Source organism: Mauremys reevesii, linkage group 4 (genome assembly GCF_016161935.1).
Source record: "Mauremys reevesii isolate NIE-2019 linkage group 4, ASM1616193v1, whole genome shotgun sequence".
NCBI lineage: Eukaryota > Metazoa > Chordata > Testudines > Geoemydidae > Mauremys > Mauremys reevesii.
In genome coordinates this window covers 138,865,403-139,109,195 of record NC_052626.1, presented here as the reverse complement: position 1 = coordinate 139,109,195, position 243,793 = coordinate 138,865,403, and the positions used below count along the sequence as shown (strand labels likewise).

Genomic DNA, 243,793 nt, shown 5'->3' with positions numbered 1-243,793 from the left:
TTTTCCCATCTGCAAACTGGAGATGCTTATTACCTAAAGTGCCATAGAATGGCTTGAACCTAGTACTTATGAAGTGCTGCAAGAAACTCAAATTAAAAGAGCTGCAGAGAGGCAACATATTATTGGATAAATAACAAAAAAATTTACCTTTTTTGAGATGGGTGATCCCAAATGGTACATAGCCAGGAAAACAGATGCATCTATTCTGCAGATGGGTCGTGTAGGTTTTAAATAGACAGCGGGTGTTTGGCTAGCTTTAGTCTTTGCAAATATTTAAAAACAAACAGGGCATGCTTTGATACAGGAAAAATCCTTTTCATCAGCTGTTGTTGTTGTGAATAGCTCAGTCAATATGTTTGTAAGCACTTCTGATCCTGTTTGCCGATTCCTGTAATTCTCACCCTGAAGAATCAAAGATTTTTAAAAAATGTAATTGCAACTGGTTGACATATGCCTGCCAGAAAGGCAGTTACAGATTGCTGTAGTTCTCACTCCACCACAGTTAAAAAGATGAACTAAGATTTCTTGTCAAAATGAATGAAGGAGAAGCCCAAGCAAATACCCCTCAGCCATTCATTCTGGGGCACACATTAAATGTCTGAAATGTGACGAGATGATCAGATACTTTTGGAAGCTGATAGATACCAAGCAAAGATAAAGGCCCAGTCAGCCAATGAACTCCTGAAGCCAAGGTGGACATAAAGGTAAGCAGCTTAAGACTTCCTGAAAGCCCAACAAAAAGGGGTTCGCTCATCAACTGCTGATCTTTAGATTTGCTTCTGACAGATACCAATGCAACCTTCAGGCATCCATATAAGAAACAGGAAGGAGCAATGCCAGACCAGTACCCCACTTGCTTCAAGTGAGGTTGTGGCTAAAATGAGGGCTGACTAAAAGTGCAGTCTTCTTTCTCGGCAGACTTACTCCCTCTGTACAATCAAGGTCATATCTACTGATTTCACTGGCCAAAATAAGGTTTTACTACTCTTTACCCTATGTAGCCGTGCAAAGCCTGTATAGGGATGAGAGAGGAAGCTGCATTCTGTTCTTACTCACCCATCATCCACCTAAGTGTTAGCTAAGTTCCAGTAGCAGAATGTTTGCTTCTGGGGATGATGCACAAACCAGAAAAAAGAAAACTCAGCAGCTTGATTTCCAGATTCTGGAGTGAATTTGGGATACTGGCATTTAGAACAAAAAAAATGCTCTTACTTGTGAATTGATCTAACAAGGAGTCACTGAGGGCAAAATTCAACCCCATGCAGAGAATAATACAACCCTTGCACTACTTAAATCTCACTTACGTGCTCAAAACATGGCGTACAAGGTGCACAGGCCTTGTGCTACCTCACTGCAAAGGGGTGAACCTTACTTCACGATTCAAATACGGAATCCCATGATATAGCAGTGTTACCCAGAAACCCTTCAGAATGCCATACTGATGGGGTGGCATCTCATACCCTGTTGTGGTGGGCATCAATGACTGCACAAGGTATAAGACAATGGAGAGATTCAGTCCCTTAAATCTCCTCAATTACCCTAAGGCACGTTGGGCACAGAGGTGCCTTCCATTGTATACAGTTCCTGAGCAATGAGTTTCGGTTGTCAAGCCCCTTAGCTTCTTAGTCTTTGGTGAAAACACAGGTGCACAGACAATTCCATGCATACACTCTTAATTATTTGAAGAACAAATCACTAGAAAGGTGCAGCAATTGGCTCCATATGGGTGTTGTCTGACAACTTCAATGCAAGCAAAAGGACAATCTATTTAGTAAATGTACAGAGCTATCACAGAAGGATCTTTTCTTTCTGTCTACTGCATCTAGGGCTTTATGTTAACCCCCTCAGCATGGTATCTGAGTGCTCTGCAGAGGTGTTATAACTAGAATGGGCCAATAATCTGATTTTCCTCCCTAGTTCACCCATGGCAAAATGAAAATGTGTTTTTAGAGAACTCTAAGTTTTATACGTGAAAACAACCTTGTAAGTCATCTGTTCCCTCACAGGCTCTGCCGCACTCTCTACGCAGAGGATCATACTAAATCATAGAATCATAGAACTGGAAGGGACATTGAGAGGTCATCTAGTCTACTCCCCTGCACTCATGGCAGGACTAATTATCTAGACCATTCCTGAAAGGTGTTTGTGTAACCTGCTCTTAAAAATCTCCAATGATGGAGATTCCACAACCACCCTAGACAATTTATTCCAGTGCTTAACCACCCTAACAGTTAGGAAGATTTTCCTAATGTCCAACCTAAACCTCCCTTGCTGCAATTCAAGCCCATTGCTTCTTGTCCTATCCTCAGAAGTTGAGAAAAACAATATTTCTTGCTCCTCCTTGTAACAACCTTTTACATACTTGAAAACTTATGTCCTGTCCGAGTCTTCTCTTTTCTAGACTAAACAAACCCAATTTTTTCAATCTGCCCTCAGAGGTCACGTTTTCTAGACCTTTAATCATTTTTGTCGTTCTTCTCTGGACTCTCTCCTTCCTGAAATGTGGCACCCAGAACTGGACACAATACTCCAATTGAGGCCTAATCAGAGTGGAGCAGAGCGGAAGAATTACTTCGTGTCTCTTGCTTACAACACTCCTGTTCATACATCCCAGAAGGATGTTCACTTTTTTGTTGTGACAGCGTTACACTGTTGATTCATATTTGACTTGTGGTCCACTATGATCCCCCAATCCCTTTTTGCAGTACTCCTTCCTAGGCAGTCATTTCCCATTTTGTATGTGTGCAACTGACTGGCCCTTCCTAAATGAAGTACTTTGCATTTGTCTGTATTGAATTTCATCCTATTTACTTCAGACCATTTCTCCAGTTTGTCCAGATTATTTTGAATTTTAATTCTATCTTCCAAAGCACTTGCAAACCCTCCCAGCTTGGTATCATCTGCTAACTTTATAACTTTATACGTGTACTCTCTATGCCATTATTGCAATCATTGATGAAGATATTGAACAGAACGGCACCCAGAACTCATCCCTGCAGGACCCCACTCATTATGCCCTTCCAGCATGACTGTGAACCACTGATAACTACTCTCTGGGAACGGTTTTCCAACCAGTTTTGCACCTACCTTATAGTAGCTCAAACTAGGGAAATGCAACCTAGATGATTTATGAGACGGTCATGTGAGACCGTATCAAAAACTTTACTAAAATCAAGATATATCACGTCTACCATTTTCCCCCTATTCACAAGGCTTGTTACCCTGTCAAAGAAAGCGATCAGGTTGGTTTGACACGATTTTGCTTAATTATTTGCTCCATTATCTTTCCAAGTACAGAAGTTAAGCTGACTGGTCTGTAATTCCCTGGGTTGTCCTTTTTTCCCTTTTTATAAATGGGCACTATATTTGTCCTCTTCCAGTCTTCTGGAATCTCTCCTGTCTTCCATGACTTCTCAAAGATAATCGCTAATGGCTCAGATATTTCTTCACTCAGCTCCTTGAGTATTCTAGGATACATTTCATCAGGCCCTGGTGACTTGAAGACATCTCATTTGTCTAAGTAATTTTTAACTTGTTCTTTCCCTATTTTAGCCTCTTCTGATCCTACCTCATTTTCACTGGCATTCACTATGTCAGATGTCCAACCACCACCAACCTTCTTGGTGAAAACAAACAAAAGTCATTAAGCACCTCTGCCATTTCCACATTTTCTGCTATTGTTTCCCCCCCCCCCCCCGCATTGAGTAATGGGCCTACCCTGTCCTTGGTCTTCCTTTTGCTTCTAATGTATCTCTAGAATGTTTTGTTGTTACCCTTTATGTCTAGCTAGTTTGATCTCGTTTTGTGCCTTGGCCTTTCAAATTTTGTCCCTGCATACTTGTGTTATTTGTTTATATTCATCTTTTGTAATTTGACCTAGTTTCCACTTTTTGTAGGACTCTTTTTTGAGTTTCAGATCATTAAGATCTCCTGCTTAAGCCAGGATGGTCCCTTGCCACACTGCCTATCTTTCCTACACAGTGGGATAGTTTCCTCTGGTGCCTTTAATAATGTCTTTTTGAAAAACTGCCAACTGTCTTCTATGGTTTTTCCCCTTAGACTTGCTTCTCATGGGATCTTACATACCAGCTTCCTAAGTTTGCTAAAGTCTGCCTTCTTGAACTCCATTGTCTTTATTTTGCTGTTCTCCCTCCTACCATTCCTTAGACTCATGAATGCTATAATTTCATGATCACTTTCACCCAAGCTGCCTTCCACTTTCAAATTCTCAACCAGTTCCTCTCTATTTGTCAAAATCAAATCTAGATGTAAATGTAAATATTCATGAACACTTTCTCTAGCCTGCTTCTGAATATTTACAGTCAGGATATAGGAGCTTCCAAGCTGCCTTCAGGAGACTAGTCCATGTTCTAACTCTTAATGAAACCTTTCCTGATCTCAGTTTGTTAATTTCCCCTTAAGGAATTTCTTCTCATTATTCATGGCTCTCCTTACCTGCACCATCCTGAACAGGAGGATTGGTTGGTCCATCAATGTCTACTAGCCAAGATGGGCAGGGATGCAACCTTGTTCTGGGTGTCCCTAAACCTGGCTGCCAGAAGTTGGGACTTGACGACAGGGGATGGATCACTTGATAAATTGTCCTGTTCTGTTCATTCCCCCTGAAGAATCTGGCACTAGCCACTGTCAGAAGACAGGATACTGGCTAGATGGACCATTGGTCTGACCCAGTATAGCCATTCTTACAGGTGTTTGCCTTTCTCAACCCTGATACCTTTCAGACATCTATAAGACTTTCATCATGTCACTTCTTCCTAGCCTCTTTCCCATCAATACACATGCAGTTCTCTATTCTATCTGCATCTATCAAGCCCCTGTGAGGATGTATTTCTTGTATTGTATCCATCAACTGGAAACAGGCTGCGTCAGCAATAGCAAGTAGGACAAGCTAGTGCACAGCCCAGGCGAGGGGAGCTCTACTGGTCCATATATTGCAGCTCTCAGTACTCTAAAGAAGTGATGGGCCCATGTTGCAAAGTTTGCATGCAGATCCAGATGTTCTTATAGTTTAAGGGTTGTTTGGATGTGGGCTTATGGTACAGGCCCCATCTTTATCTCTAACAGCTGTTGTCTCAACCTTCTGTGTTGTTCAGGCAACTGCAAGCTCAAAAATCACCCTCTGAGATCCATAATGAAATCCAGTGGTTTTGCATTTTCAGATTATTTGACAGACTTTGAATGGAGAATTTAAAATCCTTATTATGTACATCAGCTTACAATACAACATGCTGGTTTCTGGAGTAAGAGTTAATGCAGGAATAGAAGCTGAATATCCATCAATTCTGTGCATTTCATATATTAGCAGCTGAAGAACCATAACTGTTTTGCATTAAAACAAACTATCTATATTTTGGTTTTGGAGTTTATCCACTGTAAAACGGAGCTGTGTTGCAGAGGGGTAGTTTTTCCCTATACAGGAAACACAATAAATGCTAGATAACTGGTTTTTCCCCCTCACTACTTTATACGTTGGCAAAGCTTTTTATAAATTCTGTATCTGACACTGTTTATATTTCTTGACATTCTCTTGATTTTTTTTGTCTTAATTTGAAAATACTTAGGGACTAAGAGGTAAATGCAGCCCTAGAATAAAAGCAGGTAAACTTCCATTAAGTTAATGGAGTAGCACCCGCATATAAGGGATGAATTTTGCCCTATTATAACCCATTAAATTATTAATATGTAGAGAGGTAGTACTTACCTTCTCATGGATCAAAAAAATAAGAGTATGAACTTCACTTTGGCTGGGATATGAATTTTACTGTACTGTTCTCTACCAGCTGGGTGATTATTAGTTGAGAACTTGTGAGTAAAAGCTCTGAATAGAGGTTATGAGGTAGCAGAGACTATTATTGTTTTCATGGCACAGTTAGGTTGGGGTTGTACTCAACACTCTTAGAAGACCTTCTTTTATCTAGCAAGCAAATAAAAATAGTGCTGATGTTCCTATTACAGTGGTTCCCAAACTTGTTCCGCTGCTTGCACAGGGAAAGTCCCTGGTAGGCCAGTTTGTTTGCCTGCCGCATCTGCAGGTTCGGCCGATCGTGGCTCCCAGTGGCTGCGGTTCGCTGGTCCAGGCCAATGGGAGCTGCTGGAAGCGGCGCGGGCCGAGGGACGTACTCACCGCCGCTCCCAGCAGGTCCCATTGGCCTGGAGCAGCAAACCGTGGCCACTGGGAGCAAAAATTCGAAAACTAGAGAGACAGGAAATTTGGGGAAGATAGGAAGGATTTTGCAAGTTGGACTAAAAGTGTTTTGGGGCAAGAACCTCTATGTCTGTAGAGTACATAGTACAGCCTGAACCTGAGCTCAATTGCGGTCTTTGGGTGCTACCATAATATAAATAATAAAATAGTAGTTTGAGTAGATGCCTTTCCTAACTTGAATTGAAAAAAGTCCAAAGATTGGTAGAGTCCAAACTCTTCCTCTTCCCTGGGGACTGGCTTTACTAAGAAAGAAATTAACATTACATTCAGCATGGTCTTCTCTTGCAGGCTTGGCTGCTTCTAGGGTCTCTCCTTCCTTCTTGCTCAACCCACACTCTAGATCCTCTCTCCCTCCAGCTTGCTAGTCTCTCCTCCTTTATATCTAAAAGAAGTTATAAGTGAGCCGTAGTGAGTCAGCAGAATGCACTTAACCCTTTCCCAGCAGAGTCAACCCCTGCTAACAGGGTGGGATATATTTCAGGCTAACACTGGTAATAAAATCTAGATATACACATCACAGCAAGTAATATGAACTTTGATTGACCCAGGCCAGTTGGGAACAGCAGAGTAGTCCTGTTAGTATCCAGGAAATGGGCGGGCTCCTAAAGGACCTCCCCCCAGCTTAAGGGGAGGATCCACAGGTCTGTGATACCAACTAATTACGTGGGACAACAAATGAAAAAAACAGGATCGGGAGTGAGGTCATAGGGCTAAACGAAGGGAAAACAACAGAGTAGTCCTATTTGGTATCCAGAAAGAGGGCGAGTGAAGCCCGCCCACTGCTAAAGGACCTCCCCCCAGCTTAAGGGGAGGATCCACAGGTCTGTGATACTAACTAAATACGTGGGACAACCAATGAAAAACACAGGACCGGGAGTGAGGTCAGAGGGCTAAACGAAGGGAAAACAACAGAGTAGTAGAAGGGAGAGATACTGGCCACTGGATAAGCAGTTTTCTGTTCCCTGAGTGACCAGAGCAGGGGTTGCTCCAGGCTAATGAGAACACCTGACTCCAATGAACCTGCTAAGAGTCAGGTGAGGCTGTTAAGCACCTGTCTCTAATTAAGGCCCCTCTGATGCTATAAAAGGGCTCACTCCAGTCAGGCCAGGGGAGAGGAAGTGCGTGCAAGGAACTGGAAGCAAGAGGCGTGCAAGAAGCTGAGAGTGAGCAGGCATACTGCTGCAGGACTGAAGTACAAGCGTTATCAGACATCAGGAGGAAGGTCCAGTGGTGAGGACAAAGAAGGTGTTGGGAGGAGGCCATGGGGAAGTAGCCCAGGGAGTTGTAGCTGTCACGCAACTGTACCAGGAGGCACTCTAGACAGCTGCAATCCACAGGGCCCTGGGCTGGAACCCAGGGTAGAGGGCAGGCCTGGGTTCCCCCCAAACCTCCCAACTCCTGATTAAACACAGGGGGAATTGACCTGGACTGTGGCTTCTACCAGATGGGAAGGTCTCTGGGCTGTTTCCCAACCCACAGGGTGAATCTGTGAGGTGAGCAAATCCGCTAATAAGCGCAAGACCCACCAAGGTAGAGGAGGAACTTTGTCACAGAACATAAAATAAGTTTTAAAACTTTTTAAGGAAATCTTTCCCCAGCAATAATTACAGCTCATTGAAATAAGCTGCTTACACAGTCAGCTTAAATTAATTTGCATTTTAGTACAAGAAACTATATAATGAACACAGATGGAATTGACTTCACCTTAAGGCAGGAACATCTAGATAATGCTATCGGAGCTTAAGACTTGTTAAGAAATTTGCTTAAGAGAAAAATGAGCTTTGTAGGAAGATTTAGTTTGTTCTGTCTTGCTTCTCAAAAAGTCACAAAAAGCAAAGGGAGCACAAGGATTAGGGCACCAATTCACTTTCCAGAATTTAAATCATGGTTTACAATATCTCTGAAAGTGCAGGCTCTTGACTATTAATGATGCTGCTCTAAATTAACCCCAGAGTTGGGTGGTTGTTCCACCCAGAATGATTAAACTGTATCTCAACAAGCTAATCACATGTTGCTCCATCACCTAACCTCAGCAACAGTGCTGAGATATTGAAGGGCAGCAACAAAATGAGTCATTTTCTCATCCCTTGCTCGACTTTACAAAGGATTTGCACCCAATGAGCCTTTTTAAAAGGGACCAATTCGTGACATGAGTTAACTGTAAAAGAACAGTAGAAACACAGTTGCTCCAGCATTGCTAAGTCAAAGTTGCTACTTTCATAGCTACTAAGGAGGCTGGTACTTATCATAAAGCAGTTTAACCAACCGTGTATTGGACCATGCTGTCCACACAGGCAAATGCTGTAGAAGCCACGTGACTTAAAATATGGTCAAAATGTGTTGAAGTAATTCATATTTGTGATGTACATGAGGCACCTTTCTCCAGGGAGGCACTACCAGACAGGACACTGGACTTGGACTCGGACTCAGGAAGGCTGGGTTCAACTCCTTGCTCAGTGCTATGCTTCCTATGTGAGCATTAGCAAATTAATGTTTAACCTCCCTACATCAATTTTCCCATCTACAGAATGGGGATAATACTTCCCTGCTTCAGTGAGTACATGAGTGCTAGCACACCAATCCACTGGAACATTACATGATTGTACAGGAGGGTAGACGCCAATGCAATGCTCTGTTAGGACGTAGTCCACACTACAAGAAAGTTTTAGAACCGCAATTAAACCTGTTTTTGAATACAGAGCTTCAAGCATTGCCCTCAGGAGACCTCCATCTATTCTAGCTGTTCTTATGCAGTTTAAAAAAAGCCATGCTTCCGTTAAGAACAGAGGCGAATGTGCTTAAATTATTGTTTACTGGCTGCAGACCACTGAACAATTAGGAAATGAAAGTTTTGCATGTTTTCAAGGATCTCACTGTGCAGCCCTAATGGCTGAGAGCCCATTTGCACCGAACGAAAATCTGAATCTTTCCATTGTACCTCAATCGCTTTTCAGGCAAATGTCTCCAACTACCCTTCAAATGATCTGTTTGACAGTACAAATCAGTATAGATCCGAATGGGGTGAAAGATGATCATGTGATTCATGAACGGGACGAGGACTCAAGATCTGGACTGACTTTGTGCATCTGCCACAGCCAGCCTTCATATTTGTGAAGTGCTCAGATACAACAGTACCCACTGCCATAGGACAGCTTATAAATGACAGAGAGCGCGCACAATTTTCAGTGGGTTTAAGAGGTTCTCTCAAATTCAGAGACTATTTGCAAATGTCAGCTGTAGCTTCAGAGAACATGGTCAAAGCATCTTTTCCTAATTTTTTTTTAATCATGGTTTACAATAACTTTCCCTAAAATGTAATCATGTGTTTCCTCTACAGCTTGCAGGGCAAAAATGCAGCTGGAAACCTATGGCAGCTCACTGATTGAGAGGAGTTTCCATTAAAAGCTGCAAAGGTAAATGAATGGAGGAGGGAAGATTCGAAATTAAGATGTAGGATGTCTGTGTAGGTTCCACCACAGTGTTTGGCTGAGCAATGAACCTTCTTTAGACATAGGATTTACCCTAGTAATTCGGATCTGTTCGATCCACAATCCAGAAGTAGCTCTGCAGCTTATCGAGTGGGATTTTCCATTCTTAGACTTGCATCCTTTCACCAGATAAATTGCCCCATGTACTTTTTAGTTTAAAAATAATTATGCTAATGACAAACAGACAATAGATTTTCTGGACTGCTAGAAATAAAGAAGTTAATGTTTGTAAAGTAACATGTATTGTTATATATCAAAATATTGTTTCTACCTCTGTTTTTAGGACTTCTTTGGAACAAATGAGATGTAATATGTAGTTCCATAGGTTTTCCATTGTGAAAATCATTACCTTTTAGAGATGGTTTCTTTTGCAATCATTAATGAATAATGACAATATAATAATAACCTTCAAAGCTCACAATTCTAGCACCAACCTTTCCTCTGAGCTTATAATTAAGATGTCAGAATTAATTTGTCTTAGATAGCTGAGATTTTTTTCTGATTGATTCTAAACTTGATTTTATAGATATCAATCCTCAGCTCTTCCACATTAGCTGTACAGCTAATCTTCACCATAAAGAACAAAGCATTGGAGTGGAAACAAGGATCTGTTTATTCTTTTGATTTATGTGGATGTCAATCTGAGACTGTCAGACCTTTTTAAAAAATTTTTTTTCTTGTTAAAAGAAAAAATCTGCAAACATCAAGGACACCAAGAACCTCCACTTTCTTAGAAACATTAAATGATTTTGTTGCAGATTAAAAGAATGCCGTCATCTGGGCTTATTTTTTATAGTCATTTTCATGTTCTGAGTCTCTCTTTCTCTTGGGAATTCATGAAGAGCTATTCAGCATAGTATATAGGCCAGGTATCAGCAACCTTTGGCACATGGCTCGCCAGGGTAAGCACCCTGGTGGGCCGTGCTGATTTGTTTACCTGCCGCATCGGCAGGTTCGGCCGATCGTGGCTCCCATTGGCTGCGGTTTACTGCTCCAGGCCAATTGGGGTGGTGGGAAGTGACGGCCAACACATCTGTCAGCTTGTGCGACTTCCCGCTGCCCCCATTGGCCTGGAGCGGTGAACCACACCCAGTGGGAGCTCTGATCGCCTGAACCTGAAGACACAGCAGGTAAACAAACCGGCACGGCCTGCCGGGGTGCTTACTCTGGTGAGCCGCGTGCCAAAGGTTGCCAATCCCTGATGCAGGCTCTGAACAACTAAACTAAGACACACACAGGACAGACAAAAGTGGGTTCTGCTCCCATCTTTCTGGGATTTAGCTGCTTGCACTTGAATCTTGATGGTTTCTCACCAGACATTTTTATATTCTTAATATAATACATATTATTGGGCCAGATGCTCAGCCGGCATAAATTGCTCCATTGTATTTAATAGTTTGATAACTAAATGGGTTCTGAATCCAGGAGAGACTTTAGGAAGTGGCGGAATTGCACACTTTGAGATGGGAATATTCTTGTTGCACTTTTGCTGGGTTAGTTATTTGTTCACAATATAGCTGAGGGAACACGAGAATGGTAAATTGGGATTGAAAATTATGGTTCATCATTTAATGGAGATGAAAGTGATACATAGTAAGAGAGGCAGCTTGGTTCAGCAGATATGGCTCCTGAGCCTAGTTCAGTGTCCTGTGTTTACTTCTAGCTCTGCCAGTGACCTGCATTAACACCTTGGGCAAGTCACTTCTTCTCTGTCTGTTTCCCTCACCCTCTCATCTTGAAAATGGGGATGAAGATACTTGCCTTCCTTTGCAGAGCACTTTGACGGCTGCAGATAAAAAGATCTATATAAGAGTTGAGTATTGTTGTTATCCCATGTTTTATGTTCAATGATATTCCTTGGACCATCTATGAAATTGCACACTTTCTATTCTCCTCTTATGGGCACTTGCATCCTACTTAAAACCACTCATGTAATAGCCTTAATTGCAGCCGTGAACTCTTTTCATTGTAAATACTGTGCAATCACATTCTTATATGCCTGCACTTATGCTAATCTCAGTCATTTGATTTCTCTGGGTGATGCTGAAAGGATAGTAGCTCTTTCTTACACGTTTATTAAGGAAACGACTTTTGTTGTATAACGCTGGAAAAAAACAAACTCTCTTTATACAATAAAATCCTGACTATGAATCAGTCTTCACAGAAAAGCTCCATCTCGGCTCCTTTCACCATTCTGGGTCAATTGTTCATCAATGATTTTTTCCTCTAGAATTTGGAATTCATCTCAACATTCACTCCTTCCAACAGTGCAGACTACTGCACTCTGAACAAGCCTCTGTCCTTTTCAGAGAGTGGGGAGCTTTCATTCACAGTTTCTTTATTCTGGAAAATATGAGGTCTCAAATGACATGACATATATCAACACAGTTTATGTGCTTAATATCAGAGCTAAGGAAAATTCCCTGTGAGCAGTGTTAACCAAAGAGCCAATTACTGTCATTTTCCTTTGTCCAAATATTTTTCTAGCTAGACCTAAAAACGCTCCATGAGTGGGAGAACTGTTACTATAGCCATACAGGTAAAGGAAACCACAATGGACCTTTGATCATCCCCTATAAAGTCAAAGGGAGTCCAGGGCCACACAGGTAGTCAACGGCAGAACTATGAGTTCCTGGCTCCCTTTCTGTGCTCAGTCCTCTAAAACAAGACAAAAGAATAAGACAAGCAGATGAGAAACAGACAGACCTAACTGATCTGATCTACTGAAGGAGTCCATGCACACAACTGAAAAAACATAACAGTTAACACATAAAAATCCACTTGCCCATCTAAAGCTCATAGCCAAGGGGTTTCTGCAGTGTTGTAGCTGTGTTGGTCCCAGGATACTAGAGACACAAGGTGTGTAAGCTCGAAAGTTTGTCTCTTCCACCAGCAGAAGCTGGTCCTCACTCATCTTGTCTCTCCAAGGGCATTTTTAAGCATTTGGTTCTGGATTTGTTCAGTGCGTAAATGTCTTTTAAGTAGGGTGACCAGATAGCAACTGTGAAAAAACAGGGGGTGAGGGGTAATAGGCAAGGAAATTCCCAAAAAATGAGACTGTCCCTTTAAAAACAGGACATCTGGTCACCCTATTTTAAGGGACCCAGCAATTTAACATTTCAAAATCCCTTCTCCCTGCTGCATGCCAAGCTTGTTTTCAAAGTAATGTAAAGGCTCAAAACAGAAGCCCATAATTTTGCTAAGGTCAGCAAGGCTGAGCCAGTGGTGACAAGTCTGTAAGAAAAGTAAAGGTCAGAGATTGAACAGATACTTGGCAAGCATTGGTGTGCTTTGATAATTTAACATGGCGTGCGAGGGGAAACAGTAACTCATGGAGAGAGGAACACGAAGGCAGACCACTATAACTGAGGACATATCTCAACGGCATGACTAGATGGACACAGAAGGGACCTAGTATGTATCTACATGCATGCACCTTTTCTATCATGGTGCACGTGTGAAATGTGCTCCAAGGAAAAAGGCAACTCTACGATTACATTTTAACATATCCTCCTTCATACACCTCAGTCGCACTGTCAGTCTTGCTGGGAGGGAAAGAGACAAGCGGCTATATAAACCCAAAGCACAGCCCAGTCCTGGGACAACAACACTCTTTGAATGGGAAATGCTTTTGTGCTGTAATGTCTTTCCTTAGGGGGAATCTAGCACACACTTTCCAGGTAGGTCCCTTTGCCTAATCTAGATGGGTTGACTAGTCCGGACCCCACCCCAACAGCCTCATGCTGCTGTTAACAGATCAACCCTTAGGAGCATCATCCAGGTTATGACCCTCTGTTGCAGAGGCAGCAACCAAATCTTGCTCAGTTCTGCAGCCATTCATCCTTGCAGGACAATGCTTAGCCTCCAGTGACAGCTGCCATCCAGCTTCCCAGCCTTTCCTCACCAACTCTCCCTGCTGCATCCTTTACTGTCTTTCAACTCAGACTTCTTGCTCCCCATTCGCCCTAACACCTCTTGGCCCCAGTTAGACATTGACCGAGCCATGACTCTAGCAGTGCCTCTGCAAGCCTTACGAATCTGGGCTAAGCTCAGGCCACTAGGATTACGTATCTGTAATGTGGCCAGGTGATTTTTAACCCTGAATTCCTGGAGGGAACAGGAAACATCACCTTCAGTATGGTTTTTAATTATAGTTGACGGAAAAATCTTGTGCCATTAAAGATGGAATTTATTATATGGACATCCAAACACCAAAGTGTTTCCTTCAATCCACGTTCTGCTGTCTCATCACATACCCTGTGGGAATGTGGCAAGACATTACCTGTCTAGGCAAGTCTAGTTGTACCTAGGCTCAAGCAGACCAGATGTGAGCAGACAGAGTGCTTAAGGAACAATTCCCATTTACCAAAAGAGCTTTTGAAATCAGCTCCCCAAGCTCCCCTTCCTCATGTGAAAACAAGCGTTAAGAGGATAGGATGCATTCTGCATTGTAAGACATTAGGAGGAGTGGTCAGTGTTTCACTGGATGGCAAAAACATTGTAATCCTTTTGTGGAGATAAGTGGCTTATTGAAAATGTTGGAGAGAAAGTACTGTATGTGGTGCAGACCAACGGAGAAACAGACATGTATGTTATAAATAAGAAGCAATCTGAACAAAGACAGAGGACAACCAGCACTCCAAAGGGAACAGCTGTGCCTAGATATGAGATAGTATCAGAGGGGTCGCCGTGTTAATCTGGATCTGTAAAAGCAGCAAAGAGTCCTGTGGCACCTTATAGACTGACAGACATTTTGGAGCATGAGCTTTCGTGGGTGAATACCCACTTCGTCGGATGCATTCACCCACGAAAGCTCATGCTCCAAAACGTTTGTTAGTCTATAAGGTGCCACAGGACTCTTTGCTAGATATGAGATAATATCTCTGTCTCTAGCCCTGCTGTTGTTACTTGCTCACTAAAAATATTTTTGGTGGACAGGTATCAGTGATCGTTGCAAAGGGCAGGAAAGTAACCTGACAACCTTGCAAGGCTGTGAAGCAAAGAGCTGAGTTGTTGAGCACTGCTTGGCAGGGTCTAGAGACCTCACAAGGCTGATAGGCTTGTGTTGGAAATACAAAATTAACCCCTCTTGGGAGGCCAACAGGCAAGTGATATGCACTAGGGACCAGTTTCAATCCCTGCCTGAGTACAAGTGACTGGCCTGGGTTATGAACATCTCCCCTTCCCTGGCTGTGGTGTAGCAGTAGAGCTACTCCTCCAACATCAGTGCTAGGGAAGACTGGGAAATCCTAACCTCCCATTCTTTCAGGGGTCATAGCTGGTGGACCTGTACACGACTGCTGCACACTCCAGTAATGGTCAACCCTCTATGGACTAGTGCACAGGAAGCCTCTGGCTAGCTCCCAGAATGTGTCTGCATTCAAATCCCCCTGCACCCAGATTGGTGATGGGGAAGGAAGGATGGAATTTGGCTCCTAACCTTCTGCCTTTAAATTTAACAGATTCCTGTTCTAAATTTTATATTCTGGGAAAAATAAGCTCCCCAGGGCAATTCTTTCTCTTTCAAGAAATGGAAGCCCACTAAAATCAGAGCTCTGAAATTCAGGTTTGGAAAAAAAAATTAAAACCAACTTAAAGCCAAAGTTTGGGATACTTGGGACTCATCTCTCCCGGACAAGTTAAATTCTCAGACATTTCAAACCAGGGCCGCCCAGAGGACTCAGGGGACCTGGGGTCTTCGGTGGCAGGGGGTCCCCGCTTCAGCGGTAATTTGGCAGCGGGGGGATCCTTCCGCTCCGGGACTCGCTGCCGAAGTGCCCCGAAGACCCACGTCAGGGCCCCCCGCCGCCAAATTACCGCCGAAGCAGGACCTGCCACCAAAGTGCAGCCGGCTCTTCGGCGGCGGGGGATCCCCGCCGCAAGTCTTCGGGGCACTTCGGCAGCGGGTCTCAGAGCGGAAGGACCCCCCCGCCGCCGAATTACCACCAAAGACCTGGCTGCACTTCGGCAGTGGGTGCCGCTTTGGCGGTAATTTGGCGGCAGGGGGTCCTTCCACCCCAGAGAGGAAGGACCCCCCGCTGCCGAAGACCGGGAGCGAAAGAAGCTCCGGGGGCCCGGGCCCTGCGAGAGTTTTCCAGGGCCCCCGGAGCGAGTGAAGGACCCCGCTCCAGGGGCCCCGAAAAACTCTCGTGGGGGCCCCTGCGGGGCCCGGGGCAAATTGCCCCTCTTGCCCCCCCCCTCTGGGTGGCCCTGTTTCAAACTGTTGTAAATAACTTGATTGTTTTCATGGCTAGAGTGGCCACTGGACGATCCCTGCTAGAAAAAAAGCTGGATCTAAACACCTAATCTCCAGAACTGAAATTCACAGCTGTTTAGAGGGCCAGCAGGAGGCCTGCACACAACTTATGTCCTCAAAATAAAGCTGGAGTGGTGCCAGGCCTCAGGTTAGGCCTCAGCACAAGGGTGCATTTCACCCTCAAATGTATTAAAAAGCCCCAGTAAGAGAGAAATAAGGACACTCACTAACTGTTTGAAGATGATCAGAGAATTCCTAGGGCAACACAGGCATGTCAGGGAGTCTTTGTAAGCTGTTCCTAGGGTTGCTAAGAAAGAGAATTTATTTTCCTTATTTAAAAAAAAATGCCCATATGGGGGGAAAGGCTCCCTATATGCAGCCCAAGGCAAACACAAGCACTGCAGCATCTCTCAAAGGATGTCCTTAGCAAATCAAATATTCATGTCATCTTGCTTCTCCGTGTGTGTTTTTATTACTAACAGATTTTCAGCTGATAACATACCACATAATAAATTATTTAACCGAACTTACTAACTTCTACTGCTTAATTTTTCCATTACACTAACATACTTCTGATGTTTATGAACAGAGTACTTCAGCCTTCCTCTGCATTTGGGTTGCTGCCTACTAAAAGGCAGCTCTGTTGTCTCTAGGAGGCAGAGGTGGGACTAACCCAGCGTGTGGTGCAGTTGATAATCTGCCCTTTCAGGTTCTTGCCTGGAATGAAAATGACAGAAGCTTCTCTCTCTCCAGGAGCTTATTAGTCCCTAGTACAAATGGAAGATAAACAATGAAGAGCCGTACAGACCAGTGATTAGAGGCAGGACTCCCAGGTTCGATTCCCAGTTCATCCATCCTTTATGTAGATTTGGTCCGTTTTCACTGTGAACCACTGGGGCAGGGACCTCTTAGGGGTTTAAACTACCAAGCATGTTTCTGGCACTACATTAATAGTGCCGCCGCCACCACCACAATAATAAATCCCTCCTTCTGTCTCCTGATACGTGCCATGAGAATAGCAATTATCTTTGTACCTCACAGGAGGGTTGTGACGCTTAATTAACTCATGTCTTTAAATGCTTTGTGCTCTCAAAGAGCAATGTGTTTAATTCAAATGTTAGTGAATCGTTACTACTGTATAGAGTTGTTATTATTATTTGTACTGCAGCAGTGCCCAGATGCCCAGGGCCCCATTGGGTTGGTACTACACAGACACAGAGTGAGAAACAGCCCCTGCGCTGAAGAGCTTTTAGTTTAAATAGACAAAATAGAAGCAGAGAGAGAGAGGAAGGGACTTGCCCAAGGTCACACACCAGGTCACTGGCGGAGCTGGGAACAGAATCCAGGTCCCATGAGACCTAAGCCAATGCCCTGTCCACCAGACCAACTGCCTCCCTGCATATAGAATTAAATTCCATCCCTCATACCAAGAGAATATAAGCAGGAGTTCTGTGATGAAGAAATATCCTCCAACACGCTACCCATGGATACCAGTACAGCAGTCCCTGTCCCACCCCATGGCCCTACTCTGTAGGAAAGAATCCCAGTGGGTCCATGTAGCAATTTCTGCCCTCCCACCTCAACTCTCACGAGGCAGAGCTGGGCTCGGTGACACACGGGGGATATGGACTATTGCCTCGCCATGTGCGCTCTGCAGCTTTTGCTTCGCCTCTTTCATGCCACATTAATTCTGCGGTTTCATTGCGTCTGGGGTTGTGTGGGGCCATGCAGGGTTTGCCTTGTTAGCACATGGAAGGGGAGAATGCAGGAGAGGTCAGCAATGAAAAGCAAATAATAAAGACGAGCTAAAACTCCTAGGTGTCCTGTGGAAGAGGGACTGGCCCATCATGTCCTGCAGGTTCTCAGCTGGTGCTACCCTGCACTGCAGGAAAGAAGGGGGCTCCTGGAATGCACTAGAAGCACTCTGCTGACATAGGCAGACCAGGAGCGGAAGCATGGCAGGGTTTAACCGTGGGGCCAGAGCATTCCTGTTCATCCAGCTGCACCTCTGGGCTGCTGTGTGACCTTGGGCAGGTCCCTTCACTTCTCTGTGCTCGTTTCCCCTCCCACCCTTCACCCGTCTTGTCTAGGATTGTAAACCCTTCAGGGCAGGGACTGGTTTTTCCTGTGTGGTGTCAGCCTCCTGCAGCACCTAGCACAACAGGGCCCCGATCTTGGCTGCAGCCTCTCAGTGCCACAGTAACAGAAACCCAGCGAGAAACTCTCCCTTGATCACACAAGAGACAGCCTTGAGCAGCGCTGCTGTGAGGCAGCAAAGCTGTGTCAGTGCCAATGAGCTTCTGAATGCCAGGCTGGTGTGAGGCCTCATGCAAACCATGAATGTCTAGTTGTACTCCCTGTAGAATCACACAGGGCTTAAAGCCACAGTGGCCCCTTGAAGACGGTGGTACATACACCTGATCCAAGGCCCCAGGTATTATTCTAGCCCCAGGAAGATCAGGGTCAGCGGTGCTCTTGGAACTCTCTAGCTATGGGGTTCTCAAACTGGGGGTCGGGACCCCTCAAGGGGGTCACAAGGTTATTATACGGGGGGCTGTGAGCTGTCAGCCTCCATCCCAAACCCCACTTTGCCTCCAGCATTTATAATGGTGTTAAATACGTAAAGAAGTGTTTTTAATTTAAAAGGGGGGTCACAGACAGAGGCTTGCTATGTGAAAGGGGTCACCAGTACAAACATTTGAGAACCAGTGCTCTAGATGGCATGTTTGGTAGCTCTCCCAAAGCAGTAGCTGACAAGGACACAAGAATGGCCCTACTGGGTCAGACCAAAGGTCCATCTAGCCCAGTATCCTGTCCACTGACAGTGGCCAATGCCAGGTGCCCCAGAGGGAATGAACAGAACAGGTAATCATCAAGTGATCCATCCCCTGTCATTCGTTCCCAGCTTCTCACAAACAGAGGCTAGGGACACCATCCCTCGCCATCCTGGCTAATAGCCATCGATGGACCTATGCTCCATAAATTTATCTAGTTCTTTTCTGAACCCTGTTATGGTCTTGGCCTTCACAATACTCTCTGGCAAGGAGTTCCACAGGTTGACTGTGCGTTGTGTGAAGAAATACTTCCTTTTATTTGATTTAAACCTGCTGCCTATTAATTTCATTTGGTGATCCCTAGTTCTTGTGTTATGAGAAGTAGTAAACAACACTTCCTTATCTACTTTCTCTACACCAGTCATGATTTTATAGACCTCAATCATATCTCCCCTTACGAGAGACAAGGGCTGCTCTTTGCCCATAGAAAAGAACCCAAATGGAATGAGGGATCTAATTGCTCACCTCAGGAGACTAGACCCATATCTTCCCACTTAGGGTTTCTGGTAATAGAGCTCTTTACCACCCCCAGGTGCATTGCAAATATTTACCCACCCTCAGCCCTGTGAAACAAGCAGGTTTCATCACCCCCATTTTGCAGACAGGACAACTAAAGTGCAGAGAGGTGCAGCGACTTGCGCCGGGCAGTCCAGTGGATCAGGGAGCATGCCAGGATGGCAAGCACCAGTCCTGCACTTAGACCATCAGCTCCTCCTATCACTCGCTATCGGCCAGGGACAACAACAATTTGGTGCACATGGAGATGGTGAAGTAGTGTCTAACCTGCCAGCTACAGGAGATAGCCCTGGCCATTAACTGAACCCCTGGGGCCATGGAATGAGCCAGCTGCCCCTAGCACCCCCCCACACACCTTGCTTCATTACCATGGGCGAGGCCTGAGAGGTAAAGGGTTTCCAATCTATCACCTCTAGCTGTGCAAACTGTATCTTAGGCAGCTCACCCCTCCAACCCTGCTTGGATTTTGCAGGAAGTTTTTAAACTCAGCAGTAATTCTGCGGTGGAATCTATAGCTGTAACAAACATTTAAATTACACCAGCCATCTCCACCCGCTCAGAACTCAATGCCAAAGTCTGCGTCAGACACCAACCTTCTGCAGGGAATCTAGCTGAGTCACAGGCAGCCTGGCCCTGCCTTGTTCTGAATCCATGCAGCATTTCAGTCCACAGCACAGGAGCCCACTCTCCATACATGTCCCTGCCCCACCACAGTTTCCAGCACCCCATTTTTCCATTGTTTTGCTTTAAAGAGGCACTTGCAACGTTTTCCCCTCCTCTGGAAGGGAAACCCTATTGTTGTGAAGAGTATAGCTGCACCATTCTAGTGACATCAAATGGTGATGGGGCATAAGCAACACACTGCATTCTGCAGCTCTCGAATATGAGGACAACCTGTTTTTCCCCTCAAAGTAGAGCATGGATGGTTCTGAGGCCTGCAGTCAACAGTCCAGAAAGTGTGCCTGCTAGATTTAACTGACAGCTTCCTCTGACCAGTGTGTGGCTATGGGGCCAACTGGATGAGCAGTTCAGCATCAAGTAATTATACCAAGCACAGACTGCGACATGGGTGGGTTGCCCTCCTTTCCGAGTGCCACTGAAATATCAAACTGCAGCGATAATATTCTAAAGCTATTGCCTATATCAGAGCTTACCGCTCTTAGAACCCTTGCTTATTGAATGCTGCACAGGGATTCCTACGCATAAGCTCTGTAGCTGGTGCTAACAATTGCTCATGCTGTGGCCATTCTAACTCGGAGCTCAGAGTGTCTCTGGACACTTTGAAATTCTGATTCAGTCCTGTGTCATTTTCAGAAGCTTTGAAATGAAAAACAAATAGTGACTTACATTCCTGCACCACCTTTCATTCGAAAGGATCCCAGAGTGCTTTACAAGCTGCACAGAATGATCACTCACCCGTCACTGAATTGCAGCTTCCTTTGGGTTGGCACACAGTCGCCATTCTGGAATGTGATTGCTCGGAATTAACAATGGATTGTTCATTCTGCAATGTCAGAGCGAAAAGTCACTGAGTGGGACAAGAATCTTTATTGGTTAGATTGCAGCATCGCTGCTACTGTAACAAAGATGTCAATCTTCATTTGCTCCCTGCATAGGTCATGCAGGTGAATGAACTTCTTGTGCGTTCACAAATTCTGAACGGAGGTTGTAGTACTTTGTTAATTCTATTCCAGGCAATGTGGCTCCTACAGACTGAGAATTTATCACTTAGGAAGATGACACATGGAGTGGGGCAAAAACGTGTTGGAAACTTGTTTAAAAAAAACAAATAAAAGATCACCCACAACCCACACACCGGTGGAAAAAAGGCAGATTTGGCAACACAAACATTTTGCAAATCCATATTGGTTTTGCTGAATTGTTCATTTAAAAAACAATCAAAAATCTAAATGTTTAATGTTGACATTTTCAAAACATTATTTTTCAGTTTGAAATTACTTTCTTCAAACTTTCATTTTATTTAAAAAAATATAAAAACATTAAAAAATGGTCAAAATAAAAATATGTAGCTTGACCCAAAGTGACCTTAAGTCACCAACATTTTTCATTTATGGTCCAACCCAAACAGATTCTCTCCAACTTTTAAAAGTTGCCAACTAACTGACAAATCCATTATTTGCACAGCTTAATCCACACCACCAGGCTTGGCTGGCAATAATATGTCAGGTCCTCTTGTATATGGGCCCAAATTGCTGGTTATGACCATGCTACTAAAATGTACTATTCTTGACATGACACAGAGGCACACCCTGTGCAAAGAACATAAGCAGCACACTTATATTTTTACACACCTTTTTATACTTATAGTAAAGCTGCCAACTTTGCTGCAGCCACCATTGCTGAGAACAAAATGTTAAAATCCTGCTAGCAGCTCTGCATGACAAGCTTGTGGGTCAGGCTGAAAGGAATTGCTTGGTTAAGGTGGAATGTCATAGCAGAAGCTATAAAAAAAAAGAAATCGCAAAGACTCCAGCTGCATGGTGGGAATCTGCTGCTGTTCTGGAGGGTCTGATCCAGCTCAGAGCTGAGCACCTTCCTGCATTTTCCACTCCCTTGGCACCTTACGAGGCCCAAGTGATAGAGCTGCCCTTTTAAAAGATGACACCCATATGGGAGGGAGATTAGCCCAACAGTATATGGAGGATGTGATGCCTGGAGGTAATTCTAAACCAGTGCTTATCTGAAGACAGCCTTAATGCTTAGCTGCTTATTAAAGACCTATCAAGACAAAAGTTAAACAGGCCATTAAGCAGCACTCCAGTGGATTAACGTCAGGCTGTCTCCCTTATGTTGTAGGTTTTCAAAATTCCTTTGAAGTTTGTGAATTAGAAAATCACTTTCCAAGCCATATAACTTTGAGGCTTAGATGTTTCCTAGCAGCTCTGTGGTAGAGGAACAGCTGACTAATCCGTTAGGATTTAATGAGGTTAACTAACACGCACAGTTTTGTATGGGCACTGTAGGTGGTATTTTGGTGACTAACATGAACAACAACAAACAGAGCGCTACAGAGATCAGTCAGAGGAGGGACCAACTGTATAGTGTCTGCAGAAGATGCTCTTTTCTCCCACAGGACACTTATAGGGAATCTGGTCTCTTCCCCATTAAATAATAATTATTAATTATTAACAGTATTTGCATGCAACTCCTCCTAAAGTCAATAGGATTCTGCATTTCATTTCACGGTGTTCATTTTTGATCTATAAACCCCAAATATAGTTTGTATCCTAACTAAGCAGGAAACCACCTCTCCCTCCACCAGGTAGCAGCATGACAGTTGGAGCATTTTCACTAACAGTCCATAGCATTTAACATATGGGAACAGGTGGTACATTGTAGGGCCCCTGACTCTGAAACTTGCTTCCTGCTATTAGTCTGTCAGAGCCTGAATCTACTGGCTTTCAAAGGATGGTGTGAGACCCATCTATTCATTCAGGCACTCAGGGTGGGGAAGAGAGCATAGTAAGGGTACTACTAATATTGAGTTATTTCAGTTCTGGAGACCATTTAATTTGACATGATTAATGAGCTATGTGTTATTTATTTAAACTTCTGCAGATATACTTAGAGCTTGTTAGATAAGGACACTTTAGAAGTCAATAAATAAATGACCGGCCTTAGAAAACAACTAGCACTACCTTGTGGGGGTATAGGCAGGCTATCTGGCACTTATAGGAGGGAAGTATCAGTGCCTTTCCCAGTTGCTTTTGGGGTGGTTCTTTGATATTCCAGCTGCTGGCAATACCTTCCCTCCCCCAGGCACAGTTAGACTGTTGCTTCCTAACCTGCAGGTGGAGTGGAGTTGGAAGAGAATGGACAGCTAGTGATTTGTCTGCATTCTTATCTGTTCATTAAAGAGCTTTGCAAAGCAGGCAATGAAGTAACTACTTCATGCACTGGAGACTGTACAATGAACTTAATTTCATATTTATAGTTGAAGCTGAAGCAGAAGTCACATGAGTTGACACAAATTCATTAGGATGAAATTACGGTGATCAAAACTTAGACTGCCCAATTATTTTTAGCAAGGAAACATAATTAACGGCAGGTTCACATCAAATACTGCCTGGTGCCACAAATCAGGTTCAGAGGCTGAAGAGTGCATTATATTATGAAAGCACAAACTCCCAGGTGGGAGAAGGAAGGCAGGATCAAAATAACAGCAGACCAGGGAGTGGAGTTTGTGTTTTAGTGGAAGGTGCTGGTCGGGCCTGGAAGAAGACAACCAGCAATCCCTACAGCTTTAGGCGTGTAGAACAGAACACCTGCCTTGACCACTTCCCTTATGAGAGAGGGTTAGGGGGACACTCACCATCAGATTGCCCCCTGGTGCCAAGGTGTAACCGTTACACTGCAGGTATCCTCCCCAGCTCCTGCGCGTCCTGCAGGCTGTCTGGGTCCTCCGTGGCTGGGCCCTTCGGCTAAGTCATATACAAGTTCAAAGTTCAGTTCCCTTCCAAGGTACTTAAAATGTCCATCACAAATACTCAGACTAATGCTTCTTCCGCCACTCCTGGGTTCAAACTCACAGCTCTTCCTGGGCTTCTCTCCAATCCCCTGGACTGTATAGGCCCTAGCTCTGGGATCCCACACAAAAGGAGCAGTTCCTGGTCCCCATTCTGACCCAACAGCCCCAGGACTGGCTCCCTGGATGCCTGGCCCCATGTGCTAGGAGCTGCACAAGAGCTGGCTCTACTCCTGTGGCTCAGCTCTCCAGCCAGCCCTCAGCTACTGGACTTTCCTCACCACTCTCCCTCCAACTGAGATCCCTCAGGCCCCTTATAAGGCCCAGGTGACTCATGGCTCATCACTTGCCCCGCCCCAACCGGGAGGCAAACAATCACCCCAGAGGTGTGTGGAGCATGTCTCTCACTGGGGTTTTCCCCTCCTCTAGCAGGCGATGGGGAAAGAGCAGGGGGAGGGAGAGGAGCCAGGCATACTGGCAGAGCGGTGTTGGGAAGGGAACACTGCTTAGAGGAGTTTCTCTAAACCCCAGTTGTGAGCAGCCTCTGGGCTCAGACCTAGCCCAGGAAGGCTCTGAGGGTGCTGAAGGCAGGGTGACCAAGTGTTTAGCAATCTGGAGGGAGGGATGAACAACAGGGATAATTCACTGTGATTGGTATTTGAAGCAAAAAGAGAATGCTTTTTAATTAAGCATAAAATGAAAATAAAAAATAAAAGGATTATTGGAAACTCTAGTGCAAGTAAGGCTCTTAGCCGTGACAGTCTCAGCCCCTTACAGACAACATCCGCTCAATTACTATTCCAACAAAGAGATTTCAGTCCCAGCTCACAATGTGGATTCAAGGCCAATTTTCTGCAGGTAAAGAAAAACTGTGCAGCACAGCTGTCCTCTGTAACTGATGTATGATCAATACTGAGCCGTGCTACTGGAGCTGGAGGGGCCATGCAAGTTAAAGCGCGTGTATGCAGATGATACTAGTCTGAAAGGTTCTTGCAAGCAAGCCCTCCGCCTCTCCCACACCTCTACATGACTGATGCTCTCTTCTTAACAAGGCAGCATGGGAAGCGTTCAAATGTCCTCTCTCTCCGGCCCCCCGTTTCTCCTGCTATAGGAACTAGAGCCATGGTTACAGTGAGACATTTCGGCTGAGAGAGGGAGGTGGCCATCTTAATTTCAGAAGACCTGCCACTATTCCCATCCATGCCAAGGTTTCGGTCTCAGCTGCAGCATTAGCTATGGATACATGACCATGGTGCCATGATAACAGATTCAAAGCCCAAACTGTCCGTGAAACTTTTGGAATGAACAAAGCTTTCAGGCGGTTCCAATGTCGCTGGGGGAAGGGTCAGCCTATGGTGGGGCGGGGGCATATTGCAACTTTTGGGGACGTTCTGTAGTTTTGCTGCAAGCCTTTACCCCACATCCTAAATTCCAAGAAGCTTCCCAGAGTCCTGTTCAGGCTGCTGCCCTAAACCTCCCACTGGAGGTTTCCTGATTAATCAAAACTGTTTAATTAAAATGATTAGATAAGGTAGATAAAAGGAAGCTCGTTAGTCTCTTCCAACAAGTCTAGATCCAATTAATTGACTGATCACCACATAATGTGATCACATTAAGTGACTTCCATCGTAGTAAGCACTAATACAGACAATTCCCCGGTTTGCTCTGACACAGTGAACCATAATTTTCAGAAATAGGTACTGAGGGTTAGGGCCCTAATTTTCAAAACTGCTCCAGCTCCTGTTAGAGTCAGTGGGAGGGAGGCTCATATACTCAGCACCTCTGAAAATCCAGCTCAAGGAGTCCATATGTAGTCACCTAAATAAAAGAGCCTGTTTTTTGAAGGTGCCACAAGTACTCCTGTTTTTTTTGCGATGGGCCATCTTAATTATCACTTCAAAAAGTTTTTTTTCCTCCTGCTAACGATAGCTCATCTCAATTGATTACACTCTGCCTGTTGGTATGCATACTTCCACCTTTTCATGTTCTCTGTATGTATAAATATCTCCTGTCTGTGTGTTCCATTCTATGCATCCGAAGAAGTGAGCTTTAGCTCACGAAAGCTCATGCTGAAATAAATTTGTTAGTCTCTAAGGTGCCACAAGTACTCCTGTTTTTTTTGCGGATACAGACTAACACGGCTGCTACTCTGAAACCTGTTTTTTGAAACTGTTTTTTGAGCACCTACATCTCCCAGTGAGCTCAGTGGAATCTGTGGGGTGCTCACACCTTTTGAAAAATAGGCCATTGATTTAGGTGCCTCAGTATGGATTAGGAGCCTAACTTTGGGCACTCATTTTAAAAAATATATATTGGCCAGGCTTTTTAGGGTTCTCAGCACTTATCTCATGCTGCATCAGCATCTCATCTTTGTCAGACGTTTGGGAAATGATCAGAAGACGGGGAGAAAAAAAGAAAAAAGTGTTTCCCTCAAGTCTGGAAAAAATATCAAATCTATCTCGAATAAGTACCCAAATGTATTGTATTTTCCTTCCTTTTCAGAAAAAGGGCTTTTAAGAAATGTATTTCACATCCCCTTACTTGGTGTCATAACAGGACATCAATTTAAAAGCAAACAGTTTCCCAGAGCACTGCAAACTGCCCCATGTTGGCAGCGATCTGCCACTGAGAAATGGCTTGGGGCTGCATCCCCCCAGGAACTGCTCTGATCTTGTGGCACCTTAGAGACTAACACATTTATCTGAGCATAAGCTTTTGTGGGCTACAGCCCACTTCCCACGAAAGCTTATGCTCAAATAAATGTGTTAGTCTCTAAGGTGCTACACGTATTCCTGTTCTTTTTGTGGCTATAGACTAACACGGCTGCTACTCTGAAACGTGATCTGATCTTGAGACTCTCTCCCTATAAGCACTTAGCTCACTGTGGCTTCCCATTTAATTTTAACAGCCTTTGCTGGTGTTAATAGGAGGGAGGTGGTGGAGGAGGGGCAGGAGGGAATGTGGAAGTGCTGGTAGGATGAAGCAGCATTTGCCATACTAAGTACCTCTGTAACTTAGCCTAGAGAGGATACCCAGAAAAGCCTCCACAAGTGCAAAGACTGTGGGGTGAGGGGGGGAGGTGAGCGTGCTACTTAGATGTTGGCAGTGAGTGGGACCACATGCGCTCAAGCCCCAGCCCTACCCCTAAGCAAGGAGCAGCAATGAGGTCAACTCTGAGTCACATGAAGCCAAAAGAGAAGGAATAATTGGCAAAGAACAAGAGCAATGATTTTTCAGGGAGGAGAGCAGCAGGGCCCTGGGGCTTCAGGAATATTTTCATATGGATTGGAGCCCTGGATGTTTCTGATACAACGTGCACAGCAAATCTCCACGAGAGCGCACACATGCACACTGTGTGTCTGCTCTGCAACAGTCTGCATCAAATTCAATACAAGATGGCGGCCAGAGTCCTCAGAGATTTAAAGGTGCAGTACACAGAAGCCAAAAGGCATAAGAGTTCTATTGTTAAATGCATCACGCTAAGAGATGTCCTGTTCCTGGAACATTCCTCAGCTAGTCAGAGTGCCACCTTCTCCCAGCAAGGTCCCCTCTGACAAGGAGACACTGATGAACAGGTTAGAATCAAAGCCCTGTTACCCCTTTCCAGAGCATGATCGAAGTAATGCAAAAGGAACGCCAGCAGCCAGGCATACATGGGCTGTCAGCCTGTGCTCTGACTATGCTGCATTTGTCTCACCTGGATCTTAGGTATGTATTTGTAGCTGCATGGCATGCTGCAAGCTCAGCACAGTTCATTGACATTCCTTGTGGAAGAAGAACTCTATCATGTCACCTACATTCCCTTGCTCCTGACTATAACTCGACACTGGGGAACAACAAAACCACAGCAAGATTTAAAGTTTCGAGCTGTTAGGCTCTGCACCTTTCAGTTGAGCCTACACAGAATGGGCTGTACATCATCCTCATAATGATACAGACAGACAGTAAGGAAGCGAGTCCTCAGAGTCAGCAATGATCTCTGTGGGAAGCCTAAAATCACCCACACACATTCAGAAAAAGTAACCCGGTGTGGCTAATATTTAAAAAGGTACAACCTGCTACAGACACTTACACTCCAAGAAAAACGCCACAAAGCCCAGATCCCAGTAGCTTCCCATTTCTGGGCTGGCTGCCCAGAATCCTGAACCAGAGGTTAATGAATTTTCTAAACTTCAGGGTCAACCTCCGATGCGCCGTGGTTTTAGTTCTTTCTTCAGTGCCAGCCAAATGCAATGATCTGCTAAAACGTTCCTCTCCACCCCTCACTTCCACTGCAGCTCAGCACTGCACTGCTCCTCAGCACTGCACTGCCCCTCCTCACCTCTTGTTCTGGGGCGGTTGTGGTTACAAACTAAGATGATAGATTTACTTCCTGGCTCAGGGTGACTGTCATGGGCTCATCAGAAGAAGCCTTGGGTTATGATGAGTCTACAGAGGGGGCCTTCCTTACCTGGGCATCGGACACTTTGAACATCGGGGTTGCCATTAGAGTTGATCAGGGCACTCACCTGAGATGTGGGAGCGCCAGGTTCACATTCTACATCACACAGATACCCAAACCTGAAAATGCACAAACACGAAACCAAACTGGGATCTGGCTGCTGATAGTTGCCCCAGCTCTGCCTGGCTGCCAGGAGCTCTTGCGGCCTAATAGGCATCCAGACCAAACCCATCATCTCCCTCTTTTTAGTGCTTTGGCCCCTTTGATACAGGTGGTGGAAAATACAGCGTCTTCCGCTCTGAATTCTGGCATCTCTTGTAATGAAGGAATTTGCAGCAGAGGATGCTCCTCGGCTGAGTCAGTGACTCTATCCCCAGCCTTGTCCAGGGCTGCGAAGTCCCTGCTGATACCTGCAGTGCCACGCCTCTCTCCTAACCCAGCTCACATTTACTCTTACTGTCTCGCACACTCTCACTCCAGGCTTTTCTCCACTCGCACGTTCTAGGCAGCATGGAAGGACGAGGTGCCGTTGGCATAGGGTGAGGGAACATGAGGGGCCTGTTTAGTGCTGGAATAAAGAATGGGCTTTTTCTGGCTACTCCTGGGAAGTATGTGGAGTGCATCCTAACGGGGTTGAAAATTATTTCTTCTGCTCTATTGCTGCTTCATGATTAAATGCCATAAATATTTATGATTTATTACAGCTGCTTTGGAAGAGATCTGCTTGTGACGGCTCATAGATCACAGTAGCACTAAAAGAAAATAAAACTATGTAAAACTGCTTCCCTGTTGCTTATTGATAACCCTCTCCTACAGCTCGCGCATGCCAAGAGACAGCGGTGCTGGGCAAGCTGGCCAGCAATGGCAGCATTTCCCGCCCCCCCCCCCCCTTTTCTTTAACTTTTCGTCTTCTAGGAAAAATTCTTTTAACGGGAGTTGAAGATTGCACTGGTCAGTTAACACCTCACTTATCTCCAAGCCCACAAAGACACTGCAAATCCTCACATGTACGTCAAGACTCTGACCGAGTACCAGCCAGACGGGCTCCAGCTGGCAGCATTTATGTGATTCATTAATTAAATCTTGCAGGGTGTATTTACTACACAAAAAAGGATGGGCTGCTGGTTAAGACACTGGATAGAGAGTTGGGAAATCTGGGTTCCAGTCCTGTACGACCTTGAGCAAGACACATAAGAACTGATAAACTTAACAGTAACAAGTCACCAGGACACAATCTCTCTGGGTCTCAGTTCTCCATCTATGCAATGGGAACAATAATCTTTCCTTTTTCTTGCCTTTATCTGTCATGTCTATTTAGACTGCCAGCTCCTCAGGGCTCGGGCTGTAACCTACGACCTGTTTGCAGAGTGCTTAGCACAGTGGGGTCCAGGTTCCTATTAGGCACACTAGCTAGTGTAACGAACAACAGGGCACAAAATCTTTAGGCTGTAACAGTCAAGTAATTATGGAAATTCTGCACTTTGTTAAACAATAGCTAACAACCCCTTTGTGCCAGATCTGCTGAAGGCAGCTGGTCCTTAAAAATAAAATTTAGAACTCAGTGCTGGTAGCAGCTCCCCTATATAACAAACAAGCATGCACTTCCTGGAGAAAAGTGTTTTGGTAAAGAACATTTTCCGGTTAAAGCAAGCTTCTGCAGAGCTCTCATATGCAGTGATGAACTGAAAGGGTTTTAAAAACTTATGGGGAAAAGTACTTTGACAGTGTCCTGTTAAAATTCATTCAGTTCTGGACTAGAACTTATACCTTTTCCCCAACCCATGATAAAACAGCCAAGGCAAAGTACAACGATGGGCATGCTACAGATAGAGACCCTGGCAACCTCTGCATTATTCAGCAGCCGAGGCTCAGCCACACTTAGTGCCAGGAGAATACAAGAGAGGGACATGCACACAGACCTCACACCAAGCAGCTCTCATGGGTGAGCTGGAGACAGGAGGAATGCGCCCAGCGATAAAAGTGTGGGCCCCAACTGCCAGCCAGCCTGACTCAGAGCCACAAAGGCAGGAACATTTAACGCTAAATTACAGCTTTATGCAAGATACCTTTGGGCTAGCCAGCACTGGTGATTCTGAGGAGTTTATACACTAACTAGCCAATGTGTTTCACTGCTGCATAATTCATGCCTTTTTAGCAGAGGATAAAAACTTCTCAGTTGCTAATGTGCAAGTGTTTATTAATGTTGAGCCTGTCAGAAAGACCTGGGGTTTGGAGAGAGCTTTTGAGAAAGAGCCAAAGTGTTTCCTCTGTAGGCAGCTTAGGAAGTCTCTCTTCACTCCTCTTTGAGTGGATGCTATTTCCATTAGGTAATAAGTGCCAGGTTGTTCTCCAGAGGCAGCTGTGCTACCTGGGCATCTTGGTGCTCCCTGAAGAATTTGAAGCTTTGTGGAAATAAGGGAGGGGGGGAATTACTGCATTTTTTTCAGTAAAATGAGGCGTCTGATGAGCCATCTTGTTCATATTTCTCTCTCATATGGAGAAAAACTAAATACACTTAGGAATGAACGCTCTTATCTCACCCATGTAGCCTGGATGGGAGCAGAAGCAGGTTGAAGTCATGCTCTCTGTACGGATCTTTATAATGCCGGTGACTATTTTTGAATCTGGAAAATAAAGGGCAGCTAATTCCCAGGAGACCTGGAGGGTGCATGTATTCACAGATGGGCAAACAAGAATGGACACACGGCCTCCTGCATCCAACAGAAAGGAGCCTACGTCAGAGCTATCTCTCACCTTGTCTTGAACATTTCCAGGGTCTGGGCCAGAATTTCCCTGCCAGGCAAATAAACTGCATTTGAAGATTATCCGTTATGATGAGAAAGTTCTTCTGAGACTGATTCACTGAAATGGAAAACTATTGCTGCTGCGAAACTCCCTTCCCAAAGGCGCTGGCCAGGACCGACAGCAGCTTTCGGAGAGATTTGGAGGTGTGTTAAAAGGTTATGGCCAGAAAACTGCTCTGCTTATTTTGCTAAGGCCCAGTAATTCTGTGCAGTGTCTTCCTGGATGCTAGAACACCAGTCGAATGCTCCTCCAAGGAGAGATTAAATAAGATGCAGCTCTACAGGAACTAGCATTTGGGAGCTGTGTCCAGCCCACTCTGAGATGCCAGGGCATGAGGGCCCAGGGAAAGGCCATACTTGGCAAACAGGCCATCATTGATAATGGCCTCTGAAATCCTGAGTCTGGTGCAAGAAGGAGCAGGGGTGCCACTGGAAAAGAGATCATTGAGCCCCAAGGCTGCGAAGGAACCTAGTCACACACCACAGGTACCACAAGGAGCATACCCGGGGACATGGAGGCAGGGATGGGGCTGCCGCTGGTATGGGCCAAAGAAAGAAAGAGACATTGTTTACTAACTGTAAACCTGGATACAGTGAGAAATCAATTCCCAGGGCCAGAAACTTTATCTCCAGCTTCTTGAACCGGTCGGAGGCTAGCTGTGCTCATGGTGTAGGATATCAGACACCTTGACTGAGTTACAGCCCTGTAATAAATCTTTCTATAGCCCATATCAGAGAGACTCCAACAACTGAATATGTAGCACTTAGCAATTGCACTGCTACAGCAAAATGGCTCAGCTCCTCACAACTGCTCCTTTTTTCCTGAGCAGGACTGCTTCGTACAGAGGTCAGAACTCAGTCTGGAAACCTCAGCAGATAGGACCCTGGCCTCTTTTAAAATATACATTGTCATTTCCTCAAAGGTTAAGCGTGATCACCAAATTGAAGGAATTGAAAATACTACTATAAATCCATTAAATTAATTGGATCCATAAACACTTGGCTGGCAGTAGTAATGCAGTGTCAATATATATACATAACATTATTGATTAAATAATAAGTTAACTTTGCTCTGTAAATTAAAAAAAACCTTATTGAAATGTAGGCTGATTAGAAGATAAATTTCTTTGCTCTAATTATCTTAATTACAGGCTTTTAATGGCAAGTAGATGTAGAAATAAAAACATGTAAATGGCAGCTTATAATGACAGCTGCACCTGGTAGCACTTCTGCACCGTTGATGGGGTAATTAATGTCCTGATTCCTGTTGAAGGAGGAAGGATAATGTATATGAATGGAGGAAGGCTGAGTGCAAGTGTGTGTGCATGCCTCTAATGTGAAGTCTCTGATAGGACCACAGGGAGATTCCACAGATATGTCACCCAGCTACTAAAAAAAAATATTGCTATGCCAGCAGTGTTCAGAAATCTAGTGTGGGTCCGATACAGAAAGAACAGTCCAAGGAAGAATAAGTGGGAAATGCGTCTCTGCCAGTGATTTCCCTACACCCCCCGCTGAATTTCCCCAACACCCCCCCGCTAGTTTTGTGAACTAGTTACATGCCAAACCTGGTGGCTGAACTTTGCGACTTTGTCCTCACTCACAACTATTTCATATTTGGGGACAATATATACCGCCAAGTCAGCGGCACTGCTTTGGGTACCCACATGGCCCCATACTATGCCAACATTTTTATGGCTGACTTAGAACAACGCTTCCTCAACTCTCGTCCCCTAATGCCCCTACTCTACTTGCGCTACATTGATGACATCTTCATCATCTGGACCCATGGAAAAGAAGCCCTTGAGGAATTCCACCATTATTTCAACAATTTCCATCCCACCATCAACCTCAGCCTGGACCAGTCCACACAAGCGGTCCATTTCCTTGACACTAAAGTGCTAATAAGCGATGGTCACATAAACACCACCCTATACCGGAAATCTACTGACTGCTATACTTACCTACATGCCTCCAGCTTCCATCCAGGACACACCACACGATCCATTGTCTACAGCCAAGCTCTAAGATACAATCCCTCAGACAAACACCTACAAGATCTCTATCAAGCATTCTTAAAACTACAATACCCACCTGCTGAAGTGAAAAAACAGATTGACAGAGCCAGAAGAGTACCCAGAAGCAGGGCCGGCTCCAGGCACCAGATGAGAAAGCATGTGCCTGGGGCGGCACATTGTAAGGGGCGGCATTCTGGCCAATCTTAGGGCAGCACATTCCGGCCGCCCTGCCGTGGTTTTTTTTTTTTTCTTTTTCTTTTTTTCCCCCTTTGGCAGCCCGGTCTGCAGCTCCAGAGCCCTCGGCCAGCTCCCCGCGCTCTGCCAGTCCCAGCCCAGCCGGGGCATGGACTCTGGCTCGGGGGGCAGGAACTAGCAATCCCCACCACTCCCTGCCACCTGCTCCGGCCTCCGCCTCCCGCGCTGCTCTGAGCCTGGCCCGGCCGAACCGCCTTTAAAGGAGTGGCTGAGCCAGCACCTCCTGCAGCCCCCGGGGGCTCTGCCAGCCCGGCCGGGAGAAGCACCCCAAGGCCAGAGGGGGGAGCCCCTCTCATCCAGCTGCAAGCAGGCTGCAGCGCCGCCCTTCACCCCCCCGCGAGCTGCCTTGACCGCCCTCCACACGCTCCTTGCAGCTGCTTTCCCCCCCTCCCCGCCTTCGGCAGTCTGGCAGGCAATAGGAGGAGGGTTGGGTTTTTTTTGCGCTTCGGCAGTTCGGCCACCGTTTTTTTGGTTTTTTTTTTTTTTGTCTGTGGGGGGCAAAAAAGCTAGAGCCAGCCCTGCCCAGAAGTTACCTACTACAAAGACAGGCCCAACATAGAAAATAACAGAACGCCACTAGCCATTACCTTCAGCCCCCAGCTAAAACCTCTCCAGCGCACCATCAAAGATCTACAACCTATCTGAAAGTCGATCCCTCACTCTTCCTGATCTCGGGAAACAGGCCTGTCCTCGTTTACAGACAGCCCCCCCAACCTGAAGCAAATACTCACCAGCAACCGCACACCACAGAACAAAAACACTAACCCAGGAACCTATCCTTGCAACAAAGCCTGATGCCAACTCTGTCCACATATCTATTCAAGTGACACCGTAATAGGACCCAATCACATCAGCCACGCCATCAGGGGCTCGTTCACCTGCACATCTACCAATGTGATATATGCCATTATGTGCCAGCAGTGCCCCTCTGCCATGTACATTGGCCAAACTGGACAGTCTCTACACAAAAGAATAAATGGACACAAATCTGACATCAGGAATCATAAAATTCAAAAACCAATAGTATCAGAGGGGTAGCCGTGTTAGTCTGGATCTGTAAAAGCAACAAAGAATCCTGTGGCACCTTATAGACTAACAGACGTTCTGCAGCATGAGCTTTCGTGGGTGAATACCCACTTCTTCAGATGCAAAAACCAATAGAACACTTTAACCCCTCTGCTCACTCAGTAACAGATTTAAAGGTGGCAATTTTGCAACAGAAAAGCTTCAAAAAACAGACTCCAACGAGAAACTGCTGAACTTGAATTAATATGAAAACTAGATACAATCAGTTTAGGCTTAAATAGAGACTGGGAATGGCTGAGCCATTACACACATTGAATCTATTTCCCCATGTTAAGTATCCTCACACCTTCTTGTCCAAACTGTCTTAAATGGGCTATCTTGATTATCACTACAAAAGTGTTTTTTCTCCTGCTGACGATAGCTCATCTTAATTAATTAGCCTCTTGGAGTTGGTTGGGCAACTCCCACCTATTCATGTTCTCTGTATGTATATATCTCCTCACTGTATGTTCCATTCTATGCATCCGAAGAAGTGAGCTGTAGCCCATGAAAGCTTATGCTCAAATAAATGTGTTAGTCTCTAAGGTGCCACAAGTACTCCTGTTCTTTTTGCGGATACAGACTAACGCAGCTGCTACTCTGAAACATGCCAATTTAGTGATTGTTTGGAAATTTGAATTGAAATTAAAACATGAATACACACTTTAAAAGCATATACAGTGTATGATAAAATACGTGTATCTGAAAAAGTATAATAGATTTGAAAAAGTATGAACATAGACGAGCTTCCTTATACAGCTGTTGTTTTTTATGACAATGTCAGTGCATTCATTTCGGCGATGTTGGCCAGCCTAATAATTTCAAAATGATGATTTGTAAGCAAAGTCTAAATGAGCTCTCCCTGACAGCTAATGATGAGCTGGGGGCTCGGGGGAAAGGCTTCAGGACCAGATTGTATTTACATTCACACCTAATCTACCTAGGTATCCAGCAAACAGAGCTGTGTTGCCCAAGTGATAGATTTTGGCTGGGGTTGGGTTACAAATCACTTGAATGTGGGGGTGGGGTGCGGGGAATGAAATGTTGTTCTTATTGTGTGAGAAAAGGACAGTAGAACTGTACTTAGCCTGTGCTGATTGAGGGCATTGGGAGAGAGTGGGGACCTGTCCCTCTTCACTATTTAAAGACAGAGCTGATTAGGCTCCATAGATAGTCTTTTGTTCTGTTAAGTGACCACTGCAGCTGAAATCATTGATAATCAGGTCTAAGTGCTTAGTCGTGCTGTGGGGACAGTGTTTCTGTGGAAGAGGCAGCCCAGGCTGCACTAGCAGTGAGGTTCCACACCTGAGAGCTCAGCTGAAATCACTGAGACTGGTGGAACCTCAAGAGACCAACTCGCAGAGGTCACAGTGGCAGGTGGCAGCAGAAGGTGACTGCGCAGGGCCATTGGCAACAGAGCGGTGGAGTGAACGTTGACACAATGGACGGCAGTGGCCAGATCGAACAGTGAGCAGCTGGAGGAACAAGCAAAGTGCCTTCTTGCCCCCCCACCTGGGAGGTGAACTCACGTGAAACACCTCTGAACTCTGAGTCTCCACTGACCAAGGACAACACCGATGAGTGGGGTGCGATGGAGGGAAAAGTGAGGGGCACGGTAAATAAACATTTGTTTGTTGGACTATATTTTAGTGACTTTGCTCCAGAATGCTAGATTTGTGACTGGGAATGGAAACTTATATAAATATATTTCCTAGTAGGCCAAGATTTTTAAAATGCATTATTTGCCAAGGTTCTTATCTCACATCGTTGCTCTCTTGAGAGGTCATTATGTTGGGGAGTTTCTGTACTAAACATTTTTATTATTATAATTAATTTTTACATAAGAATGGTCATACTGGGTCAGACCAATGGTCCATATAGGCCAGTATCCTGTCTTCCGACAGTGGTCAAGGCCAGGTGCTTCAGAGGGAATGAACAGAACAGGGAATCATCAAGTGATCCATCCCCTGTTGCCCATTCCCAGCTTCTGGCAAACAAGCTAGGGACACTCAGAGCATGGTGTTGCATCCCTCTCATCCTGGCTAATAGTCACTGATGGACCTATTCTCCAGGAATTTATCTAGTTCTTTTTTTAATCCTGTTACAGTTTTGGTCTTCACAGCATCCCCTGGCAAAGAGTTCCACGGGTTGACTTTATGTTGTGTGAAGAAGTACTTCCTTTTGTTTTTTTAAAACCTGCTGCCTATTAATTTCATTGGGTGACTGCTAGTTCTTGTGTTATGAGAAAGATTAAATAACATTTCCTTATTCACTTTCTTCGCACCAGTCAAGATTTTATAGACTTCTATCATCTCCCCCCTTAGTCTCTTTTCTAAGACGAAAATTCCCAGTCATTTTAATCTCTCCTCCTGTTTCACACTCCTAATCATTTTAGTTGCCCATTTCTGTACCTTTTTCAATTCCAATATATCTTTTTTGGGATGGGGTGACCCGATCTTCACACAGTATTCGAGGTGTGCACATACCATGGATTTATAGAGGCAATATGATATTTTCTGTCTTATTATCTATCCTTTTCTTAATGATTCCCAATATTCTGTTTACTTATTTGACTGCCGCTGCACGTTGAGTGGATGTTTTCAGAGAACTATCCACAATGACTCCAAGATCTCTTTCTTGAGTGGTAACAGCTAATTCAGACTCCATCATTTTGTATGTATAGTTGAGATTGTTTTCCAATGTGCATTACTTTGCATTTATCAACATTGAATTTCATCTGCCATTTTGTTGACCAGTCACCCAGTTTTGTGAGATCCTTTTGTAGCTCTTCACAGTCTGCCTGGACTTAACTATCTTGAGTAGTTTTGTATCATCTGCAAATTTTGCCACCTCACTGTTTACCCATTTTTCCAGATCATTTATGAGTATGTTGGCGGCCCATACCCCAGTTGGGGTGACGGGCATGAATGAATGAATGAATGAATGAACAGTAATGGTCCCAGTACTGACCCCTCAGGGACACCACTATTTATCTCTCTCCATTCTGAAAACTGATAATTTATTCCTACCCTTTGTTTCCCATCTTTTAACCAGTTACTGACCCCTGAGAGGACTGCCCTCTTATCCCAGGATGGCTTACTTTTCAAAAGTCAATTTAAATTAAATACTTTTTTTTAAATTTTATATATTTTAAGAAATCTAGACCCATTATGTGTTTTGGTGTAACTTGCATTATCGTTATGTTAAATTTGCATTATCCTAACAAAACATTTACTTTATTCATATCTCCTTTATATATCTCATTGGCCCTGACACACACACCCTGTAAATTTGAACACCCCCCCCCGCCCCCATTTCAATTCCTGGGGAAACCACTGCTGCAGAGATTTTCCCTGTAGGTACTTAGATTGTAAGTTCCTGTGGCAGGAACCTCCTTTTTGTTTGTTTGTGTCTGTGCAGCACCTAGTGCACTGGGGTCCAAAGCCATGACTAGGACTCGTAGACACGACAGTGAGGCAAGCGATTAATAGGTGAATGGCAGCAAAGGGACCCAGCCCTGAGCTGCAAATGGAAAATTCCTGCCACAGCTAGGGGCAAGAGAATGGGATTGACCTCTTTGCTGCCACCCCCAATGCAGATTTCCCACCCCCCCTCCGTGCTGCAGCCTGAAAACACACCCCAACCCCTGTGCCTTCATCCAAGCAACCATGCCAGAGAGCAGTAAAGCTCCTGCCCCGCTCTCTAAGAGGGATGAGCTTTCACTTGTCCCTGTGACAGGATCAGCTGGGCTCAACATTTTACCATAATTAGCTAATTAATTCATCATCTCAGCCTGACTAGCAGGTGCCCTGGCATGGATGCTGCAGCCTGCCTGGTGGAAACGAGGCCATGTGCCCTTTTGGCAGCAGAGAGGAGAATTGTCATGTTGCTTGAGAATGAAGCACAGACTGAAAGCCCTCCCTGCCCTATTGCTGCACAAAGTCAGCAGGGCCCTGCCAGCCTTGTTACTGTGTCCTGAGTAAAAAGTCACTTTTCCTGCACTGATTGCTAGGAGTTCTCGTAAGTACGTCGGCTCTTCTAATTTGCCTCAGCTGGGGATTTGCCATACATGGCATCTACTGTCGAACTCCCGCCCCCGCCGCCATTTCAACGCCGTGGGCTGCGTCGGGGGGGTTTGTGGCAGAGTAATAAGGAGCAGTGAGGCAGCCAGAGCTGTTTGGACTATGAAGAAGACTGAATTTAAATCTTAATGGATTCCTGGAAGTAAATAAAACTCCCTTGTGAATCGGCTCCAAGGCAGAGAGGTGAATGAGGGATTCTCTCCCAGAAAGCGTCCCACGGCCGAGTCTCCATTGGGATGTTCCTGTTGTTCTTGGTGCTGGCTGGTGCCCCCATCCCAGTGCAGTATCCCAGGAAAGAGCCATCCCTCTGTCATTTTGGCCTCCATCGCAAATGTTGACAGCCCATGCTGTACCAGTGATATTTCAGCTTGTCGGACAGAGCCTACCACATTGTCCATAGCAGTTTCTCAGAGATGAATGAATGGATCAGGAGAGCTCCATTTGCTCCTCCTCTTCCTGACCTGAGTGCTGTATTCATAGCTTTCCTGGACACTGCTTGTATCAGTCCCCAACCTGCATGGTCTCACTGGCACCCTGGGAGCCCAGGCAGAGGGTTCTTATAAATAAACTCTCTGTAAATGCTCCTCCAACCTGTCACAGATCACACCTCCTAGAGTTTTTACCATCAGACAGCAGTAGCCTAAGCAAGGCAAAACCAATTCTTCAACATGTGATGAAGCATTCAACACCTTGCTAGGGCTTCCAGATCCTGGGGCAAAGAAGCAGGACTCGGAAATAGAGTTGTCACTAAATGTTCTCCTGGTTTATTTGCCTCCTATGACCATCTGCCACATCTTCCCTAAAATATCCCAGCCTGTTAAGCAAGTGCTGATTGTGCTTAGAGAGGTCTGAGTGAGTTTTGCTGACTCACCAAGTTAAGGGACTCTTGATACACAAGAGGTGGAAGTACCTGGAGGAGAGAGAAGATGTCGGTTGTTGGCTGACCAGTTCTGAGAGGAACTTTAGGAACAGCCAAACATGGGAGAAGGTTTAAGTTTAACTACATGTTGTGGCATTGTTACCTGTGAATTTGAATCTTTCTTGTAACATTGGACATTGCTTAGGGCACACACGGCTCCATCATCTCAGTCTGCCCAGGGCTGCTCATTGCAGGTCCTTTTTGCTGTTAAGTCCTGAAAGTTTTCCCTCTCTGAGTACTGTTTGATGAGGGAATTCTTTTGGGTAGTCCCTGCTTACGTTTTCCTCCTGCTGCCCCATGGCATACCTGCCACGGCAGATGTACTGGCTTCATTCTTAGCATCTCCCATATTGTTACTTCCTGTATTAAAAGCTCAAACAGAGCCCAGGAAAGGGCAGAGTGTGGGCTCTGCGCAGTGGGTGGAGCAGAGTGCATTTAAGAACAGGTTGGGAGTGGGACTTACTCATGCTCTTTACCAGATTTCCACAAAGGAGCCTGTCAGACCCTGGCACCTTACAGCTGCTCGAGGTCTTGTTCACCATCCCAATGCGACAGAGAACTCCTGCAACATTCATGTTCCTCATTTGGAAGGAAGATGGATTTCTGTCCAGGGGCCCGTGGCCATCAGGTGGGGTTCAGTTCTGAATGAGGCAGCTTGGGACACGGACACTTCCATTTAATGTGGCATGTTCTTGTTTGTAACTAAATTATCCCCTACAATCTCTCTGGGGCCTTTGACTTCTGCATTCACCACCTGCGCCTGACATACTGGAAAATTTCCTGATTATCTGTCTGTGCTTTCTTGTGCAATTTTCATTTTATTCTCCGCTTAAGCTCCTTATCTTCACACTCTCTTAGCTTCACCCTGCAAATGGCTTCTGGTTATGTGCTTCTCACAGGCTTTTTTTCTTATCTTTAAAAGAGAAAATATAAAAAGTAATCATTGACTTTAGCCTATTGCTGCCCCCTTGGCTAGGCAAGATTGGCCTCACTTTGGGATAAGACTTGGCTGACCGGTGGGTTGTTGGTTTTTTTGTTTTTGTCTTTTTTCTGAACTGCTAATGAAAGCATAAGGCTGAGGACGTAGGCTAGAGCCAGGCCTAATGCCTACAGGCACTGCAATAGCTTCCCTTGCACAGGTCTGCCAATGCACCACAGTCCTCACGTGTAGCCCCTCCTGCTATCCCAGTCCTGGGCCTCACTTCTAGCTCTCTCAATGCGCCTCCGTCCTAATCAATAGCAGCCTCTACTGCTCTAGCCCTGCGTCCACTGTCCACTCTGCAGGTTCACCTCACGCCTGTGCTGTAGCCTTTCCACCTACTCCTGTCCTGCCTCCTTCCCCAGATCTGAAATCCCGGCTCTTCCAGTCCTGAGTCGCACACTGCCTGGATGTGCACGCTCGAGGCCAAGTGCAATAAATCAATTTGGTTTTGAAAGTGCAGCAGCAGCACAGATTGAGACTAAGGGATGGTGCACGTCGGTGTGCCAGGGAGAGGCCCTTATAAGAGCAAAACTTAAACAGTGACTGCTTTTCAAATGCAATATTCCCCAAACAGCCCCATGAAAGGCTAGAGGTGATTTTCAAAAAGGCCTAATTGAGTTAGGAGCACAAGTCCCATTGGAAAATGCACCTGTAAGTCCCAGACCTACCTTTAAATCGATACTTATGGAACATTTTAACCTACATCTGAGGCCCACTGAAGTAATCTGTGGGCCCTCTTGCCTGGCTCCACAGAAGCCGTTACCTAACACGCTCTCAGAACAATGCGCACAACTGCGGCTATCACCGTCAGCCCTGAGGCCAGTGCCAAACAAGCCAAGAAAGGAAGCAATGCTACCGTCAGCCCCATCAGATAAATGGGGCAGAGGAAGATCCCTCTGCCTGCCAAATGGAAAAGGGCCAAGCGGCCAGACTTGGCACAAAGTGCTATCAAATGAACAAAGTCACCCAGTGAAAGAGTTTCTCTCTCTCTCTAATCTTTCAGTTCTAGTCACTTTAGGTAAAAATATTCCCAGACAGAAGCATCACACAAATTTACAGTGAGCCTTACAGCAGGGCTGCCCAGAGGATTCAGGGGGCCTGGGGTCTTTGGTGGCGGGGGGCCTCTAGCTTGAAGAGAGTTGAGCACAGGCATGTCTTTGCCTTTCCAAAGCAAACCTGTACCATGTCAGACAGGAGAACAACTCCCCCACGAGACACGAATAGCCCAGCTGACTGCATGCTGAGGAGCCAGAAACCTGCATGTCACTGGGCAGGACTTAATGACAAATGGACATTTATGGTCCGAAATTAAAAGTATTGTCACAGGGGCATTAAATATTCCCCACTGGTGTAATGCAGTGCAGCACCATTGAAGTTAAGCTGATCTGCACCATCTGAGGGTCTGGTTCACTGGGAGTTCAACAGCAGTTTTTTATCTTGCAGATTTTAAGGATTCATATACATGCAAAATATTCCAGACTCCTGGCTGGTGGGGGCACTGTAAGAGGAATTAAATTTGAGGTTAAAACAAACCATCAACAAGGGCTACTCTCCCGATTACGCGTACTATGGGGGGGAATGCCACACCACGCAGGTGATCTTGCCACAAAATGCATGTTAACTCGCTGGACAGGGCACAACCAATTTCTCTACAGGGGCTCCTGGAGGTTGGGTTCTCTCTAAGTAGGTTATCAATAGCAGCTCTAATGAGAAGCTATTGGGACCACGCTTTATGGAGTGAAGCCAGAGATAAGAACTAGGATAAAGCAGCAGAGAAATGGAGAGCTGCTGAATACATTTTAAGAGCGAGTGTACAGGGATGGATCCAGTTGAAAACCCGTGTGTGCGCGCACATGTGCCCACATCTGCGTGTGTAAGAAATATCAGAAGGGAAAAGGTGTTTCAGGCACGTGGGCAGAGATTGATGTTAGCAGTGAAGAAACACATCCCCCTAAATCATGTTATAATAACCACGCCTGAAGAAGACAGCAGCATCATGGCAGGGGTGTCTGCTGCTGTAATAAATGGCTCCGCTACCTGAAGGTGCTGGAGTGTGTGTGACAGCCATAAGTACAAGGGCTCGGTTATTCTATCTGCAGAGGAGCTGGTTTCAAAAGCAGAGAAACATGCCAGGCTCAGCAGGTGCAGGATCCAGGTGGGTTCTGGTGTTGGGATGGCAGGGCGCATGGAGAGGAACCAGCCAGTCTGGTGTCCTCGCCAGCAATGTGGGAGTGGATCCAAAGCGCTCTTGGCTGGCACAGAGTTGCTGGGTTTCATTTAGGAGGACGTGCCCAGATCCGAGCCTGAAGCCAGTTCTGCTAGCACTAGGAAAACAAAGCAGTCGCCAACAGCCAAATGGCTGTAGCTGCACACGGCCCTCCCCGTTCCAGCTGGAAGCTTTGGCATTGCTTGTGTGCCTCGTGCAGAGGAGCAGCGGCACTGATCTACAGCCAGAGAAGGGCAGCTGCCAACCCAGGAGCCTTTCTGCTTCAAGAAGGTGCCTTGCTCCCATCCCTGCCCACTGCTCCATGGTGCATATTGGACACTATTCACCACACGCAGGCACCAGCCCAGCAAGCAGCTGCTTGAGGTGGCCAAGGGGAACGGGCAGCACATCTGGGTCTTTGGCGGCAGGGCCCTCAGTCCCTCTAGGAGGGAAGGACCTGCCACAGACTTGCCGCCGAAGAAGAAAGTGGCGTGGTGGAGCTGCCGCCGATCGTGGCTTTTTTTTTTTTTTTTTGCTGCTTGGGGCAGCAAAAACCCTGGAGCTGGCCCTGCACGCAGGTCAAGCCAGGCCAGCTGCACCACTAGAGCCTCCCTTATGGGAACCAGGCAAACAGCTCCACTCAATGTCAGATCCCTCCGCTTACGTGTCCTGCACCTGACCAAATCCATGGTTATCCTGCAGCCAGAGCTGCAGACAAAACAGTAAAATGCAGGAGAGTGAGACACTGATAGGAAAGGTTATTTGTGCTCAAGAAATTAACCTTACAGCACTCAGAGCTTCCTGCACTGTTGTATTCCCCATGTTCCTTCAGTACTGGGGTGCTTCCCACACTACGTCCCTGGAAAGGTGAGATGTTTGGGCAGGAGACGAAGACTACCAAGGGCAGGGGATACTGGTTGGCAATATCACCTCAGCACCTCATTCCCCTGCCCCACGCCCAGGCAATAGGGGGCAGACAGCACACTGAGGATAAATGCTCCTTTGTCTAATTCAAAGTATATGCAACATTTGATGTTTTAGGTTATTTTACCCCTGTGGGGGAAAACACTCACCCACACACTCACACCACTCCAAAAAATCATAATCATCGTCATTAATAACTAAGCATGATTTTCCACTGCCACTTCCCCTGATACAGGTGACACGCACACACAAACATTGATCACAACACGCTCAGCTGTGCACTGTGCTCCAGGTAACAAAGAGTACGTGCTTTCATGGCTACAGCTGGCCTATAAAAGGTTTATGGCCCTGCTCTATACTCAATCTTTGACAGATTTTCTAGCTGGTAACAGGATTGCCCTGAAACCTTTTTGGGGAATCTCATTTTTCAGTTATAATAATGATGTAGATATTTAACTTCGATTACATCCTACAAATATCAAGACAGGTATTCTTGTGCCTCTCCCCGTTAGTCTGCGTTAGCAAGACTACAATAATGTCCTTTTAGGCTCAGGAAGGTAGCAAGATTCATTCCCAGTGCACCTGATAAAGCCATTAATATTTCAGAGGCTTTCTTACAAATGAAACTAGAGCACAGATTTTTGGTGGTCTGGCAGCTGAGACTTTCTGCTTAATGAAAGTCAGAATTTCTCAACAGCACAAGAAATATTAGCTGGAATAAAGATCCTCTCTGTTCACAGCTCAGTCTCTCCCAACACTGGGAGCACCACAAAATGAACCCCATTACGTTGCATGCTACACAAGCGCTTTCAACAAGTTCCCCCCCACAAGAACAAAGAGTTTAATTTCTGCAAATAGATGCAGCCAAGCAGCCCTACAGAAAAGCTTGAGGAGACCAGGAAGACTGACAAACTCTGGATAAGCATGGGCTAGACTGGAACTTCATGCAGCTTGTAGAGGAGATAAGTGTGGTAATCAGACCTTCATATGTCCCAATGTCTCCTGCTCAGAGTGAGCCAAGAGCAAGTGAGCCATTGCTATTATTATTCTTTATTTGCATTGCTGTATAACTGGTTACTATATTCACCACTGCTGCCCTCTTCCATGGAAAGTTAGCTCAGCATCTTTAAAGGTATGTTTACACTTGGAACTGGGCGTGTGATTCCCAGCTCCAGGAGACATACCTGTGGTCTGACCAAGCTAGCCTGCTAAAAATAGAACGTCCCCATGGGAATGCGAGGGAGTAGCAGTCCTGAGTATGTACCTAGGGTCGTGGATGCCCTGAGTACGTACCTAGTGTTGGGGTGGCTCACCCTGCCTACTGCTTTCCCAAACTCTATTTTAGCCTCTAGCTGGATCAGGCATGTCTGCTCAAGCAGGGAATCACACGCCCAGCTCCCGGTGTAGACATACCCTTAGGAGCTCAGATTACATTCCCGACACGGGAGTGGCATGCTAGGAAGGGGATTTACCACTGCCCATGAAACCAAGCAAGCATCCCAAAAGAAGAAGTGAAAGCATCGGCATATGGGTGTCCTGAGCAGGACTGGGGCCTTGGTCAGCAAAATCTCTGCTGACCTGGGACAGTCAGTCTCCAGGCCAGATGGGAATTTTTTTGCATAGTGTATATGGATTTGAATCTGTCCCCGTACTGATGAAAGCTTGGGGCTCGGGTTATAACATGGAGGTTGTTTACCAATATGCTCTTGCTCAGGCTTCTCTCTTTCAAAGCAGGTCAGTAAGGGAAGGATGCACTAGCAGCATGCCTAAGACCATGGTCTTCCTGCATGTCATTTCTCACCTTGACAGGTCTCATTTTATGGGCGGGTCTTCTGTACCACAGTTAACACGACAGTGCTGGGAGAGCACTGTACAGTCACTGGTAAGAGATGTTTGCTTCACTGCATATTGCCAGGCCCAAGGGTACCTGCAGCACTCTCCTGGGCTAGAAACGCCTGCAAGAAGATTGAGTGCCAATCCTGCTCATACTGCTTGCATAATATGTGCATCAGAAACCAACGGGGCTTGTTTACATGAGTACAGAGAGTCAGCTTGAATGGTTGCATTGTTGCAACAACTGTTCTAACTGGTACCTCTTTCTGCTTAACCTTGATTTATTAGAAGTTAAAACTTTTTTTGTTAAGGAATCCAAGTAGTTCCTTCATGAAAAGGGGAAAGTGTTCTCTTTGTTAGCAGCCCAGATGTAGTTTCTGCCGTGTACAAATAAAGCCTATGTTGGGGATTGGTTTTATTTATTTATTTCTAGTGTTACGCAGGCACGAAAATTCTTGCTCGCCAGCTATCCATTAACCTTGATGCACTAGGAACATGCAGCTCAGTCAAGCATTTGAAATACTAACCTAGATATTTCATAGCAGTCACATACATGCACTGCCTGATAGACTCTAAAATACAAGAGTATACTCCCGTGTCGGGAATGTAATCTGAGCTCCTAAGGGTTTGTCTGATGGCCAAAGGTCATCTGGCCCAACTTACTGGGGCTCCACTAGGCTAGATAACTAGCTGCCCTGGCCTAGCTTCAGTTTATTCTAAAGTTAAAAACGTATAGATCATGGATTCAGAAATGCGTGCTGCATATTTACATTTCTCAGCTTGATGCTGATGTTAGTTTGGGAGACAAAACAATGAACAATTCCTAAAGTAAAGAGATGTAAAAAGGTGAAGCCCATGCTTTGTAAAAAATCCATGCTGAAATTCTTGCAGAATCAGCATTCTTAGGGTCTTGGAGGCACAGTTTTCAGCTTCAAGAGAAATATTACAAACCTTGCTAGATGTTCCTACAGGTCGTTAATCAATGTCATGTTGGAGAAGGGAACTTCCTAGGCATCATCCTTCAAGCTGTTCAATCGATTATGTTTGCAGCAGAAGCCTGAGTATATACCAATGAAGCCTTGACTCAGAGCTGCCCAGGGACATTTAATATCCTATTTGCATTGTTCAGTGGCTGTACACAGTGCAGCAAGAGAGCCAGCACTGGAGTCCATCGGGAAACTATATCACATTTGATTTTGTTGACACGCTAAGAAAAGCTTAGAGAAAAAACTGAAAACAAAGACATGTTAGGCAATGACTTACTTTACAAAAGAAAAGCTTTAAATCTTCCCATACAAGCTACATTTTATGGGCAAGATTTTCAAAAGTGATGAGTGATTTTGGGTATCCAAGTGGAGACACCTAAAAAGGGACCCAACTTTAACAGGGAGAGTGCTCAGTGCTATGGAAAAATCAGGATTCATTAAGCAGTCAAGATGCGCCCCCTCAAAAAAATGGTGGTGCCTTTATTTATGTTTAAAAGTCTTATCTTATGTGCCTCTCTCTGTGTGTGCAGGGAGTAGGAAGAAGGGGCACTTAACAGATAACTAAAATATTTGGTAAGCTACATGTGAATGCACATTCTGCATTCATTTCTTCAGAGATAAACATATTACCCTGCCAGATAAGTTATAGCTACCAAACCCCAGCCAGAGAATTCTGACAAGTTTTTGACAGTCATTATTTTAAAAGGATTTTTGAAATATTATGGCAAGTTTTAAAAATTCCTTTAAAATAATGAGTAAACTCAATCTCTCATTAGAACAACAACAAAGCAACATTCTGGAAATGTTTGAGTAACTGGCTCCAGCACTTCTGTTCATTTGGATGGCAAATGATCACTCTGTTCCCCAAGCACATAACAATGACAATGTGTGTGAGTCTTCAAACACACAGAGCCTAACAGAGTTGAATGAAGTTCCTCTGCTGTACCTCAGGTCCCTAAAAACACCCTGTCCATTGTACACGGCTTTGGAATGCATGTTGGAGATAATTAGTCTATTGTGAGAGCAGAAGGGCAGATATTGCTCTAAATCTGCCTCAGATTTGAAGGGTTTTTTTTCCCCTCTCTCAACATATGGATACAGGAAATCTTTGGAGACCCTGAAAGAGGAAGCTGGCTCGCTTTGAATTCCTAAACTGACTGAGCTTCTAAGAATAGACTCCAAAGGGAAACTCAAGACAAGCAACATATAATACAACTCAGCACCTTCACATGCTGTGCAATACTCTTGCAATTTCAGAAATAAAATATGATCCAGAGCAAACAATGATGAAGCACGTGAAGGAGGTTTGGAGGAGCATGCTATTATGTAAAGACTGTCAGGGATAAGGTTAGTAAATACCATTCCTTCCCCTGGGAGTTTTCCTTCTGGAGGAGTCATTAATGTACCGGAAGGATAACAGATCCCATTCTCTAATACTCTAGGTCATAAGCAAATTAAGATAGGAAAGCTGATTCACCATTAATCTGCATTAGGCATGGTTGACCAGTTCACCCATTTGATATTCACTCCGGATATGCATAAATTGAAGGGTTTAGGAGGTTAGGGCTTGGAATGTAAACCTTACCCTGAAAAATAATCTCTTTTCATCTGACTGGTGAAAAAGGGAAAGAGGAAAGTTTCTAAGGGCTTGTCTGCACAGGGAAAATTTACTGGTACAATGCCCTGTGTGAGCACACTTATTCCGGAATAAAAGAGTGTCTTGCTTTAGCATAAAAGAGTCCACAGGGGGCACTATACTGGTATAGCCAGAGCACTGTAATTATACAAGTATAGTTATGCTAGTAAATTCTCCTCGGTAGACAAGCAAGAAGCATGTTCGAGACCATCTAGAGAAAGAGAGACTGACCTGTTAACAGAGAAACAACAAGACCACTCTGAACTGCAGATGGCACAACGAGGTTTAGGCTTAGCACCCCATCAGTTAGCTTGGAAGTCTCTTAATTAAGCCTTTTGGCCCTGATTCGGGAAGGCATTTAAACACATGCAGACTTTAAGAACATGTGCAGACTCAGTGACTTCACTGTGGCTACTCATGAGCTTAAGCACCCTCCTGAATATGGGCCATAATGAGTCCAAGTCCCACAACACAGCTGAAGATCAAACTGCAGTGCACTTTCCCCCTCACACAGAAAGAGGGAGCTGCTTTGTTGCCATCGGCTGCTAGGAATGGTGGATAATGATGCACCCCTGGCCTGCCTTGGGGCTTCACGGGCCCACCACTTGGAAGGATACTTGGGTCAACAGAAGGTTCTCACACAGTGAGAAGCACAATGCAAAGACATTTAAACAGAGGGATGTTTCAGGTGACAGGGAAATGGGAGCAGTGTACTGGCCTGAAGGAAAGAAAACAAGGTCCCTGAATATTTTGTGTGTAATTAGAGGCACTCCATGCCTTGGGGTTTTAGAGAAGATCATAGTGGGCTCAGAGAATCCCAAATTAATGGGCAACAACAGGGAACATACCAAGGGAGGTTACAAGTGAGTGGTGTCTCAGCCATTCAGAGGTGGTATGTGACAGGCAAGAGTGCAAGAAGATGTGTACGCAAGTTTGGAATTATTTTCTCAAGTGTGGTTTACACATGCAGTTCCCCATCTGCATGCGCCCAGCCACAGCTGCCTTTCCAGCTGAGCAAGGTTCTCGCCACATACAACTCTCCTAACTGAGGCTTACCGCATCACCTCTTTACAGACCAGCTGCAGGAAGTGTTTACACACTTATCCGCCCTCTCCACTCCTGCTCCTGCCATCCCTGCCCATGCACAGATCGGATTGCAGGATCGGGGCCTTTCACAACCAGACACACTCACATACCTACTCACTGCTGAATGTGTCCTTATTGGTACCCATTATTAGCCACAGAAAGGGGGCTCTGTATACAACACCGGCTGCCCCTTTGAAAATTTACTCCTGGTTAAACGGCAGTTTTGGTGCCAGCAACACATTCGGCAGGTCTGGCTCCCCTCAAGGCCCTCTGTCTATAAAAAAGGTAAAGAGCCATTCTCACAGGCTAACATGGAGTCATACTGGCAGGCGATCAGGATTTAAGCCTGTTTTTCCTCTGCAGAAAACAGCTCTTACTCCCTAAGAGCCTGCAGATCTTAAAGGGACAGGGCTATGAAACTAACCGTCCACGTGATTGGGAAGAAACTCGGGGCCTGGCCAGGAACGAAGGAGGCTTCCTTCAGAACAGGCCGTCTCCCTTCCTGCGTGGGTGCTGAGCACATTTAATAACCAACAATATAAACTGCTCACTGGGATTAAGACAACCCACTCACTGGCCAGGATTAAAAACAGAGTTGTTCTCTCCTGCACAGATCACTGCTGCTGCTGGAGAGGATTCAGGACATGGGAGCACCTAGGGAAGAGAGATTTCTGTCAGGTCTGAAAGGCAAAGCGCCTGTGTCTGTTGGGTGCAGAGGAGCGGGGGTGCTCCAGGGGTGCTCCATACATGGAAACAGCAGGCAGCCCCAGAAATACGTAGCACAGTTCCTGGGGTTTGTAGGGCCAGCAAAACTTGCTGCTGTTGGGCACTGTAAGCAGCTTTTAGCAAAGCACCTTTCTCCTTTCGGCTCTGCTTTTCCTGCACGGGGCTGGGGGTTGTCCCGGGGATAATGCACAAACATTGCCAAGGACCACGTCACGTCTAACTTACATAAAATGGAGCGGGCTCTCTTCTACCCCAGTGGCACGGGGCCCTGGAGATGGAAGAGCCCAGTATGCAATGCTTCCAAGCTGTTACGCCAGATCAAGGTGGGACATTTCATGAAGGGAATTGTCGTCTCCATGGGCCACAACTTCTTGCTGAAGGAGAGGGGGTGCTTGGGCCCTCACCCAGAGCCCTGCAGGCCGCACCTCGGCCACTCCCTGCAGGAGGCAGAGAAACCAGGCACAGCTGCTGCTCAGAGGGAGGGTGGACGACGAGAAGCCCACTCCGAAAGTGCCAGCCCGGCTCAAAACAGAGCAGGGAACAGAAAAAACCAACAGCATCTGTCTGGCTCACCAACAGCACGAGATCCTCAGCCTCCGTGGCAGTGTCTGCGTGACCACGTGGGGGCTTTGGTCCATTCTAGTGGGGGACACACACAAGACCCTCAGAGTCTACTGCCGCGGCTGCCAGCAAAAGCTGCTAGTGCTTTAGCTCAAGCACTCGTCTTGCTATTGAGACTTTCAAAGCCAGACACAAACTCTATTCAAATTACAGGGAGCTGCATGTCTTGTGCTCTAGTCACTGCTGAAGGTCTCAGCCCACCCACGCCTGTCACGCTGAAGGACCCAGGCTGAAAACCTGCGCCAGCCCAAGCAAGTTCGTTACACATGCAGTAGGAGTAGCTATCATAGAATCAACGCTCCATGGGGCCACCCTCTTGTGGTGATCAGGTAGGGAATAAAGATACAAACCCAACCCTCCCCCCAGAATCACTCCTGTAGGGAGCAGCACCCGATAAACCCATGGGTGGAAAAATCTCCTGCTTGTCATTTTGGGCCTGGCCCATTGCCGCCCGGCATTTCCTTCCTCTGCTGCAGCCGGGCGTGATTCCCCCTCTCCTCTCCACACAACCGGCCATTTCCTTAAGCTGCCAAGCCACCAGGAGCTGGGACCTTCGGAGGGTAATTAAAACCAAGCCAGCACACAGTCCATTGTCTTGTTTTCACTCTTTCCTTTCCTTTTCCCCAGGTTCCTCCAGTTATCTCCCCCTGCACTTAGTGTGGAACTCCTTAATCCCCTCCACAAATCTGCTAAAAATGGCAGAACCAGCTTCAAACACAGTCACTGTCCATGAAACCTCCTGAGTCGCATTCAAAATGGGGGGGGACGGGGAGGGAGAATCTAAAAAACAGAACCAAACTCAAAATGCAACAAAACCCACGCACTCCCCCCCACCAGTTCCAATTCTTCTTTTGTCTCAATACAATACAACCACCTCCCCAGCCCAATTACTTCTCTTGCCATTGACATCACAATATTAAACTAAGAACTAAGCTGCTTTGAAAGTATAACCTACTTTAAAGGAGACAAGATTTAGACTAGAAGTATTTACTTTCTAGTCCCTGGCACTGTCAAAGCCACTGATGCATAATCAACAGCTCTTTAAATGAAGGCTCCCAAATACGCATTCTACATAGCTCTTGTAAGGCACCATGTGTAGTTTGTTGTTTTTTTCAAAATGCTAATTGATTGTTAAATAATGTGTATTGACATTGGATAGCTGCAGCATATAATAGGCACAGATCGGTGAAAGAGGTGTCGATCCTTCAAAGGTTGTGGTTTTATTTCGGGTGTACAGTGCATTTAGCGCTGGCGAAAGAAGTCCGACTGACAGCCCCGGAAACCAAAATCCTCTCTCTATTCCTAAAACAGGAGTATGGAGGAAGCAGTTATACAAGCTCCCCGACCCCTACCACGCCTCATCCGTGACTCCACTCTCTGCAGCCAACTCAGACCTCGGATTCTCTGCTGAGACTGCAGACAAGGGGCCCAGTTGTGATATTCTCTAGAAGCCAGACCTAGCAAAACAACTACGGGCTGGCAAATCAGATTGCAAGCTTCTCAAGGCAGGGACCAATACACCTTGCTTGCAAGGCACCATGCCCCCCAAATCCTACCAACAGACAGTAGTAGTGCAACAACTGTTGGTCTATCCCACCTTGTCCAGAGACCTAGAGATGAAACATTCCATACCCAATTCCCTAGAGCCACCCTGTCACCCTTAAGTCTTGAGGGCTCATGGATCAGTTCACCCAGGATAAGTTTTCTAAGGTATTTTTAATGACTAACAATAAATGAGAACAGGCTCCAGTGGAAAGACTGAGGCCCCAAACATCAGCCTCAGCATTTGCAGCATCTGAGAGAGAAAGAAAATATATTACTGCTGCCCTACCGACTATGGCTTCACTGTTGAAAAAGCCCCTTCCCTAGTGCTGTGAAGCCAGGATGCTCTGTTGCATCACGGTTTTTGATACTGAAAGGCCGCTGCTGGCTACTAACCCCAGACAAATGCCTAGTTCTGTCGCTTCCATGGAATCAGAAGCCACTCTTCACTGCTGCAGTTCACGCGGTGGCTTTAAAAGGTCACCCACACACAAGGGGATGCCAGCTGATTTTATACTTTTTCAACAAGCCATTCAAGTCTGTGAAGGTAAGGAGCATTTCAGAGCAGAGGGGTTTTCCTCTGAACCTGCTATTTTCATTCCCAGGAGCTACTAAAACAGCACAGAACTAGTCATCTCTTTGCTCACTCTGTAGTTAAGGTGCCTTTCTGTGTGACCTGAAAGTTTTTTTGAATACTCCTGTCAGTAAAAATTTTAAAAAATCACCTTCTTTTAAAAAACAACCCAAGCCCAACAAGTATCAATAAACCTGCTTGCTGGACATATATGTATTGAATTGCTACTTCTCCAATGCCTAAAGACAGATACTTTAGCAAAGGGGATGCATTCTGAAGTATTTACCTTGGTATGCAGGCAAAGACATGCTACAGCTGAGCAGAATGGCTTGGATGTTTTCTGAAAGAACATAAGACAGGAGAGATCCTGGAAGACTGGAAAAGGGCTAAGGCAGTGCCTCTCTTTAAAAGGGGGGAAAAGGAGGAGCCAGGGAACTATAGACCAGTCATCCTGACTTCGATACCTGGGAAGCTACTAGAGCAATGTATAAAACATTCGATTTGCAAATACCTGGAGGATGAAGGGTTAATCACTAGCAGCCAGCACGGATTTACTAAGAACAAATCATGCCAAACCAGCCTGATTTCCTTCGACAGGGGAACTGATTTGGACATCAGCAAGGCTTTTGACACAGTCCCTCATGACATTCTGATAAGTAAGCTGGAGAAATGCGGGCTTGGCAGAACTACCATTAAGGGGTACATAATTGGTAAAAACAACTGCAAACAATGAGTAGCTATTAATGGAATTATGTCAGATTGGAAAGAGGTTTTGAGTGGGGTTCCACAGGGATTTGTGTTGGGTCTGATGTTGTGTAACACCTTTGTTACCTGGATGTAGGAATAGAGAGCATGCTGACACAAAGTTAGGGGGAGAGTTGCAAACACTTCGGAGGATAGAGCTAAAATTCAAAAGGATCTTGATAAATTGGAGAACTGGACTATAGACAACAAAATGAAATTCAACAAAGACAAGGTGCTACACTTAGGGAAGACAAACCAAATGCACAAATACAGAATGGGGGATAACTGGCTTGGCAGCAGCACTGCTGAAAAGGATCTGGGAGTTTTGATGGATCACAACCTCAATATGAATCAACAGTGCGATGCTGTTGCAAAAAAAGAAATGCAATTTTAGGTTGCATTAACAGAGGCCTAGCATGCAAGTCACAGGAGGTGATAGTACCGCTCTACTCGGCGCTGGTGAGGCCTCAGCTGGAGTACTGTGTCCAGTTTTGGTCACCAATTTATAGAAAGGATGTAGAGAAACTGGAAAGGATCCAGAGGTGACAAAGATGATCAAAGGGATGGAATGCAAGCCATATATGAGCAAAGGCTGAAGGAACTGGGTATGTTTAGTTTGGAAAAAAGGAGATTAAGGGGGGATATGATAGGGGTCTTCAAATACTTGAAAGGCTGCCATAAAAAAGATGGAGAAAAGTTGTTCTCTCTTGCTACACAAAGGGCATGACAAGAGGCAATAGGTTCAAACTACAGCATAGCAAATTTAGATTAAATTTCAGGGAAAAACTTCTTAATTGTAAGAATAGTAGGACAATGGAACAGACTGGCGGGGGAGGTCGTGGAAGGTCCTTTGCTGGAGGTATTCAAAGAGAGGCTGGAGAGCCATCTGTCTTGGATGGTTTAGACCCAACAAATCCTGCATCTTGGCAGGTAGTTAGACCAGATGACCCTTGCGGTCCCTTCTAACCCTATGGTTCTGATTCTACACCACAAACTCAACAGTTCTCCAGGAGGTACTGTGAGTTCCAGAAGTACTCACATTCCAAATGGTACCCAATTATTTTGCTCCACATAACCACAGTCATCTTTAGTCAGCCAACAGGGACCTGACAATCTCTCAGGAGTAGATTAGAGCAAGTAATTTATAACTTAGATGAATTTAAACTCCTTTCATTCATAGATCATCTGCTGACAGATTGCACTTCTCATATTTATTCATTATTCATATAATTTCTGCTAATTATTTGTCTACATGCAACTTGTGAATATTTAATGCTCAAAATTTGAACTTTTTCATTGGACACAGTTCACAATATGTTTCTGTTATCTGATTTGATGTGCACAGTTCTTAAGATCAGGTTTCCATTGCAGAACTGCTTTGTAACAGTCACTTAAAATTTATCTTGGTCCTGTGAACAGGCTCATACATTAGACAGCCTGTGGAAAATTCACACAAGAGGAGCACGAATGTAGTCAGAGTTCATTAACAATCTGAATGAATATTCACAATTTTATTTTTTAAGCAGCATTCTCCTGGGTTTCAATTCTGGGTCAGCCATCCATCACCTCATCCTCAGCATTGCAACCCCACCTACAAAGAGTTCACTCAGATGTCTGCTTTCTAACACTGGGTTTGCTTGAAAGGTGCCAAGCATCAGAAATATTATTTAACCTTCCGGTCCTTCCTAATAAGGAGGTTCCAGGGCATCTCCAAGAAAAAGATGACCAGAGAGACAGCAACACACTACTCAGAAGCAATAGGACACAACTACAGATAGTTATGCCCTCTACTGAGGGAAACAATTCACTTCTGACTAGATGAAAAGTCAAATGCTCGTAAGTCATGCTTTTATTGATTTTTTTATATAATCAGGTTACATTACAGTGCCTGCCTAATCACTTGCAATAACCTAAGGGATGTGGTGGAGACAAAACTGTAGAGTACAATAACTTACATTTTATAGCATGTCCATAAAAAGGCACAGCAGATACAACTGGCAGTGGTGGTGCTCCTGTGGAGAAAGTGCAATTGAGGGCAGGTGAGGAGAGAAAGGCAAGATAAGTAAGTAAGGGTTTGGAGCAGTGACCCAGAGCTGCAATGAGAACTCAGTACCATCCCTGTGCTCATTCTCCCACTGTACTGGTGGGGATGCACTGAATCCTGTGCCTGGATTAAAACGTAACGTCTTCCCCCAGGCCGGCACTTAAGCTTGACAGCAGCAGGATGAGGGGCTCAGGTAAGCAAGCAAAAGAGTTTGCAGAAGGGATATAAACCCTCCTGTTTCCAAGTATTAGCCAGGGTTAAGAAGGAGCTTTCCCCATGGGCAGGTGGTGCCATAACTTGTACTGTTCCCTGAAGCGTCCAGTACTGGCCATTCACAGAGGCAGGGTACTGGGCTAGCTAGATCATTAATCTGACCTCTTACGGCAAATCCTCAGCGAATTGTCCCAGTGGCATCAACTGAGTCACAAAGACCCAGTCAATAGGATTACTTATGTTAAAGAAGCTTTGCTGGACTGGATCCGGACTACTAGCATGAAGTACTGTATATAGAGGCTGCTGTCCCATGTCTCATGGGACCATAATGTCACCAAACAAGATGATCAATAAAACAACCCCTTAAGACAAACAAATGAGCTGAACATTCAGAAAACAGAGTCATCACCTGTTTAGATTTAGAAGAAACGAAACAGTCACTAGAGACAAGAATAATTTTTACTAGCCAGTCAGATTCGTCAATATCGATTCCAGTCATGAGAAAGGAAGAGCTTCCCTGGCTAGACAGGGGATGATTTATACTCCTGTCCCTTTGCTGAGTAGAAGAAAGTTTTGGTGGCTGGCAGGCCAGTTGCTCACTGGAAGAGAAATCGATGATGCAGAGTCAGGTATTTTCTTAGTATGATTAGTTTATTCCCAAAATGTATGCATCTCCCACTTCCTAATACAGGGGTGGTCGCAAATGGTGCAAAGGCAGAAGAAACCTCATGTCAGGCATCACTGTCCTGTTCCTAGAAGCAACTGTCCTGCCTCTGTCTCTCAAGTCAGTCTTTTCTTCCTGCACCAGGCCCCAAACTGGTCACCTAGGAAACATTCCTAGCCCAAAGTGCTTTACTGGGGTCACTTGGCCTTCAGAGGTAAGTCTGGGCATCAAGCCCCTCACTCCCCCACCCTCCCATCCTCCCCTTGTGCAGCTACTGTGTTCTTCAAAGGAACCTCAGCGCTTTACCTGCCAGAGTGCTTTAGCCCACACAACTTCCTTAACAAAGGTGTGTGCGCTCAGAAATCAACAATCCTCAGTGGGCAAACCATTGACACCTTTCACCACCACCATGACAACAGGAGCTTTTCCATCTAGGTCAGTAGGGTAGGTTATTTGATGGTTACTTACTCCCTCTTTTTTATTATGACTGGCCGCAGAATAAAGGAAGGCCATTCTTTTCCTATCCTCACATTCAAATAGCTCCTGAAGTCAAGGCTCAGCAACTTCCAATGGCACTTCTCCTAAATGAGCTTTAGGTAAAGTTTGCTCTGATTACATAAAAGTGAAAGGCATTACGGTTCAGGACATAGGGATTCCCCGCAAAAAGGAACTGCATCCTAATATGACTATCAGGAACTTTACTCTTTTGCAAACCTTCCTTTAAATGTCACAGCCACTCCCAGATTAATGGCAGCCTGCTGCTCCCTTTACCAACACTTAATAAATAAATAATACCACCTAATTCTTATGCTTGCTCTCACATGTTTACAAGCTATTTACCAAAATAACAAATTGAGTCTCCAGAATCTGGACGAGCAGCAGCTGAGAGAGCAGGCAGGCTTTCGAAGGAATTTCAGCACATCACTCAGAAGGAATACAAATTCTCTTCATGCATTGCCTTCGTCGACTATGAAAAAGTGTTCGACAGCGTAGAGATCAATGCAGTGCTGAAAACTTTTGTGGAGCAGGGCAACGACACAAACTATATCAAACTACTAAAGGAAGCAAACTCTGACTGCACCATGGATATAACTCTGTTCAACACTCCCCTTCGCATCCCAGTCAGAAAAGGTGTGAAACAAGGAGACAGGGTTTCACCAAAACTCTTCACAGCCTGCCTCGAAATGGTAATGAGGCGAATGAACTGGAAGCGTGGAATCAGCATCAAGGGTGAGCAGTTAAACCACCTCAGATTCACAGATGATATCGTGTTGATTGCCAAAAACACTATCTAGAAAATGCTGCAAGAACTCAACACAAAAAAGCAGTCAAGTTAGACTGAAAATGAACTGCTTTAAACGAAATGTATGTGGTCTGATGCCTTGCCAAAAGCCCAAATAGTCAAAGGAGAACAAATAGAAGAAGTTGAACAATATATCTGTTTGGGCCAAGAAATTAACACAGGCCACGATCAGGAAGGCAAACTCTCGTGAAGAAAGAAAGCTGGTTGCTGTGCATTCAATTCTATCAAGGATGTTCTCCACAGAAAAATCAACAAGGCAACATATGCCAACTTCTTCAACTCCCATAGCAGGGTTGCCAGGTTGCAGCATTCATACCCTTTGCATCAAACATGAGGTCAGATAAATACTAAGTTACCGACCTCCACCTGAGTGAACCTTTGAGGAACCCAGACAGGAGCAACTGGCTGAGGAAGGGCCATTGCAGACGGATTTGAAACATTCCCATTTCAAAAGGGGCGAGAAGTCAAGCTCCCGCCATGCACAATGCTGTCACTGAAGAGCTGAGCAAGAAGAGAAAGACAGAAGGAGCTTTCCCACAATAGCCAAAGCCAAGGAATCTGGCAGAGAGAGAACAGACCCGACACTTTCACTTCTAGGCCACGACCCCTTCCAGAGGCTCACAGCACAAAATACGAACCGATCCCCGTTTCCTGGGAAGTGTAACATCACCCTTATTTTACACAGGACTGAGGACAGAAAAGTTAAAATATGACTTGTGCTAAGGCCCACAACAAGTCAGCAACAGAGCTGGGAATCCAGGAGTCCTCATATCCCTGTCCCATACTTTAACCACTATCATGCTCCCTCCTCGGGCAGGGAATAGAATCCCAGAGTCCTTGGTCCTCTTCCGACCACTAGGTGCCATTCCCTCCTCAGAAAGGGACCATGATAGATTTGAGATGACAAAGGACCAAAGACTCTTGGAGAATTTTAAAAGCTAATGCTTTGGTTTCTTTTCAAACTGGAGCTTACCAAAGCCTTCATTTTCATCTGCCAGGTTTTTCCATCACAGATGAAGCAGCTGCTCTCAGTAACGAGATTTCAAAGATCTCTCAGGAGAAACATATTCCTGTGAGGCAGTCCCAAGGGCCTGTGGAAAAGTGGATCAGTTTAGGTAAATGAGGAATGAGAATTCTCCAGCATCACCTGTGCACCTGAGTCTAATTGGGCTGCAGCTGCTGACTACACTGATTTTTTTTTATTTTTATTTTTTTTAAAAACACCCTGTCTCTTTCCTGGTTCTACTGGCAAAGAGCAGGGACTTAACAGCTAATTAGGCATTTCCTCCACTAAATTCCCACATTTTCCTCATTCTCACTTTTCCCCTCTCAGGCCATGACTACACTTGCAGATGTACAGCGCTGTGAGTTAAACCTGCCTTCGTACAGCTGAGTAGGGAAAGCATTGCAGTCTGTCCACACTGCGCTGGCAGCTGTCACTGTTGTGGCCACATCTGCGGCACTTGCAGCGGCATTGGGAGCAGTGCATTATGGGCAGCTATACCAAAGAAAGCACCTCTTCCCATTCTGGCGCCGTGGGTTGTGGGAAGGGGGCGTGGGTACAGGGCATTCTGGGTCCTGTCCCAACGCCCCGTGATGCTTCGCTTCGCATCCCAGCAATCCCTGTGTTTCTGTCCACATTTGGACATCTTTCAATGGTTTCTGTGCAGCGCAATCTGTGTTCCATTTTGGTCTGTGGGAAATGGAGCCCGAACTGCTGAGGAGTATGCTGACGAATTTCGCCAGCACGTCACGTTTGGCAGTTGAGCTATTCCTTAAGATCCAAAGTGACAGTGAGGAGTCCGACGATGATATTGAGTCACATAACGCATACAACACAAAATTGCTTGTGGCATTCCCGGACATGCTCAGCACCGTGGAACGCCGCTTTTGGGCTCAGGAAACAAGCACTAAGTGGTGGGATCACATCATCATGTAAGTCTGGGATGACGAGCAGTGGCTGCAGAACTTTCGGATGAGAAAAGCCACTTTCATGGGACTGTGTGAGGAGCTCGCCCCCACCCTGAGGCACAAGGACACAAGATTAAGAGCTGCCCTGCTGGTGGAGAAGCAGGTGGCTATTGCAATCTGGAAGCTGGCAACTCCAGACAGCTACCGATCAGTTGCGAACCAGTTTGGAGTGGGAAAGTCGATCGTTGGAATCGTGTTGATGCAAGTGTGCAAGGCCATTAATCGCATCCTGCTCAGAAGAACCGTGACTCTGGGTAACATGCAGGACATTGTGGATGGCTTTGCACAATGTGGAGGGGCGATAGATGGGACGCATATTCCTATTCTGGCACCACTCCACCTAGCCTCCGAGTACGTTAATCAGAAGGGGTATTTCTCTATGGTTCTCCAGGCGCTTGTGGATCACCGTGGGTGTTTCATTGACATTAATGCAGGCTGGCCCGGAAAGATGCATGACGCACGCACCTTTCGGAACACAAGGGAGAGTCTTCTACTGCAATGCGGCTTCCGCCCTGGCCCATATGCAGCTTGCCTGTATGCAGCAATGGTCCCTCGCAACACAGTGGTGTGGACACATTAGCCTGACTGGGACAAGGACCATGGTAGCTCTCCCAAGCAACCTGCACAAGCGCATTGCCCACATTCTGGATGAGACTTTCAAAGAGATTACCAAGGCCAATTACTGCGATGTGATAGACCACCTCAATGCGCTATTCCGCCTCTAGGCATGCATGCAGCCCTAACCCTCCTCTCCCAAAGAGCCTGCACCGAAAAAATTCCTTTCCGGAAAAAAAGCCGCTTACTGGGAACCTGCTCTTCTGTTTGTCCTCCACCAAGTACCAGCCGCTGTGACTGGCTACCTTCCTCCTGGCTTAAGAAGAGCTCCTGGCTGCATGCTTCCAGGGATTCTGGGGTGTCTGCCCCTGCCCCAGCACCCTCACTCCCGCTTTCCTCCTCCTCCTGCTCTGAAGTGTCCATGGTGGTGCTCGGAGTGGAGGTGGGGTCACCACCAAGTATCGCGTCCAGTTCTTTGTAGAATCGGCAAGTCACGGCGGGGGGGAGACCCAAGTGGCTGTTTGCCTCATGGGCTTTGCGGTAGGCACTCCGCAGCTCCTTCACTTTAACCCTGCACTGCAAAGCGTCCTGGTCATGGCCCCTTTCCATCATGTCCATTGATATCTGCCCGAAGGTATCGTAATTCCTATGGCTGGAGCACAGCTGGGAATGGACAGCTTCCTCCCCCCAAACACTGATGAGGTCCAGCAACTCGCCATTGCTCCATACTGGGGATCGCTTGGTGCGTGGAGACATAGTCACCTGGAAAGATTCACTGATAGCACTCCACACCTGGCTGAGCAAACGGGAAGGGGATTTTTAAAATTCCCGGGGAATATAAAGGGCAGGTCTGATGGTTGGTCACCTGAGGCCAGGGCAGTAGAGTTCGAACTGATGACCAGAGTGGCTAGAACAGGCATTGTGGGATACTGCTGAATACTTCTGGAGGCCAATCAGAGCACATTGGGTGGCCACGCTGGTGCCGGCGCAATAAACTTTATTCCTCTCGGGGAGGTGGAGTACCAGCAGCGCTGTAGCCGCAGAGAGACAGCGCTGTACATGCCTTGCCAGTGTGGACGGGGAGTGAGGTACAGCGCTGTGGGCGGCTTTATTGCACTGTAACTCGCAAGTGTAGCCAAGGCCTCAGATTTGCAAGAAGCTCCAGAGATTCTTTGCTTTTCAACAATCCTGGAGACAAACTCACTTTTATTAAAGCCCTGGGTTTTTTTTTAAAGGAAGTGGATCAATATGAGTAAAGCAGGTGTGAGTGCATGTGTACGCCCGTGCCTGTGCATGTGGTACTCCTGGGGGAATTCAGTGCTAAGAAATTAAAAATTCTGTGCACAATATTTTAAAATTCTGCCTATTTTATTTGTCAAAATAACACAATATAATCAAGCCATTTCAATTATTTTGGTAATTTATTTCAAAATACCTGTCAGTAATTATGTCTGTAACAATACAGACAACAAAAAAGATTCAGGAAATGTTTTGACAAATAGATTCCTTACGAGGCATATTATTATAGAACTGTGAGTAATAATTCATTTAAGCTACAGCACAGAAATGTATTTCCCGCACCCCTCAGAAGCAGTGCAAAGGCTTGGGGGAGTCAGGGCTAATGGAGCGGCTGAAAGAGAGGGAAGTAGTTGCTGAAAAGGACCTGGAAGTGATCCTGGAGGACTGTTGGTTGTGGGTGGGAGAAGTATGGAACAGGTTTTTTTGGAGGGTGAGGGGGGATTGTTAGGGAGTTGGGAAGCCTCCATCATGCACATCCTGACTGACCCTCTAGCCTCTCCCATTCAGTCAGGCACATCTGCCCGTCCCCATGTATCCCTGCACCCCACTCAGCCACCCACCTCCCCCTGTCCCTGTGTGGCTCTGCACCCCCTCTCCCCATCCCAATGTGTTCCTGCATCCCCACTCCCATTCAGCCCTGGCTCAATGCTGTCACTCCACTAGCTCCTGTGCCCCCGCCACAGTCTGTCCCCCCCACTAACCCTTCTGAACCTCAGTCTGTGACCCACCCCCAGCAGCCTCATGTGCCCTGTCTGCCCCCCCAGCAGCCCTGTCTGCTGTCCGTCCCCCTCATATCCCATGCCTCCTCACCTGGCTCTGTGGGCAGGGTGCTGTGAGGCAGGCAGCCTCTGCCCCCCTCCCTCTCCACAGCTGGCTGCTCTGGTGGTGAGGCAGCTGCCTTCTCTTCCGGCATCACATCAGCCCTTAGTGGGCGAAAGGTGTAATTGCAACACCTCCCTGGAAGACACTATTATTCTGCAGAGGAAAAAAAAATCTGCGGGGAACATGAATTCTGTGCTCGTGCAGTGGTGCAGAACTCCCTCTGTAGTAACGTGGGCACATGTTCGCATATGTGCTCCTGTTAGAGGGTGCGTTTCTGGGCTACAGCTGGTATTATGCATTCTGTGTTATGGAAGCACTAAGCAAGCTTCAAGTTTCAGAGCACATCACACAAGTGGAGTTATGTTTTCTTTGTTCCCTGCCACCAGGCGAAGGGGGCCAAGACCCTTTGGCTCCACCCAGCACCAGCAGGGAGCTGTGCTCAGAGAGGTTTACAGAAAACCACTACCCTGGCATGGGGAGTTCGGGTTTTGTAATATTGAGACGGCAGTGGCACTCAGCACGCCAGATGCTGAACAGGCGACATGTTCCCTGCCCCAAAGAGCTTCACAGCTAAACAATGACCCATGAGAGCATTACACAGAGAAGGAAGAGTGGATATTTTTTGGGGGGGTGGCTTTAGTTCTTTTGCACATGTCTTGGTATAAAGAACACATTTCCAATCCCACCCCCAAAGTCTCCTTTGGGGCAAGACGCCCCCCTCACTCCACACATCCCATCCTCTCCACTATCCAGCCAATCTCTGTCCTCATCCACATGGTCACTCCAAGCCAATCATCCTCAACCTCTGACAGGAGCCATCCCCTTTCCTTAACCCAGCTTCCCCTGCGCCCCACATTGCTCCTGATGGGAGAGGCTCTGACGACTCCCAAGGCTGTTTCTGTCTTTCCCCGGCACCCAGCCAAGCTGCCTGAACAACTGACTTGTTGGCTGCGCTTCTTGGGCTGGGACAGTTTGACCCTTCACCCCATGAAGAAGTTGTTCCATGGTCTAAAGAGAGATTTCACAAGACCTGGGCTGGGCTCTTCCTCTCTTCCCTCCTAGTCTCCGGTGGGCAGGGAGCGCTGGCTGGGATGAGCTAAGAGCTGGCAAAGGCACCAGCAGCACTGGAGAATGAGCCCTGTCAATATTGCCAAAACTTGGATAGTGACAATACCAGTGTCCTCTTTCCACTTTGCTCTGCTGCTGCACCTCAAGGGAACTGCCACCTAAAGCAAGACAGGGCAGCCGGGCAGGAACCAGATATTTCAGTCTGTTTCCAATTTTTAATCCTTCCAAAACAACGAAAAAAAATAGAAGTTTCCTGCACAACAAAATTCTGAAAATGTTTTGTTTCAAGTTACTGGAAATGTTTCACTGAGAAAACCATAATTAGTTCCAATTTCATCCTTTTAAACTTTTTTAAAGGTTCATATAGATTTAAAACAAAATAATTTTGTTCAGAAAAGTAGTTTTGAAATGAAAAATCAAAATGTTCCATTGCAAGAACGTTGAACTGTTTTCCAACAGTGGCCAATGCCAGGTGCCCCAGAGGGAATGAACAGAACAGGGAATCATCGAGTGATCCATCCCGTCGACCATTCCCAGCTTTGGCAAATCCTGAAATTGTCATTTAAAAAAAATGTTTTGAATTTCAAAAAATGGCGTTTTTCTTAAAAGAACCTATTCAGAGGAACAATTTCTGACCAGCTGTACAGGAATATGCCTGCTGGTGCCAGCTGTGGTGGTGAAGTGAACACCTGTCCACTGTGTCGGTCAGTAACACTGTTCTGGTCATTAGTTACCAGCCTGGACCTCATCTGAACAGCAAGGGCACAGACTGGCCATTTAGCCTGCTGTAGCCAGGGCAGCAGTGCTGTGCCCAGGATTTCTATCCCTACGGTTCGGAGCTTGGGGTTTTTTTTTTGTTTCAATTTATGAACTATGTCCAATGAGACTTGCAAAAACATTTTAACCTACATGAAAGCTGGAGCATAATCCTCTCTGCTTTTAGCCCATCTCTGAGATGCAGCTAATGCTGCATGTGGCAGCGTGCAATAGGCTTTAGCATTCCAAACAGCCTCATTATGACGCAGACGGAAAGCTCAGGAACAGCTTAAACATAACATGGGAAATGTTTTCCTTGGTGCAAGCCAACAGACCCTAGACAGCAAAGCAGACAGCGGTAGCCCCAGTACACATTTCTGTCTGGTCTGGTCCCTAATTAGATTTTACTGTCCTAGCCTAAATGGATAGGCATTAACTAACTCCTGAACCAAGGTGCAATTAGTTGGGCATAAAAGAACACTGAAGGGATACTAATTACATTCTAAGAAATGAATGGAATTGAGTCAGAGAAGCAGAAAATTACCTTTGTGGGAAATCAGCGTAATAGTTTAAACTGAAGCAGCAGCAACTGCACGGACACCACTGAGATTCAGGGCTATCTCCCCACCTTTTTATATTTATGGCTACAAAAGTCATAAGCCTGCATCTAGATAGAGCCCAGGCAACAGCAAGGGCTGCAATAGATGTTGCATCGTGCTGGTGTGTCACACTGCAGCCGCCTGCACGGCACCTCTTGTTAGTGGGCACATCGTCATTCTGGCATCTTACCAGCACGGCTCATAGGCAGTCAGGTTCTAGCCGCACTGCAGACTGTTTGCTAGAGTGGGGATTTCCTAGCCGTGTGTAGAGAACCCCATGCAATTGTCTCTGCTCAGATGCCCAGGATATGAGGAGATATGCAATACATTTCTCAGCATTGAGAAAAAAGTCCTGCAAACCCATATCTGCACCTGTTTGAGAGAGACTGTTCTGGCGCTGAATTGCTGAAAATGAAAATTGTTTTTTCTGCACGTAGAACAGAGAGCTCACCCATTGGCGTGTCCCTCATGGTGAGGCATGGAATTCCAGGCTCCTTCCCCATTTAATGCTCCCTGCTGACTGCTGGTTCGGCCCTGCTGTGGTCTTTCCGTGGCCCTCTGGCAGTGTCATGATTGGTTTCCAGCCCTTCCAGAGTCAAAGTCCTTTTCCAAGTCCAATGGAAATATAAAGTCAACTGAACCTTCAGCCCCAATTGGGCCCAGCTGCCTGTCCCTTTGTCTTACAGGCAAGCCTCATCTATAATACAATGTCGTCACCTCTGTCAGGCTCCATACCTCAGTCCGCCCCATAGTCTAGGGCTGGCAGTGTGCTCAACCTTCCCAAGGTTCCATGCAGCCTGCTGTCCCTCAGTGGTTTCTGATCTTCCTGCAGCCTTGAGGCTCAGCTTAGGAGCAACCATCTGCTCCCTTGCCCTTCCTACCTTCTATCAGGCCCCTTCCCAGACAAAAGGAACTCTCTACACCAGCGGTTCTCAAACTGTGGGTCAGGACCCCAAAATGGGTCACGACCTCATTTTATTGGGGCTGCCAGGGCTGGCTTAGACTTGCTGGGGCCTGGGGCTGAAGCCTGAGCCCCACTGCCCTGGGCCGAAGACAGGGCTCAGATTACAGGCTCCCTGCCCTCTCACCCTTGAGCTTTGGACCCCAACCCAGGGTGATGGGGCTCGGGCAGGCTCAGGTTTCAGTCCCCATCTCCCCCCGCCCGGGGGAGGGCATGTAGTAATTTTTGTTGTCAGAAGGGGGTCGTGGTGCAATGAAGTTGGAGAATTGCTGGTCTACACCTTCTCGCCTGCGTCTCCTCCTAGCTGACCTCTAGTCTCTTCTAAATCCATCCCCTTCACCTGGCCACACCCGCTCCAGGTGCAATCGGTGAGGTTATCAGCACTCTCAGGTTTCTTTAACCCTTCTGGTGCCAATACGGGGCCTTCACCCATCACATGTAGGCAGAAAGCAGTTCTCCAGGAACGCTGATGATATTTCTGTATGTGTCAGAGTCACAAAAATTGTGTGTCTCTGCCCCCAAAGCTGTATTTGAAATGCTAATTTTTCTCTGCATTAAGTTTGCAAAAATACTTATGGGGTGGGGAAAAAAGGGGGTGAATTTTCACTGCTCAGGTCTGTGGGTTTCTCATTCCTCCTATTGTCACCACCTGAAGTACAAACCCAGGTGAGATTGTAGCAGGCTTATGGTTTCGCTGGAAAAAACAGTCAAAATCTGCAAAAATACTGGCTCGTGTGTATGCAAAGTTAAAAGGAGAAAGCTTTTTTCCTCTTTAAAACTTCCTGCCACTGAAACAAAAGCCTGAAGAGGAGGCCAGTTCCTAACCTCATGTGGTAACGACAGCTTCTTTTGATGTCTACTGGAAAGAAGAGAGTTCTCGGCTTGTACTGACCTCATTCATGACTTCGCATTTGAATCGGGAAGCTTTGCAGCCCTCTTTCCACTAGGAGCAAAACCTAAAGCACAAGGAAGACCGAACTCTTGCTCTTCTGCAGCAGGAATGAAACTGAGAAGGGCGTGATAGAGCACGCGAGCCAGCGAGAGAAGCTGTGATAGTGTGTGAGAACCCTACCTGGTTTTAGAGAGCAAAGGATGAATCCCGGCCCAGCGTGCCCCGCCCATGGCACAGGTGCTCAGGGGGCAGGGTTAGAGGAGCGGGGGCTTGCTAGGTAACAAGGGGGCGTGGGGAGGATGCCTTTAGGAAGGTCAGGTTCCCTGTTCAGACTCATATCACTGTGGTGAGCCCCAAGCTGGGAAGTTTGCCCATTTACTCTATTTCTGCTGGTTATTTCCTGGTACAAGCATGGGGCCAAAAACTTTGATTTGTGTAAATCCACTTGATTTCAATGGAGCCAAGGTCAAATTTGGCCTTTTCTTCATTAAAAGATGCAACCTACCAGCTGTGCCTGCTTTTTCTGGTTGAGCCATACCCATTCCAGCAGCTCACAGGCCATTCACAGATACGTTAATACCCAAAGTCTCTAATACAGATAATTGCACAGTCGGTTCCTCCCCCTGGAAGTGACTGTAGTTCAGACCTGCATTTGGATGGCGATTCCTTAACCACCCTCTGTCACTAAGACTATCGGGGTCAGTTAATAATCTGTTTCACACCGGATCTGTATGTTGTTCTTTGCAGGGCTTGCTGGGTTTCCATATCACGATATGGATAGCTTTAATCTCAACAGGTACCACTGCTTTCTTGAATGAGTCTCGTTGGTCATTTGGGCTTCTTTTACGATGGAGTAATTCCAGCCAAAGCCACAGGCATGAAAGCAGAGCCACCACCTAGTGCTATTGACACTCACCAGTACTTCAACCAGCTGGATCCTGAGTAGGCTTTTCTTGCTTCCTTCTCCAGATGCTCAGTATCAGCCACTTGCCTCGGCTGGACTCTTGCCGAAACAGCCCTTTGCTATGGGTGCTGGAACCAGGGGTGCAGCCACACCCCCTGGCTTGAAGTGGTTTCCATCATACACAGGGTTGAATTTGGTTCAGTGGCTCTCAGTGCCCCCACTGTACACATTGTTCCAGCGCCCCTGCCCTTTGCTGGAGATTAAATGGCTCAGTTGGCCACACAGCAAAACCAATGTTATTTTTTACTACATGGAACATAAGGAAAATGAGCTGGTTCCAGGAGGTAAAAACAGCCTGTGACAGCAAGGTCCAGTGGGGAAGGCCCCAGGATTTGTGCCATCGTTTACATGACCTTGGGCAAAACATTACATCTCACTGTGCCCCTGCCCCCCAGCTGAGACCATTCGGATAGCGATACTTTCTCCTCTCATTTAAAAACTACTGAGATTGGTGGGGAGTGCTGCATAATTCTTATTATGCAGCGTGTTAACCAGGGTTCTGTGTTCTTATTTCCCTCTACTCGAGGTAAAGACAGAGTACCCCTCACCACAGGAGCTCAGATTATGAGTCCAGGCTCAGGTGGTGCAAAAGACTCAAGTGCTACCCCCCTTCCTTATATACAGCTGTTCTGCAAGGACTGGGCTGACAGTACAAGAAAAAGGCATCAGAGGGGACTCTGTCCTTTGCTATCAGTATTGGGGAAGTGCATTTTAACAGCAGAATGCATATAGGATAGGCTGTCCTCATTGCAGTTATTTACAGCAGCCCTTTTAATTAGCTGTGCACCGCTAATGAGCATGCGCTTGTAATGCAATGCCCGAGGAATTAGTCACACAACTGCTGTTAACGCCATGGGAATTACATTGCTAAAGCCTGATCAAATTGACATTCTATCCATATCTGTACTATGGATTCAAATCCACAGAACACTAGTTTTCCACATTTAGGTCACTGCCAGCTAAAAGCCAGCCGGTGCCAGGCAAGGGGATGGAGACAGGGATATGAAATTTTATCTTTAGGTCCCTGGTTTTAATTCGATCCAGGGTGATCTCAGCAAGCATATAGGTTCTTATGCCATGCCCATCACCATGGAATCTGCATGTGCACCGTTGTAACGCCTTCTTCAGTGAGACCTCAGTCCAGACCAATAGCCACACTCCACCGACGGCACCCTTATTGGCCGTACGAGCAGAGGGGTTCTGGGGATACAGACAGGCCTTTATGCTCCAGGGATGGAAGTCTGACATCCACTCAGCACTAGGTTTGATTTACAGACACACGTTAACGTGAAGATCAGCTAGAACGACAGAGTCAGCTAAGGACAATGTGCACAGAAAGATAACCCTACCCCCCCAGAGCACACCGCCTGGCCACCCCTTCAGCAAGAGACCTGCATTGCGCTCTGAAAGTCCTACACATGCAAGCTCGACAAGACCAATGGAGCGTGCATGGTGGAGAGAATTGTGAACATCATCATCACGAACACCCCAGCTGACCTTGGCTCCCCAGATGGAGCACAGGGAGCAAGATGCACTGTGAATCAGCCATGACTGAAAGCATGGAAGGCGTCACTGATCAAAGTCAGCACTTCGAATCACACCCAGAACTAACTGGAAACCAGGGCAACCTCCAGAGCACAAGTGTCACCTACTCCCTGTTTGCTTTGTGTAATGACATCCCTGGCTGGGACACTGCAGGGACCTGGAAGCAGGAGCTTCTGCTGCTTGAGCTAAAGGAGGTGGCAGCAGACTCATAAACCTCTATATGTGGCCTAGCCAACAGAGGGAGCCAGACAATGACTCACATGATGTCATATGGCTTACAGCTACTGCAGGAGGTGAAGCTTGAGTGACCTCCAAGGGCAGCCCCACACGGAGGGCACTGCAGTGACCCAACCTGGAGGTGACAAGGGCAAAGAGGGGAGAGGGAAGCGAGAAAGAACATCACTGCCAAGAGCAGATAAAGAACACTATGAGTGGCTGCTACTAACGACAGATCCAGGAGCAGCCCACAAGATGGGCTCTCTCTCCGGGAACATTCCTTTATCACCTCTGCTGTCCATTCACACCCCACGTCAATTCCATGGTATTCCTATTTGCATAAACCTCCTTGTATTAACAGCAGTGACAGAACAGTTGGCCATGAAAAACCCACTTCGGAAGCAGCAAAATCAACAAAGGAACAAGGTTTCTGGTCCTCCCGGAGTGAACATTACTTTCTACATTATGTCCACGGCAATGGGAGCATTATAAATTCTTAATGTACATAGCCAGCCTAAGTTTTAGTCAAGCAAGCTTTCATCTAGGCACAGGGAGAGTGTAGAGACCTCACTACCTAAGTGTGCTGAACAAGGGGCAGAGACAGTGCTATCAGCACTGCGGTAATTCTGCCAGAACGTCCACAGGGCTCAGGTACCTCGGAGGTAGGAGGAGACAGGCTGAGTTTTAAGATTTATTGTGATGAGGGTCTGCCCAGCATACAGCCATCTCCTCTGATGCTGGGGCACACACGCAGGGCTCTAGGACATTTGTGGAATTAAATGTAAAAATAGAAACTAAGACAGGCCTCTCTATAAAGGCTGATCCCAATCTCCGGAAATGGAATTGAATTCTGCATAGTAGCCTTTGTCACAGGTGGCACGGGGGTCATTACTTAGTCCTCCAGGAAGAATACAAATATTTCAGGTCAAGGAGAAACTACATACTGCATAAAAATCATAAAGTGCATCCCGGGAGGTGAGGAGGGAGGGAAAAGGAGAAAAATTTTAAAGATGATTTAAGAAGGAAATCCTACAAGCACCCTTAGGGCAGCTACGTGTGAGTGCGTGTTTTCTAGAACTTCTCATCTAAACCCCACAAGTGCAAACCTTAAGTCTTTCTTTCAACAGTTTGCAAATACCTTGCATATATATGCACACCTGCCCCTGGAAATTTCCACTACATGCATCCGACGAAGTGGGTATTCACCCACGGAAGCTCATGCTCCAATACGTCTGTTAGTCTATAAGGTGCTACAGGACTCTTTGCTGCTTTTGCAAATACCTTGACTATCCCCTTTTGATTATTTTTGAAATCCTTCCAGAATTCTAATTAGCCCTTAAGTATTCTCTAACCATTTAGCAATATTCAAAAAGACTAAGATACTCTGTTCACACTTTCCCAGCAAACTTCCTGATATTAGCTCATAGCACCTTCCTGACTGATAATTGCTTGCAATAATGGCAGCTAATTCTTCACAAATGAAAATCTCCTGATTAAGACCCATTCAGAGATCACAGGCAAAAAGAGATCCAGCATCATCAAGTTTCCTTCATAGGGAGCTTCTGCCAAACAAACCCAAATCCTCAAAGGTCTGCCGCTACCTAACTGTGCTGCCACTTAAGAGCCACCCAATCTACCATCTGACCAGCTAGGCATCTTTTCCCAAGCATTGCACACGTCCTGTGGATCAGCCATGAAACACCTGGATAGCAGAAGAATCTCCTGAGCTACAGCGCACAAGGGGTATGTTGTGGGGACAGGAATTCCAAAGCAAACTGCAGTGTCTACTGGGTTTATTAACCTGTCAGCACTGTGAATGCTCTGACTGCAGATCTTTTCTGTGTGGTTTGTTACAGGAGTGCTCTGTATCTGTACATATATAAACAGCCAACCTGCCACTGGATGGCTCTCGAGAATATAGAGCACAGTGCCTGGGTTTTGCAGGACCAGTAAAATGCATGGTTGATGTGCACTGCAAATAACTTCCTCCAGCTGCTATTTACACCAGCTCTTACTCTGGTTTTTAAGTCAGAGTCACGGCAGAGGGAGGCATCGCAACACTCCGGACACTTTCCTTTTTATTGTCCTGTTGGGTTGATCACAGCTCAAGCCATCAGGACCATTCCTGTGTCTTGTACTGCAGAAGAGTTATTACATTCCCTGCAGGCACATCTCTAATCATAGACACCATAGGTAAAATCTCGCCCTACTGAATCAATGGGAGTTCTACCACTGACATCAGTGGAGCCAGGATTTCACCCCATAACCGTATGGGGGGCTGTGTCTACCCTTCCCTCACCTTTTACTCTCTACGGCATCCCCATCAGCACAGCAGCTTTTCATCCAGGGCCATTCCAACTCTCAACCCTTGATTCCAGCACCCCAGGGCCTTCTTTGAGGAAGGGGTGTAAGAACAGTTCTGCTCCCTCTTGGACCTGCCGAACACAGGACTGGATTTCCCCATGCAGAATAGCAGTGGGAGGCAGAAGCTGTGCAATCCAAACTGCCTCTCATGTTGTGCTACTGGGCTAGACCACACAGGAACGATGCTGCTTTAATGCTGTCACGTGGCGCTGATTACAGGAGTCAGCAGCAGTTGTCCCCAGGAAGGCAGCATGTTATATAGGATGGTTTTCTTGGACATATGCTGGTAGGGTGACCAGATGTCCCAATTTTATAGGGACAGTCCCAATTTTTGGGTCTTTTTCTTATATAGGCTCCTATTACCCCTGCATCCTCATCCTGATTTTTCACATTCGCTGTCTGGTCACCCTATATACTGGTAATAAACATCTGCTTTGCTTGAATCTGCCTCTAAGAGGCTACGGGGGTCAGATAGCTGGGGTTTGGAGCCAAGCTTGTTACCTAGCTGGAAATGCCGCCTAGAGAAGACATGCATGAGATTGGCCTCTCTTCCCCTTTCAGGCAGAGACTTCACCCTGTGCAGAGCTCTCAGCCCAGTTCTCCAGCCTGGGGGAAGAGGTCCCTGTCTCTAGGGTTTTGGCAATTAGGAATTACATTTAAAGCCCAGTTACCAGAGTTGGGAATTTCTCAGGACTTTGGAAGAGAGTTTGAGATACAAGCTCTAGCTTTGCACTCTTCTCCTCTGCATTCAGACAGACACAATCTTTATGTTCATAATAAAGCCTCTGGCTGATTTGTGCTTATGGGAGAAGTGCATAGAATTTGTTGTGCAATATAACAAATAAAAAATTTATAAAGCAATCCAAGAGGTGGTGATCTCAGCACCGCTGCCACTTGTTACCTGGCTGCATAAGAGCAGGAGCAGCTGCAGCTCTGATGTTTGCTCCAGCCCTGATTCACACGCTGGTTTTATTTATGGGATGCATTATTTACTGCCTTGACATGCAGCTAATTTAAAAATCAGATTTATCAGCAAAGCACACTGTTCCCTTGCCACGCCAGGGAGCATCACGTTCAGCAGAATGTTTCCAGAGCAGGAATGCTGAATAGGCAGATTCTATCCCAGTCCGCCACTATTTGGCATTGAAATCAGACTAAATATAGATTGTATCTGAGTCAGAATAGGCAAGGCTGGTACAAAAATCAGGCACATGCACTGGCTAGAAGGGGACCTGCACTGCTCCGCCCCCTCTGCTCCTACACTGGATCTGAAGGAAATTCTCGTTAAAAAATTAAAATGTGATGTTTGGAGAAGAGTCGCCTGTCTGCTCAGTGAGACCCCCCTCTGCCCGTTGCTAATCGGGAACGTCCAGGACAGCTGTGCGCCTGGGGCAGCTATGCCCTCCTGCTGCTCATGCCACTATGGCTATGCTCCACCTTTAGAGTGCTAACTCAATCACAGCTAGTGTGGCCATGTCTCCTTGAGCTGGGAACGCCACCTCTCAGTGCAGACACACCGGAGCTTTGCCCCAACCCTGGCAGGGAAAGGGTAGATCACAAGCTCCCACATTCTCCTGTTCCTTTCAGCTGCTTGCAAGCTCAGAAGAATGTACCATCTTTGCACTAGAGCTCATCACAAGTGGGGAGAAACAGAGGTCAATATTCTTGGCATCTCCTCAGTGGCTTTATGTGATATGGACACTCTTTGGCAAAAAATCAGAGGCCAAGGACTGAATGTGAATTCCCTTCTCAGTGCCAGCAATGGTGGGGTGGAATGGAGGGATGTAATGGGGCCATGCTGCACAGGGACTGCCATGCCCACCAGTTGCTTTTGCTGCATAGTCAGTATCCAGGGAATTCAGTCCAACCCTTTCACCAGCACCCACTGCGCTACTCTGCCCCCTACAACACACACGTGTCGTTTAATCCATTTCTCTCCAAGGCAGGAAATGCAGCGGGCACAAGGGAGAACCTTGAAAAGTCAGAGGAATACTCCTCTGCAGAGACTCCAGGGGAACAGGACACTCTCTAGCAGGTTCTGTTATATTCCTCCCCGCTGAGGCTCCCTGGCACGACGGTGACAAGAGAATCTGTACATAAATAAGTACATGGACTTGATTTCTGCTGCTATTGGAATGGAAGATTCATGACCCAGAATGCAGAGTTACAGCAAAGAGAGGGGTTCTGTTGAACTGGAAGAAATAAGATTAATTTGTAACATCTCAGAGAAGTATCACACTCAGACTGGAGCTTCCGAGTATATTAACACTCATTTAACCGAGGAGTCCTAGTAAAGGCAGCCGGAAGGCTTAGATGTGTGATGTTTATGACTTAGAAGGGATTTCCCTAACATAGGAACCAATTCCACATTAACACACAGCATAAGCCTTGAATATTCAGGCATCAGAATGCTGCAAAAGCCCCAACAGATGTTCTAGCATATCAGTGTGTGGAGATTTGAAAATATGGTTCCTGTTTGTGTCTGAATTCTGGTAAAACCGGCAGACCCCAAGTGTGATCAGGGACCCTTGGGGCTAGCAACGTACACACAGGGACTATGAGACAGGCCCTGCCCCAAAGAGCTTACAGTTTCAACAGGCAAACCGGACAAAGGGCGGGAGGGGAAACCGAAGCAGAGAGAGGGGACATGACTTGCCCAAGGTCACCCACCAGGTCAGTGGCAGAACTGAATCCAGCTCTCCTGAGTCCTGCTTCAGTGCCCCTTCCATTAGGGCACGCTGCCTCCTGTGTGCCCTAAAGGAAACCAAATGACAAGTCTAATACAAAAGTGAATCGCATTTGGGAGGAGTTTACAACATGGTTAAAGTCAGTTACGGGGACAGATTGCCTGCTAAGGATTGATAGCTATGCTAACATGCTGGATGTAAGTTTCCCCCTTCCTCATTACAAAGGAGAGCTTGTCACCAGGCCCTCTGGCTCCTTTCCCCATGGGCCCAGAGTATAACAGATCTCCCCACCCTCTATTTGTGTGTTGGGGGGAAAGGCAACACTTCATATTTCCCCATTGGGACCCAAACTCTGCCCTTTGTCCCTAATGGCTGTGATGACAGGACCCCCACACAGAGGGTTTCTATGCACAGCTGCCATCAGCTCCGAGGGAAGAGAGGGATAAGCAGTGGGAAGGTGAGCTGCCCATTAACCACAGCAATTGGCTATTAAGAGAGGGAAGACAGACATTAATGATGCACTTGGATGACGTCGGTCAGTTGTGCAGAAGGCTGTAGCAGGGAGTTGTTTATATACATCCATGCCACACAGGGAGGGCCCTACCAAATTCACGGCCACGAAAAACACGTCACGGACCATGAAATCTGGTCTCCCTCCTGTGAAATGTGGTCTTGTGTGCTTTTACCCTATACTATACGGATTTCATGGGGGAGACCAGCGTTTCTCAAATTGGGAGTCCTGACCCAAAAGGGAGTTGCGTGGGGGTGGGGTGGGGGTTGCAGTATTGCCATCCTTACTTCTATGCTGCCTTCAGAGCTGGGTGGCTGGAGAGTGGTGGATGTTGGCCCAGCACCCAGTTCTGAAGGCAGCACCCCACCAGCAGCAGTGCAGAAGTAAAGGTGGCAATACCTTCCCCTGCCACCCTTACTTCTGTGCTGCTGCCTTCAGAGGTGGGCGGTTGGAGAGTGGTGGCTGCTGACTGAGGGCCCGGCTCTGCAGGCAGCAGTGCAAAGTAAGGGTGGCAATACCACACCATTCCATCCTTACTTCTGTGCTGCTGCTCTGCCCTCAGAGCTGGGCTTCTGGCCAGCAGCTGCCACTTTCCAGTTGGCCAGCTCTGAAGGCAGTGCCGCTGCCAGCAGCAGCGCAGAAGTAAGGGTAGCAGTATCGCAACCCCCCCCCCCACACACACAATAACCTTGCGGACCTGCCCCCACAACTCCCCTAAAATTACAACACTGTAAAATTTCAGATTTTAATAACTGAAATCATTAAATTTATGATTTTTAAACTCCTATGTCTGTGAAATGGACAAAAATGGACCATGAGTTTGGCAGGGCCCTACACCAGCTTCCCCCATCACCAAGATTCATCTGTTTCATCCCCCTAACACACAGGACCAGCTCAGAGCCCAACAATTCCTATTTAACAGTAGGTGGTTCCCCTTTCTCCACCTCACATGACAAACCTACCAGCAAACACTTCAGAAACTGCTAATATGTTTCCTGTACTTAATGCGTTATCAGTAGATACAACATCCTTCAACTGAACAGCCCTGGAGGTATTGTTTTAGTGCCAAGAGGTTTTAGTATGCAGCAGGGAGCGTCAGCCATTCTAGAAAAGGGGCCACTCTGCATAAAGAGTTGAATGCAATCAGAGCTCATCAAGAGATATCCAAATCTATCTAGCAACTGGGGTGCCATCTCCCCTCTTCCTTTCCCCATCTGCTGTCCCTCCCCTCACCCCAATTCTTTTCTCACTCATACATGAATCCTTTTCCTCATTAATCTTTCTGGCTTAAAAATAGAAGCAGCGTAATCGGATTGGAGCAGGAGCCATTCTTGCTGTGGGCCCCTTCTCTTCCCCAAAGATTTGCTGACTGCCTCCTTTCATGCTGCCATCTGTTGTGTACCAGGCAGATGCATTCAACCACCAATAAAAGATGAAGAGGATTAAAAAAAAATAAACTAGGCAAACAAACATCTGCTGGCTGACAAACCTGCAGCCTCCACTGACGCCAAATGCTGGTGATGGGCATCGGCTGGAAAATTGGAAAAGGAAAGTCATGCAGCTTGGCCATACACACCCCTGACCAGCTCCAGGGAGAGCCACTCACTGGGCAGGATGCGAGGAGCAGAACACAAGCCTGAGATCCCACCCACAAAGGGACAAGGTTTTAGCAATGCATCACTTGCTGCAGAGCGGTGCCCAGCCTGGAGTAACTGAGCCCATTTTCCTCCTCTGTACCAGCCAGTTCCAGCCTGTGGCGGTGCCAGGGCTTCTGCAAAATCCAGAGTTGCTCCACACCGGTTAGAGGGCATGCAGCAGAACAGGAGGCACATGCAAGCAGGGACTCTAGTAGTAACTACAAATGGACCCTAATGGTGAGCTCGGCTGTGAAAAATGAGGGAAAGGCTGAAAAATGTCACAGCACATGGTGATAGGAAAAGGTGCAAAACGAAGACTGAATTAGTCCAAACACAAAGGTCTGCTGATATAATTCAAGGGTGATGTTCAAATCATGCCTGCTAAATCAGAGCAGTGTGGGACCGGAAATCAATGAGCCCAAATTTCTGTGTCAGAAATTAGGCCCAACCAGTGGACAAAATAATGAGGGAAAGGGATATTGCACCCAGCACTTCCATCTGGGGCCCCTAAAAAGAGACTTTTTGGGGAGGGGGGAAAATATGGATGGGCAGCGGAGGCGAAGCAAAGGGTAAAGTCAGCTGACTGAAAGAGGAGAGAAGGAGCGACTGCATCCCCACTATCTCCTGGGCCCCCCTCCTAATCCAGAGAGAGGTCCTGACTAGATTGGGCCAGAGAGTGGGGCCTGGATGACATCACCACCTCCACCAGCTCCAGCTAAATCCTATACACCACTGGGAATGCGAGACTGCCTCCCTATGTGTCCTTTTCCTTCCCTACTCTATTTCTTCTTTCCTATCCCTCCCATCTTTGGTTAGGTCTAAGAAGAGTCTGGCTTAGCTGGCCAAGAGAGCATACTTTGCAACACTGCTCTGAGACAGTACAAGCTTGCCAGGCTGTAGAGAGTCTGATCATACCGTGGGCTGGGCTTGTGTTTCTCCAGCAGTGAGGCTGCAAATGAGAGTGAACACCAGTGACAGACGCTGCATTTTCTACCTTTGCTGTCTCCCCCTTTTTTGTGTGGGGGGGTTTGCCTTGTTCTTTGTTCTAGTAAAGGGCACTGGCCTTTAACAGCAACAGTGACAGCTCCAGCCCATCTCAACGAACTTCTTCTCTTTCCCCCAAAAGGACCGTTCTTACGCTCTGAGACACTGTCAAACAAAGGGAGTTTTCCTTCTCAAGACTCCCTCCAGCTAGAGGGAAAGGGAACAGGGGATGTTATTGTTAGAACAAAAGCCTAATTTAATACTTTACCTTTCAAACGCTGTAACGTCTTCCTTCTCTTCTGCATCTTTAACAGAAGGCTAAAAAGATCCTAAGCAGGCTGAGGTCTCTGTATCCCAAACCCTGAACCTTGTTTAAACACAATTTAATGTTGGGACAGTTACAGGGATACCTTTGACTCTTTGGGCCCTTTATTCTATCCGAATTAATACAGGCAGACCCAGCTAGGTCTAGGCACACAGGCTTGAATTTCCAGTACTGGATGATGGACAGACGCATGCTGCACATGCTTGTATGCAGTTGGGAGCTACCAAGTCAGGGACAGCAACAGTTACTAGACCTACTGGCAAGTACCGGCCTGGAACCTGGCACTTCAGAACCAAACAAAAGCAGTGGGCGTGGAGCAGATGCTCTGTCCCAATATTAAGCCCCAGCACAGACGAGCTTTCTGGCCCCCAGAGGCTGGACACGGCCCGCAGCATGCTCCCACCAAACAGGTTGTCATTGGTTGCGGGTCTTGAACCTGAAGCCCAATGAACAGCCCCAGCAAGACCGTCTGTGGGGCGCCCTGCCTCCTTCACGTCTCTGCTGAGCGAGTAGCAAGCAGCTCTTGTGCCTGTCTGCACGCGGGTCTGTCACACAGGAAAGGGTGCACATGGCTCAGGCGTGGCCCTCACTCCGAGGCGGCGGAAGCGTTCGCCAGTCTCCTCACCCTGCTTGCCTTTTGCATCACAGCGTGTGTTCGCTGACTAGGCAGAGCAGCTTGAACATGGGCACAGGGAAAGGGGTCTGCGGAGTTCTGATCCCAGCTCTAGCACTGACTGCCTGTGACCTGGGCTTAATCACTGCCTCTTGCTGTGCCTCACATACTCCACCTGTAAATCGGAGACAGCGATGGCCCACCCTGCTGGGAGGTATAACTATCCCCCCCCCCCCGCCTGCACACACCTCCCCGAGGGGCAGGATAGAGTCTTTTACACAGTGATTAAAGTAAGGGGTGAAACAGGAGGGCAGATCCCGCTGCACCAGGCTAGGAGGAGCTGGAGTTGTGTGGGTGTTTACACAGGCTCAAGCCAAGTAAGGGAGGAGCTGTGGGGGTGAAGCTTAACCCCTGCTTTCAGATCACATCCCCAGGAGCTGTTACTGCTAACAGGGGGGCTCACCGCAGCCAGTCTCCATCTCTCCCCAGGTCTCCCGGCTGGTGCTTGCAAAAGGCAGTTTCCCGCTGGCTCGAACTGGCCTGTGCCTTGCACTGCACCCTGCGCGCACAGCACCACATCCTCTCTGCCAGCACAAGGGGCTTGGGTTAACGCTTCCTTACCCGAGACAGGAATAAAACCCTCTTCCCTACAAGCCCCCTTGAATCAACCAGCACGGCAGCTCCATTAAACCAGCCAACACCAGCTCCAGACCATGCTGTAGATACAACACAGCTTGTGCTCCCTTTGAAATGGATCTCATTAAAGGGTCCCTGACAGAGTCACCATAGCGAGGAAATCAATGCCTCTCAGCAAGATGCCCAGCTCTGATTGCTACCCTGCTAGTCATGCCCACCACCCAGTCTGCGTTAGCCTGAAAGGATCTGAATGAAACCGCAACAATGGAGTCCTGACCTGTTCGAGTCCAAACATTTAAAATCTCTCTCTGCCAGGAGAGAGAGAGGGACAGCACGTCTGAAAAGGAGTCGAGGAGGAGGTGAGAATCTGATACTGTCTTATTCCATTCAGCTCGGTGTCCGGAGTGGAAGGCTCACATCAGGGGAGTCTGCACAGCCCAACAGTGGGGATTTATTTTCTTTTACATTTCAAAGAAAACATCCAGGCTACAGTCCTCACTGGAGACTCTTAGGCTAATTGTCAAGCTTTTGCAAGCTAGCAGCTTTGGGAATGAGAAGAGACAAGCCTCAGAGCACTGCAGCTATTTGCATTTCCACTTTCCCCCTGCCCTAGCCCTAAGGCACAGGAGACTGGCGAGTGGGAATGCTCAAAGCACTCTGGACTCAAGGGACAGACTGAGGACATTACTTCAACAGCTCCAAAGCCCGGGGGCACGATGGGAAGGTTGGCTGCAGAATCTCCAGTAAGGGCTCGGTCCAGAAGTCTCCCAGCACCCTCAGACTCAGACTGCAGGCACACTGGGGTAAGCCATGGAACCCCGCGTGCTGAGGAACACAGCTTTGCTTTAAATCTCTCTAGGCTCTTTTCATTCTGTGTTGTTTAAAGACATTTGGGCTCTGATTTCCAGATGTGCTGAGCACACGCAGCTCCCACTGACTGCACCTGAATTCCAAGTGGCCAGGCCCTGCAGGGGCACAGGCTGCTATTGCTGCATGCTGGCTCCAATACTCCCAACATCAAGGACTGGGCTCTGGGCATTACACCTCTACCCCGATATAACGCTGTCTGTGGGAGCCAACAAATCTTAACGTGTTATAGGTGTAACTGCGTTATATTGAACTTGCTTTGATCCGCTGGAGTGCGCAGCCCCCCCCCCCCGGAGCGCTGCTTTACTGCATTATATCCGAATTCATGTTATATTGGGCCGCGTTATATCGGGATAGAGGTGTATTTTGCCTGGGATCATACAGGGCACCCTCAAAAGGAAACCAGGGTAGCTATCAATGTCCTTATGGAAGGATGGGGAGCACAACACAGCCCCATGCCCACCAAAAGCCAAACAGCTACGTGTCACCAGCTCCTCATCCTCAGCTCCTCATCCTCAGCCAACCTGCAGTGACCCGTAGCCCAGTTCCTGCCGGTCCTGTCCATCACGTGTCTTATTGTTGCAGCTGGAAAGATTCCTTCTGCTATCAATGCCACCTCACTTGTCTTCTGCTAGCCTGAGATTTCTTGACCTGTACTCAGGATGGGGCGTGGAACTGGGGTGATTTACCCCAGTAGCCTTTTCCAGACAACTGCTCATCCATACTTACTGGCTGAGGTAAGCATGGTGTCATCACATCCAAGACAGTCCGTTCAGACTGGCTGCATTATTCATATTCAAGGTCACACTGATGCATCTAATTGCACTGAATCAAACTGAAAACTGAAGTGCCAAGTGCAATTTAAACTATTACTGTGAGTTCCTCTTGGCTAATTCACCTTCTTCAGCACTGATGAAGAAAAATAAATCAGCATCATCGTTCAATCCCAAGCAAAATCTAGTGCATTGTGCAGAGGCAGGCACAGCAAGGTGGGTCCGTGTGAACAACTGCAGAGAGCAGGGACTGTTGGACATACGCAAGGTGCAGCACCCACCCTTCCTCCCCAAGTAGCCATGTGATCTCCCCCCCACTGTGATACCACTTCAAGTCAGGAGTGGACAATACATTGCTGTTCATCAATTCCCTGCAATAATTCCCACCCTGTGGCGGCACCTTCCAAGTCTGAGGGAAGGGATGGCACCGGCCCTGGGAGCTCACAGTCAGAGGTCAGGGCAGGAAACAACGCAAGGGGATTTACTCTAGAAGCCAGCAAGACCCACTCCGGGCAGCAAGTCAGTAGTAGGGGTCTGCAACAGAGACTTATACGTACTCCAAGAAAGAGCCTTGTGGCAAGCTTAGGGAGGCCGTGCCACGCCGTGCCTCACCTCACGAGTTATGGCTGGCATTGCAGCAGTGCCTAACAGCTCCGAATCCGGACCCCACTGCACACAACACACACAGTGCAATAGGCCCTGCCCTGGAGAGCTTCCATCTTTTCTAAACACCTGGAATGGCATCTCTGCCCCCAGTCAAGGGAGATCGCCTCCATGCTCAGGGCCGACAGAAACTTGCAAGGAGGAGGCCAACACAAGTCGGGGGGCGGGCAGTGGCCTTGGAGGCGAAGTGGCTTTGCTTCTCCCCCTTTGGGCATTTGCAGTCCTGGTTCACTTGTGGACTGGGTGGTTTTGTTCCTACTCGCTACTTCACTGGTGACATCTGGCCCCTTCTGTTTAGTTTCATAGATCCATAGGCCAGAAGGGACCATTGTGATCTCCTGGGCTGAGAAACTCCCCCAGCAGATCTGTCAGTGAAACCCTCAGTTAAAAATGATAATGACGATTCCATCATTCTGAAAAGGTGATGACATCAGCCAGCCCAATTTGCTTGCAGAAATGTGAGTAGCAGCTCCCAGCTCCCTTCTATCCAGCTGCTTTGCTGTAAAATACCACACTGAGAAAGCACCAGAAACTTTGGGTGCTGTGAGATGAAGGTGAGATAATGAGAAGAGGAGACAGATGGGAAGGGATTTTTTCTGTTCCTTCCCCCCTGCCCACCCCCTTTTCTCCACTGTCTGAGCTGCTTCACTTTGTGTGTAACGGGAAGGAGATTTTATGATGTTTCCTTGGCATTCTAGGGCCTGTATCGATTTCTTTATAATTGCATAAAGTCTAAATTGCATGATTCATGATCCCATAGTCTCTTCTGCACCAGATGGGAATTTCATAGAACTCCCATCACAACTTTGAAAAAAGTGTACGATATGAATTGTTTAATGCATTAAGTGTCTAGGACAGAAACACGAGCAAGGGCAGAACAAGCAAAGGCTAGAGTGGAATGGATCCACACATCGGCCTCTGAGTCCGAAGCCATTCCTAAGCTCAGTGCCATCATTCACAGAGCATCGCTGCCATTGCTGGTGCCTGAGAAGGTCCATCTCAGATGGACAGATCATGTTTCTCCAGCTCTTGAGTTTACTAAAAGAGAGCTGGAACTCTTAAGAATTCTCTCAAGAGATTTCCAATCCTCCTTCTTGAGCTGAAAAGCACAAACAACAGGCTCTCTCCTAGCACACCAGCCCTTCCTCTGCTGTTTGAAGCCAGACCATGCTGTGAATACTTAACCTTCAGAGAATGGTTCCTCTGTTATTTTAGATGACCTGTCCCCAGCCACTACACTGGGACCAACCGAGAGTCTTCAGGGCAGAAATGTGGACAAAAACATATAAATGACCTTAACAGCAACAACCCAAAGCCTTCTGAACATACAAATTAAAGTTAGCAGAGACCCTCTTCTGGCTGACCCATTCGCATTCTAGCAGGAATTTGTACAGTGCTTGTCACAGTGGTTGTAGGTGCCACTTCACACAGTCTGGATTGGGAACAGTGAACCCCAAAGCAATAAATGAACATAGGGAGCAAATTCATCATGACCCCAGCCTCCTGCACTGGAACCCAACGGGCAGACACAGAGACACATCAGCAATTTCAGAGTGCTTAGAGCTGACTCTGGGCGGGGGTGGAGAGTCTTACAATGCATTATAGATATGGCAAGGTTTGGGCTAAGCCAGGTTTCCAGTGGGGACTAATTCCAGAAGGAAAGGCCTCCTGCTGAGAACACTCTAATCTCTCTCATCTCCCCGTTTACAGTGCCATGCCTTTCACCACCTGTTTAAACACCAGCAGCATGATAACCATGTTCAGTACAATTTAAATGCATCAGCTCCGATGGCAAATATTTCCCTTTGCTGCATCCTTCACTGCCTGTGGCTGGCTAACAGGTGCTATTACCCCAACCTGAGCTGGTCGTGGCTTGGTCATCTCTTGCAGGAGTCGTCCTTCTTGATGCAGAGCCAAATTCCCCAGCAGGGGAAGATTGTCACACTGCCCAGAATCAGCAAATCAGGGTCACCAACTTATTTGCCTGACCCCTCCCATGTGGTGCTCAGGGCAGAGGGAGAGGCACACAACCCGCACAGTGCACACAGCTGGTGTTTGGGGTACCTGCACCGAAGCCTGCTTTGCAGTCAGAACTGCTGCAGTGCGGTGAGTCCATGGCCAGAGGATTGACCTGGATAAGCAGCAGAGTCACATTCTCCCAGAGCAGCATTTTCTTAATAATAGAAGGCAATTTCCCCATACAGGGGCTGGAGATGTGGCCATTCACTCTCTTCAGCTGCTGCTGACAGGATGGGAAGGAGCTTTAATAAGATGCGATTTGACAGTAACACAAAAACAACAACATTAAGGAAAGAATAATGGCAAAGGCAGCTGTCAAAAACTTCCTGTTCTGTGACAGTGAGAGTGAAATCAGAGCTGTCAAGCTTAAGTAGTGGAGTGAAGGGCAGCCAAAAGGAAAGACCAGACCATGCAGGAAAGGCCAGGTACTACCAACTGCAAGGAAGAGGAGAGCACTTACGATTCCTGTTCCCTCTAGCATGGCAGCATTAGTAGCATGAGACACCGCAGGAGAATTCCACTGGAAATCTCTCCCTGCTGACTATTAAACCTGAAAATCTTCCCATCAAACACCCTTCACATCTCTAGTGCCTCCGCCTCCAAGGATCCAAAGGGATGTTCCAAGGATATACGTGCGGTGCCACTGAAACGCAGTCAGCTCTGGAGTAGATGAGTAGCAGTCAGACAGCACAAGCATTATATTGTGCAGGGAACAGGTGCTCCATAGCTCAGCCTCCTGAGCAAATGTCACTACCTGGTGAGGTAAGAGTGAACAGAGGAACAGTGAATCCACAGCAGCGGCGCATGAATCTGGAGAGAGAGCCTTGTTAACAGAAGCAGCAAAGAATCCTGTGGCACCTTATAGACTAACAGACATTTTGCAGCATGAGCTTTCGTGGGTGAATACCCACTTCTTCAGATGCAAGCAGTGGCATCCTTGTTAACAGAGGGACTGGACATTTATATAGATCATACCAATATCCGGAGACTGAGTTGTAACAGTTAATGTTTGAAAACTTTTTGGAAAAGCTGTAACACCTCATGCTTCCGGGGTTAAGAATCTCTGATTACTAAGGATGAGGAGGATACCTTAATTCCACAACTCCCCACTCTACAGTTCGTGCACCTTCCTCTGGAGCATCTGGTGCTTTCGCCATCTGAAACAGGCTACTGGGCTCGGGTCTGACCCAGTCTGGCTACCACTTCAATCCTCTCACCTCGTCCAAATTCCTGGAGCAGAGCAGCCCTAAATTCTGTGCCTCTGGCCCATTGTCAGTTTCACCCAAGTAGACGTTGGATCTTGAGCAACAGCATTTGGGAGGAGAGCAGCTTTTGCTGGTATGTGTTTGAAGCACCACAGGTATTGGGGCCTCATTAGCCATTTCTTGGTACGCTGGGGCTCCTAATGGGTGTGGCTTGAAGCCATACGCCTAAGAAAGTCCAGCGCTCAGGTTCCTGATCACTCTGCATCCCACATGCACCTTGCTACCAGCTAAGGACGAAGGGACAGAGAAGCCGTTACAGTTGAAAGAGCTTCCGCAGCAGTAGCATTTGCTACCAGATCAGTTGAAGGAGTCAGCACTTCCCACCTGCTTCACTGGACACTGGAAGGACGGAGAAAGCGTGGGATGAAAGAAGAGGTTGGGGGAGGGTGTGATGTCAACTAAGACAACTAAGGCCTTGAAACTGGGGTATCACCATGGCTGGTGATTACACATGGAACATGCTTCTCCTCCCACAGAATCTCTCTCGAGATCAGATTATTACTAAGTAAAATCTGTTTATTCACATTTGAATATCGGTGACATCTCTGCAGAATTTTTGGAAACCTTCTTGACCCAATCGGTAGCTTCAAGCACTCAACAGCTGACCTCCCAGTGGCCTACCACACATCATCTATCCATGTCCCTCACTGATGGTCCCCTACAGTCGTCCCCTGCCACCGTTCCTTCCACGATAACTTTCTCAAGGAAGTTATTTCCCTCTCTCTGTCTGATGTGACTAAAGTTTGTACCTGTTGATTCCTGACAGCAGGGTCTGCTTCTCTCCAATAATATTTCTAACAAGCGTTTTCTCTTCCATCCAGGCGATACGCAAGAGTCTTCACCAGCACTACATCTCCAAAGCTTCAATTTTCTTCTTGCCATCAGCATTGGTTTCCCATGACTCACATCCATGAAATGCTATAGAAAAAATTAAGTTTACCAGTCAAATCTTTGTACGTTTTTAGAAGTCATGGCTTTTCCAAACTTTCGCAAGGGAAGCCATCATTGAGCAAGCTATCTCTTGTCTTCTACAAAGGGATCTCACTAAACTGGGTGACTGGGCAATAAAATAGCTGATGAAATTCAGTGTTGATAAATGCAAAGTAATGCACATTGGAAAACAATCCCAACTAGACACACAAAATAATGGAGTCTAAATTAGCTGTTAGGACTCAAGAGAGATCTTGGAGTCACTGTAAATAGTTCTCTGAAAACATCCACTCAATGTGCAACGGCAGTCAAAAAAGCAAACAATGTTGGGAATCAGTAGGAAAGGGATAGATAAGAAGACAGATAATATCATATTGACTCCATATAAATCCATGATACGCCCACATCCAGAATACTGCTTGCAGATGTGATCACCCCATCTCAAAAAAAGATATATTGGAATTGGAAAAGAATCAGAAAAGCACAACAAAAATTATTAGCGGCATGGAACAGCTTCTGTATGAGGAGAGATTAATAAGACTGGAACTTTTCAGCTTGGAAAAGAGACGACTAAGGAGCAATATGATAGAGGTCTATAAAATCACGATGGGTCTAGAGAAAGTAAATAAGTTGTTATTTACTTTTTCATAACACAAGAACTAGGGGTCACCAAATGAAATTAACAGGCAGCAGGTTTAAAACAAAAGGCATTATTTCTTCACACAATGCAGAGTCAACCAGTGGAACTCCTTGCCAGAGGATGTTGTGAAGGCCAAGACTATAATAAAGGTTCAAACAAGAACTAGATAAGTTCATGGAGGATAGGTCCATCAATGGCTATGAGCCAGGATGGGCAGGGATGGTGTCCCTAGCCTCTGTTTGCCAGAAGCTCGGAATGGTCAAAAGGGGATGGATCACTTGATGATTACCTGTTCTGTTCATTCCCTCTGAAGCACCTGGCATTAGGCACTGTCAGCAGAGAGGATACTGGGCTAGATGGACCTTTGGTCTAACCCAGTATGGCTGTTTTTATGTTCTTAATTTTTTTTTGAACAGCCTCTCTGGTTGGAGATGTCTGATCCCAGATAATTTAATAATTTATATCATACACTTTTTTTTTTTTAAGGTATGATGGGAGTTCTATGAAATTCCCATCTGGTGCAGAAGAGACTATGGGATCATGAATCATGCAATTCAGACTTTATGCAATTATAAAGAAATTGATACAGGCCCTAGAATGCCAAGGAAACATCATAAAATCTCTTTCCCGTTACACACAAAGTGAAGCGGCTCAGACAATGGAGAAAAGGGGTGGGCAGGGGGGGAAGGAACAGAAAAAAATCCCTTTCCATCTTAGGCCTTTCACTTCTATTAGACAGGAAAGAAGAGCAAGTTAGCTATATCTGTTTAGCCATTCATAGGATATAAGAGCAATGGAACATTCAGTGATGTTGGAAGGCAACAACATTAAAATTGGTAAGAGGAATCAGACACACAGTGAACATGTGGAACTCTCTGCCACAAGGTATCACTGAGCCTAGGAGCTTAGTAGGAGTCTTTGAAAGATTAGGCGGGTGTCAAGCTAATGAGAACATAGGATCATAGGACTGGAAGAGACCGCCAGAGGTCATCTAGTTCAGTCCCCTGCACTCAAGGCAGGACTAAGTATGATCTAGACCATCCCTGACAGGTGTTTATCTAACCTGCTCTTAAAAATCTCCAGTGATGGAGACTCCACAACCTCCCTGGGTAATTTATTCCAGTGTTTAACCACCCTGACAGTTAGGAAGTTTTTACTAATGTCCATCCTAAACCTCCCTTGCTGCCATACGCGGCAGGTTTGTATAATTTTTGGTGGGGCCCAAAATGGTGGTGCCCCTCCGCTCCCGCCAGGTGCGGCTCTAGAAATTCCACCACCCCAAGCAGGGCGGCGCGCTGCGCCGCTTGCGCCACCCTTCCCCGGTCCCACGGCCGGGGCAGAAGTGCCTGCGGACGGTCCCGTGGTCCCGCGGCTCCGGTGGAGCATCCGCAGGAATGCCTGCGGGAGCTCCGTCCGAGCCGCGGGACCAGCCCACCCGCCGCAGTCATGCCTGCGGCAGGTCCGCTCCTCCCAGGGCTCCTGTGGACCTCCCGCAGGCATGACTGCGGAAGGTCCGCCGGAGCCAAATGCCGCCCTGCCAGGACAATGCCGCCCCACGCGCCTGCTTGGCGCGCTGGGGTCTGGAGCCGGCCCTGGCTCCCGCCCTGTAAGCCGATATAAAATGAAGCTACAATGCATCAGTGCCACAAGATTACAAAGGTCAATTAAAAGTGGAAAGTCAGAAGCAGCACTTGCCTACTTCAATATACAGTATTATATTTTGTTGCACCTGTTGTGATGATGTGGGAATGTCCTTAATATTTTCTCTGAATACTGTGTGGGTGCCTCAGTTTCCCCTGCAAGATGCCAACTGAAGGTGTTGGGGACAAAGATCAGGTGGCCTCCTTGTCCGGAAGAGACACAGAGGCCAGAGGAGGGAGTGTCAGTTTGGAGCTGGCTGGGGAAATGGGGAGAGACCCAGAATTTGGTTCTGGGCTCCCCACCCCCCAAGATGGACCTGACAGAGGGGTTCTGTTTTCTGTACCTACAAGCTCTGTTTAAACTGTGTTCCCGTCATCTAATAAATCTTCTGTTTTACTGTCTGGCTGAGAGTCACATCTGACTGCGGAGTTGGGGTGCAGGGACCTCTGGTTGCCCCAGGACCAGCCTGGGCAGACTCGCTGTGGAAAGTGCATGATGTGGAAGGGCATGCTGAATGCTCTGAGGTCAGACCCAGGAAGGTGTAAGCTTCTTGCCCTGGAGACAGTCTGCTCCAAGAGAGGAGGCTCCCCCAGAGTCCTGACTGGCTTTGTATGGAGTTGTTCCAAAGCATCACAGCATCCCCTTCCACACCGTGCACTTCCCAGAAGTCCGCACAGGCACTGACACTCCCTCCTCCGGCCTTTGTCTCTTTTCCAGGCATTAGGAGGCCACCCGATCTCTCTGTTCTCCAACACCTTCAGTTGGCACCTTGCAGGGGAAACTGATTTGGGAGAAATGAAGTAAAAGCTGCCCAAACCGAGCTTGAGCACACCTGAATTTTGAGGTGTTCAAATCTGGAAGGCAGGTGCTAGGGGTGGGAGAGGGCTGTGGGCTCCATGGGGGAGCATGGCAGCAACTGTCTGGAGCTGCACGGAGCCAGATACGCTGGTCTGAGTGGCACAGTAAGCGGTTTGGGGGTTGGAGAAGGGGTAGGGAGTTCCGGGGGGCAGCCAAGGGACAAGGAGCAGGGGGGGTTGGATGGGGCAGAGGTTCGGAGGGGCAGTCAGGGGACAGGCAGCAATTGGATAGGCATGGGAGTCCAGGTGGTTTATCAGGGGACAGGTAGAGGGGTTCTGGGGAGAAGTTGGGTGGGGTCTCAGGAGGGGGCAGTTGGGGACAAGGAGAAGGGAGGCTTAGATAGGGGCTGGGGTCCCAAGGGGCAGTTGGGGCAGGGGTCTCGGGAGGGGGTAATCGGGGGACAAGGACCAGTGGTGCTTAGATAGGGGGTGAGGGTCCTGGAGGGGCAGTTGGCGCAAGGGTCTGGGGAGGGGACAATCAGCGGCCAGGGGCTGGGATTCAAAGGGCTCTGGGCTGCTGGCAGCTGCGGGGAGCCCTGAGCCCTTTAAATCCCAGCCGCCTCCCTGGCTGGGATTCAAAGGGCTCTGGGCTCCCTGCCCCTGGGGCAGTGCAGAGCCCTCTGATTCCCGGCCGCGGCTGGGATTTAAAGGGCTCTCGGCTCCCCGCGGCTGCAGGCAGCCCAGAGCCCTCTGACTCCCGGCCGCGGCTGGGATTTAAAAGGCTCTCGGCTCCCCGCGCTTGCAGGCAGCCCAGAGCCCTCTGATTCCTGGCCGCGGCTGGGATTTAAAAGGCTCTGGGCTCCCCGTCGCAGAGGGCAGCGCAGAGCCCTCTGACTCCCTGCCGCGGCTGGGATTTAAAAGGGGCGAAACCTAGCTCCAACTATTGGTGGAGCAGAGCCCCTGACTGTAAATATTCCTGGGGCTAAAGCCCCAGGAGCCCATATAAGTCGGCGCCCATGCTTGCTGCAATTTAAGCCCATTGCTTCTTGTCCTATCCTCAGAGGTTAAGAAAAATAATTTTTCTTCCTCCTCCTAACAACCTTTTACAGACTTGAAAACTGTTATGTTCCATCTCAGTCTTTTCTTTTCCAGACTAAACAAACCCCGTTTTTTCAATCTTCCCTCACAGGTCATGTTTTCTAGACCTTTAAACATTTTTGTTGCTCTTCTTTGGACTCTGCAATTTGTCCACATCCTTCCTGAAATGTGGCACCCAGAACTAGACACAAGACTCCAGTTGAGGCCTAATCAGCACAGAGTAGAGCGGAAGAATTACTTCTCCTGTCTTGCTTACAACACTCTTGCTACTACATCCCGGAATGATGTTTGCGTTTTTTGCAACAGTGTTACGCTGTTGACTCATATTTAGTTTGTGGTCCACCATGGCCTCCAGATCCCTTTCCGCAGTGCTCCTTCCTAGGCAGTCATTTCCCATTTTGCACGTCACTTAAGAAAGGACAGAGTATTTATGGGTATATAAACCTTCCTGTCTCAGGGTACGATCCAAATACTGCCTGGACAATAGGGCGTTTTCTCGCATCTTCCTCTGAAGCATCTTGTACTGACCAGGGACAGGAGACTTGGCTACGCAGACCACAAAACAGCAGTTTTTAACATTTGGGGGTTTTGCACTTACCCCTTAGTGTTTGACTTGCTCTGTGCTCCAGGAACACAGCCTCTTTGCAGTTATCAAAATGCGGCAATTTCGAGCACTCAGCAAGAGGCAGCCCATCATCCCTGAGCGACCTGGGGTTTCATAGCTCATGTGCAGTTGTCTTGGGACACCTCCTTGAAGTTAACAGCTGAACACGCTGCAAACTCCTGATGGAAGAGAGTGGCAATGACATAGGAAAAGAGCCAGTATTTTCTAATACCTTTGGTAGATATTTGCCAAAGGTCACAGGGAGCAGCAGCATAACCAGAGAATGGCACCATCTATAGGATTTACGAGCCAGGGACATGTGAAGCCTGTGCAGAGACTGGAATGCTGATGAGCTCTGCTCAGGCTGCTCTGGGAACTCTTTGTAGGTTGTTCTCTCCTACAAGTGGGGACTTCATGCTGGCTTGACAGCCCTGGAGACTCTCCCAGCATAACTCCAACACAAAGCTCCCCCTCCACGCACTGCCCCGTCAGAGTGCCTCAGTAACCTCACCTCAGCTCCCCGGCCTCTCTGCTGGGACTGCTAACGGTGCCAGTTGCTGCATCAGTCTGAGTGACACTAAGGAGCTGAACTGAGACCGTCCACGCTGCAGAACGGCCATCCTCAGAGGGCAACAACTTTCAGGCATGGCCAGCCAAAAGGCCCCACTACCCAAGCTCTGAGCCACCCAGTACGGCACTGGGAATGTTGTCTTGCCTCCCAGCACCTTGCAGTGGAGTGGGGGAGGCCCTAGTCACAGACATTTAAGGGGATGTGCAGTTAGCACCACCTAATGCCAGAAGCGAGGGAAGTCACCGTGGCAGCATGCCAGTGGCTAATGGATGCAGATCCCTCAGGCTGGCCATTAGAGCGAAGCAGGAGCCTTTGATCAATACCGAGCACTGGGAAACAGCATTTGGAAAGTGACCTTTCCACCTGGCCTTCAGTCTGAGCAGATGCTGTTACTGTTAATAATGCCTCAGCTCACTCCAGCTAGGCTCAAGCCAATTAGACCCAACACAGGCTGGCGGGGCACTCTCCCTTTAACAAGGTCACTTGATTTATAGATGTTTGCATATTCCCCACCTTTAATTTGATCTGGTGTCAATGATTCAATTTTGCTCACAAAAACCATTGTGGTTAATAATCATACAGTGGAGAAATCTATCACACAATCAAAGCGCTGAGCGCGCATCATCTGAGAGCGCTACCCCTTTTACTGGAATGCAGATTAGCAAGCGGCAGCCACACAAAGCATCTCGACAGATAAGATCTCATTAAGATTCTATTGTCTCTCAAAATTTATAATTAAAAACTGGGGGCAAGTGACTCCGAGGCCCCAGTACTGACTAGATTTTTTTTTTTAAAAATACTATCAGCTTCATTTTATGAACCACTTTAGTACCCAAACCCCAGGGAAAAAGGATTCGGATCCCTTGGGTAAGCACCCTGCCATGAAGAGATGCTGGAACATTTCTGCATGATATTAGCTCCTTTAAAATCCCCACACTAGGCTATTGTGGTAAAAATGCTTCCATCAGCAAATCCCCTTTCTTCCCAGTGAGGGTGCAGGAGCCCAGTTAGGGGCAATGGAGAAACCTAGCACCATACAGAGAGACTCAGTTCTCCACCAGCCAGGATTAGCGTTAGAGCGGCAACAGGGTTTTGAGACAGGTGCTGGCACTGTACACAGTGTGCACTGAGTGGGCTAAGGGCAGGTCTGAAGCTAATGTGGGTCACGATAAGTCTAATGGCATTAAGGAAGCGTGTGGATATGGAGACAGGCAATATGGCTTCCCCACATCACCTGCTCCAGCACATCAGGACCACTGTCAGGTTTCTAAGTGGAGTGAGCGGGCAGTGGCAGTGTTGTCCCGCGGGGGGCCTCCTGCAATTCTGGGCCCCCTCCTCGTGACCTCACACATACAGCTCAGCGTGCGACCTAGCACATACAGAGGATGCCGTTTTGAGATCCAGGCAGCACTGAGCAGGACGGAGCAATGACACCCGACAGGCTGGATCTGGCTTTTATTGCAGGGTTGCAGGTGCCGAGCGCCGTCACTGTGGGTGGGCACAAGCTATCCAAGCCAGAGACGCTTCGGTTAACATTTCATGTGTGTCACGCTGCTCCTTTCACTGTGACTGCAACAGAAAGGTGCACAGCATACAGGGAGATGTGGTTATTGGACACTAGTATTTTAGAGCAGGGTGCTCCTTAGCAGTGCGGTTGCAGGAGAACTCAGCCTCAGGATTGTAATGGGATTTAAGTAACGTGAGCACCTGTTGTGAGAAGCACACTGAGGTGCTGTCTAAAGATAATGTAGTGGCCCCAACACAATCGTGCCAACACAGAGGAATGCAGGTGAAAAAAGGGACAGTTAAGTGGTCATGGATAAACGCACCCAGACAGGACAGACCAGTTACAAGCTGTTAGAAAGAAGCCTCCGGAGCTCTGACAGCCTCCTCAGGCAGGGACCTGTGCCAAAGTAAAGGCAGATATTTAGCTCTACCTACCCCAGACACATGTTTACACAGAAGTGGTTTGCAGATAGCTAGACAAGAGACTCAGTTTCCACGGCCAGTGAGTCAGATACTGGATCTCAATGGGACTGGTGTTCATTCCTAGGCTGGGTACATTGTTCCACTTGAGTGTTTGCTATCGTGTCAGGTTACACTACAGCTTGTCGCTTTCATTTACTTTGCACCATGTTGAATTTAACATGAGTTACTCCAGCGCTATGGCATCAGTTACGTAACTCAATAATTAACATTTCAAGAGAGCATGGATTAAGGTTTCAGTCAGCGAGGCCCATTCAGGGAACAACGCTGTCCCAGGGACTGGGGAAAGCTGACATGAGAGCTCGCAGTTACGCCGCTCCCTTCCAGGGGATCAGTCTGCCAGCCAACACAAGCTGAACAAGGGCTCCAGCAGGACACCTACTCCCTGATCTTTCAACAGAGGAACATCTTGGATGGAGGAGTGACCTTGTCCTTTGGCCATTCACCTCACCGCTCATTCTGTAATTTCCTCTCCTTCATTCCATTGGTCCCCTAATACACCTCTACCCCGATATAACACGGTCCTCAGGAGATAAAAATCTCACCGTGTTATAGGTGAGACCACGTTATATCAAAGTTGCTTTGGCCCCCCCTGTTCTTTGTTCCCTGACCGCTCCCTCCAGAGACCCCCGTCCCAATCACGCCCAGGACCCCACCCCCTACCCAACCCCTGACCCCCACTCCCACCCCCGGACAGGCACTCACCGACGGCGGGAAGCAGAGTGTCATGGCTAGGAGGTGACGGAGTGGAGCAGGCTGAGGCTGGGCTGCTCCGCTTCCCGCCGTTGGTGGGTGTGGGGAGGTTGGGGAAAGGATGCCCCCCTGCACTCACCTGCGGCAGGAAGCAGAGCGACGCAGCCCCAGTCCGCTCTGCTTTCCTTGCCCTAGCCCCAGCCATGTCGCTGGGGGGCGACTGGGGAAAGGTCCTGCACTCACCTGCCCGGCGGGAAGTTGAGCGCCACTGCTGGGAGCTGGCGGAGTGGAGCAGGCTGAGGCTGGGCTGCTCCGCTTCCCACCCCAGGTGAGTGTGGGGAGGTTGGGGAAAGGACGCCCCCCGCACTCACCTGCGGCGGGAAGCGGAGCGCTGTGGCTGGCGGAGTGGAGTGGGGCCAGGCTGCTCTGCTTCCGCCACTGCCAGTGAGTGCGGGGGCTGGGGGGATCCCTTCCTCTAAGCCCCCTCCCCCAAGCGACACGGCTGGGGCAAGGGAAGCAGAGCGGGCTGCTCCCGGCCCCCCCATTAATCTCCCAGGCCACTCTGGGACTGCGGGGCTACCAAAAGTGTCCTCCCACAGCTCCTGCCCCCCAGGACCTTGGGGGGGGGAGCCCTTGACCACCCCCGAGACCCTCTGCCCCTTATCGAACCCCTCGGCCCCGGCTTGGCCCGGCACCCTTAACACACTGCTCAGAGCAGTGTGTCAGAGCTTTACCGCCTTGTATGCGAACCTGCCTTATATCGGGGTAGAGGTGTAGTTATTTTATTAAAGAAAAAAAAAGTGTTTTTTCCCCTCAAATTGCTTTTGGCTATACAATGCCAACAGCCTCTTGTACAGCATGGCCCAGGCCTGGACAGAGCTGGGACCTCTGTCTTCCACTATATTGGCATGCAAGGCCCTCTGGAATTGCACACTCACTGATACTGTATATTAGGTGGCCTGGGGCAGAACTTACTAGTTAGTGTCCTTTTGGAATATGCCAGCAAACTAAGGCCTGGTCTACACTAAGAAGGGGGGTCGAACTAGGGTACGCAAATTCAGCTACGCTGAATTCGAAGTACCCTAGTTCGACCTACTCACCCGTCCAGACGCGGCGGGGTCGAACTCCGCGGCTCCCCCGTCGACTCCGCCACCGCCGTTTGCAGTGGTGGAGTACCGGAGTCGACCGCAGCGCTTCCGGAGTTCGAACTATCGCATCTAGATCAGACGCGATAGTTTGAACTCCAAGAAGTCGAACTCACCGCGTCGACCGGGAAGGTAAGTGTAAACCTACCCTAACAGCAGCAGCGAGATTATATGCACCTCTCTGCAAAGAATGCAGTGAAAAGCCAATGCCTCAGGCATGAAACAACAGCTGAGAACCAGGGACTGCTCCTTGCTTTGTGTAAGAGGGATGCTGGGCTAGGAGGCACTGCACCCCTTAAGATCAGGGGTACCCAATGTCCTGGCCAGCCGTCGAGCATCTGCCAAAATTTGGTGGCAACGCCTCTCGATGACACCACTTGCCGCCAACAAGTGACGTCATCGAGAGGTGCCACCGCATTTCGGCGGATGCTCGACCACCGCCATGGTCCTTCACCTGGCGCCCACCAGATGAAGAGGTTGGGGACAACTGCCTTAGATGATCAGGAAAGTCTTTGTAGATGATGCAAAGCATTTTGTTCAGATGTCTGAGCAGAAGACTGGAGGAGGACAATGCAATTTGTGCCTTTCCTGTATTTTATGACCACGGTGAAAAAAACAGGCAGAAGACAAGTTTCAGTTACAAGCACATCACAAGCCAAGGCTCTATTAGCACAGAGATAATTTCACTGCCTCGAAGCAGAGGCTAGCAGGGAAGTGTACTCTGGAATTTGCACAGGAGGGGCTGGGTTGGGCTCTATCTAACTGAGGTTCTTGTCCGGTCCCCATTGCCATACTCATCTCACATGTATAGCATTAACCCTCACAACCCCAGAGAAGTCAGATAGTGCTATTATCCCCATTTCGCAGGTGAGACAAAGAAAGGTTAAGTAATTTGCCCAAGGTCACACAAGGTCTATGGTGGAGCAGGGAACTGAACCTGGATCTCCTGGGTCCCAAGCTAGTACCCTAACAAGCGAAATGCCCTTCTTTGTGAGCCACAGGGGATGGATCACTGGATGATTCCCTGTTCTGTTCATTCCCTCTGGGGCACCTGGCATTGGCCACTGTCAGAAGACAGGATACTGGGCTAGATGGACCTTTGGTCTGACCCAGTCTGGACGTTCTTATGTTCTGTGCCATAGAGTTATCTCAATGGCAAACGCAGCTGGCCCCTAATTCCAAAACAAGGCACATCAGAAAATAAAGGTTCTGCCTCACAGAGCATAAGGCTGGAAGAGACCGCTCCCGTCATCCTGTCCAACCTGCTGCCTAACACAGGCCAGAAAATTTCATCCAGAGAGTCTGGCAGCAAGTGAATACTGGAGCCCAGCAATTGTTCGATGGTAAATAATGTAGGTGAGAAAACAAGGGGAGTTTGGATTTAAATCCTGTTTATGCATCCCTCTCATGTGCATCTCTGGACACCAGGACTGCACACACTGAATGCCTCATAACTGTTAACGTGCTTACCTCCCCAGCACTGGGAGGCAGGGCAGTTATGTTATCCCCACTGTTATACAGCTGGAGGAGTAAGGTAGTAAGAGGCTAAGGGACGTACCCAAGATTGCTAAAGAGGAGTCTGCTAAGGGTTTGGGACAGAGTTGGAAGCAACTCTAGAAAGGTTTTTTCTTGGATGTCTGCAAGGTATGAGCTAACAATTCACTCCTGAGAACAGCTCATGTAGTCAGAGTTCTGCTGAGTGTGAACCTAGGTCCCGAGCCAGATTTGGTCTTGCCCCTGTACCCGATCCTAAACCAGAGCCTCCTTTTCACTATTCCCCGGTGAATTTCTGGATGACAGCCACTGCAGGAGAAAGATTTCCACTAGTAGAAAGAGCTAGCCAAGCCCAGGGTTGTTTAAGATGTTAACACCAATCCAAAATGTAGTCTATGAAACGCAGGAAAGAGTTAAATGGCTCACGTTTGGCAAGAGAAACAAACAGAGCTTAATGAAACCTTTATTTGTAAAATATATTTTTTAATTTAAATGCAAATGGGGTGCTGCATTGTGTGCAGGTCACTCATGCCAAGACGCTGCGCAATTAGCAAGGCTGCATCTCAGGAAGCCAAGACTGCTAATGGGCCAGCACTTCCCGCGCATTTGTTTTTAGTTAATTAATTTTTTTTTCATAAAGGGATGAGTCTTGCTTTGCAAAATACACTCCAAACTCCATTCAGCAAAGCCTCCCTCAGCCAACGATGGGGTCAGGGACACACTCACAGCAGCCCATTAGATATTAATCGAGCGGGACACAATGATTTCTGTATCCTGGAAAGTCTTTTGGCAAGCCACAAATCACAGCCCAGTGGTCGATACAAGCTCCCAGTCTGGGTCCTGCAACAGTCAGTGCCAGATGAAATGCTATGGACAGTAAATCTGAGCAAGGCACTGGGAAACTTTTCTAAATACTAGGATGAATTACATATAAGTCTTCTAAAGAGACATTAAACATAATGTGAAACTGCACCTTAAAAGTGATGAACAGGCCAGTTTAGCAGAGCAGTTATTCCTAGTGCTGCACATAAGTTATAGGCAAGTTAATAAAAACTCTTTGTAGGGGATTTCATCTGGAGAAAATCTCCCTGTACCAAGAAAGATGAGCTGGAATTGGGTCACTATGATCCATGCCCTTCAGGGATGTGCTAGAACTTACAAAGCCTCAGATTGTGTTTAGCTCTTTTTCTTGCTGGTCCAGCTCTGCTCTACTGCTGCTGCCATCATCTGCTGAAGGCAGCTGGACCTCCAGCAGCATGGGAAGCAGTGAGGAGCTCATCAATAGTGGCCAAGCGGCTGTGTGAGCACTCTGCTCCCAGCCTGTCAAGCATGTGCCAACCAGCAGCTGCTGGAGTTCGAGCAAAGCAACTGAGGTAATATATATTTACAGGAATGATCTGAGTCATTGGCAAAGGGTGGCAAGGGACTGACTCAGTGAACTGAAAAGAATGTGTGTTTATGGCTGCTGGAAATCACACAGCAGCTCGTATTAGCGCTACCATGAGGGCCTCAAAGCCAAAGGAAGTAATAAGGATTGTAAAATTACCGCATGAGCAAAATACATCACGGTTACAATCTATGGCTGCCCCTCTGCTGCTTCTCCTAGGCCAATTTGCTTGGGAAATTCACCTTGCCCTGGGACAGGCTGAGGAGGGAAGTTCTGCTGGGAGTCTGACCATGCCGCAGAGTCTACATCCTCCCCTACGCTCCCATGACTTTAGAGCACGAGGGAAGGATATTTGGGTCTCATTCCTAAATCTGACAGTGCTAACGGATGTGTGATGGATGAGATCTTGAAACGTTCTTGAGCATCTCACATGAGAGAGATACACACACTCACCCACATGCAACAGAGTCAACCTCTCCCTCTCCCCACCCCAAACATATGCACTTTCTAGGGGGTTCACTGAGCTTCCATTTCTTTGCTAATCTTTCTCACTTGTGCAGGATAAAGCAATGAGCTTTGCTGAGCAGGAACATACTGCACCACACACATAACGGGGAGCTGCTGTCATATGCTGCCCAGTACCCCAGAAACCTCAGGGACACATCAGGGACATCCCAGATTATGGGACCGAGTGGTTTAGTGGACTGCATACTGAACCCTCCCACTGCCCCAGGACACCAACTCCAGCCCAGCCTGGGTAGGGACTGGGTGCTGTTACCACCTCCCGGTTGGCTCCTGGCCTGTGTAGAGAAAACTGGTAGCCTCTAGCACCTGCTCACCTGGTAATACTGCGCCTCCTGCTGCTGCACACAGTACGGCAGCCCTTGTCCCACTCCTGGTTCCCCCTGCAGGTTGACAGCCTCGCTTGGTGGATCTTCAGTGACTCAGCCCTCTGGCCAGGTCACCCAGTCAAAATGAACCCCTTCCGGGGTAGCAAAAGGTCCAGCAGAGCTGTCTGCCCGCAGCAGGGTTTTGAGCCCCCGCTCTGTCTGCCCCCCTTCGCTCAGGCTTCCAAAGTAGCCTTGTCCCCTTCTCAGGGCTTGGCTTAGGCCTGTCTCCCATCTCCCAGGGTTTATATCACTTCACTAGTGGCTTGGGGGAGGGGAGGAAATGGGCTCACCCACTACTCTGGGTTCCAACCCAAGGATCCTATTAACAGCAACCTCTTGCTGCGTCTTCATCTGGCCCTTCATCTTCGCCCTTAGCTCAGGGCTGAAGTTCTTAGAGCCTCGCTCTTCTGCCTTATGCAGCCACAGACAGAACCAAGTTCTGGTTGTCTCTTGAGCGCCTGTGGCCAGAGAGGCCAGGTGAGGCAAGGCATGGCCTGCCCTGCCCCGTCCCTACCTTCTGGTCCCAGCTCAGAACTGTCTTGCTACGACCCTGAAGCTCCTTTTACCAGAGCCTGCTGGGCTTTAATTAGCTGCTTCCTGGAGGCCCCACCTCTGCTGCTCCTTTCCTGGGATGGGATGTAATAGGACCATAGGGCTTCTATCAGGAGACACCCTGTCACCAACCCCCCATGGGCTGCCTCAGCAGGGAGCGCAATGACTGCCTAGCTTCTGGAGGTGGAACTCCACTCCTGGGCAGGGCCAGGCACACTGATTGTTCTGTAGTTAAAAATACAGAGAGGGCTTTGCTCTCAAGCCGGCAAATCCACCAAGCACTGAATTAACTGCCTAAGGCACAGCTCATAGCTGGGAGCTTCATCTGCCCACGGAGATTTTCACATTCCAACTAAAAATCAGGTATCCCATAACTGTATTTTGTGCAGCATTCCTGCTTCAATGACAGCTCTGAAGCAAGCTTCACCAGAGACCAACTGAGCCCATCTCTAGGCTGTGAGGAAGGGGATTAGTCTGTTCGCTCCAAGCTGTTCTCTTCATTTACAAGGACACTTACCATGGCTTAATCTACATATGTGCTTGCTGTTTAAGGAGCTGCTTTAACTGGAATTATACAGAAGCTGTTATTGCTTTGCAACAGGCACTTGCGGAACGGTAGCAGTCTTGTTCCAGAAGGGAATTAAATTGGGATTTTAGAGAGAAGAACGTAGGCAGCACAGCTCCTCAAAGGGCAAGAATTCCTGTGGTGTAGTGATTTAACTGTTTGGTCAGTTCTGCTTCATGCTCCAGCAGCAGCTCAGATGGTCACTCAGATTGTCAAGGCAACAGATTCAGGGGAATTCACAGTAACATGGGATGAGTGAACAAGTGACACACAACAGTTTCTCCACATGGGAGAGATGCAGAAGCAGCAGGCAAAGATTAGCACGGCGGTTCTTTGCAGGGCATCGATATTTGTTTCCCTGCCCACAGTATGAAAGCAGCGAACATGAGACCTGCGCACATGTATTGCACCCTATCCAACAAGTGATCGTAAGGGCTCTGACTTAACAGAGCATCAGGCAGGTGATGCAACAAAGTCAGTGTTACATAGGGGGCCACACAGAATCCCAGATGTTAGAGCATTTCAAGCCACTAGATGCTGCAATTTGTCATTTAAATTTTTCCCACAAAACACTTCTTAAAAGACAAACTGTAAGAGAGAAGCCAGTGTAAAGACAAGGTGTCCCCCGCAGGGCTGGGAAACACGGAGACGGGGGCTAACTCACCTTCCTTTTGCTCTGCTGTTTCCTTCTCCTGCCCTGGCAAGCATGCAGCAGACAGGCTCACCTTGTGGGTTACCCACAGCTGTGACACTGGGCTAGGGGCCAGTCTGGAACTGTGAGAACGCTGGTGCTGGGAAGTGACACACCAAGACCGATGAATGCTGTGGACAGGAGAAACAATGATACATCACTACCCTCCCTCATGCAAACTCGGAGCATTGCTAATTACAGAAAAGCGAGAGCCAGCTCAGATCTCCAGCTGCAGGTCACCAGCTCTGCTAGGTTTTGTAATTAAGCAAAGCAACGCAGCACATATCAACCTAGGAACCTGCTCACTAACAGACACTTTGTCGGCTCACAACAAGCTTTCTAGACACAGTGCCATCACTCACCTAAAAAGCTCCAGGCAATTTGCCTGCTCCCATCACCTGGGTTGCATCCTGCTTGCTGCCAACGCCCATTAGTGTCTGTGCTGGCAGATGGGTGCAGGCTGCTTTGACAATTCCTTGAACAAGGAAAAACAAAAAGCAACAAGTAGCCATTGGGATAGTCACGCTCCACCACCATGGAGTCACTGTTTGGTTACAGGCCATATCATAACAGTCTATGTATGCAGAGTTCTCATTGGCCAGAGACTGGGAAGTCTCTGTGTATCCAATGTCATTTAAGCTCACTATTCTGGGCCTCCCCAGTCCAGCACTAGGTTTCCCTAATGATGCACAGCTGCCATCTGGCACCACTCCCAGTGGAATTCAGCCTGCGAATTCAATGAACGCATCTCAGTGCCTGCTGCTAAAAGCAGAACATAGCTGTTACCAGCTCTCTAACCCCTCATAGCCTGCTCCTTATTCTCCACAGGGAATCCCAGAAAGAACGCACTGACAGTGCTTTTTATCCTGCTGTTCCACTGAGCAACAGCTACACCCTCTGCCAACGGGTTGCAGTGAAGCCACAGGCTCCTGCTGACCGTGGGCCCAAAGCATTCCACAGAAATGCCCTGGTGCTTTAGGGCTGCATGGGGAATGTGCTGGGTGTTGCTGGATGCTATTTGAGTGGCTTATCTCCCTGCCTGCAATAACAATGACTGCCTCTTGTCTAGGGGAGCCTGAACCAGCACAGCAGCCCCTGTCCCTGCGGTGGTGGTGATCAGCCAGAAAAAGGAAGGGTAAATATTAGCCATAGGCACCAGAGCATTCCCCCGACCCTGACAAGTAATGTCATGGAATCCTTACTATCCAGGTAGTTCAGAGATGGCCTCTTGTAGCATACTGCATAGAGCTCAGAGTCTCAGCCTCGTATACTCTGCTGGGATCCAGGCCTGCATGTAGCTAGACAGATGCTATGCCCGCTAAATCAGCCCACCCAGCTAAGTAATTCCCTATGCTGATGGCCTGAGTCTCTGCAGTAAAAGCTGCCAGCTGCTGCACATCTCTAGTGACTCAGCTATCTGGACTCTTGCTCACTAAGGGACAACTAACTTGCCCAGAGCCCAGCACTCATCTCAAAGAGAGAGGCCAGGTGCCGTGCAGATGTGCGTGGGTGGGAGTGAAATACTGCGGAGATTGCACCAGCCCAATGGCTGTGGAGCTGCTCCATGTGTGGAGGACAGAAAGATGCACATGGGAATAGAGCTCAGCAGAGGAGGGCATGCGACCCCCTGTATCCTCCCTCCTGCCTGTGCAAAACAATTGCACCAGTTCTGGTGCAAAGTGGGGAAATCTGATCCTATTGCAGTGGCCAGGTACCGGTATATCGAAATCCTACAAGTCCAGCTGTTGGGAGCACAGCAATGTGGTCTGCACATCAGGGCACGAGGAAGGTGCAGCCCTTCCTGTCCCCGGTGTTTGGGATTCGGCAGTATTTGTCACTGAGGGATTGCATTTTCTCGCTCTCTGCAGGACAAAAGCAGCCGCCAGCCTGCGAGATAAACCATGCTGTGAAAATGTTATTGGCTAGAAGGGGAAGCATGATCCTCAAAGCCCTGCAGCAGTGTCAGATCTGAGCAGAATGGAGATGAGGCTGAGAAGAGAGCACTCTCTCCAGCACATACAGATCCATCACACTGTCCTTTTAGCGCTCATCAATAAACATTTACAGTTTAATCAACATACATCCCTTTATAGAGCAAATCAATAGTTGCTCATTGGGAAGAAAATGAGATAAATAGTAGCCTTACGAGCATTTCTGTTCCCTGGTCTGGGTCCAACCCTGTGCTGCTGGATGAAATGAGACTTAAAAAATGAAGTACATGGACTTTGAGCAGTTCTCTATAACACTGTTTGATGTTCTCCCATTTCCGGGGACAGCTGTGATTCTGCTCAGATGCTAAGAGGAAGAAGCATTACAGCTCCAACAAAGAGCTGAGTTTCAACTATGGACTAAAAGGGGCAGCTGTGGTAAATGGATTGACTATATTGGTGGGGCTCAGGACTCCTGGGCTCTAATCCTGACTTTGCCATGCCCCTGTTGTGATCTTGGGCAAGTTCCTTACCTCTGTTTCCTCATCCGTAAAATGGGTTAATGAAGCTCATCCACCAGCATAAAGTACCTTGGGAGTTACAGATGAAAAGTGCAAAGATATATGATGGATTCTCGTATCACTCTTAGCTCTGTGACACCAGGGCATGGCTGTACCCTCTGTGTCAACTACCCACAGATCCTAGTTGTTGCCTCTTAAGATGCAGTGCAATCCATTCACACTGAGGAATCATGGGCACTCTGACCAGCTTCCAGCTCTTGCATATATACTTCCTGCCATCCCATTGACATACACTCTGACACACCCACTCAAACACAGACATATATGTACATGATGGATACAGTCAAAAATGAGGGAGCTTTCATGATGCTGACATCTGAATTCAAACAGCTGCATGCTTTCTGGGGTGATGAAATCTGGTCTAACATATTTTGCAGCTCTTGCTTCAGGGTAGATGCCATAAAAATTAGGACTCTGGGTTCAATTTGTTCAGTACACTTTTGTCTAAGAACCGTAGTTTCATTCTGAAAAAGGATTGCGTCTCCCTCCCAGCTTCCCTGCCAGGATGGGCAGGGATAGTGTCCCTAGCCTCTGTTTGCCAGAAGCTGGGAATGGGCAACAGAGGATGGATCACTGGATGATTCCCTGTTCTGTTCATTCCCTCTGGGGCACCTGGCACTGGCCACTGTGGGAAGACAGGATACTGGGCTAGATGGACCCTTGGTCTGACCCAGTAGGGCCGTTCTTATGTTCCCCTATGTGCAGAGTAATCGCTCTGGCCCATGGGGTTTCAGTGCAAGGGCTGTACCTCCACAGCCCAGCGAGGTATGTGGAATCTCACAAAGATGTAAGAACCAATTCCCTCCCCAGGTGGCAGGGGCTGGATTCAGTCTCTTGCCATCTCATTTCTCTGCTTCCATTACACTTGCTTGTCCCTTTTTTATGAAGGAGATGGCCTGAAGGACTTGGAAACCTGGACTGTTTTGGGTACAAAGGGAAAGCTGTCATCATAAAGAGAAGAAATTTCTCCTCCTTTTTTTCAATAAGAATCATCACTGACTGGCAAGGATCCCACAGTCAGCAGCAGAAACTCCCGCCTGCCCTCCAGTTACTGCTGAGAATAGGACACATGCTGGTGAAGAGGGGGCAAAACCATTACAGATGATGTGACTGAGACCTGGGGGCACCTCCCCCAGTCTCACCTCCCGCACCAGGAGGCTGGCAGCTGCAGCATGCGTTTCCCAAGGCAGGTTTACGCTCAGAAGCATAAACTAGGGTTACTGTCTGTGGAGAAATATGAGCGCTTGTTCCCCTCTTTCCTCTGTATTACTACAGTTCCTCTAAGCCTAGGTCCTTTCCCCACTTCCAGCTATTTCCTCCTTTGGAAATGCCCCGCTGAGTGTTAAACTGATTTTTCTTCCCACATTGTTTTACTGTGCGGTGCTTGGCAAAGATGGATCCCGTGTAATGTTACATAAACTGCCCCTCTGAATCATCTATCACAGTCAATTATTGCATCCCCAATGCTAATACGCCATCTAGGGGTCATCCTGCATAGAACAACGTCCCTTACTCATGGAGATGAGCTAAAGTCTGTGACAATGTCCCAAAAATAAAGGCATGTGGTGGTCGGGGAGGAGGGTAGATAGAGGATTAATGAGCACTGTAGCCTCTACATTTAGAGAAGCTTCTGAAAGGGACCATAAAGTGTTATAGGGATAGATAAACTCTAGCAGCCAGAAATCAGGGAGAAGAGAAGGAGTTCTAATAAAACATCCAATTATTTTCAAATCACTGAAGGATTAAAACACGGAGGAGATAGGAGCTGCAACAAAAATCCAAAAAATGAAAGTCATTAACAAAACCCCAGGTGGATGCAATTGTTTTCCTCTCTTTGATGGCCCAGTTTTTTAATCTCACCAACACCAGGCTGCTGCGTTAATTTTTAAATAGGCTTCGGTAACAGACTATTAACTATGCACGATCTGTTAATAATTTTTGGTTCTCTGTTACTACTTCAGGGGCTGAAAGTGATGAACAAGCAAGCTCTTAACTTGCTAGAGAAGGCAATATCAGAACACAGTTTTTTCAGGCTTTCCTTACAAGTGTGCTAAGGTGCGGCCTTTCCCAATTGCACTTGGTTTATGAAGTGAGGAGCTTGGGGATACGACACTCAGGACAGGGGAGCTCTTCTAACAGTAGGGCAGTTCTGCTGCAACGGGGACAGTGCAAAGTTAGAAATAAAGGCTTTAGAAATGGCACCGTGGGGACCACACTCAGAGCCAATGCCAAGTGTTGTTTTCTTCTGAGTATCTCAAAGCACTATCATTAAGCAAGTCTACCCATTTCTCAGACACAAACAGCAGGAACATGTGAGGGACTGGCAGTCGGGTATAGAATCGGGAATCCCTACACCCAGGCCTCTGCTCTGACCTCTAGTGGTTTGTAGCAGAGGCCTGCCCCTCATCCGCCGCACAAGTCGGCAAAGGCAGGCAGGCACCAAAGCTAACAGCATTTATTTGCTCTGGGTTTGGGCCCTGTTCTGCTCTCCTTTTTCCTCTCTCCAGAAGCTTTGCACAGACCTATCCCAGTGCAGCCACCCTGATGTTCAGTTCCCCTCCCGATAGAAAGCTGTGCCTTAGAGTCCCAATGAGTCCTACAGACACACATGGGAACTGAATGAGGCGCACTTAAGTAGCTGAGCAATCACATGGCGTGTCTACCAGGTACACTACAAGCCTGCACAAAGCTACCAGGCAAGAGCAGCAGCTAGCTGATGGCCCTTCCACAGCTGCAAAGCCTCTTTCAACAGCTGGCAGCAAAGCCAGACCTACACGCGGGTCAGCTAGCGCTCCTGGAAAAGCACAGTGCAGAGCCTGGCATCTGGATTTTACTCCTGCCAAGTTAGTCCCCTGGGTGACCCTGCTGCTTGGCTCTGCTGCAGCAGCAGCTGGTGGGGGGGGTGGGGGGGTGGGAGAAGGCCAAAGGTTCCCATAAGTCACACTCCCACAACCAGTGACATGCCAAGTGACTGATACAGTCATGCACACCAACCACTGCTCTTTGCAACTAGGGCTTTGCTCCTGCAAACTTCCCTTGTAGGTCAGAGCAGACCTGCAGTAACTGGCAACACCCTGCTTTGGAGTAGGTACTAGATTTGGGGGTGGGATTTTAGCACAAAGATTAGGGCAGATGAAGCTAGAGCGGCGCACAGAGCTGTGTCAAAGCAAGTGAACACAGAAAACAGCAGTGTCCAAGATGGAGCATTGGGGGAGGGGAAGGAGACAGAATGGTTACACATTCCTTACCAGAACAAGAGACAGTGCAAGAAGGAATATATTGGAAAAAAATGGATACACTAAGCAAAGGAAAACAAAAACCTACCACAGTTCTCAAAGAAAGGTTGGCACAGCTCTCTGGGAGATGTCCCGTCTCCCGCTTCTGCAGTGAACAGCTGGGGGCTTGCTCACATCACCAGTCGTAGCCGGGACACCTGGCTACTAGGACCTGGAACAAGAATACCAGCTCATGTCAAATCAACTGACAGTTGCCAAAAGGAAACCATTTGTGGTCACTAGCGGGATATGCATGTCTGAGTGGAAAACAGCAGAGTGGCTTGCCCTGTACAGGTAGCCTAGAAGACCATGGCAGGTACCCTGAGCCTTACAGAAGTGCACACACCATCCCGCTCCAGGGCAAGGGTGCGGGAGTTTCCTACTAGGAAAGTGTTACAAAATGATGACAAACAGAATGATTTCTTCCTCCACTAAAAGCAATTTAAAAAAAAAAACAGACTGAAAAGATAAATGGTCTGAAATTGAAAGTAATTCACTTTTCCAGATGGAAGGCAGGAGACAGGAACAAAGCTGGTAATTAAGAATCATCTGCTATGAATACTAAATGCCTGCCACAGCATGCACAAGAAGGGCACACAAGCAAGAGGCTGCAAATCTTCCAAAACCAGATCATTCTAGTTACATCAGCTCAGACATCCTAGTTACAATGTCTGAATCTTGCTACTGGCACCTTGCTGCAGAATTCTCTCTTGGGACCTAGTATGAATGAGCCATTAGCTAGCCAGCTTCAGCTAGATCATCTCAAATACCTTTTCCTTCAGGAAGTCTTTCCATGGGACTGATACCATAAACACTAAGAACAATAAAAACTTCCCAGGCATCAAGGGTTCTGCACATTCTCTTGAAGAGATGGACTTTCAGTTTGAACAATGACACTAAGAACTGACAAGTAGCCCACGGATCTGTTTGGACACTTAGATCTAATCTGATTTTGAGCTATGATTTGCTAAAATACATTAGAGATTGTATAATCACGTAAGCAGTTGTACATATATGAAATATAATCAGACTAATTCCAGTTCAATGTTTGACTATTTGCGAGGTTTATCTTGAGTGGTTATCCTTGGCCAAGCTGTCGGCAAACATTAGTTGCGCTTATTGTATTGACTACTTTCTTGCAGCTAACCAAGAAAACGAGCATCTTGAAAATGCCTGCATCACTGTTAGCCTAGAGTACATTCCTATCTTCTTACCAGGGGAAAAACACAGCCCTGGTTTACGCTTCCACAGGTGAGAATGGAAGACTGAAATACTGTAACAGACTATATTAAACTGTGTCTGTGTAGGAGCCGCCTCACTAGTAGGCCTTGCAATACGCTACATCACTCCAGTGCAGAGGCTCCAGATGAGGGAGGGCTGCAACAGGATATTTGATAGGAGTCTAGGAATCTTTTTCCAACCCACTACACTAACTATATCCTGTGTTAGGAATAAGTGACACCTTGCGCACTGCCAACAGGCTCTCTCTGATGGTCTGCTAGGCTGTCCCTACAGCACTTGTGCTATGTTGTAGTTTTAATCTATTTGCACATAGATTGCCACTTGCAGTCATTTCTTCCCAACCCATCCCCACATTCTTAGAGATAGAAGTGGATTAAACCACTCAGCTCCCTCTAATGCAGTGTAAGGCTGTAGAATGCATCAGCAACTGGCAGGATCAACACTTCGGAGTTCAGACTCTTATGCTCAAATCTCACCTATTTAGGGTATGGCTCAGTCCCAATGGAGCAGCCAGCTGCCACTCTGCTACCACATATGGAATCTAGCTCTGGAACCAGGCGATGTCCCTTATCCAGGGACAGAAGGGATGAGAATCACTGAGGACCCAATACCCTTCCAATTGTTCAAATCAAGAGTATGCTCATGATGGTCACTTATATATGAAGAAACATCCACCTTTCATATTAAGAGAAGAACCAGTCCCTCTCCCCCCTTGACTGTCACCTAGTTTTGCTGCATTTTCTCTGGAAGATTTAAGTCTGTTTTTTGTGACTGTCGTGTGCCCTGTATGCGATGGAAGCCACACCAGAGACTCACCCTGTATGTAGTGTTTTATTGAATGAAGGTAAATTACAATAGACAAAAGTATGTTACACACGCTATACAAAATAGACATTCTTATAAGTGAGAAAAACAGATACTAGGAAAGAGCAACAGTAAACGAGGGCAGATCTGTAGACAGTGCCTTAGACACACCCATTATTAGAGCTGCTTCACTTTGGCATTGACTGACAAAGACAGGTATGTTGATGGGAAACAGAATAACTTCTGTTATTCTCTGCAAGTCAGACAGATCTCTTGGTAAACAGATGGGTGAATGTCTTAGCAAAACACAGGTAGCTGCATCATCCTGTTTCTAACTGTGTAATTTAGGAGCTGTTGCTCTTAAATCTGCAGTTGGAAACTTAGCCTGTTTTTCGGAATGCAAAAGTAGTACATTGATAAGTAAGTCAAGGCTATGTACAACCAGCTTAAAACCATTTTGAAGAGGCCACTGTTTATGCCTGGACACTAAGTAAATCTGTTCTATTGCAGGTAGCATAACTTACAAGCCTTAGACCTGATTCTGCACACCTTACAAGACAACACTGCCTTTGACTTCACTGGGAGTTCTGAGTTACCAGGGCAGATGAGGCTCCCTAACCCGTCACGCACACCAAGTTAGCATCACTGGGTTGCACAAACAGAGAAGCTAATGCCATGTTGACTTGTGCTCCATACAAAATAGGGGGAGGGGGAGAAAATAAATGTTTGCCAAATGGAAAGAGGAAAAAGCACAGCAGAAATGAAGTGTTATTTTTCTGCTGCCAAGAGATCATGGCTCTCAACATGCTGTGGACCAGCTATGCCACATTGACCTTTATCATGTATGACCAAATCAGGCAGAAAGCCTGAAATGATGCAAGCTTCCCATCACAGCAATTTCATAGTTGGCACTTCTGATGTGATTTTAGGCTATCAGGGTATGTCTACAGACTTTTGGAGTGAGCCTCCCAGCCCAGCTCAACAGAACTGGGTTGCAGGGCTTGTGCTAGTGCTCAAACAGTAGCTGTGTAGCACTTGGAAGTTGCAGCTCAGGCTCTGACACTTACCGCCCTGCCCCAGGCTTTAGGGCCCGAGCCGCAACTTCCAAATGCTGTCTACACAGCTGCTTTCAGAGAGCTAGCTCGAGTGCTGAGCTGCTTTGGGAGCCTCACTCCAAAATACTGTGGAGAGATACCCATAGACAACAGCAGGGTTCTTTGGAACAAAGGTAAGTTCAGGCTAAAATCAACTATATGCCTTCCTAGATGCAGTTCAGAGAGAAACTTGGGGTTCCACCCCTCCCCCCATCAGGTACTTAAGAATTTCCCTTTGAGCTGTAGTGAGTGTTGCATTTAGGAGCCCAAAAATATTGAGAACTTCAAAGCACCAAGGGACTAAAATGCCAGCGTTTAGTTCTACTTTATCTGAACATCAAAAACAACTGACTCCCCCCTACAGTACAGCTGCTGGACTACCTTACGGTTTGCTTTAAGAACTCTGGGATAACTACCACTGCTGAATCTTTGGTCCTTGTTTGCCTGGATCTGACCACCGGCCATGCCCAAGAAGGAAAGTAATGGATATTTTCAAAGATGTTTGAGGAGCCTCACTTACCCTGTAGGTGAGCTGATCTCTGGCTCAAGTAAGTTCTAGCTGTGGTCTCAGAGGGGGGGGTCACCTGAGATGCCTCAAACCTTACAATCCCATCTAAGAAGTGAACAGCAGGAGAAGTCACTAGTTCTTGCAGAGTTCTACCTTTTGGTTTGATGCAGACTGCGTTTTTCCTTCTAAAATTGAGAGTCACGGTGCTGAATCCACTACTGATTAGTGGATTTTCTAGAGACTGAACAAAGGCATCAGTGATCAGGAGGAAAGCCCTAGGGATCTTATTTATTGGAGACAGCATACACCAGGAAGGACAGCACCACCAAGTGCTTTAGCTATAAGCTCACTGTGTCCTTGAAGATGCAAAATAGATGAAAATCATGAAAAAAAAACAATGTAAAATGAGCATCTCTACCTAGATGATTTTACCAGAAAGTGACAGCTTTTTAGGCAGTGTAGGATTATATTATTCATTTGATATATGTTATGTTATTGGTGACACTTCTGTGCCTGTGCTGCTGGGGAGAAGACAACATTCATCGAGTGGTTCTGTTGTTAACATGTCACACAGGGAACCTCAGCAGTAAGGGGAACTGCTTTCCAAATCTAGGGAAAAGATGGCTAGTAGTGGATTTAAGTTTTAAAGTTTCCTGATTTTTCAAAGATGAGTCTCTTACCCTTTAAATATTTAGGGTGAAATCCTGGCCTCGTTAAAGTCAATGCAAGTTTCTGAACCAACTTCAATGAGCTAGGATTTCACCTCTGATATTTTGACGGGTAGCTTTCAGAACTGCATATTCACCATTGCTGTGGAACAGCTTACTAGAAAACCCACATAACACAATACACCATGACACTTCACCATGGACATCCACTTCACAGCTTGCCCCCAGTAATCTAAATGTCTAACTGCTGCATACTCAGTACTCACCCTTTTGCAATGGATTGGAGATATTCAAATACGTTAAGGGCTATTATAAAGAGGATGGTAATCAATTGTTCTCCATGTCCACTCATGGTAGGACAAATCGTAAAAAGCTTAATCTTCAGCAAGGGAGATTTGGGTTAATTTTTTTGCAGAACTTTTTAGCTATAAGGGTAATTACAATCTAGAACAGGCTACAAGGGGGGATGGGGAATCCCCATCATTGGGGGTGTTTAAGAACTGGTTGGACAAACTCCTGTCAAGGATGATCTAGGTTTATGTGGTCCAGCCTATGCGCAGGGGGCTGGACTTGATCTCATGAGGTCCCTTACAGCCCTACATTTTGTATGATTTTATGTCCAGCCCCACACATAGGGTGAGTAGCTGGAGGTTTCTGGTACAGTCACCACCAATGATATGGCTGCATTTGCGATCAGAATTAGGCTTTGATGTTGACACCTCACTGAGATGAGGGGGGAAATTCACCCCCTTTTTTGGGGGGGGTGGGGCAGACCAAGGTCTTGTCTGCACTGGATATTTCAGCCATCTGTGACCATCCACTTGTGCAAACACCTCCTCAAGACAGGAAAAAAAATGCTATAAGCCACGATTTGTATACCACTTTCAAGCAGGGAGAAAGTTGCACTGGTGCAAATAGTAGCCAAGTTGTCTATCTACACTAAGTTGGTATTTGCATTGGTGCAGCTTAACATTACTTCGAAGTGCACTACACTAGGTGCCTGTATCAGTGCAGCTAACTGATGGCTGGCCATTGCTGGCTGTAACAAGGGCAAGTCGGCCCTACAGGTAGGCCTAAGGACAGGTAGCAGAGTATCAGGTTATCCAGCCAAAGCTCTCTGCTGTATATGGCATAGAAAGGCCTTTTTATGAGGACATTTTAAATCTTGGCAGAGTCTAAAGACAGTAGCTACTCAGAGCTCATTGATTTTTCACACCTAACACTACTTTCCCAGATGACTATGAAAAGTCATTTTGCATATTCGGGCCATTGCCAAGGTATGTCACCATTTTAATCTTGTTTTGCTCGCTGCTTACAAGAACTCCTGGGAAAGTTGAGATTAGGCTCTGGTTTGTTACTTCAGGGTTTCTGTGAGACTTCATGCTCCACAGAAAATGGAGGTGGTGTTTTATACAAAGAATTACAGAACTTTTCAAACAGATGTAAGTGGGTCAAACTTGGTGCTCAAGAACCCCGACCATGTAATGAAGAGGGAGCAGTTTACATGTATACTGTCAAGCCAGAGGCATACACAGCTGTATGTAAATCAATGCTATTCACTAGGGTCACAATTTCACTGACATCCCAACATGAAAGGATAGATCTATCCCTGAAGAAACAAGCTTTCAGATCCACAAAACCTAATCAGTACAAATCTTTATGGTTTGATAGCCAGTTCTCAAGATTACAACAGGATGTAACAGTATTTTTGGCATAATACAAAATATTTACATTATGGCCAACACATTTATATGTGTAGTGTATACAAAATATTTATAAATGCAAATTTATTTACAACTAGAGCAGCAGTTCTCAAACTGTGGGTCAGGACACCAAAGTGGGTCACAACCCCATTTTAATGGGGTCGCCAGGGCTGGCTTAGACATGCTGGGGCCCAGGGCCAAAGCCAACCCCCAAGGGCTTCAGTCCTGGACTAAGCAGGACTAAGGTTACAGGCCTCCTCCCTGTGGCTAAAGCCCTTGGACTTTGGCCTCCGGGCCTGGGGCAGTGGGGCTTAGCACTCCCTCCAGGGTGGCAGGGCTTCAGTGGGCTCAGGTTTCAGTCCCCCCTCCTGGGATTCTGTAGTAATTTATTGTCAGAAGGCGGTCGTGGTGCAATGAAGTTTGAGAACCCCTGAACTAGAGCACTACTTTACTCACAGGAGAAAAAACAACCCTCCAAAAAGTTACCAGTCTGACACAATGATGCAACTCCTGCTAGCAGATTAAAGGAACAGAAAGCTGGACAACAGCTGTATGCTTGCAATTACTGGAGAATTCTATGGGGAGCGTGAAAGGCAACATGAAACAGCTAAGCCTTCTTGATAGAAATTTTCAGAACAGACAGCCTGTGTTGATATGACATCATAATGCTCATGCCTTCCAATACTCTTGTAGTGGAGTTCACTTCATTCACCAAAATTGTCCAACCATAATATAATGCTGTGGATCCCCATCTTTCCAACACAAGTAAATCCAAGAGACAAAAGCTTGTGCCATCATCCCACTCCTAGCTGAGAGTCTGTCTTGGTCCACTCAGCTTGTAATTGTAGACATGTGTATACAGCATCTTTGGGCAAGGGGTTAATCCTGAGGTAGAAAATACAAAGTCAGTTGATCTGAATTTGCTTCCAAAGCTTCACTTTGCTGTTTATGTGGCTTCACTAAATTCCTGAATGTTCTGAGTCCTGTTAAAATCAAAGTTATGTTCACGTAACCTGTGGCAAGGTCTGGGTGAAACAGCTTGTTCTCTCTCACCGTCAATGACTCCCTCACTTCGGAGAGCTTGAGGGGCCTCCTCATGGACTGACTGCTGCTGTGGGAAGCGTGAGTGAGACAACCCTATGTCTCTGTTTAGTCCCCATAAGGGTAGCTGAAACGGTTCTGAGAGAAAAAAAATGGATAGGCATTTGAGTTCATGATAAATGCACCAAAATTCTAAACAAGGATTCGATGTGATTTGGCAATATGACATTCTTAACAAGATTATTTTCTATTTAACTTTGAGGGCACATTTTACTGGAAGCCTTCCCACTGTAGCAATCTGTTACTGTAACCAGCTACAACATGCCTGCAAGTTTCTCCAAAGGTTCTCTGGAAGAATCACAAATAACCTTGATTCTATTAAATTGACAATGTTTTTCCCCCTCAGGTGCTTTGAAACATTAGGAATTCTATTCAGTAAACATACAAAAGTGCTATTTGGATTTCCTGTGGGATATCTGTGTGATTCTAAAGCAAAGACAAGGTTGGCAGAGAAATATACTTGATATATATATAATTTTTCTCAACTCCAAGAGCATTTGGACATTTGGTGCAAAGCTTCAGATTTCTGTTCATTCAAAGTGCAGTCTGGAGAGGAAGTCTTCAGTGATTACATTAACTACCCCACACACAACAATTTGACCAGATAAAATTGGACTAGTCCAGTACGAATATATAAGGTAACAGGCAGGCTTGTGCCGTCGGACTGGAAGAAGAGGATGAGTCATGAACTTACCATTATTAGTCTGCTGGGATGAGAGTTTCTTCTCATTTATTCTGTCATGATGGGTAAGAAAGGCAGACATTTCTCTGTCTACTATAAGATTATCCAGAGTTCTGGCTTCATGTTGGGTGTCTGTTGGATAGGTCTCCTTGGGCACTTGTACCATGAGACTGGACAATGTGTGATCCAGTGGGTCCTCTTCTGTAATGTATGCATAAGGACAGTACTCACGGGTCCTGGAGTAGATGTTTGCATTGTCATAACAATCTGAGCAGATCACTAATGGCCCTGTGCCACCTGACACAATGGGGGAACAAAAATATTCTTTGTTTAAAAGAGTAGGGATGCCTGGTGTCTACAGTTGCTTTTATAGACAGGTATGATCATGCAATATCACCGTGCCACAGTGAGAAAGACACTGACATAGGATTGGTACTGAACTCCACAATGCATGCTTGCTTCCTTTGGAAAATGAGCTGCAGGAGAAATGCGCCATAGTCACATGCATAGCCACCCAAATTCATGCTAGCCCGGTGACTCAGAGCTTGCCTGGGAGAACAGAAGTTTAATGTGGTGTAAAGCAACCTCCTATTGCCTTGTAAGTTCTAAGAGCAAAGACGTTCCAGTATCTAATTAACATGCATGTCTTCCTAATCACATTTGTATTAAAACAGTTCCTTACCCTACAATTACTGTGGTTCTTCGAGTGCTTGTGTCTATTTCCCACTCTTGATGCACATGCTCCCCATGTTCTCCAGATCAGAAGCTTTTAGCCAGGTTCTGTTGGGGGTCACACCTGCATCCTGAGTACCCTTTGCACCCCCACCTCCCATCTGAGAGCATAAAGGGTGGATTGGGGCCAACCATCTCTCAGTTCCTTCACCAAAACATAACACAGGTCCTGTAGTAATAGGGCTGGAGGACAGGTCATGGAATAGATGTATATGGACAACATCTTGAAGTACCATAGTTACTGTAAAGTAAGTAACCGCTTTTTCTTCAAGTGCTTGTCCATACATATTCCACTACCGGTGATTTTAATTCCTATCTAACCTCCTGTGAAGTCTGAAACTTCATGCCATTTTATATAATCATACTTGGCAAGGAGCGTCTGGTAACTGGCAATCCTAAAGTGGAGGCTGACAGAGGGCAGAATACGGCTTGGTTCAGAGGAGATCCAGACATCTGAGCTCCTTTTCTTTAGGTGTTGCCTTGCAGCTTTTCTGTTCTGTCCTCTCCTGAGCAGCAGTGAAAACAAGGGATCCAGGTGTAGGATGAGTGTAAAAGTACTAGAATTCCAAAGATGGTACCTGGGACCTTCTGTCTGCCTTTTTGGATGCTGGGGGAAAAGTGATGCGGGCATCTGCCTCAGGAGCTGTGCAGTTGCTACCTGTCCCTCGTTTATGGCATAGCCAGCCAGGCACTGAGGTGTGCAAGATGTTTAACAATTTGTGGGATATCTCCTGCCCTATATCAGTTGGAATCTCTACTGTCTCTGCCATCTGATGAAGGAAGTCAAATTTTTAAAATTAAGATTGAATGCTATTCTAAAAGATCTGCTCTAGGAATTATTTCAGGGAAGTTCTAGGGCCTGGGTTATACAAGAGGTCAGACCAGATGATCACAATGGTCCCTTCTGGCTTTCAAATCTAAGAAAAGCGCTGTAGTCCTCAGAGTGTGATGGAACAGATGGGACAACAGCATCAGGTGAAGATGAGATGGCAGAAGGGCAAGTTCAGCTGACTGACAAATTTCAGAGACTTGCAATTGTTGAGGGTCACTAATTGACATCTGTGGGCGGATGCTGTTGGACCCTCCTGTACCCTACCAGGGAGGGAGATCTAGGCTTAGAGGGGGCCTAGGAGTGAAGTTTCTTGGCATGATGGAAATCTCTTGGTGCCCAGTATAGCCATGAATGAGGGCTGTACACAAAATGAATTGGGAGTCACAGCAGAGTGTAGCAGGAGGGGCGTCTCTGTAGATACCTTGTATTTACCACAGTAACCACAAGTCCTGGATTCTCTATATAAGGATCATAGAAAGAAGCCTTGGAGTAAATGGCTGAACCGCCCCCACTATGGAGGGGATGAGGAATATTTCTCTTCCATTGGTGGAGCTGATGCAGTAGGTGTGTCAGAATCATAGGAATAAAGGAAGGGACCTTGAGAAGTCAAGTCCAGTCTCTTGTGCTGGGGCAGGACCAAGTAAACCTAGACATCCTGACAGATGTTTCCAAAACCTGTTCTTAAAAACTTCCAATGATGGGGAATCCACAAGCTCCATTGGAAGCCTGTTCCAGATTGTAATTATCCTTATAGCTAGAAAGTTTCTTCTAATATCTAACCTAAATCTCCCCTGCTACAGATTAAGCCCATTATTTCTTGTCTTACCTTCAGCAGATATAGAGAATAATTGATCACCATCCTCTTTGTAACAGAACCTCAATGTATTTTAAGACTTACCAGGTTCCCCTAGTCTTCTCTCAGGACTAAACAGACCCAGGTTTTTTTTATTGTTCTTGTGGGTTTTTTTTTTTTTAAACCTTTCCTCATAATAGATCAGATTTTCTAAACCTTTTGTTGCTGTCCTCTCAACTCTCTCCAATTTGTCCACATCTTTCCTCAAATGTGGGGGACACTACTCCAGCTGAGACCTCACCAGTCCTGAGGAGAGTGGGACAGTTACCTCCCATGTCTTACATGAAACAGCCTGGTAATACACCGCAAGATAATATTAGCCTTTTTCGCAACTGCATCACATTGTTGACTGATTCCATTTGTGATCCGCTGTAACCCTCAGGTCCTTTTTAGCAGTACTGCCAGCTAGCTAGTTTTCCCCCATTTTGTAATTGTACTTTTGATTTTTCCTTCTTAAATGCAGTACTTCACATTTGTCTTTATTGAATTTCATCTCGTTGAATTCAGACCAATTCGTCAAGGTTGTTTTGAATTCTAATCCTGTCCTCTAAAAACTGCTTGCAACCCCAGCCAGCTTGGAGTCATCTGCAAATTTTATACACACACTCTCATTTCATTATCCAAATCATTAATAGAGATATTGACTAATACTGGACCCAGGACTGACCCCTGCAAGACACTAGATATGCCCTCCCAGTTTGACAGCGAATCACTGACAACTACTTTTTGAGTTTAGCCTTTCAACTAGTTGTGCACCCACCTTATTAGTAATTTCATAGACCATATTTCCCTAATTTGTTTTTATGATAATGTCATAAGGGACTGTATCAAAAGCCTTAGTAGGTCTGGAAAAATCTTTTGTCGGTACGCTACACACCTCTGGTGCCGAAGAAATACCAGTGATTGATATAGCTCGGGGAACCTTTATGGAATGGTGACTCAGAAGACAGATGCTACTAGATCTAGTGCTGTGTATCTCAGCATCGAGACCATCAGTACCATGAGCAGCAACTGTGAGGTGGATCGGACAGAACATTTGTGCTAACAAAATTTGTACCAAAGTAGCTGGTACTGGAGCAGAAAGCCTTAGTGTCAGTATGGAGTGCCCAACAGGCAGTGTCGCAGAGACAGATGGAAACTGCTTGAGAGTGCTCTTTGGCCGGTACTGGCATATGGAGAACAGTGTTTCTGGGTGCAGAGGAACCCAAGTTGGGTCCTGTGCTACCCTTGTGAGAGGAAAGCTGCAGCGGTCTATGCCTCTTTGACAGGTTCTCAGACAGAAGCCTGTTCTTCTCTAGAGAAGAGGATGACTGCATCCTACTGCTTTCAGCAAATGAAGATGACTTGAACTGGAAACAGTAGAGGAGTGCTTCTCAGAAGTTGGGGCGCTAGAGGCAGTCATAACATTCATAGTCAACTTGGTACTTCTGGTGGAGAACTGTTCAGATCTGGGTGGATATTTACCCTGATCAGAAGCTGACCTCAGTAACTTGTCTAGAAGATCAAACTTCCCTTGCCTTATGGGTTCTTTTAGAAAAGATACCAACAAATGGAGCATTTATCAACAATATGCCTCCCAAGGGATGCAGCACACTTACATGAAGGACCATACTTGAACATCAAAGATTTTTGCTCAGCCATAAGGGCTGAAGCTCAGTATCCAGAAAAGCTTTCCAGAATTGAACCCCAATACATGACTACCCAAAGCGAATCAACCTCTGATCTACACTGCATAGGTTAACTTGTCTAAACCACAAGGGACAGGCACATTGCTCTCAGTCCTGTTCTGCAGCCATGGGCTGCTCCACCCTTTGTGCCACAGGGGGCCAGGAGGGCATTTGGGCACAGACACAGTCCCAATGAATTGTCACCCATTCTGATCTTGAGCATATGGGCAGCATGCACCTCAAAAGTGAAATAAATATATACAGACCAGCACTATAAGAAAAAGAGGTAGGGTTTTCAAATTTAGAGTAAAGAAAAATCTAAAATTTCTAGAGTCTAAAACATTTAACCTTCAGTGCTAATACTATTACCTATTATCCTGCTTTGCGTAATGCTACGATGCAAAGGGGCATACTTACCATCTGTTCCCTTGTGCACGTAGCCATTTGCAGGAGGCATAAGTTGTTGATGGCTTCCTGCCTCTGAGTTGCTGTAGCCTTCTTGAGGTTCAGAAAGAGTTCCTTGGGAGGATAAATAACTGGGAATATCTGCAGGTAAATTCATCTCCTCTGAAAGAGGCACACAGAGATTAACACTGACTATCTCAACAGTAAGTGATAGTATTTCAAAGTGGTGCTGATGCTATTCAGCAGACTAATGCAAACATACTGAGAAAAGGATTTCATACATATGCCATCCCCATTCTCCTCAAGAAATTAAAGATCCACATACCCGGCTAAGAGAGACTAACCAAAAAGCAAGCAGAACCAGTCAACATCTTACTCTAAGTCTTGCGAGTGTTCTCACCCAGACATAAATTTCAAATTCTTATTTACTACAAACTTTGTGAACTTCATTTATTTCCCTCATTTCAGAAGAGCACTATGATTAAACATGTTATACCGTGTCAATGTTAAAGAATGCATGTTTGACTTCTTCCTCTCACCAGAGAGAGAGAGAGAGAGAGAGACACACAGACACACACACAGACACACTCTCTCTCTCTCTCGGGAAAGCCTGAATATACCCAGTTGACCCTGTGAATAAACCAAGAATTCAGCTGTGACAAACAAAGGCTTCCCCCCACCCCCGTGAGGTCTCTTCCTTTACATTCTTTATGGAATTATTTCATTTAGTTATAGGCTAAAACACCACAGAAGTAAGCTGGCCTTGTATTTTACCTACCTGTGTTAGTGATGCTGTAGTCTTCACTTTTTCTCCGCATGTGATAAATAACTATAACCCATACCAAAGAGGTGCCCACAACACAGCAGACTACAACAATAATCACAATGCCAACTGTCGTCCAGCCATCTTCCTCGTGTAAAATACCACTTTGGGAGGAATCACAATTTGGGGAAGATAATACATTTAGGTAAATATGGCCACGCTCTGTGCCAAGTGTGTTGGACATAATGCATGTATATTTCCCAGCATCCTCTAATCCAGCATCTACAATGATAAGGAGTTGATTGGCAGCAGCAAAGAAGTGTCGTTCTGTTACTGTCAGGGGCCCATCATCTTTAGTCCAGTTCAGGCGAGGGGCTGGACTGCCACCAGCTATACACTGCAACACGGCAGTTTCACCTCGGGTTACTGTCCTGTCTTCCAGAGGCCTAACAAACGAAGGAGTTTCTGGATATGGTGGAGAGGAAGAAAAGTTATTTTAATATTGTAAAGTCAAATAGGATTAAAAAGATAATTGCACAGAATCTCAATTGCAACTTTCCTATGTGTATCAAATAATATTTAGAATCCAATCCCAGAGTTTGAAAATAGAGATGGGCAAAGAGAACAATGGCCAGGAAATACTGTGACAGATCTGATGTGATGGAAGACACTTCCATGAATGGTGGACTCACTGGAACTGATCTTGACAGAGCTTTGCTGAATACATTGAAGTTAACACTGCATGGGGTGATATGAAGTCTTTTCCATTTCTATAGCTTATATATGACCTTCATGTAAAAAAAAGGGTAGAGGATCTTCAAAAAAAAATCAACCACCAAAAAACAGCCCTTCTCGTGGTATTTCCTTCCTATACCAGCTCAGCATAGTCCAGGTCGCCTGTGATCAAGTTCAGCTGCCTGAGTCAAAGCTGGAATTATCAAATCTATAAAAATCAACCTAGTCAAGAAGTGTCCCCATAATTCTCTCCCCCCAAACCCATGCCAACATATACAGCAAATGAAGCTGCAGACTAATCACTGATCAGAGGTTATTTCATTATGCGGATTGATATGGACAACAGACAAAGGGAGCAGAATTAGAAACGATTTCCGAGGTTGGCATTCAACTTCCCCAAGATAATGTGAGTCAACAACAGGGAACTCTGCGGTAGCCACGCACATTATCAAAATACATTTCTTCCATGGTTCTTTACTGCAAAACGCCATCTACAACCAGATCTAAGTAGAACACTGGTCCTTTTATAGCTCAGTCACATTTTTTAAGATGTCTCAAACTGCTACCTTAAGATCAGAGAAACATGACATTCTGGTAGCATATTAATTTACATCCAATTCATTTAGATTCCCTATCAACTTCTCATGTAAGTCAGCTACCACCATCATCACAAAAAATTAAGTGAAAGGATCTGTACAGGTCCAGAATTGCGCTTTGCTTACCCAACACAGTCAGTGTGGCATTTGCTGATAGACCTCCTGCGATGTTTTGTGCCATACAGCTATAGATTCCCATATCTTCTATTTTTACATTTGCGATGAAGAACACATCGTCTTCAGGCATAACATGCATTCGCCTCTCTCGTGCTGCAGGGAAGTCTGTGCCACCGTCTTTCTGCCATGAGATCTGGGGAGAGGGGTGGCCCTCAGCGGCACACTCAAGTCGGGCCATGGCCCCAGTACGGATAGTTAGATCCATGGGAGTTTTCAGAAAGGAAGGCAGCTCTGCAGTGGAGGAGACATTATGAACTGAATGTGAAAACATTTTCAGATCAGGGCATATAATAGCAAAGTTCTTCTCTATACTAGAGGACTGAACTGTAGCAGATCTTACAGACTGCTGCAATTCTTTTAAAGGATTGTAGGAATTATACAAATGCAGTATATTCTTTTATTTAAAATTCTATAATGAAATACTAAATCTGCAATGCCCCATTAAGATCATCTTAGTGGGGGACAAATGTCCCAACCACTACCTCTCAGTAAAAGGTGAAAGCAGCACGACTTAAAGACTTGTGAATTAAGCTATTTGCTCATACTTTTCTGTCCCCTGTAAAAGAGGTGAATTATACCTTAATAACTAATAGTAATATCATACATGGCTCTGCTAAGTGCTCACAGGCTCTCCCCCCACTAGGAGAGTCAGTGCCTTTGGAGCAAGCCAGTCAAAACTGGTGTCTCCTAGAACGGATTTCTGCTCTGGACAGACAGTCCCCTCCACTTATCTAGTGTTCTCTAAAGGGTTGGTTTAACATGGGTTTCTCGGCCATCTTCTTTTAGGTCATGAAAACAGAAGCCTTAAATGGGGCTCAAATACCTCAATACAATGGTTGTTTCCTCAGTTTTATGTGGTAGATCTATCATGTCTGTCTCCCTCAGCTTTGCAAGTGTTTATAGGGGAAGGGTGGCTGGCTCAGCCAACGTGGGGAGCTTTCAGTTTAGAAACAGTAATGCTGCACCCATTTTGCTGGACTGGAGAATTACTCACAAATTGTGACTAGAGCTTGGTGAAAACTTTAATGTTTTCAAAATCTGATGTATTTATTTATTTATTTTTGCCCAAAAGTGTTGTAATTTCTGACCACTTATGGAAATGATAGGTTTGATAACTATGATAAATGCTGAAAATATCTTTCAAATTTTTCAGCCAGCTCTGGACATGACTCCTCTCCACAGACCCATTATAGAAGCAGCCAGTTTTATTCCTGCCTTTGTGAGCCTCTTTATGGAGTCTGAACAAACATTGGAACAACTTCAATGAGGGGGAAATCATAAGCTTTTGTAAATCACAACTAGCTTCAAAAGCATTTTTCTAGATAAAAGTTTATTTATAACCTCAGATGAAAAAAAATAAAGTTTCTCTTTTGTTAGCATATCTGCTTACCATTGACAGTCAGTTTGGCTTTGTTGGAATAATTAGAACCAAAGTGATTGGTGACAATGCACTGGTATTTCCCTTCATCGGTGAAATTCACATTGAAAAGATGCAGGACTGTGGTGTACTCAAGGACCTCTCCATCTTGCTGCTGATACCTGGCAAAATTCTCAACTTCTGCATCATACAATATTTCGCTGTCTTTACGCCATGCAGTGGACATTGGTGAATCACTGGTGCTTACTGCAGTGCAAGTCAAAGTCACATTTATGCCTCTTAGAGCAATTGTGCTCTCAGGATGTACTCTTATCTGTGGTTTAGGAAAGTCATCTGTGAAAGGAATAGCAAGATTAATCAGGTTTTGCCCTTCAGCATGCAGCTGATGTTGCAAGAAAAATATTGAAAGGTATTTTATGGGGAAACAATGCTGTTTGTATCGTAGGTAACATCTGCTTCCACTGCTTATTCCCCACATTAAATTATCTTCAGTTTGACAGTCAGCTGCTGGGGAAATGAAGCTGCGAAACAGGATTATGACAACAGGTGGGGGCACAGACAACAAACAAGAACAGATGAGGTGAAAGACACCTCAAGGTCTTCACCAGGACCCTGTATTTTCCAGTTACCTGGATTTGCTACAGATTATATATACAGATGCATAATTGTGCTGCACAATCTAATTTTATTTTTTAAGGGACAGAAACTCTTATGGCAGCAAAGACATCTTTATAGGCATCACACAATGTAAACTGGTGGCTTGCTGCGATATGTCTGCATACAAACAACCTAAAAAAAACCTCTCTGAGAAACAAGAACTGTCCCATTCCTCCTGAAAGTGTGTTGACTGACGTCTGGAGACAATTTACATGTCAACATACCTATTTCAATGCTTACTGTTTTAACAAAAAGCTTCAGTTGTGCTAATCCATTGGCAGATGTTAGGTTGGGAGCACTGAGGTAGGAATTAGGAGCTCAAGACCCACCAAAGATTGCTAGAGACCAAAAAAGGAGGTAGGGTGCTGGGGAAAACAGACATGTGGGTGGATGGATAAGAATGGCCAGGTGGTTAAGGTGCTAGCCTGGAACTCAGGACACATGGATTAAATTCTCAGCTCTTCCACAGAGTCCCTGTGTGACCTTAGACAAGTCACAGTTTCCACCTCAGTTCCCCCCATCTATAAAATGCAGATAATAGCACTTTCCTACCTCACAATCCTTTTGCAAGGATTAATATGTTCAGGTTTGTGAGGCACCCTCTGATATTATGACAAAGGAAGCCAAATAAGTATTACTCTCTTCAGGATGCCCAGACTATCCTGTGGTACCAAAAATTTAAGCTACCCATGCCCTCCTAGGTACTAAGAGAACCACTATTACTGGGTTCAACACCTTCTACAAAGCAGACAATCAAGAACTTGAGCCACATCAAATTTTCATAGTAAACTAAAGGATACTGCCACAGGACTTCCCCTCTTATATAATCATAGAACTGGAAGGGACCTCAAGAGGTCATCTAGTCCAGTCCCCTGCACTCAAGGCAGGACTAGGTATTATCTAGACCAGGGGTTGGCAACCTACGGCATGCATGCCACCTTTGGCACGTGAACCGATTTTGCCTGGCATGCGGCTGCCAGCCGGGGTCCCGGCCGCCAGCCCCGCTCAGCACGCAGCTGGCTGAGTGAAGGGAATCCCAGGCCAGCAGAGGCTGAGCGGGGCCAGCGGCCGGGAACCCAGACCAACAACAGGCGCGCCCCTGGCTCCCCCCTCACTGTGGTCGGGTTGTGCGGCTCCCGGGAGTGAGAGCCAATGAGGCGTGGGGCCCTGAGCCTCCTGTGGGAGGGGCGGGTGGCGGCAGCTCACACTCCGGGGAGCCGTAGAGCCCGAGCGCGGTGAGCAGGGGGTGCATGGGGGGAGCTGCCCGCATGCATTCGCTGCAGGAGCCCACCCCCCCGGGGGGGGGGGGGTATTGGGCCGCAGTCCAGGCAGGCACACCCCCCGGCTCTCCTCTCGCTGTGCTTGGGTTCTGTGGCTCACGGAAGTATGAGCCGCCACCGCTGCCCCTCTTGCAGCTCCCCCACTCCCGCTGCCTCAGCAGTCCACATGGAGTTTTGCCTCCACGTGGAGCCAGCGTCTGACCGGCATGGGCCTGGTAAGAGGAGTCCCGGGGGGCAGTCAGGGAGCAGGGGGAAGGTTGGATGGGTCGGGGGAGTCCCCAGGGGTCTGTCTGGGGACGGGGGTGTGGATAAGGGTTGTGGCAGTCAGGGGACAAGGAGCAGGGGGAGTTGGGGGTTCTGACCAGGGCAATCGGGGTAGGAAGTGGGAGGGAGTGGATGGGGGTGGGGCTAGGGCAGGGCTCTCCCTTCTCTTTTGATTGTTGAAATATGGTAACCCGAGGCCAGGGGAGAGCCGGGGGGCGCATGGGGGCTGGCACCCACATACATCCATACAGCCTGCAGGAGCCCCCAGGGTGGGGGGTGCGCTGGGCCGCAGCCTGGGCAGGAGGGGCAAGGGGGCGCAGCTGCTCCCCGCTAGTGGCGCCGCCGCCTTTGCAGGGCTGCTGCCCTGCTGCACCGCACTGGCTCCTCCATGGCTGGGGCTCGCTGCTGCCGGAAGCGGGACGCTCTGGCTCTCCGGTGCCTCCGAAAGGCAGCTCCTCCCTGCCGAGCTGCTGCAGCAGCCCAAGCCCGGCAAAACCAGTGAGTGGACTCAGGGCGGGGGCCACCTGGGTGGAGTGGGGAGGGCTCGCGGGGGGGCTGTGCACCCTCCAGGGGAATTCAGAGGGCGGGGAGGGGGAGACCTGGTCTGGGGAGCAGCCCCTGGGCATGGTTGGCCCCTGGGGTCTATAAAGGCTCGTTGGGATTTGCCCCTCAATGAACTGATGTGCGGGATGGGGGTGGGGGGGCGGCGCACAAGGTGGAAGTTTTTCCTAGGGCGTAAAATATCCTTGCACTGGCCCTGCTCCAGGGGGTGCGTGCACCCCAGGTTAAGAACCACTGCACTAAACTGATAAGATCTGCATTTTAATTTAATTTTAAATTAAGCTTCTTAAACATTTTTTAAAAAACGTGTTTACTTTATTTACAACAATAGTTTATAGACTTAGAGAGACCTTCTAAAAACATTAAAATGTATCACTGGCACGCGAAACCTTAAATTAGAATGAATAAATGAAGACTCAGCACAGCACTTCTGAAAGGTTGCCGACCCCTAATCTAGACCATCCCTGAGAGGTGTTTGTCCAACCTGCTCTTAAAAATCTCCAATGATGGAGATTCCACAACCCTGACAATTCAGAAGTTTTTCCTAATATCCAAGCTAAACCTCCCTTGCTGCAATTTAAGCCCATTGCTTCTTGTCCTATCTTCAGAGGTTAAGAACAATTTTTCTCCCTCCTCCTCATAACAACCTTTTATATACTTGAAAAACTTACGTCCCCTCTCAGCCTTCTCTTCTCCAGACTAAACAAACCCAATTTTTTCAATCTTTCCTCACAGGTCATGTTTTCTAAACCTTTAATCGTTTTTGTTGGTCTTCTCTAGACTCTCTAATCTGTCCTCAAATGTGGCACCCAGAACTGGACACAATACTCCAGTTGAGGCCTAATCAGCGCGGAGTAGAGCGGGAGAATTACTTCTTGTGTCTTGCTTACAATACTCCTGCTATTACATCCCAGAATGAGGTTTGCTTTTTTTGCAACAATCTTACACTGTTAACTCATTTAGCTTGTGGTCCACTATGACCGCCACATCCCTTTCCGCAATACTTCTTCCTACGCAGTCATTTCCCATTTTGTATGTGTGCAACTGATTGTTCCTTCCTAAGTGAAGTACTCTGCATTTGTCCTTATTGAATTTCATCCCATTTATTTCAGGCCATTTCTCCAGTTTGTCCAGATCATTTTGAATTATAATTCTATCTTCCAAAGCACTTGCAACTTCTCCCAGCTTGGTATCGTTCACAAACTTTATAAGTGTACTCTCTCTGCCATTATCTAAATCATTGATGAAGAATCTTATAGTAGACTATACAGTGCCTCAGTGCAATAGAAACCAGGGAACTTGGGAAAAATATATAGCCATGGAAAGAGCCAAACCAAAAAGCGATGGTAGGCCAAGTGATGCATGCACCATACAAATTAATTCTTTGTCTCCATTACTTAGCCCAATAATCTCCTTCAATTCAACATGAATGTCTGGTTTCCAAGAAGGGTGCATTTCTACTTAGGTACTACCATACCCCTAAGTCAAAGTCATTAAGAATACAAACCACAGACAAAGTCTTCAGGATTCACATTGAGAATGCTTTGTCCCGCTAGCCATTCAGGGTGAGCACAGCTAACATTTACAGCCTGTTGTAAATGGCTGTCAACGAGCCACTGAAGCAGCCATTTCAACTGGCAGTCACAGAGAAGGCTGCTGGTGTTCAACATCCTGCAGAAACAAGGTTAAAAAGGAAAAGTCATTCATTTTAATTTACTCATTTCTCATCTATGATATTGTGGTGACATAAAGCAGCCGAACACCACTGGCACATACATACAAAGTGCCCACCACCACAGTATCTGGATCTTAGGATACCTACGGCTGTTGTCAGTAAATGCCAGATCAGGAAGTCTTTACTGGACCGAAAAAATTATTCACCCCTTCTGGGGAGTGAATCTGGGGATTATTTACTTAGAACCAGGAAGGGCATGTACCAAAGAATAAGAGATTCCTTTCAGCAATATCCACTCTTGTCCATGAATGACAACTCATCATTTTAAAAACATACAAGACAGTGAATTAAGTCTCACATGAGTGCCTAATGTAGAAAGCATGTCTCACTACCTTCCTTCTCTCAGTGAAGCTTATGTGAAACTAAGTAATAGCCCATCTGGCCAGGATTAACTAAATGGATAATTTTTTTTAAAACAGATTACATGATATTCAGACTTCATCTTCTACAGAGCTATGAATTATACTCCCATAGAATATCACTGGGTGAGTGGGTCTCTCAACATTATATAACATTCTACATGTTTAAAGACCACATGTGGCTTTGGCAAGTGTATTTGCTGAGCTAGTAAAATCCCTGTATTGCTGAAGTTTATATGAGGCCTTTTCCCCCCCTAAAGGGGGTTCAAAACATGAAGCTAGTCAAGCCCCCTGGAAAGGTTTCCATTTGGCCCTTTCTCCAGTTCACTGGCCAAGTTCCAAGATGTTTTGAATTTTTTATACAGGGAATATCATCTGAGGCTTTTGTCTCTTAATTGTCTGAAAACCAGGCTAGATTTTTGAGTAGACAAGTCAAAAGCTTTAATTTAGTCTCAGAGGGGCCACATGAAGCATTTAATTTTGTAATAAGGAGTGGGGAACTGCTAAGAGCCACATTAATGACCATAACAGCATCAGTCTGCATGTTGGACCATTAAGGAATATGAAGACTTCCTCTGTGTTCTATTTCAAAGCAGACATGCACAAATATTAAAACTTTTTTTTTTTTTAATTCCCCCTCACATTCTAATATGTTTTCAGAACATTCCTCACTTTCCATTTTTAGTGTACATTTTACAGCAGATAAATTTGATTCCACCAAGCCTGGTGGAGTACAGTCCTGATTTGCAACCTGGTGCCATGCCATCACAAGGGACTGTCAAACAGAAAAATACAGATAAGAATTTCCCAACACCAAGTGACAAATCCAATTATAGACACCCAGGAAGTCTGGCTCCTGCCATTGCGGGGATAACAGAAGCTAACCCCAGCTTTTTATTAATCAGAGCACTGCTTTAAACACCAACACCCCGAAGCAAGAGTTCTCATGAACCGCTCTCAAGATGAAAGAGCAAAGGCGTTGGAAAAACACTGCAAGGAAGTATTGTAGTTTATAGTAATTATGTTCAGGAAGAGACGATATAAATTCTAGCAGGCATTAGATAAACCCTATAGCCATTGTTAAAAATTTAATTTTTACATAGAAATTACCACCACTGATGCCTACTTTGTTTTACTGATATTTTGTAACAGAAGTGGAACATATTTAAGCAAAACTGTAGGAAAGTCTATAAGGGACACAATATGGTCTAACTTGTAATAAAGAAATATACTTACAATTCGCTAAAGTGAGTCCGAGCAAAAGCATTTTCTTGGATAGACATTATTGCATTGTTGTTCAAATCTCTGTAAATTAAGCAAGAAGAGTCACAGTGGGAAAACTTCATTTCACATTCGAACGCTGAACAGTTGTGACATTTGCATGTTTGAAGAAGAGACATGTCTGAGGTTGATAAACAGAAAAAGCAACAAAAACTACAAAAAGTACTTACAGATGTTCAAGTGCTTCAAGACCAGAGAATGCTTTCTTTGTAATTGATTTGATCTGGTTTCCTTGCAAGATTCTGTAAGACAACCCCCCCCAACAAAGAAGACTTTAACAGACAAAATATTTTAATACAATATAATGTGGCGTAGTGTCAGCCAATGTGAACAAGGGCTGCTAGGTCTCTCTTTACCTGGATGCAAGTTTCCCATTAGTATGAAGGAGTTCTGCATGCATACCAGTGACATTCCCACCCAAGAACATGGTAACTGCTTTTCCAAAAGGATTTTAAAATAAGGTCAAATATTCTGACAAGAACCTGGTGAAGTGAACCAAAGGGCTCTAACTAGTAGCCCTTTCAAAGGATGAAAGTAAATTTCATTAGCTCTGACTGTTAGGAAGTTGAATTGCCAACAATGATTTTCAGCAAAGCTTTTACCTCAAAATCTACTAGCACTTAAAGCTTTCCTCAGGTATAGCCCAGACAGTAATTTTAGAATGCACAACAGACTTCAGGTCTCAAATCATGTTTTCTGAAATGATAGTGGAAGTGATTTTATCCTACAGGTACTTCCATCATTTTCAATACTATATCAGAGACACCCACTCCTGAATACTATTGTTAAGCAAAGAGTTCAATTTCCTAGCCTAAGTTACTTAGTACAGGGACTACACTGAATACAAATGTTCTTAACAGAAAAGGCTTTTCTCAGACTTAATCATATTTGCGTTCAAACTATGCACTATTAAAAATATTTCTGGCTCCATTTCTATTCCAATGCCTTGGAAAGAGGTCATTTCAAGGGCTTGTAATACATACAATTTGTTGAGGCTGCTGAGACCTGCAAAGGCTTCATTCGAATCTTCTATGGCCCAAGAGATCTCGTTGTTCCGCAAATCTCTACAAGAGTAGAAATACCTCATTTACATGCCTGGGAAAAATTATATTCATCAATGCTAGTTACTAATGACTAGGGATACAGAATTTCTTTGTGTATAAGTAGTAATGTGCTACTGCATAGTACTTTACAAACACTGAGCCTCAACATCCCTGCAGGAAGATAAACACCCCATTATACAGATGGGGAAACAAATGGTGCAAGGTGGGTAAGTGAATTGCCTAAAGTCACAGCACCACAGGCTGAATCACAAAGAAAACCAAGAAGCTCTGAGGTACAGTCTCTTGATTGGATATTTGGTAAAGACCAATAGTCTGGCTAGTGATCACCATGTGACATGGACTATTTACTAGAGACTGGGAGGAGCTCCTGAAGCGAGCTGGTTTGTGTAAGTGAATTAAGCAATAAGTTCATAGTGTTAATCTTCCAAGTGACAGGCTTGTGATAACGTTAGCATATTAAAAGATTACATACAGGTTGTAGCATAGGGCTGCCAAGCATGAAGTAGGAGATTTGCAATACAGCGCGGGTGTTCTGCTCACAAATCTTGTTACCAGCTAATGGGATTTCTGCTTGACCCCTGCACAGCACTTCTGCCCTTACAACTTAGTCTGCTGTTCTATACTAAAACCAATACAGCACTCCCTGGTTTGGGAAGGATTATTAAATGATTCACTGAGGGGGGGATAAGGGGAGGGGTAATAATAGATTCAGTAGAGTTCCTTTTAAACCAAAAGTCAGATTTACCTAGGATTTTTCCTTTAGAGAGACCCTTCTCATCTGCCTTTTAATATCTTAGCATATAGAGGTATTTGCAGATATAACAGTGAGTTGTGAGGGAGAAATATTAATGCAAAACAATTGATGTTTCATTAAAATATAGACATTTATCAGTACGATAGCGCTCATGTGCAACTATGGCGCTCATAGTGCCATAAGAACACTAAATAAAATTAAGGACAATAGTGAATGGGCCTCATTTAATATAAAAAAAATTATTTCCTTTGCTGTATTTATGGTGAAACAGAACCATAGTTAGCATTGCTAAGAATGGAAGTTTTACTTTATAGACATTAATATACTGAAACAGACCAAAAGTCTACCTAGTCCAGTATTTTGCCCGTGGCAGTAGCCATTCTTATTCGTTTTGTAATCCTGAAGTAATTGGCTCAGCACCTGCAGAAACACGTTCCACAGGTAGGAACTATTTATTAACTTTCCTTTTAATCCAGGATGCCCAGAATTCCACCATTACTAACGAAGAACTAGAACGTGGAACTTTACTCATGCTGGCAAGTGCTGGTGCACACAACAGACCCACCAACTACAATGGGTAGCAGTGCTCACCACTGGGAGCAAAGACTGCATAATCTAGACCCAAAGTAATTTTGATGCTAAATTAGAGAGTTTCTCTTTGAAGACTTGTTTATGGGGTAGGCAACATACGCATCCTTAAAGTGAGGTTCTAATCAGAAAGTTGTTCCAAGTAAGTGACACTGTGGTTACATGGGAATAAATGCAGCAATACCTACTTCTGGAATACTCTCTAGGTCAGCCAAGTTTGGCTGACCTAGAGAGTATTCCAGAGTAGAGAGTATTCCAGAGTATTTACAAGTTATTGGATGGTTAATGCCCAGTCAGACATAATATTATAAAGTAAACAAGGTGATAAGATTTAAGACTTTTGAACTTCTGTTTTTAGATATCTGATTTCTATTTTGCACATATTCTTAATCCACGGAATATATAACCCATATATCATCTGCAGTTTCTGTGTGGTTACCCTATAAGTTTACTATCTTTAAAAGAAGAAGCGTTTAAGAGCATAGGGCACAAAGAATAATACTCAAGTCAATCTTAACACACACACTGGGCAGATGGAGGACTAACAATGGAAATTAAGTGTGTGTCTTGGTGAGTGTATACCTGTGCTATTTGGACCAATTTGGTGTTTTGTTTTTGTTGGTAAAGCACCAAGAGGGAAAGGAGACGGGGAAATAGAACTTATTGTGTGAGCTGACAGAATTTGCTCCTCATGCGTGGTGAGGCATGAATGCTCAGAGCCTTGTTAATCACCATTGCTCCCTTGTCTGCGAACATTCGGTGACCCTGAACCAAACGGCCTGCCTGGTAGCTGTTTGACGCCCTTTAAGAGCCCAACAAAATTTACTAATTAATCTGCTCTTGTTCTTTTTCATGCTACTCTAAATCTAAGATTAGTTTTAATTGTTTCATTAAAAGGTTGCATTAAGATTAACAGAATATGACTGCTTACATAAGTGTCCAGTGATTTTGCCTAAATAGGCACTTTCTTAATGAACTGACGGAAGGGTTATAAACTTGCACCCTTTCAGCTAGCTTTGTGTAGAACCATTAGAAGCATTCAGGTCTGAGGATGTTTTTAGCAAGAACCAGGATTGAATCCTTATTGCTGGCTAAATCCAGTCAGAGTTGCATGTATTAATGAAGCTATAAAAATATGTGCACAGTTACACCTTAGAATAGAGGTGGCAAATCTTTCTGCGCTGTTATGTTATATATGCATTGTGAAGTGAGCATGTGTGGAGGGCAGAAAAGGGGGAAGGCCTAAACAGTAATTTTTATGCCTAACATGGATTCACTATTTATGCTGGTTTACATGTTTATTCCCATGGTACCCAGTCACTGTAAACTGAGTGAATTAAAAGCAACATTTGGGCCCAAGTTGACAAGCGTCCTCACAACTGATACTTGTGTTGGCTTACTGAATGAAAAGGCTGATTAGACCACTTTCAATGTCCCCTGCAGAGAGGTAGCACCTCCAAAGCAGGTTTTCAAGTACCTTGTAGGATGGTGTGCTCTGACTCTTACTGTTGGTTAACAGGATACTCTCCAGGGCTATCAAGCTGCTGCCTACCGCCAACACTAAAGTTAGTGGGTTTTTTTAAAAAAAAGCTTAAGACTCTGGGCAGCAATTACCCCTACAGGACAGCCCTCTCAATGCCCCCATCCAGGGGCGGCTCTGGACATTTCGCCCCCCGAAGCACGGCGGCATGCTTTGCAGGGGGCACTCTGCCGGTCGCCGGTCCTGCGGCTCCGGTGGATCTCCCGCAGGCGTGCCTGTGGAGGGTCCGCTGGTCCTGCAGCTCCACGGAAGCCGCGCCTGTGGGAGGTCCACCGGAGCCCCGGGACCAGCGGACCCTCCACAGGCATGCCACCGAAGGCCGCCTGCCTGCCGCCCTCCCGGCGACTAGCAGAGCGCCCCCCGCAGCATGCCGCCCCAAGCATGCGCTTGGTGTGCTGGGGCCTGGAGCTGCCCCTGCCCCCATCCCTTCAAAGGCAAGAGGGCAGCACCGCAGGGACTAAGGCTCCTATTGACAGCTTTACAGGCTCACACGATCAGTAGCGATCACAGCCTTTGCTTTACAACTAAGGAAGCTAGCAGAAGTAAACAGGAATTTTTAAACTGGACCCTTTCTGCACTTACAGCGTTCGAAGATTTGACAGCCCTTTAAAGACACCATCAGCAATGTGAATGATTCTGTTGTCACCTAGATTTAATTTCTCCAGTAAGCCAAGTCCCACAAAGGCAGACTCATCCAGGCGGGTCAGCTGGTTGTACGACAAGTCTCTAGAAACATTAAGTGTACACAGTAAGGAGAAGAGACAAGAGACTAACTGAAGGCAAGAATATCAAACAACGAGGTCATCAGAAATCAAGACTCCCTGTTCAGATTTATTTTCACTTAAACATTCTATTAGAATGTTTTGACAAAGGCCTAGCAAAAAGAGATGCAGCATTTTCTATGGAGGTTCTAGCCAAAATCATGAAGTCCCCACTGAAATGCAGCCCAGAACTTACAGTTCAGAAAGTCTCTGGCAGAATTCCCATGCATCTGGACTGATCCTGTTAATGGCATTTTGGCTAACGTAGAGTTGTTGCAACGTTCGTAAGCCATACAACCAGCCCTTGTTTATTTCTGTCAGGTTATTATGTTCCAGTTCTCTAAAGAATTAGAGAAGAAAATGTTTTCCAAGTAGACATTCAATGAGTAACACATTTTTATAGCACTTCCCATCAGTTGATCTTAGTGATTTGCTAACATTAAGCCTTGTAGCACTCCTGTGGGATAGACAAGATTATACCCTTGTTATAGAGGCCAGAGGAGTAAATGGATGCCCACAAAAAGGGTAAATGACTGCTCAAGGTCACAGTGAACCAGTGGCACAGTCAGAATCCTGGCTTCTATTCTTAACTCAAAAATTCTCTCTTCTATCCGGTAGAAGATATGGCCTCTTGTTTTAAAACAACTCTATTAAAATCTCTTGATAGCACTGCTTGGGTGATTCATATGAGATCCCCCTGTGTCATTCAAACACTCATACCCCTTAAAAATCAAGATCTTATAGTTAAACCACTAACATAAAGCAAGTCCAGGATTATTAGCATTCTCACTTGTACCTAGGTATTATAAGAGATTCCAGGTCGCTTCCCCTTCCCATCCCCAACCCCTCACCCCTGTAACATTTTTTTTAATGGAGTAGTTTGCAGAATTTCATTTCTTAGTTCTTCATATGATGGCAAGAGTAGTAAAACTGAGCGGGAGTCTGAACTTAAGATTCCCTTGGAAAGTTTCTGGGAGACTTCCCAATGGACATTGAATTTATGGGGACACCAAGCTTTAATATCAATCATACCTTAGTTGGAAGGCAGTCCTATTTGTAATGCCATCAGATAACCAATCAGAAATGATTGTTTCATTTCTATATTCTTTGGAGAACAGTGGTTCAGGGATAGGTTGGGAAGGCAAAATGCATACCTAATCATAGCTTTGGGACAGCACCAATAGCTGGGGCCACAGTAACAGGGCTGAGACTGTAGGGATTGATATGCAACTACCATATAAGGATACACTTTACTCAATAGCTGTGCATTACAGTGAGAAGACTGGAGAAATCTTAAGAATACTGGAAACAGATTCCATCAATGGAGTAGCAAGAGGGTGACACTTTCTGAATCACCTTGGTGAATGGAGCTAAGCTGGCAGAAAGGAGAGAGATCGTAATATCTTTACATCCTCTTTGGAGTTACCATGAAAGATGTGAAGCCATAAGCTTCCACAGGGAAGAGTAGAAATGTAAACACGTTTTCTGTACCACTCATCAACTATTCCAGTGAAGCCTGGCATCATGAGAGACACAGTGAGGACCCACTTTCCCCGTTGGTGCCTGAAGAGGACACCTAACAAAATGCTATGAGCAGCCATACTTACAGTTCTTCCATATTATCCAATCCAAAGAATGCTCCATCCATTAGTTTGCTAATCCCATTGCGCTGCATTTTTAATGACTTTAAGGATTCCAGACCCTGGAATGTAAGACTTTCCACTATTTTAATCCGGTTCCTTTTAAGTTCCCTTAAATAAAATAAGTTAGCTGTAAGTGTATAGATATCTTTCACTAAGAAACACTTGCATCTACCAAGAACACATTCTCAAGCAAATGATACAATTTTAAACATTGTTCATTGAGTTTAAGGGACATCACTTACAGGAATTGCACGTGAGGCAATTTGAAGATCTTTGGTGGAATCATACTAATTCTGTTTCTGTTTAGTTTCACCACCACTAGAGAACTGGATAAGTTATCAAGGCAGCCTGCTTCTAGGGTAGTTATTCTGTTGTTACTCAGATTCCTAAGAAAGGAGGAGAAAAGATATTCTCAACATGGAAAATTCTACTTTAAAATTGCATAAGAATGTCAAATTAATATTTGTATTACAACTAATTTCTTGTAAAGTTACTTGGCCTCATCAAGTCCCTAGTTTCAGGAATTCAAGTTCTGGTATCATGGGTTAACCTATTTAATCCAAAAAAGGAGAACAGGCAAGAGCAGGCATGACTAAGGCAAGGACAATCAAGTGACCTGGCCAAGGTCAGCAAAAACCAGGGTACACTAGGAAGTTACCCAATGTTGGCTGTCAGACACAAGCATGTTAGTATAGGAAAGTCACTGCTAGTGTAGATGGGACAAACCCTTTTCAACACAACCTGAGAAAGCATGAGTATGACTTGGTACCATTGTGTTTTAAGTGATTTTGTCCCATCTACACTAGCAGTTGTACAGTTGCATAGAGCAACGTGTCCCTCTGAATAGGTCAGTACCCTACTATAGATGGGACCTTTGGCCGTAAGGCTCTTTGAGGCAAGGGATCATGATTCCTATCGGTATGTAAAGTACAAACACGTTTATAACACTGCCTACATAAGAAGCACATGGCTGGTCAACAATTCAGCCTGGGTGGGGAAAAAGACTCCTTCTGACTCCCAACCCCAGCCACTAGTTCTCATCCTTTTTTATCATGGGGAAAAAGGTGATGTTAGGTTGTACTACAATGTAACTATGTACTTTCAGCACACTACAGATCAGTTACCTCATTATACTTACAGGTACTTCAACTGCATTCGTGGGAATGAAGAAGCTTTAATTTCTGATATGAGGTTAGAGCTAAGGTCTAGGTTCTCCAACGAAAGGTAAAGTTGGAGCTGCTCAGCATTTATCTCTGGAATTGTATTGTGTACTCTACAAACAAAAGAAACAGCAATATGAGGACAATCACCAGACCACCACTAGGGATGAGTACCATAACTAGCTATAATTAGGGGTCCAAGGATTAGGATTAATAACCCATGTCTGAGTTAAAAAAAACATCTAATGTACCGTTCCGGGTGTTAAGATCCATAAAACCTTATTTCAGGTCCTGGCAATGTTGGAAGTCCCCTCCCCACAAACATCCTGACAGTAAAGGTAATTTTTTTTTTTTTTTATACAGTCAGATTTTAGCCCCTGGGGGGCTGGAGGTAAGCTGTTTTCTGTGGGAGTCCTGGAGTCTGGAACAGACACCCCTTCCCCCCTGCGTCAAAGCACCTCAGGTTTGTTTATCAGACTGCACGACAGAAATCCCCCACTCTCTCTCCTCTCCCCCCCAGTAGCTTGCATTCGCGGGTGATTTAGAGTTAACTTTTGGTCAATTGTGTTACTAATGTTTTTTGTGGGAATGTGTCCTTAAAAAAAAAGTGCTGTATATCTGCCTTGAAGCATTTTAAACAGAAAGATATTTAAACAAGTTTAGTTTTTTAAAAATTAGCTGCTTTCAATTCCTTTGAGACAAACTTTTTCACTTGCTTATAAGAGAAAGCAATTTTTTCAACTCTTTAAATATTTACTTACAATGACAGAATAGTAATATTAGAAGTTGGTTCTCCAAAGTAGGGAATTTCACTTAGCTCATTGTAATTCATCTTCCTGAAAAAGAGATTTCTTTACTGACACTTCAAAAAGGGAAAAGCCGTTCTAGACAGCTGAACAGTTCTCTTGATACTATAGCATTGAGAACACTTTAGCTACACGAATGACATTTTGCAGTAGACAGTGCTGGGAGACCCTTTAAGAGCTAGTTTAGTAACAAAAGTTTGGAAGATTCAGCAATCCAAAAACAGAACTGCTTTAGGTAGTTAATTTAATTTAATGGCATCTAAAAATTAGCTACATTCAAAACAAAGTGATGCCCTGTTTCTATTTTAAAATAATGGAATGAGGACTAGATTTCTATGCTTCCTGCTGAAATGTGGTTCTGAGGGTGGAACGTATCTCTGCCTTTCACGAACAGTGCTACTACAACAGGGCTGTCAATTTCTGCTACCTTGCTTCAGATATTTTTTAATAATTCAGACCATCCTGATGTGCCTTAGGAATCAGAGCTTAGAAATTGATAAGTTAAAATCCTAAATATGAACATGTAAGAACTCTGCAACATTGTTTAAAATAAACAAACAAAATGATAACTTAGATTAACTTACACTTCTTGCAGTGTGTGAATAGACAAATCAATGCTCCAGTTAGAGGACAGTAAGTGATTATGACTTAAATCCCTGGAGAATAAATAGAAATAAGAGATTATTCTATAGTCTGGACCCAAGTAGTTGTGCTGTACATTACAAGTTGTTTCACCTAAAATTCACAAGCAGTTCAAATCCATTTTCATATTTTTTGGAACATACTATCCATATTACACCAAACAATAAGAAAGGTTCCCTCTAGCTTACTATATTCATTACTTGGAAAAAATCTAGCTCTCTATGCCATTAATGGACTAACTCTTTGGGCTTGGCTACACTTGCAGGTGTGCAGCGCTGGGAGTTACAGCTGTCTTCGTACAGCTGTGTAGGGAGTGGTGCATTATGGGCAACTATCCCAGCATTCAAGTGGCTGCAACGTGCTTTTCAAAAGATGGGGGTGGGGTGGAGTGTGACAGGGAGCGTGGGGGAGAGAGAGAGTGGATTTTTGGAACTGTCAGCTCCCTGCCTTGCAAGTTCCGATCCCTTCCTTTCTTTTAAGTTTGCCCAAGGCGATATCAGTGCAACCCTCGGCTCCTCTCACCTCCTCGTTCATGCTCCCACTGTGTCAGCTCCCTGCCTTGCAAATTCTGACCATTTCCCCGACCCCTCATTCACTCTTAAATGCAAATAGCCTGCAGACCAGATAAGCAGCTGCTCCGACGGACTCCCTTCTCCCACCCCCCGCCGTGCTGTTTCTCTCCTCAAGCAAACACTAGCTGTAGACATTCATCCCCCTGCCTGCCTCATTCACAGCAAACAGGAGCGGTGTTTGTTTTTTAGATAAGCAGCTCCCGGGAGCCCCGAGTTCACAACAAAACAAAGAGAGGCATCATAACAAAACAAAGAGTTCTTTAGTTAAAAGCATTATGGGAAAATTCTGGAGGCCAATTACAGCGCTTTTGGTGGCCACACTGGCGGAGCAGCGCTGCATCACCAGCGCTGCAATAGTTATACCCGAGGCAGAGCAGGAGTACAGCCAGCGCTGCAGCCAGGGAGATGCAGCGCTGTATGTGCCTTGCAAGTGTGGACGGTGAGTAAGTTGCAGCGCTGTAAACCCACCACCAGCGCTGCAACTCTCCAGTGTAGCCAAGCCCTTTGTTTTTTTAAAATAAATATGGGTTGATAGATAAAGAGATCATATGAAATATTTGCCATGAGCACTTTTTGGAAGTTTAATGGCAGTTTTCCAAAGCTCACTAGGAAAGGCTCCCCCACACCTTCAAAAGATGTGCTGAAAATACCCTTTTAAGATTCCAGCAATGCCTCTGGGAAGGTTTTTGCAGTAGTGATCCTGTTTTCTCACCCTCCCCAATGGTAAAACCCTTGACAGATACATATATCTTAGCAGTTAAGGCGAGTTAATTTAAAGAACAATCCCTGCACACGGAGCACATAAGCAAGAGTCAAACAAGAGATAGGAAAAAAGAAACTAGGGCACATTCAGAAGCATTGTTTTAGCTCCAGTTTGTTTTTGTTTACGGACTACACTAATGAGGAAAAGGGAGGACAAATGGAACAGTAGGAAGGGAATGTAAGAGTTTGGTAGATAGAGAAACAGGAAAAATTAAGTCTTATCCCAATTCACTTCACATTTTGTAAAATGCTCTGCTTTTGCCTCAGACCTAACATGTCAATTGTTATACGATGGGGCCTACAAACCCGAACTGAGGTGTGGGACACTGGACAAGCATATAGTAAGACAGTCCCTGCTCCAAAGAGCTTACAATCTATTCTGAGGCTGATGTGACTTACAGCGGTTACCAAAATCAGGCTGACAAGAGAAATGTGGTTCTAGCCTTAACTACAGAGAGAGGGAACTGTTGCATTAAAATATTTTTTTTAAATCCACCTTAATGCATTTTGGCTTCTATCCATGGCAAAGATGAAACCCAGGAGGCTTGTGCTGACAGCCCAAACATGGTACTGTATATTAGAACAGGGCTGGCTACAACAGCAATTTTGTGAAACATTACAGATAACAGAAATGGTAACGGTTTATCTCACCCTAGCAAGCACACCAATGACATATGCCTATATGTTTCAACAATGTCTTTATTAAAATAGAAAGTTCTGTCTCACCTAGCTTGAGTCACACCTGCCTATCAGTGAAGTACTGGATACTTTCACCCTGAACTTTCATTACAGCTTTACGCATGATACAGTTAAATTAAGGTGGTATCAGCAATAGTAGCTCTCCTTCTGCTAGAGAGGCATTCCTCTCAGATATAACACACACAGTCACACTTTATACATTGCTTATAAAAGGTTAAGTGATTAATAGAGGCTACAAATATAGGCTGTATGAGTTACAAGCACATGAGCAAGAGGTGGTGCATATGGCTATAAGCAATTTAACCCATGGAACAAGCAACTGCTTAGTTTATAAATGGTGTTCTAATGGATATTTCTAAATAGAATCTTAAAGTGCAATCACACATGCCATGCTTAAATTAGGCTTGCATATTAGTAGCTAAGAGTGGATTTTGTTTTTGTTTAAAAGAGAAAGGATGATTCTCTTTATAAAATACCAAATTTGAATATAAAACAATTTCCACCATTTAAAGTGAATTGCATGATTTCACAGTCCTTTAGCATTTTAACAACTTTCCAGTTTGAGTGAGCTCACATCTGAAACCTTATTTGTTAACTTTTCCCTACACCACAGAAGATAGTTGTGGCGGACACTGACCTTATTTCCATCAATGGAGAGAGAAATGGGTATTTGGGATAAACACTGAATGGGATCTTAAAATTCTTACTGGAGTCCTCAAAAAAACTTCTGCGCTTAATTTTATACCAGAATCTGGGAACATTGTTTGTGTCCCATTCAGTGTTGAAGCATAGTCTAATCAGAGATGCATGTACTTTCTTGAAAACCTGGTTCTCTCTCAACTCAGAATTTAGTTGAAGACAAAAAAGGCATTATCTGAAATTATGCAGCTTGTTTTGAATGTTTGAGACTGCTGCATCCAGAGACAACAGCTGGCCTCAAATCATATGGGTACTTGCTGGAGGATGGGGAGGGCAAGGCATGGTGCACACAATGTCAGTAAACACTTAACATTAAAACAAGCACATATCACATTATATAGAAATATTAGCAAGTGTGGGGGAAGTCAGAAAGATTGATAAGTGCACTCAAGCAAATGGATTTTTCTTGCATGCAAGCTTGTCAGAACTTCCTACACTCAAGCTAAAACAAGTGCAAATAAGTTCTCAGTTTCCACACATGGAAAAACTCATTATATTTTTGCAGATTGATCAATCACATGGTGACCTTCACCATTACCTCACTTCAATTTTCTCATGAACTGAGAGTGAAAATGCCATAACATGAATCAGGAGGGGCCACAGCAGTAACAGAATAATTTACTTCTCATTCTAAAATGATAGCCTCTCTCTCAAAACTGATGTTTACTGGCTGTTTGTGCTCTGACTGTCAACACCACATAATCTGCGGACTAAAAACTTCCCCAATTGTTTGCTAACTCTGGAAGTCAAATGTGCCAGAGGACTAGAGATAGGATACCCAGCTAGACTATCTATTCTGACAGTGGCCAGTCCCAGCTGCTTCAAAAGAAATTTCAAGGAACACCATAAATGAGAATTATGAATAAATTGACCCACATGGGACATTACATCCCAAATCCGGGTGCACAGTGACTGTAACCTGAACAGTGAGGGTGTACATCTCTTACAATGTTTTTAATCCTATCTAGTGTAGCTGTGGATGTTGTATGCCAATTTTTTTTTTAATCCTGCTAAATTCTTGGCCACAACATCTGGTGGCCATGAGTTCCATGTACCCGAACTCACCACACAGATCTCATAGACCCCTTATTTAAACTTCTAAATATACCTGACCTGCCATAGCTGTCTCAGGCATCTTCCTCTTCCAGAGCTCCTACAATGTAATCAATATCCCTGACTAATTTAATCTGTTACAACACCAGATTGTTGCAACCTAGACACTCAGTTACTAATGAATCAATTTCTTTCACCACTCCAGCCTCTAGAAACCCCAGTGCTATTTGAGTATTTATAGAGTGAATAATGAAAACATGTCTTTGTGAAGAAAAAATGGCTTGTAGTGTTATGAACTCAACTCCCACTCATGCTAAATCTATAGTGACATAAGTGTAAAAAAATGACGAATTATAAAAATTCTTGGTATCATGCGGTCACACTTGTTGTTAATGTCACTCTTTAGGACCACTGGGATGTACATAATTTATTTAGATACGGCATGCAGAAATCCAAACAGGTTTGTGAACGAGAATTTGGCGCTTCAAATAAAATTCAGAGATACCCTCAGAAATCGATGAATACAAGTGACATTTTTCTCCTTCGGCAGAGTCAATGAAATACAGGTAAAATCCTGTCCGCACGGAAACCAGTAGCAAGACTCCCTGTCAACTTCCATGGGGCCAGGATTTCACTCTTCATTTGTAAGAGAATTATAGACAGCATATCTGTATCCAGCATTTTGTAGCATTACCTGAATAGTAACTGAGATGCAAGTGGCTCCTAGAAGAGAACTCTTTTGCAGAATTGTTTTCACACAGCGTTTCTGCACCACATGCTGCTTGTCAATAGTAAGAGCGAAGCAGCAAAATATTAAGAACAAGACGAACTGCCTTTTCTTCCATCTGATTATTTGTATAGAGTGCAACTCTCTCTGACGCTAACAGGTTTGCTCACCAAAATAGTATTAAAAACAACACAGCAGATGAATTACAAACATTTTGATCATGGCAAGAGTAAGTCAATTATACATACCATGGAAGAATAGCAGAAAGCAGACAAATTCAGTCCCGTAGGTTTATCCACTCATTAACTTTGTGCTCACAGGGTGAAATCCTACTTTTCAAATCACATCAAGAAACTAAGGATAGTCTGGAAATTGGATGGTTTGAGCGACTGATTGAGTTAGAACCTGTTGCTCAATTCCAGCACAGGCCTGTGGTCACCTAGAACTTTATGAAAGGTGTTCAGTGTCTGAAAGAGGTCTGGTGGCTTCAGTCTGCTTCCACAGACAAGCAGAGTTCACACACAAAAGCCACCACTTGAGTGGCCATCAAAGACAAGGAACCAGGAATTGACTAGGTCATGGGAGACTGAACAAGTCTTGCCCCTTAATTTCAGGCATATTTTAGCAGTCATTGCCACTAGTTTCTCAAGTCAGAGATTACGTTCAATGTCATTTGAAATCTGTGCCTCTAAACTTTCAGAGGGGACATAACTACATCACTGATTCGTAGTGCTAACAGCCTGAGATAGTGACTAGAACAAATGATAATCAGAATGATGTGAAAAAGGTCCTACACCTTGGAAGCGAATGATGAGCTGAACAGCTTTCTATTATTCTACAGCAGAGTTTAAGATTTACTCTTTGGACTACTGGTGGGTAGAGAGCTGCCTGCTCACATGGCGCTACATCCTCATTTCCATGCTGTAACCAATATTAGTAATAAATAACTTTCTAATATCACCTTTCCATGTCAGCAATTGTTGCAGTTGCTCTAGAGAATTTTTCAGTCGTAAGTGGGATGAGAAGAGGGAGATCACCACAAGACCGTCTGCATTAGAAACAGGGCTACTTTATGAAGCAGTTTGAGTACACTTGTAATACGCTTGTCCTGATGGTTTACTTCAAGTCTTACTGGTTCCTCAGACTAGCAGTGCTTTCTTGGCACTGACATAGAACTGAATATAGCAAGCTCTGGACCTTTGTATTTTTTTGTTCCCTGGGGATTCATATGCTACCATGGGAACGTACGCTAATTTCTGTAAAAAGCTACTCTTAAGCTGAGACTTTGTTAGAGCACTACATGGCACTACACGAAAGCTTATGCTTTGTTAGTCTCTACGGTGCCACAAGTACTCCTGTTCTTAATAGTGTGCTGCAGTTAATTAAGAACCCCCCCTTCAAAAAAAACAAACCACCCAAACCCACAACACAGTTTCTGTACTCATCTTATACCTAATACCGTGAGAAATTCTAGGAAAGCCATAGTTTAAAGGAAGTTGACGAATTCCTAGTGACTTTTAAGAAATGAAAAATTAGGATTCTGCTGCCCTAAGCCCACCACAGTCTAAAAATACTGATCTTTATTCTGCACTTGTGGAAACCTGTGCTGTAAGGAGCATAACTTATAGTTACCAAAGACTAATGGATAAGGAAAGTAAAAAGTAAATTTCTGGTCTCAAGGAACAGCTGCATTTCCATTGGGCTCCCGGTTGCAGATTCAGCATCCTTGTTCTTTTAACATAGACTATTTCACTTATTTTCTACTTTTGCCATTTGACCATTGAATTCTCCCAGCCTTGGACAAATATGCCAATCTACAGCAGATCTTTTATTGCGTTCCCATCAGGAGCCATTAACAAAATCCCTTATTTTCAGGAGATGTGAAAGGAGTAAAAAGCCTCTTGAGATGGAACAAAAAACCTAGCCAGGTACAATCCAGTGTGTCAATTTTGTGATCCAAGAGTCCAAGGCACTTCCTGGGCTTTCACTGCCAGGATGCACTGGATTAATCATTTAGATTAAGTCAGTTCAAAATGGACATGGGCACTGCAAAATGGCCTGGTTAATTAATAGCCACAACTTGCAAGCAAGCTAGAACAGTTCACGAAACAACCAGGCATTGAGAACTTTCCTAGGAAAGTATCACTATGGATTTACCCTGCTTGGCAAGGCTGGAAAGTTCTAGCCTTTCGATAGATTTGTGTAGTTCATCAGTAACTAAATCTGCCAACGGAGACTTCTCACCTGCTGTTATGCTATCAATGATACTAACTTGAACCATTCTTCACTTCATTAAACTCCCTCTTTTTATACATGATGAAACTAATTAAATTAATCCTGGAGTGCCAAAGCAGGAAAGTTTCCGCTCATAAAGTTATAAAAATGTAAGGAAATGATATTCAAATGTTTAGAATAACTACTTTCCAGCAAATAATTCAGAAGAGATTTACTGCAGGAATACGTTGGGCCTCGCAGCGGGACAATAAACTTGCAATATGATGGGCAGAGGAGATTAATTACAGCATGACAGCAAATAGTTTATCACCTTGATTATTAATATAATCTGACCCTCAACAAAGCCCACAGTTTAACCAGTCAAATTCTAATGTCTGATTGTCTACCAAATGATATTATGCCAAGGCTCTGACTGGTCTCATTAAGATTATTGTGAAGATATAAATTTAAAGTTCTAAAGCAAGGCGTTTTATTAAGAAGTAGATCCAAATTGCAAAATGGGTTTTCATTGACAAGATACTGAAGTAAGACTACCTGCTTTTTCAAGAACTTTTGCATTTGGTGCCTTAGAGTAGTGTTTCCCAAACTAGGGTCGCCACTGGTGTACGAAAGCCCCTGGCGGGCCAGGCTGGTTTGTTTACCTGCCGTGTCCGCAGGTCCAGCCGTCGCAGCTCCCACTGGCTGCAGTTCGCTGCTCCAGGCCAATGGGAGCTGCTGGAAATGGCGGCCAGCACGTCCCTCGGCCCGTGCCGCTTCCAGCTGCTCCCCTTGGCTTGGAGCAGTGAACCGTGGCCAGTGGGAGCCGCAATCAGCCGAACCTGTGGACGTGGCAAGTAAACAAACCGGCCTGGCCCGCATGGGGCTTCCCCTACACAAGCGGTGTCCTAAGTTTGGGAAACACTGCCTTAGAGCATAATTTTGGACACTTTTTATAACTAGTCAACAACTATTCCTTATGCCATTTATTTTCAAATAGATCATTTGGTTTTTCTAACATTTTACATTTAGTGATCAAACAAGTCTGACTTTCCAAACAAGTGAACAAATTATTCAGACACACAGGTAAGACTTTCTGCTGCTTTCATCCTAAACTAAGTATAATTTGTATTTTCGTGTCCTGAAAAAAATCTGCTATCTTAAATATGCTTGGATTTGCACTGTGAAGTTCATGTTTTGCAGTATGCATATTGCTCCATGTAATCAGTGTATTTTACAGGTTCATCTTGTGTGGTATATAAGTCATCTAAACATTCATTGTGAGCTGAACTATTTTTTATCTGTTAAGTAAATAAGAGGAAATGCACATACCAAACTGATGTCTTTATAAGTCCTGGAGAACGATCCAAATCCAATGTAATTGAATAAGTAGATGTTCGAGTTTGATATGACTACAATATTCTCATTCCTTAAGCATATACTGTTTAACATCTGATATTGTTTAATGATATATAAAGACACAGTCTAAAGTCCACAGTGTGGAAAGTGTACGGTAAGCTCGATCTGACCACAACTATATGAACACGCTGTACTTCAGATTCACCCTCCAGAAGTGTAGTCTCCAAATCTTCTCTCCAACAATAAAATGGATAGGTATGTCAGTTCACTTGTCTGATGTCAAATCTGATGTAATTCCCTGGGTTACCTGTCAGATGCATTTAGGGTGACCAGATGTCCCGATTTTATAGGGACAGTCCCGATATTTGGGTCTTTTTCTTATATAGGCTCCTATTACCCCCCGTCCTGATTTTTCATACTTGCTGTCTGGTCACCCTAGATGCATTCCATTAGATGGCAGCTCCATTGATTCCTCCCTGCAAACCCCAATAAATTTTAAGAACAGAAGGAATCATCATCTAGTCTGACCCCTTGCATAACACAAGTCATAAGACTTCACTGAATTAATTATTGCTTAAAGTCCAATAGCTGTGGTTGAACTACAGCACATCTTTCAGAAAACTATTGATGCTCTTGTAAATCAGGTTTTAAGTAATGGAGAAACCACCATGGCCCCTGGTAACTTACCCTGACTGAAAAATTTGTACCTTATTTCTTAATATGTAGTCTGTTTGTCTAACTTCAACATCCAACCATTGGATCTTGTTATATCTTTGTCTGTTGAATTGAAGGGATTGCTATCATCAGATTTCTATTTAAATACTTATAGACTAATCAAGTCACCCCTTAACATTCTCTTTGATAAGCTGAATGGACTGAGATCCTGGAGACTTTCACTATATGGCATGTCCTTTAATTGAACTCTCTCCATTTTTTCAACTTCCTTCCTGAGTTGTGGACACCAGAACTGGACATAGTATTCAGGCAGTGTTTCACCAGTGCCATAGAGAGGTAATAAGATCACCCTGCTTCTATTTGATAGTCCCCTATTTATACATCCAAGAATTATATTAGTCCTTTTAGTCAGAGTCACACTGGAAGCTCATCTTCAGCTGCTTATCCATCATGACTCCCCCTTCCATCTTTTTCAGGCTCTGTCCCAGGATAGATCTGCCCTCCCCGTACATATGGCCTACATTCTCTGTTCCTATATATGACCTTGCATTTGGCCATACTGAAACCAGAGCTGTGAGAAGAACCAATTTTTCAACTTGCTGGCAATTCTGAACATTCTAAAACAAACTGTTTCAAGCTGAACTGAAAAAAACAATTTTTAAAAAAATTTCAGTTAACTGAAGAGTCAAAAATGTATTTCAGGTCATACAAAGTGTTTCATTTTTAAAACATAAATGTTTTGTTTTTGACTATTTTTATATCTTGATTTTTAATACAATTAAAGAAAATTTTGAAGTGAAATTCATTTCAAGTACAAAAAAATCAAAATATTGTGTTTTGAAAAAAGTGTACAAATATATCCAAAATAATATTTATTTTTTTCCTGAAAAACAAGTCATTGAAACTGGTAAATATACTAAATGTTTTGGTGTTGCCAAGCCTGCATTTTTCTCCCAAAACGTTTTGGCTGAAAAATATGTTACTCAGCTCCAACTGAAAATACCTTTTAAAAAATACAAACAAAACAAAACCCTTTGCCCAGTTTACTGAGCAATCTATTTTGATCTGAATCAGTGACCTGTCTATTATTTATCACTCCCCCAATCTTTGAGTCATCTGCAAACTTTCAGAAATGATTTTGTTTTCTCCCAGCTCATTGATTAAATAGTATAGGGCCCTACTAGAAACATACTATCCTGATGAGGATTCCTCGTTTACAGTTACATTATGATATCAATGCATTATCCAGTTTTTAATTCATTTAATGTGTGTTGATTTTGTCTCATTCTAGTTTATTAATTGAAGTGCCACAAGGTACCAAGTTAAATGCCTTACAGAAGTCCAAGTATATTAAACCAATACTATTCCCTTTATCAAGCCTGCAATCTCAAAACGTGATAGATCTTGTCAAAGTATTTCCCATAAATCCACATTGACTGACATTATATTATCCTCTTAATTATTGATTAATGGAGTCCTGAATCTGTCATTTCATTATTCCCCCCAAAGATAGGCTATCAGGCCTAGGTAGCTGACAGTGTTTATCCTTTTTAAAATACTGGCACAATGTTACTTTTCTTCCAGTCCTCTTGAACGTCCCTAGTGTTCTGAGAGTTCTAAATGGTCCCTACAGCTCCTCCAGTAGCTTTTAAAACTCTTTGGTAAGAGTTATGCTGATTTAAAGATCTTTAGCTTTAGTGCTTGTCTTCCACACAATCTGTGGAATCTAATCAATACTAGGGATATTGCATCATAGGTAACCATGTCCCCTCCTCCCCCCTTACCTCCCAAGAGAAACATTTGGAATGATACAACATCAGTAGGGAATGATGGCTTTCTGAACACTTCATCACAAGCCCACGTTTTTAGAACTCATTTATCCAGGAGGAGGGGGGGGGGGAAAGCCTGCTAGAACCTTTATCTGCCAATAGTTTGGGGAAAATTTATGCAAAGAATAAGATAAGAATTTCTGGTCCTTTAAAGCAATAAGGGGCAGAACTAGGGTGACCAGATAGCAAGTGTAAAAAACTGGGACAGAGGGTAGGGGGTAATAGGTGCCTATATAAGAAAAAGCCCCCAAAATCGGGGCTGTCCCTATAAAATCAGGACATCTGGTCACCCTAGGCAGAACTGATGTCAATATGCATGGGTATCAACATTTCTTTCATGTTAAGAGATTTAATTCTTAATTTACATAAAAAATGCAGGTAAATGACTGAATATAAATGGCTTTTGTGCATTATAGCTTTTTGCTTGGATCCAGAACATTTACAGTAGTTGTGGAAGTAGCTGTGTTCCCGACCCCAGATGCTTTTTGCGCTAAACTCCTGAAAGCCATAACAGAGAGCATATACTTAATTACTGTTTACAGCATTTGTCAGATTGCACAATCTTGCTAAGGAGCCAACAACACTTCTTCCCATTGCATTCGGTATTAAGGTTTTAAACACACCCCTTTATCTGCTTGGAGAACTACATAAGTACTTTTGTAAGCTAGAAAACCTGCCCTCATTAAATAAAACAGATGTTTTTTGTTTTGTTTTTGTGATTAGCTACCTGATAAACTACAGTTATTCTTCAGGAACAGAATATTTTCCTTGGACAAAGTCTCAGTTAAGACATTCCCAAAAAACACTGGTTTTCAAGGTTTGTTAAATCTTATAATAGCCTGGTTAGTAGGCTGTATTTGTGTGCTGAACTCAAATTTGTAGCTTCCCTTTATCAATTCTTATTTTTTACTGCAAGGAGGGAACATACCTTTTGTGTTGCATTACCTACCTACAGGGTAGTGAGCAGAAGACAGAGCGTGTTAACTGAGACATGCCCTACTTTTCACAGTTCAGATCCCTGATTCCTGCCAAACCTACAGCTTTTCACAGGCAATTCTTGTTTATGACTATGTACGTAAACTATGGGATTCCAGAACTTGTTATAGATAATTGAATATAGGTTTTGCATTTATCTTCCAAATGGACGTTATTAAACAGTTTTGAGCATTTAAATTCTCCTTTCAATCCAATGCAAGTCAACTGGGCCTAATCTACATAAGGAAATTGACAATGTTTTGGTCCAAGATAAGGCCTGCCCATTCTTTTATACAGGAGGGCACTGGATTTCCCTCAAACTCAGGCCCAGATCCACAAAAGTATTTAGGTTCCTAACATCCACTGATTGCAATCAAAGTTAGGAGTCTAAATACCTTTGTGGATCTGGGACTTTATCCCTTCTTTTCCATACAGCAGTACATGTTATGCAACGATGATTAGTATTTATATTTAAGACAATGGTGTCTAAGGATGAGACTTTCAAGGACATAACTGAGCAGTCCCACCCACCCCCAGTCTGACAGCCTCTGTGCTGTTAAGGAGGATGAAAGTCATGTGGAAGGAGAACATCAATCTTGAGTGGAGGGAAACCATCCCATAGTTGGGACCCTCCTTAAACACAATGTGCTGGTACCCGCTCACACTAAGGATACCCCTCCTGGGGAGGGAACCCTAGTTATTAGGAAGATCGAGGTAATAATAATAGGGGATTTGGTTAATAGAAGTATAGATAATTGGTTTATGATGACCAGGAGAACTCATGGTAAATTGCCTGCCAGGTGTGAAGGTTGTGAATCTCATGAGACATCTAGACGGATGTATGTGCAGTGCTGGAGAGGAACCAGTGACTGCGGTATGTGTGGGTACCAATGACATAGGGAGGGGTAGGAGAGAAGTCCTGGAAGCCAACTGTAGGCTCCTAGATAAGAGATTGAAGTTCAAGACCTCCCATGGTAGCATCCTCTGAAATGCTTACAGCGCCACACACAGGACCAGAAAGACAGGCAGAATTGCAGGGTCTAAATGGCTGGAGGAGATGATTGTGTGGGGTGGAGAGTTTTAGATTTATTAGGAACTTTTGGGAAAAGGATAAGCCTATTCAGGAAAGATGGGCTCCACCTAAAAAACAAACAAACAAAACAACAGATCCAGACTTCTGGTATGTAAAATTTAAAAAACTGTAGGATATTTTTTAAACTAGGGGGTTGGGGAAAGCTGACTGGTGTGACGGAGCATATGGTTCAGGCAGAGACATCTGCTGGGGAAGAATTTATTAAAGGGGGAATCTCTATATCTAGTAAAGGGGATAGGAAAGAAGTTGAAGTACAGGTAGAATATAGAGTGGAACAATCAAAATGATTGCAATACCGCACCCATGATTGCTTATGTTGCCACCTGAAGTGTGAAATCCATGCAAATTTCATATAGTCAGATAATCTGTCTAGCTTTATAGAAAATCTATAAACTCTTACAAGCTATACCAGAGGAATTCAACACTTTTTGGCTTACCCAAAACTATCACAGATACTGGCAAATGCCTTGATTAGCCAAATAAAAAAATTAAGTAGTTACATTTTCACTGTACCCAATATTAGCTTTAATTACAGTTAAAATCTGTAGATGTCCAAAGAGGTTGTTCTAATAAAGTAGTCAATTGCATTTCTATAACACCTTTAAATCTACAACTCACAGGATCCCAGAGAGCTTCACAAAACATGTGCATGCAGCACCATTGAATTGCAACCACAAACTAGCACAGTCCTGTCAGGTAGTGCAGGGAGAAGAAAAAAAGTGGCAAAGAACAAGTCAAATCCAATTTTTTAGAAAGGACTAGTAGCTTTCTAATATATTCATGTGGACTACACTGGACCCCAGGTTTCAAGGGGATATTGAAAAGTTAACTGCATGAATCTCAGTTTTTCTCTTTCCAGAAGATGAAGGGGAGAATTAACTGGGATTAGAATTGAGTTTCAAATCTGATGCTCAGAACAAGTCATTATCTCATACCATGGACTGTAAAAGAAAGATGTTATTAAACAGTCTGAAGCATTTAAATTCTCCTTTTATCAATCCAATATAAGACAATTGGGCCTAATCTACATAGGGAAACTGAGACAACGCTTTGGTCCATGATAGGGCCTACGCATTCTTTTACAGGTAAGGGCATTTATTTCCCCTCAAACTTTGGCCCAGATCCACAAAAGTATTTAGGTTCTTAACCTCCAGTCTTTTCTCCATCAGACTAAAACCAGAAACTTCACACAACACACCTTTCTTGGCAGTCAAGGAAAGCAAATTTGCACTTTATAGCAATAAAATACTAATTATTCGAGTCACTTTCTCAACCACAACAATACAACGATCTCGCTTTCCCCCAGATATCAGATTATATACATTATGGTTCAGTTTCTACAAAAGCATTACCTCAAGACACCTCTTTCTATTGCTAAAATAATCTGTAGTATATATTCTACAAAAGAAAACTGCAGTTTTATTATATATTTTGGAAGATTAACTATCACTTAAAGTTAATTTCCTGGCTAAACAAAGATCAAGAAGCAGGCCACATCTAAAAACGACAGGTTTCAGAAAATGAAGCCACATGTAACAATGATGCTTTTCCAAAACAAATTCTGCTTCTTAAAGTTCATTTCATTTCAATCAAAGGAAAGAAACAGCTACCTGCTTTAACAGCTGTGCAGCTGATTTATTCAACTTAATATGTAGCAGGAAATATGCCTCCTGCTGAGCATTTAGCAAGCCCTGGACACTTCATCAGAAAATGTTAACATGGTTCAATCCAGACTATGAGATGGATATGCACTCCTGTATTAAATATATAGGTTATTAGAATTCAGACCTTTCTGTACAGTCTCACTCACATTACACAGTCAAGACCTTCCAGCAGCCTAAGGTTGCAGAATTTGCCACATAATTCAGTGATTGGGGGGTTATTTGCGTTCTTCCCTTTGATTTCTCTGAAGAGAGCAGCGGAGGCACACTCACCTGGACTGACTCTGCCAATATCCTTAGGATACAAGGGATTTGTCTGAATTCACTTAATTAGCCATTGCGTTACTCAGTCGGTGGCAGCAGAAATAACTGGGTATTAGCAGGAGGCTCAGCAGCCCCATAATTGCAGCACTTAGTACCAACGGGGGTTGCTAGCCAGACACCGGCACCCCGCGCACCGGGGAAGGCTGCAGCTGGGGCCGGAGAGGCTGATGCCCCGCGGGTCGGGGGTTGTGGACAAGGGGGCCCCGCCGAGACGGGGCTGGGCGGCGCAGTGGGGGCGGCGAACCCCGCCAGCCGGGGCGGCCTGGCGCGCAGGGAGGCGGGGCAGGGCCAGGCGCCCTAGCAACGGAGCCCTAGCAACGGACCCCCCCCCCGCCCCGGCCCGTACTCACAGGCCCGTGGTGCCGGCGGGCAGCGGCGGGATCCTCCGGCGGCCCGGCCCGGGCCCCCCCGGCAGGCGGTGGCGGCTGCAGTCCAGCAGGCCGCGGCGGCAGGAGCAGGGCGCAGCGCAGGCCTCGCCGGGCGGCTCCCCGGCCGCGCACACCCACAGCAAGAGCAGCAGGGGCAGCGCCCCCCGCCGCGACCCCGCTGCCCGCATCCTCCCGGCCGCGGCCCTGCCCCAGGCGGCTACGGGGCGCACACAGGCCGGGACAGCCGCTAGCCCCGCCCACAGCGCGCGGCGTCTGACCTCAGCGCGCACGGGAGGGCGTGGCCAACGAGGAGAAGGGCGGGGTTTCTAGACCAGCCAGGTAGGCAGTGACAGACAACAAGGGGCGGGGCTACAAACTGGCACCTGAAGGGGGAGGAGCCAATAGCCGAGGAGGTGAGGCGACCACTTGAGTGCTCTAAGGGGGCGGGGCTAGAGCGTGACAGCTCAAGTGGGAGGAGCCAGCCTGGGGAGGGGGTGGGGCTTCAGTCCCTGGGCGGGTTCTTGGCTCCAACGTGGAAGGACATTGACCCAAACCCTTTACTGTAGGGGAGGTGGGTGAGCCAAAGCCTGGTGTGCTGGGGAAGATGTGGCCATGCTACTGCTCTTGCTGTACCTGTTCTGGGGATAAAGCGAGACTGCTGTCTCCAGAGCTCATAATCCTGCACCGCGCACCAGCCAGAAGATCATCTGAAATGTGTCTTTAGCAAGACATAGCAACCCAATAAAAAATTAAAATTGAATGCAACTTCCAAAGCAGGGGGCAGGGGAAAGAAAACACAAGACTCAGCCATTGAACAACGTTCTTCTTAAAACCCCTCCAGGCAAAGGGGGTTGCTACCTTTAAAATTATATTTCATTTGTATAGCAATAATCTCCCCTGTAGAAACACTGAGCTGAACATGCAGTTGCAATACAATTCAATCAGTGGGATATAGTCAACTTCCATCTGTCATTACTAATAACCCCTAGGATTTCTATAATGAAGAAAGGTCGGAGAGACTTCTCTATTTTTCCCTACCTTTTTTCAATTTGTTTACTTTATGGATAGTCCACTACACTGTTTTACAGATGGTTGCATTTCCTGTCTCTGAAGTAGTATTGGGGCTGTGCCTTTAAAGACTGAGGTTCCCAGACAGGGAGTCTGCGGGGAGGACTGTGAAACTCTTGCTTTTATGCACAGCCAATTGGAGCCAGACTCAGAATAATGCAGATCTCTTGCAAGCATTTTAAGCAGAGTGATCACTCATCACCACTTCATACAATAGCACCATGGCATCACATCACTCATGCATAGACGGCTCTGTGTATGTTCTTCCGCTGGCTGCGCAAAAGGGTGTAATCAGAAATTGTAGGGGGCACAGTGCCAATCTATAATATAATATAGTGCCACTCTACAAAAAAGGGAAATAAGAACAACCCAGGAAATTACAGACCAGTCAGCTTAACTTCAGTTCCCGGAAAGTTAATGGAGCAACTAATTAAGCAAACAGTTTGCAAACATTCTAGAAGATAATAAGGTGATAAGTAACAGTCAGCATGGATTTGTCAAGAACAAAACGTGTCAAACCAACTGGATAGCTTTCTTTGACAGGATAACAAGCCTTGTGGATGAGGGGGAAGCGGTAGACGTGGTATATCTTGACTTTAGTAAGCTTTGGACACTGTCTTGCATGACCTACTCATAAACAAACTAGGGAAATACAACCTAGATGAACAAAAGGGAGTCCGGTGGCACCTTAAAGACTAACAGATTTATTTGGGCATAAGCTTTCGTGGGTAAAAAACCCACTTCTTCAGATGCATCTGAGTGTTTTACCGACAATAGCTTTTGCCCGAATAAATCTGTTAGTCTTTAAGGTGCCACCGGACTCCTTTTTGTTTTTGTGGCTATAGACTAACACGGCTACCCCCTGATACTTGACAACCTAGATGGAGCTACTATAAGGTAGGTGCATAACTGGTTGGAAAATCGTTCCCAGAGAGTAGTTATCAGTGGTTCACAGTCATGCTAGAAGGGCATAACGAGTGGGGTCCTGCAGGGATTGGTTCTGGGTGCCATTCTGTTCAATATCTTCATCAATCATTTAGATAATGGCATAGAGAGTACACTTATAAAGTTTGTGGATGATACCAAGCTGGGAGGGGTTGCAAGTTCTTTAGAGGATAGGACTAAAATTCAAAATGATCTGGACAAACTGGAGAATTGGTCTGAAGTAAATAGATGAAATTCAATAAGGACAAATGCAAAGTACTTCCCTTAGGAAGGAACAGTCAGTTGCACACATACAAAATGGGAAATGGCTGCCTAGGAAGGAGTACTGCAAAAAGGGATGTGGGGGTCATAGTGGATCACAAGCTAAATACGAGTCAACAGTGTAACACTTGCAAAAAAGCAAACATCATTCTGGGATGTATTTATAGGAGTGTTTTAAGCAAGACAGGAGAAGTCATTCCTCCGCTCTATTCTACGCTGATTAGGCCTCAACTGGTGGCCAGTTTTGGGTGGGTGTATTCCTGGAGGTTTCATCACATGACAATCTTTCATTAAAGATTAATCTTTTAATTCCTGGAGACTCTAGGACAATCCTGAAGGGTTGGCAACCCTACCAGTTGGCTGCAGCCCAATCCTGCAGGGAGAAACTAGAGCTGCAAGGGGTAACCCACACTGAATCTGGTGGTTGGATCTCAATACAGTTTCCTGTAGTTTGACATGTTGTTGGGCCTTATAGGTCTGCAGCTGTTATATGTTGAGGTGCCTGTACAGTTCTTAGTCCCAAGAAGGAAAATAAGTATTTGTTTATATAGCAATGGGTTATAATTAAGGGGATAGGGAAGTCTGCTGCTTGCCTACAAGGGTGGTGCTTTCCTCCTGTTATTCTAGGAAACAAGTTTAGAATTAAATAATTAGGGCAGTTGTGTTTGTGTATAATTGAGATACAATGCAAACAATTCATCTAAGTGCAGAGAAGGGGCTGTTAATCTCTCAGGGGAATATGTCTGTCAGGTACTTGGAGAGAAACACCATCCTCCTGTAGCAGAGGCCCTCACTTTCACCTCTCTCTAGGTTAAGGGTACATCATGAGGTCTGTCTTAATCTATCTGTGTCCTGAGCTGACTCCTAGGAATGGAATGAATTATGTTATCACCACCCCTGGGATATGTCTATCCTGCTGTGGCCTTATTAGCCTGATGGTATTGGCGATAAAGACAGGAGTGCCATCTAGTGGCACAATTGGAAAGCTACATCTTGCATAGAGCAGTGCAATTAGAAATCATTATTAGTATGTTCCCTGATCTGACCTTTCTCTCCTTGAGTACGGCGCAAGATCAGTCCCAGGGTGAACTTAGTGCTGGTGAAATTGGTAGCCCATGAGACTGAATCCTCTGTTTATCCAAAGAACAGCTATAGATGGACAGTGGCAGTGTGAGACTTCCACATTCACCTTCCTTTACCACTGCCTCTCCCTGCCCTGCCCTCCAGATAGATACTCATTCCATCTTTGTGCCTCAGTCATTCACAGGCCTTTCAGGAGAGGGTTTACCAACAAATCAGCACCAAATTAGGTGGTGACATTTCTGGTTACTTGGCCACTGGGAACAGTACTGAGCGGCCTATGGTGCTGTTGCTTGGTCACTACAGACTTGGGCTGGATTTGAGGTGCTGTATTCCATTATCCGTTCTACAAACTCTCCCATCCCCTATAAGGGATGCTCTTTAATCTGGCACCTTTTATAACACTTGCTGAGTTCTCCCCTGGCTCTGAGCAGTAGCTGCTGTCAGCTCTGTTTTCATACAAAGCGGCAGTATGGTCTATTTTGCTCATTGCACACACACAGAGTCACTGTTGTTAGCAGTTACACACTTTATCAGGCAGCCTGAGAAATAAGTGTTTGTGGCACGTTCTAGTGTGAAGAAAAATCAGACCAAATAACAGTTCCATTACGATATTATTTCCTAAATGGACTCATTCCTGCCCACATATGCTAGATGAATGTGTTGTGTTATTGTTTTTCCCCCATCACATCTTAATTGGAGTGCAAGCTGACTACATTTAAATTGTTTATGTTAAAACAAGAACGAATCTGCTTGATAACAAACCCACGCAAATTAAGATGTTTCTTTTCCAAAATCTGTCATCCGCCCCTAATTTGAATGATTTTTAATCTAGTTATTTACAGTCTAGGAGCAGGTTTTCAAAGGGGCTCAGTACACTGGTACAGAGTGCATATGGAAAACTGGCCCCAGCTGTGGGCGCTGAGCATTTGAAAATCTAGCCCTGGACTCTTTTGAAAAATTAGACTCCACAGATCTGATTCTCCACTACCTTGTATTTTGTGTGGTCATTCACATCTGTATAAAGTGTGTGTAAAACGCTACCCCATCAAAATAGCTGTGTTTGACAACTTTGAACGGGTGTAAATGAGTCCTCAAAGGCCCAATGCCAAGGAGAATGAGGCCGTTGACATCAACGGAAGGAGGGTCAAGACCTGAGTTTGTCAAATCAGGAAGTGGCTGCAATCTGCAAAGAGCTATTTAATAAAGCCAGGGACTTTTTGGAAGAACTTCTGTTTTTCTTAAGAAAAATACTATTCTTGGGAGAAATTTCTCAACGCAGAGAATGAATTCCAGCTTCCGATCTCTTCTAGGACTAGAATACGGAACTCTGCCCCTAGGGCCAGTACTGGGTGATCATTGTTCCCTGGGTTCTCTTCTCTTGGATCCATGTCCACATCTGACACAGTGATTAGCCAATTCACCATGAGCAATTCTCCTGAACTGCAATCCACTCTAAGGCTACTTTCTAGCTACCAGGCAGTCCTCTGTCTGCATTCATGCCATTCATTTTTCATTGTTGGTTTTCCCTTTAATTTCATTGGTTTCTTCCTCCATTTCATATGGGAATAGTTATGAGAAAAACATCAATAATGGGTCGCAGTAATGACAACACTCTCCCCGAGGGAGCCGGGGGCATGTATGCTGCTGTCTGCCATCAGTCTGCTTAATTAGCTTTGCACTACAACCCTGGCACTTTCCAGCCACCTTGGAGGAGATGAATGGGAGCCGTCATTGGAGCTTTGTCCATGAAGTACCGTACATCCTGTTTACTTTAAAAGAGTCATGATTCCTTACAGTTAGGGTGATATGTATTTGCTCCATAGAATCTCACCTACTCCTTGGAACTAAGAGGCTGGAGTGGACCCTGGCATGCTCAGTCTTAGAAAGGAGCTCTTCTGAAAACCTGGCTGGGCCCTAATTGCGGGTGCTGGGAACTTCTGCCTGGCCCATGCCTGGGAGTGTGTGGCAGAGCAGCAATTGAACCTACACACACAAGTCCTAGTTCAGGGCCTTACCCACAGGAGCATCCTGCCTTTCTAATGACCTTGGCTGGCCCTGCTTTGGCTGTTGCAATTGCTCAGGCTTTGGAGGCAGCAACAGTCCATGAGGATGCAGAAAGCTCATGTTCAGGGATTGCTATGAATGTGCTGCAGGCAGAGGGTGCCTCTCACATTGTTAGGGGCACCCTGTGTCCTATGCCCTAGCTAAGGAGGAGCCCATCCTGGCAGGCAATAAAAAGCATTAAAGATATAAGTAGAAATAGCGGCACCATCATTCCTACAAGGGCTAGCAATGGGATGTGTGTGTTCTATGCCCATGCCTGCACCGCCACCTGGTGGTCATTTGGAAACTACCAGCTTGTGAGCTCAGGTGTGTTCTCCAGTCGGGGCCTGATTCTCAGGGTGCTGAGTAGACCACAGTTCCAGTTGAAGTCAATGCATCAGTGCTCAGCATCTCTGAAAACCATACCACCTGTGGTTTGCTCTCAGCGACTGGCACATTCACAGCAATCTCTGAACATGAACAGGGCCTGTAGCTGGAAGGGAGCTGATTTTGCTCGTTCCCTTCTGGTGCAATGGGCAGGTGGCTGTTGTAAACACGTAGGCCTGTGTTGTCAGTGTCCCCGGAACTGCCGAGGAGAAGAACTGCGTTTACAGAGCCTCCAGGCTCTGCGCACAGAACTTTGGACAGGCAGCAGCCTTGTCACTCACTGTTCGAAGGAACACGTCCCCCAGACGGATATCGGGTATTATCAACCACAGCCCACGTTCAGCAGAAAGGTGGTGGGATAGTGCTGGTGGAAGCTCCCTTCCTCCTTCCAAATGCTGTGTCCAGAGATTAGGATAGGAATACAAGAAAAACAAGCCCTGTCCTAATGCCTCTGCTAGTCCGGATCCTGCTGCTGACAGAACACCCACAGTGGCCCTTTGCTCAGCTGGGTTTTGCCCCGTTCTTGCAGCCCACAGGGTGCACAATGGACAAACAGCACCTGCTCTGGGAGCCCCTGACAAAGGGCTGTGCAATGTCCAGACTCATAGGATGCAGTTCCTGTTACACTGTGCTGTTGACTCTCACCCGCCTCAGATGGAAATGCCAAGATATTTCATTTTGGGGGGTTTTCTGGCTCTTCGATTTTCACGGCCCTGCCCTCACTTCCCTCGGTAGCTGAGCATGGCATGTCGAGGTGCAGAGCCCATCAGCACCTCTCCAGGCTGAACATGGTTCTCCCACAGCACGTCCTGCTCCTCCAGCCTGTACAGCGAGGATCTCCTCCCCAGCTCCGGGCACTCTGTCTCCACAGCACACTAAGCTTGCCTGGGATGCAAGAGCCACACTAGAGTTCGGGCCTGGGGTTCCCACCAGCCAATGCACACACCTCTTCAGTCACTGGCCAGTGATGTTTTGTCATAATCCCCTGGCCAGCACCTTCTACTGGAGCTCATTTGGACTGTGCCAGTCTGGGCTAGGGTTTACACTCGATAAACTCTGACTCTTCCTCCAGCCACAGGCGCCATTCAGATTTCTGCTTCTCAAAGCAACATGAAACAAAACACTGGCTATTCCCAGTGTGTAGGTTGTGGGTCGGATGAACATGATCTGTATGGAAGCAAGCCTGAACATTCAGAGAAAAGTCACTGCAGAGGACGGCTGAGTTCATTGCTCCTGGCAGGTATCCTAGCATCTGTGCAAACCTGCAGATCATATTGCAAAGGCAGGAGCTGCTCAGGGAGGGGCAAAGTCTTAGTCTTATCTGTACCAACTAAGGAGCTGTTGAAACTACTTGGTTAATCATTCGAGATTTGTCACAGAAAGAGCAAAGTGGGGAAGGGAGGAGAGTCTGGAACCAAAGCACAAGGAGTGCAGGTCTCTTTAACAACCTTCCCTCCCGGATTTGCATTTACAAGAGCATTGCCATAGCAGCAGGAATTTACATCTTAATGGTAACCCATCCCACATGTCCAGCTGGTCCTCACCTGCAGGATCAGAAATGGGACTGCTCTGTTACACCAGCAGCTTTACTCTCCGCTAAGCCAGTTGCCATCAGAGGCCCTGCCTGTACAGAGGAGTTTTTCAAACAGAACAAGCCTGATTCTCCTCTCACTTGCAGTGGTGTAAATCAGGAGTGGCTCCATTGACATCAGTGCAGTCGCAGCAGCATGAAACCTCTGGGAGAGGAGACTGCAAACCTCCATGGGAATTTTGCGACTCTGGCTTTGCTTTTTATGGCAGGCACGTTGGTGGGTAAGACACAAGATGGGGGGAAACCCAGCCTCAGCCGCAGCTCCAGCAGCATGGCTGGCTGGGGACATGTTTCCCAAGTCCCTTGCTCCAGACCTGTTCCAGTGCTGAACTTCTAAAGAATATCTAACAGCCCACCTTCAGTGGATAGGAATGAGGGGCAGAGCATGGAAAAGCCAATCTATTCGGGTGTGTGCTTTGGATGAGGATTGTGCGTTCTAGCTACACTCATCTGCCAGAGAATGAGCCCTGAGTGACCAGCCGTCCCCTCAGGAAGTACGCATCTCCCACATTCATGCTTGAGAAGGGGCAGATTCCTGAGGGTCACTGAAATCTCCCCCCTAACTGATAAACGAGCTGGGTTAGAAGAGCTGGGCAGGTGATGGAAAGAAGGACTTGTGGAATGTTTTATCAAGGACACTCATCAAATTAGTTATTTAGGTTGAGATTTCCAGGAGCAGCTACCAGAACAGGGCATCTTACGGGGTTTTTCAGTGGTGGGTTCTCGGCACTTGCTTGAAATTTGGTCCCTTTTGGGTGTCTTGATGCTTTTTATTCAGCCAGCTCTTGTGAGGGCTGCTGGTTTACTGAGGCTCTCGTCACATGAGATGCTTGCTGGGTTTAGTGGGTGGTGGTGGCTGATAATGTACAGAAGGTCAGACTAGAGGATCTGCTGGTCTCTCCTGCCCTTAAACCCTGTGACTCTCCATGGATTCCCCACAGCACTGCCCTGGAGTGTTGTTGGATATAGTCTCAAATCGACAGCTAATGCATGAAGCCAGTCACACCTGGGGAAGCTGCTACTAGGAGCTAGTGATACATTGTGTGTAAGAACACTGGTCGTAGACATGTTCAAGTTAACAACGGCCATGCAGTCACCTTGCTGTGCCCAAGGAGGCTAAGATAGGCTCCTGTAGGAAATATATGAGCTTTGAATTTCTTTGCTTATGTGGATTTATAATCTCAGCCCTCTGGAAGTGTTTGTTGCCCTTGATATGGTCTCCATTCCTCAGAGCACCACTAGGTGACAGTAGCATGCTACAAGTCAGTGGGGTGAGTGAGGCCATGCAGACAGCAGCTACCTCATACTGGCCCAGGTTATTGCTATGCCCATTATGATGAAAGCACTTTCCATCATCCACAGAGCCTGCAAACAGCCCTTTGACCCAAGGTAACAAAGTTCAGAGAAAAGAACCTACATGTCTGGGAAGTGGCAGCTGCCTGGCAGGGGAGCCAGGTAACTCTTTTAATTAAAAACAGCACCAAAATATGAAATTTGTATTATCTCTGCTTCTGATCCTGGGACTTTTAACTATGAAATCTGGTTTAAAGGTCACAGAATAAAAACATCACAGTGCCTGAAATGTCTGGACTCAGTAACATATGCAGCAGTGGTGTGTGTGTCTCTACACATGCATGCAGGTTTCTTTACAGTACAGAAGCTTGTGACTAATTTGAAGCCCACTTTTTTCAGCTGGATGCAAATCTGAGGCCCTGACACTTGTGGGCATGAAAGTTTCCATGGCATTTGCTGCAACCATTGGACTGTTGTGTTCTGGTCAGATGCTGATATTAGTGAGATTGAAGGAGGCAGAACTCAGAGTGGTAGCCTTGTTAGCCTGTATCAGCAAAAACGATAAGAAGAACTGTAGTTTAGAATGGATATTTGGTATTCTTTTATACTTCTTGTGCCAAATGGTTGTGTACTCTGTATGCTGTTAATCAGCTGCCAACTTCCACCTCAGAAGGGTCTGCATTTCACTGGTGAGCCATTGATTCCTGTGCATAGTTTGTATGTTGATTTGGATCCTCTGGGATGAATGTGGATATTATTAGCAGTAATTACCTGAAATGAACGAGAGGTTATGCAGAAATCAACCTGCCTCGCTCATTTTCCTGCCATGTCCCAAGTCCATTCCTCTACTCTTCCTGATTTTAGCTCAGCTTTTTGTACACAAGTCACCCACGTGCTGACATCAATACACTTTACAATTTCTGCATTGATCTAATCTCTCAAATGTTTGCTGACAGTCATTCACTGTATCTTAAATTAAACTTGACAGTCTCAAATCCTCTAGCCTCTACCATGTTCTCTGGCTAATGACCTAGCCACTGGATCCCTTTCTGTGCCTAGCACCGGCCAGCCCTCAGCAATGACTAAACACTGCTCCAAGGCACAGTGTTCCCAGTGGAGTGCCAGGGCTGCTTCTCCCAGAGGATCATTGCAACATGCAAGTGTCTGCTGGAGCTTTGGAGCTCAGCTTAGGGTTTGCAGAGGTATGGGCCCCCACTCCAGGAATGAAGGATGTTCACTCCCTCGAGTGCTTGGCATTCACTGACCACAATCAGCTCAAGTTAATGGAGTTGTACCAGGGAAGAATATGGTCCAGCATTTTTCCAAAAGGCACCGGTGCCAGCAACAACATACTGAAGAAAGGCATTTAAAAGCAGAGCAGCTCCCCCAGCAAAAAGGCTTAGCAGTAAACCACATTGGTCCTGGACATCAGGGGACAAAGTGCTTCAGCTTCAGCCTTGCCTGTTTTCATGGTCCTAGTCACAGACACACATGGGGCTTGTCTACACTCAAAACGCTGCGGTGGCTGCAGGTGCACAGCTGTAGTGCTTCATTGCATGGGTAATCCACCTCCCTCAGGGGGGCAGTAGCTAGGTCTATGGAAGAACTCTTCTGGTGAGCTAGCGCTCTCTGTATGGGGACTTAGGTCAGCTTAACAGTGCGACTCAGGGGGTGGATTATCACTTCCCTGACTGATGAAGTTAAAGCGATCTAATTATCTAGTACAAAGAACAGAAGTACTCGTGGCACCTTAGAAACTAACAAATTTATCTGAGCATAAGCTTTCGGGGGCTACAGCCCACGTCATCGGATGCATAGAATGGAACATACAGTAAGAAGATATTTATACATACAGAGAACATGAAAAGGTGGAAGTAGCCATACCAACTGTAAGAGGCTAATTCATTATCAGCAGGGGAGAAAAACTTTAGAAGTGATAATCAATATGGCCCATTTTGGACAGTCGACACCTTTTCATGTTCTCTGTATGTATAAATATCTTCTCACTATATGTTCCATTCTATGCAGCCGTTGAAGTGGGCTGTAGCCCACGAAAGCTTATGCTCAAATAAATGTGTTAGTCTCTAAGGTGCCACAAGTACTCCTGTTATTTTTGCTGATACAGACTAACACGGCTGCTACTCTGAAACCTGTAATTATCTAGTGTAGACCAGGCCACAGTCTGTTACTTTTCTACCATGTGTACCTTAATCCTCTGTTTGCACACAGGCTGGGAATTGGCACTCATAAACAGTGGGAGGAGTCTTCTGCACAGGTTCATTCCTCCACCCACCTCACCCTCTGAGCCTCCCGTCCCCCCCAGTTACTGAGCCAATGGTCCATCAGCCCAGCAGTGTCAGGAATTCTCCTCTAGGAACAGGTTAAACCTGCAGCCTTCTCCGTTTGGCAGAACCTTCAGTTTCCAGGGTGCTACAGCCAGCACCGTCACAGTGCCCACAATCCCACATGCAAACCTCTGCACTCTGGGCACAGACACAGCTGACGCTCTGAGGAGGCCAGACATACACCCCTCCCTTGCCCTCCAGGCCTGCTCTGAGAGGGTATGGTGACAGCTGGAGGAGGAGATTTTTTCCCTCTTAAGCAAACAGGTGGCTCTGAATTAATGGTCTAGTTATTTTTAATGGTAGGGACGGCCCTCTTCAGAGACTATGAAATCAAGCATTAACGATCTGCCTAAATTAGATTTTATGAGAAATAAATTAGGAACAATTTAATATTTATCCCAGTGCTGAGGCCAAATACAGTGATAAATTTAACAGTAAAATATGGCCATTATTTTGTAATCTTTAAGTGATATTTAAATTCAGTGGCACTTCAGAAAATTAGTCTTTAAAAATTGAAAAAACCTTTCATTAAAATTTGCATTTTCAGCTCCAAATCAGAGCAAAGCATCTTTTAAAAAGTTTATTTTATGGTACTTTTTAGACTCCCATACACTGACCCACGGTTCTGTGTTACAGAGAGGTGTTCACCCTGTGACACATGGGGTTGTATTTTTCACTTAACAGGTTGTTGCCATGTGCCTTCTTCCTCATTATCAAAGATGATTTTGGACTTCAGAAATGGCCCTTCCCTACCCCTTCTTCCCCAAATCTGCTCTGTTGATTGGATCCTGCAGTGAAGTCAGACTGTTGGATTGGTGACATCACAATCATTTCCATAGCAACAAACTGTGGTGTCGTCACAGGATCATCATTCATTGGAGGATCTGGCATGGGAAGGAGCCTAGTTCGAGGGAGACATGCCCAGCCCAGGGCTTTGCTCTTTGGATAATCGTCTCTCTTGTCCCATTTGCCCCAGTCTGAAGGTCTCAGTGTAGGGATACAAAGACTGCAAGCCCTTCACATGTCTCAGCTGTGCTGAGGCAGACCCTGCAGCTTAGGATTCGTTGGAGATGTGTTTCAGACACTGGCCTCACTTCTGACAGGTTGTGGATGGGGGCATATGGGACTGGTTGTTTCAGGGAAAGGAGCATTTAACCTTAACTGCAAACAAAGGTGGGCTTTTTTTGTTTTTTAGCTACTGGCCTAATCCTGGTCCCGAGGAAGCCAAGGAGAGTTCTGTCGACAGTCTCCGAGGCAACAGGATCTGTGGTTTCAAGTCGCCTGAATCTGGAACAGGATCCAAAGGCTGCACCTTCCTAACTGACGTAAAAGCTGGAGCAAAGTTCATCAAAACAGAGTGTGGGGTTTGCAGGGTGGAAGGCAACAACAGAAACTGTGTCCATTATCTGTGACTGCCAAAGGACAGGGAAGCACACACAGTGCTGGCCTGATAGGCTCTGCTCCTCCCTCCCCTCTCTGGGCCTCAGCCTGCCCTTCTGGAGAATGGGGCTCTACCCAGGGAACAGCAGGTTTGCTCTCTAACGCTGTCCCTGCTGATGCTGCTCAGAGCCAGACAAGCTTGCGAGGCTTGTTCAGAATGGGTGTAGTTCTGAGCACAGCAGAGCAGGGCTCTCTTTGCCGGGAGGGGGATTCCCCTTCCCTTGGCCAAAGGAAAGCACCTTGACCTAACCTGGCAATTCACTGGCTGCAGTGCCCAAGTCCGCACTTCATTGACATTTTCCTCCATCTAGAACACTCAGACACTGGCAGCAGCTGCCTCCTGCTCCCAGTGACTCCCACATCCAGCCCCGGCTACAGCCACGGGGAGCAGGGCCTCTCCACTTTGCCCCTGAAAGCTACTGGAGAATTCCGATATCAAATGAATCTTTACACCCACAAGTCAAGGAGAGCAATTCACAGGCAGGGCCAGGTGGGAGGCTGGGTCGCCTTTTGCACCTTTCTCGCCTTTCTCAGCTGAGGCTGGAGCTGAAATAGAAGTGTGGAATATGACAGGGAACCTGGAGTTGATAGTGCTGGAAAGACAGGCCACTGGACCCAGTGGTCTCTTATAGTGCTGCCCATCACCATAATATCTGGGCCTCTTCTGCATAAAATCCATAGCAATAGTTATGTTCCTAATTAACTTCATAGAGTGTCTTACTCTTCTCCTTTCTCAGGGTAAAACCTCAGTTGGGGCAGGCTGGGGTTAGCTGGTGAAAGAGGTATCTCTGGTGTGGGCCTCAGTCTTCTGCAGTCCTGGCCTCAGGCTGCAGATAAAATGCAGAGATCATAAATAACAACAGTGCAGCACCGTGCAGCTGGCAGCAAAGGAGCTGGAACTGGCTTGTAACTTGGTCCATCATTTGCCCTGTCATGTGGTAGCTGTAGTAAGTGCAGGTCCTGATAAAGGCCCAGTATGAGGCCTGAGGCCTGAACTAAAGTAATGGACAAGACTTAGCTAAAAAGCAAAGTAAGGCTGTGAGCTGAAAGCCGGCTCAGTTCACAGAAGCTGGCAAGAAAAGGGCTGATGTTGCATAAACATATATTCACCTAGCATACCGAAGTATAAACACAGCACCAGAATACACTATAATGGAACATTCCATAGATAATAAAGGACAGGCCGACCCATCCCAATGACAGGGGCAAAAGGGTAATATGATGGATAGAGTTGTTTTGATCGAACCAACATGTACAAGGTGAGAGGTGGCACCTCAATACCTAGAGGGGTTGCACCCCAATACAGCAGGTGTGTTGTGTAACTTGTTTGTACCTGTGTATAAGAATGTATCCCTGGGGCGGTGTCTTTGTCCAGCCGAGGGGGCAGTGGAAAGTCCCGCCACTGACTGAGCTGAGTCCATTGTCAGGGAGCACATTTGTACTGGCTAGCTGTATCTTAGCAGCACCTTGGACTACGTTTGCCAGGGAGCTGGACACTGTGCTTTTCTTCGACAATAAACCTGGCCGACGTGCCTTTGTACCTTACTAGACTCTGTGGTTATTGGGGGTTCTCTTCGGGTCAGCTATCTGCGCGGAGCTGTGGTAGCACACAGAGGGAACACACGCACGCAGACAAGTGATATCAACATTGGAGAAAGCAGAGCACCACACCGGTAGCATTCTGACAACAGTAGCACCTGTGGTTTGGCACTGCCGGCACTGTTCTGATAGCCACAGGATGGACTAGCATAAAGTCTCACTCCTACACTTCTTGGCCTTGGTGTTTCATGCTAGTGACGCTTACCTGGTTCAATAAAATAAGAGCAACTCAGATGTGGGCCTGGAATTCAAACCAACCCTTTTCTGAGTCTTGGCTAAGCCTGGGTCATTTCCCCCTCGATATTTTCCATTTTGGCACCGTCTCTGCTCTCCCTCTTGGTGCAGGGAGTGGATGGGCCATAAACCCCACCATGGAGCCAGCCTGGTTTTGCAAAGAGCATTTCTGGGGGTTTCCTCCAACCAAGCCCTGGAGCATTCTGTAATTCATCCATCAGTGTGTCTGAACCAGACTGTGATGCTGGCTTGTAACGGACTTCGGTCTCTTGGCAATCTAGAGTCCTCAATTCAGGACAGTGCTTCAGCATGTACTTAACTCAGTGGGACTTCATGCTTCAGTGCTGTCCCAAATAGGAGTCGACTTATGTGTGTGCTTAAAAGCTTCCCTGAATTGTGGCTAGGTAAGGAATTGGTTTATCCAATTTTGTCGTCTTTGCTTAGGCAAAAGTCCCAAAGAGGCAAAGGAGAATTTTGCAAAATTGGGCTCTTAGGAAGGATGAGAGATGAGACCTGAGCAGAGCTGGGGGCAGGTAGTGACCCTGAGGCAGACAATGGAATATGGGGTGAGCTGAGATGAGTGAGCATGGGAGCAATGAGGCGCAGCCAGCTGGGGCTGTGTGTAGGGGAGAGATTCCCTCTGCCGTATTTGCACTGTGTAAGCTCAGCAGTAAATTCAGAGCAGTAGGAAGCAGAGCAAAGGCAGAAAATGGATGTCTCACACAATTAGACCAAACTGTGGTTCTCTGGTGCCAGTAATAAGGAGAGGTATCTGTTATTACTAGCATTATTTCCAGTGGAGAATGAGGCCATATTGTGCTAGGTGCTGTACACACACGGAGCACGAGACAATCCCTGCCCCAGGGCGCTCACAATCTAAAGAGACATGGCAAATGGAAAGTGATTTGCCCAAGGTCACCCAGCAGCTTAGTGGAAGCGCCAAGAACAGAACCCAGAGTGCCTGAGTCCGAGGCCAATACTACTGCTCTTAGAAGCCACTGAGCCAAGCTCCTACTCTGATCCTACACCCCACTGGAACAGATTTTTCGGCTCCGCCCCGCAGGGGCACTGCATGCAATGGGCAGAAGGAAGTGCTGCATGAGGGAGCTGCCCCAAGGACTTCAGGGGCAGAGAGAACACAGCACTCAGTCTGTTCAAATGTGCTGGAGCTTTGGTGTGGCCGTGAATTTGGTGCTTGGTCTGGGGAGCTTGAGGAGTTGGTTTGGTGCTTGGAGGCATGTTCCTAAAATGTCAGCATGTGTCTGAGAAACGTGGCCGTGCCCTTGTATCGTGGCGCAGCTCCCCTCGCCATCTCTGTGTGCTCCTGCAGCATGGGATGCTCCTTTGAGGGCCTGCCCTGGAATGAACCAAGCCACCCAAGGCAAGGCCTTGCAGCAGGCTGGCGCACAGAGAGCAAGTGTGCGTGTGCACCCGTGTGTGCACACTCAGGCCAAGACACCATCTTCCATAGGGCTTTGTCCACACCATCACTAATCATATCAAGGTGTTCTGCCAAGTTCCTTCCAGTGAACCTGGGACTTTATTCAAAATGACAGGGGATCTGATTTATTATACTAACGAGACGGCGATCAACAAACATGACCTGAGAGAATCCCAGTCCCACAATTCCATTCTTGTTCAGTTCCTTGGGGGAGATGAAAGGTTTCCTACAACTTCCCAGTGCTACCCAGAATCTCCCCCACTTGATCTGCCAAAGCCTTTTGCTGCTCTTGAGCCGGGCATTTGATTGAACTGACAGAAGCAGCTTATTAATTGTACTAATGAGGGGCTCTGCAACACGGAGCAATGGGCAGAGATGGAGAGAGTCCAGTGTGGCTAATACAACGTGCAAAGCTGAATGGAGCACCAGGTCACCCTGTTGCTATGCTACTAGCTAAGCTGCCTGTAGGACTAATATGTGAACCAGTAGGTGACTCTGGGAAAAAAAATTGCTCCGTAGCTCACATAATTAATAGGACAGTGATGCTTTATTTTCTCAGACAGAATATTGAGTAGGGAAGTTGTGACTGCCCACGTACCACAAGCCTCCGAGTTCTGACCCCGGTGCAGCAAGAGAAGAGGTTAGATGCTCAGAGCAGAGGCTGCGTGGGTGCTGCACTGGCCAGTCGGGTAACATTCACACCAGCATCAGGCCAGGCCAACGTGGTTCTGAGGTTTGGCTCGGAGAGACCAGTGAGTAACTCTCAGTGCCGGGGTCCATGATCACAAGTTCTCTGGTGGCATTTTGGCACAGGTGGTGAGGGGAAGTGCATTGTTTCCAGACCGCAGGGGAGGGCTGGAGTTTGATGTTCAGACCCTGCTGCTGCTGAGCTCAGCCAAACTGATTTTCCCAGTTCCAGTCCAAAGCTGAGGTGAATTTCTGATGAAGTGAGCTGTACGCAAGAAAGCTTATGCTCAAATACATTTTTTAGTCTCTAAGGTGCCACAAGTACTCCTGTTCTTTTTGCGGACACAGACTCATATGGCTGCTACTCTGAAATCTGTTCCCTAGGTAGCTTCACTGACAACAGATCCAGAGACAGTGGCCTATAGCAGCTGTTGAGTGCAGAACTGTGCCTGGTTTCCCTTGTTAATTTTTCTCTGGTGCTGCAGAACAGAGAGGGCACAGAGAACATCAGGCCTCAGCACCACTGCAAAGGGAAGGAGCAGTGAGCACAAGCGCTGGATGACTTGCAAAACAGGGTCGGAATTCTGGTTCACATTGGATAAGCCTTCAGGCCGGCTTTCATATGACGTTACTGGCACTTCTGGCGCTGCGGCTGGAGATCCCAGAGGGATGGCTTCCTTCAGGGCTGCTGGGTCAAAATGTTTCTGGCCCTCAGAAGTGACTTGATCAAGACTAGGTGAATCTTTCTAACAGCTGGGCTCTAGCTCCACCAGCGCTCCTGGGCTGGATGCAGGTGTCACTGGGGGAGGTTCTGGCCTGCGTTTTGCAGAAGGTCAGACAAGGTGATCAGAATTATCCCTCCTGCTGCAGGGTTTAAACCAATCTCTGACTATTGAGAGGTAGGATGAGATCTTTCTGGGGAGCAGATGAGCCCACATGTGCCTGCTGTGGAGTTATTGAACCTTCCTCTAAAGCATCTGGTGCTGCTCCTGTCAAAGGCAGGATACTGGGCTGGACAGACCCTAGTCCAAGCCAATCTGGCAATGCCTGTTTGCCAGAGCAGGTTGACTTTCAGCTTGTGTCTGTGCTGGCTTTGATGGCACATTAGGCTCTGTCTACAGTACAAGTGCTGCAGTGGCTCGGCAGCGGAGCTGCCATGGCACGCTGTAGTGTCGACGCTTGCTGCAGCGACAGAGGGGGCTTTTCCGTTGCTGTGGTAAATCCACCCCCTCAAGAAGTGGTAGCAAGGTGACTGTAGAATTCTTCCATTGACCTAGTGGTGTCTACACCAGGGCTTAAGTCGGTTTAACAACGTCTCTCAGAGGTCTCTCGTGCCTAAGCAATGTAGCTAGGCTGACCTACGTTTTAGATGTAGAGCAGGCCTTAGGCTTTGTCTACAGAAAAACTTGCACCAGTTTAGTTAAACAGCTGCAACACCCTGTGTGGACAGGCTTATTCTGGTTTAAGAATGGCTTATTTTAGTATAGATTAAACCTGTTGCCATTGGTTTTAAACTAACCTGGAATAAGCCTGGTTTAAAAAGCCTGGTTAAATTAAACTGGGGCAACTGTGCGTAGACAGGCCCTGAGTTTGCCAGAGAGCCCTGAGTCCTCTCTTTGGCCTTGTCTTCATTAGGATAAAAAGTGTGTTCTTGCCTTGTGTTCGCTAACATGTGGTAACTAACAGGAGGTAAAATCCTAGTGAAGATACAGCAGTGTGTAGTTTTCACATGATCAGGGCAGATTGGAGGCTCCCCATTTTCTTTTACCTTGACCTGTGAACTGGAGAGAGCAATGGAGGTAGGGTGACCAGAGAGCAAGTGTGAAAAATCAGGACAGGGGGTTGGGGGTAATAGGAGCCTATATAAGAAAAAGACCCCAAAATCATGACTGTCCCTATAAAATTGGGACATCTGGTCACCCTAAATGGAGGGTCACGCCCAGGGATGTTGACTCTGCATGCCGCTGGGTCAGCACCTCAAGTCTCACTGACAGACAGAAAGAGGAGAAGGCCTCTCTCTCACTGGACCAAATGCCAGGCCTGGAAGCTCATGACATTGTCTAATACCAGGGCAGTGAGCTCTCTGGGGCTGGGAACATGGCCATACACACCTGGGGTGCTGTATAAATAAAACAGGAGCAATTTCCAGTTTAAAGCTATATCCCAGTTTGGTGAGGCTGGTTTCCACCTTACTGTGGAATCCTCCGATGGCCTGTCTACACTGCACCAGTGACTGATCCAGAGGAACTGGTTACAATGGCCAGGAATTGTAGTGTAGATGGCATCTAACGCCATCTGTGGGTTAAAGCACTAGACACTCCAAGGCTCTCACACCTAGGTTCCATCTGTGCTGCAGTTATTAAGCAGGCTGTTACCAGGCCACTGCCAGCTGTAATGTAGCTAGGAATAGGATCCAGCTGTGTCTCCACCACTGGACTTTACATCCTTGCCCTGTCCAGGGATTTAACCAGGTGACATGGCTAGGTTCCATCTATACTAACTGTTCAGAGGATTTGATGTGTGAATGGAAAAGAAGACAGGACCTTCCCTCTCCAGAGCAAAGAAGCAGCTCAGTTCCCGTGACACCACTTTATATGTTGTTAAACCATCTCATCTGATTTCAAGAAATGAATTACAAACAGGAAAAAATGAGAAGGACCAATTATATTGCTTAATGTGCCCCACCCCCGAAGAATGGAGAAGAGGGGGCTGGAAGCTGGGGTTATCACCACCCAGCGCTTTTTCACAAGCAGCTTGGTGAATTTATGAGCAGAGTCAATATGTTCGCTAATGGCATCCGATAAAAAAGGTTAATAACTGCATCTGTTTCAGAAGATGGATGAAACGTTGTGGCGTGCAAGCTGATGGGGGATCTTAAATAACCAGTGGCATGAGCAAACTGCCAAAATACACTGGCCTTGGCTTATGCAGAAATTCCCACATTTCACTGCTGCATGAGGTAACTCAGGCTGACCTGAGCCAGCAATAACAACCCATTTCCCCAAAAGGACAAACTGTGGATCTCTCCTAAGATATGAATTCGTACGTGGCGCTTACCATGCATCAGTGCATGCTAGGAGAATCTGGGCAGCTCCCCCATCATGCCTTAGCAGGACACAGTGTCCAGAGACATGGACACGGAGCAGCCCTGCGCTCCGGGATGTCCTGCTGCACAGAGAGCTGGGAGGAAGCAGGGTCTGCCAACCCGTCACACAGACCTGCTCGAGGTCCTGCTGACACTGCAAAATAACAGGGTGTGGAGCAGGTTACGGAAAGACGATGTGGGCCTTGGGCAGGGGTGACACACTGTTAGCTGCCAGGGTTATGTGCTTGGTGTGCAAACACAAACAGCTCAACGTGCCACTAACTAGTGGCCAGTTCATTTAGAAGTCGTGGAGTGGACAAGACCTCAGAGATCTGCCCTGAAACTCACTCCTGTACTTTTCCTCTGGGTTTGGTTTGGAGGGCGCTCATGTCCCTGTAGTGGAAGGCCCTGTGCAGAGAATTATCCCCAGTGGTCTGGCGAGTTTACCTAAAAGAAAGTCGTGTTGTAAATTGAATGTGGAATATGGTGGGGCTGCTCTGTTGTGTGAGATTCTATCAGCAGAAGCAATGCTGTGTCTTCCACAGAGAGTTATTGTCATCAAACTATTTTATTTTCCCTTCTTAGGAGAAGCACTACTGAGTCGTCCCTGGGCAATGGGAGCAGACAGCAGTAACCTATAAGCAACATAGATGATTTGCTGATTACTCTGTGAAAAGGCCTCCTTTCCAAAGGCTTCACATTAGTGTCATAGGAACAAAATGATGTGAAATAAAAACAGTTTTGCCCTGCAATGCAATCACTGAGGTTTTATCAAGACTTAGCAACAAGGCCACACCAAGCCAGTGATTTCAGAGGAGAGAGAGCTCCTGTCACAATTTTTCATTCATTCCAATGACTTTGTTTCAAATATTTGGCCGGATAGGAATAAGTAATGCAAGAAGATTAATAATTCCATGCAGCAGCAAGACAGCAGCTGGCTCTACCATGGGTTTGGGCTGACTTTGAGAGGACAGGCTGGCTTACCAGGATAGAGCTGCCCTTGTGTCTGCCAACCAGAAACCAAACTGCCTTCCTCATCACACCATTTTAAAAAAACCAACAGTTTTTATGAATAAGCTGGTTTCTGATTAACGTTTTTCCCCCACCCCCAACTTTCATCAGCAAATGAGCAACAGATGGTCAGTAACATGGGAATATAAGATTTGCTGGACCAGCTCGAACGCTGGCCCATCCGGTACATACCCTCCCCGGAACCCCATAGTACATCAGGTCAGCTGTGCAATGTGCATCATAGGCAAAATGAGCCTGTGTGTGCTTTCTGTCTAGGGGGTCTCCAAATTCTTTACAGAGGTGGGCAAGAATTACTATCCCCATTTTACAGATGGAGAAGCGGAGTCACAGACCTGCCTAGGGTCACACAATGAATTAGTGGCAGAGCCAGTTCTCCTAACTCCCAATCTCCTGCTCTGATCATTAGATTATACTTCTCGTCACATGTATAGTGTCCGTCAAGTGTTATTAGTGCTGATAAAATTACCCAGCCACTTCCTAATCCCTGCCCCATCAACTGACACAGTCTCCTTTTGGTGCAGCAACCTTGGAATAACCGCTGCAGTCTCCATGCAGCACCTTAGCAAGCAGCATGCCATTCATTTGCAGCTTCCTAGCACAGTCCTAGGGTCTCAGTGAAGCACCCACCTCCCTTTGTGTATTGAAATGTCGGCCCTGGGCTTTGACTCCAAAGATGAAAAAGAAGCCAGACTCTCAGCTTTAAGTTAGGGGAAGGAGAGTGACTGCCCTTTGTGGGTTGGTCAGACCCAGTTTGGGCACTAAGAGGTAACCCCTCAGCTAGAAAAAATTCATTGCTACCCCGTTAGGCACCTATCTGATGGTCTTTGTGATGTGGGCAGACCAGGTGCCAGCTCTTGCCATGGCTTCAGGCTTCAGCTGACCACTGACAAATTTGTTGCTGGACCCACCAGTCCAGCCCACCGGTGTGTTAGTATGTTTAAGCTTGAACTTATGATAATGTGTTTAGACTCTATGAAATGCTTATAAATTGCTACATGTATTAATCCCACTTATAACATCTGTATCCCAATCTGTAATGTAATACTTACGTGTTTGTGCTATAGCTGTAAAATGTTTGTTCTGAACTAAGTCACTCACAAACAAGAAAAAACTTTAGCTAGTGCAAAGTGATAAATCCCTGAGAAAGGTACTACTTCTTGTCCATCACAGTGTTGCCAACGCTGATGATTTTGTCATGAGTCTCATTATAATTATTGTTTTCCTTAAAGCCCCAGCTCCTGAAGTCAAATGGATACGTGATGATTTCAGCCTTCTTTCTTAAAGAAAAAATAAGTTTCTAGCCCTCGTGGCTATGGAGAAAGCTTCAAAATATGACCTCAGTGCACCCTAAAGGCTCAAAAAGCAGAAGGCAAATAAAAAGAACACCAAATCTATTACGGCTACATAATCTCATGATTTTAAAGCCAATCTCATGATTTCCAGTGAACCTGACTCATGATTTTTGACCATTTGGGGATGACAATACAGTGCTGCCATCAGGCAGGGCTATCAACACGAAACGGGCCATTGTGGGCATCACAATACAAAGGCTTTGCTAATTGTCATTGCACACCCCTGAAGCAGCCATGTGCAAAAGGGCTCGTCCCATCAGCTTGAATTCTGGAAGAAGGAAATAAAAATAGTGGACAAGACATTTTTCATCTCTTTGAATGTTTGGACTCTCCCAGGGCTGGAGCTAGGAAACAAGCAGAGATCCCCAGGGTCAATCTGGGTTAGTCCTACAAGACATTCAGTGCTGACAGATTACTACAACTCTGTCACCTTTTGGAGCCATAGAGTGTAACTCATTTGGATAGATATGTTTATGTGCTTTAACCTGTAAATAACAATCTCATTTCTTTTTCCTAGTTAATAAGTCCTTAGATTGTTCACTCTAGGACTGGCTACAAGCGTTGTCTTTGGTGAGAGATCTAAGGTACAAATTGACCTGTGGTAAGTGACTGGTGTCTTGGGGCTGGATGCATCCTGAATATTTTGTGATTTTTGGTGTAGGGCAACCAACTAACACTAAGTGCAGCTTGCCTGGGGGACAAGAGGGACTGTTTGTGACTCCATGGTGCAACTGTTGTTGTGCTTCAGGAGGTTACACTTGTTACTGGGTTGGTGACACCCAATTATAGAACATACAAGCAGTTTGGCAGTCTGCCCTGAGGTTGGCATTCACAGTCATGAACCACCCCAGGCAGCGTGACAGCCGTCATCATGGTCCAGAGCCTTGACTGCGTTAGGAGTGCCGCCGAGCCAAGGAGGGGAAGCAGCATGAGGAGTGAACGGGCAGCTGGGACAATTTATGCAAAAATGTGGGGATTGCTTCTGATGATTTCCTCAGCCCCGAGGTCTCTAGCTCAGGGGATAGAAAGCTCTGGTGTGTGTTACAGTCTGAGGCCTGGTCCGCATTGGGGATTTCTCCATTTCTAGCTGCAGTGGAGCAGACCCCTAGCGTAGATCCCAGCCCTACCCCACTGTGGCCACTGGCTGCACTAGGAGCAGAAGCAGACCTGGTACTGCCATTGGCACTGGTGAGCAGGGCCGGCTCCAGGCACCAGCTAAGGAAGCAGGTGCTTGGGGTGGCCAATTCAAAGGGGCGGCACTCCATCCGATATCAGGGTGGCACGTCCGGGTCTTCGGTGGGAATTCGGTGGGGGTCTCTCATTCCCTCTCTTCCTCTTTGAGCTGCCGCCGAAGTGGAGGAGAGGGTGTGAAGGACCCGCTGCCGAATTGCCGCCAAAAAAGTGGCACGTTTGAGCTGCCGCCGAAGTGCCACCGCTCGTCTTTTTTTTTTTTTTTTTTTTGCTGCTTGGGGTGGCAGAAAAGCTGGAGCCAGCCCTGCTGGTGAGGGTTACTCTAGTTTCAAGCAGGGGAAAACTGCACCAGTGCAAAGAGCAGCTTGGCCCGTCTGCACTAGGGGTTCACACTGGTGCAGCTGCCGTGATGGCTGTGACTGAGGCAGACAAGCAGGGGCGTTGGAACAATTTGTACAGTGGGGGTGCTGAGAGCCAGTGAACCAAACTGTAACCCTTGTGTATGATGGAACCACTTCAAGCCCGGGGGTGCAGCCGCACCCCTAGTTCCAGCAGCTCTGCAGTCAGGGCTCAGATTGGAACCCTTTGGAAGTGGGGGCTGGCTAGTGGGACATGGCACCTTTCGAATCCACCTCCATCTCCTGTCTCATGGAGCTTCTCATGCAGCAGGCAACAGTAAAACTCCTGACATGCTGGGGAGGAAGACGGGGCTGCCTCTTGTTCAACATTGCACATGTGTTCCAGCTCTAATTCAGCTTAACAGACTCGGCATTTGCAAAGAGAGCAATACAGCAATAATAATGACTGAAGCAGCATTAAACTGAATTAAACTTGAGTTCAAATTGAGCTGAATCTGGCTTGAGGTCAGGCTGGTCACTGGATTGAGCTGAGTTTGAACTGAGTTGAGTTGCAACTGGTAATGGCTGGAATTTCCTTCCTCCTGCTTTGGGATAAAACGCCTTGCAGGCTGGGCTCTATTCTTCTATTTTTATGCTGCAGTGCAGCTTGTGGCAGTGAAGATGATATAAGGTTTTCCCAACTCCCCCTACCTTTCCCTGGCTGCTTCCTACCTCTGCTTAAAGTTTGGGAATGGGCACTATCTACGTAGGAAACACTCAGCTTATAGCACCTCACCACCTATTTACCATCAAAGCACCTGGACTTTCCAGGTATCTGTAAGAAAAACAGGTGATTTATTCCCCTTCTGCCCCCACAACCCTCATTGCCAGAATGTCACTAGTTCTGACTTCCCACCCCATGTTTCCATCCTCAGTTTGTATTGTGGGGCTTCCGCATACTCAGGAAAGAGGCTAGCTTCAGGAGAGAGTCCCCTCGGCCTAACCTTCGCTGCCATCAAAGAGCACATTGCAAAAGGCCCTTCGGAAAAGAACTGGCATAGGAGCGTTCCCAGACTAGGTCACTGGCAGCAAAGCATTTAATCAAAATACGAGCTTGGAGCCCTTTTAGCTTGTTTACCCCTGTCTCAATCATCGGCAAAGAGGCCAAATGCCAGACAGCAGATTTCAAGCGGGTTAACTTTGGACCAAGATGATAACAAATTATCTTCCAAATACACATTTGGAAGCTCAGTGATGTGGGCATGTTTAACTTTGCATTAGCCGCTCCTACTCTAACATTCCCTTACTTTTTGTACCACTCAATACATTTCCTCCCCTTAACTGAGCTAACCTTGGAGCCAACAGGATTTATCCAGTGGAAGGAGACTTTATCTTGGGATGCAACATGTCTTTCTCCTTGGAAATTAGAGCTGTGTGTTCAGTATGAAGTTAGGTTTAGGAATCAATAGGGAAGCGTATCTTTCTTACAGCAGAAACAGATAACTTTATTAACTATTATTAGAGCAGAGTGGGTAATTCAGAGTAAACAATTGATCAGGCCTCTTTAGCCTATTCTTCTGCATGTGGAATATTCATGAGTTTCTCAAATTATTAATGAATTTATTCAAGGGATTTTCTTCTGAATTTCTTTACTTCATGAATGGGTCACAAACACAGCTCCGTGTTCATTAGACATTCAAGTATTTGAAAATCCAGCAGTGTTGCTCAATTGTGACTGGCTAGGTAGGTCAAACAACATTGTATCAGTCACCTGACAGGGCGAATGCACAAGCATTTCCTGCAATGAATTCTTGAGCATGTGATTCACTAATTTGCCTTCTGTGAATACTCATGCCTATAAGTCCAGTGTTTGTGTAAAGTGAACACAAAAGGGGTGTGAACATGAACTGAAGCAAATTCATCAAACATGTTGGATAAACACCTTTTTGCAGTATTTCTCCAACTCTTCTTATCATTTACACTACACTTGCCTGAAAACAGCACTTTCCAACAGACAGAAAATGCCCTACAAAGTAATGCAGCCCCAGTCTTGACAATCTTGCAATCTAAAGACGTCAGTGTAGAAAACAAAAGGAGCAAGGAGAACTGAGTGGCTGTTACTGCTGGCTGGGAGGCCTGAGCGAAAAGCATGGGTTTTTTAGATGTGAACAGTGGGTGTGGAGCCATGGTTGGAAGTGCTGGAAATCAGGAACGGAGTGTGGCAGCAGCCAAAGAGGGTTTAGTGTTCTGGCACAGTGGAGAGAATGGAAAGGACCAATGGTGGAAGGATGTAAGAAAAAGCAGTAGGATTTGGGAGTCCAAACACTGCCCTGTCCCCTTTCTGGCTCCCTGCTAGGGAAGGCCCCTTCCCTCTTCACTGTCTTCCTTATTTAGTGCCGGACCCTAGATATTTTGATTGCAGGACTGTGCCACTCCAGAAGAATGCCCACACAGGGCGGGTGGTATCACCTGAGATGGGAGTAACTAAAGTAAAGGGTAACTGCTGAAAAAAGGGCAAGGGACTGTTGGCCTCTGAGCTCATCAGGCCAAAGCAGAAAACTATGCAATGGGTGGGACCATGCATATATATATATATATGTTTACACTTCCTCCAAATAGATCTAATGTTATCAATGGGCTTCTTAATATGGCTGGGCTCAGAACCCATGTCAAGCAGATGGATGACCCCAGAGGAGGAGATCTGAGCCTTCCAAAGGATAATACATCTTGTGAGATATTTTCCTAGTCAGTGCAGGCCGAACTATGCTCCCATTGAAGTCAATGGTCAATTCCCCTCTTTGGCAAAGGCAGCATTAGGCTCACGCTGAGCGCTTGCTTTTGGAACTCTCACCTCTCGTGTCTCGAGGAAACACGCTGTCGCACGGATGACCAGAGGCGCACGAAGGCTCAAGACCCAGGCCCAGCAGCAGCCAAAGGGGAACCGAGGATTCAAAACAGCTTGTTCGGAGGAAAGGGCTCTGCCCCCAGGACACTGCCTGACTTGCTGCTGGCCTGAGCCACTGCCCACTGAGGTCAAAGGGTGAAATCCTGGCCACTGAAGTCAATGGCAAACCTCCCATTGACTTCAGTGGGGCCAAGATGTCACCCAAGGGCAGTCTTTTGGTTTACTTTGGTGGGTGCTGGATCTGGCCCTGTGTTCATCCAGGCAAGTAACCCGAGTCGATCAGCTGGGATAACAAGTGGGTCACCCTGACGCTGGCCCCAAGCTGAGTTTTTCCAGGGAAGCACCTTGCAACCTCCCCAGTGCCATAGTCTCCCCTTTCATTTCCTCTCCGCTGCATTCCCATGTGTCCCCTCTCTGCAGACCTTCCTGCTGCTGCCTGTGTCTCCTCTCTGTTGGGCTTTGCAGAGACAAAGTGCAACCTGCAGAATGTTTAGCTTGGCAACAGAAAAATAATGTGGGAGCGCGACTCTGGCTTGCCATTTCCACGTGAGGTGATGTTTATTATTCCTGTCAACAGTAAATATACGTGGCTCTCTGCGTGCTCCTCTCCAGGGATCATTTGTTTAAATGAGAGCCTCTGAGCAGAGCTGCTCAGCCAGACTCTGCTTCCCCTCAGACAGTCTCTGCTCTTGAGAAAGGGTTGGGACCAGGTGAAATGTTTGGAACAAGTGAAAGGAATACATCTTTACACAAATACAACCTACCGGCGGTAAGCAAAAGGGTCAACGCAGCGGCTGTAACTGCTGAATCCTGCTCATGCTTGAGAGAAGATTTTAATGGCAACACAGATTATTACACACCTGTGCCACCCAGAAGTAGTGTCCACACAGCATTCCGACCAGGCTCCTGTTAGCTCTGGCTAGCTAGGAGAGTGACTCACGTGCTCTCGTTCGCTTGCGTGCGCTGGCGTCCAGCGCAGGTGGCTGGGTGGAACTAGTGGGATGGCAGAGCACAGGGCTGTGTGGTGGGATAACATGGCAGGGTCTGATAGTCACTCTGTTCCTGTGATGGGACAGGGATGAGGATGAATGTGGGGTTCCGGGGATGTAAAGTTACCATTGTGTTTCCTGTTGTCTGGGACTTTTCCCAGCTCAGCGTGGCTCTGACCTACATGCTGTTTCCCGCACCCCCCTTGAGTCCTGGGGTGCAGAGCATTGTCCTAGTTCAGTGGCACTATATTCTGACCCAACTCCCAGCCACCCAAACCATCTCCCCTGACTCTGGGGCTGGGAGCAGAGCTGGCACAGAGCCCATACACCTGCGGGGGAGGCTTCCTGAGGAGGGGGCATTTCCAAAGGACATTTCTGCCCCCCAGGCTCCTTCGCACATTGCCAGAGGGCATAATGGGGCCCTAGTGTAACTGGGAGTCTAGCCCCAGGGGTAGAGGGGTATAATGTGTGATGGGCCATAACACAAGATCGGGCTGCCTGGTAGAGGAATCGGGAATGGGGCATGCAAGGGAGCTGGTGTGCATGTTGCATAGAAAGTGACAAAGGTCCCCTCTCCAAGCAGCATATTACTGTCAATTATCTGTATTACCATAGCACTGAGCAATCCTAGTCATGGACCTTGGGGGTGAGTGGCAGCTTCCTGACAGCTTAGCTAGTGGAGCAGCAGCACTGGGACAGAGGTGCCCCAGGCCGGGCAGCTCGCCAGAGGGGCGCTGCAGCAGGCCTTTCTTCCAGGTATGTCTGAAATGAGTGCTGCAGTGTGCTGTGCTTTCTTAGCATTGGCTTGACTCGGAATGGCGGGGCCTGTACCTCTCCCCAAGAGCGGTACTCAGCGACAGCACTGGTTATCTATGGAGGGGAGCATGCACTGGGCTGCCTGGAGCTGCACGTACAGCCTGCTTTGTGGGGGCCTTTGTTCCCACAGTGCTGCCAGTGGAGTCATCCTTATTCACCCGCTGGTGCTAGGCATCAGGATTTCCCCAAACATGCAGAAAAAGCAGACTCCTGGATTACTGTGACCCATGCTGTTCATGTTGGGAAATCCCAGCTCCCAGCCAAGCGTGTCTGGCAGGCTGCAGGTTTAGAAATACTTCAGAAAATAACCCTTCACCATCAGCCAAGCCAACAGAAATGTACATGTTGCAGAGCAAATATTGGGGAGGATTTGTTATTTCTAAGTGCTCTGCAGGCTCCAGTTCTCTCTGCCATTATGAACTGTCCCATCTGCTTGCCAGGGGAGACCGGGAAATAGATGGAGTTAAGGGAGAGGATCACTTCTTGGCAGTGCAAGGGATGTGTCCAGCTTTGGCTGTGGAATTTGGCTGGTTAGATCTTTGTGGAGTTCCATAAGCTGCAGCTCCCACTCCCTGTGCTCACATGCTAATGGGACTCAGCAAGATACGCAGGGGCGGCTATAGGTATTTTGCCGCCCCAAGCATGGCAGGCAGGCTGCCTTCGCGGCTTTCCTGCAGGAGGTCCCCGGTCCCGTGGATTTGGCGGCACGCCTGCCAGAGGTCCCCGGTCCCGCAGATTCGGCGGCAGCCTGCGGGAGGTTCGCCGAAGCCGCGGGACCAGCGGACCCTCCGCAGGCATGCTGCCGAAGGCAGCCTGCCTGCTGCCCTCGCGGTGACTGGCAGAGTGCCCCCCGTGGCTTGCCGCCCCAGGCTCGCGCTTGGCGTGCTGGTGCCTGGAGCCGCCCCTGAAGATACGTTGGCTAGTCCACTATACAGACAGCTAGGGGTTAATTCAAAGTGTGACTTCCAAATCTTCTGAGATTTAAATATTTATCTGTATTCCCACTGATAAATGCAGTTAGGAGATTTCCCCTAAACCAAATGGTTTTCTTTTGTGTGCTTACCACAGGGAAGAAGACAAGAACAAGTGAGATGGGTTTTAACCAGGCAGCAACTTTATCAGTCAAATTGCATCCCAGGTTCCCAGTGGGGGAAATCCCAGTGCAGTCCCTTGCACCCCATTGATTCCTTGCCACTTCTTTGGGTGCTTCCACCACAGGCAGAGCCAATCGTCATCACACTAGGAGGTTTTTTGGGCACCTCCAACTGCCCACTAGCAAGGGGGGACCCCAACACCCCCACTAGCACCATGGTAAAGCATATGGGGGGCAGCCCCCCCAGGGTAGTGTCCCAACCCATGGTTCACATTTTCCCCCAGGGGATTAGATTTGTTGCCCCCGTTTGTACGGAGGTGCCCTTGGGATGCCATTGTGAATCTGGAGCCTAAATGAGCGAGTTCCTGGTCCCAGTGCATGCGGTGAGCACCTTGCTGAATTACAGACTCTCTTGTAAGACCAGTGCTGTGCCTGCACCTGCATACCCTCAGCCCTGGGGATGCTGCAGTACATTCGAGGCGATAGACAGGGAGAGGTAAGCAGACAAGGTTATGGCCCACCACCTGCCTTGCCCTCCCTTCAGGTAGCTGCAGATAGGCCTTACAGGGCCTGGAGCGCTAGTGTCCTATAACCTCTGAGGCACTCAGCCCCTGAATGGAAAGAGTGGGAGTCATATTCTCCCAGTGGCAAGCCCAGAATTACGGCCCTTTCCTAAACACTCCCATGAACTGGAAATTGGTAAGGAAGGAACGGTCCTCGTGCAGGAGCTGGGGACCTCATGGGGTGGCTATTGAATCACATATGCCCGCAATGCCCATACAGGACACAGGTCCCTCTCACCAGAGCAGGGCCGCCCAGCGGGGGAGGGGGGGAAGTGGGGCAATTTGCCCCAGGCCCCCACGAGAGTTTTTCGGGGTCCTTGGAGCGGGGTCTTTCACTCGCTCTGGGGGCCTCGGAAAACTCTCGCGGGGCCTGGCCCCCCAGAGCTTCTTCCGCTCCGGGTCTTCAGCGGCAATTCAGTGGCGGGGCCCCCTGAATCCTCTGGGCGGGCAGAGCCTTGCTCACCCCAATTTGATCAGTTCTTTATGTGGACTGTGAGCTGGAGAGAATCATCATCCCACCCCACGTCCTGTAATTTGAGTGTCCGCCCCGAAGACTCTTCCTGGGCTGAAGGGCTCACCGACCGGGAAGGGCCTGAAGCAAGCCAGTGGAAAGGCTGCTGTGATGAATACAGCCTCCCCCGCATGGCAGCTCTGAGATTTCATCTATCTGTGTCCCCACTGATAAATGCAGTGAGGGGATTTCCCCCTACACGGAATGGTTGTCTAACTAGAAGCACACGTAAGATGGTTTGCTACGGAGTCACTCTCCTTGTGCTTCACTGGGAAGTGTCTGAGCCCCGGCTCCAGGAGCGGGTGCGCTTGGCTCTCAGGACCCTGTGATCCGAGTAAGCAGAATGGCCCTTCCTGGTGGATCCCTCTGTTTTCTCAGTTAATGACACACTCCAGCCTCCAGTTCAAGTCAGCCATTTCCAGCCTGGTTCCCCATTCCTACGCCACACCAGCCCCCTGCTGTGTAAGCCGAACGCCCGCCCGGGACTGGGGCGTGGGGAGTCAGCTGGAGAAGAGAGGAAAATAACGACATTCCTCTGAGCTTTGCAGCTGGATCTCAGGGATGCCAGGCCTGTTGTCCAAGCACAGAAGGGCTGTGTGAGGTGGGGCCGGAGCAGTTAGTGGCAGGGAGTTGCTTCCCTTTCTGCAAGGAAAGCCAGAGGAAGGCAGGTTTCCTGAAGAGTGGCTTTGGCGGGCTCTGTGCTGGGGGAAGCAGCAGCTCTTATTGTGGTGCTGAGTGTTCCACAACAAATCCACTTACTTTCTCTCTCAGCTGCCCTGACTCCCTCTCTATTCTTCCCAGTTTCCCTCTTCACTTCTCCCCTTTCCTCTTGTCACCACTGCTGATGACTTTCTTTTCTCAGCCCTGGCCCTAGTGATGGGTCTTTCATCCTCTCCTAGGGGTTACACCTTTTTTGGGGGGGTTAGGTGGGAAGAACCGGAGGGACACTGACATGCTATCATATGAATATTTAATGCAATTTCATTATTGAGCTAATGTGCATATTTGTGGATAACTGAATTTCAGCCTAGAACAAAATCGTGTGTAGATGTGGTGCTGGTGAAAGGTGGCAGCGCTGGTGAATAAAGATCTGTGTGAAGATCCAAGGTGCAGCAGCAGGACAAGTGTCTCAGGTACACACTGCCCTGCCAGCACACCTCAACCCGATTACTGTGCTGGCAAAGACAGAGAGAAACCCATGGTGAAAGTGGTCCGATTCTCATTCACACATGTTTCTTGCAAAAGTACCCACACTTCCCCCTGCCCCCAGGGCTGATGATACTCATCCAATTCTGCCTCATGTTCTTTGCACTGAAAGGTGCAGCCAGAAATCTGTTCCTGCAGCTGAACAGGGCTCTGACCCATGGAGGGGTTGCTGGATATGGGAAACCTCCTGTGGCACATTCCCACACTCTGTTGGGCTCTAGGCTTCCTTCACTATTGGGTGCCCAACCGGAGACACCTTTCATGGGAGTGTCAGGATGCTGAGCACTTGTGACTGCAGCTGAAGTCAGCGGGAGCTGCGGGTGCTCACACCTCTGGAAAATAAAGTTCCAGGTGTCTCACGTGGGCCACCAAGATCTGTAGCCAGTTACAAAACGGCTTCTCTCTCTTAGTCCCTTTGATAAGCTCCCCAAGGATGAGAAAGGACCAAAGGCCTGAGAGGGAGATTTGTCTGATAGCCCAAAGAATAGCTGCCATGGGCAAGTGGGGAAGGAAGGATGCTGGCTGGAACAGCAACCCAGGACTCTGGTCTGTCCCTCACTGCTGTTATTCCTGTGACCTGCACAGGCCACATGTGTGATCTGGCTAGAGAGACTGGAAGAAGCAAATGCACTGGGAGACCAAAGCAGGTGTTTTCAGGGCAGAGGAGGAAGAGCCAGTGACTGTGCAAGCAGCATGAAGATGAGGGAAAGCACCCCCAGCTGAGGAGCGCCTCTCCAGGAGGCTGGGGCTGCGAAACCTGGAAACAAAGTTGAAACAATAGAGTCTATGCCAAATAAACACATGCACAAATGACTAGACACTACAAAGCATATACAACTCAGAAGATGTAGCACAGAGCACAGCTTTGATTGCAGAGGGCTAGGTCCCCACCTCCAGGCCTCAGAAAATAAATCTGAAGGACTGGAGAATCGGGACTGTCACCAGATGAAAAGGTTTCCCCAAAGGCCTCGAGAAGGAAACAGCCTACTCAGTTTCTGGCAATGAGGGTAAAGGAGGGTACAGAGAGACAAGGGGCTTGTTCACTGGGAAGATTTTGGAGAGAGCAGAGTTCAGCAAAATGTAATAAAATAACAAGACACGTGTGGGTGTTCTGAAGGTGGTTTGTCCCAAGTGAGGCATGACCTGTAGGACCCATTCTGATTTCAAGTGAGCAGAAAAGAGGTTACTTTGCTCTGGAAGGTGCTGTATTTCTGACGGTGAATCTGTCCAGCCAGATGGGCATTTCCTGCAGCTGCCAGGGGCGTCAACCACTCCTCAATGGCAGACATCGTCATCCTGATCTGGTGAAGCTTCCCTTGTTCTCCATTGGCTGTTACACACACAGAGGCTGTGAATGCCTCACCACAGTACAGCTGTATGCATGGCATGGTGCCTAGTTACTACGGTGTTAGCAGAACTTCTGCCCTAAAGCTTACAGCGGGTGTCACACCACCTCCCTAGCGCTGCAAATGTCAGGCAAATCTCTGCCTGCCTGGAAGCACTGGCAGCACTTGCTGCCTGCCCTTTGAACAAGGCTGTTGGCATGCGTTTGCCAAAGGGGGCATACTTAGCAGAGTGGAGGACTCAGAACTACCAAAAAGATATGATCAGGCATCCAGTGGGAAAACCAGCAGGAAGGGAAGGGAAGGAAGGAGTCACAGCGTTGGAACATGTGGCTCAGTGAGGGAGTATAGTCTTCATGCTGGCAGGGACATGGAGCAGTGAGTGGGGATCATTGCTAGAAGAAGGTGGGTGTCCCATCAATTTCCTGTGACAGCCACTATATTTCGTTTTCTTATAAGCATCTGGGCAAAATAGGACACCTGGTGAGGCTCAAGGGAGGGCATCAGGTGCATTTATCACAAGAGAAATCCAGGTGTAACCCTGAGGGGTGAACTAACAGGTGAGTGCCATGCCCTTTCACGTTTAGTTAAGACAAATATGAGACTTCTCTGTTTCTGATCAAGATCACAGAGTTGACCGCCTTTTGCCTAGCTAGTTAGCTACTGCTACTGTACTGCAGTCAGACATACCAGGTATGTCACAGCCGTTAGGATACAGGATAGTAGACATGTGTAGTGGGGGCCTTTCTTACCACTCTGAAACCTTGTCTCACCATGTCTTATTAGTCTGCAGTCACACCATCCACATGCAACTGACTTTAACGAGGAATTAGCTCTATCATCACCATTAACAGGGCCAGCTCTTGTTTTTTTGCCGCCCCAAGCAACAAAAAAAAAAAGCCGGAGTGCTACAAGCCCCCAAAAAAAGGCTGGAGTGCCACCACCGAAGCAAAGGTGCCGCCCCAAAGGGCCGGAATGCCACCCCTTGAGAAGTGCTGCCCCAAGCACATGCTTGGGACGCTGGTGCCTAAAGCTGGCCCTGACCATTAAACCCTGGTCAGCATGGAGAGCATGCATGAGCAGGTGTGAGAAAAGCACTTACAGACAAATCTCTCAATCACCAACATAAAAGTTGGCTGCTTCAGAGATCACTGCATCCTCAGCATCTGAATTCAGAGATCCAGGGCTATTTTGTGGAGATGAAATCTCTCCAAGATCTGGCCTGCTTGGTTTGAGCCTCTGTTATGTTGTTTTTAAAATGTTTCCATGCAGCTTGCAGATATTTTACTCTTCTGCCTGTTCCTTTTAATTTCTGTTTAACTAGCCTCCTCATTTTTTGTAGTTCCCTTTTTTGGAAGTTAAATGCTACTGCGATGGGTTTCTTTGGTATTTCGCCCCCTGTAAAGATGTTAAATTTAATCACATTATGGTCACTATTACTCAGCAGTTCAACTATATTCATCTCCAGGACCAGATCCTGTGTGCCACGTTAGACTAACTGCCTCTCCCTTTGTACATTCGAGGACTAGATGCTCCAAGAAGCAGTCATTAATGGTGTCTAGAAATTGTATGTCTGTATCCTGTCCTGAGGTGGCATGTTTCTAGTCAATCTAGGGATATCCCAAATCCCCCGTTATTACTGAGTGATAGATACAATATTAAAAATGAACCTTCCTTAGCTCTTAGCTAATTGGTGTAAAACTTGAACAAGAATAATTAAGACTGCAGTTGGAAGGGAGATATTGAATATTAACTGCTAATTTAAGCATTTTATCAGCAAACACTTTCTTCCTCTTCTGTTGCTTTCTAAAGCATATTATTTACTGTACAATCAGAGCGGTAGTTGAACCACAATAATCCTATACAATATCACATCTTTACAATCTGATGAGACAGACCCAGTGGATTCTCTGTGGATGATTTATTAATGGACATCATAAAGAACATTTCTGACCAATCGGGTGGATTGCTACTATGAAGGCTGAGCCTCAAAAGGTTCAGAGAATCTTTGAAGTGAGAATCTAAAAGTTCAGATGCTGTTTTTCTGAAGCACTCGGGTTAGGAAATTGGGATGGATCTCTCACAAGAACAGACTTTCCCATGAGATTTCCAATGGTTCTTGGTTTTGGTGTCACAAGTCACCTCCCTTAACAGGCAGGGCCTGGGAATCCAAGATAATGTATGTCCTAGACTTTTACATCTGCAGTAGACGTTAATCCCAATGGAAATTAAAGCCAGCAATTATGGTTGAGGATTACTAGAGGTCTTTTTAGTATTTACAGTGGGAATACCAAAAACCTGGACTTGACCTCACATTCATTTTGGAAGTAGAAGAGTTTGGCTGTAGCCACTTTTAAACTTGACTAATGAGCAGCACAACTGCATCTAATAGGAAGGAAAGTGAGGCTGTTTATGCAGTTACATTAAAAGTACAGCTTTGTCGACCAATATCCTCAAACAACATCCTGTTTCCCTTCCAAGAAAAGATTCCTTAAGGGATTAAAATTAAATCTGTCTTTCAGATGAGGTGTAAAACCAAGGCCCTGACCATTTCTGCCTATTGACGATCCCAGGGCACTTTTCAGAAGCTGTTAGCCCTGGTGTCCTGCTCAAATTTCAACTTGGGTACATATAGTCTTGTCCATCTTTACCTCCTGCAGTCTCATTTGTATATGAGATCTATACTTCCTGTCCTAACCATTGTGTATTGTCCCTGGTGCTGACTGAGTTTCACCCCAGAAGTGGTTGCATTTCAGTGGAGGAGGACTGGGTTCCCATTATGATAATTAATAGAAGTAACAGCTAGCTCTTCTGTAGTGTTTTTCATCAGCAGATCTCAAAGTACTTCCCAAAGGAGGGCAGCATCCTTACCCCAATTCTATAGAGGGGGATGCTGAGGCAGAAAACGATGAAGCAATTTGCCCACATTCAACCAGCAGGCCAGTGTCAGAGCTAGGAACAGAACCCAGATCTTCTAAGTCCAGCCAGTGGTCTGTCCTCTAGGCCATATTATTATTTCACATCACAACATTATTTATTATTGGTATTCTGGCAGGAGATTGAGACCTCCTTGTACTAGACACCGTATGCACACACACACACACACACACACAGAGGGTGAGACAGTGCCTACCCCAATGAGCTTACAATCCACACAGAAAAGACAGACAAAGGGTGGGACCGGAAACAAAGGTACAGAGCGGAGGAGTGACTTACCCAAGGTCACTCAGGAACTCAGTGCCAGGAACAGAACCCATGGGCCGTACACATACAGCAACTCGAGTGTCACTGCTTCGGAACAAAAGGTGCCACAGACACACAAGGTGAAGTGATGTCTTGGTAAGCTCAGAGCATCTCCTTTTCTAGCTATCATACCTCTTATCTTCCAGGCAAAAAGCAGGGTTGAGGGCTAGGATGAAAACTATCCCTGCTTTTTAATCCACATAGATGTTTAAAAAGTCTGTTCAGCCCACTAGCTCGTGTGTATGTTGAGTGTCATTTTAGAAGGGGGTGAATGGAATTGTTATAACCTGTGCACGTGGTACTGTTTTCTCTTATGAGGCCCATTAAATGCCTTGACATGTACAGAGTGCACCTTAAGTGAGCCTGCTGCTGTGATGGGGGACACTGGTTTTCTTTGGTGAGAAAGGGACTTAACCTCTTTTGGCAGCTGCTTCGTTTTCCATCTGTTGAGAGTCACTGGTTTATGGTGTTTTTTTTCCACTGTTCTTTCTGAGTCAAACTGACCCATATTTCTCTCTCATCTAAAGCAAATTACCAGCCATTAACAACTTCACCCATGAAACAATTAACTCAATTTATCTCACTATGTTCCCCCAGAATAGCTCCAGGTTGTCGGAAGGTAAGCAACATGCATGAGGAAAAATTATTGATGGGAATTAGCTCTCTCACAATATTTGTGAAGGTCCCAGTAAGTACACGGGGAATAAGGGCTATTTCATGCCTTCATGCAACAGGCAGTTACCATAATGGGGTAAGCAAAGCCAAGCTGATATATACAGCTATGAAAACATCAACCCTTGGCTTTCTTATCATTCCTGCTTGCTGGCAATCATATCACTGTTGATTTAGCAGCACTAGGAGATGCAAACTTCATTAGGCTAATCCAAAACACCCAACACACACCCAGCCACAGGCTGCTGCCGTTTTGGGAAACATTCTCTCTGACTTCCAGACAGAACAGCTTCATATTTGCATTCAGTCATATGCAGCATGTACGGATATAGTAGGGCATGGATAGGGCACAAAGAGATGCTGTTACTCGTGACAGATTCCAGTCCAAGCCAATCTATCGCTGTGGAGTAATCATCAATGCATAAGGGAATCCCACATACTGTATGTCACCAGGTTAATGACAATAAAATTACCCACTCAGGTTAGCAGCAGTAAGCAATTTTCCTGTGACTATGTAAGCACTGTAGTCAGGTTGCATAATGTCGAATATTTTTTAAACGAAGACGTTTTGCTGCATTACCCACTCAAATGGGCCTTATAGCAACAGCAAGTAGCTACATGAGTGCAGAAATTAAAAAATGTACAGCTCAGCCCTGAAACATACTGAGCACCCTCACCTCCAATTGAATTGTCACTCACTCAGTCTGAGCAACTTAGGCCCTTTGACTGTAATCTCTTTGGAGCAGGCATTCCACAGTGAATTCTTTAAAGTGCATTGTAAATATACAGAACTGTATAACTGTGACATAATGATAAATACTAATTATGACTCGGACGACATGGGTATGGGCAATACAGAGACAATTACATGCCAGCAACTTGCTTCTGTAGCTGACCTTTTTGCACTAGTAGCCACGGCTCTCTCTAATTCATATTCTCAGATATGATTTTCTACAGCTCTAGTGACTAATATATGCCGGCTAGCGCATAAATATATACCAATTATATATATGTATGTATGTTAGTATGCATTAAGCACCAATACCATGAAGCACAAATATTGTACCAGTGAGGTAGCTTAAACCGGCCTATCCCATAGTTCAGTTCACTTATGATAAGTATCCCATAACTCCTTGCATTTGCTGGAGTAAGCATTTGGCATAAGTGCATAGGAAACTTGTCACAATCAAGATAGATTCATCCTATGTCTTAGTACAAGCTAGTACAATACCTTCACGGATCAGTACCTGGAATTTTGCTTGTATCCAAAACAAAGATAAGGAACAGAACAAGTCAGGGAACTGGGACAAAGTGATGGGTTGAATTTTAGTGATGTGTAAAGAGAGAAGTAACTTGTAAAATCATGATAGAAATAATACCATCTGAAATATGCAACTTGGGAGAGCACAGCTTCTGTGTAAGGTGAATGTAACATTGTTGCATGGGATGGCTCCTCAGAGACTGGTATCATACAGAACCTTTTTCCAGTACCATATTAATAAACCTGATGACACTGGTTATTTGGTCTCTTGAATATATTTCATAATGAACCAAAGTGTGGTCAAAAAATTGACTATACAGTGTATCAACACCACCTCTTCCACCACAATTTCTATTTTTCTTTAAAGTAATTTATTTTAAACAATATTTTGTATCCATTTTGAATTGAATTCTGTTGGATAATTAATACATCTCCTCCTCCTAAAACCACATTTTTGGCTTTAAAACAATCCTAGTGTGCTTCATGTTCTTAAATATGTATAATACTACCAGCTGGTGAAGTCACCCACCAGGGATGAGTTGTGTCCTGTGACATGCAGTAATCATGAATGGACTTGAAATCATTGAGAGACACAATTGGGTTAAAAATTATAATAAAAATTCTTACATCCATTACTAACATCACTTCAGAATATTACAACTAAATCATTGGAAATCTTGTATTCCTTCTATTTTTGATCTATTTCCTCATCTAAACAGTAGAACAAGTCAATACTACCTTAAAGAGGCCATTAGATGGGAAAGTATGCCGAAAATGCAAAATTGCTAATGATGGTGGCGGTTTTTGTGTGTGTTGTGTCCTAGAAAGAGAGCCAAGACACTTGCCCCATCCTGTGTAACTCCTGGTTGGCACAGAGACTTGCTAATGGAATGCAGGAATTTTTGCCCTCATGTTAGGGGAAAGCAGAAGCTTTCTCCTGAAAACTGGACAAACCAGATGGGAGCAGGTCACAAGTGGAGCGAAGCAAGAAGCCAAAATCTAGGCCTGCAACAAAGTGAGAGAGAGACAGAGAAATAAAGCTGTAAGTGAAATTCCAAATAATACTACAGCCTTTTAGAGCAAAAGTTACAAGTGCTGGTGTAGAAAACATGTAACAAAAGCACTGGACTCCTAAGTGCCTGGATACTACAGTGATACACTGATTAGAAATGCCATGGATTAGATCAAATTGGGATCCCTAGTAGGGAGGAATGGATCAAAGTCACAGAATTTATATGCAAGCTAACTGGGGCTCTGTTTTAAGGAAGAGTGGTGTGGTGCTTCAGAGTGCCATGCACTTATCCCCTCTTGTTGGGTGGAGACAGAACTTAGTATTAACAGCTATGGCCCCCATCTTGAATGATCAAGAAATTATCAGCTGCTAAGGAAAAACAGAGTGATGTAGAAAAGTTTGAAAATTCTGTTTTTCCAGGACCTCAGAGCAAAAGGTGGGAACAGACTCATACAATACAACACACTGATACAATAAAAGAGCTCAAAGGTACAGCACAACCAAGTCTCTGAAAACGGATGCATAGAGGCAAAGCTTTCTTGCTTTTCAATGTATGTTATATTGTTTTTAGTTTCCTTGTAAATAAAGACAAACCCCAGACAACATGTCTGAGGTGCATTTGGAGCACAATGGGATAATATAATAACTTGATTATCTAATCTTTCATGTAGAGAAAAAACGGCAGAACAACACGATTGCCTCACTTGTTGCTTGTTCATGACATTTTATTTTGTCTCTTTCCCATTTCCCTCAGTTTTTCTAATTAGACAATAAGCAGAGACCTGGTCTTTTGTAGGTAATACACAACTTAAAAAAAATACTCGTATGTTGCATGGAAATTTAACAGACATTTGAAGTGCCTCATGGCTAGCTAAAGTGTCATATGCCAGTAAACACATTAACATTAACACTCATGCCTCATATAACAGGGAATGAGGTATGCTGATTCTAATGAAATAATGGAAGCATTAATCTTCCTTTATTCTAAGTACACAAGCCCGATCTGGTCCATTTCTGTGCATGGTGCAAATCCAAAAAATACATGAAGTGCTTTATTTGCTGACAGGTAATATTTATGCATTCATAAGAGGCTGCTATTAAACTATTAAAATCAAAGAGTCCTTAAAGCCTTTTGTTCAAACAAGCCACTGGCACACTCCCCACTGCTTAGAGTCATCTCTTGAAAGGTGCCTAGTGGCAAATTACCAGATAGGAGTCCATTGCCTCCCAGTAGAAGACCAAACCTGGAAGCCCCCAAATGAGCAATAGAGGCCCTTGTTTGAAGGTGGGAGGATGATTCCATGAAATGTGCTGTAACCAAAGGTTCAAACACCAACAGGGCTGGCTTGGCTCCCCATTCTATCACACAGCTAAAATGGTTAGGGCTGGACAGGAACATTTGACTAAAATGTGTTTCCATTAGAAAATGTCAATTTGTTGAAACTGAAACATTTCACAGAAATATATCAGTTTTGACAAAACTTTTGCTGTGAAATGTTTCTAAGGTCCATAATAGAATTACGGGTCAAAGCAAGAGAGAAGAGAGACCCCTGAATAGTCAATTGCTCAGTGGCTCTGAGACCAGGCAGAACAACTGGGGTCTCCCACATCCCCAGGGTATACCCTAACCCAGTGGCTCTCAATCTTTCCAGTCTGGAGTCTGATTTGTCTTGTGCACCCCAAGTTTCACCTCAATGAAAAACTACATGCTTACAAAATCAGACATAAAAATACAAAATCGTCACAGCACACAGTTACTGACAAATTGCTTGTTTTCTCATTTTTACCATGTAATTATAAAATAAATCAATTGGAATATAAATATTGTATTTACATTTCAGTGTATAGTTTCTAGAGCAGTATAAACAAGTCATTGTCTGTATGAAATTTTAGTTTGCTGGTGCTTTTTATGTAGCCTGTTGTAAAACTAGGCAAATATCTTGATGAGTTGATGTACCCCCTGGGAGACCTCTGTGTTCCCCTAGGGCAGGGGTTGGCAACCTTTCACAAGTGGTGTGCCGAGTCTTCATTTATTCACTCTAATTCAGTGGTTCCCAAACTTTAACAACCTGTGAACCCCTTTCACTAAAATGTCAAGTCTTGTGAACCCCCTCCTGAAAATGAATATATCCAGGCGATTTTCTTCTTTACTTGAGTATAAATTATAAAAGTAGTGATCTTGGAAATATAAAATTTGTTTTTATGACATGCTTATTATACACTATTTATTATTAATTATTATTTATCATGACAACATTTTTATTACATTGTGAAAACGGCAACAGTCTTCCAAGATCTCACTTTCATAGCTTGTATCACTTTGAATAAGCCTGTTAGGCTCATATTTTTCATCAAGGAGTGTCAGATATGAAACAGCATGAAGGTATTTAAGAAGCCAACTCAAAGCGTTACTCCTACATAAGCATTCAGGTCTTGAGCAATTCAGGCAAACAATGTACTTTAAAACAAAGCTTAAACTTGTTCTTCATCATAATTTTTAAAACAATACTAGCTGCCTATTTAATTTTTAAAACAGCAAAAAATATCCACCTCCCTTTCCATTTCTTATAAGGAGTCTTGAAGTTGAAAGCTCCTCAGTGTGATAGATATGCTTGCTTTGATCTGCTTAGCTCTTAGAAGTCCAGGGGCTCCAGGCTGCTGGCCCCATGCTGCCCGGGGTCCCTAGGAACAGCTCTGTCTGCCATTAGGGAATTTTTTTCCCGAGAACCCCCTGTAACATTTCATGAACCCCCAGTTTGGGAACCACTGCTCTAATTTAAGGTTTCGTGTGCTAGTAATACATTTAAATGTTTTTAGATGGTCTCTTTCTATAAGTCTATAATATATAACTAAAGTATTGTTGTATGTAAAGTAAATAAGATTTTTAAAATGTTTAAGAAGCTTCATTTAAAATTAAATTAAAATGCAGATCTCCCTGAACCGGTGGCCAGGACCCAGGCAGTGTGAGTGCCACTGAAAATCAGCTCGCGAGCTGTCTTTGGCACACGTGCCATAGGTTGCCTACCCTTGCCCTAAGGGTACACATACCCACACTTGAGACCTGCTGCCCTATTAGGGCTGTGAGCTATCTCCAGTGGGGCTCTTTTGTGTGTGAGGTTGTCTTACAAAAATTGTCAGAAGGTTTCTGTTTTCATTCCACATCAGAATGAAAAACAAATGTCAAAATCTCTAAACTTTTCACCAAACAGAAACGTTGTTTCGCTGCTAGCCCCAGACACAAGCCCTGTGCCCTGCCACGTGGTGCCACTCTCTGTGTCTGGCTCTGAAGAGGCTGCTCTGTAAGAGATGGGGTCTGCCGGGGGGGGTCCTCAGCCATGGCCCCCCGCAGAGCCAGCTGGGGGCCCGGCAGAACCCCTGGCCTACAGTGTGCGGGCCACAAAGCCAGGGGGACACTTGAACAGCCCCTGAACTCTTCCCGTTGACTTATTCTCGTTGTTGGCCTTTTAAATTATGTTTTTCTGGAGTCTGGACCTTGGCTCTCTCAAGAAATTTGGATCTTGACAAAAAAGGATCCAACCCCCCCTGCTGTGAGCGGGCAGCTCCCCCTTGCCCCCCTCCCCCAGGCCCGAACCCCGAGAGCGCTGCCCCCCCTCTCAGCCCTGAGGGCAGCCCCAGCTCCGCCCCGCGCCGCCGGGCTGGCTCCGCCTCCCGCGGGGGCTCCCGGCCGGGCTCTTAAGGAGCCGGGGCGGGCGCGAGCCGGCTGAGAGCAGATCCGCTGGCGGAGAGCGCGGGCCGCGCGGTGTGCACAGGTAGGGCCGCGGGGTCGCTCCCCACGTGGCGGGCTCGGGACCGGCCTGAGGCCGGGGTGTGTGTGAGGGGTTGGGCGGGCTGGAGACAGGGGTCACGGGGAGGCGGCAGGACGGGGGGGGCGAAGGGGTTATAAGTACTGGGGATGGGATGAGGGGGGGTTATAGGGGAAGGGGGCAGGATGGGATGAGGGGGGGTCACAGGGATGGGGGGAGGGGAGCCTGATGTGGGGGTGAGTCACAGGAGACTTAGAGGGGCTGGGTGTGGGGATAGCTATGGAAGCCTGATGTGGTGCTGATGGGGGGCGGGGGAGGGTCAGTGGAGTGGGGGCTGTGGGTTTCTGGCTAGGTAAGAGCTCACTGGTGGGGCATCCATGCTCAGGCCGGCTGAGGGCCCCTATCACGGATGCTTGCTTTCTGGGGCCTCAGTTTGCTCTGGTCAGGGGGCACAAAGGAGCTCACAGGGCTTGTGGAGTGGGACATGGGGCCCTTAGCTGCTAAGGCATCAGTTGGAAGGGGAGTGGGTTAATAGGGGGCTTTTTGCCTCTAAAGGTATTGATTCCATTACAGCCCCATGCTGCGGGGACTGGCTGTGTCTGGGAGGAATGGGAGACAGTGGGAAGGTTGCCCTGATGCTTCCCATGCTGTACCTTTGCTACATATGGGCAAAAACGGAGGATTTCTATTTAAGGGCTATTAATCTAGTGCACTGTACTATCATCAAAATGTTTTAATGTAGATGGCTTAATTGGCAGTGGATGACTCTCTTCTTAACTTTGGCACAGATGTGCTCACTGGAATGAAAAGCATAAAGTACAGTTTCAGCACTTGATACATGACAAAGTTTATAGGAGGCAAACCTCACTTTTCTAGTGCATTGCTGGTGTTCCTCTAGGAAAGAACTTGTGATTCCAAGCTGCAAAGCAATAATAGCTTCAAAATCACCAATCTGGCTCTTTTTAGAACAGGTTTTTGATCCCTGTAAGGGATGTGCTCTGGGTTGAGTCAAATACAATTTCTCCATTTACTTTTGGAAAGGATTTGGCTAGTGCCTCTTCAGTTCTGTAACTATCTGAGCCTTGGAGATACTGATATTTCCTGCTTAGACAGCATTCTGCTGAAATCCTATACACTGTGTTGCTTTCTTCAGTAATAAGTGTGGTCCAGCAGTTAGTTCATAAAACAGAGTTCTGGGGTCTCCTCTTGGATCGACCACTGACTTGCTGTGGGACTGTAGGCAAGTTGCTTAACCTCTGTTTTCCTCATTTGCCCCCACCCCCAATCAATTTGGGGATACTACTTGCCTATATCACAGAGGTACTAAGGCTTAATTTTCATAAAATCCTTTCAAATCGTCTGAAAACTACTACAGAAGTCAAATGACTTGTCACTTAAACAGGACCCTTGTTCTTTAGGTGCTAGCTTACCCCCGGAGGCCTGAACTCCTAATTCCATCTAGTAAGGATATCCATTTTTTAAAGGGGAAGAGAAATAGGAAAAAATGATACATCTGTGGAATCGTCTCTCCCTATGATAGAGCAGTGGCTGTTTCGGCTCTTGGTTTGTCTACTGTACCCAATTTGCTAATCCTGTTTCTCTCTTAAATTCATTTTTAAATCTGCTGGATATTTTTGGAGGCTCAGTGCACTTACATCCTGAGGCATTTAGTGTGTTATGTTTTGCTTGTCCCTGATTTCTTCCCTTCTTTCATACTAAGAAAATCTTTGAAACTTTTAAAAATACAAGCTTTCCTACCTTAATTTTTTTCTGCCACCCTAACTTAGGCCTAAACTTTGGTTGATATAGGTACAATGTTCAAGGGTGTGCACAATTCACACCACTGATTCTGTAGCTATGGAGACCTAACCACTGGTGTAGGTGCACCTACGTCAATGGAAGTATGCTTCCACCAACCTAGTTACTGTTTTGGGGACTGGAAGGGAGAAGCCCTTATTATACAAATATCTGCAACAGCAAGAAAGGGGGATAGCTGGCTGGCCACTTCCTGGGAGCAGAAGAGAGAGAGTGCGTGTGTGCCCAGGTCCGTGTCCGACCCTGCGTGGTAGTCCTGGTACAGCCTTGGAGTCTATGGTGTGACGGATGTCAATGCTAAAACTTGCCTCACTCTACTACTGATATTGTGCTAGGATCACAAGCTTAGAGACTGGTTACATTCATGATCTTTAGTGGTGGCTGTTGGCACATATCATAGTGGGATCTCTGCTTGTTTCTCTCTGTACTTCCCCTTTCACTCCTACTGATGAGGTGCAGGACTGGTGTCCACCCATCCTTACTACAGTGACAGCCTTGAAACAGGACAAGTGAAGGGACTGCTTGAATGTATATACTAGAGGATTCTTAGGAAATGAAGGGAGTGAATGAAACATTTCTAAGAATTTTTTATAGAGGAAGTTAAAGGTGCTCTTGAACTTCTGCAGTTTTTATCAGTAATACCCTGAAATGCAGAGTACATTCTGCTTCTTGATCCCTTGCGTTTAACCATGTGCTTGTATCTGCTCTATTAATATAATACTGCAATATAAGGCAATTACTGTTTTGTTGTCTAGATGGCACAAGACCTTGCTCTGGAAGGGCACTTCAGCTGTTCATGTTCTTGTCAATCTGTGAGTTGTTGGGAGCAATGCTTGACACTGTCCTCTCATGACTGATGCAATCCAGGGACCAGCACTGCAGTCATTTTTGCTTAGTGGCTAATGCTGTGTGCCTATCTGTAGGGGGAGTACAGGGACTCAACTCCAGCCAGGAGTAGGTCTGCACAATAAAATATATGCAAACTTCATCTCTGCTCTTCAGGTGTCCTTCATTCTTGTGCTTCTAGGTAATTTGTACCCAAAATAACATTGCCAATATCCTCCTTGATTCCCTGTACCAAAAGAAGGAAAATATTGCTGGTTTACCTTTTCTGGGGAATTGCCTTGCTAGCTTAATTTAAACAATCTTACTGAAACTAACATATCACAGCAGCTCTTCTGCTTATGCTAGTCTCTGGTCTGAGAGCTCAACCCCTCCAAATAAAATTCCAACTGGAACCTAAACTGACCAGGCTTGTCAAGTGTGAGGCCTTTTAGTGAGTTGTATCTTAATATCTTGTATACAGAATGAATGGAGCCCTTTTAGTCTACTTGCTGTCACACCAGCAAAAAGTCACTGATGATTGTCCTAACAAATTGCACTCTGTACCTCATTATGTACTGACATGACCTGTGGAGTAGAGTAGAACTTTCTGTTATTACTGTACAGACATAGCATTTAACTGGTTCTTTGGACTCTCACATGCTTCCTGTGCTAAAATGTATGGCCTGATTTATTTTTTAAATAGTTTCAGAGCTTCAGGATTTTGCTGAATGGCAGGTGCTCAGTAGTCCTGAAATCAGACCATTGTAGCCTAAATAAAGAGTTTGAACCAGATAAGTACTCACTAAGCAGATCTCACAGTGTATGTTTTTAACACAACAGGATATCTGATGTGCATGTGCTATTGCATAGGCTGATTGGTAAGAATTTTTTTTATCCAAGCGAATATAGGCCTTCATTTTCTAAGTGTCCAGCCTGTGAGTCTTTACTTTTTACTATATGTAGAAACTTAAGAAAGTGGCTTAAAGCAGGGCTAGTCAACAGGCGGACTGCAGGCCAAATCTGGACCACCAGATGCTTTTGAATGGACCCTGAAATCTTTTTATTTACTTATTATCATTGGGTTTTTTTTCCCTCTGGAGTCTAGACCTTGACCAGGGCCGCCCAGAGAATTCGGGGGGGGGGGGTCTGGCGGGGCCGGCCCCCCCGGCGGCGCGGCTCCAGCGCGCCAGCGCGCGCCGCGGGCGCGGTGGCGCCGCTCGGGCGGCATTTGGCTCGCTCGGCTCCCGCAGGCGGCCGGGCCTGCAGCCGCCGGGGGGGGACGGCGACGACCGGGCGCGCGGCGGACGGTCGGCGGGCGGCGCGCCGCTCGCGTGCCGGCCGCGACCTGCCGCGGTCCGCCTCCTGAGAGTCGCCGCGCGCCGCCGGGCGCCCGCCCTCCCCAGTCATGCCCTCCGGCGTCCACCGGTCGTCCCCTGGGTGAGGGACTCAAACAGAACAGGAACACAGGGAACACTCCCAGGCCCGGGGAAACACTGCGGGGCGGGGCCTGGGGGGGGGGCCTGGCCTGGGGCCCCCTCCCCCTGGGCGGCCCTGACCTTGACTATACTTTGACCAAAAAATTTGGACCTTGACAAAAAATAATTGACAAACCATGCTTAAAGTGACGTTAACGCAAGTTTTAAAACTTCAGACTTTTGTCGGTTACACTGTAAGAATTAGTCCATTTTTTGGGTATACTTTTAGCTTGGTAACAAAGTACCGGTACTTCAGAGTAATCTGTTTTTTTTATGACTGACAAATTTCAAGTGTTAGCTAAATGGACAAGACTGAATTGTAAAGATCAAGTCAGAGTTAACTGAATTGTCCTATAAAAATATTGAACTTTACCATTCTGACCTAATTGCACTTGGGTTTTTTCTTTTAATGCCCATGTGCCATTTTATAGCCTTGACACTGAAATTGCTAAAAAGTAATAAAAGCTTGCATGGGAGAAGAATACAAAGAGTGGAGACCTATCTGTTTGTTTGGTGACTAGTGTATGAACTGGCTGGCTGGCTTCCAATGGATTACAATAACTCAAAGAACTCCTAAGACATATAAGGCCTGCATTTTTAACAGTCAGAGTAATTAACCAGCGGAGCAGTTTACCAACAGATTTACTGGTTTCTCCATCACTTGCAGTCTTTAAAACGAGATTGGATAGCTCTCTGACAGACCATGCTCTAGTTCAGCCACACATTTTTGGACTTGATATAAGGATTATTGGGTGGAATTCTGTGGCCAGTGTTCTGCTCCTCTGGTCTGACCTCCTGCACAGTGATTCACTTCTGGCCTTAATCTGCTGTAGATGGCAAACAGTTCATAAACTTGGAAAAATGTAGATGAGGAACCAGATCTAGGAGCCAAGCTTGAAGTGTAACTCTTTGTAAACTATACAAGTTCTCTTTAGCTGTCCCATTTTGCAATTCATCTGTGTCTCCTAGGACACTCTTGCTGCTGCTGTATTTTTATTTGTATTGCAGTAGTGCTTACGTGTTGCAGTCATGGACCAGGACCCCATTGTGCTAGGCACTGTACAAACACAACAAAGGCTGTCCCTGCCCCAGAGAGTTTACAAGCTCAGTACAAGACAAGGGATAGCAGGTGGTTACAGATAGATAGGGAAGCCCAAGGAACTGCTAGTTCTCATTGCTGTATTAAATCAGTGTAGAGATGGTGTTTATGCAGCTTGTCCTTCCCTAGAGGCAGCAAATCTGCTGGATGACCCCATTCAAGTGTGGAGCTGTTCCACTGAGGTCCAATTGCTGTTTAAATGTTTCTACCATCCTTCTATGCCTTCTCAGATTTGGTGTGACTCTTCATCTCCTGATGCCAGTTCTAGCTGTTAACTCTGAACACTGATCAAGCTACTTCAGAGAAGATGAAAATAGCTGTTTTTTTATTTTTGATGAAAAGAGATGCCTGAAATCTCATGAAAGTAAAACATGAATTTTACTTTCATTGCTGCCTCTATGTACCTGAACATGTCTTATATAAGTGTAAGAGTCGCCTGCTCATGCTTAATTACACCTTTTATAAACCAACGAATAAGGCAGTTCAAAGCAGAATGTCTGTCTGTATTTTGTACCTTGTTATTGTAAGACACATGGTATGTGAGGCTACCTACTATCTGGGCATAGTGTGAAGTGGGAAGATGGATGGAAGATATGCCAGTGCCTGTTTTGGTTCTGAATGCATGGTACATGTGATGGGGTGTCTGTAATTTAGATCTCTGACAGCATAAAAGAGGAGAATTCTATTTTGCTCTGTCTCATGCTTGAAAACTAAATAACTGGATAATGACTTAAAAGTTAAATCTACAGACCAGTTGCATTGGGCAACTGCATTATATGCTCCCCTATGCTGCCCTGGACATGACCTCGACCTGTCCTGGTCCCTTAGGCACTGGACTTGCTTTGCTTAGGCCTGGGGAATTCCTGATCCTGGTGGTGAAAGAAGCTTGTTTGCTTGCTTATGTCCCATCTTCTGAACTTTGATCTTAAATTTGTGCTGGCTTATCTGGCAGCTAAAGTGGAAAATACCTAGAAACATGTGCCGGACTAAAAACGTGCACAATTTAATGCCACATACTCTTATGTGTATTTTTGAAAAGCTGCACGTGGGCTAAGGAGAGATTCCACTGCAAGTTGAATCCAATTAAACATGTGGCACTGGTTTTATTGTTGCACTTGCAGCTTTTATGACTTTTTTTTCTCCTCCCGCCATGAAACCAGTTTATATTGAGTAGTTTTACAAGAAAATGTGGGTCTCTTCCCACCATTGTCAGTATGTCTCATTTATGAGAGGTACCATTTAGAAGCTGGCGGAGTACAATTATGTAATATTCAGAGATGTTGCGTGCAGGGTTATATTTAACACTTGGAGCTGCTTCTGATCAGACGTTGTCACATAAGAGACTTTAAAACACTCACTGATAGCCTAAAGCCTCATCTATGCTACAAGGTTGGGTGAATGGTAAGTCAGCTGGGGTCAACCTATTTGTGCATGTGTCTGCACTAAAATTTCTCTCCCATTGGTGTAAGTGCCCCGTTACAGCCACACAGTAAAACCATCTCCGAGTGGCATGGAGCCACCTACTGAGCTCGAAATGGTGTAAGCGTCGATACTAACAATTTTCCAGCAGCTGCCCTACAATGCCCATTCTCTTACAGTGACCACACTGGTCACTACTGTGAGCTCCACTGCCCAGGGGATAGAGTCTGGAAGCCACTCCATCCCCTTGAAATAGCCTGCGTATTTTTGAAAGGCCTTTTCCTGGCTGCCCAGCTCGGCAAGCACAGCTAGCGGTACTCCCTTGTCGTGTGCAGCTGCCCAACTGACCATGCTGTCTTCGTGCACTAGACATGCTGCTGTCTGGAGTAGGCAGGGGGTGCTAGCTCTCCTCCCCACAGGCCCAGAAGAGGCTGACAAACACAGCTATGGACCAGCCATAGAAATGTGGATATCTGAGATCAGCCCCAGTGCAGCATGAAAGTGAAGGAACTGCACTAGGCATACTATGAGGCCAGGAGCAAAACAATCTGCTTTTGATTATTTCTGCCCTGCAGAGGTCTGGCTTCATGCTTGTTAAATACAGTAATTAAACAGAAGGCTTCATATAGTTACTTTAGCAAGCTCTGCAGTGTGGACTGGAGACTTTCCCCTAGTAGTGATGTGTATGTGTATATATAATTTTTTAGTGGCATGTGTTTAAATCTTGAAGATACTTAACACCTTTTGTCATGTGATTTGATTCCTGTTACTGGCTTGGACAGACTTTAAAGATCATTTAATAGGAAACTTTTATCTCTGCAGTTTAACCTTCTAGGGTCTCATGTGACGTCTCTGCTATTAGCCCCTCACTTTTTTTTTTCTATGCTACTTCACCTGCAATATCATCTACAACCACTAAACTTCCTATTTGGTGAGCCTGGGTAACCTCAGAGTATAGTCTAATCCACTCCAGTCCCAACTTGGTTAGAAGGCAGATTGGCTGTAGGTGACTTCAGGAAAATGCTTGTTAACAGGAAGCATTTTGGCCAAGGAAGTGTTTCCTCTCCAAATCTCCTGGTTCTCTTAAAATTCTGTTGCAAACCTGCTCTTTTTTCACTCCTCGTCAGAAGGTGAAATATTCAAGAACTAGGTAGCTAGAGCGAAAGGGATCGACTCTTCACTCCTCTGGAATGAGAGATAGTGTTGGTTGTATTTGCTGAGTCACCAAACACTTGATACAGAAAGGGTGCTCATTAGCCATGTCATGGAATCCTAGGTTTAGAAGGGACCACAAGGGTAATCCAGTCTAACTCTCTCCCCTTTTTTCCCCCCTTCTCCCTACCAAGAGGAGCTGAGTCCGTCTCCTTGGTCTGTGAGAATCTTCTGAATCCGCATCACAAGGTGTGTGAGCCAAGGAGTGTTTCCACAGGCAGCAGATGTTCAAATATAAAAAAGACTCATGGTTTTTTTGTGATCTGTCTGAGTCACTCCCTGTGCCTCTTACAGTCCCATCACAGATGGGAATCTATGGCATTCATCTCTGACCCAGAGATTCACTCTTCTCTCACTAGGACTTGGGGTAGAGTCTGCTCCCACGTTTGACTCATGAGTTCTAGCATGTTTCCCTAGGATGTCCTTAAGAATTTTATTCCAAGCTTAAATATCCTGCCCTCAACTGTGATTGGAGAGATTTTGCTTTAGCCAACACCCATAGACTGTTTTAGTAAGGGATGGTATAATGTAGGCAACAGATCAGTAAGGGAATCTGTGCCAATCTAACAGCTGGCACTGCATAAGGATGTGAGGGTGAGTGGGCAGCTCCAGTACTTTCATACAGTTTCGCTCTGATAGGAGTATCACAGCTTCTGGAGGCTGCTTTTTTGGACTGCAGATAAGAACAGCTGCTATCTGGCCTGCTTTAGGAGTATTGGGTGCTGCCTTTGGGCATTTATCAGTCTATCACCCTGTGGTTTGTGGATTGGAGTGCGTCTCAAGAGATGCTGGCCATTCTTAATACAACTGCCTGTGTGTGTGTGTGTGTGTGTGTGTGTGTGTGTGTGATGGTACTGCCATTTACTTGTGGGACAAACTAAACTGATAGCATGAAACAATTGTTGGCTGATGTCCTTAAGTTCCCTGAATGCCTGTTGCTGACCTTATCTCACCCCTTGCACAAATACTGTGGCTGGGTAGGTCCTCAGTTGCCCATTGTGTAGTGCAGAGCCCTCCCACGTGCAGCTGGGTTAAACCCCCAGCTAGGGGTACGGAGTGGACCTTTGTCCCCCAACCTAATTCTCTAAATCAGCTTAAAACCAGCAACATTGGTGTCTTATTAGCTTGCAGTGAGCCCTAATTCAGCTCCTTCCTGCCCAGGCAAAGGCTGTTGCATTTGAAGTGATAAACCGCTCCCAACTGGAGGAAAGGCCTGTGACCCACTCAGGAGCACACCCTCTTGTTGCAAACCAGTAAGGATATAGGCTTTCTTAGGGTTCTTCCAGACTAAGCTAATGGCTGGGGGCAGAATTTGCACTGTGAAACACTACCCCTTGCTCTGCGACGTGTACTGGCTGGCGGATAGGCAGCTATGTAAACTGACCTTGTGATGCAGAAGTGATGTGGGGGCAAGTGCTTTGCATTCTGCTAGAATTGGGGGGGATGTTGTATAACGGGTACATTGATTACCAAATCCAGTATTTAACAAGTTACCACAGAGTAGCACTTCCTGTAGCTCACTTATTTCTTGTCTGATCTCAGATGTCACTGTTTTGTAATGGTTGCTATTAGCAGTTACACAATCAGACTTCCCTGAGCAGACTCCGGATAGTAACTCCATTATATTTCACAGCAGTAAGACTTGGCTTTGGTTCTTTGGAAACAGAGGCCTACTATTCTCATAGGAGAGTCTCTAGCCCTGGGAATGAGTTTGGGTTGCTTTAAATAGGATATCTCCATTAATTTATTTATCTCCTAGAACTGGAAGGGACCTTGAAAGGTCATTGAATCCAGTCCCCTGCCTTCACTAGCAGGACCAAGTACTGATTTTGCCCCAGATCCCTAAGTGGCCCCCCCAAGGATTGAACTCACAACCCTAGATTTAGCAGGCCAATGCTCAAACCACTCCCTTTGTAAGCCCTGTAACAGAGGAATACATCTGATTGGGTTCTAGCATGTGGCCTGTAAATTAAGGTGAGAGCATTCTGACACTTGTAGCCTCTCTAGGCTACAAGATGAGGTGATTGTAACTGGATTCCTTTTATTCAATATGGGGGAACATGCTATGGGTGCAGGTTTTTCTTGTGGGGGGGAAAGGGCAGGCTTGGGAGGAGCTGGCATGGTAGAGACTAGCTGTTTATGGATACAGGGAGGGAAACTATCAGATGGGACAGACTCAACCTCTCCTGCCCTCTCACTGGGGGAGGGCAGCAAAGTGTGTGTGGTGGGGAGGGAGCCTGGGCTGGATCTGGCAGAGGTTGGGCGCACTTGGCTCAAATTGACATTCTGTGAGAAACTGAAGTGTGATTGAAAAGGAAGGGTAAGGTTTTCAGAAGTGCCCATGTTTCTAATCTGGACATGTTAGAGATGCCTGCTGGCTCCTTTGGAAGAACAGGGGTGCTTTTAAAATGCTGCACGGGGAGCAGGAAAGAAGCAGATTAAACCAGTTGCATTTTCCATGTGCTCCTCTTCCAAAAGAGGGACTCTTCCTGTCCAGCTCCTGGTGCTGTTCTTAAGGAGCAATTAACACTACACTTTGCTTCTTAGTACAGGGGCAAGGCTCTGATTGGAAAGCAGAGCTAGGCTTGCTGAGATGGCCATGCCTCTGCTAATGCCCATATTTACTGGTGTATTGTACAGCTAACACCTGGCTCTGAAGCGCTAGATGCCATGTGGCTATTGCACAGATTAAGTTAAACTGGAGGCAGCTGGATTGGCTTCTGCAGTAGCAGGAAGAAGCAAAATATTTCCCAAATGCATGAGGACATAATCGGTGGGAAGATAGACAAACATAAATAAAGCCTGATAAAAGCTTCGTACTCAGGAATGTATTTTAGAACGCTGACCATGGCTTTGGTAACAGGTCAATGGCATGCCAGATCTTATGGCCCTGTGGGAAAAATGAACACCACATTTGGCTTTAGTAGGAATAGTAGGTAATCCTTGTTCTAGTGGCTGTGGCTTTTTTCTAGTTTCCTCTGAAGTGTAGACAGTCAGAATTGGGTTATACTTTGCAGTTAGTGCTACAGGAGCCAAGGGGAAACTTTCTAAAACAGCAACAGGAATAATTCCTGACTGCCAGTACCCTCTGACAACTTGAGCCAGTTGCTTCACCTCTCTGTCCCTTCCCTGTCTTGAGCTAGCCTGTGGGTTTAGATTATAATCACTTTGGGGCAGGGACTCTTTTGCTATGTGTTTAGACAGCACCCAGCACACTGAGGCCTTTCTGTTGGCTGGGACCTTCTTGTGCTACTGTACTACCAAAAAACCCCAAACACTTGTGTCCAAACAGTGTAAAGCATGTGAAATTGATGTGAATCTCTACCAGGGAATTCTAGGGAGGGGAATTCCCGTTGATGGGAGCTTTAGTGGAGAAAAAGGCCTGGCAGCTTCTAGCAAGGTGCTACTTTGTGTTAAGCCTTGCTCCAAGCAGTCTTGGCCTCTGTTTCTGAAATGGGGCTGAATGTGGGTTGTCTGAATATGAAGCAGATTGGTGCTCAGAACCAGTTCAGCTGCATACTTATTGTCAGTGACAGGTCACGGGTTAGTCAGACAGCTCAGAGCAGGATAGGGAGTCATGGTAGTAAATCCCTGTCTTGTCTACACTAGAGCTTGTGATGAACTCTGGGAACAAAGTTTTGGGTCCTGCCCACTTGAGGCTCTTTGTTTTGTTTGCAAGTCAGAATGGTGGAAGGCTAGCCCCTCCCCGGGGCAGAGGGTAGTCAAGAGATGGGGAAGGAGGGGGTTGGATAAATGTGGGAGTCGGGGGGCCTGTTGGGGGCAGGGGTGTGGATAGGGGCAGGGGATGGGGAACAGGGGCGTTGGATAAGTGTGAGGTCCCAGGGGTGTATCGGGGCGGGTGTGTGGATAAGGGTCTGGGGTGGCAGTCACTGAGTGGGGAATGGGACGGTTAGATAGGGGTGGGGTGGGAGGTCTTGGGAGGGCAGAGGTGTTAGGGGTCAGGGGACAGGGAGCAGGGGGGGTTGGATAAGGGTGGGGGGTCCTGGGAGGGGGCAGTCAGGGGACAAGGAGCGGGGGGGGGGTTGGATGGGATGGGAGTTCTGAGGGGGGCAGTCGGAGGAGCAGATAGGGGGTGGGGGCCAGGCTATTTGGGGAGGCACAGCCTTCCCTACCTGACCCTTCATCCAGTTTTGCAACCCCAATGTGGCCCTCAAGACAAAAGGTTTGCCCACCCTTGCTCTATGGTGATGGCTTCTAACAGTTCAGCAGATGAGGAAGATGAGATGCCTGCTTGCAGGATTCTGTATAATCTTATACAGAAAATTAACAAACACCCACCCTGAGCACTCCCTCCTGGTCCTACCTGTGAGAAGGCTACTACTGTGATCTTCATAAAGGGGCATTGTAAGGAGATTTTGTGAAGGGCTTGCTGCAGAAATATTTCATTGCATTTTGCAGTGGTTTCTAAATGAGAGCTTCTGTTTTTGGCTGTGGAATTCTGCCAAGCTGGGCTTTTCAGTATACTGTAATTTACTGCGTGGTAGCAATACACATCCTGGATATTCTGCTTTTATACCCCTAAATAAAACAAAAGGGGTGACTATAGCAGTCGAAGGACCTGGTGCTAGCTACATGAGGGGACTAGATTCCTGCTTGCTTCCAGAGTCCGCAGCCCTGCATGCCAAAAAGGAATTCAGTCTGGCTCTTATACCAGTATTTGCTACAGGGGAAGGTGGAGTGCAGGGAGGAGAGGTTGCCTGAGGCTAGTCATTCCTGGGATTTGTAAAAGAGTTTACAACATAGATTCAACACTTGCAGTCGTTACTTGGTCTCATCAGCTGTAATTACTTCAAATGTGGCTACTTTAATGCCTAAACAGAGCAAACTGTAGCTGACTGCTTTGCAGCTGTGAATTTGAGTTCTAAACACGTCTGACACGTAGCAGCTCTTCCCAAACGGAACTGGAAGTGTCATAACTATTACTCGGGTTTGGGGGAAATGTTTCATGTTGAATCAACTCCTAGTTTTAGGTGTGTTTTCCTTTGGCTGAAATTTCTTCCATATGAGGGTAGGAAAGAAAATAGGAAAGATAAAACCTGAAACACAGTTGAGAGAAACCTTTAAAACTGGTCTTCTCAGGGGCTTTTAATGCTTCAGGGGAAAGGTTGTAGCATGCAGAATTGGTAATGTAAATCAGCCCTAATGGTCTTGTCTGGCTCTGTTCTCTAATTTTGCTTGGTGATTTCAGATCTAGTGGAACTCCTACCTCAGTCTAGTGTTAGCAGTGAATGCAATTTGTAATTCTCTTTTTGCTTAGATTTAAATTGGGGGGGAGTGGAGAAGAAATAGCCTACCAACAAGATCTGTTGCTCATCAAATGTTGCAACTTTAGTCTGTGCTGTGAAGGGGAGAGGGTTTCTGAGGAAGGGCAAACAAATGAATCCAAGTCTGAGTAAGGTCAGTCAGCTTAGTAATTTTCCAGACTGGGTGAAAGATTGATCTCTCAGTAGCCTCATCCTCAAACGTTGCACTGGACTAGTCAGAGTCTTGGTATAACAGCAGCTGAAAGGGGAGTTCAGTGAACCTTATGAACGCTCAGTATGACTCTAAAAATAAGAGATGGTTAGAAACTAGTCCATGCAATCTCTGCTGGAAAGTGACATTGTTAAAAAAAAAATCATACATTTGTTTAGATGCTACTGAAAGTTAAATTTTACAGAAAAAGGTAACAATCCTTATGGACTATCTGCTTTTGGTATTGAGAGTGAAAATGGCCAAAATGTTGTGATTTTTATGTGGTTGGGACATTTGTGGTTTACCCTGCACAGGGCCTTCTCTAACCCTCTCTAATCTCCGCCCCGGTTGCAAGCATGTCTTGTCAGCCACGTGAGTGTTCAGTCTGAATAGCACTTGTGTCTGTTGCTAGCCAGTGTGTAGCATCTCATTTTGCTGGAGAAGCGGGCTGCAAATCTGTAAATCCTGAGCTCTTTCCTGAATGTTTGTGTGCTTTAATCTGCATTAAAGCCCCACTTTATGTGACTTCCCCCTCTATTGAGCGAGCTCATTGGAAGCTGCAGTCACCTGACATACAATGAGAAGAAACACTCCTTTTGGGCTTGCAAGGGAGCATAGTTCAACTAATGGGGTTTATTTAGGGGGAATACCTTGTAAATGATTCTTTTGTCAGAACTGCAACGTGACTTGGTTCTGCTCGTGACGGTCATGTGGTGTTGGCCAAAAAGCTGTCCAAATATGTTTCTAGCAAAAAAAGAAACGAGTGGTGGCTGTGTCAAACCGACTAAACAAGTCTTAAAGGTTTAATTAAAACAGTCTTCAATGCTTTGTTTCCTCTTGCTGCTGCTGTATGCTGGTTCAAGGCACAAATGCCTGAAAATGAACTAGTATTAGGTGACTTCTGAAAACCTTACTTCCAGTTTTGATCCAGATTACGCTTCCCATGAGATCACCATTCATGGTACTTGGCGTGATAAGCAGAAGTTTTCTTGATCTTCAGGAGTCCTGGCTAGTGTCCCCAAGGCACCTCTCAGCCGGGGTGAGTTAGACCCAAGGTCCCTTGTCATCTGCAGGTGGATGGAGCTAAATTCTGCAACTGGGTTGTATGCTTCAGGCTGCAAATTCTGCATCAGCTTCATTTAGATTAAATAAAGGTTTTTTAATTCATCAGGTATGAAAATGAACAATATGTTCTGTATAGTCGACTAAATTTCACCTAAAGATAGAAGAGACCATGTTGCATTGTCCCTGCACTTGCAGTTCTTAATATGCATCATATTGATGTTGTAGGAGCTGCTGGAGGTTTTGGCCACTGTGGGAAAGGAAGTTGAGACTTTTGGCACTCTGGCGGGTATCAAGGCAGTCTAAGACAGTGGAATAAGCACACTAGCTGGATGCTCATACTGAGCACAGGCCCAGACTGCAGGGGGAAGTCTGTCTAAGCTACACAATTTGGGTTACGTTGGTAGCGCAACTCAAGTTGATGTAGCTTAGATCTACTTACTGCAGGGCCCACATTATGCTGTGTTGACGGGAGACGCTTTCCCATCGACTCTCCTTATTCTTCTCATTCTTGTGGAATATTGGAGTTGACAGGAGAGCGATCTTCATTCGATTTAGTGGGTCTTCACTAGACCTGCTAAATCAACCCCCAGTGGATTGATCACGGCAGCCTCAATCCATCCATAAGTGGAGAAAAGCCCATAGTCATATGTGAATTAATCTTCACAGTTACCATTGAATGAATGCATTGCTACAGATAGGGCCGTTTACCCCTCTTGGAGCCATTGTTTCAGGCTGCCCACAGGTTCAGGAAGACAATGCTATGTCTGTTTACATCCAGTCAGCCTTGAAAAATATCTCTGTAACCACAGACTAGAAAGTCTTTCCATCTTTTCATTTAACATATAGATTGTGGAGCACAACTGCTCAGCAAGGGGTAGAGTCCGTGCCAAATTCTGCAGTAGCAGAATGTGAGGAGAGGGTTCCAGGCAAAGTTAATACAAGGTGCAGTTTGCCAGAGTAGGATTAATCTCTATATGCTATCCTGCCAAGGCATGCTTATGGGGTCCTGGAAGAGCTTCCCAGGCCTGAGATGCCTTCTTTGCAGAGCGTTCAGTTATCACTCATATAGTTGTTCTGTGTTTTGGGTTTGCAATGGCACAGGTGCAGTGACTGCTGACACACATGGGCCAGCTGACAATTATCTTTTTTTTTTTTAAAGGATGCTTCTATTTCCTGCTCAAAGATGTGCATGCCTCTGAATTTCCTCCATGGTGACTTTCAAGAGCCTGTCTTCCTGTGGGGTGGGGAGATAAGTGCTCACAAGATTACACTGTAAATCCCTAGCAGGTCCCATGTGCATGTAGGAATGTAGCAAAGCTGTTATTTGAAGGGGCGGGTTGGTTAGTTTGTGGTTCCTGTCTGGAGTGCTCTAATTGTCTTGCTCTGTATCCTGGGTCTGAAGGCATTGGGTGCTGTTCTGAACTGTCAGTATAACTGGAGCTCAGCATGTCAATAGCTTTATAGCATGTACCCCCAAAAAAGGCACTGGCAAAGGTATAAACAAACAGCATTTCCCCTCAGCGCATCTGCGCCTTTCAAGTTCTTCCATCCTCTCCCTGCATTGTTGCTGTCAGCACAAATATTCAGCTCTCTCTCAAATTGTGCGTGATCTTTGTTTCAGCTGCTGCTTGTGGTGAGAGGCATTCAGTCAAAACAAGGCCATCATCATATGAAATGGCGATGTCCATCCAGCAGCATGGAGCTCTACCTTCCGCATGACATCCTCCCTGCAGTCTGTTACTTGTGAGCAGCTCTTCCTCCTTTAGCAAAACTTGCCATGACAAAAGACCAAGGGAAAAACTTTAGGGATCTTCAGTCTAGGGACACAAATGTGTCCCAATACTAATTTCCTTTGACTTTCTTGGGCTCATAATGGAAACTATCTTACAACTACACATTGTAGGGTTGTTATGGCTCCACAATGAAGTCACACGTCAGTTCAGTTTGAGATAACAATTAAGGTTGGTATGGGTGTAATTTTACTCAGTATGGCCAAACCATGACTCTGGCCCCAAAATATCATAAGACTATTTTTTTTAAAAAAAAAAATACATTCTATCCTCTATTTGTCTGCTGGTTTCTGAGCCTTTGGTATGAATTTGTTTCATGCATTTGAGCTTTTCTCTGCAACCAGGATGGCTAGAAACTTACTACTTTAAAAATGAAAGTTGATATACTCTTGTAACTACATGATTCTAGGAGCTGGGGCTTTACCAAAACCAACGAATAGCATGAGATTTGTGATTAAAATCCTGAGCACAGAAAGCACCGCTTTCCACCCCAGGGTGTTCACTCCCTCCTGTCCAGTAGAGAGGGTGATGGAGTAGCAGAATTGTATTTAAGAAGTGAGCCAGAGAAGAGAGACTGGGAAGGATGAACCAAATGCCTAGAAACTGCCAAAGACTAACTGGAAAATCTTGCAGGAAATCCTTGGTTGTTTTAGCCTGTGAAATTAGACTTTAAAGCACCCTGAATTATATGTAATGGGATGGCCTGATAGTGAAGCTGCAACATGAGCTGCATCAAAGCAGGCAAGAATTCAAACCCTCTGAATTTTGTGGAGAGCATGTAGGCACCTATTGAAACGTTCCATTGTTATCTCTCAGTTGCTAAGTTTAGCTGCATTTAGTGACCTTCAGAGGTTGCTTTGCGCACAAGCAGAATAGAAACATTGACATGGTACCTAGCTCAAGGAGAGATGTTTGTTTCTTCTCTGAGGGGCACATATCAATAATCTGATGATATATTTCCTGTCTCTTCCCACTTCCACCCATCATCCCTCTCCTTTTGATAGTATTAAAATCCAACTCTCTTTGGATATAAGAGGAGAGTCCAGCACTAACTTCTACAGCAATCTCCTTAGGAAAGGCTCTAGGGGTTGTTGATAAATTGTAGAGTCAGTTGCTTGACTGTACTTGGTGGTGGTATATTGTTATGAAATATGTACAAATAACCAATGTCAGTCGGGTTTATTAATGTGGTACAGGAAGAAGGTTCTATATGATACCAGTTTCCAAAGAGCATGTCCTGTGCCATGATGTTCACCTTACGCAGAAAGTGTGCTCTCCAAAGTTACTTCTCTAAAGCCATCCTTGTACACCCTACTTGTTTACCAGTAAAAGGAACTGCATACGTCATTTGAGACTGGATTGAATTAATCAACGATCTATCTCATTTGGTTCTGGTACCGTGGTGTACCCCTTTATCTTTTTTTCTAAACACATGCATTTCAGGTCATGATGCTCCCTTATTTTTGTTTTGAACACATGTCCTGGTACTAAGGGGCATGAAGGCACCTCTTAGATTTGCTCCTTTCCTGTTGCTATGAAGACATCTGTCAGGAAAACTGTCAGTATCAGATCTACTGAAGTCAAGACTTACTTTAAGTAATGCAAAGTGTTATGGGATACTTAACATAAGTGTATAGGATTATAACAAAAGTACAGGGCAATGTGAGCTATATAACTGCTATACTAATTCTTCAAATGCTTAGTACTACCTGCAATATACATTCTATCAGCATAATATGTGTGTTCTAGCCAGCATATATTAGTCAGCAGTGTGCACTTAACTTCCTATAGAAAACAAAACCAACTTCCCAAATTATTTCACACTCCGGTCACTTTCTAATTTGCCCTGACCACTACTCTAACACTGTCCTCCTCTGTGGTAAGATTGGCGCCTCCCAAGGTTAGTAGTCTGCATTTCCTGTGCTGCCCTACTTCTGCAGTAATATATCTTGTCTTTTCCCCCCACTGTGATAGATAGCTTTAACATTCACATAGTGAACTTATAATGGCTTAGAGGAAATGGATACTAGCCAGATTGGAGGCCCAAAAAAGACTGAATTTGCAAAAATCCACATATGGCCTTTTAAAAAATAAATGACCGTGCATGATTGTGTTTTTACAGCACTGTTCCTTGCCAAATGCCCTGGCTCTACCATAACTGCATGGGCAACCCCTGCACTTTCCAGAAGCAAGACTTTCAATTCTCCCAATAACTCAGCACTGCTGCCCAACCCTACAATAAACCTGTGTGACTGATCTGTAGTTGGCAAGGAAGCTGCCCTCCAATTTCAGCTTTCAAAGAGTTATCTATGCTTTTAGTTCACTGCTTATAAATATCTTATGGCAAAGCCCTTTTGAGTGACTGTCTTGAGAGACCTTTCAGGAGCCTGAGTTTCCGAATGTGCTGGGCACCCACCCTCTAAAAATCTGCTCTGTTCAAGGTGTCAGGTTGAGAATCTAAAAAGCAAGGCACCTGGAATCTTTAGTCATTCTTGAAAATATTTGCCTTTTATTATTTTAAATGGGTGGTGGTCTTGATTCTTGTTGAATCCCTCAGGTAACCTCCTTGTCCCCATTCTAACTCCCTTAAACAATTTCTGGGTTTCACATGAGTGTTGCATCTAATTCTGATCCATCACTGGTGGGGAGTTCTTCTGTGTGTTGGAGGAAGCCAAGAAGGGTGACAATTGGACAGCTCCAGGGACCTGCTTCCTCCTAAGGACTCTAGAGTAAAATGCTGTTGTATTCTTTACTAAGTGCTGACATCTGTATTCTCTGCAGATCTTTGAAACCTAGCGTAATCACCACCAACTTCACTCAAGATGCCACCAGCAATTGGAGGCCCTCAGGGATACACCCCACCAGAAGGAGGATGGGGATGGGCTGTGGTCGTCGGAGCCTTCATCTCCATTGGCTTCTCCTATGCATTTCCCAAATCAATTACTGTGTTTTTCAAAGAGATTGAAGCCATCTTCGATGCATCGAGCAGCAAAGTCTCCTGGATCTCCTCCATCATGCTGGCTGTTATGTACGCAGGAGGTAAGCAAGCAGACTAGAGACAACAGGGAGGTGATTGTTAGTTCTGTGTCTGATTTAATGGACTCTTATTGTATTGCCTTTCTTCAAAACACTAATAGGAACTGACTTTGTTTCCCATTTGGGTGAAATTTTCTAAACGGGTTTGTTTGGAGAAGTTTATACTAAACTTTATTTAATGCCCAAAGTGTGAAAATGAGGTTAATCTGTCCTGCTCCTCTGCAAAGCTATAAGTAAAATCTTTCCAAGGAATTAGGACTTGCGTCATTCTGCACTTGCCCTCATTAGAATGTAGCTGTAACATTTTGTCTGCTTCTAACATCTACCGGAAGACCAGCGTATGATGCTACGGTGAATGCAGGAGTCCCTACAGAAAGTTGTCGTAGATGAAAGAAATTGCAGCTTGCAGAGCTGATTCTAAACACAGCAAATCAATAGAAGTACACACTGTGGTGTGTCCAAAGGTAAAGTGATAGATGTAGGAACAAAGAATGCAGACAAGGATTTTGGGGGTCATGGTGGCTAATAGCAGAACATCAGCTCCCAGGGCGCCACTGTGGCCGAAAGAGCTAATGTGATCCTGGGATGTATAAATGGGAATCTTGAGTACGAGTAGGGAGGTTCTTTTACCTCTTTATTTGGCACTGGTGTGACCCCTACAGGAATAGTCTGTCCAGTTCTCATGTTCACCGTACAAGAAGGATTGTAGATGTGCAGACTCACCCCTGCGGTGCCTCCTACAGGTCTCTCAGGGAATTAGCTCTTTTTCCAGCCAGGAGTGCCCTCTGCAGGCCAGTGATCCGCCTGTCCTCTTGGTCCCCGTGTCCCTCCCTGGACACTGGTGCCCTTTTAACTGGGATGCTGCCCCCTGGCAGTACCCCACGAATCTGGGTCTCCCCTCCCTGGGGAACCCCCAACCCACTACCCCCACTTTGCCTCAGTTTTGGCTACTGCCCAGTCTCCATCTAGCCCCCATTCACTGGGGCAGACTGCAGTATCAGTCACTCATCATAGGCAAAGGGGTTTGGACCTGCTGCCTTTGCCTACGCCTTGGGCTCTCCCCTGCAACTCCCAGTACTTGGCCTTATGCTAGGCCGCAGCTCCCCAGTGCCTCTGCCTTTCCCCAGCCCTGCTCCACTCAGGTACCCTGTGTCTAGCTCCCTGCAGCCAGGCCCTTCTCCCTCTACAAACAGAGTGTTTGCTCCTGGCTTCCCTGGCCTTTTTATACAGGCCAGCTGTGGCCTGATTAGGGTGTGGCCCAGTGTGGCTGCTTCCCCAATCAGCCCAGCTTTTAGAGCTGCAGCTTTCAAGCCCTCCCAGGCCACTTTTTAAACCCCTCAGGGCAGGAGCAGGTAACTAACATGTTACAAGGATATTTGTTAACTGAACAGGGTTCAGAGAAGGGGCATGAGAATGATTAAAAGATTGGAAAACCTGCCTTATGGTGATAGATTCTAGGAGCTCAATCGATTTTTAACTTAACAAAGAGGGTTAAGGATGGACTTGCTCAGTCTGTAAGTACCTACGTGAGGAACAGAGATTTGATAATGGTCTCTTCAATCTAGCAGACAATGGTATAACAAGATCCAATGGCCAGAAGCCAAAGCTAGGCAAATTCAGATATTTAATAATTAGGGTAGTAACCATTGGAACAATTTACCAAGGGTTGTAGTCTATTGACAACTTTTAAATCAAGATTCCAAGGGAGGGACTCTAGTTCAAACAAGAATTTGGGGAGGTTCTATGGCCTGTGCTCCACAGGAGGTCAGACTAGAGCAGGGGTAGGCAACCTATGGCACGGGTGCTGAAGGTGGCACATGAGCTGATTTTCAGTGGCACTCACACTGCCCGGGTCCTGGCCACCAGTCTGGGGGGCTCTGCATTTTAATTAAATTTTAAATGAAACTGCTAAACATTTTGAAACCTTATTTACTTTACATACAACAATAGTTATATATTATAGACTTCTAGAAAGAGACCTTCTAAAAACGTTAAAATGTGTTACTGGCACACGAAACCGTAAATTAGAGTGAATAAATGAAGACTCGGCACAGCACTTCTGAAAGGTTGCCGACCCCGGACTAGACGATCAGTGTTCCCTTTTGGACTTATCAATGAATTTGTACCAGCTGAGGATCGAGCCCGAACACGAACACAACTGCTCTTCCTGTAACTCTTCTCTTCGGTCTGTTTCTTACTTCTAGTGCTGAGAAATCTGACCAGGTCAAAGTGAGTCCTAGTTGCCTGGGCTAACTTTAGTAAGGGCATTTTGCAACCTACCGAAAAGGATTGTCTCAAACTCTCCTTTTAACAGCAGAAAGATGGCGGCAGGGATCAAAAGTATAGGAAACAATTGGACAAGGCAAATAGTTACGTTTTTTTTTAAATGCTGGTGAGGGCCCCCTCTGCACATCTTGGGGGTTTGGACAGATGGGGGCAAGACTCCAAACCACCTCCAATCTTACATTGCTTTCCTTAAATACGTAACTTCTGATCACATGGGGGAGGTGGGTTCTTACCCCCGTCCTCGCTTCCTCAGTATTCTGTAGCAGCCTGTGAATGTGCAAGGTAAACTCTGGCTAAAAGAAGCTCCCACTGTGACAGCCATAGTGTCCACCCCAGAGGCAGCTCTGAATATTGGTGATTGTCTTGCTGCCGCTATCCCAAACTGGCAAACTGCCTGACTCATATTTGCATTTGTGCATCAAAAGCAGCTGACCGCAGGAGCTGGGCATGAGGCTTTTCCTTGAGGGAACAGTCCCTGCTTTGTCCTAGCTCAGCTAGTGAGGCAACCGGCACATTTCCCTGCCTCCATGTTATAACAAGCTTGTAAATTGTAACTGATTTAATGAGACCTGATCTAGGCCATTCCCTGTCTCTCTGGTGGTCCTAAGAATGTGTTCTCTCGAACGCTCTTGGGAGCCGATATGCAGAAGGATCAGTAATGGCTAAAAGACATGGCAAGGTGGAACCAGTCACCTGCTCTTGGAACAAAATGCTGCTTAATTTTTTTTTTTTTCTAAAGTGATTTGCCTCTCTCCCTCAATTGCCAGGCCTTAGGGTTGCTCCTTCACAATGATGGCTGCAAAGGTCTTAAAATCCCAAGAGCTCACCAGTGCTTGGTCCTGCAAACTGGTTTGTTAATGTGTATGTGACCCAAGTGCTGTGTTGCACTATGGCCCGAGTTTGAAACTGTCTATAACTTTCCAGAGCAGGAATGCTCCTCTGTAATAGCTTTGGTGTTTGACTTAGGGGTGGTACAAGTACACACAGCCACTGCATTATTGCTTTCAGGCTTTCCACAGCTCTTGCAGTATGGACCAAGAGCTTGTAAAGAGAGAGTTAAGTAAATAATAAACTCTGTGTGGCTTAGTGTTAAGCGTTAGTCACCAGATGTGACATCAGTCCCACCCCATTTCCCCAAATAACTTTTCTTGTAACTTTAGGATGTCTGACTAACTCTCTCATTCCAGGAAGTAGGGGTGCTTTGCATACAAAATCTACTTCTTAGTACCTCTTTGGAGGAAGTTCCGGGGGTGTGTGAGAGACATTTGCAAGGGCAGCTCCTCCCCCCACCCCCACCCCCTCCAGACTGTACTACTGCTCTGCATGCTTTTTCACAAATCTGCAGAGAACCAGCAAGAATACTAAACTCTGCTTGGCTGAGCCTTTGTTGAGCAGCTACAATGCATGGTCTGTTCCTCCCAGACTCATTTGGATCTTGAAAAGCACATTCTTGAAGGAACTCAATTTTCTTCGTAATGTCTAAAGGATGCTTTATTCTGGTGAAAGCTGCCAGATTGACCAAGGGACACAGGGAATTGGTCTCTCTTTCCCCAGAATAAGAGGTGAACAGGCAGCAGCAAAGCAAGGCCTAATTCTGAACTCTTGCTAGTTTGACACGGTTGTGACTCAGCTGAAGTCCATGGTCCGAGGATAATTGGGCCTATCCTGTGGAGGGCACTTGGGGTCAGATACTGGTTTGTATTTGTAGCTTTGATTTTGGTCCAAGTGAGTTAAAGGGACACAAGTTAATCATTTGAAATGTCCTTGTCTCAGTTACTAATAAAACAAGGAAAACGCATTTTAATTTCACTTTTTGCTCTTTTCTCAACACTGACAAAAATAGACTAGTCGGTATTTTGTTAATAAAGTTTCTGTCCAGTTTTAAAGGTGTGTGCTACAGCGCTGCCACAATCTTTGAGCTTTTGTTTAATCAAACCCCCAAATCCCCTTCCCATTGGAATGGGGAAGGGTACTTGAGGATACTTAAGCACGGCCGAGTGTCGCATCCAGCACAGAGCACTTTGGATCTGGCTCTTGCCCTGAGCAGTTTTGGGTTTATGAAGCCTAAATTTTGGGCCTAACTTGACATGAGCATTGCTTTTTGCCACAGTAAGAGCTGACCTCCTGAAGCCAAGCTTAACATAATACTGCTCCCTGACAATATATCAGCAGGCCTTCAGTCCTACTGTTCCCTGGTATGTAATTAGGGGGCAGGGTAGTTTGCAGTGCTGTCCTCAGGATCTGCTCCAAGGACATCAGGGGGTGGTTTCACATTCAATGTGCAAATCTTTCAAACTTTGCTAAGCTCCTGGTGTGTCCTGCACGTTGGGTGCGGGAGGGAGGGAGTGTCGCAGCCTCTGGATGCCGTGCCGCAGATGTGAAAAGGAAGAGTCAGTCCTTATGGATTCGCACTGGGCCTTGGCTCAGTTGTTGATCAACTCCAATTGCAGACGTTACTTACAGAGACTGTTCAGCGCTCTGTGCATGCTGGGCAGTACCTGCATGGGCGCCGCATGTGATGGAGGATGAAGGCCAGTTGGAATCCTGCTGGGATTTCGGAGTGCCTTGACTCCACGTAGGAAGCCAGGTTGCTGACACCACCACTGGATCCTCTTCAAACATTTTCTAGGTTCTGCTCAACTAGAGGTGAAGAGGACAAGCCACATCTGAATAGCCGGCAATAACATGTTGACCTTGCTGTCTGTTAATGGTGAAACCAGATCTGTTAATGTTCAGTGGGTGCTCATTCAGTTTATTTAAAGACATTTTAGTGGCTGTAGAGCATGCACTACTGTATCTGATCACTGTTTACTTTGGATTAGGATTTCTTGTAATGAAGCATTTTAAAATGTGGGTGCACACAGCAATCTGACTTCTCAAACATTGGCGGAGTAATTAAAATAACAAATGAACAAAAATTCCTCCCCTGCATGGAAACGTTTCTGCTGGAGGGGCTTTGGAGCTGTGGCTACTCCCTGGCTGTGCATTCAGCACACAGCTAGTCTGTGCTGAACATCCTGTTACTTTTGTTAGTCTTTAAGGTGCCACAAGTACTCCTGTTTGTTTTTTTTCCGGATACAGACTAACACGGCTGCTACTCTGAAACCACTTGCTCCTGTGTTTCCTCCACGTTACTCTTGATCTGTAAGCCCTTTGGGGGCAGGGATGCTTGCTTGCCATGTATTTCACAGTTCCTGGCATAGTAGGGCCCTGATCTGGCTGCCTCCTTTAGGTGTCCCCATAATGTAAATGATCGATCACATTTTGGATGGTTGCAAACAGGATAGACCCACATATCCCAGTTTGGAAAACTGCAGTCTGATCTTCAGGACAGAAATATCCCCAAAGAGTGGACAGCATCACATGCAGCACAAATAAACACAAGCTCTCTTGTTTCCAAGTAGCTGTGGGAAAGTTTCTTTACAACTGCTCTCCATCCCCACTCCCCCTGCCCCTTGCTGCTTTTCATGAGTAGCTATAATGAAAGTTCATGTTACTGTTTTCTTTGGGTATAAAGGGAGAGGAGGGGGAGATTTATTTTTTTCTTGTCCTGCCCTCCAAGCCCGAGGAGTCGGGTATGTACAAGTTTAAAAGGTTTCTCCTGGGATATAAAGGAGCACATGTCACAGTACTGTAGAGGAAGACAGTACCCTGAGCTAGTGTGACTAGCTAGTGCAGGAGATGAAGCATGCTGATGTTTCAGAAGCTGTGCTGGTCTGGTGGAGGCTGTCACACGTAGCATCACAGACTGATTCAGATGTCAGTTGGTTGAAGGCTTTAAAGAGCAACTGATGACTCTTGAAAACTTGGAAAAAACCCACTTAGTTTAGGGACTATCCTGCTTTTTCCTTTCTCTAGATTGGTAACATGCATGCAGACAAGATTTCCATGTGACTGTGGCTTTTTATGTATAGAACTCCAGTGGAAAGTAAGGAGCAGGATCTAACTAAAACAGATCATGGTTTCACAGTGGTGGGATGGCTTGACTCAAATGTTCAGGTTTCCATCAAGCTTCTGTAGCTGAAGCAAAGTGAAACTTTAAAATGACAAAAAAACCCAGAACCAACATTGACTCAGTTTAAACTCCAGACTCACTTGAGTACTGTTCTTCTTTCTGTTCTGACTCACTAAAGCATTTTACAAAATCCCTTCTGCCCCCCTGTGCACTTGATAATTTGGAACCAACCACATCTAAAAGTTCTTACTAGAGAATCTTGCCCAACATGCAGGCTTTTGAAAATATCTGTTCTGTATACCATGACCCGCTCCTGGGGGAGAGGAATGACCAGCTTGTTGCACACAGCATATTCAAGGGTGTTCATGTGTTGGGAGACGTGTGGTGGATTGTTTGAGCCACTTCCAGAACAGCTAGTTTGCATTAGGGTTCAGAGAATAATAAAAATAACTAGCTCCTCTATAGCTTTGCATCATGAGTGCTCAGTGCTTTCCCAAGGAGTCAGCATCCCTGTTTTATAGATGGCGAGCCAGAGGCCAGAGGCCCAGGAAGGGGAAGTGACTCATCCAAGGTCACCCAGCTGGCCAGAGGCAGGAATAGATCCCAGGAGTTCGGAGTTCCAGTGTAGTGCCTTATCCACTAGGCAACACTGCCTTGGAAGGGATAGGTGGGGCCAGATCTTGTGTGTCAGAGCTATTGGGACAAATTAATTTGTAGTGTAACAACACTGAATTCCCTGGAGTTACACCAGGGCTTAATCTGCCCCCTTGTGTCTCTATAAACACGGGGAGGCAGACCTGCATCAGTTCATATTTGTGAGGCTCTCTGCAACCCTATGGACTTACAAATGTCCTCAAACTCTGCAAAGAGCAGAGTGGACAGGCTCTTGCAGGGGAGCCCGTGCAGTGTTCCACTGTGAACTGTTTCAATCTGGTTTCAAAACCGCCTGGAACATCGTGTTCTGGAGGGAGATGTCCGAGCACTTAACCCAACGTGGCCTTATGTCCTCCACCTCGCTCTCCTGTGCTTCTATACTGCCCCTCCCTCCTCTTGACATAAGAGCAATGGCTAATGCTCATCTTAATCATCCATGCCCAGCTTTCACTGACTCCTGAAGCTAAACCTCTATGCAGTCCTATTAGTGTCCATCTGCTTTGTAATGCATGCATACCAGCCAAAGATGTCTCCCCTTTGGGTAACTCTCCTTTGATCTCTTCTAGGTCCCATCAGCAGCATCCTGGTGAACAAGTATGGCAGTCGGCCAGTAATGATGGCTGGGGGCTGTCTATCCGGGTGTGGCTTGATCGCAGCCTCTTTTTGTAACACTGTGGAAGAGCTCTACTTCTGTGTTGGGGTTGTGGGAGGTGAGTGGTCTCTTCATGACTCCTCATGTTTAGGGTTAGAATCATAAAAATTCAGCTTAGCCTTGTCCTAAGTCAGTATATAAATTGCTATATATCTATACACATGCTGAATTGGAAATCCTCCTCAGCGAAGGATGTGTGTATCAAAGGAGATAATGTTCTGGTACTTAGACATTCCCATCCTATCTCAAATCAGACTTATTTCACACTAGTAAACTTCATTATCTCTTGTATCCTGGAGCTATTTCAATTCTGGCTCTAAAAAAATAAAATAAAATAAAACCCAATAATTTGCTTGCTAGCAAAATTGGCACCTTCTTCCTAGATCACTGAGAATCTGCAATAACTGGCTAAATCCTGCCGTTAGTTACCCCTTACATAACTTCTGAGGTCAGTGCAAGTTAAATTTAGTATAATGTGAGAAGAACTCAGCCCAGTATCCAATCCATTAATCTACAGATGTGTAGATCTTTCATTTTTAAACTCACATGTATTCTCTTATTTTTCCAGGTCTTGGGCTTGCATTTAACTTGAACCCAGCCTTGACCATGATTGGCAAGTACTTCTATAAGAAACGTCCATTGGCCAATGGATTAGCTATGGCAGGTAGCCCTGTATTCTTGTCTACACTGGCCCCCCTGAACCAGTTTTTCTTCAGTATATTTGGCTGGAGGGGGAGTTTTTTAATTCTTGGTGGCCTTTTGCTGAACTGCTGTGTAGCTGGATCTCTGATGCGACCTATAGGCCCCAAGCCAGATCAGCTGAAGAAAGAGGTCACAAAAGAAGTATTGCAGGAAGCAGGGAAGTCAGCTATGAAAGCGGATGAAGGAGCTGGCGATGCCAGTGTGGACCTTATTGCTGGAAAGACGAAGAAGCAGAAGCTCACCGTTTACCAGACGATTAACAAGTTCTTGGATTTGTCCCTGTTTACGCACAGAGGCTTCTTGCTCTATCTGTCCGGCAATGTTGTTATGTTCTTTGGACTGTTCACTCCCTTAGTCTTCCTCAGCAATTATGGCAAGAGTAAAGAGTTTGGTAATGAGCGGGCTGCCTTTCTGCTTTCCATTCTGGCCTTTGTAGACATGGTGGCTAGGCCTTCCATGGGACTGGTGGCAAACACCAAATGGGTCAGACCGAGGATCCAATATTTCTTTGCTGTCTCTGTGGTGTATAATGGAGTGTGCCACCTCCTGGCACCCTTTTCCACCACCTATGCTGGGTTCTGCATCTACGCTGGGTTCTTTGGATTTGCCTTTGGCTGGCTCAGCTCTGTCTTGTTTGAAACATTGATGGATTTGGTTGGCACTCAGAGGTTCTCCAGTGCCGTCGGGCTGGTGACAATTGTGGAATGTTGCCCTGTGCTCCTAGGACCACCTCTCCTAGGTAGAGTATGTTTATGTACCTCCTGGGGTGCCTGTGTACTGTGAGAATACCAAGCGGGGAGGGAACAACTGCTGCTCCTTCCCAAAGGACACTTGCTGGGAAGGCTGAGAATTGAAGGCACAAAAGTGCGGAAAGGCATGAGGGAAGCCAGAGCACACATGGGAGGGCTCTTCCCAACAGGAATGGCCAGTGGTTATAGACATACTAGAGTGTGTGGGGATTATATCCCAGTGCAGGGAGGGTCTTCCTGCAAGGAGAGTGTCAGCACTCTTTCTACATGAAATTTCAGGGTCCATGGGAAGTTTCTCAGAGTTTTTCCCCTAGAGCAAAGCAACTTTGGTTTTTAACCTTAGGGAGATGGGACTAGAGTGACAGCTTGGATACCCTGGTTGAAAAATGTCACCCGAAAAGCAGGTTTTCTAGGAAATTCTGGGGGACTCCTAGGCAGTTTTTGGAAAATTATGGTTTGGGTAGACCAGAAAATCCAGCTAAAGACTGCTGCTAACCAAAACAGGGGCTCTTACGTGAACTGCCTCTTCCTAGTGGGTTTGCTTTTAAAATGTAAGCTGACCTTGATCAGAGCTTAGTGCCATGTGCATTGCCATTTTACCAGCACTGCATTTGATTAACACTTAGATAAGGCTTTAAAAAAACCTACGTTTTTAAGCAGAGATTGTTCTTATGGCCGGATGCATGTACATGCACACACATTATGAGTTAGACATCTGGGGAGAGCTTATGCATGCTAGCTTAGAGTGATTCCTGCTGTATAATGGGAGATGGTCAGCCACATAATGTGTTGTCCTCTCTGGTCCATCAGGTAAACTCAACGACATGTATGGTGACTACAAATACACATACTGGTCATGTGGAATCATCTTGATCATCTCTGGGATCTACCTGTTTGTGGGAATGGGCATCAACTACCGGCTGCTGGAGAAAGAACAAAAGGCAGAGGACAAGCTGAGAAACGAAGCGAGAGAGGAGGAAACAAATATCGATGAGGCCGAGAAACAAAAAGAGGCCGAGAAACAAAAAGAGGCCGAGAAACAAAAAGAGGCAAACAACGATGTGGCCAACGTGTCGCAGAAAAATACAGAAGATGGCATAAAAGAGGAGGAGAGTCGCATGTGAGGGACTGAGTTTAATCCTGGAGGGTTGGAGGAAGTGCTGTTCCTCTAAAACAGTGTCTGGGGAAAATGCTGTGCTGGTAGTGAGCAGTCATCAGAAGTTTATAAACCAGGTGTTCATTTTTAAACAAAGCTCTCTGTTGTTTTTCCATCTGGATTCAACAGCGGTAACAGCTACATGTGCCATATCCTCTTACTTGGGTGGGAAACTTTTTTATATTCTGGCTTTTTTTAACAGTAACATGAATGTACTAATAGGTGCCTTAAAGTTTCCACCTCTAGACTACTCTGGAAGAGCCTTAACGTGATTCTGTAAACCATGTTTTAGTTAGTTTTGTGATCTGCTTAGGGTATGTCTGTTTTTTAAAGCCATAAAAAAGGATACTGGTTATTTTGAGGCTCAACTGGCTTCATTGCAGAGTCTAAAATGAATACTGCTTCACATACTTCTTAACTGCCAGACTCTTAGTGGAAGTTGGGATATTTTTGGGGTGGGTTAGTGGGAGGGGCGGTCTTAAAATAAAACCAGACAAAATCCAAACTCCTTTGGATGCCAGACACCACCTGGCTCTATTTGTAGGCTTTTCTAGCACCTCTTGAAGACATTTTTTTATCTACTGTAGTTTTTTAAACATCCCCCTTCAGTTAAATTTTGATGGAACACTTGGGTTGGAGCTGATGACTGAAATTAATAACTATCTTCACTCCACTTCTTTTGGGGTGGAGCCTCATTTTATTGTGATCATCCCATTTTCATAAATGACACTTGCTGATGCAGGAAGGATTCAGGTTTAGATCATCCCACTTTTCCTAGGCAAAGAAATTTCCAAACTCTGTCTTTGTGATGCCTCTCTTTAAAGTAACACTATGAAACCAAATGGGTACAAATGCAGAAGGTTGAGTTGTTTAGTTAGGAACCTGCTTTAGTCATAACTAAAGGAATCAATGCTGGTATGTATTGGGTCTGTGCATCCGTCTTTCCAATCCTATCACTGGGTGTGGCTTTGGAATTGGAAGTCTTCCGCTGCTGCTTCATTTAGGAAATCAGCATCTCTACCAGTGTGTGCCAGTACTACTATGTCCCTTCTTCTTCCCCTAGCCCTGATCCTGAGCTTCCTAAGAGGTGGCGTTTCTGTCCTGAAGCTTCCTTTAGACTGTGCACCCCCTCAGTAAAATGAGCATTCTACTCTTCACAGAGCTCTGTTCCAAACAAGATGTTGCAAAAGGCTTGCTGGCTTTCTAGGATGGATCCCATTCCTTCCGAAGTCAACAGCAGAACTTCCAAACGCTTCAGTGGGAGTGGAGTTGGCTTTTAGCAAGGGGGTGTCAGTTCTGTTACATATTCTCAGAGCCTCTACTGTGTTCAGAGCATGGCTGACTCCCTTACTGGTATGGATCTGGTCTTGAGTATGTGGCATATTGTCCTGTGCTCTGAGGCCTAATATTTTGCACACTAAATGGGGCCAGATACAGTCATACTCTTATATGCCCATGAGATAAAATAGCTAAAGCTGCGTAACTGCCCCTTAAAAAAAAAAAACTCTACTTGCTCCTGTTTAAGTGAGAATTTAAAGCAATTTCTAACTACTCAGATCAAAGACTCTTAAGGGGGAAGGGGAGGATATCTTCTGTTTGTACATATTTATTTTTTTTAGCACTGGTAAATACCACAACTTGCATGAAGAGGGTTAAGCAGATGGCCCGTGACCTGTAGGCTCCTGGTGCTTGTGTTTTAGTGGATGTTAAACAGATATCCTGTAAGACCTGAAGATTTTGGTTTTTTTCTAATAAACTTTTGTATAATTCACCCACCAAATGTTGATATTTTTTCTTTTCCTAGTCAAATATTTTAGTATGTTTCATAGCCACATTCTAGAGATGTACCAGTTGGTGTGTATTTGGTAGGTTTTTAGGGGGAGAAGCATGTGGGATATTTGAAGTTGCAGATTCTTCAGGTTGGCCTCTAAGAGGTGGTGGTGTAATGCAGTTCACCTAATCCATGAGCACTGGAAGGCTGTGGCAAGAGAATAAGCAACAAAAATAGAACTTCAGTCCTTCCCTTTGAAGGCGGAAGAAGTGTTTTTGTTCGTAATGTGGTTGGTACAGTAAGTGAACTGCATTTCTTGCTCAAATCTCTTTAAAATGACAAGTTAACTTTAAACTCTTACCGGTGTGAGACAAAACTTCTTAATTTCACAGAGAAGCATGTTGGGGATCATCTGAGCTGCATTTCTTGTGAGATTAAGTCAAAGCAGAACAAAAACAGAACAAAAACAAAGACTTGTAGTTCTCTGTGTGTCTGGAGAATACAACACACCCTGATGCAAACTCAGTTTAAAACTTAGACCCACAAAGCTCATTGGAAAGTAAAAACACTAAAGGGAGTGTTCCATTCCAGATACTGACTGCTATAGCTCCAGTGAGGGCTGAGCATGTTCACACACCTTATACTTTTTTTTTAAGAGGTTTACTCAACTGCAGAAAGAGGTTTTTTTTTTTTTTTTCTTTTTTGTATGTGGGTAGATTGTAGCCCCAGATGGTCAGCGACTCTGCACACAGCGATGCCACTGCCTTACTTGGTTTTAGAGATGATTTTTTAGGGCTTGTCTACACTTACTGGGGGATCGATGAGCGCGTGGTTGATTTAGCAGGTGTAGTGAAGATCCTCTAAATCAACTGCAGATCGCTCTCCCATCAACTCCTGTACTCCACTGGATCGAGAAGAGTAGGGGGAGTTGATGGGAGAGCGTCTCCCATTGACATAGAGTAGTGTGGACCCAGCGATAAGTAGATCTAAGCTATGTTGACTTGAGTTACGCAATTTGAATTACGTGAATAGCATAGCTTAGATCAACTTTTCCCTGTAGTGTAGACAAGGCCTTAGAAGCTGTTCATGTTGTCTTGGCTTTTAAAAATATATAATTTGTTTTAAGAAAAAGCCCAAGTATCTGAATTTCTTAACAAAAACCCTGAATGTTAAATCAGCTGAAGGATAGAGGGTTTTGATGAAACAAAACCTCATCTGGTTTCATAATCTATCCTGGGAAATCTTGCATAATTCTATTAAAGCTTGCTCTCTCCATTGTCCTCCTAGGTTTTACCTGGTCAATTTTCATATTCCAGAAACTTTTAAAACTATAACTTTGCTGAAGAACTGAGTTTGCACAACATAAGATGTCAGACAAACAGTAGTGAGGGTAGTTCATACAGATCTAGGGCTAGAAGGTATAAAGTTGAAACTAATTTTTTTTTGAGACTTTTTACATATGTACAACATACAGCAGGTGGCCTTAGCTTTGCCACTTGGAGCCCCGGACAGTATTACATGATGAACTGTGATGTCCTCTGCCCTGTTTCCTTGGCTGCTGATTTAGTGAGTTGTTTGTTTGTTTTTTTTAATTGCAGTCTATTCTAAACCTGCAAAAGGAACAGGTCAGGGTGTTTTCATACTCTAGAATAACGTTATAAAGCCAATAGAGTATTTTGTATAAACAGATTTTATTGTACTGTATTGAGCTGTGACCTTGTAAAACCAAGATATTGTATGTTTATAAATTCCATATGTCTGTCATAGTTCACACTGCAATAAACTAACCTTAAAAAGCTGAAGGTGTGGTTGCTGTTCTTGTATATACGATGAGACAAATTATCAGCTGCTACATATTCTTGCACTTGGTTTGTTCTTCCATTTACTGCACAATGGAGTCTTGCCAGGTAAATTGGAAACACTAAAAATTTCACACCAGTGAGGTACCAGATTGAGCCCTGGAGATGAGGTTCTGTCCCCAGCTTGACAGTCTTCCCCACCAGTGAGTCTCAGCCATGACCTAGAGGGACTAGTTCTATGGGGAATTGCCTGCCAAGGCCCTTTCAGTCCCTGGCCCTTTCCACAAGGTTGCCACTCATGGTGATGTGAACACCTAGAACTGGATCACTAGCCAGTCATATAGTGACAACTCTTGGTTGCTACCTCAGACTGGAAACTGGTGCTGGGCTTGTTGTGGTTTCACTGCTTTTCTCTTGGTTGGAGGAGCTATGAAATGGCTGCCCTGTGCCCTCTTGCAGTCTTGGCCAAAGCAGTGTGCTTTCCGTATCTTTAATCTTACACAGTGCCACGAGTATTAGAGCCTCTTAGCTGCCTTGTCTTTGCTGCCAAAAAGCTTGGGGGTGGAGGTTGTGGTTTTTTTTAACAAGATAATGCAGGTTAGCAACCCCGCTGTAGAATCCTAGTGGACATGACTCACTGTAGTTCTTTCCATGAGGTGACTTGGTGAGGTCAACACTGCATTGCACCACCCACTGCTTGAGGTGGAGCTTGCGTAGGTTTACCTAGTGGTAAAATTACAGTGCCTTGCATCCACTAGGACTGCCTGGTGGGATAGCTAATGTGCACAGGGAAAACATACTTCTAGCAGGAAAGAGCGCCCATGATTTTTATGGCGCTCTTGGCAAATGAGGGTGAAGAGCCTCTTACAGTAACTTACTGTTCAGACTTCAGCAAATCTAATATTTAGCTAAAGATTGGGCTCTTGGGCTTCCTTGTGGGATAAGGCCTCGCTGCTACCTCTGCTCCCATTTCCCAGCACTGGCGTCTGCTCCCTGTGTTCTCATTCTCCCAGGCTTTTTTCCACCGAGAGGTCGGTAACTGCATAAGGGCCTAGTCGGGCAAAGCATTTGTGCACATGCATGGTCCTGTGCATGACCAGCAGTCCCTTTAAAGTGCATAGGGCTACTTCATGCTTAGGGGCTTTGCTGTGTCAGGGCCTAAAACATTTTTGGCCTAGAAACTGAAAATGGAATGTGTGTAGATGCATGTAGACTCAAGGAGCTGAGTCTATTTTGCTTCACAAAGAGAAGGTTAAGAGGTGACTCGATTACAGTCTACAAGTATCTACATGGGGAACAAATAGTTGATGGGCTCTTCAATCTAGCAGAGAAAAGGATAACGTGATCCAGGGCTGCAAGCTGAAGCTGGACAAATTCAGAGGGGGAAATAAGGTGTAAATTTTTAACCAAGTGAGTAATTAACCATTGGAACAACTTGCCAAGCATGGTGGTGGATTTCTCCATCACTGACCATTTGAAAAGGGAGATAAGCCATTACTCTAAAAGCTCTGCCCTCCGTGGCCTGGGCTATACAGGAGGTCAGACTAGAACATCACAATCAAGGCTTCCAGTCTTGGGGTCTCTGGAGGTCTAATGCTCAGTGCTGTGGGTTTACTGCCCTGTTATCAGGCAGTAACATTCAACAAGGAAGTTGTCCCCTTCTGGGAAAATGTGCAAATGCGGTCATGTGCCTATAAAGGCAGACTGCCCCCTTTCATCTGAGGACCATCCACACACACCACTGGCTTGACCCATTAGAAAACTACACTGAACGTAGCATCGTACTGGCACGGGATGTGGGAGATGGACTGAGACCCATTGGGTACCTGCCTCTCTCACCTCTGATGTGTTGAGCCAGGGAGGTTTAGTAAAGTCAAAAGCTGCCATTGCCCATAAGTATCACCCATTTGCATGGGTGGCGTGCAGCGGAGTTATGCTGGGTAGAATACTCACTGGCTGCTATTAATAAAATCAAAGGGAGTTAATGATGAATAGTCTCCACGCTCTAGCCTTCCTGGTTGCAGAGGCTGGACTTCTAGCAAGTCTTTGCCTGTGCAGTTTCTTTAATGCCAGTGCTCATCCCTATGGTGTTTTTTAGCAACCACATTAGAGCTTGGAACAGAAGCATTGCTGCCAGCGTCACCCTGACCTTCGGCTGAGTAAGCAGAAATGCCTCAACCTCCAGTAGCTTAGCCACCAGCCCGGTGCTCATACAGTGGGTTACTCTCTGATGGCTTGTGTTGGGTATCGGTGCATTGCCAGTGGTGCTGCACCCATCCCGAGCAGCAGGCCCATATTGCAGTGACAGTCCTATGCATATGGTCCTAATCAGCGGTAGTGAGCAGTGACTCGAACTGTAGGAAGCTGAGAAATGGCTGTGGCACATTTCTGCAACATGCCAAGGAAAAGCCCTGCCAGTGTCCTAAGCCCTTTGGGGAGGTTTATTTGGTTTAAGATTTCCCAGGACTTAATTTTTTTTTTTTTACAGTTTTCTTGAATAAGTATGAGGTTAAACTTGGGTGATGGGAGGTTGAAGAGGTAGAGGCAGCAAAGGTCACATCTTTTCATGTTGCCTCCACCTCGTCTGCTTGCAGGCCTGGTTGGCTGGAGAAATGGCAGCTCTCTCCTGCCAAAGCAGGGAGCTGGGGCCCTCTGCACCAGTTGTTTTTAGGACTCCTGCAGTGAGGTATGCAGATGGGGGAGGGGTGTGTATATATATGTGTGTGTGTGTGTGTCTTCCACTAGGCTGCTTTACTTTAACAGAGAGCCTTGCGCTTACACTTCGGCTAGGTCTGGAAGGTGCGATTCCCACGCACAATACAAATGGTGCTGGGGTAGCACGTGGCGGTTCAGGCTAGCCACACGAGTACGAATGCAGGGGGCCGGATGGGTACGTAGTCAGTCCAAGCTGCACTGCTATTTTTAGCATGTGAGCCGGAGCAGAGCTGGGGTGGGTGTGCCTGTGCAGGCTGAGAATCGCTGCTCCGAGCTCAAAGGCAAAACAGAACCTTGGACTAATTTACTATTAACAGAAACACCTGGATGGAATCAGAAACATGGGGCTGGAAGGGACCTTGAGAGGCTCCCAGCCCCCTGCACAGAGGCAGGACCAAGTAACTAGACCAGTCCTGACAGCTGTTTGTGCAACCTGTTCTTAAGGTTGCAGTGAGGGGATACCACAGCCTCCCGTGGAAGCCTGTTCCAGAGCTGAACTACCCTGAGTTAGAAAGTTTTTTCCTAATTAATATCTAACCTACATCTCCCTTGCTGTGGGTTAAGCCCATTACTTCTTATCCTATATTTACTGGGCATGGAGAACAATTGATCCCTGTCCTCTTCATAACAAGCCGTAACATATTTGAAGACTTATCAGGTCCTTCCCCCCCCCCCCCGGAGTCTCCTTTTCCTAAGACTAAACATGCCTAGTTTTTTAATCTCTCCGCACAGGTCAGGTTTTCTAAACCTTTGATCATTGTTGTTGCTCTCTGGACTCTTTTTTTCCCTTAAGTCTGGCACCTAGAACTGGACACAGGACCCCAGCTGGGGCCCCACCAGGGCTGAGTAGAGCAGGACAACAACCCCCCATGTCTTACATACGACACGCCTGTTAATACACCCCAGAATATTAGCCCGTTTTGTGCCTGCATCACATTGTTGACTCTCATTCAATTTGTGATACACTGTAACCACCACATCCTTTTCACAGTACTGCCACCTCGGCAGTTATCCCCCATTGTGTAGCTGTGCGTTTGATTTTACCTGCTTAAGTGAAGTACTTTGCAGTTGTCTTTGTTGACTGTCGCCTTGTTGAATTCAGGCCAGTTCTCTGACTTGTCCTTAAGTTGTATGTTAATTTAATGCACTGGATTTTAACCTAATCAGTATTCTCCTATGGTTGAGGGGTCTGACATTGGGGAGAAATTTTTTTTTAAACTTTTGTAACACCCCGGATTGAAGAACCTTGATTATCCTACATGTTTGGGAGCTGTCCAAAGAGTACTTTCAGCTAGTTAGACCAAGCAGTTAGCTGCTGCCACTAGAGGCAAGCGTGGGCGAGTTTTCACTAGCCAGATGCATCCAGCCCCCATTTGGCATGCCCTACCAGCCCAGAGGAAGAAGCCCCTGCAGGATGTTAGAGATTTTCTTTGAAGGCTTTGTCAGGCTTTCCCCCTCCTCCTTCCCTTGCGGTAGCTAACAAACAAACAAAAATTCTCTTCATAGCAGGCACAATTGCAGAAATAGTTGGAAATTAACTCCCGCGTCGTTTGTTTTCCCAATCTTCTTCCGGGCTGTCTGCCAGGAATGCTTTCACAATGGTTCTATGCATGGCAGTTCAAAGTGTTCTTAAGCAGCAGCCCACGTACCAGCGCTGTCTGGGTGCAGGCAGGACGTGCCAGTGCCTGGCTAAGTCAGGTCATACGAACGGATACAATAGCCCAAACGGGTAACCAGGCCAGAGTGAGGTTGAATCTGCAAGCATCTGGCGTTGGAGGCGTGGGGACAGCTGAGTTGCCCGGACAAAGTATTCATAGCTCCAGGCTAAGACTGACCCTATAAAATTATTTGTCTTAATACACTAACACCCTTCACCTGTGCTAAGTTTAACAGCATGGGAGAGCGAACCCCTCCTGCTGCAGCTCAGAGTGAGTTAGTCAAACATGCATGTTCCCATGCTGCCTCTTCCCTGCATGTGTCACACATTGGCCTGAGATTAGCCCAGTCACTGAGCATGTTCAAGATTCAGGATGTCACCTGACAGCCACCACAGAGGTAAACGTGAAAGAGAAGCACAATCTTGAGGAAGTGGACAGGGCCCTACTTCACTTCCCACAAGCTGCCACTGTGTCTGGCTGAATGTAATTGTAATGCATGCTCTCTGGTGCAGAGTGCAAGCTGTCTTCACAGGAATAAATGGTCCCTTTTTTAAAGCATCAGAGCCCTGTTCCATAGCACGGAGAAGGTCCTGACTATATTTAGCTTTAACAACTGAGCTGTGAGAAAGAAAATGTGTCTAACGCAAGGAATTCCAAAGCTTGTCGGCTTGCTGTCAGTGTGTGGCTAGATGGAAACTAGGCCTTGGTTGGACAAACATTCTCTGTGCGCAAGAAAGAGAGACACACACAGTCAGATTGCTCCTGGCTAGTTTAATGGCATTGATAAATAGCCCCAGCTAAATTCTCTCTGTGCATGGGAAAGAATTTTAGGGATTAAATCTGAATATCCCAGGCCAGTTCCCACCAGAGTCACTGGACAGGACTCTGATGTGTGGCTGCTGGGGGTGCAAGCATGGCTGGGGAATGCTCCTTCTCTCAGCTCTCTCATACCTGAAGGCAACGTGCTCAAACACGTGATGCAGCTGCAGCAATGGATAATGCGTGTTAACTCACTTCAGCGGTGAGGGCAGCCGAGTCAAAAGTAACCCTTCCCACTCGTTAACCTTGAACGTTTTTAATTTTACAAGCAGCAGTTTTACTTTACACCACTAGATTTTTAACCTGACTTTTTATTTATGTAATAAAATGAGCTGGAAACGGATGGCTCCTCTATAAAACAAATGGCCTTGCAGCTTGCCGTTCTTGCAAAGAGCAGTGAGGAGTCACGCGAGTGCCCAGAGGAGTTGCAGATGCTAGGCAGATGGCTTTGTTCCTATAGCCCTTATCTACGTTACCCTGAGACACCTGGTAACAGGACTGGGCACGTGGTCATGCTTCAGTTTTGCCCTACTTTCAGGTCACTTTTTTCCTACTTTCTATTTTAAGCAAGTTACCATCGGTGTGGACAAAGCAATTTTCTACTGTAACTGCCATAGCGAGGCTGGTACAATGAATCTGCCTTAGTGATAAAATGACACAGAGCTGCAAAAGTCAAGCGAGGTGAAAGCTGCTTTCCCTCTCTCCGCTGCGAAGCGCAGCGCAGATTAGGCTAGCGTGACAGAGAAGGGGGGCCACAGAAAGGCAACAGAAATGGTAAGGAGCCTGCAGGAGATTGACAGGAGGGACTGCTGCCTTAGAGGGGACATGCTAAAAGTGAGTGGTCGAGAGCAGGGTGACTAGAGGTTGCAGGGTAAGGCAGCCTCTTCCCTTGTGCCAGTTCTGTTCTTCTCCCACAATCCCTGGAGCTCACCCACGCAGAGTCATTCAAGCCACCGTCAAGCAGCTAAACCCTTCCATAGCGCACGCAATCCACGGCCGAGACGGAAAGGTTCAGCCCAAGTCACGGCGGCAGAGCTCATTCACGTGGTGGGCTGGAGGAGGGGAGCTGCATCCCTGCCCGCTGCTCCACAGCTCCGAGTTCAGGGCAGTTTGTTCAGATTTTCCAGGGAAATCGGAGCTCTGCCGTCTCTGCAGCTTTTGCTGCTCGGCAGACACTTGTTTCTATTCCAAATGCCTCTGTGGAGATGCCAGAGTGAGTTCCACGGAGGAGCCCAAGGGCACAGAGGGTGAAAGCACGGCTTAGCCAGAGCTCAGTGACTTGGAAAAACAAGAAAACGGAGAGACATGCTGAAACCCAGCCTCCGTGGCTAAGCTGTCTCAGCCGGCCTGTAACTACACCAGCCCCACAGCCATGTCCCCCTCAGCCCAGTGCAGCACAGCTGTTCAGGGCAGGGGACTGTGCTGTGGCCCTGCGGCTCTTGCAAGGAACCGCAGGGCCCTGCAGACAGCTGGAGGGCATGGGGCAGAGGTCACTCCTTGGGGTAGCTGAGCCAAGGCAGCTTGGAATGGGCAGGTGGGCATTTGGGGCCGGGGAAACCTGTGGGGTTGCCCTGGCTGTATTCTAACCTAAAACAATGGCAGGCCATGAGGGTCCCAGGCAGGAGCGGCGCCAGAGTTTCTGGCGGCCTAGGCAGAATTCGGGGGGCTGCATTTTGTGCACTCCCCATGGGGCGTGCGGGAGCTTCCAGTTCCACTCCCATTGCGCCGCCGAAGAAGGACCCTCCACCGAAATGCTGCAGGCGACAGCCTCAGTCATTGAGCTGCTCAATTGCCTGCCGCTGTTTTCCACAGCACGTCGGCAGAAGGTCCTTCTTTGGCGGCGCGACGGGAGCGGAACTGGAAGCTCCCGCGCGCCCTGTGGGGAGCGCACAAAATGCTGCCCCCCGAATTCTGGCACTCTAGGCGACCACCTAAGGTCGCCTAATGGAAGCGCCGGCCCTGGTCCCGGGGCAGCGGATGACAACCAGATGGCTATTCAGTCAGAGTACCAGGAACCCAAGTGATTCTTGTGTCCTGACCTGGGACACAGCAGCTTTTCCCTTGGGATGCATGTTACAGTAAAAACATCTATAGGAAGAGAGAGACGGCCCTGGTCCTGGTCTGACACTGATATTCCACTGAGTGTCCATGCTGAGGAAGGGCTTGGTCTTTCCTGGGCGACTCTCCACCCTCTGTCCTTTCCCTGCAAACTCCTCCCTGCCACATCGAGCGGTGAGGGCATCATCTTGTGCACATGACATCAGAGTCTGTTGCCATGGAAATAACTGACTTCACAGTGCTGATTTCCCTGCAGGATCCAAGGCAAAGCTCTCCATGAAAGGCCTTTTTCTATGGCTATAAACAGGCTTCTCCTCCCACCTGTTAACTTCTTGATGCTGTCAACAGAGTCTGATTGAAAATCGCATAGTCATGCCCTGCACGGGAATGCCTGTCACAGCAGGAAGTGAGGCAAGTGACGTTTCCCTCCAGGGATGATGCACGCAGACCTCACCCTGTCCCCAACAATGTTCCCCAGGAAGTGAAGCTGCAAACTGCCAGACTGAGACCTCAGACAGGGTCAATGAAGCCCGTTTCCTAGTGCCTCTGTGCCAAAAGCAATATTTAAAGCAAGCTGCATGGAAACCTGGCACTGATTCTCTGCTCGTGCTGAATCCAGACAGGCAGAGAAAGTGACGCCAGCCAGCGCAGAATTCTAAGCAGACAGCTGTTTGCTTGCTCCTGCCTGGTTAGAAGCTGTGTGGAGAGAGGCTTATTATCTTCTATAATATATTAACAACACAGTGTCACCAAGGACAGATAATTGCTGCAAAATGGCCATCAATGATTCTCACTGCACATTATATTCTATTAATGAGCACTTGCATTCCTGTCCCTCATCCATTACGAGCGGTAGACAGATGCTGCGTGCTTCGTGCCGGGCAAGGAATGGCAATTCCACCCATCACCACTTGCTTCCCCCTATTCTGGACAAACAGGTTCTGGTTCAGGGCAAGCAGCGCCCGGTGCCTCAGCAGGGGGGATGAGGGAGGGTGTGCGCGTGGGTGCCCGAAAGGTCTTTGTTCTTGCTGCTTAGCCTTGTGGCTTCATTGTGCTCCCTGGGCAGAACTTGTAACCCTGCAGCAGAAGGCCTGTTTCCATGGCCTGAAGCCCCTCCGGCAGTGCAGCATGAGGGTTGGTAGCCAGCTGCCACTCTGGGCTGGCATCTGCAGGCAGTGTAAGCACAGTGGTGCCCATTATGACACAGCGCAGAGGCCAAGCCTCGGGGGAAGCCCTATCCCTTCATCTCCATCTCCGGCAGGAGAGCAGTCACGTGTCAGTGGAAGGTTGCGCCAGGCTGGGTGCAGACATGTTCTGAGCAGCTCCAGGCCCAAGGAGCCAGCGTAGGTGTATGTGAGTAAGGCTGGCCTGAGGCTCTGCTGGGCGCTGGCATGTCCCGCATGGCGCCTTTGCTTGTGTACCCTGGAGGGTGCATGTAACTCGCTGCTCAGCTGCTCTGTATTTCAGTGCCAGGAGCAGACTCTTCACGATGCTGTCTGGTTCTGGGCTCTCACAGCCGGAACCTTCGCATTCGAGGCATTTTGCTGGAGAACTGGGCTGCGGGACATAGCTCCTCCGGAGGCAGCGGGGGCCTTATCCAGCTCCGCGTCTCTCTGGTGAGTGACAGCAGTGAGCAGTGCGTTCTCCTCGCAGAGCCAGTCGATTGCAAAGCTCTGCATGGAAGGGGAACTAGGGAGCAGCAATTCAGTGTGAGATCCAGCACCCCCCCTGCATCTGCAGTCTGGGGAACACCCCATTCCCCCCAGATCTGCTGATGCCCATTGGCCATGGGACCTGACACAGCTCTGCCCATCTCTTCATGGACAACAGCAAGATCAAGTGCTTGCAGCTGCGGTTAATATTGGCACACATCCTGCGTGTGGCTGAAGCAGAGACTTCTCCCGCTCCTCCCCTTGAACTCAGCCAGCTCTGCTGCAGCTGGTGTGACCGAAGCGCCTGAGTGCCCTGAGGCCGTGCCTTCTGCTGACATGTATGCCCATCCCTCGGGGGGACAATGCTGAGTTATAGCACGTAGCATGTTCGAAATGCTGTATAGTGACCAGTTCATCCTCATGTCCGCTGGGGAGGAGGGGCAGCAGCCCCCTTTGATGGGTGGGGAAACTGAGGCACAAAGACTCACGCTGACACTCAGTAGCGAAGCTGGAAATAGAAGCCAGGCCCTGCTGATTCCCACCTCTGCTCAGTCCCTCCCGGCAGGTGGTAATGGGAGAGCCACAAGGCCGGCTGATGGGCCCCTCACCCTAGGTGAAGAGCACATGGGATTCATATAGCAATGTGACTCCGTGCTTTCCCTGCCAGCAAAGCTGTGGGACGGGGACCCCCTGCTAACGCCAGGTGTCTACATGGATTGTCTGATTAGTGCATTAGACACAAATGAATGCTGTGTGAATGCGCATGCCCCTCGTTTCCCCATGCCCTGCACATTCACCGAGGACGGGCTGCGCTCAGCCAGCCCTCTGCCCTGCGAGCATCAGCAGCTGCATCCCAGACTCTTGTGCACCTTGTTTCACTCACTTTTTTCAACAAGATCCGAGATCCAGACTCTGCTGGGGGAAGCTGTGGAGGGACTGGGGGATGCCTGGGGCCTGGACCAGCTGTGACCGGGAGAGCTCTGGGCCAGTGGGGGAATGTATCAGCCCTTTGGGACAGGCACAGGCAGAGCAGAGGGCTCAGAACCAGGGATTGTGGTGCTCTGTTCCCACCTCTGCTTTCCACTCTCCCTACAACCCTGGGTGAGTCACTGCAGACTCTAAGGACCAGATTTTCACGAGCACCCACCTACTGCTGAGCCGTCTGCAAATGTGGCCTGAAGAGACATTGCCCTGTGCTATGAAGCTGTGCTCTGCACCCGATGCTCATTCACAGACCAAGTTCAGCCACTGCCTGGTGCCTGGGCGTTACTGCCGGCCTGCCCCCATTGGCACAGAGCACAGCTGGCTTGGTGTGTGCTCTATTGCACGGCGGGAGCCTGCCAGGCCTAGCCCCCTCATCCGCCTCGGGGGCTGTTTGATGCTACAGCAGCTTGGCCTGAAGACAAACGTGCCACGATGTGCGATGGGAAATGAGGCCTCTCCCCTATGCAGCCCAGAGATCCCTCTGGAAGAGCCCATAGTGTGTGGGACACCAGCAGCTCCCTTCCAGCCCCTGGGGGCCTGCAGAGAGTCGCTCTCTCCGGGGGAGGAGGGGAGCTGTGGCTTGGCTCGTTCTGGGCATGTGTAGATCGCCCCTCCATCATGGGGATGACTTAACTTGCCATAAATTCACCCAGCCATGCAGGGAGCTTTCCCCATCTGTGGCCCGCAAACGGAGAGTCCCCATTCGTCTTCTGCTGTCAGCCTCTGACCAGCAGCTTTCTCGCCAGGCCGCCCCATTACATGTCTCTGCTATTTGATATGAATTTAATTATTACTATTAAACATGGGAAATGGTGCCAAGCCGGTGACTGCAGAGCCAGCCACTGGGCTTTCTAGCCAGAGTAGCTGGGCGCTGTTAGAATGAAGATGAGGGGAAGGTGTCCGGGACCTACCGCCCCTGCCCCCGCCCCCCCCGGCATGGGCTGACCCTCCAGAGCAACTGGCTAGTCAAGCAAGGAAGGTTCCTATCCTGGGGGTGGGAATGAGGGGGGCAGGGACTGGGAGGGGAATGAACTGCGGGGATGTTCTGGCACTGGGGTGGGGGTGGGGGGGCAGAATGGGACGTTTGCTGCACCAGAGGCAGCAGGGTGGCCCTCTAGGGAATGTCGTTGCACCGGGGGAGAGACGCCTGGGGGATGGGCCATGTGAGCTTGTCCAGCCCCGAATGGGAATGCCCTTACACAGGCCCTTTGGTGCATCTGAGCCTTTCACCCCAGAGAGACCACCGAGGGGCTCACTGGCCCTGCAGCTGCTGAGTGAGAAGGCTGGGATGCCCCTGCCTCAGCCCCAGGGTAGCCGCGCCAGCAGGGCAAGGTCTCTGCACATCACAAGAAGCCCCAGTGCTGCTCCCAGACCTGCAGCTGTGCCAGAGCCCGCGAACCACCCCTGCTGGGATGGACACTCCAGCCACCCACAGATGTCATCCTGTGAGTCAAGCTGAGTACGGGGCCTGCTGAGCCATTGAGTACTGTGTGCTTTCCTGGAAGCAGGGAGGGCGCAGGCTGGGCTGTGACCAGGGGCGGCTCTAGGCACCAGCAAACCAAGCTGTTGCCTAGGGCGGCCAAATCTAGGGGGCGGCAGGCTGCGGGAGGTCCACCGGAGCTGCGGATGACCGGACCTGCCGCAGGCATGACTGCGGAGGGGGCGCTCGTCCCGCGGCTCGGCTGGACCTCCCGCAGGCATGACTGCGGCAGCTCAACCGGAGCCGCCGGACCCGCGAACCGTCCGCAGTCATGCCTGCGGCAGGTCCGCTTGTCCCGGGGCTCCGGTGGACCTGCCGCGGGAGCTCAACCGGAGCTGCGGGAAGAGGGGACCCGCCGCGGGACCGAGGAAGGGCGGCGCAGCACACCGCGCTGCCTGGGGCAGCCTATTTTCTAGAGCCGCCCCTGGCTGTGACACAACTTGAAGCTAACTCGTGCTCCTAACTCAACCAAACAGGCTCGCACTCAGCCAGGTTTAGCAGCATGGGCTGCAGCTCCCAGCATAAAAGGCCCCGCCTGCAGTGTCTCAGGGCGTGGTCATTAGTCAGCTCGCTCTGAAAAGTCCCTGAACCTCACAGCTAAGGAATGTCTGCTCATTGCAGGGCCTGGCTTTGGAGCCCGAGGGAAAGGCTAATGAATTGAGAGGCTCTGGTGGGCGGGTGTAACTCAGCACTGGGTGAACCCTGAGAAACGCTCCTCGGCAATAGTCGTGGGATTTAGTAAGTGAATTTGCTTCATTCATGTTCAACCCGCTTTCTTTTTCCACAACGTGACCAAGTTTCATTGGCACAAATGTTCATGGAAAGCATTTGTGAAGTCGGCTCACCCAGGTATTCAGAGGGGACACGCCTGTGTAAGCCATTGATCCAGCGTGTCACATGCTCGCCTCTCGTGCCTGGGTCACACTGAGGACAACAGCCTACAACTGCTACAGCCTAACGGAGTTATTCATTCAGCTCCAGGGCTTGACGCTCAGGCTGCTAGCGGTGACGCAAGCAGCATTCACACACCCCTATGACCCTCAGGGGTGTCTGCCCATTTGAGGAACAGAACAAAACACCATGTGACCGAGCATTTCAAATGCTTTATGGGAGACTCTCAACAGTCCAAATGTGAATGGTGTTGCTTAGTTGCGATTGGCTGGATATTTGCTGAGTGGATTTGACGCTATTATTCCAGCAGGAAAAGGTAAAATTCACTGAACTAATGATGCGAGTTGAATTATGCCCTCTGCTTTCGAAGGGGACTGGCTCTCTTGCCAGCCCCAGGCATCTCTCCTATGAGGAAAAGAGAAGCAGGTGGTTCGGGGACCTATTCTTGTCTGTGGCACTGAAGACCACACAGCACTCAGGCCCTGTTGGCTGGTCTGGCTGGTCAGGGGTGTAGGGGACAGGCAGCCGCATCAGACTTCCCGCACTTCGCGCTTGCATTGGAAAAATGGGAGGAATTTGGCTTTGGAAGTAAGGCAGATTCTGCTCCAGGATCTCCTTGCCCCGGGGGGGTTGGTCTGCCATCAGCTGCCAGAGGTCCGAGCACACAAAGGGCCATGCCCTGAGTCCTGGGGGAGCTGCAGGGAGCCCAGCCGACTACACCCCAGAGGTTACTTTCCCCAAGCATGATGGCTTGGTACAATCCAGCAATTTGAGGCGCCCTCTAGTGGCAAATGGCTTCAACTTCACCTCCCAACATCTGACTAGTGCTGCAAGCTCAGGAGCAGGGGGATGTTGCCTCAGCTCTCTCCTGCAGCTGCTCCTGCATCCTGTCCTGGCAGTAACATTCTGCACGGTTTGCTTACTGCAGAGCTGGCACATGGACCAGGCTGTACCCAGGTGCCTGTGGGTCTTTCCACGTGCATAGCAGTGTGTGTGAGGCTGGGAATGAAGCCAGGAGAAATAGCAGGTCCCTGCCTGGAGGTGTCCCAGGCAGAAGGGCCCCATAACAGACACAGAGCACTGTGTGCCCCCTATAGCTCACACAGACCCGGGACATTTGGAGCCTTCACTGCTCCCAGCATTGGGGGCAGCATGAACCTGGGACAAATTCCATCACCCCTCCCAGTCCAAACCTGGGACTGCTGGGCCTCCTCAGGGGCTGTGCAGCAAACGGCCTCAGGCCCAGTTAGCATTGGGCAGGTCTCCATTTCTTGCTCTGCCACCTTGTTTTTCTGATCGCGCGGGAGGGTGGGCGGAATGTGCAGAAAGAGGAATCTGAACACCAGAATGCTAACGCACGGCTTAGCTTGGAAGGACTGTTGCTGCATATAATTAAGGGATAACCACAGATGCCTTCAAGAAGGGGCAGAATAAATGGCTTCCTGGCCCCCAGCCTCTTTGCCTGTGGGTTTGTGCAGGAGAATGGCAGTGGCTGATTTCCTCCGAGGCATTTTACAGAGTTGTTCTTCCAGGGGCGTGGGGGATGTTTGCTTTGATTTGCAAGCTGGATAAATAAAGATCCAACAGGATATTCCCAAGGATGTGAAGGGAGGTCTGCTGCCCAGGGCTTGGTCGCTGCACCAGAGCCCTGTGTGTGAGAGTCCTTAGCTCACTAGCTTCTAGTCGTCACATTGCATAATAAAATGTGGTGATTAACTGAAGTCCTGCAGCGTTTGGAGACAGGAACTTCCCTGTCTGGAGGAGCAAGGCTGAGGGGCATCGGTGAAGAGCCCAGGATGGAATAGTGGGAGGCGCGGGAAATCAGATCAGCGCTGAGGGCGTCAGCATAGCTGTGTCTGTGTGGGAAGCCCGGGAGGGAATAATGGGGGGGGAGGGGCAGCCTGGGTCAGGACTGAGGGGCATTGCTGGGCCCTTCGCAGCTATGAATTTTCTTACTTTGTAGGTGGGCAAGGGCCTGTAGTGATGGGACTCTGGGGGGTTCAGGGCATCCGAGCGTCTCAGAAGCCAGAGCCTAACAGAACAGCAGCATGATGACTGAGCTCTGGAGAGCTGATTGCCAGAGGCAGGCACACCGTGGGGGCAGGGGGAGCTCTTTTTGTCCCCACATGGCTAGAGGCTCTTCCAGCAGCAAGTTGGCCTCAGTTCTCTGGCTTCTGCCCCATTTGGAAATGGAGATTTAGAGAGGATTGTGGCAGGACAGGTGGCCAATGGGCTCTTCCGAGAGGAACAGAGCACTGATGTTGCCGCTTGTTTATGGGTCCTCCCCCACAAGGGCCAGTGTGGGATTGTCCCTGCCTGCAGGTAGTGGGTTCCCCAAGGCTTTGGTGTGAGGTGAACTCCCACCCCATGAGTCGAATGCTTCCAGGGTAACACTCCTGTCCTGGAGAATCAGCCGCCACCAAAAAGTCACTTCCTGAGAGCTGGAGACTAACTGTATTAGAAAAAAATAACACTATGTAAATCGAAACAGTATGATACTGGTCATAATTAACAACGTATTAATTAATGACTTACTTGCAGAAAAGAAAGTTAATTACTTTTTACAGAAAATTAAGGGGAGGAGAGAAAATGAAACATGTGTTTAAAATTTAATTAGCACTGGCATGCTGTGCATGAGAATGAGCCTGTTTCCTGGGAATGTAATTGTTTGCAATTAAAGATCAGTGTCTCATTTTCATCTCCTCCCTGTCAGGCAATTAGCTGCATCCCTTTTCGCACGGCTCTGTACACGCTCTCCGTTTGGCTGGCAATGAAGCAGAGCACACAGCGACTGATGAGTATCGAGCAGTGGAGCAGGTGAAGGGAAACGCTGCCAGCTCTCACTGGACTCAGTGCTTGGCAAATGTTATTGCTGTGTAATGACATCACCTTTCTATTCATAAAGGGGCTTATCATAGGTGCATAAACAAACCAGCCGGGCAGGAGTCTCCAAGAAAAGCAGCAGATTCACTGGACTAACCAGCATGGCTGGGAATGTGCTAGTCTCTTGGGAGATGGTTACAGGTGAGCCATTACCGAGAAAAAGCTGGAGCCAGGGCAAGGGTTCCTGTGTCAAAGCAGCTGCAGCACTTCCCCCAGGTGTCAAGTTTCAGAAGGGTCGCCATGTTAGTCTGGATCTGTAAAAAGCGACCAAGAGTCCTGTGGCACCTTGTCTAACAGACGTATTGGAGCATGAGCTTTCGTGGGTGAATACCCACTTCAGCAGATGCAGACCCATGCGTCTGACGAAGTGGGTATTCACCCACGAAAGCTCATGCTTCAATACGTCTGTTAGTCTATAAGGTGCCACAGGACTCTTTGTCGCTTCCCCCAGGTGATGAAGGTTCTATTGTTCTGCTTGTTAATTAGCCAGACCCTGCCCTTCCACCTCTGACCCTGGGCAACTGGCTGTTATCTGTCTGTGGGATCTCAGAGGCCTTGCTCTCATGGACTGTGAGAATCCCAGCCAGCCAGTGATAATGGCATCTGGCTGCCCATTTCACCTCAATGCCCTGCTCTTCGCGGTTTTATCAAACAACCTTCACGATTTCTCCTTCCACTCCATGAGGCCATCTCTGCTCCCCCTGCAGGGAAATGGCCCCTGTTCTGCTCCACTGCTGCCGAACGGAGTGGAGGGGAGTCTCCCGTTCACATGAACAGGGTCCGGGTAGTTTAAGGGGCATTTCTCAAGCTGCAGGAGGTGGGCAGCGGGGAGGTGCGGGAGGCCAGAAGCACCAGTCAGACCCTGCGCTCGCTGAAGGATGGAGGGGAAGGGTCAGTGGTGCTTTGTCATCCCCGGGAGAGGTGCACTCTTCCCATGTCAGTTTTACCT

The 243,793-nt window shown here is 46.4% G+C and overlaps 2 protein-coding genes and 1 long non-coding RNA gene across 17 annotated transcripts; 2 read left to right on the top strand and 1 right to left on the bottom strand.

The window, feature by feature from the left end:
• Positions 1-200: 200 nt before the first annotated feature.
• LRIG2 (leucine rich repeats and immunoglobulin like domains 2) lies at positions 201-152,159 on the bottom strand. 15 transcript variants are annotated; one of them, XM_039536405.1, is made up of 24 exons: positions 151,959-152,010; positions 136,912-136,983; positions 136,283-136,357; positions 135,500-135,634; positions 134,604-134,747; positions 134,326-134,469; positions 132,915-133,058; positions 132,540-132,683; positions 128,995-129,075; positions 128,182-128,253; positions 127,967-128,035; positions 126,144-126,307; positions 121,887-122,207; positions 120,446-120,727; positions 119,004-119,453; positions 118,238-118,387; positions 113,749-114,033; positions 113,007-113,132; positions 105,984-106,106; positions 100,124-100,281; positions 90,171-90,355; positions 85,216-85,384; positions 20,737-20,824; positions 201-402 (listed from the first exon to the last, which is right to left on the bottom strand). In XM_039536405.1, the coding sequence occupies exons 3-19, from the start codon at positions 136,351-136,353 to the stop codon at positions 106,066-106,068; spliced, it is 2,823 nt and encodes a 940-aa protein (XP_039392339.1). In that variant the 5' UTR covers positions 136,354-136,357; positions 136,912-136,983; positions 151,959-152,010; the 3' UTR covers positions 201-402; positions 20,737-20,824; positions 85,216-85,384; positions 90,171-90,355; positions 100,124-100,281; positions 105,984-106,065. The 15 variants fall into 15 exon arrangements, with proteins under 15 accessions (XP_039392339.1, XP_039392343.1, XP_039392340.1 ...); XM_039536406.1 differs by lacking the exon at positions 201-402 and adding an exon at positions 11,073-11,500; XM_039536404.1 differs by lacking the exon at positions 201-402 and adding an exon at positions 11,620-12,057.
• An 11,509-nt stretch (positions 152,160-163,668) lies between these two features.
• Positions 163,669-165,977, top strand: LOC120404824. Its single transcript, XR_005598200.1, has 2 exons — positions 163,669-164,095; positions 164,188-165,977. It is a non-coding gene; the product is annotated as an uncharacterized LOC120404824 (long non-coding RNA).
• Positions 165,978-194,708: 28,731 nt separating this feature from the next.
• SLC16A1 (solute carrier family 16 member 1) lies at positions 194,709-227,704 on the top strand. The gene is made up of 5 exons (XM_039537966.1): positions 194,709-194,775; positions 213,726-213,983; positions 221,442-221,585; positions 222,096-222,968; positions 223,789-227,704. The coding sequence occupies exons 2-5, from the start codon at positions 213,767-213,769 to the stop codon at positions 224,100-224,102; spliced, it is 1,548 nt and encodes a 515-aa protein (XP_039393900.1). The 5' UTR covers positions 194,709-194,775; positions 213,726-213,766; the 3' UTR covers positions 224,103-227,704.
• Positions 227,705-243,793: the final 16,089 nt, after the last annotated feature.

What these genes read in the sequence shown, in the direction of transcription:
- LRIG2 (XM_039536411.1), bottom strand. Translation starts at nt 136,353, where the DNA reads ATGAATTACAATGAGCTAAGTGAAATTCCCTACTTTGGAGAACCAACT. An exon ending in TTGGATAATATGGAAGAACT is followed by an intron (nt 133,059 to 134,325) that starts GTAAGTATGGCT and finishes CTAATTCTTTAG; the next exon opens with AGAACTGGAACATAATAACC. An exon ending in ATCCCAGCAGACTAATAATG is followed by an intron (nt 113,133 to 113,748) that starts GTAAGTTCATGA and finishes TTTTTCTCTCAG; the next exon opens with AACCGTTTCAGCTACCCTTA.
- SLC16A1 (XM_039537966.1), top strand. Translation starts at nt 213,767, where the DNA reads ATGCCACCAGCAATTGGAGGCCCTCAGGGATACACCCCACCAGAAGGA. An exon ending in GGCTGTTATGTACGCAGGAG is followed by an intron (nt 213,984 to 221,441) that starts GTAAGCAAGCAG and finishes GATCTCTTCTAG; the next exon opens with GTCCCATCAGCAGCATCCTG. An exon ending in CCTAGGACCACCTCTCCTAG is followed by an intron (nt 222,969 to 223,788) that starts GTAGAGTATGTT and finishes CTGGTCCATCAG; the next exon opens with GTAAACTCAACGACATGTAT.